The sequence below is a fragment of the Eumetopias jubatus genome, unplaced genomic scaffold (genome assembly GCF_037043125.1).
Source record: "Eumetopias jubatus isolate StellerSeaLion01/CBP00866 unplaced genomic scaffold, mEumJub1_p1.0 scaffold_16, whole genome shotgun sequence".
In the NCBI taxonomy this organism is placed as follows: Eukaryota; Metazoa; Chordata; class Mammalia; order Carnivora; family Otariidae; genus Eumetopias; species Eumetopias jubatus.
Window position 1 is genome coordinate 83,268,022 of NW_028274822.1, and position 279,146 is coordinate 83,547,167.

Here is a 279,146-nt window from a genome sequence, read left to right on the forward strand (position 1 = left end):
ACAGTGGTAAGTCATGTTGGTAGTTGATACAGACTTCGTGTGATGTGCTGAGAAGAGCGCTTTACCTCCATGGTCTTCCTCCCCAGATCCTATAACCCATTCTACTCGTGAGGAAAAAAAAAAATACAAAATCTACAACCAGGACTATTTGAAACCGTCAAGGTTATAGAAAACTAGGGAAGTCTGGGGAACGGTCACAGCCAAGAGGAACCTAAGAAGACATAATGATAAAACATAGTGTGCTTTCCTAGATAGGACTCTGGAGCACAGGAAGAACATTAGGGAAAAACTAAGGGAGTCTGCATAGAGTATGGACAGTGAATACTGGTGAATCAATATTGGATCAATAATTGTGACAAATGTACTGTTGTTAATAACAGGAGAATTTGGAAGCCAGGTATATGGGAAGTCCCTGTATGGTCTATGCAGTTTTAAATTTCCTTTTCTGTAAATCTAAAACTATTCTAAAATAAAAAGAGGGTTCTTTTAAGTCCCTACACCCAAACCTGCAAAAATAGTGGGAAATAACAATACCCCTTACAAGCGAATTCTTTGCAGAAAGCTTCTCCTCAGAGAGGACTCAAATAATGAAGCTGGTTTTATTCTCATTAAAATAGAGCTTGACAAAAATCCTGTGTTTTACTGCAGAGAGAGAAACAAGCCCAACCCTTGGAGAGAGATGTTGAGAAGCTAGTGGAGGACAGAGAAAAAGCTGGAAAAGACATTTGTTGCAACCATTAGATAAAGAAGGGGCAGTGAACGAAAGCTATCCCAGGATCATTGTCCTAATTTTTTCCCTTTTGCCAGTTATTTGCCTGCTTGATTGGGAAAATGCATGCAATGAGGCATGTGTGAGGGAGGAATAATCTTTTGAGAATACTAATGTATCACTCTCTCCCCCTTACTTCCCTCTCAGGGGGAGGAGAGAGAGACAGAGAGACAGAGAGAAAAAGACAGGGAGAGAAAGCAAGCAAACAAGCAAGCAAGCAAACAAAAAAGAGTCCTGATTTGTAACATTTGCTGATTTTCACGGTGTCAATACTCCCACAGTGGACAGTTTCAAGCAACCAAAGCTTTAACCACTGGCTCACAAATGTCCTGCAAAGTTAACAGTTGGTAGGAGTCTAGTCCTGAGCTCCACTGCTGGGAGTGGGGAAGACAGGCATCCTACAAACCGGGGAGTGCTTTTTGCCTCCAGGAATGGAAATAATAGCAAAATAAGAGAAAGAGTTTATGGTAATGTCTACAACTCAGGGGGAAGCCACCTTGAGTTTCCAACCATTCTCTGGAATGGTTGTCATGGGCCCTAGACTATAGGACAAGGCCCACATGGCTGAGAATGAGGAAGGGCTCCCAGGCAAGCTGGGGTGGGGGGCCGACAATGGAAACATTCAGCACCCACCCCGTATGGACTTGGCCCCTGAATGTCCCTGCCGTCTCTGGTGAGAAAGGGAAACCCCTCATTGCCTCCAATGAATTATCTGCTTGAAATAAAAATTAAGCCAAGTTAGGGGAAAATAAGGAAGTCCCCATTTGTTGCACACGGAGTTTGTGGTCTGAGATTTAATCCTGCTGCAAATATCTTGATTTTTCTACGACCTTTGGACAAAATCTCTCACAGGCCCTCTGGACCTAGCCAACTCCACCTCACATGTTGATTGATGGATGATGATAAGTGCAAGGGGGTGGCCCAGTGTGGCCATGGGGTTCTGACCTTGGCTGTGGCCAGTTTTAGCCATAAGGGCCCACCAAGAGAATGTTTGCCGCATTTTCGGATGACGCAAAGCAGGGAGGCATCACTACAGACAGCGCTGTCGAATGACCCAAGAAGGGGTCACAAAGTCTCAATCAAATCAAACGATGGACTGAAGCCAGGTGAACGAACATGAAGAGGGCTGGATGCCAAGTCCTACAGTGGGAGCCACAGAGGTTAAGTGCATCAGGTCCAAAACAAGATAGCCCTGATCTAATTGGGTTAATTTCACCAAGAAAAAAAAAATCTTTTAACTTCTCTGGAGGTCAATTGAGTAGCAGTTGGATAGAGAACAACAGGCTTTTTAGATAAAACACATTTCACCCGAATAGAATTAATTAATTTCTCCTGGTCATATTAATAGAAGTAGAGAAGATAGAATGAGGGAGGTATTATTCTCATTCCATATTACCCTTAGGTGGAGTCTCTCAACCTTGACACTACTGACGTTCAGGGCCAGATAATCCTTTGGCGGTGGGGGCAGAGCGGGGGAATGCTGTCCTGTGCCCCATAGGATGTTGAGTGGATGGAGGCAAGAGTGGGGAATCCAGCAGGGAAAGGGTCAGTACAGACTTGTCCTAAATCTGCTCACGAGCCCCTGGGAAAAGACTCCAGGGGCTGCCAGGCTGCAGAATCCCAAAGAAGTACCAACCCAGACTTGACGGGGAGGAAACATGAGTGAGGAGGGAAGACTCAGGGAAAGGGGACCAGAGAGTTTGGGAAGGTCCTGGATTATAATAACAAGACCAAAGATAATCATAATAGCAGCTACCATTCTTTGAGCCCTTATTCCACACCTGGCACTGAGCTGATTCGCCCCCATTTCTGGGGGCCAGAAACCGAGGTTAAGGGAAGTTAAGTGATTTCTTTGAGGTCACACCTGGGTGTCAGTTTCAACCCAGGTGTGATGGACCCAGGAGCCAGAGACCTTAACCAATCAGCAGACTCCAGGGCTGGCTGTGCCGGCCACAGTGGGCAAACAGATGAGCGCTGCCCGTTCCCCTCGGAGCTGTGAAAACAACCAGAAACCCCACCTCCTGCAGCCAGGGACACGCCGATCTGGCCATCCTCGGGGACACTTCTGGGGAGGGTGTGATGTAATAGAGCCAGCAGGCAGAGGTGAGGGTGGCAACTTGCCCAAGGTCCCCCAGCCAGACTCCCGCCCCTCCTTCTGGGACTGTGGGCTCTGCCCTCACCTTTCTGTGTTGGATAGATCCAGGCCTCAGTTTTCCTATCTGCTACATGGGAGAAGGTGACTTTCAGTTTCCTCCCCTACTTCTGAAGACCTTTTAAAGAGGACTAGATGAGAGAGAAAAGCTCTTGTGCCCCATCACCCAGAACTAGGGACACAAATGCCCTCTTGAGCACCAGAAAATAAAGATGACCATCACCTATTAAGTGCCCACAAGTCACTGGGCACCATCCTTTTAGCTGTACACCAATTAGGTTTAAATCCTCAAATCGAATCTAAGAGGTGGACACTATTATCAGTTAAAGAAACTGAGGCACAGAGAGGTTAAGTAACTTGTCCAAGGTCACACAGCAAGTCGATGACAAAAGTTGGATTAGAACTTGGGCCTGTCAGAAAAGCGATTCACTTGCCATATGAAAACTGACCCACGTTGGGATGCTGGAGTCACCAGCCCAAACTGATCCCCTTGACGTTTGCCCAGTGACGGCTGCCAGGCTTCCCCCAAGATCCTCCGGCAGCTGCCTGGTCAGAACGTCCCCATCACACAGCCACTCGTCCTGCTTCGGCTCCATTCACTCCCCAGGGTGATCTTGGGTGAGCCCTCTGCCTTCTTAGGGTCTTGGGTTCCCTTCCACGTGATGGGTTACAGAGCCACACATGCATCCACACACGTACATATTTTTTTTAAGATTTTGTTTATTTATTTGAGACAGAGAGAGAGCACAATTTGGGGGGCAGAGGCAGAGAGAGAGGGAGAAGCAGACTTCACGCTGAGCAAGGAGCCCAATGTGGGGCTCAATCCCAGGACCCCAGGACCATGACCTGAGCCAAAGGCAGACACTTAACCAACTGAGACACCCGGGCACCCCTTCATATTTTATATATGTTTAAAAATGAAGACATACCCAGAAAGCAAATGTGTATCCACTGCTGACCAGATAACAAAAATGCAGCACACCTATACAATGGAATATTATGCAGCCATAAAAAGGAGCAAAGCACACGCTACAATATGGATGTATCTTGAAAACCTGGTGCCGAGGGAAAGAAGCCAGACACAAAAGAAGCCAGACACAAAAGGTCATGATTCCATTGATATGAAATGTCCAGAACAGAAGAATCCACAGAGACGGAAAGCAGACTGGTGATTACTGGGGGCTGCTGGGTGGGGGAAAGGGGAGCAACTGGGAATAGGTATGGGATTTCTTTGGGCTGATGAAGTGTTCTAAAACTGATACTCCATAAATGGGTGAAGTCTATGGTATGTGAATTATATCTTAATAGAGTTATTATTTTTTAAAAAAGGATACGCTCAGACAAGATATCAACAACATCCCTCTTTTCTGTCCTTATGTGATTGATTTTCTGAATGTGGTGGTTTTCAAGTCACAACAGTGATGCATTCTTGTTGAAACAAATGGAACAATATACAGAGGTCTTAGGAAGGACAGAATCGTCTTGTTCTACCCCTTGTGCTCTCTGCCTTCCCCCAGTCATAGCGCTGCTGCTTGGGAGAGGAGAGGAATCCGACATCAAGAGATAGTCAGCCCCCTGAACCATGAGAGACGATGGACTCTGAAAAACAAACTGAGGGTTCTAGAGGGGAGGGGGTGGGGGGATGAGTTAGCCTGGTGATGGGTATTAAAGAGGGCACGTTCTGCGTGGACCACTGGGTGTTATGCACAAACGATGAATCATGGAACACTACATCAAAAACTAATGATGTAATGTATGGTGATTAACATAACAATAAAAAATTTTTAAAAAAGAGATAGTCAGCCCCCTGGCAAAGTGGATAACCTCACATGGGCATAGCACGCAAAGCCTACATCTGGGTCCTCTGAATGTGACCAAGCTGGGCCAGATGCCCCACCCCCACCCTGCCCCCACCTGCACCCTTTCATCAGCCCTGTGTCTGCAAAGGGCTCAGAATTCCTGAGCCTTTCTGCTCACTCTTAACATGGGACTCAAAGTGCCCGCTCACCTGGTGGTTCGAGAGTTGAGTGAAACCCCACGTAGCAACACTTGGCAGGGGATCAGGCACAAGCAGGGGCTTGGGCCATGTGAGTGCCGACTGTATACACTCAGATGCACCCAGGGAAGCTGTGTCCACATGGGAACTTCACGGTGCCCACGTGGCTTCAGTTCTGCCCCCGACCCCTGTACCTCCAGCGCATGCGCGTGGACTTCCCGCTGAGGAGGGGGCTTGGGAGCGCCTGCGGAAGGTCAGCTTGTCCCACAGAGAGGGACGGCTGTGCGGGCTGTTTGTGCCCTCATTGCCCTCTGTCTCATTGCTATTCTCATCCTGGCCGGCCGGACAAGAGATCTTTGTTGAGGGGACCAGGAAAAGATCCGGCCGGACGTGTTTGGGCACACCACCCCTGCGGACATACAGACCCCTGCAGACAGCCAGGGACAGACAGGAGGCCGGGCACCGGGTGGGAGTGAGTTCAGGTGCATGTGATGATGAAGATGATGATGGCTACTAACACTTACTGAACACTCAGTTCCAGGCCCCTTACATACACATACATTATTATGTCATCTCATTCGAGGAGAGTCGCTCCATTTTCATCCCCATTTTACAGATGAGCAAAGAGAGGTTCCAGGAGGCAAACTGACCTGCCCAGGACCACACAGCTGGTAAATGGCAGAGCCAGGATTTGAACGCTGAGCCGCCTGGGTCATACCCATAAAGTCATCTGCCCCTTCAAGACAAAAGAGTCATAAAGGATGACAGGAGAGGTCATTCACATTGCAGCAGGCAGACTGGGTTCAAATGCCAGCTCATCTCTCTTGCTCTCTGGGTCTCAGCCTCCCTTTCTGTAAAAGAGGATAATAAGAGTACCCACTTCCTCCGGTGGTTTGTTTCCTGGGTGCCTACAATGTGCCAAGCACATGCTAGTGACGGGAAGCGCACTGTCTCACGCCATCCTCTGGCAAGCCCTTGGGAACAGTCCTTGGGAAGCAGGTATTGTTCCCACTAGCCAGTGAAGAAGTTGAGGATGGGGAAGGGGAGGGGTGAATGGGGGAGAGCAGGGAGGAAGCCGCCAGCAGAAGTGCAGCCAGCTTCCCCCTCGCCTCCTGGAAGCCCCCGGGCAGCGGGCCAGGGGGCGGGGCCAGCCCTGGGTCCCCATTGGCTGCCCAGAGGCGCCCTGGGAATAAAGCCCCGGACCAAAGCCCCAGACCCGTAGCCCTCGGGACAATTCAGGAGACGTTCTACTTGTCCATCTACTCTCCATCTCTCCGAGGACTCTACCGTCTATCCACCTATAGTATCTCCAGTCTATCCTTCCCGGTTTGCTCCCTCTGTCCCAGCCGCCCAGCTCCACCACCTTGGCCAGGTAAGTACCCCCTCCTCAGCCCCACCGCAGTCTGGAGTGCCTGCGGCCAGGGGTGGGCAGGACGGGGGCTCCAGGGGAAGAGAGGAGGTAGAGTCAGTTGAGCATAGAAACCCATGCTTTGAAGCCAGACTGGCTGGGTCAGCATCTAGCTCTGGGCCTCAGGTTTCTCATCTCTAAAATGGGAATAATAACAGACCCTTACTTGTAAGGCTGTTGTAAAGGTGAAATGAGATCATGCACTTAAAATGTCCGGTCAGATATAGTAATAGTTCGTTTTTATTGAGCTCTTGCTATGAGCCAAGTGAGGGGAGAGTGAGTTCTGACCAAGAGGGGACATGTAAGGCAGATAGCAGCTTCCAGAGCCCTCCCCCGTCCATGTTTGGCACAACCTCAGGATGTTGTGCTGGAGGGAGTGGTGCCATAGGGGGTCCCTGACCCTCACCTGAAGGTATCCCATGCTGCAACCAGACAGAGGTGGGGGAGGAGGCTTCCCAAATCCACCCGAAAGGGTCTTGTGGGGGATGCCTCCCACACCCAACCAGGAGAGCTCCGAGGCCAGGGCTTGGCAACGTGCACAAGGTCCACTCAGCCAGAACGGGGTGCCATTGTTTCAGGGATAACCTCCAGAAGGCTAATTAACATTAATTCAAACAGATATGGGGACGCTCCTGTAATGGAGTGCCTCTAGTCCTTGGCTTTGGTTCAAGAGATCTAGGGGAGAGCACCCCCTCCCAGACCCTGAATGTTAGTTCATTCAGACAGATATAAGCTATCCCTATCTGGGGGTGCTAAGGCTGGTGGGGTGGTCAGGAACCCCATCCCTCACTTTTCTTCTGACCCAGGCATATCTAGCCCAATCTGGGAGGGGTGGTGGCCGAGGGTTAGGGCTGTCCCAGGTGGTGTCATTGGAAATGGGGTGGGATGTGGGGAGAGAGAGCCAGCTTTGCTTGGCCTTCTAGGATGGGGGAAGATCGGGGGGGGGGGGGAACCAGATAGGCTACTCACCCAACCACCTACTGATCAAATTCTGGCTCAGCCCAAACTGGGGAGAATCCAGGAGAAGAGGAGGAAAAATGGCTGCACGTATGTGGCCAGACTCTGGAACACATCAGCTTCTTGATCACTCAGAGTCGGTCCAGACGGGGAGGCCTGAGCCACACCCATGGTCCTGGAGAGAGCCTAGCTCCCATGCTAGACTGTCTGAATTCAAATCCTGCCTCTCCCTGGCTGTGTGGCCTTGGGCAAGTCACATTAATATTCAGGTCCCTATTGCTGTGTGACAAACTGCCCCGAGGCGTGGTGACCTAACAGCAATCATTGTATTGTTGTCTGTCGGGGCTCTGGGGCTTAATTGGGCTCAGCAGGCAATTCTCACTGGGGTCTCTCAGATGGCTGCAGTGTGATGATAGCTGGTAACGTTTCGAGGTCATCCCCCATGTCTGGCAGGTGACGCTGGCCATCTGCTGTCAGGTAGGGCATCTACATGTGGCCTCTGCATGTGGCCTGGGCTTACTCCCATCGAGGCAGCTGGGGTTTGAGATGGAGCTGCCCAAGAGAGACAGCCCTGTGGAGGCTGTGTCCCCTTCCCTGGAAGGGGGAGCTGGGGGCTGGGGTGAGCCAGCTCACACGGACTGGAGTGAGCCGGCTCACACAGACTGGAGTGAGCCGGCTCACACGGGCTCTGGAGAACAGACTGTGCCATCTCTTCCCAGCTCCACACTCAGTGACATCGTGTTGGTAGCTTGAAAATGGCTTTTGTGAAGGTTATGTACAGCACAGAAGTGCACACACGGCAAATCAGGGCTTGATGTTTCTTTGCAGAGTCCACTGTTAAACATTCACCAGTGCTGCGCTGCTTGGAAGCCACCGAGTGTCCCTTCCCCCTGCAGCCAACAGACCACCCCCTCCTCCAGGGTCCAAGGGCAGGAAGCACAGACCCCACCTCTCACTGAGAAAAGCATCAGTGTCACGTCATAAAAGATGCGTGTGGGATGGCCATTCTGGGAAACACAATCTGAGCCTTGTTCCTCATCAGGAGAATGGACTAATAATGCACCTCCTAGGATTGTTAAAAGGATTAAATGCATTAATGTCTGTAAAGCTTAAAACAGTGCGTGGCACATGGTAATCACTTTAGAAGTGGTCATTACATAATATAATAATTATTATAAAAAGTCTATTCTAACTGGGTATGGGGCTTTCCAAAGGTTAGTATGAAAAATATTCGTGCATTTAAATAGATAATTCCTATACACAATAAAACATTCAAACAGCACAAAAGGGATGATGAGTGCCAGCTATCCCCAGAAGTCCCTCTCCCTCATGAGTTTCTTGTGTGTTTCCTGAGATGTTCTGTGCACACAGAAGCTTATGGATTATGTGTGTGTGTGTGCGTCCCCGTGTTTTTGCACAAATAGACTATACCTGCTGTCCTGCCCCTTCTTTAGCACTGAACCATCTGAAAGCTCACTCTGACTCAGCACCTGCAAATCCATCTCCATCTCACACCCCTTGAAAGGTGCAAGGTCTGAATGCTTTTTCTGATGCTCACAACTTCCCAGCATGTTGTGTGTGTGTGCGGGGGCGGGGGGGGGTCCTTGTCCCCATTTTACAGATGAGGCAGCCGAGGCTGAGGGGGGATTGCTTGCATGATGTCACCTGGTGAGTAGGTGGCTCCGTTGAGATTTGAATTCAGGTCTCCAGGATGCTCCCCATCTGGGTTCGTGGGAAGTGAGGGCAGGGGTCACTCGCAGGCATGCTGAGGGCTATGTGGCCACGGCTGGCACCACGGCCGGCTCTCCTGACCATCTGGGTGTCCTTCCTTCCTCCCAGCAATGACGTCTGGAGAGCCCCTGCACGTCAAGACCCCCATCCGTGACAGTATGTCCCTGTCCAAAGTGGCAGGCACCAGCGTCTACCTCAAGATGGACAGTGCCCAACCGTCAGGCTCCTTCAAGATCCGGGGCATTGGACACCTCTGCAAGATGGTACGGGATGGGCTCCGTATCATCTGAGCAAGGGTGGCAGGTCCTTTATCCTCAACAGGGCAAGGCCAGCGTTGTGTACTGACTCCCACAATGCCTAGCGAAGGGGTGCCCACCCAAGAGGGTCTCCTCATGGACTGATCCCAGAGCCATCATTTGCCTGCTCCCCGCCCTTCCCTGAGCCAGTCTCTTTGGGCAGAGGCGATGTCATCTGAGAGGCTAGGGTGGCACAAAGTCTGTGTGAAGGAAGGAGGGGCCAGGGGTATATCGGAATCACTGGGAAGCACTCCACGTGGGAGGGGAGAACCCAGTGGAAGATTGGGAGGTGGGCCTCACCTCCCCCCTTGTCTCCACAGTGGGCTGAGCAAGGCTGTGAACATTTCGTCTGCTCCTCAGGTAAGTAGCCTGCATGCCCCTTCCTATGCCCTGCTGTGTGTCCCTGGGCTAGGAGCTCCACCTCTCTGGACCCTGGTTTCCCTAGCAACGAGCCAGGACAAACATCTGCAGCAGTCCGGATTTGGAATTCCAGGGGAGGGGAGGTGTTCAGAACCCCAGGGTTGGGGGGAGCGGTCCCGGCCGGGCTCCCAGGCCCTCCTGCACTGACACACTCTCCAACCCCCATCCCTGGCAGCGGGCAACGCGGGCATGGCAGCCGCCTATGCCGCCAGGAAGCTGGGCATCCCTGCCACCATCGTTGTGCCCAGCACCACCCCTGCCCTCACCATTGAGCGGCTCAAGAACGAGGGTGCCATAGTCAAGGTGGTGGGCGAGGTGAGTACCAAGCCGGGGCAGGGACCACGGAGGGCGCCTGGTGGCAGGGCAGGGTCTCCCGGCCCCTCACCCCTCCGACCTCCTCCGTGGTCTTGCAGATGTTGGACGAAGCCTTCGAGCTGGCCAAGGCCCTGGCAAAGAACAACCCAGGCTGGGTCTACATTCCTCCCTTTGACGACCCCCTCATCTGGTATGTGGAGCCCAGAGGCCCCTGGTGCGGGTGGCGTCCACCCGCTACACCCCTGGGTGGGCACCTGCCACAGTGCGTGTCATCACACCCCTGGGCGCAGCAGCTGCACGTGTGTGCACGCCATCAGACACGACAGCAGGTGCACACACACGTGTGCCAGTGCCCGTTCCCCACGGCCAGGAGTGAATGTGTGAGCTCAGATGCACAGGTACCTGCAGCCAGGTCCCCAGAAAGCCGACCGGAGACAAAGATTTCGGGGAAAGCAGTTTACCTGGGTGATGATGCATCAGAGAAGGCAGGAGGGAGCCGGGGCCAGAAGGAAGCTGATAAAGGGCTCTTGTGGTTAGGCGACTGCCATGGAGGTGGGCAGCTGGAGCTTACTTCATGGTGGCGGGGGGGGGGGGGGCTGGGAGCCAGCGTGGAACTCAAACCAGAGTGATCCAGCTGCGGGAGAGCGTGCTGGGGAGCTGATACACCAACTGCCACCATTCTGGGTCCCCACAGACCCTGGCCGCGGGCCGCTCTCCGGGGCTGTCCTCCCTGACACATTTGCAGGCAGCTCCAGTGGCCAGAGGAAGCCCTTGGGTCGACACGCTGGTGCTGGCGGCTAGACATGGGGGTGGAGTCGGGGAGGAGGCGACTAGCCCAAAGCCCATCGGCTGCCGGGGATGAGGATGAGTGGCAGGACCCTTGCATGGGGTCTCCAGGGAGCCCAGCCCTGACCTCCCCCCCCCGCTCCCCCCTCCAGGGAAGGCCACACTTCCATCGTGAAGGAGCTGAAGGAGACGCTGAGCGCAAAGCCAGGGGCCATTGCGCTGTCGGTGGGTGGCGGGGGCCTGCTGTGCGGAGTGGTCCAGGGGCTGCAGGAGGTGGGCTGGGGGGACGTGCCCATCATCGCCATGGAGACCGCTGGAGCCCACAGCTTCCATGCTGCCACCACTGCCGGCAAGCTCGTCTCCCTGCCCCAGGTTACCAGGTGAGCAGCAGGGCTGCCTCCGTCAGGGGACCCCAGCTCGGGGCTGGCTGCGAGGCAGAACCCCCATGTCAGTCCCATTTTACAGATGAGGAAACCGAGGCTCTGGTCACTTGCCCAGAGTCACACAGCCAGTGAGTGGTACTGCTGGGACTGAACCCGAGTCTACGTGACTCAGTATCATGAACATCATGCTGCCTCACATGAAGAGTCCAATGCTAAGCATTTAGTGAGTGCCCTGTGACAGGGGTTTTATACACCTCATTAATTTGCCAACCATTTACTGGGCCCCTAATATGTGCGAGCACTGCTGATCCTGGGGCAGAGTGGTGAATAAACACGGCCCCTGCTCCCAAAGCATTCATATCCCAGCCCCGAACCTTTGACAGATGGTAATCAGGATTAGGTCTGACACATTATACAGGAGCCACAAATAACAATGACTTAAACCAGACTGATCCTTACTTCCTCTCTTACATAAAATGAAAAATAGGTCTATAAGTCAGTCCAGGGCTCCATGAAGCCAGAGTGCAGGTTCCTTGAGTTTGTTCTCCATTCTCCTTATCATGTAGCCCTATGGCCCAAAACAGCTGCTTAAGTGCCAACTATCACACCCACACTCCATCTGGCAGGAGGAGAAAGGGAGGGCAGAAGTGATGCCCCTTCCCTTTAAAGACAGATGCAGTACTTCCACTTAGCTCTCATTGGCCAGAACTTAGTCACATGGCCACAGCTACTGCAAGGGAGGCTGGGAAATGCCTTCCTACCAAGTCTCCCCTTGCGCAGCTAGAACAGATATTGGGTAGACAAGTCCTTACCACAGATAGGGAAGACGGAGTCCAGGATTCTGGATTCCTGAGCCTGGCTCTCAGGAGCCACCATGTTGGGCTCTGATCCTGCACTGTTGGGATTGAGGAAATAATTGCCGTGAGCCACATGCTGGGCTTAGGGCAAAGGTGATTCAGGCCCCAGGTGCTCCTGGGCGAGCTGGGAATAGAACCAGTGAAGACCCCACGGAAGGCAGGGGGAGTGAACGCACTGATTACGAGTGCCGGTCCCGGAATTACAAGGATCCTGCTTGAGGTGCCTGCACCACCACTCCCTAGGCAGGTAACTTCAGGCAAGTGACCCACACGGTCTCTGCCTTGGTTTCCTCTCCCATAAAATCGAACCAACAAACAGCAAAAACAGTTGTGAGAATTAAATAATGCTTGCAAAATCCTTGACACCTAATACTTCCTCAAGAAATAGTCACTATGCCCGTGTCACGGGGGAGGACCGAGTGCTCTCCCTGGAGGACTCCTTGGAGGAGGTGGCCTTAACACTGAGCCCTGAAGGACAGGGCAAGGCCCCGGGCAGGCAGTGTCCTTTCCGGGAATCGCAAGGGGCCTCTCAGGTGTTTGTTGCTCAGTCGGTGTTGAGCACAATAAGCTCTTTACCCCCCGTGAAGCCCCTGTGCCTTATTCGAAGACCTCACTCTGTCGGGGATCCCCTGGGGCCTTTCGGTGCTTTGCACCTGCCCACAGACCCTGCTTCCGTCTTCCCTCTCAAATCCATCTTTCTCTTTCTCCGTTTCCCCCATTCCCATCCTCTTCCATGCCCGCTCTCCCAGTGTGGCCAAGGCCCTGTGCGTGAAGACCGTGGGGGCGCAGGCCCTGAAGCTGTTTCAGGAGCACCCCATCTTCTCTGAAGTCATCTCGGACCAGGAGGCTGTGGCCGCCATTGAGAAGTTTGTGGGTATGTGCCGAGTCCTTTCAAGACCTGACCTGCTGGTTCAGGACTTAACTGGCTGTCCACGCGGCGTCCTGAGAGATCCCATTCACTGCGAATTTTCTTCACAGTCCTATTTCCCATCCCTTCCTAGAACTTCCCACTAATGAAAGGTAATACAATGCAGCGGTGAAAAGAGAAAGGTCAAAGCCACAAGTGAAGTAAGCCTGACAACCATGACAGCAGGGAATAATAACAAAGTATTTAAAATGCGGACTCTGAGCTTCCTAGTAGCCGAGGGGGGAAACGGAAAGTATGGGCCGCAGGGTTGGCTTCAGAAATGGGTCTGTAAGTAGGCTGCACTCCTGGGTTCAGCACAGGGATGACGTGCACGCGCACGCGTACACACACACACACACACACGCACACGCACACACAAGGTCAGCCTAGCACAGGGATGACGTGCACGCGCACGCGTACACACACACACACACACACGCACACGCACGCACACACGGTAAACTCTAACGCTACCACTTAAGCCCCTGTACTAGCACTCGGTTTGGCTCATCAACCATGGCAGTCTTGCTCCGGTGATGATTCAAGCCTTCTCAACACAGAGCTCGGGAAGTTACAATCATTTTATCAGTGCGCGCGCTCATAATGAAACCCAGCCATGGATCAGGACTTGGGAGGTCAAGCTGGGGTAGTGAGGGGACGTTTAGCCTGGGACCTGAGTCTGTGGCCAGGGCCGAGAGCCGAGTGGCTCACAGCCCTCAGGCTTTCCCAATGGCCCAACAGTGCCCCTGCACCCGGGCCCCACCCTCATCCCCCCTCCTCCGCAGATGACGAGAAGATCCTGGTGGAGCCTGCCTGTGGGGCAGCCCTGGCCGCCGTGTACAGCCGTGTGGTTCAGAAGCTGCAAGGAGAGGGCAAGCTCCGGGCCCCGCTGTCCTCCCTCGTGGTCATCGTCTGTGGCGGCAGCAACATCAGTCTGGGCCAGCTGCGGGCCCTCAAGGAACAGCTGGGCATGAAGAACGGGCTGCCCAAGTGAGGGCCCTTCCCCGCCCGTCTGCCTTCCCTTCCGGGGGCACCCCTGGTGGAGCTGGAGTTTTATCCAGCACCTCGCTGTAAATATTATCCTTGTGTCTGCCTGGGAGCCTGCGGCCCAGACCAGCCAGTTCCCTTCTCGGTCCCACGAGCCCACTGTGCCAAGGGGCCACAGCTCCAAGGGGGAGCCGGGCCGGCAGCCAGCAAGGCCGTGAACTGAACCTCTCGGGCCTCTGTGCAGCAGCTCTGTGACTGTCCCTAGCCACCGTGGCTGGTGACGGCCACCTGTGTGTCCCATACCAGGTCCCCAGCGAGGGTGGGCAGGAGGGACAGGGACTGCAGCAGGACGGGCCTCCTCCCTAAAAGACGCACAGGGCCGTGGTCCAGGACTGAGAACCACCTGTCCTCTCCCCGAGGAAGCCCAGCCTGGCCCTGCCCACCCCCAGTCATTTTTCTAATTGCAGCTTTTTCATTGAAAAAGAAAAAAATGTATTTATGAAATGAAGATCCTTTTGAGTTTCTCCTTCTGCCTCCCTCCCTCCCCTCCTCCCACCTGCCTGCTTGTAGCCCTGCACCCTGCCCCCTGGAACCTTGGCACCCCATGGACATGGGGGCCAGGACCCTGCTCCCAGCTGGACTTGCATGCCGGGAGACAGAAAGCAGGAAGGGAGGGAGCTGAGCAAGAGCTGGGGCAAGGGCTGCCTCCACTGGAGGCAGAACCAACCCCCAGCCCAAGAGGCAGAGGAGGCTGGCCTCATTCTGACAGGAAGTCCTTCCTGGTATCAGAAGGACTTGATCTCAGAACCACTGGGAGCAGAGTAGTGAGCCTCCCATCACTGGGGGTGTGTAAACTGACCCTGGACACCCATGTCAGGGACTCAGAAGGAAAAGACTTGAAGTGAATGCCATGCAAACCCTCTCAGACAAGAAACCCTGTTTTCCAAGGAGAGCAAGTGTTGACGCCAGCATATGGAAACAGAAGACGGCCTGCCAGGGCTCCTCGAGGTCTGGGAGGGGACACCACCACACCACCCATAGCAGCCCCAGGCAATTCACTGAATCTCCAAGTTCAGAGTGAAGTTTGAGACCCCTCTAGCCCCTCAAGACATGACGCTGATCCACACGGGCCTACAGAGCCCCTAACCACCCCGACAAACAGCAGGCGGTGTGAGATACAGGGGAGAGTGTAAAACCCACCCCAAACCCACCCTGGACACAGGCTCATCCACTGATTTCCAGCCAGGAGGGACAGACATGTATTTTATAGGGAATGGGACATCAAAGGCAGGCTGGCAAGGACAGCAAACCATCAGCCCTTTGGCTCCAGAATTCTTTCTGGGGGACAGAGTGGTACTCAGTTGAAGAAAACCTGCCCAGAAGATCACTTCCAGCCTCAACTGTCCCACTTGAATCAGCACAAAACCCCCTCAAAAGGCAAGGCAGACCCCTCTGTCCACTGTAAGAGCTGAGGCGTGGAGGGCTGGGGTCGACCAGCTGGCTAAGATCAGATGGTGACAGACTCTGTTTTGTGTTGACCTGTATCCCACAGTGGAACCTGGGAAAGTCTTGTTGGTTAACCAGGCCCTGGGATAGTACCCAGAACAAAGTAGGTGCTCAAGAACATCTGGATGGATGGATGGACAGATGGATGAATGGATGGAGAGATGGATATAGATAAATGAATAGACAGATGGATTGATGGATGGATGACAGATGAATAGATGGGTAGACAGAAAATGGATGGATCGATGGATGGATGGACGGATGGACGGATGGACGGATGGACGGATAGGTGAATGGATGGGTGGTTGGGTGGGTGGAGAGATGGATAAATAGATGGGTGGATGGATGGATGGATGGGTGAATGGATGGGTGGTTGGGGGGGTGGGTGGATGGACGGACAGATGAGTAGATGGATGGATGGGTGGAAGACTGTGCAGATGGACAATGGGTAGGTGGGTTAGCAGATGAATACATGACAGATGAGTCGACAGAAGAATGGACAGGAGAATGCATGGGTGGATGGTGTAGAACCCAAACCAAAGAGGAGAAAGGGCACCAGCCCAGCCTTCCCCACTATCCAAAAAACACAGCACAGGGGCCACAGCCTCTCCTTTAATGGCAGCACAGCCTGCAATTTGGTTCTTACAGAAGGGGAGCTGTGGGCACTGTCCTGAGGCTAGGGGCAGGACCAAGCTGGGGGCAGGGGGCATGAGGCTGCAGCATAGAGGGTGACACTCTTGTCTGCCCCTGAAGACCCCTCCAGCCACAAGTCACCAGAAACTTTGGTTTTTGTTTGTTTTCAAGTTTCTGTCCTCAGGAAAGCTGTCCAGAAGGGGAAACAAGGGGGCTGCTTCCTGAGGGAAGCAGAGTGGCTGGGGCTGGGAGATGGAAAGACCGATGTCAACCAGAGGCAATGCCCAGGTCCTGGGGCCGAAACCCCACAAGTCCCAGAGCCACTGGCAGGAATGACACTGAGAGGCAGGAACTGGAATGGTCCCCTCTGCTCTACCAGCGGCCCGAAACCCCATCCGAGGACCCCTCCCAAGCCCTCCAGAGGGGGCAGCATGTGAGGACAGGACCCCAGCACAGGAGAAAGAGAGAAGCAGACAGAGTAGAGAGAGAATAGAGAGGGAGAGATGCAGAGAGGCAGGGGACAGGGGAGGCATTCCCTCACTTAAGGGGAGCGAACGAGTCAGTTCTGGGCCCCGTCGGGCCCCGCGTCCCACCTAAGAGACGACCCAGATGAGAGTGAACCTGGCAGACCCAGGTCCCTGATCCAGGCACAGCAGAGGACGAAGCCCACAGAGGGGGCGGGCAGGAGGTCAGGGTGGTGGCCGAGGGTGGCCCCACTGGGGGTCAGCAGGGCAGAGAACGAGACTCAGTCCCACCAGACCTCGATGGGTGAGAACTTCCAGAGGTCAGGCTGGCCCATGTGCAGCAGGCCACTGAAGGGCGAGGAGCTCCACTGGAACGGAGGCAGCTGGTCCCACGTAGGGCCACTGACGGCAATGATGTGAAAGGCCCTGGCCAGTGCCATGCTGGTCACCTGGGGGCCAGGGCAGAGGTCACTGAGCACCAGCCCCAGGCTGGGCTTGGAGCTGCCCCAATCCAGAGGGCCCTGATCCCAGCCCTAACTTTGACCCCACCTGCAGCCCCATGCCAACCCTGCCCCCCACCCCGCCATCTGCCCTGACCCCAGCCTTCATCCTACCCCCCCCAACCCCCCCCAGTGATGATGGCATCCAAGCCCCCCGACCCCAGGCCCCGGGCAGGGCAGCACCTTAACATCTATGCCCCCGTGGGAGCGCTGGTGCAGGGCCTGGAAAGGGTAGGAGCCGTTGGCTGGGTTCAGGTCAGAGCGGGCCGAGATGGCGTTCTCTGCGTTGGCCTGGGGGTTGCAGGCTTTGCAAAGCGACAGGGGGTCGTGCAGGAAGTCATTGTACCTGGGCGTGGGAAAGGAGGGGGCATCAGGAGTGCTGGGAAGGGGAGGCTGAGCTCCTGGTGGCGGCAGCCCCGAAACAAGCCACCTGCGTTCCCGTGCCAAGCTCCCCCGCACCCCCCACCCCCAGCGGGGGGCTTCCTTCACCCTTCACCTCGTCATTCCATGCCCACCCTCACATCTGCTCAGGCAGCCCTCCTCCGGGGCCCCTCCGGGCCCCCAACCCCAATCCAGGCTAGATAGCCCACTGTGCCCCTTCATAGCAGTTCTAGGGGCTCATTCCGTCCTCGCCCCGGCACCCACATCAGTGTGAGTGCTTGACGGATTTCGCATCTCCAGCCACAGCCAGGGGGCTCTCCGCTTTGTGCCGTTCCTCCAGTACCGAGCACAGTGCCCAGCACCGGGCAGGGGGCCACTCAGTGGCAGGTCAGCACCCTCACCTGTAACATGTAGTTACGGCTGGCCACCGCCCTATGACCCCCGGGCTCATGGCGAGGTTGACACGGGGGCCAGAGACGTGCACGCAAAGCTCTACAGGACTCAGGGCTCACTCTCCCCCACGCACCTCATGAGCCGGAGCATGGAGTCCAGGTCATGCACCAGCGACTGATTCCGCCGGAAGATTTGGGCCCGGGGGCTCCCATCATAGGAGAACCAGTCCCCGTACTGGGCCACCAGGGCCTGCAGCCCACTGGCATTGAACACACTCTCAAAGTACCTGCGGGGGATGAGAATGGTCACTCACCACCCCTGCCCACGCTGGCTGCGGCCAGGGAGGCAGAGGGGCCGTCACACCAGAACATTATCACTGACAACCACAACAGGACAGCAAGTCCTGTCTTCTGTTTATGCCGGGGGATGGCTTGCCTGGGTGACCAAGCTTAGGCTCTGCGGGCCAAGAGACATGGGTTCAGATGCTGACTTCATCGCTGAACAGCTGGGGAATTCGCCTAGGGAAAGTTAGGCATTCGCTGGACGCCTCAGTTTCCTCATCTGTGAAATGGGAACAGCGGCCGTGGCTACCGTGCGGTGGTTGTAAGGACCAAATCTCTCATTTGGCAGGGCACAGTGAGTGTCCAGAGGTGATGGCTGTGCAGCCCGGTTACAGGAGACGCAGTGGGGGAGCCTCGGCAGGGGTCGGCACCTGAGCCTGGCCACCCCCACCCCCATACACTGTGGGCCGCAGACCTAAGCCCCACCACTGTGCCCCCAAACTGGCAGGGCTTTCCCGGCCAAAGAAAGGCCAGGGTGGCTTCTTTGCTCTGCGGGTTGAAAAGCTCATGCAGGGAAGGACCCCTGACCAGAACAGAGAACTGAGTAGGGGTGAGGCAGGTATGGGGCAGGGATGGGGACATACGGTATGTTGTAGCTGGCCCAGTAGGTCTTCTGGTAGAGTTCTAAGGTCTTATCGGCCACCACCACCATGCCCCTGGGACCAAGAAGAGAAATGCAGCAAGACTGGTGAGAAAAAGGGCACCTGTGGGCACTGCCCTGCTCAAGAACCCCTGATGGCTCCCCAGTGCCCAGAGGTAGATTGGGTCCTGGACCCTTCCACCCCGTTCAGGGGCTGCCTCCCACTCCCACCTTGCCTTCCTCAGATGTTCGCCTTGCCACACACATTCCAGCATGCCTCCAGACTTTTTCCTAGGCAGTTCCCTCTGCCTGGAACCCCCTGCTTTCCTTCCCAGGGTACTCACGGGATCTGCTCCAGGATGGTGAGCACCCTGTTCCTGGGACTGGGCCCGCCAGGGATGAATGCCTTGTAGTCCACGATCATCCACTGGTTGTTGTACCTGCCATGCCCAAGGAAGGACTGAACATACCTTGGGGCCGGGGCCGGGGCCACGGCCCCAGCCTCCCCCATGCCCCAGTGCCCCACACTGCCAGGAATCAAGGGGAAGGGGTGGCATGGGGGGTGTCCTGCCATCTGACTGTCACCCTAACACTGCAGCTTGACCAGGTATCCTCTGTCTGCTCCAGAGAAGTCTATAGCTCCCTAGTGCTTATTGGAATAAAGATCTTAATTCTTTAGCCTGACATTCTAAGACCCTGCACTATCTGGCTCCAGTGTCTCTGGCTCCCAGGGCCCTCACCCACCTGTGCCCACTTGCTCAGATGGCCCTCCCCATCTCCAGAGCCCTCAAATCCCAAGTTCTCTTCCTGGCCTCCCTCTGGGGGCCCTTCCCTGGATGGAAGAGCCTTCAGGAGAGGCAAAGACCCAGTTTCCCTAAGTATAAAACAAGGGAGAAGACTTTAAGACACCTTCCAACTCCAGCAGTAACTGTAAGAGGGCTCTGCAGAGGGTGTGCGGCATGTGGCCCTGGTGCCACATCAGGTCCCCTGGGCTCTGACTGTTGAGGGGTGAGGTTGGCCCATCTCTTGGGTGAGGAGGCCACAGTGCCAGGAGCCCACTCACGTGCCACTGTTGAACCTCTTGAAGGTGTCTGCCCAGGCGTCCCCGTCCAAGGCCAAGCGGTTGGCCACCACATTACGCAACCACTCCAGCACACAGTCCTTGGGATGCACATATTTCCAGAGGGCCGGGTTCCTGTTGCCAATGGTGGTCTCCAGTGTCACCTGTGGGAGGGCCCCTGACTTAGGACCAGGGCATGCTGCCACCAAGTGGCAGTGCTGCATCAATCATGGTCCGTACACTGATTACAGATTTTTTAAAACCTCATGTGCTGCTTTGGGTGCACATTCCTCACTGGTTCCCTGGCTGAGCGCTGAGGGGGATTCACGATCATGCATCTAGCTTTGCCCCGGGGAACAGCCCCTGGGAGAGCCCAAGGTGCTGCTCATATGGACCCGATCCCCCAACCAAGTCCGTCAACTCTTTCCCCAGAGAGACAGCATCCTATTTCTTTCCCTTCCTTGCAGTTTTGCGGGGAAAGTCAGGTGGCTCGAGGCTGTTAGCCTGGTAGACTGCCACAGTCTCATTGACTTCTTCCAGCCCTCCTGGGAAAAACACAGCATGGCTACTAATGCCCCTTTTTACTGAAAGGTAAACTGAGGCCTGAAGAGGCTAAGAGACGTGCCAAAGGTCATGGCTGGTCAGGGGATGGGCCACTGTTCCATCAGCAAACTTCCAGCTCTTAAATCAATGCTTGTTCCTCTACACCAGGATTATTAGCATGCCTCCTCCTTTTACGAAGTCCAGAAACCAGCTAAAAGATAGCAAGAGCCATAAATGTGATGTTTAAAAGAAGAATCTGGAAGGCAAGCCTCTAGAGAGCACCGCCCGGGTGGGAACACCTCCTTCCAGTCCTTCCAGCCTGTACCTTCCTTGTCCCTCAACCAGCTGCTCTTGGCATCCAGAGTCACTGCCAGACTTCAGATCAGTGTGGCCCAGAAAGCCCTGGGAGGCAGTTTGCCCTCTCGGGCCGGGAGTAGTTCTGAACCTGGGGTAGTACTCAGGGAGTCTGCAGACTTGGAGGGGAAAACACCACCTCTTCCTTCCCACTGCCACCAAACTGGAACTCAGCACCTCCTGGCGTTGTGAGCACGGGTGACCCGCCACTGTGACATGAGTGGTACCTGAGACCTGTCACCAACAGAGATCAGATGTGTTCCCACCATATGACAGGGTTGCACCCATCTCAAAACATCATTTATGCTCCCTGTTCCTTCGAAGTTATGGTAGTTAGCACACCCGCTCCCAGAGCTTGTTATTTAGTAAGTTCACAAAGCAGCGCATATATAATATTAAAAGGTTATTTATGTAATATTTCGCTAAACACATTTTAATATCACTGAATTCCTTTATGATCCCATACCATTTTGGTTTATACATTTGAAAACGTTACTCGGAGATGGGGTACACAGCCCCCCAGACTGCCAAAGGGCTCTGTGGCATAACAACAGTTAGAGACCCCAATGGAAGGTGCATTTCCTGCCGGGATCCCTCCCAGGTAACTGGATGAGACCTCCTCAGCTGTCCTTCCCCAGACTGTCCCCTCCTTGCCCCCGCCGGACTGCAGCAAGGGGGTCCCCTCACCTACAACCTGGCCCTCACCCGCCTCTTTCCCCATTTCAGGGGACTAAGCCCCTCACTTCTCTCAGAAGGTAGCAGAGCAGGAAAGAGTCCCTTGTCGCTGCTCCCGCAGGGAAACTAGCATCTTCTGCTTGGAGCGTGTTTTTTAGAGCGATGTTTTCTTCTCTGCATGTTGCAATCTCAGGGCTCAATGTCCCAGCGAGGGGTGCCAGGAACAGATTTCTAAACGAGCCTGGGCCTCAGCCAGGAAATCCAATAAAAACAACACATTGTAAACAACTTATTCAGAAAACCTGGCCGGGTTAGAGGGAGTTTGAGGAAGGCAGGAGGGGAGGCAGGATGAGAAACAGCAAGGTCATGATGGAGGGAGGGACGGCTTATGCTAAAGACAGCCAAACAAAACGGGGGTCACTAAGGTCAAGGTCAAGGATATTGCAAAAGGGCCCCAAGAGCAGCGACTGCCGAGGAGCTGATTGCTGAGGAGCTGGCTCGTGGAATGGAGAGTCCGGGGAGGCCGCAGGATTTGGCAGGCCCCAGCGGGGACTGGGAATCCGATTGTAAGAAGCCACCCGCCCCTCCCCAGTGGTCCAAGTACCACAGCAGAAGAGGCCCCAGCACGGGATGGTGGTGGGGGCTGCGCCCACCCACCTGCCCAGAGCTGCCGGGTGACCCACAGCCCAGGGGAAGAAAGGCCACACTCGGGAGGGACACTCACCAGCCCACTGCCCATGATGTAGAAGTCGTCAGAGGAGAAGAGTGTGCCAGGGTAGGATGAGAAGACCAGCTTGTTGCCAGGAGCCAGGGGAGAGTTTTCTGCGGGGGGAGAGTGAGCCCCGCAGGGGGCGGGGGTGCAGGTCAGATCAGCCCACCTGGGGACCCCAGCACCCCAACCCAAGAGCCAGAGCCTCGAGGTAGGGAGCAGCAAGCCTCAGGGGGAGCCTCCGTCCATTCTGATATTTTAGTAAACCAGGCCACGAGCGGCTGGTGGGAAAGGGGACTGGGGAGTGACTGCTTCCTGGAGTTTCCTTCTGGGGTGATGAAGGTACCTGGGAACTAGATGCAGGTGGTGGATACACAACAGTGTGGATATTCTAAATGCCACTGAATTGTTCGCTTCAAAATGGTTCACTTTACCCTATATGAATTCCACCTCAATAAAATAAATAAACCAAAACATAAATAAACAACCAGAATTTTTTTTTTTTACTACCAGAAATTTTTAAAAATTAGTGCAGTTTTATATTTTCTTCTAGAACAGGCACAACTAACCTAACGGGAAGGAAACTAAGAAGAGCGGTTGCCTGAAGAATAACTCCAAAGGGGCACAGGGGACTGCCTGGGGGGACAGAAATGTTCTCCATCTTTACTGAGTGGTGGTCACACAACGGCGCAGGTGTGTCCAGACCCCTCAATATATACATCCTAAAGGTGTGTTTAAGCTAGCCCTCAGTAAAGAAGGGGTGGGGAGCGCAGCCCAGGATGTCATGTATCACCTATCGGAATGGCAAAAAACTGAAATGAACATAACACCCAGTGCTGGCAAGGCAAGCTGATACGCTCAGACTCGTGGACAAGTGTAAACTGGACCAGCCACTTTTGGAGGCAATTTGGCTGTGTGTATCCAGAGTCTAAAATGTTTAATTATGCCCATCTTTTTAATTTTTTTTTTAAAGTAGGCTCCACACCCAGCGAGGAGCCCAACGCTGGGCTTCAACTCACAACCCCAAGATCAAGACCTGGGCTGAAATCAAGGGTTGGACACATAACCACCTGAGCCACCCGGGCACCGCTAATGACATCCAGCTTTTGTTTTGTTTTTTTTTAAGATTTTATTTACTTATTTATTTATTTGTTTGAGAGAGAGGGAGCGAGCAAGTAGGGGGAGAAGCAGAGGGAGAGGGCAAGCAGACGCTGTGCTCAGCACAGAGCCTGACGAGGGGCTCCATTTCATGACCCTGAGATCACAACGAGCCAAAACCAAGAGTCAGACACTTAACCGACTGAGCCCCCAGGCGCCCCCACTTATGCCCATCTTTTAACCTAGCATTTCCACTTGGGGGCCCACTTGTCTTGCCGCAGCACCGAATGAAACACCAAAGACCTAGACGTGGCCCAAATCCTCAACTGAGAACTAGTTAAAAGTTTCACACCAGCTGTTAAAAGGCGGACTGAACGTGGCAATACCCAAAATTCTCCAAGGCTAGCCGTTGAGCAAAGGGAGCAAGATGCAAACAATCCATATGCTATGGTCTTATTTACGTTTAAAAAAACAAAAAACAAAAAGCAAACTGTTTAGGGCAGCGAAACTGCTGTAGAGTACCGTAAAGGTGGATATCCATCACTGTGCGTTTACCAAAATACGTGCAACCATACTATTCAGAGTGAACTTGAATGTCAACTATGGATTTCCATTGATAGTAACGTACTGACATCGGCAGATCAACTGTAACAAGTGTACCACACCAATCAGCATGTTTATAACAGGAGAAAGGAGCGGGGAGGTATACGGGAACTCTCTGTGTTATCTACTCGATTTATCTGTAAACCTAAAGCTTTTCTAAAAAATAAAGTCTATTAAGTAAAAAAAAAAAAAAAAAAAGTTCATATATAGACAATATAAGTGCATCTCGTGCAAAAAATCTAGATGGATCCAAACGAAAATGGCAGCAGTATCCTCTTAGGAAGGGTCTAGAATTTGGGAGAAGGGTATCACAAGAGTGTATTTCTTCATCTGCATTGCTGATGAAGAATGTACGTGAATGTATTCACGTATTACTAGCATAATAAAAATCAGTTAAAACAAGTGGGAAAATAAGGTACATCTTAGTCTAGAAACAAACAGAACCAAATATTCACAGAAATTATCTCCTGTGGGTTATGGGGTGTTCAAGTGATTTCGATTGTATATGAACATCTTAGTGTATTTTCCAATTTCCTATACCATATGTGTTAACTTACATAGGCTTTTGTTTCTTTGTTTAAATAATCTCTACTCCCAACATGGGGCTCAAACTCACAACCCCGAGATCAAGAGTTGCATGCTCTATGGACTGAGCCAGCCAGGCACCCCCTTACGTAGGTTTTTTTCAAAAGATACTACAATGTTCATGGATCCATAACAATGAAAACGATAGATCTGTGACTACAAACAACAACGTGGATGAACCTCACAGGCACTGTGCTAAGCGAGAGAAGTCACACACAAGCAAGCACACGTGCTGTATGTGTCTATGCACGTGACATGCAAAATCGGGCATACCTCATGCACGCTGTAAGCAGGCAGATGGAGATTATGCTGGGGTGGGGATACATGCCTGAAAGGGCCAGGAGAGCAGCTTCGGGGGGCTGGGAATGTTCTGTTTCTCAGTCTGGGTGCTACACATAGATGTGTGCAATATGCAAACTTCCAGCTGTACACATGTGATGTGCACGCTTCTCTGTACACATGTCAATGCAGAAATTTACTTAAGTTAACGGGCATTAGGTTGTTTCCCAACCATTACTGTAGTTGACATCCTTGTGCACCATCCCTGTGCAGAAGTCAAAATGTTTCTCTAGGGACAGATCTGAGCCAAGAATTGCTGGACCATGGGAGTGACAGATTTTGAATTTTACTGGGTACCGGTGGGGTTCTTCCTCAAAGCAGCAGCGACAACCGGTACTCACTCCCATTAGCAGAGGATGAGGGTACACATTTCCCCACCCCCCTCGCCACCTCCTGGCAACATTTCGATTTTTAAGTTTTGCCAAGAAGGAGGCACTGCAAACATCTGGCAGTGTCCACCCCTCTGGGGTGGACACTGGGGCCAGGGATTGAATGGGGGAGCCACGCTGGGGCACTTGGGCCTTAGTTGCAAAGTTTTCACGTTTGACAGGAAGAGCATATTCATGTATTCATGCATTATTCCTTGTGTAGCTGAGTGTTTGCACTGAGTGTCTGCTGTAATTCTTCCCATGCTTGCATCCCTACCATCTGCAGTGGCACCCTGCGATTCCTCACATCAAATGCTGGGCTGTTTCCCCACCTCTCAAATCAGAGCTGGTCACCGGACTTGCTTTGAACAAAAGAATGTTGTGCCCGTTTCGATCAGCCTTCAAGAGGCCTTCCACACTGCCCTGCCCAGATGTCACAAGAATAAGCCTGAGCTAGCCCAGCGACGCCAACACCCAGCTGAGAGCCACCCCCAGACACGCAGATGAGGCCATCCTCGGTCAGCCAGCTCACCCCGGCTGACCGCAGAAGCATCAGTGACCCAGCCAAGATCAGCCAGGCCTGGCCCGGCATAACAAAACCATCCGGCTGACCCACAGACACACTGAGCAAAAATAAATGGTCGTGTTTTAAGCTTCTGTTGTTTTAAATTTGGAGTGATTTTGTTATACAGCAAAAGGTAACTGATACACCTTGTGAAAAGGAACTAAAAGGAAACAAAAATGTTAACAATAAGATGGACTCCTAGAGCAGCTGGACAGTGTGCACAGGGCCAAGGCCCACAAGCTCCCGGCGTCCCACACCCCCTGCACTGTGTGCCCACACGCATGCTCACACACAGATACACCCACGTCCACCCACCTTGGGGGTCTTCCCGGAACTGGAACCAGTACTTCTTGATGACGCGCAGCATGTTCTGGTAGGAGCTCCAGGTGTTGTGGGCGATCAAGAGGTCCGTCTGGCCAGGCAACAGCTTGATGAGGGCAGAGCAAGAGCCAGAGCCCATAACGTGCTTGGTCTTGGTCTTATTCAGGGCAGGCTCCAAGTCTCCCAGGTCCCCGGTGAGCTGCAACAGGCTGAGAAGGGTGGGGGGGGCCGGAGGGTTACCACGCCTGCCTGCCGGGAGTACGTTTCCATACCCCTTTCACAGAGGAGGAAGCTGAGGCTCTGGAAGGCTAGGTGAGCGGTCCGAGTCTGGGCCAGGAGGTGGCAGAACCCGTATGGGAACCCAGGTCTGTCTGACCATGAGGTGCATGTCCCTCTCCCCTACCCTGTCCGCTCCAGGAGTGGCACTTACAGGAAACCCAAGGGTTTGACGGTAAACCTCCCAGTTGGAAAGGTCATAGTGCCTTCATAGCTGTCCTCGAGGCCTTTCAGCTGCAGGAGGGTCAGCCGCACCTGGGGGGGGGGGCACAGATGGGGTGAGGCCTCTCCCCCTGGCGCTCAGGCCTTCTCCTGCAATGGGAGGGGCCCAGGGTGCATCCTCCAGGATCCTGACAGCCCTGACCACCCCCTTTCCTAGCACCCAGCCCTCCGTGCCAAGCACTCTCTTGCCATCACTTAGTTAACTATGTTTCTGCCCCCTGCCAACCTAAATCACTCCCACTTAAGAGTCCAACTGAAAGCCACCTCCTCCAGAAAGCCTCCCAGCCAGCCCTGACCCACCGTCAACGGCTCCCTATCCTGAGCTCAGCTCCTGGCTGCACTGCTGCCTGAGGACACAGTCTCATTAGCTGACTTCTCGCCATGGTCACTGTCCCTGCTCTCTAACCAGGGAAATCATCACTGTGTCCCCCGTGCATCCTTGGTCGGTGCTGGGTATATACCAGGTACTTCGTTAGCATGGATGGACATGGACGGACAGTCAGGCAGCACTGAGAGATGGATGCGTGGCTGCTAAGTTATGTAGAAGGGAGGGAAGGACAGAGAAGCAATCGTCCAGGTGGATGGCAGGGTGGACAGAAGGACAGATGTCCAGTCGGGTGCACAGACTGGATGGGCAGACAGGACAAGACAGATCCATTCCTTCATCTCTAAATATTCAACCAACCTTGACACATAAAGCACCCACTGTGTGCCAGCCCTTGTGCTAGGCGCCAGGGATACTGTGGTGGACAAAGCAGATGTGGTCCCTGCCTTGGCTTCATGGGGCTTGAGTCTCCCTGAAGACGGACTGAGTCCCGCACTAGAGCGCCACAGGGAAGTGTGGGTACGGGACAGAGGTGAGGGGTGGGGGGGAGAAGAAGGTGTTCTGGGCAGAAGGGGCAGCAGGTCCTAAGCCCTGAGGCAAGAGGTAACACATCTTGTTTGAGAAACCAGGAGGTCAGGGAGGCTGGACCACAGAGCGAGGAGGTCAGCAGGAGACGAAGCTGGGGATGGACAGGGTGCGTCATCCCCAGGGAACGGGGCGGCCCTGGGTGGGGAGAGAGAGCAGCCGCGGTGGAGCTACAGATGGACAGACTGACACAGGGAGGTGCTTCGATGACCGATGGCTGGGAGAAAGTGGGGATTGAAGCAGACAAGGTGGACGATCAGACAGACAGCTGGGCAAGTAAATGGGAAAAAGTGTAGGGGGGGGAGTGGACAGACAGGTGGATGGCAGGCAGGGAGACGGACAGGCAACAAAATGGGGGTATGTCAACAGTTGGGGAGGTGGTTGGTGGGAGAACTGAGAACTGGCCGAAGATGGGCAGGGGCTAGCAGACGGGTGAGAGGAAGAGAGAGGAAGACAGATAAGCCTGTGGGTGGTGCGTGTGCCGACAAACTAGACGCACGGACGGCTGGGTGGGAGGGAGAGAGGAAAGGATGGAGGGAAAGGGAAGACAGCATGGTGGGAGGGAGGACTGGATGGCTGGATGGACAGAAGGATGAATGGATGGGTGGGTGGGTAGGTAGACGAATGGATGGATAGTTGGCAGGGAGGGACGGAGGGAGAGGGAAGAAGGGAGAGAAGACTGGATGGATGGACAGACATACGGAGGGTGGATGGATGGATGGGTGCGTGGATGGCCAGGGAGGGAGGAAGGACTGATGGGTGGATGGATGAAGGAGAGAGGGAGAGGGGGGGGAGGGGGGGAGAGGGAGGGAGGGAGGGGGAAAGGGCTGGCAAAGAGGGCTGGGAGACAGACAGCTGGCCAGCAGAAGCCACAGCGGTGGCAGGTCCCCAGAGCAGACCCAGCCCGCCGTCCCTCCCACAGAGCACGGGGGCCACACCCACCTGATGCCAGTAAGCAGAGCCCTGCTTCAGCTCCATCTCCTCCTGCATCCACTCCAGGTTGGTCTCCAGGAAGCTCTTGAGCTTCTCGCAGTAACCGACTTCGTACTCGAAGGGGCCACAGTAATTCACCACCGTGTTCATCCAGTGCATGTAGATGAGCTGCGGGGTAGGCGAGGTGGGCGAGGGTGGGGGCGGGGTAGCCATGCTGCTCTCCTCGCCGAGGACCCCGCTGGCTCCCCACTCGGGCTCAGACTCCTCACCCCGTTCAGGCCTCCGAGAACCAGGGTGCCCTGGTAAGGCCCCGCTGCACCTTTGCTCCCGCGGGCTCTCATCCCCCCGAGGCCCCTCCCACCCAACCCACTCTTGTCCCACCAGGGCCCAAAGCTTCTGGATGTCTCCCTCCTTTGAGAGCCTTTAGCATTCGAAGTCTGCTCTAGACTGAGCATCCTCTGTTACCGGAGACCCCCAAGCTATGGATGTATTCAGTCGGTGAACAAACTACGACTTTCGCGCCCCTACCGTGTCCTGTCCGAAGCCCCAGGGACACGGCAGAGAACTCACAACTGACACGCACGTGCACAAGTGAATGCCGGGCCGGTTCAACCAGCCGTCGAGAGGCCTTCCACACCTCCCGGCCTGATGTCACATGAACAAGACAGGCCACATTCAACACCACATCGGCCCCGTCGGCCCCGTCACCCAGACTGACAGACCGCCAACCCCCAGATGCATGACGGAGACCGTTCGAAGCCACCCAGCTGCCCCCGCTGACCTGCCAGCTGACCGCGGAAGCATGGGTGGGCTCGGCCAAGATCAGCCAGGCCTGGCCTGGAATCCTGTCTTCCCAGCAGGGGCAGGGGCGTCCCCTATCTTGTGGCACTACGGGGACCTGGTCCATCGCCCGGAACTCACATGGATGGCACTCGGTATGAACGGACCCACGCAAAGCTCAAGGCAACTCTGCAAGGAGAGTGCTATCCTCACCACCCCTGCTTCATAGCGGAGGACACCGAGGCACCGGCAGGTGACTAACTTACCCAAGGTCCTCCAGGTACGGAATCAAAGAGTCAGGATTTGAACCCTGGAAAGGTGTGGATTTGTCATTTCCCAAAGGCTGCCGGGTTAACGTCCAGCCACACCCCTCGCCACACTGGAAATATTCCCAAGACACACAGGCCAGTGGGGGGATTGTGGCAGCACCTGGTACCCCAAGACTGATCGCTTAAGGACCGCCCCCCCGCTCCACAGCCATCTCCCTGAAACACATTCGATTTCTCCTCTGTACCCCAAGGCCTCAAAAAGATGCCACTTCCTCCATACACCTTTCTACCAGTTCCAGAAGCATTTCCCAAGTGCCTGTCCTATATCAGGCTCTGGCCTGAGTGCAGGGGCAGTGGGGGGGCGGGGGCGCGGCAGAGCAAAACACTCAGAAACAGAGACTCTGGTCAAACAGCTGGGTTTGAATGCTGGCCCCCCTGATGAATGGCTGTGTGACCCTGGGTGAGTAATTTCACCTCTCTGAGCCCCAGTAAGGCAGTCACGCTTCCCTCGGTGGGGTGGGGAGGCTGGTGTGCGGGCTGAGGGAGAGAACACGGGCCAAGCTCCTGGCACATGTGTCCAGGATTCCACACAGGACAGCCCCTGGGGCCTCGCCTCAGTGTTCCTGACAGGCTAGCGGGACCCTTGAAAGACGGAATCCTGCCTCATTCACTGCACCCCAAGCAGCACCGGCCTGGCCCAGCGTCTGAGCAGCTCCCCAGACATCCAGATCCCAAGCGGACGTCCAAAACGGCTGCTGGGTGTCAGAACGAGGAGTATGAGTTTTATAAGGGGGTGTCCCCTGTGTGCAGTCATCTGTCACATGCTCTTCCCCCTCAGCAGCCAGCATCCAGGATGCATCGTGTTGCTGATTCCTTCCCAAAGGTCTATCATATGGCGTTCGGCGGCCCCAGGGCACGCGTGGACTCGACGCTACCATTGCCAAATGACTTTCCCAAGTGGGTGTCACACTTCCTCCCACACTGCAGGAGACTGGCTGTCACCACGAAGTCTCACCCACTTCTGAGATGGGCCGCCTTCTGAAATTGATGCTAGCACTTTTCTAAAGCCCCAGATCAAGTAGAGCAAAACAGTAGGTTGTCTGAGGATTCTGCACGTGTGGTAAAACTAGTTTAACAAAAGTAAGAGGGTGGAAGTAATTCAAGTGTCCATCCACGGATGCGTGGATAAATAAAATGTGGTCCATCCATCCAGTGGTCTGTCCATCCAAGACAGTATTATTTGGCTACAAAAAGGAGTGAAGGACTGACACAGTCTAGAACGGGGACGAATCTTGAAAACACGATGCTGAGGAAAAGAAGCCAGACACAGAAGACCACCCACTCACATGAAATGGCAAGAATCAGCAAACCCATGGAGACAGAAGGTAGGTTAATGGTTGCCAGGGGCCGGGGTGAGGGAGAAAAGGGAGCTTTGGGTATGGGGTTGCTTTCTGGGGTGATGAGAATGTTCTGGAATGGGGTAGTGGTGATCGTTGCACAACCCTATGAATATACTAAAAACCACTGAATTGTACATTTCAAAATAGTGAGTTTTATGGCATGTGAATGATATCTCAATATGAATGAATGAATGAATGAAAGAAAGAAAGAAAGAAAGAAAGTCACATTTAGCGTGATGGTGCCTCTGGGGGCAGGGGTTGGGAAGGGGGCCTCAGAGCGATCAGTAACACTGTACATTTTAGTCTGGATGTTTGTTTTATTGCTGTGCTCTGTGACTCAGAAAATGTTATACATCCTTCAGACGCATCAAACACTACCTAGCCTGAGTTTTTTAAAGACTGCACGTGAGCTCTGGCTGCCCAATTACGTGGAGGGCTGGGGGCGGGAGCAGGGAGCCCAATCTGCACGCACCTCACCTCAGAACCCTTCCGAGCTTCCTGGGGTGCACGCTGGGTGGGGTGGGAGGTGGGAGCCCCAGGTCCCCCCATCTGGCCCTTACCTCCTCAGACACAGCGGCCTCCGCCACGCCCGCGGCGTAGGCCTGCAGGCTGTCGTTGTAGCGGCCGTTCGTCTGCAGCTCCAGAAAGGCCCACCTAGTTGGGGAGGAGGGCGGGCCCGGTCAGCGTGGGGGCACAGGCATTTTTAATTTTAATCAGCCTTGACAAACGCCCCCCCCCCCCCGCAAAGCTGTACTAATCCAGCCCTCACCAGCCAGCGTCAAACGAGGGCTTCCTCTGTGCTAGATGACGTTCTAGTCACTTCTTGTCTACTAACTCATTCAATCCTTGTGACAACCCCACGCTCCTACCAGGCAGGCACTGTTACTCCCCGTAGTGCAGAAGAGGAGGGAAATTAAGGCACAAAGTTCCGTAACTGCCATGGAAGCCTGCACTACTACCCCTCCACCCTCTCTGTGCCCTCTGCCGTGCGGCTTTGCGGTCTCTCCTACCCATGGCCAAGTCCCTCCCCGCCCCACTGATCTGGGCTCGGTCATATGACTTGCTTTGGCCAATGGATAGAAGTGACCATGTGCCAGGTATAAGATCAGCCTTTGCAAGGCCGCCTTTGTTTCCGCTTGCCCTCCTCTGCCTCTGCCAGGAGAACATGCCCCAGCCAGCCCGCTGCTCTCAGGAACGTGACAGAAACATGGAGCAGACCAGCTCTGCAGACCCACAGGATGAAGCAGAGCTGCCCTGGCTGCCCCTTGGATCCATCGAAAATAACCCTGGGTTATTTTTGAAGCCAGTGGGTTTGGCAGCTAATTCGTTACACAGCACTGCTGCCTAACACTAGCTGATACACCTGCCGAAGGTTACAGAGCTGGTAAAGGGCCGAGCTGGGATTCAAGTCCAAGCAGACTGGCTCCCATTCCTTCTGGGAAGCAGCACTTCCCAAACTCTGACATGCATCCGTGTCACTCAAAGACCTGGTTCGGAAGTAGATTCTGATCAGGAGTCTGGGGGAGGGGCCCGAGACCCTGTATTTCTAAGTAGCGGCCAGGTGAGGCCAGCGCCACCAGCCTGCAACCACGCTTGGCTGTAGACCACCTCGCCAAAATGTACCCACTCCTGTCTGTCCACTCCTTGCCTGAAAGGATTCCTAGCAATCTTTCTCATCTTTGCCAAGGCAGTGGTTGAAAAACGCAATCATGTTGTTTTGATGATAATCCTTTAATTAGTTCAATTATCCTTATTTTATTTTTTTAAACATTCTTTTTTTTTTTTAAAGATTTTATTTATTTATTTGAGAGAGAGAGAACGAGAGATAGAGAGCATGAGAGGGAAGAGGGTCAGAGGGAGAAGCAGACTCCCTGCTGAGCAGGGACCCTGATGTGGGACTCGATCCCGGGACTCCAGGATCATGACCTGAGCCGAAGGCAGTCGCTTAACCAACTGAGCCACCCAGGCACCCCCAATTATCCTTATTTTAACTTTTTAATTTAATTAACTAATGTATTTATTTATTTTTAAAGTAGGTTCCACACCCAGCGCAGGGCTTGAACTCATGACCCTGAGATTACTGAGCTGAGATCAAGAGTCGGACGCTTACCAGACTGAGCCACCCAGGCGCCCCTACACTTGTTTTTAAATTTTTATTGGTCACCTATAGTTCTTTGGTTCAAGGGCTTTCCTCACTTATCTCCCTTGTGTTTATCTTTTCTTATTGATTTGTGAAGTTCTCTATGTACACATTAGCCCTTTGCTTGTCACTAATATTGAAAATATGTTTGTATTTTAATTGATTTAATTGATTTTTTGCTTTTGCCATATAGAGGTTTTTGGGTTTTTAGGGGCAGCCAAATCTATCCATCTTTTCCTTTATGGTTCTGGATTTCATTCTTGCTCCTAGGACACAAAACTATTCACCCAGGTGGCTTCTGTAACTCGGGGACAAACATTTGTTAAGGCAATTTCCACAAAGAAAATGAGGGGCACAGGAAGACGCTCATGAGACCAGGAAGAGGCTCTGAAACAAGGCAGAGCCAGGCTCCACCAGGATGGTCTCATGGGGAGGTGGCCAACACGCCATCCAAGAGCTCCAGGGCAAGAAGAGCTGTGGCCTAGAGAGAACTCTGTGGGGAGGAAGAGACGATCAAAACACGCTCACCTGATACTTTCATCAAGCAAGCCTTTTGAGAGCCTACCGGGTGCCAGACATCGAGGGTGCACAAAAGTGAAGGACATTCAGGCTTGGCCTTCCCAAGGCTAATGTGGGGGTGACGGGTGGCTGTGGGGGGGGGCACACAGCCACCCGTCACCCTTTTATCTCATAAAAGATCTGCTATTTTAGAACCAAGTAAGCAGGTAATGACATAACAGGGCAACTGCTATGATGAGAAAGGGCTGCCATGTGCTGACAAGATGTCAGACACAACATAAAAAAAGATCAGAGAAGGATAAATGGTAGACTCAGGATAACCCTGTGTGTGCAAGCATTTTACTTATGCACGCACGCACGCATACCCACGCTTACACATATGCATGCACACTTAGGCCTATTTCTGCATAGAAAGTTGTGGAAGAAAGAGCTAACAGTGGTTATATATGTGGGGACTTACCTCACACATCCTAACTTTTCTAAACTGCTGGGATTTTTTTTTTACCACAAAAAGTTAATTGTCTAACAATCACCACCCTCCCCCATCTCCTTGTGCACTGCCTTGTTCCAAAGGGCAACTGGGGTGATTCCATTTAGATGGGTTTTATTCACTTTGCCTGAGTCCTCAGAAAAACCCAGAGAGATGGGTTTCCACCTATCTTTCCAGAACACTTTGGGCGGGGGATGTTCCCATTTAAGGGGTTTTGTTCCAAGCCACCAGACTTCAGTGCCGGAGCCCCTGAGGCTGATCTCTGAGGATCCCTCTGTTGCCTCGGGCCCTAAGCCTAATCAGATGATTCCTCACCCCTTCATCCCCCTTCCCCCCATCCTAAAGGGTTCTCACCCCCCTTGCCACAGAGATGAGGCAGGCGAAGATACGAGCCTAGATCTCTCTGATAGTAAACTCTGCTCCATACTACACTTCCCGGCCCTTCCAGCCTCGACTTCCCCATCTGTAAAATGGGGGAGGCTTGAACTTGGGCAAAGGACCTCTAGATTCCCTCACCTGTGCCAAATGACAACTTTGCAAAACTCTACCCCCATCCCTGGTCAAAAGAAAACCACTGACAAGCGTTTCTAAAGTTAAATGTACCCATTAGATTGCTCTCTATTAAAGAACACGTCCTTCCTGCTTACTTGGTTCTAAAATAGCAGATCTTTTATGAGATAAAATTGACGGAGGTCAATAAATGTTGTTCTGTTGTGTTTAATGCACTCACTTGACAAAAATAAAAAGTTGGCAGTACTGATCTGTTTCTCCAATCTTCTTTTTCTTTTTCTTTTTTTAATCTGGAGAGTCTATGGGCCACACTGTGATTTTATGTCACGGGTGCCTAATGCCTGATGGCTCCAGGGTCTAAAGAGGAGGCCACGTTTGAGAAAAACCAGACCACTGCTGTGTGACGAGCAGCGGGGTCACAAACCTACCCCAGTCACCATGCCCTGCCTCTGGGTACAGTGCACCATGGACACTTCTCCTACCTTATCTGTGCCTACCATTCCTTCCTCACTCTTGATGGAATATGTTCACCTGTTCTGACTTCCAAGAACAGCTGGATGGTATTTACCCATTTTACTGGGCTGGGTTTCTGCTCATTAGTTGGTGGATTTGAGTGGGTTCCCTGCTTCTTAATAGGGTAATTCCCTCTTATTGGTACTCACTTCCTTTCCCAACTCCGCAGTGACTCGTGATTTCTGTTGGGCAGCTGGCTGGGGAGTCAGGGATGGAGGAAAAGGTAGGGCTGGAGGGGTGCAGCCTCCCCAACACCAAGGCTGGAATCAAACTGGCGCAGGCTCGGCCTCCTGGGGCTCCTCTGATGCCCAAGCACCAAATCCTAAATGTTTCAGGCTTCATGGGGAGTATCAGTCCCAGGTCAGATATAGCACAACTGAAAGAGCACAGACTACGGGGGGGGGAAGAGGGCATGGAATTTATCCTGACAATCCCAAGATCCCCTGTGGCGAGTTCTGGGGGACAGAAGGAGGAGAGATCCCAACTCAGGTAAACGGAAGAGTCAAACCCCTGGCCTCCATCCTTTGAAAAATGAGACAGGCACCCACAGTTCAGAGGTTCTGCTGATCAGGGGCCAGGAAACCTCAGATGTCTTTCTTTCATCTTATCCCTGAGTTCTAAGAGGTCGATCTTAAGGGCCTCAGTTTCCCTGTTTCCAATATGGGGGCTTTTTAAAAATGTTTTATTTATTTATTTGGGAGAGAGAGAGAGCACGAGCAGAGGGGAAGGACAGAGGGAGAAGCAGGCTTCCCGCTGAGCAAGAAGCGTGATGAGGGACTCGATCCCAGGACCCTGGGATCATGACCTGAGCCGAAGGCAGACACTTAACCCACTGAGCCACCCAGGCACCCCAAAATAGGGGCTTCTGATACAGTTCTCCCTATAGCCCAGCCCCCAGTGCTAAATAGGCCAACTGGACAGAAACGATGCTGGAAAGGGGACATGAGAGCAAGAAGTGTGGACGAGACCTGGGCTCTTGCCTCAGGCCTGTTTCCCTCACTGTAAAATGGGGGGGCAGAGGACACCTGCTCTTTTCTCTTTCACTCATTTCTTCCTTCAGTAAACAAACAGAGGTGCTTTCTGTGATCCCATGAATTTCCATTCAAGCCTCACCTTTAGTGGAGGAAACGGGTTCAGAGAGGCGAAGCGATTTGCCCAAGGTCACACAGCGAAGGAGCTGGGCCACAAAGAGCTTTCCATCCAGCACAATCAAGGAAGCCCTCTCTCCATTTCTGTTTTCCATAATTCAGAGCAACACAGCCCAGTGGGGGCCTCCTGCGAACAAGGCCCCCTTCCCATGCTAGGCCTCACCTCTGTGCCTCCTTCCTAGCTAGCATGGAGGCAGAGATTTGTCATGCCCTCTTGGCTTTGCTAAGCAGGGCCAAAAACATGTGTGAGTCGGCAGAGAATGGGTCATCAGATTCCAGAGCCACAGAGCTCTAGTTCCCTCCATGGACAATAACTAGCCCACCCTGTGGCCTCCTCTCCCTGAGAGCCTTCCCAGATTAGCCCCACCCAGCTCCTGTGTCTGCAGCAAATCCCCTCCTCACAATCTTCCCTCTGTCTGTCTATCTGATACCCTCCCAAGTACCACAAAGCATCAAAATGGGGGTGTTCTCAGTGTCCTCTATCTCCCCAACACCTGTAGGAATTAATGCATGCCAGCAAAATGGATGGTAGCAGTGGGAGGGTGGAACGGGGAGGGGGCCTTAGGGTTCACTAAAAGATCCCCAGCATAGCCTTAATCCAGGGCCTGAGCCCTGCTGACAAGGCTTTAAGGCAGATTTTCCCCACTCCCACTGACTCAGGTTACCCTTCTGGTGCTGTCTCCCCCTCTAAATGGAGACCCACCTTGCTCAGCTCTATGTCCCCAAGGCCAAGTACATCAGGTGAGTGAATGAATGAATGAATGCATGGGCAGAAGCCCTGGTACAGGGCCTGAGAAGGGTACCACCCAACCTCCCAGCCAGAGCATATCCTCAAAATCTGAGCCACAGATAAGGAAATGGGAGCCCAGACAGGCAGGGGAGTCAGAACAGCAGCTGATGATGACTACCAAGGATGGAGCACTTGGCTCCTTACCAACTATCTGGCCAAGCAACTTTCCCCTGGACCAGGAAGGAGGAGAGAAAGGAGCAGAGCCCAAGCAAAAATACTATCTGGGTCTACATGAATTTAGGGATCCTGGGTTTTCCCATTGGCCTAGAATCCAGGCTCAGTCGGGCTGCCCTGGTTCAGGAACAGAGGCAGGAGCATGGCACCCATGGGGTAAGCCACGCTCAAGGAAGTGAGAGTTTCTCTCTTGAAGAGCTATCACCAGCCTTCTGGCCCAAGGGCGGTGGGGCTGGGGGGACGCGGTGCTCCGCAGACCTAATCCAGATGGAGGCACTGGGGCCTGGGCGGGTGGTAGGGATCTGGTCTCTAAGTGTAACAGAGGTACTGTCACCCTTTACTGAAGGCGAGGGACTGGTCCCCATGAGCTGAGGGATGCTGCACTAGCCCCCACCCAACCAGTGACCTGCTGCAGCCTAAGAGGCGGGGAAACTGACCCCCAGGGAGCCAGGGGCGCTGAGGCCCGGAACCCGTGCGAGCCCCTCCCCCGGCCGGTCCCGCGCGGGGTCGGGCCAACCCTTACCCGGTCTCGCGGATGGCGTTAGTGAGGTTGGCCCAGGCCACGGCATCCGGGTGGCGGCCATCCACCAGGCGGAGCTGGCCGGTCTCGGCGTCCAGGAGCACGGAGCGGCTGCGGGACTCGGGAGGGACCGGCCCGTTGGGCCCCCACTGGCGTCCCGAGATCGGGATCGCGCCCGTCAGGCCGCTCAGGAACAGCCCGACCAGCAGGGCCAGCACCAGGGCCAGCGCCAGCGCCCGCGTCAGCGCCCGGGCCAGGCGGCCGCCCGGGGAACCGTACATCGGGGCCACCATGACCGCGCGGAGCGGAGCGCCGCAGCCCCGCTCACGTGACTTTACTCGGCTGCGGAGGGCGGGGCCGGCGCGAACCGGGGAGAAGGCGACGCGCGGCGGTGGGCGGGGCTTGAGCGAGCCCTTCCGGGGTGGGCGGGGCCCATCTTAAAGGCGCCCCCCGCCTCCGTCCACCTACACAAACTCCGCTTAACACACTTTACCCACAGCTGTTTATTTTTTTTAAATTGTCAGACCTTGAGAAAGTTTGCAACCGTGGTAAATACCCATGTGCCTGCCATCAATTGCCAATATTTTGCTATATTTACTTAATTGCTCCAGGATCCACTCCTCACACCATACACAAATAGAAACTCCTGAATGCTGAGCATCTAAATGTAAAAAATAAAACTGCAATTATAGAAGAACGTATGGGTGAATTCCTCCATTACTTGTGTGTGGAAAAAGGCCTTCTAACTATGACTTAAAATTCAGATGTAGTAAAAGATTAATACCGTTAACTATATAAAATCTTCTGTAACTTTTGCATGTGGAGAACACCATAAGCAAAGTCAAAAGATAACTAACAAACCAGGAGAAAATATTTACAATGTATATCATAGGGGCGGCTGGGTGGCTCAGTCGTTTAGCGTCTGCCTTCGGCTCAGGTCATGATCCCAGGGTCCTGGGATCAAGACCCGCATCGGGCTCCCTGCTCAGCGGGAAGCCTGCTTCTCCCTCTCCCACGCCCCCTGCTTGTGGTCCCTCTCTCGTGTTCTCTCTCTCTGTCAAATAAATAAAATAAAATCTTTAAAAAACAACAACAACATATATCATAGTTAAAAGGCTAATATCATTAGTATATGAAGAACTCTTTAAATTTGAGGGGGGTAAATGTGAAAACCGGATAGAAAAATGGACAAAAAATATGAACAGATAATTCATGAAAAAAAGATCTAAAAATGATCCTTAAACTTATGGAAAATGCTCACTTCGTTGGCCGTAAGAGAAATGCAAATTATAGCTACACTGAGAATAAAATTTCATAGAAATATATACCAGAAGTTTTGAGTGCATGTGAGAACTGTGAGATTGGAATAAGGTCTGTAATTTAGTTAAAAGTGAGGTGTTAATGTCAATTTCCTGATTTTGGTTATGGAGGATGTTATCTTTGGGAGAAGCTGGATAAAGACTGCACAGAAACTGTACTACTTTTCAAAAAAATTTAAAAAAAAATGACTTCTCACCCACCAGATTAGAAAAAATTAAGAAGCTTGACAACATGCTCTCTTGATGACCCTCGAGAAATGGACATACATAAATGGCTGGTAGGTGTGCTAAATGGAGGGGAAGTAGGTAGTGTCTCGAAAAACTTCACATGCATTTACCTTCTGACCCAGCAATTCCACCTAAATATTTATACATAAGGTTGTTCACCGCAGCACTGTTTGTAATTTTAAAATATTGGAAACACCCTGATGCCTATACGTAGGAGATTCATTGAGTAACTGGATCACCCCCACAATGGAGTACTACACAGCTGTAAAAAAAAAAAAAAGGAAAAAAAGGAAAAAAGGAAAAGAAAAGGGAAGTTTTCTATAAACTGGATCGGAGTGATTACTAAGACATAGTGTTCGTTGACAAAAGCAAAGTGTGAAAAAGTATATATAGTATGCTATCTTTTGTGTAAGAAAGAAGGGGAGATAAAACGTACTTGAATCTTCTAATTTTTGCAAAGGAAACACAGGTGAGGTAAACCCAAAACTAATGAAATTAGATCCCCAAGGAGGTAGATAAGAAGGGCATGGGAGGGTTAGGAGAGAGGATGACATGTCTATGACGATATCTTTTTGTAGTTTCCTTTTTTTTTTTTTTGTAATTCCAGTATCATTAACATAGTGTTCTTTTTTTGTATAGTTTTGACTTTTGGAAATGTGTTGGTATTTTGCGTAGTTAAAAAAGTTTTCAAATCAACAGTATGGGAAAAATCCATAAAAAGGAATGCAAGCAGAGACAAACCTGACTCATTTCAAATAAATCACAGAACCACACTGCACGAATCTTAAACTCTACGTCGTAAGTTTGTTTTTGCAAAGTGGTATTCTGAAACTATTCTCTGTGTAGTGTGGGATTGAGCAAATGAATAAATGTAATGCTGATTTGGGATCCAGGTTTATCACTAAGAGAAATACAGGTATTAGAAAGCTAGAAGCCTCGGAAGGTTGTTGTGGCAGTGGGCTGAACTGGAAATATCAGCGTGGACTCGTGGTTTTTCAGATTTAGGCAGAGAAATCTACATACACATTCCCTTGCTCCGTCCAATTAAGAAGCCCCAGGCGCAATGGCACCCCAGTGATAAGGAGCACACCTCGTGCCCAGATCCACCAAGGGAGTCAGGACTCCAGGGAGAAAAAGCTAAATTCCAGGTTGGGCCAGGGAAAGCACACGATGAGCCTGGAACATCTTGTGCCCAAAACCATAGAGCTACTCAAAGAAGGATGGAGCTATGTCCAAAGGGCAGGAGCCCGCTTGCAGAGGCTCCGCACTGGTTAAAACCGGGACAATTTGAGCATAATAATAGTGACTGAATTAAATAAAACCCATGAGGCCGAACTAAGAACACTGGCATCTTGACCTTGGACTTCCCAGCCTTCCGAACCGTGAGTAATAAATGTGTGTTGGATAAGCCTCCTAGTACTTTGATATGGCAGCCTGAGTTGACTAATATACTGAGTCACATGGTGATTCTATATTTAGCATTTTGAGGAACCGCCAAACCGTTTTCCAGAGCAGCGGCACAATTTTACCTTCTCACTGCTGCACGAGGGTTCCACTTTCTCCACATTCTCTCCAACACTTGTGATTATCTTTTTAAGCCATAGCCATCCTTGGGCTGGGTGGGGGGTAGTATCTCAGAGTGTTGATTCGCATTTTCCTAATGAAGAATGATATGCTTCTAAGCCCTTTGTATGTCTATTCGGAGAACTGTCAGTCAGATCCCTTCCCTAGTTTTTAATGCATTATTTGCCTTTTTATTACTGAGTTGTAGGAGTTTTGTGTGGATGCTAAATACAAGTCCCTTATCCGATAAAAGATTTGCAAAACTTTTCTCCGAAGGGGAAATTGGGGCAGAGTGAGACATGATCTGATTTAATATTTTGACGGGGTCCCTTTGTTTTGATTGGACAGGAAGGCAGTTTGAAAGGGCAGGTTGAAGGTAGGCAGTGGACATTGAGCGTTGGGAACCATGGGGAGCCACGGATGGTGTCTGAGCTGGGGAGTGAAGGCCATGAGGAAGGCAGAGGTTTGGGAGAGATTAGCCAGGAGTTAGTAAGTGGTCACAGTCCTGATGTGGGAAGCAGGCTGAGACTTCCTGGCCTTGGAAAAACAGAAAGGAGGCCAGTGAAGGAGAAGGTGGCACAAGATCACAGGATTGTCCTTGATTTGCCCCAAAATAACTTTCTAAAACTTCCAGGGTGCCCTTTCCCTACTCTGCCTATCCTTGGTGAGTTGGACCTGAGGGGGCACGCCAGCTATCTTCCCATCCCTGGAAAGGAAGGAATCACTCCGTTGGCACTCCTATCTGTCATCATTACCATGTGTTAATCATAACCTGTGAACACTTTCTGTTACCGAATCCTCACAGCTACCCGAGAAGTCCCCACTATTCCTATTCCTATTTTACAGATGGAGAAACTGAGACTCCGGCAGGTAAAATGACTTGCCCAGGTCACGCCACTAGGAAATGTCAGAACAGAGATTTAAATTCAGCTCCGGGGCACAGTGGATGCTGCCCACCGTGCCCACCACCAGAGGGCCCCCTCCACGGATTCCCCACCTTTTCCGTTGGATACCGTTTCCTGCCTCCCTCCAAACGGTGGTGCAGGGGCCCTGGCTAGAGACAGATAGGACCCTGTGTCCCCACTCTAACCCTCATTCCTGGGGGGGTGGGGGGTCCTTGGCCAAAGTGACGTCACCATTCTGTGCCTCGGTTTGGCCATCTCTAAAAAAGAGCCAAGAAGTGGTCCTACCTCGTAGGGTTAAATAAGAGCTGGAAGTTAGTGGCACTCGTCACTGTTACTCCTCAGCGCTGGTGCCTTCTAAGTATACTGTACTTGTCTAAAGCTGCTCCACTGAGAATTCTGTGGGGCGCTTCCCCCTGGCATTTGGTCCAGGTGCCCACTGTGGACTGACCAACTGGAAGCAAGGGCAATAGCCCTTGCAATGGCCACACAGTGTGCGGTCCTGGTTAGGAGCATGGAGCTGGGGATTCAGACAGACTGGGGTTCAAATCCCAGCTCTGTCATCTGCTGGCTGTTTGATCTTGAGAAAGTGACCTCACCTCTCTGAGCCCAAGTAAAAAGGGGATAAGAGTCATTTACACCAACCGTATAGACTTGTCCAGAGGTTTGTGTGTCCACGGAAGCCTGGAAGTAATGGGACCCTGTCCCATCCTGCCTCCTAAGGCCACCCCCTTGTGCTCCCCAGACCTTATGTCTCAGGATCCCGGCCTGTCCCCCACACCCTGGCCCCTATCCAGGTCCTACCCTCATCACAACCAGTTTTGAGGTCCCCACCATCCAAGGCAGTCATCCATGCCAAGAAAACAGGGTTCTCCAGGCAGGGAGGACACCAGTCAGGCTCAGTGATGACCCTGTCAGTGTTAGGCAGGCCCCCTGCCGTGACAGCGTTGTCCCAGTACATGGCCTTTGATCCTCCCCGTGGATCATGTGACCCTCTATGGCCACTGCCAGTCACCTTGGGTGTGCTGCATGTGACCACGGAGCAATTCCATGTTCCTGCAGACTGGACCCCAAAGGTGGAGACCCAGCATCCCAGAGGAGAGGCAACCTCCCCCAGGGACAAACTCAAGTAAGTAGGGTACCTGAGTCTGGCTGATCCAAGATGTACTTCTTATCCAGGCCATATCGGGGGTCCCAAAATGAGCAGTGATCTCATGCACAGAGTCTTACCAAAACGGATTGAGCAGGGCCATTTTGTACTGGCAACCCTGGCAAGAGCCCCATAGAAAAATATGCAAAAGACGTGAGCCAGTAGTTCATGAAAAGAAAATGCAAGTAGCGAGTAGCCTCTGAAAATTTGCCGGCCTTGCGCACAGGGAAAAAATACTAATTAAAGCAGTGATGAGAAGGTAATTTTTTTTTCCCAATGGGTTGGCAAGAGTTAACAAAATTGTCAAAAATCCGTGCTCGTGAGCATGCAGGGAATGGATATTCCCTGATCTGACATTGCTGATGGGGGTGTGGACTGCTTCTTAGGGAAGTATCTGCTGGAGTCTCTTGACATTTAAAATACGCATGCCCGTTGTTCTGCCTTCTGCTTTTGGGATTCTCTCCGACAGAAATAAAAGCAGCTGCATCAGAGGAAATGTCTACAAGGATTTTTATGAAGCATTGTTGATAGGGGGCAAAAACCCAGAAGCCTAGCAAGTGCCCCCCAATGCAGGAGTGTTGGCAAAGTTACAGTGCCTTTCTTTGTCCAACAGAATATTAAGCAACTATTATAAAAAATGACTTGAGACTTAAATGTCCAGGCATAAGGGACACCCATAAAATGTTGATTTTTTTTAAATGCAAGTTACAAAATAACATCAATATTGCGAGTCTGTTTTTATTTTTTTAGATTATTTATTTATTTAGTTGACAGAGAGGGACACAGCAAGAGAGGGAACACAAGCAGAGGGAGTGGGAGAAGCAGGCTTCCCGCTGAGCAGGGAGCCCGATGCGGGGCTCGATCCCAGGACCCTGGGATCATGACCTGAGCCGAAGGCAGACGCTTAACGCCTGAACCACCCAGGTGCCCCACGAGTCGGTTTTTTATAAAAATTTAATGAAATCAAAGTTGGGATACCTGTATGCATATATTTGCATACACCTGCTCTTAACTGGTTGTCTGGGGCAGGGCAGGGGCAGCATAGAGAGGTGGTGGGTCCTTAGAAAGGGGTAGGAGGGCAGAATGAATTTCATCATTTATTGAATTGGATTTCAGACTTCAACAGCCATTCTTTCTGCCCTTCCAATAACAAAAGAAGCAAACGAATGATATCATGTGTAAAAACGCACACCGTGACCCCTTTCCCACCCTGCTCCTTGCTCTGGCCCGAGCAATCCCACTTCCTGGTTCATGACCATGAAGGTCATGGTTATATGTCAACTTGGCTGGGCTATAGTCCCTGGTTGTTCCATCAAGCATTGAGCTAGTGGTTGCCATGAAGGAATTTTGTAGATGTGATTAAAGTCCATAATGAGTTGATTTCAAGCAAATGAGACTATCCTGGTCCATCTAGGTAGTCCTGAACCAATCTGTTGAAAGGCTTTAAGAGCAGAGCTGACACTTCCCCAAAGAAGAAATTCTACTTGTGATGGCTCATGCCCAAGACTTTTCCCCCAGCCTGCCCTCTGGGTTTTGGATTCGCCCAACCAGGCCCCACAGTCTTGTAAATCCTCTCCTTGCAATACATCTCTGAATCTCGATCTCCTTCTGGTTATTCTTCTGGTTGAATGCTGGCTGACACCACACCCTAGGAAAATTTGTTTGCACACGTACCAGGAGACGTGTAAAAAGATGTCATTGGTAGCAGCAACCCCGAGAACAGCCCACATATAGCCGTCAACAGAAAAATGTCCCATAAACCCTGGCCCAGTCATGCAATGACGATGACATGGAGCTGAAAATGCATGAATTGAAGGTGCATGGCACAACAGGGATGAAGGCCATGAACAGGATGGTATAGGAAAGAAGTTGCCGAGGAATATAAAAAAATACTGTTCAATTTCCATAGAGTTCAAAGACAGGCAGAACAAAAGAAGTCATTGCTTAGGAATACTTATATAGTGATAAATGTATATATGTACATGTAATGTATATATAACATGCACTATAACATAACATATTTATGTATACATAATATGTAACAATATATAACAATACCCTATGTTGTTATGTGTGTCAAATAAAATACTTTAGAAATAAGACATATACATTCTCTGTATATTTCATATATATATATGAAACAAAAGAAAGTTTTATACATACGATGGAAGAATGATTTACACAATCATCAAGTTGATGGTGATTTCAGAGACTCCTAAGGTACTGATAAAGTTCTGTTTTTTAACCTGAATGGAGGGTATTTATGTGTTTATTTTATTATTTTAACTGTAAATAAATAACTATTTTTGCCCTATTTTGCATATGAAATATAGTCCACAATAACACACCTTAAAAGGGCGCCTGGGGGGCTCAGTCGGTTAAGCACCTGACTCTTGATTTCGGGGTCATGAGATCGAGCCCCGTGTCCAGCTCTGCACTGAGCATGGAGTCTGCTTCAGATTCTCTCTCTCTCTCTCTCTCTCTCCCTCTGCCCCTCCCCCACTCAACGTCTCTCTAAAAAATGAAAATAAATTTTAAACATTTTTAAAAAGAAAGCAAGCAAGCAAATAAATTATAAGCCTCCATTGGAAGAGGAAGCCAAGTATATATGGAATATCTTGGTGGAGGTGAACCAGATGTTCCCCAGGAACAGAAAGGCCTTCTAGAACATGATGCTAGGGAAGCACCAGGCAGATAAAGCACGGAGCCAGGGTGCACTGTTCTCTGGCCTCAGCCCTTCTTCTCTCAGTTCAGAGTTCTCAGTTCTGCACACCGCCTGTCACCTAAATTGCTTCCATGAGGCAGTGCTAGAGCTCAGGTGAGGACGTTCTAGAAAAGCAGATTTTCTCTCTCTGATGGAGGAGGAGGCATAGGAAGAAGAGAAAGAAAAACAGACTGTGAAATGACCTCATGGCAACATTTCCCAGGAGATCCCAGAGATGTCTACCCGATCCACTGTTGCCAGACCATTAGGGGGCTTCTAACTGTCGCACAACTTTAGAGATCGCTGTCCTGAACACTTGTGCGGACAGCATGGCTCACATCTTCTCTTCTTCACTCAGAAACGCTCCAGAGCAAAGGCACCTGTGTTTTTGCGGCTCTTAAGATGGACAGCTATCAATTGCCAACTCACTTTCTAGAAGGATTATTCCAATGGAGACTCCCCCTGGCAATGCCAACGAAGGTGCTTCTCTGGTAATTGAGCTGCTGTAACAGGTAGTGAGCGCCGCGTCCCTGCGGGGGTTTAAGTAGGTGCGATGTGACTATTTGCTCACTCCCAGGGCTGCTAGGATCCAGAGGGAACTTGGACTGGTTGCAGGTAAGACTTGGGCATCCTGAAGGAACTTTCCAAGTCTCTGGGCCTTTTTGGTTAAGACTGAAATTTCTGGTTCCCCGGTTCCTCTTTGACATACCCCTTCAAGCCTTACCACTTCTGCTTACGTTCCCGAGGTACTTGCATTATTCCTGGGACTGCCGCCATACCCTGGGCAAGCTGAACAGGCGTGCTGGGTGTGGGGCAGAGCTGGCCTTCCCTTTGAGTGATGCAGGACGCTTGGTCCAGGGTGGTAAAGGGGACTCACTTGAAATCACACAGATTTAGGTGCCAATCCCATTTCTGCCGCTTCCCAGTGGGGGCTCTGGAGCCGGGTCACTTTATCTCCTGAACCTCAGTTTCCCTGCTCTGCGAAATGGGGATCACGGTACCCCTCACCCCATGGGGCTGTTAGATGGGACAAACATGTGAACACTCCCTACAAATGTAAGTCTTCAATAAACAGTCCTTATTGATTTTTATTCGTTTGGGGTTTGTTCATAAGATGCTGAGGACAAGACCAGCCCACGTGTGATGCTGTACACAACTGTCCACCCAATGGGATTTGAGGGTCCTTTCTCCTCCTACCTCCAAAATGTAACTCCCCTCTGCTGCTATGCCTGCCACCTAAATACACACCATTAGTTACCTCTGTGGAGTAAGGCAGGGCAGCAGATCGTACTTTCCAGATATAGTCACATCAAGAGCTCGCATATCACACACTCTTCCTATGACATGACTTTGATGTATCTCCCCCTGAGAGGTGGGGTCTGTTTCCTCTCCTTGAATCTGGGTGGACCTATGCCTATGGTGTGACACAGCGTCACTTCCACAACTAAGTCATAAAAGGCAATGCGGCCACTGCCCGGTCCCCTGGAACCTTCACACACATAGTCAGAGCTGCCTCCGTCCCTGGCTATGCCATCTGGGGAGTCCGGCTGCCTGAGGCCGCCGTGCTCTGCGGAAGCCCAGAGACCAGCTCATGCAGAGAAACCCCATGCAGAGGCCCCAAGACCCCATGTAGAAAGAGGAATGTCCAGGCAGCCCCCGGCCACCCCAGCCCAGTCACCGCTGAACGGCAAGCGCATAAGAGACCCGCTCCAGGACCACCCAGCTGAGCCCTTCCTGAATTCTTGACGGGCAGAAACCCCAATATATAATAAAATGTGCTTGTTTTGCGGATGACAGCTATAGATACCTGATGCAAGCACGAAATCCTTCATTCACAACCAACATTTCCATCTACTGTATGTCAGACCGTGTGTCAGGTCGTTCTACCCTCGGCAATAATAATGATGGTGATAATAATACCAGCAGCTTCCGTGTATCCAGCTTTTGCAAGAACCGGGCAGTGGGCTATGGGGTTTACATGTATGTACATCCTGACTACAGTCCTGTGAGTGCATCCTGACTACAGTCCTATGAGTGCCCTGCAGGTGCTCTTCTTAGCCCCATTCCCCAGATGAGGACACTGAGGCTCAGAAAGATTGAATGACTTTTCCAAGGTCAAGTTAGCCAGTAAGTGGCAGAGTTAGGATCTGAACCTGGATTGGGTGACTTCTGAGGTCCTCCTATGATGAGTCTGTGATGTCAAAATGGCCTTTCCCAGACTGGGAAATTGGCCCTAACCCAGAACAATGTCCACCAGAGCGAGAGCAAACCTGGGGGGCTGTGTTTCAGGCCCCATTTGTCTCCCCTCTCTGTCCCCCATGCTTCTTTTCCTCCCTTGGCTCTTTCCTGGGATCTCCCAACACACGTTCTCCCTCCCCCCCCCACCCCAGCTGCCCTGGGACGCAAGGAGATAGTGATCTGCTCGACCAGCTAACCTAGGATGGTGACATTGAGTTCTTAATGCTGGCTGGGCCACCAAGTACCAGTCAGGGCCCCTCAGGGATGGACTTTGGCTCCAAACTCAGCAGTTTTGGAGCTACTTCCCAAAACAGCAGGTGGGCTGGGGAGCAGCTGACCCCAGAGCGGGCTCAGTCATTGCCCCACACAGACAGGAGCTGCGGGAGCCCTGTGCTGGCTGCCTGTGCTTGCATGCAGGTGAGCTTGGCCTTCCCCCTGCTCTCATGGGCTCCCAGCTGATGGGGGATCAGGCATGTCAGTCCCTATATTGCAGGATTCATGGAATAATTCTTCTATGGAGGGAGTACTTAGCCTCCAGGCATGGGGCCCAGGGCTTTACACACAGTGTTGGATTTCATCTTGCAAGGACCCCATGTGGTAAGTACTATTATCATCCCCATTTTTCAGTGAAAGAAAGTGAGGCTCAAAGAGTGTGTTTACCAAAGTTTGCACAGAAACCAGACGCCCTGAGATTCCAAATATAACATGCTCTGGACCAGTGTCATCCGACTCAGAGTGGGGAGCCAGAGGAATGCTCTCTTTGAAGGTAAGGAACCCGGGAGGGTGGGGGCGATGGAGGTTGGGGAGAAGGCCGTGGAGGTTGGCGGGGGAGGGTGGAGGACAGGCCTTTGAGCTGGGCCAGGCGCATGAGCAAGGGTTTGTGGGGTGGAAAAGGGAAGTGTGGCATCCTGGGCAGGGACCACAGAAGGAGCACAGCTGTGGGCCATGTGTAAGTAGCAGGGTGTTCGGGGAATGGGAAGCCCTTCCCGGGCCAGGGCGGGAGAGGGTGGCGGCGGGTATACCAGACGAAGTCAGAAAGGGGCGCGAGGGCTGGACGGTGAGGGGCCCCGAACGTCCGCGGGGAGTGGGGCCGCCGGGCGGAGGCGTCGGAGGTGCATTTGCAGGAGCGGGGGCGGGCTGCGGGGCTGCCCCGGAGGGGACGTCTGCCCCAGTTCCCGCCCACCGCCCCTGCCACCACCGCCCCTGGTACTGGTACTGACTGGAAAGACGGCGGGGACCCGAACCTCTCCAGAGGCTGGGAATTGAGGAGGGGTATGAATGCAGCACCGACTCTCCTGTCTTGTCTATTTGCCATATTTTTCTTTTACAAAAAAGCGATCCTGGGCGCCTGGGTGGCTCAGTTGGTTAAGCGACTGCCTTCGGCTCAGGTCATGATCCCGGAGTCCTGGGATCGAGTCCCACATCAGGCTCCCGGCTCAGCGGGGACCCTGCTTCTCCCTCTGGCCCTCTCCCCTCTCATGCTGTTTCTCTCTCTCTCTTTCTCAAATAAATAAATAAATAAATAAAATCTTACTTATAAAAAAATAATAAAAGCGATGCTACGAGGGGGAGTGCTGACCCTAATCAGGAGATCTCGCAAACAGAGGCATTTCAGGCAGGACGGCCGGAATATCTGTGGGTGAGGCGGGACCTGCCCCTCCTGGGACCTTCTCAAGCGCCCCTTATCACCGCTGATTCCCAGAAGCATCTGGAAATAAAACCCCTAGTTTCATCCCCTAACTGCCCCCTCTCCGGCCTCCTGCTGTCTTTACCCGTCAGGTTTTATCTCAGCTTCCGCTTTAGCGGCACAAGCCGACCGACAGGCACCGGACTGAAAAAGAAAGGGGACAGTCCCGGGACCTTGCGGGAGCCTGTGCCTTTAAGGGTGGGGGCGGGCCCAACCTCAGGGGCGTGTCACTGGGCGGGGCCAGCGAGGGCTGGGCCTGACCGGGACCCGCCCGGGCAGAGCCTGCGAAGTGCCCTGGACTCTGCCACCCGCTGGGCCCCCGGATCGGCGGTGGCGGGCTGGGGGGAAGTTCGGGCAGTACGGGCTGGCGGCGGGGGACCGGGAAGGCCGCTAGGCCCGGCGGGGTCGAGATTCGGAGTTGGCGGGTCCGAGGCCCGGCTGGAGGTAAGGGGAGCCTCCTCGTCCGCCCCGGCGCCGCCTGAGGGCGGGCACCCGGACTTCAACTTCTCAACATCCGTCAAGGATTGGGAAACAGCACGTTGACGTTTCCCGTTCCCCGGGGTGTCGTACCTAGAAAGTGCAGCCGCAGATGGGGTTGCAGCCCCAACTTCCTATACCCGCCGCTTCCTATCAGGACTGCGAGTCTTCTGCGCGTAGGGCTCCAGACAGGCGCCCAGAAGGTGCTCAATAAAGGCTCCCTTGTGAATGACTACAAGAAACAGGCAGCCAATAGAGAGGAGGCACACCAGAGATGCAGGCATTTATTGAGCTCTTATTGTATGCCCCAGTGGGCCAGCATTTGTCTCCATTTTGCAGATGCGGAATCAGAAGCTCGGAGAGGTGGAGTGACCTCCCCGAGGCCGCACAGCTCCTAAGTGGCTGTGACTGAATTGGAAAGCTGGAGTGCCTGGTTCCAAATCCGTGCCAAGTTCCAGGAAACAACAGGAGAGGGGAAAGTTAACAGGTGAGAAAAGGGAGCTGGGACAGGCCTTTTCTGCACCCCTTTCCCCTTCTCTCCTCTGGAGCCTCCTCCCCACTCCTGCCCTGTCAGGTCATTGAGAAATATCTATGCAAAGAATTACAAAAAAAAGTAACGTTTTCTGGACTTTGTTTCTGTTGATGGCAAAAACAAAACATGCTCATCTACAACGGGCGCAGAGCCAAAAGAAGGAAATTGGTGTGCCAAAGACTTGGGTTTTTTTCCCAGTTTGATTTCTTTGGAAGGATTGAAGCTGGGTTTGCTCTGGTGTTGAGGTAAAAGGCAGATGCTAGAATCCAGCTCAGCTCTGCTGCTAACATGCTGTGTGATTTTGAGCAATTCACTTCCCTCTGGGCCTTGATTTCCCCATCGGAGAAGCTGTGGTTGGCTTTGTGACCTTGCCTTGTGACTTCGGGCTGGTTAGGGAACTGCTCTGAGCCCAGCTCCCGCCTCTGTAAGACAGGCAGGGACAATGACATCTCCATGGTTGTCCTGAGGACTGGAGGAGAGAGGTGAGGCACAGTGGCTGAGTGAGGACACAGACCTGGCTCTGTGCCCAGGTTTGCTCATCTGTAAAATGGAAATATTAAAAGTACCTCCCCTTGGCCAGTTGCGGGAATTAAATGAGGTCATCTGTGGTAAGTGCTTAGCTCACTGGAAGACATAGAACAGCATTGCTTAGTTGTCTCAAATTGGTGGCCCAAAGGCCACGTCCACTCCCAGAAGTATGTTTTTGTTGTTCTGAGGGCTTGCCAAGTCCCCCCCACTGCCCCCTTCTGTATTGATTTTCCCCAGCTGGGCCCCCCCCCCCCCCCGCCCCCAGCTGAAATCTCCTCTGGAGTCCTGGGATGCCTCCTTCCAGCCCTGATAATTCCAGTCTCGGGCTAGGGGCTGGGTGTGGGTGGGAGAGGCCTGCATCTCCATGGAGACACTATCGGGGGTACCTAGGAAGAAGGGCATAACTAACCTGCATGCTGAATGAGCGGGGACCCTGGGGCCCACCAAAGAGCCTCCATCCAGAATGAGTTTCTACATTTGTTTTCCTTTGGTGGGGTTAGCAGGGAGGGCAGTTCCTCAACTGAAAAAGTTTTCAGTCCCTTCCTGCTGGGGCCTAGGCTCTTTGGTGACACTGTCCCTCCTTCTCACCTCACTCTCTGCAGGCCACTGGAGTGACCAGCTGTTTGGAAGTGAAACAGTGCCGAAGGGGGAGCAGAGAGTGAGGGCCAGGCTCCGCGGGGTCAGCTGTATCTGCACCCAGTGCTGAGTTGGTTCCGTGTGGAGCTGCTGATGGTGGAGACGGTGTCCGGGGCCAGGGGCCCATTTACAGGGGCCCACACTGGCCCCCAGTTTTCAGCCTTAGGTGTGAACCAGACCCCCATGGAAGACGGGAGCATCCAGGTAGGAAGCTGGCATTCATCTAATCCACAAATATTTACTGAGCATCTACTATGTGCCAGGCACTGAGCTGAACCCTGGGGTATACCAGGGAACAATATAGACAAAAATTCCTGCCCTCGGGGCGCTAACAGTCTTCTGGGAGGACAGATCATGGAGCAAACATGTAAATTTCAGGTGGTAAGATGTTAAGTGTTTTGCAAATAACCTCTTCAGGTGATGGGGAGGGTGTATTTCCAAATACTTCAGAGTGGGCTTCTGTGAGGAAGTGACCTCTGAGCCAAGCCCTGAATGGAAAAAGTAAGTCACTTATAAAGGCATCTGGAAAAATCTGGGAAAAGAACATTCCAGGCAGAGAACAGCAAGCACAAAGGCCCTGAGGCAACAACAAGCTTAGTATGTTCCTGGAGCAGTGAGGGGGCCAGAATGGCTGGACCAGGGTGAGTGAGGGGGAGAATATTAAGAGATGAGGATGGAGAGGTAGTGGTGGCCAGATTACAAAAGGCCTTATAGGCTGAGGCTAGGAGATGATATTTGTTTACAGTAGTTGGGAGCCCATGGAGAGTTTCAGGCAGAGGGATGTCCAAGTCTGATTTATGTCTTCAAAGGAGCTCTCTGGCTTCCCTGGGGAGAATGGATTGAGAAGAGTGAGGGCGGCAGCAGGGAGATCCGTGGGGGGCTTTTATAGCTATCCAGGTGAGTGGTGGTGGTTGTGGAGGATAGGAAAGGAATGGAGGGGTTTGAGATAAATGTTGGGGGCACAATGAGCGGGATGTACTGATGGATTAGAAGGAAGGGCATAGTGGTGGAAGAAAGGGGATTTCCGGGGGAATAGTGGTGCTGTTGATTTGGATGTTTGGAGGGAGGAGAAATGGGGACACTTTGGTGAGAGGCAAGAAGTCTTCTTCCCGTAGGCCATTAAGACAGGCTGCGGGAACTTGAAGCATGCCATCCTGATGTCTGTAAGCAGAGGAGAGGTGACAGTGCATCCCAAGTTAAAGACTGAAGGCAGGGGACTGCTCACAGTGACCCTCTGGAGTCCCACCTGCAGGAGGCTGGAGTTCTCGCCCTTCCCCATTCCCAGGAGAATGGAATAACAAACTCCTCCCTCTTGAACTGAAGGGCTGAGAGTGTTTAGTGCCCACGCCAACTTTGTGGGGCTGCAGAGTACCTTCATGCCCATCTTCTGAGGCTGAATGGGTAATTACACCCATTTTACAGAAGGGAAAGTGGTTTATGGTTACTGTGGTTATAAAATTCACTGCTGCCCGTCCAAGGAGGGGCATGCTCCCTGGGGGTAGGAAAATCTCGGTAATCTGTGGCTTGTGCCAGATAATCTCTGAGTTACTGAGCACTCAGGCCAGCCCTGTGTCAAGCTCAACAGATTCTCCCCTAAACCTCCCGAGATGGGTATAAACGTCTCGGCGCTATAGATAGGGGTGCTAAGGTTTAGGGAGGAGAAGCTGGCCAGAGCCAGGAGAGGGCCAAGTGACTCAGGAAAGAGGATGAGAAAGGAATGGGGAGGAGGTGAAAAGTCATCCACCCCAGACTCAGAGCAGGGCCACTATAACTATGCCACCCCAGGGCAGAGAGCTGGGGGCAGGTGCTGGTGGGCTTTGGGGGAGGGCATGACCCCCTTGGGATGGGGGCTGATTCGGGGGCTGGAGGCAGATTTGGGGGACCTGATTTGCTGGCTCACTCTGCTGCCAGGGAATGGAGACAAGCTGGGGTGGGAGCGTCTCCCTGCATCCTCCCTGGCTGACCCTGAGGACGGTGAGGAGGGAGGGAGGGCAGGCAGAACAAGGGACTACCCTTGCCCAGTTGGGCTGTTTCCCCAGGAGCTTCAGCTGGTAACTTTCAGGCAGAGCAGAGTCCGAAACCACCTAGCAAGGGTGGGCTGTGTGCCCTTGGGGAAGTCACTTTGCCTCTCTATGCCTCAGTTTTCTAATCTGTTAAGTGGAAAGAATCGTACCAACCTCCTGGGTCTGTCATGAAGACTGAGTGAGGATGGTGTCCGGCACAGTGTGTGGCAAAACAGTTATGAGGACCTACTGTGTGCCAGGCACCGTGCAAGACTTTGGTGGGAGAGGTAGACACGGAACAAGTCTGTGATCCTACAAATAACTGGGGATTTCAAAACACGTAAGTGCTTGGAAGGAGAGGACCTGGAGTGATGAGAGTTTATAACTGGGGGATCCGCCTTAGGCTGGAGGCTGTTAGGGAACCCTTCCTGAAGGAAGCATCTGGGGAACTATGAATGTGGTGGATTCACAGGGACAAAGAAGGAGTGGGGTATTGGGTGGAAGGGATGGCAGGTGCCTTAAGTACAGCGGGCTCCATGTTGCATCTGCAGAGAGCCAGTGAGCAGGGTCGGGACAATGGCCAGGGGGCTCAGAATCCAGAAATCTCACCTGCCGCCTGGTGTTGGTGGGAGTTCAGAGAGGGCTGAAGGATCGTGGAGCCGCAATCTGACAAAGTTGTTTCTTTGAAATTAGGGTGAAATATACATAACCTAAAATTCAACAACATAACCTAGAATTCTCCCACTGTGAACCATTTCTCAGTGTGCCGTTCGGTGCCTTAGCATGTTCGTGCTGTCATAGCTGTCACCACCATCCACCTCCAGAACTTTCCCACCTGGCAAAACTGAGACCCCGTCCCCAATAAAGAAGAACTCCCCATCTCCTCCTCCCTGAGCCGCTGCTTTCTGCTTTCTGTCTCCTCTGTGGATTTGACTAGTCCAGGTACCTCCTGTAAGTAGGGTTAGTGGGTGTTTGTCTTTTGGTGACTCGCTGACTGCCGAGCATGATGCTCTCCGTTATGGCACCCCAGAAGGTTCTCCCATGGTGTAGTGTGTGTCAGAACTCCCTTCCCTCCGAAGGCTGAATGTTGGTCTGCGGTATGGATCTGCCACCTCTGGTTCATCCATGCATCCGTCAGGGACACTTGAGTTGCTTCTAGCCCTTCTGACTGTCGTGAATAGTGCCGCCGTGAACATGGGTGTGCACGTCTTCTCTCTGCGACCTGGCTTTCCGTTCTTTTTGGTATAAACCCAGAAGCGGATTTACCGGATCATAGGGTGATTCTATGTTTTTCCACTTTTATTGAGATAGAGTTGATGTCCAGCGCTGCGCTAAGTGTAAGGTGTACGGCATAACGTCTTAACGTACATCCATTGTGAAATGATGACAATAAGCCTAGTTAACATCTCTCCTCTTGGATAGATTTTTAAAAAGAAAGGAAAAATGTTTTTTTCCCTCGTGATGTTCTAACGGCTTTCATACTTGCCAGACAGCAGCGCTCCCTGGTCACCATGCAGTGCGTTACATCCCTGTCCTGGTGACTAACTCTCTTTTTGATTTTTCCGGAACTACCACGCTGTTTTGCAAGGCTCTGCACCATTTCACATTCCCACCAACAGTGCACGAGGGCTCCGAATCCTCCCCATCCCAGCCCCATACTTGCTAGTTTCTGGCTTTGTTTGCTTTGTATAGTTGCTATCCTAATGGGTGGGAGTGGGTATTTACAAAGCTTTTAACAGAAAGTTTGAGAAGGAGGAGGGACATTCCAAGCGGAGGACAATGACTGAGCAAATGCATGACATGACAAAGGACAAATATCCATTACATAGAGAGCTTCTACAAGTCAATAAGAAGAAGCAAACATTGCAACTGAAAAAAACTGGCAGTTCAAAGAAGGAATACAAATGGCCTTGAGAAGGGCACTGAGAAGTAATCAGGGACTTGGAATTGAACAGCAAGAAGATTCCTACCACATCAGCCTGGAAAAGACTTGGTGGCAGGTGCAGGTGGGGAATCCCATTTGCCGGTGCTGGTGCCCATGTGTATAAGTAAAGCTTGGAGGAGCATATTTTGGCAAAACCCATAGAATGTCTAAGATATTTGTCCCTCTGTAAGGGGCGCTGTCAGGGCGCTGACCATATCCTTTGCACACTACCACTTTGGTGGGCTTCTGTTGACTTCTTCTAGTGGCCGGCATCTTTTTCCCCATAAGCACAGTGGGCAGGAAGCACTTGCCTACAACCCCCCCACCCCCACCCCCGGCATCCTCACCTGATGGCCGATTGGAGTTGGTGTGTAAATACCGCAGCTCCCTTGCTCCTGGGATTACTAGCCCAAGGTGGGCAGTCCCAGCCCAGCCGCGCTGGTTTCTTTTCCTTCCTTCTCCTGCTTCCCCATTGTGGTGGTTACATTCTATACACTTCCCAAATACGTACTTATTCACTCATAAATCCGTGTCTCCGCGTTGCTTCTGGAGGGACCCAGACTAGGACGCACTCTGACTCAGCACTTTTACTTCTAGAATTCTCTCTTTCAAAATATTCTCATATGTACTCAGAGAGTCATGTGCAAGGATGTTTATTGCTGGCTATACTGAAAAATCAGACACAGCCATTTGCCTGCCAGTGGGGAAATATTACCACCACCTGCCACCCCCCCCCCATATCATTCAGAGCATGAAATACTACACTCATGTTACAGACTCTACAGGGAGTCCACAGGGAGTGTGATGGCTAAAGACAAGGTTCTAGAACCTCAATTCCAACCCTGTCTACCACTGAGTGGACCCCAGGACACTGCTTTAGTCTCCTTATCTGTATATGGGGCATGATAATAGGGTCTTCCTTGCAAGACTGTGGGACAGATTAATTGAGATACGTTTTAAGCTCCTAGCCCTGTGCCCGGCATATGGAAATTACTCAGCGTGCTTTCACTTTGATCACCTTCATCATTCTGTGTACCAGTATATTAATAGGTGGCATATACGTGAAGTGGTAAAAGCAAATTATAGAAACAAGAGATTTAAGATGGATCTGTTTCCGTAAAACGAAAGTAGCTGTAGAAGAGGATGGACATACAAGGTCATTATGCCCGTAAGGGGACTCTGGAAACTGATCGTGGGGGGCACTTCGGAGAAAGGTGGGATTGTGGAAGGTAGGGAAGAGAAGCAAATTCATGAATTACTCGTGTAAACAAGTCTATTCAAGAAGAGTAAAGCTTGGGGGCGCCTGGGTGGCTCAGATGGTTGAGCGTCTGCCTTCGGCTCAGGTCATGATCCCAGGGTCCTGGGATCGAGTCCCGCATCGGGCTCCCTGCTCCTTGGGAGCCTGCTTCTCCCTCTGCTTCTCCCTCTCTCTCTCTCCCCTCCTCTGTCTCTCATGAATAAATAAATAAAATCTTTAAAAAAAAAAAAAAAGAAGAGTAAAGCTTGGGGTTGGCACTTGGAGGGTGTGAGGGGCTTAGGGGTTGGGCTGAGGGAGGGCATCTTCAGCCACTTAGATGGTCCTGGTCCAGCTGCCCTCAGGGTGTCGACCCCTGACGCCCCCCTCCCTCCCTTCCTGCAGTGTCGTGAGGTGTGTGGCCTGAACGTCTCTGACCGCTGTGACTTCATCCGGACCACCCCTGACTGCCACAGCCAAGGGGGTTACCTGAACTACCTCGAGGGCATCTTCTGCCACTTCCCCCCTAACCTCCTCCCTCTGGCCATCACCCTCTATGTGAGGCCCTGCCCCAGGGTGGGGGGCAGGGGGGCGTTGGTGAGCGGGGCTGGTGGCCCAGGCTGGACTTGACGCTCCCTTCCCTCCCCCCCCGCCCCGCACCCCTCTCCCAGGCTTTCTGGCTACTCTACCTGTTTCTGATTCTGGGAGTCACAGCGGCGAAGTTGTGAGTGTGGCCTTGGGCTCCCATCCAGCTTATAGATGGGAATGGAGTCCCTGGGAGGTTGACATTGGGGTGACCCCGTGTTTGGAGAGAGGATGGCGTGAAGGACACCCTGTTTGCTTTTCCTCCCTAGTTTCTGCCCTAACTTGTCAGCCATTTCCACCGTGCTCAAGCTCTCCCACAACGTGGCAGTATCCTTTTGTCCAGGGCCTGCACCCCGGAGGGTGGGAGGGGGGTTAGAGGGGAGGCTGGGAGACCACGTGGCGGCTCACGGCCCTGGGACAGGTCTGGACAGGCTAGGGCCCCTGCTCTGTGTCCCCTTGACGTGCTCCCCCCCCATGGTGTCACCTTCCTGGCCTTCGGGAATGGCGCACCCGATATCTTCAGCGCCCTGGTGGCTTTCTCGGATCCGCGCACAGCCGGCCTGGCCTTCGGGGCACTGTTTGGTAAGAGCAGCCCGGGGCAGCCGGGGGGGGGGGGGGCGGCGGGGGGCGGTGCAGGGCGGGCTGAGCTCTGCGTCTTCTCCTCCAGGTGCAGGTGTGCTGGTTACCACCGCGGTGGCCGGTGGCATCGCCATCTTGCGCCCCTTCACGGCTGCCTCCAGGCCCTTTCTCAGAGACATTGTTTTCTACATGGTGGCCGTGTACCTGGCCTTCACCGCACTCTACCTTGGCAGGGTCACACTGGCATGGGCCCTGGGTGAGCAGCCGCGGGGCTGGGCGGGTGGGAGGCACCAGGGGACACAAGTAGGTGGCCCCACTTTTGAGGAAGGAAACCCTCCTCAAGCTGGCTTGAGCCAAAAAAGGGAACCTGTGGTTCAGATAACCAAAGGGGGCAAGGGGGGGGAGCCTGGGGGGATGTTCTGGATTTCTGGATTTTCTCAGTGTCCCATTTTAACAAGCAGTATAGCCAGGTTGCTGAGTGTGGCCCCCAGCGTCCCTGCGGCACACACACCCCACTCGTGGTTCAAGGGACGTGGACGGAGGCACAGTTCACAGAGGGTTCTGGAAACCCACAAGGGACACTGAGATGCAGAGACATCCAGGGATCAGCAACCGCAGGAGCCCCTGAGAGGCAAGGGGATGGGGCTGGACCCCAGCGAGGACTGGAGGCCTGGACCAGGTGCCACCAAGCACAGGCAACAGTCCCAGAGGGTCACAGGTCCTGCCAGAAACAGGGCACCACACCAGGGAGGGGGTCTGGAAAAGCACCACAGACTCTGTCTTGCTGCCTTCTGATTTGTCTTCAGGCCCCTTTTCACCAAACCCAGTGCCGCCAGAGCTCGGGGGCTGCAGTCTGCGGGGCTCAGCTTCCCAGGGCGCAGAGCAGGACACCAGCCCTTCGCACTTGAATCGGGTCCTGGAGGCCACTGTCTGTGCCAGGCGTTACCTCTTTGATTGCCCGATTGTGGAGGGCAGGAAGGGAAGATGGGCCAAGGGAAAGCAGGGTGGTGCGGTGGGGGCTCTAGGAAATGGCCATTTCCCTACTGCTACTGGGCTAGGCTAACGCAGACCACCACCAGCAGGCACCAGCAGGAGAACGAGCAGCACTTTCTGGGGCTATGGCCAGGATGCCACTTGGTGATGGCCTGTGCCCTTGTCTGCAGCTTACCTAGGTTTGTATGTGTTCTATGTGGTCACCGTGGTTCTCTGCACCTGGATCTACCGATGGCAGCGGAAGAGATCCCTGGTCTACTCTATGCCAGGCACTCCAGGTAAGGGTCTGAATTGAGCTCCCAAGCGAGGCCAGCGGGGCCTCGCACCCTCTGCACCCTTCACGACTGCCTTACATCTCTGGAGGCCAACGTCACCGTCCATCTCTTCTTCGTACTTTTCCCACTTGTTCTGTGCCAAGGTCCCACGTGCACACTTCGGCTGTGCCGGTGAGAGGCCTCATCAGCTGCTTGTCCGGTTTCACGGGCTCTTCCTCCTCTGTGCTCTCTCCAGGGCAACATCTGTCTCAGGGCTGTCACTGCTTACCTCCAGTAATGCTCCCCACTGCCCTCGGCTTCGAACCCAGATGCTTCCCTATACACCAATATGTGCACACACAAACACACATACATACACAAATCCACGTGTGCACACAACACCTGCACAACACACAGTCGTACAAATATACACATACACAAATACATACACAACACACGTACGTACATATACACATACCCATCCCCATGAACAACACACAGGTGCCGGTGACTCGCCCTACAGGAAGTCTGCCATGATTTCTCCTCTCCTCCCTCTCTGTCAACTGAGCCTTCAGAGTTCAGCACACATCACCCTTGTGCTGTCTTCTAGACCCATCATAGCCACATCAGGCTGGAGGAAAAGGGGGGCTGAGGCCTGGAGGGGAGCCGAAGGGCACATGTAGCAGGACGAGGGCTAGCAATGAGGAAGACCATTTTCCTTTTAGGCCCCCCTTTACTGGGCTCAGGCTGTAGCATTCCTGAGGACTTCCAAAAAAAGGGTCAGACTGAAAAAGAAAAATATGATGGGTTCCAAATTCTGAAAAGTACAAAATCGAAGTCAGCAAATGTTTGAGTTACGTCTTCAAACGCCCTTATTAAATTTGACTTTATAGCTACGTCATTATATTTGAAGATTTTTTTTGAGTTAGACTTTCTCACTCGGTAAGAATGCTGAGAAATCCAAGGTCCAGATGGCCTAGACACCTGTACCCTGGAAATGGCCCTGTCCCGGAGGTGTCCTACTCTGGAACAGTGCCGGGGGAGCGGGGGGTGGTCTGGGCTCCCTAGCTGGCTCGTGTGAAACACCCCTCTCTCCTACAGAAATGCTCTCAGATTCTGAAGAGGAGCCCGTGTCTTCCAACAGCTATGACTACAGTGAGTCCGGACTCTGCCCAGCGGGGGTGGGGTACCAGGGCAGGGCTGGGGGTGACAGAGGTGGGGAGATGGGGCCATCAAGGCCCCAGGAAGGAGGCTCCGAAACAGCCCCACCTCTCACTGCATGACGGCTGAGCCAGGCCCTGGGCTTGTCCTTCTTCCTGAGGGTTGGGAGGACCAGGGGGAGTGGAGAGGGTCTTCTGAGGGCTGAGCCAGCCACAGATACCTGCCCCTTCCTGCCTCGTACACCCAGGCGAAGAGTACCGCCCGCTGCTCTTCTACCAGGAGACCACAGTTCAGATCCTGGCCCGGGCCCTCAACCCCCTGGATTACAGGAAGTGGAGGAGCAAGTCAGTGTGTTGGAGGGCCCTCAAGGTGGTCAAGGTAGGAGGGGGGACCCTGGAGCCAGGCTCCCAGCTCCGTGACAACACAGGACAGTGTCCAGTCAACCTTCTCCAGCTCAATGAGAGAGGAGGGGCTGGGGTCTTGCTGAGACCCTCTCAGAATAGATTACGTGGGACTTGATGGGGAAACCGAGTCATAGAGTCTGGCTGATGGCCTGACCTGCCCCCCCCACGGAGGAAGGATTGCATCTGGGACAGAGAGAGATGGGAGGGAGCCCCTCCTGACTTGGTGAGGGGGGCTCTGGGGCTCAGATGAGGGAGTGGTCAAGGGGAGCTCGAATGAGGACAAGATCCGGTTGTTCTGACCATTTGTTGTTTCCCTGGGCTAAAGTCTCCTGAGGATTAGATCTGGGGGCCACTGGGTACTTGGGGGGTATGCTCTTGTCTTGGCACAAGAGGCCAAGACAAACTTTGCACGTTGTTTTAAGCCTCTACTCCTATCACATTCACCAAGCACCCATTGGCCGAAGCTTGTCCTGTGGCCACGTTCAACATCAGTGGGGCAGGAAAGTGTATTCTGCAGCCTCTAATCACTTGACAAAGGACATGGGCATTTAATTCTGTTCCAGGAAGGGATTGAAGAATTATGAACGGTATCAGGCCTATCATAGTTTATTAAATTGGGACAGTTTCGTAAAAACTACTCCGTGAAGGGCTGAGTACGGTGCCAAACGGGCATGTGCTTCATTTCATTGCACTTGGCTTTACCAAGCCTCGCAGACGCTGAGTCTCTTACAAACTGCAGGTCTGTGGCAACCCCTGCGCTTAGCAGGTCTTTTCCAAAAGCATTTGCCGATTTCGTGTCCCTGTGTCCCATGCTGGAATTTCTTGCAACATTTCAAACTTTGCACCACTACTCCATGGATCGTGGTGATCTGGGAGCAGTGATTACAGCTTGTTGGGAGCTCAGGGGCTGGTTAGCATTTTTTAGCAATGAAGTATTTTTTTTAAAGATTTTATTTATTTACTTGGCAGAGAGAAAGCAGGATAGCACAAGCAGTGGGAGAGGGAAGAACAGGCCCCCCGTCGAGCAGGTAGTCTGATGCGGGGCTCGATCCCAGGACCCTGGGATCATGACCTGAGCCAAAGGCAGTCATTTAACCAACTGAGCCACCCAGGCGCCCATGAAGTATTTTTTAATTAAGGTAGTACATTTTTTGAGATACCATGCTCCAGCACTCTTAACAGACAGTGTAGTGTAAACATAACTTTTCTATCCACTGGGAAACCAAAAAATTCTTTTGACTCGCTTTATTGCGACATGCACTTTACTGAGGTGGTTTGGAACCAAATCTGTGATGTCTCTGCGGTTTGCATGTCGTGAGCACTCCGTACATGTGATTATTAATTTAGTTATTGACTGAAAGCGCAAGGTGTGGAGTCCGTTGGAGCTGGCCCTGGATCCCAGGTCACACACCCTTCTGTGCGTCTTTGGAGAATTTGGAGAACTTCCTTAACCTCTCTGAACCTCAGTCTCTTTTTCCCGAAGGTGAGAAAAAGAATAGTTCCTACGCATGGGGCCGTGGTTAGGATTAGTGGATGAGGTGCCACGGTCAGCTGAGTCACGGCCCCCCAAAGATGTCCAGGTCCCGATCCCCGGAAATGTGACTCTTGTTACCTTCCTGGCAAAAGGGATTGCAGGTGTGATGAAGGGTCTGGAGAGGTAGAGAGTCTCCTGGGTTATCCAGGTGGGCCTGATGTCATCACGAGGGTCCTTATAGGGAATGTGAGGGGGTCTGGGGTTGGGGGGTGGGCAGAGTCTGAGGAGATGTGATCACAGAAGCACAGCAGGGAGTGACCGGGGGCCACAAGCCGAGGGATGCACGTGGCCCTGCCGATACCTCAGCTTTGGGACCCCGTGCCCCAGAGCCATAAAGGGGAAGGACCTGTGTTACCCAAAGGCGCTTGGTTTGGGCTGGTGCGCCAGTAGCTGCAGGAGACCGCTGTGGACACTGGGCCTGCCGGGCCTCGGCCACGATGGCCGCGTTCTGGCGTAACCTTGCCCAGGGTGCGGCCAGCCCAGACGCAGGCCTCCCTGGTGACACCCTCCTGCCTTGGCACCCTTGGCAGCTGCCCGTGGAGTTCCTGATGCTGCTCACCGTCCCCGTCGTGGACCCCGACAAGGAGGACGGGAACTGGAAACGGCCTCTCAACTGCCTGCACCTGGTCATCAGCCCGCTGGTCTTGATCCTGACCCTGCAGTCAGGGGCCTGTGAGTGTCCCCTCCCCCAGGCCAGCCCACCTCCCTTCCCTGTCCCCCCCTCCCCCCGACATTCCAGAGTTTTCTTCTCAATCGCACCACGGGGGCCCTGGCATCGGAATCCCAGGCATCCAGCACACAGTAAAGGGACACCAGCGTCCCACACTCAGCTGGTGCAGTACTGCCGGCCGCAGATGGTGGCTGCAAACTGGTGGCCCTCGGACCAGGTCCAGCCCTTTGCTCATTTGCCTGCATTAAAACATTTGGAGATTTCACATGAGAATCCAGGTCCAGCGCTCCGGAAGGCAGAACTGGCTGGCGCTGAGAAGGGCGTTTCCCCGGTGGGGGGTGCCCGTGGCACGCAGCAGGACAGTCCCCTCCCCTCCCTTGCCTCTTGGGGGACCCGGCTGGGGAATTGGAGTTTTCTCTGTCCGCTCCAGGCTGTCCTTGCCCTTTCTGACCTGCTCTGGCTCCAGAAATGCCCAGGCATTTCTTCCTGTTGTCCGCCTTTAGTATCTCTTGCTGCCCATGCCTCTCTGTCCCCTGGGCATCACCTGGAGGCGGAGGAGGTAGGGCGCTGGGGGCAAATGCATGGCTGGGCGAGGCATTTTTTTGCTCTAACAGGGTCAGCAAATTCCCTGTGGGTCCCCTCCCGGATTTATGGGGCCGGGGGGGGGCGACACTGTGCAAGAGCCTACCAGGGCTCGGTGTGACCCCAGAGCTGAGAAGGGCGGCCTTTAGGGGTACCAGCTGTCTGGTTCGTCAGTCTTCTGTTCCCTGTTGAGCCTCCCGGGCCAGGGCACTGCCAGGGACTCGCTTTCATCTCTGGGGCTTCTTAAAAGAGTGGACCCCAAGCATCAGTCATTCACGAGCCAGCTTCTTGATTTTTCTCCCATTGTATACTATGCAATTTGACCTTTCTCTTGAATCAGCTGTTTTTATTTTTTTTTAAAGATTTTATTTATTTATTTGAGAGAGAGAGAGAGAATGAGAGATAGAAAGCACGAGAGGGAAGAGGGTCAGAGGGAGAAGCAGACTCCCTGCTGAGCAGGGAGCCCGATGTGGGACTCGATCCCGGGACCCCAGGATCATGACCTGAGCCGAAGGCAGTCGCTTAACCAACTGAGCCACCCAGGCGCCTGAATCAGCTGTTTTTAAATTTAAAGTTATTGAAAAGGAAACAATATCACCTGCACCGATAGGAAACTGGCTTCACTGCCAGTAAGTTCAAGGTAACTGCAAAGAGAAAGACAATAAACATAAAGCCTCTGAGCCTAGAGGCTCTGTTCCATAGGGCGTGTAGCAGGGGTTAGAGACGTTACCAAACTATTCACACCATGGAGACTCTCTCCGGAGGAGAAATCGCTCACCTGAGATGTGACTCTGGCATGGTAGTGTCTTGTCCACATACCAGCACTATCCGGTGATAGCAGGTCCACACTGGGGAAATACTGGTTCAGGCGAAAGCATTTATGACCCCCTTCCGGGCTGAGCCCTGGACTTGGCTCCCTGTGGGAGGGGGTGTCTTGTCTGCCAGTAGAGCCTCCCAGCCTCCTCCCTCTCAGACAACCCCAGAGCCATCTTACTAAAGTGCTGCCTTTCCTATGTTGTGGTCACTCCTCCACTCAAAGACCTCCATGGCTCCCCAGTACCTGTTGGTCCAAGTCCATACCACCCTGGCCATCCGTAAGGCAGCCGCGTTCCCTGGTCTCTTCTGCTCTTGCTGGCATCCACCTGCTTGGTTCCTTCCCACCCAGCTCTCCCCTCTCCCCCTGTGGCCCTTGTACCCCCTGTCCGCTTATGCCTCATCATACATCCTCAGCACTCAAAGAAGCCCTTCCCGACCACCCCACACCCCAGCCACCTCCTAAAATTCCCCCAGAACAGACCTGGCAAACACAGAGAAAGGGTCCCCCCTCGTTCAGGTGTCAGGTTCCAAAGGTGGAGCTACCGGTGAGAACCAAGTTCAGTCAAAATTACCTCCTGAGATTCACGCACAGTGTATTGTGCACACGATTTTGTGTATCAGCTCCCTTGTGTAATTCTTAAATGCCAACTGACATTGGAGAGCCAATGAGCTAGACTGAAGAAGAACAAGAGGAAAGTCTTGATGCAGGTGTCTGGGCAGCCAAACCATCCGTTGCCTTTGAGACCAGTACTGACTCCCTGGTGGTGGAAAGGGTTGTGTGTGGAAAATTCTAGAGTGTGCCGTCTGCCTGTAGGGTTTCCCTCTTTTCATGTTTTGATGTGAAGCCCCTGGAACTTTCATAACTTTTTTTTTAAAGATTTATTTATTTAGGGGCGCCTGGGTGGCTCAGTCAGGTAAGCATCTGCCTTCGGCTCGGGTCATGGTCCTAGGGTCCTGGGATCGAGCCCCGCATCAGGCTCCCTGCTCAGCAGGGAGCCTACTTCTCCCTCTCCCTTGCCTGCCGCTCACCCTGCTTGTGTTCTCTCTCTATGTCAAATAAATAAATAAAATCTAAAAAAAAAGAGATTTATTTATTTATTATTTTATTTTATTATTTTTTTATTTTTTAAAGATTTTATTTATTTATTTGACAGGGAGAGACACAGTGAGAAAGGAAACACAAGCAGAGGGAGTGTGAGAGGGAGAAGCAGGCTTCCCGTGGAGCAGGGAGCCCGACGCGGGGCTCGATCCCAGGACCCTGGGATCATGACCTGAGCCGAAGGCAGACGCTTAACAACTGAGCTGCCCAGGCGTCCCTATTTATTATTTTAGAGAGAGAGAGTGGGGGTGGGGGGAGTGAGGGGTAGACGGAGAGGGAGCCAGAGAATCTCAGACTCCCCGCTGAGCAGGGAGCCCCACGCAGGACTTGATCCCATGACCGTGAGATCATGACCTGAGCTGAAATCAAGAGTTGGATGCTTAACCAACGGAGCCACCCAGGCGCCCCCTGGAACTTTCATAACTTCGAATGGGTTGGTTTGTGGAGTGGACTTATCAAGAGGGCAGGTGCTAGGCTCCAGGACCAGTGGGTAAGGGTTGGGTTCGACTGTACAGCTCATTTAGTGGAGTGATGCCCATCCATTGGCAATGCCTGGCTGGAGGGTGCTGCCTTGAAGCTCAGTTGGAAGAAGCATCAGCATGATGGTTGATTAGTGATGTCTGCCATGGGCATGGGCGAGGACAGCCGTTCCCATCCTGGTCTCCTAGCAGAAGGCTGGGGAGAGCCTGTCTGTCACATTGTCTGCCTTCTTTCCAATGTGGCTAGCTTGAGGGTGAGGGCTCTGTCTTTAATTTCTCTGTGCCCCTGAAGTGTCTGGGACGGTGCTGGGGACATTGTATGTCCAAACAATCGAGTGTAAGTGAGTTTTATCCCTGGGTCCCTCCCCCAGGCCCTCCCACTCATTCTGGGGAAGGGCTGTGCCCTCCAGGAGCAGGGGTCGAGCTGAAGCTGTGGAGAGTCCCACGCCCCTTTCTTGCCCCTCCACAGATGGCGTCTATGACATAGGTGGCCTCGTTCCCGTCTGGGTCATCGTGGTGATTGCAGGGACAGCCGTGGCTGCAGTGACCTTTTTTGCCACATCCAACAGCGAGCCCCCCAGGCTTCACTGGGTAAGAATCCCCAGCACTCCCAGGTGGGGCAAGGGGACACTGGAATCTCCCAGGAGGGTGTCCTGCTCGTGCCCCTGGGGCAGATAGGCCAGGAATCACTTTCTGTAATGACAGGTCTTTAAAGCCACTTTGGATGATAGTTGTGTTCCTTTTTGAGGTTTTTCTGCTTTTGTTTTTTGGGGCTTTTGTTCGTTTGTTTGTTTTGGTAACAGCTTTATTTTATTGAGATGTAATTCCCATACCATACAATTCGCCCATTTAAAGCGTGGGATTCGGTGGTTTTTATTATACTCACGGAGTTGTACCCCTATCAGCATTTCAAGGCCTACACCCAGGAGCAGTCTTCTTCCTTCCCTCCCTTCTCCGCACCCCCCCCCCAGCCCCCGGCCCCCACCAGTCTGCGTCCTGTGCCTGTGGAGTTGCCTAAGTTTTGGACTTCTCACGGAAATGGGATCCTACGATATGTGGTCTTTTGCAAGTTTGCATCATGTTTTCAAGGTCGTTCCATGCATCAGCCGGGGATTAGGGATGGCTGAACATCCATGGTATGGATACAGCACGTTTTGTTTATCTGTTCATCACCGGCGGGCACGGGTTGTCCCTACTTTGGGGATGTTAACAAGGAACGCAGCTATGATGTTTGTGTGAACACGTGGGTCTGGAAATAGGCTTTCATTTCTTTTGGGTGCATTCCTGGGTGAAGCTGCAGGGGCAGACGTTATGTTTCACTTTTTGAGCAATTACCAGACTCTCTCCTGCTCACTCTCGGGGAAGCACCTGCGTGTCTCCCAGCCACGTTCCAGGGATGGAATTGTCTGATGTATGTGGGTTTGTTTGTTTTTTTTTTCCCATTCTCTCCACCCTGCAGCACGCTGAGGAATTTTTAGGCAGTTTGTTCAGAATGTACTTTTCAAAGTGCACTTAAAAGTTTATTTTTTTTTTTTACTATTTATAAAAAAATACAGCTTTTATTTTGAGAAACACTTGAGTGTGTCAATCCAAAGCAGGTCGAATTTTCAACCAATTGATGACTTAGAGAAATAGTGTTCAGCCAGTGTTTCTACTGGGTTTTGAAGTACCTCACATACTCCTACGTGGATGTCCTTCGAAGACACAGCACCGAGCGAGAGAGATCAGTTGTGAAGGACCACGTGTGGTGTGAGGCTCTGTAACGATGTGTCTCGAACAGGCAAATCCATACAGACAAGAAGCAGAGTAGTGGAGGCCCGGGGCTGGAGGAAGGCTGCATGGGATGGGGAGTCACTGCTAATGGGCATGGAGTTTCTTTTTTCTGGAATCATGGGACAGCATTTGGTCCTGAGCCTGGAAGCTGAAGGAAGCTTCTTGAACTCTTTCCTGACAAAAGAGTAATACTAGGGAGAACTTGCTATGTGCCAAGCACTAACTGCTCTGCATCTATTAACTCATTTATGCTCATGACAGTCTCCGGGGTGGGTATTGTGATCATCCCATTTTGCAGATGAGGAACTGAGACCATGGCCCCGTTGGGGACCGTATCCCTGTTGGGGACTGGCCTTGGTCCCATCAACACCCATTCCCTCCCCAGCTCTTTGCTTTCCTGGGCTTCCTGACCAGTGCCCTGTGGATCAACGCAGCGGCCACGGAGGTGGTGAACATCTTGCGGTCCCTGGGAGTGGTCTTCCGGCTGAGCAACACTGTCCTGGGGCTCACGCTGCTGGCCTGGGGGAATAGCATTGGAGGTGACTCGGGGTCGGCTGGGGTTCCGGGATGAGTGCAGCCACGTCACTGCCAGAGTGCACGTGAGCAGGGGCATCTAGGGCACCTGCCCTCAGCATGTGCTCAGGCCCACTCTTGTTTTGGAATGACCATCACTGGGCATCCGGATAAGGTGGCCTGGATCGTACCTGGGCCAGGAGACTAGAGAAGCCCCAGCCTCTTCCCCACTCTCTGCTCCCCAGAGTTCAGGCAGGACATGGAGCCCATTGCAGCCAACCATGCTGAATGTGTACATGGTTGTGTGACATATGCAGGCATTCACACATGCATACGTATACCCTTCTGTAACTATAGCTGCCAAGTAGGGTTGGCTAAGTTGTGCACTGCACAAAAACATCCAGACAAGGAGTCAGGGGGGCTGCAATCTAGCTCTCCTTCCACTCACCTTTTGGGCACCTTTTCCGAATTTGCATAAAGGTGCTGTGCGTGCTAGCAGTAATGGTATGTCACATCCCCAGAGTTGCCCATGGGTGGGAAAGAATGGGGTAGAAAGAATCAAGGAGGGAATTGTGTCATGGGATGTGTCATGGGCGTGGGATGCCCAGCTAGCTAGTGCAAGGCCCAGATGGGCATTCCTTGGTGTTTGTTGACTGAATGACTGTGGTTAGCAATAAGGAGTGAATGACCAAAGAGGACCAGGGGGAGCCACTCACCATTCAAGGCGGTCTCTTGTTTCCATGCAGATGCCTTCTCAGATTTCACACTGGCCCGCCAGGGCTACCCACGGATGGCGTTCTCGGCCTGTTTCGGCGGCATCATCTTGAGTATCCTTTGTGGGACTGCCTTCCCCGTGGCACGGGCTCCGAGGGCCATGGGTGTGCTCCATGCCCCACTCCTGGGACTGGCCCTTTCTGGAACACCTGGGGCAGGAGACACAGCTGCTGGGACCTCAGCTTCCTCATCTGCAAAATGGGGATGTTGAGAGGACCAACCTCAGGTGGGTCGTTGTGAGGACTGAATGAGGTGACAGAAATGCGTGGCACGTGGCAAGCACTCAGTGGATGGCAGATATTACTGTTAGGGCGGTGGCGGTAGACGCCCCCATGCTGAGCTTTCCTGTGCCCTATGGAAGATTTTCTTCCTCTTGCTTACAGATGTCATGGTCCAAAGATGTTAGGGGTTGGCGAGCTTTTTCTGAAAGGGCCAGAGAGTAAATATTTTAGCCTTTGTGGGCCTTACCAACCTCTTTGGCAACTACCTGACTCTGCTGTCATAGTGTGAGACCAGCCATAGGCACTACAGAAATGAATGGGCGTGGCTCTGTTCCAATAAAACTTTATTTATAAAAGCGGACAGTGGGCCAGATGGGGCTGCAGGTTGTAACTTGTAACAAGCAAGCAGCCTGGGGCTGGGAGAAGAAAGGGCTTCGAAAGTAGCTGGTCCTGGCTCCCAGTTCCAGCGCCACCACGTGCCTGCTATGGGACCTCGGGGCTTTGCACACATCTTACTGTCTGCACCTCGGCCATCTCTGCGCATTCAGAATGGGTTGAGATGGGGCACAGCACCCAGGGCAGCGCCTGGCACAGGCTGTGTGCCCAACCAACGGGGAGATGCTGTTGGTTGTGAAATAAAGTCGTATTATTTGCAAGCACTTGGAGGGCAGCTGTCCCCAGGCTCCACCACAAAAGGGCCCGCGGGCCGAGCCCAGTGCCGGAGGTGGCTGCACAGCACAGCCAGGATGGGCGGGGCCCGGGAGGCGTGCCTGCTGTGTGTCACTCCCCAGCTGGACAGGGCTTTCTGGGGCCCTTTGCACCCACTGAGACCTGCTCCCGGCTTTTGGGCTGTGGCCTCCCCTGATCCCTCAGGCTGGGGTGGGAAGGAAAGAGCCTTGCCTGGAGCAGGGTCCCCTGAACAACACCTAGAGATGGCTTTGACCTGTGCTCCGTCACCAGCCCCCCAGGGGATGGTGGGTGGTCACCTCGCCCAGCCACAGGGAAGTCAAGTGCTTAGCCGTGTACCAAGCACTTCTCTCCCCTCATTCCTTGCCTACAGATCGGGTGCAGAATGCACACTAGACACTCACCTTCCTAAAAGGGCTAACACTGGGTAGGGTCCCCTCAGAGAGGATGTTTTGGGGGTGGGGGTGCAGAGACCATAGGAAAGGTGACGGGCATGCAGTTGGGGTGGGGAGCGGCATTGTTCCAGCAAACTTCCTGAGCTGGGCCACAGATCTGCTGGTGGGAGTGGGGCTGGGCTGCCTGCTTCAGATCTCCAGGAGCCACGTGGCGGAGGTGAAGGTGAGCGGCCAGACACTTCTGTACGCGGCCCCTTCTCAGGCGGTCCCCCCGGTGGGAGAGCGCTCACATCTCAGCGGCGCATGCTTGCTGGGGAGGGGCGTTGTCTGAATTTGTGACAAGCCTGATTTGTAGAACATTTTAAAAATATCTTGAGTAGAGGGTTGAAAAAACGTGTTCCTAACAAGTTCATAGAGTAACTAGGATGTCACTTCAGGGAAGGGGCAGGAAGGCCCTGGCTTTAGGTAATGGTCCCCCATCACTTAAGCCTCTTGCTGTGTGACTGTGGGTGAGTTAGGACATCTCTGAGCCTCAGTCTCCTTGCCTGTGAAGTGGGGTTGATGGTCACCCCCCAAGCTTCCTGGGTAGACCAGGATGGGGGACTAAGCCCCTGCAGGCGGGAGCCTGGCAGATTTGGAGAAGGTTCTGAGACACCTCAAGTGGAGGTTCTCACGTTTCCAGGATGCCTAAGAATTTCCTGGGGGTGCGTGAGACCTCCGTTCCCAGGCATTGCAGGGGTGGGACCTGGAAACCTGCATTTTAAAATAAGCTCCCTGGGGACTGATGAAGGTAGGTCGCTTGAGAAAGCCTGTTCTAACAGAGGTTGAAAACCCCAACACTTGCCGGGGCCGGGAAGGTAACCGAAACGTGTAGGTGACTCAGGTGGGCCTCACGTGGCCAAATACTCCAAATTTTCTAGAGAAGAAATCAGGATTCCTAGGGGAACTTTTGCTAGTCTCAAATACTGCACTGCGGTGCGCATCGGGCATCTCTATTTTGAAGGACCTGAATTCAGAGACCAAACAAGAGAAGGATTATGATGGGGATGGGGAAGGGGGGGCATGGCCTCGGGGGATGGTTTGCAGGCTCCCTCCCCCACTTGGAAGAGCACTTGGGGTCCTGTGAGGCCGAAAGATGGCGGTATTAATGGGAACAGTCACCCACTCTCTCTCAGCTCTCGATGGTGACAGTGGTGACGATGGTGGGACTTGTGGCTGGCTTATAATTAGCTGGCATGGGGCCAGCCTTTGGCAGTGGCCACGCCCACAAGCAAATAGCTACTTACTGCTTGGAAAGTTTGCTTTGCTTTTCTTTAAATAGACGATCCTTTTTTTTTTTTTTGAGGGGGGAGGGGCAAAAGGAGAGGGAGAGAGAGGATCTTAAGCAGGGGCTCGATCTCACAACCCTGAGATCTTGACCTGACCTGAAGTCCAGAGTCAAGAGTCGGGTGCTTCACCGACTGAGCCACCCAGGCACCCAGGAAAGTTTGCTTTTCTAAAAGGTAAACACCATTTGCAAATTTTGTTCATGGGTTTCATAGGTTGCTTTCATTATCAGTTCCCAGGCAGTTGCAGATAATGAGGCTTTAGGGTTGGCTCTTTTTCTAACTTTCTCTTGCTCTTTGTGGAGCATGCGTGCATGCATGCATGCATGTGTGTCTGCATTCCGCTGCCTTTGTACTGAGTTTACGAAATGCTCCCGCTGTAAATTAAGACACAGGGCATCAGGGAAGGTCATCAGGGAAGGATGGCCGTGGGTTGTGTGGGGTGGAAAACACAGGTTGCTCTCAAACGCTACGTACTGCACAATTCCATTTCTGGTTTCAGAATTGCTGTGCAGGTCTGGTGTGTGTGTGTGTGTGTGTGTGTGTGTGTGTGTGTGTGTGTGTGTGTGTGTGCGCGTGCAGATACGTCACTGTGTGGGGAAGAAGGATAAGGTATCCTTGAGAGCTTGGACGTCGATGTGGGCTCTGTCCCTCCCTCATTAGTTTGCTCGTCTGTGCACTGGGGGTAATGGCGCTCCCCTCGCAGGCGGATGGGAAGATGAGACGCTAGATGGTGTGGGTAACACACCCAGCACACTGCCCAGTGTGCGGTTAGACAAACGTTAAGTCTGGAAGGAAGGGAGGTGGGGAGAGGACAATTTCACTTCTTTTTACTCTTCTGTATGGCTGGCTTGAGAAGTTTTCAGCATCTGCATGTAACGTGTGTATGTAACCTCCTGTATTAGTGTCCTAGGGCTGCCACGACAAATGACCCCAAGTTAGGGTGCTCAAAGGAGGAAACTTCACGGTGGGGTGTGGCCAAGGGGGCCAGAAGTCCTGCCCTGGCCCCTAGCGAGGGGCGGGTGACTGGTGGCTGCAGTGACCGGGCCTCTCCCCCCTCCCCCCCCCACTGCCCCCACAGCTGGAGCCAGATGGACTGTTGGTGTGGGTCTTGGCGGGCGCCCTGGGCCTCAGCCTCGTCTGCTCCCTGGTCTCGGTCCCACTGCAGTGCTTCCAGCTGAACAAAGTCTACGGCTTCTGCCTGCTCCTCTTCTATGTGAACTTCCTCGTGGTGGCCCTGCTGACGGAATTTGGGGTGATTCACTTGAAAAGTGCGTGAATGACGCCACGTGTCCGGGGCCGCCTGGTGGCCAGGAGGTGTCACTGCAGGCGGCGAGATGGACGTCTGGCCTGGGTGGCTGTGAAGGGGGTGGCTGGGGGCGGCAGGGACCGCTGCCTCTGCTGGAGGTTCCTGGCTGCCACCTGTGCAGGGAGAACAGCTAGGCCTTGTTTCTGGGAAATCGGAGACCCGGCTGTGCTGTGCACAGAGCTGCAGACAGAAGGTAGACTTCCCTGGATTATCCGTGGAGCCTCTCAGAGGCTGAGTGCCTTCCGGCCGGTGTCGAAAGACCAACAGAGTGTTCTAGGGCCTGTAGTCATGCCCTGCTGCCTTCCTGCATCTTCTCCTGAGTGCTCACTCAGACTGCTGTCAACCCCAGGCTTAGGGTGTCAGGGCGACTCAGATGGCGGGCAGAACATGGTGGGCGTCCGGCCATCCCGGGCTGCGTCCTAGAGCTGTCCCGTCCGACAGAAATGAAACGTGAGACACATGCCGAATTTTGAAATTTCTAGTCGCCACGTTAATAAAAGCCAAAAGAAACAGGCCCTATATTATATGTATTATTCAGTGGCTCCAAAAGAGCAGCGTATGGCACTGGCCCCATTATGGCCACCATATTGGACGGCACAGCTCCGGCCTCTACCTCTCGAACTGTCTGCTGGCTGTTGGCTGACTCCCCTGTGCCCTGAACCTCGGGTTTCCCCAGCTGTGAAACAGGCATCAGTTGGACTGTGCCCCGTCCTCCCTCAGGGGGAACCCAGGGCCGGGTTTCCAACGCCCGGAAGCTCTAGGGAGGACGGAGAGAGTGCTCCCCAGTGCCTTCCTGCTGTCAGCTACGGACCTGCCTTTTCAAGGAGCAACCGTTCAGTTTGCCCAACTGCCTTCTGTCAGCAGCTGCAGAAAAGCAATTCAACTTATTTTTTCCCCCAGTGAAAAAAATGATTAAATATTTCACGTGTACTGAAAGCAGCACACCCATCTTCTACCATTTCTTCCTTACCTGGGCCAGGTGAGGAGGGGCTGGGTCCAAGGCCAAAGGCTTGGGCCTGAGGTGGGGTCAGGAACAACCACGGATGGGGCCTCGCCCCTTTCCCCCCAACCCCCCGCGGTGCCAGAAGCCATAGGATGTCACTTGGTGGAAGTCACGAGGCGGCAGCCACGTTTACAAAGCAGAGGCTTTTTTATTAATATGCCGGAAATCTGGAGACACAGTGGGTTTTCCAGGTAACAAATCACCAATGTACAAAACCTTACAGCGTTGCTCCCTCTATCCATACAAAATGATTGTCACGTGGTGTGGAGTAAGGCTGGGTTGGGGGAGGGAAGCGAGGAGGAGGGACCAGGTGGCGCCCCCCCCACCCCCAAAGCGGGGCGGGGGTACAATGCCATCACGGCCGAGGGCAGGTTGGTAAGGTTGGCCTTGGTTTCATTCGGCTAGGACATGGGTGGTGAGAGGGCGTCTGAGCTGGGCGATGTCCCAGGTCCCTCAGATCTCACAGGCCTGGGTGACCCCGAGGGGCCAGCCTGTCCTTAGCCTCAATGACAAGGGTGCCCTCTCCTGACCGGGGTCTGGCCCGCGGCAGGATTGCCGCTGCATCCTCCCATCTAGCCCGAACCAGGGCCTTTCTCAGAGGACAGCGCCGGAGGGAGGACGAGACCTGACCTGTCCTGGTACCACCCCCCCCACCAGGGGCCTCAGCTGCCCTGGCACCCCTCCCTGGTTCACCAGGCGAAGGGACTAGAATGAGGCTCAAACACTCAGGGCAGAGGACCTATCCTCCTTCGAAAGCTGTCCCTTGACTCCTGATTCCAGAATACCCATTTCAACACACAAATGCTAAAAGGCACCCAATTGTGCAAACAAATAAAAATTCCTTCTCTGGAGAGGGCAAGGGGTTCTGGCCTGGGGCTCGGTGCAGCAGGGCTGCGGCTGTCCAGAGACAAAGTGGACAAGGCCAGGCTCCTGATGCCCCGTGGGGATCTCCCTGGTTCACTGTTTCCCCAAAGGGCTGTGCTTTAAAAACAGAAACAAACGTCCACCACTTCTCCCCTGGTGAGGGGCACAGCTGTGCAGTGCTGGCTCTGGAATCAGCCCCTCCAGGGCCACCCTCGAGAAGCCTTGGCCTTGGGGATGGCCGGGGAGAGGCGGTGGGGGAGCCAGCATGGCTCCCCTGGGATCAGGCCATACCCTGCTAGGAGGGCGTGACAGGGGGGAAACTTCTGCTCACCCGCCTTCCTAAGTCCCGGGAGGCAGTGGAGGCATCTGGAAAGCTGGGGTCAGACCAGGATGCCCAGCGGGGGCTGCTTCCCCTGCCCCCTGCCGACCCCTTTCATCCCACTGCCTCCTGCACCGTGCTCGGTTTGCAGCCCAGCAGAGCTGAACCAGAGCTCCCTCTGTTCTGGCCCTGCTTCTGCTGCCAATGCCAACAGCGCTCACTGGGGCTGCCGACCCCAATGCCTGCTCTGGATTCAAGCACCGGTCCTACCCCAACCCTGCTGATCTCAGGAGAACCCCCACAAGATATAGGGGGGACTCGGTTAACTGAGGGCTCACCTGAACATAGCTGTGCCAGTGAAGAACCCTGGGGCAGCCGGGTCCCCATTCTGGCCTCAGTGGAGTCCACGGAGGGGACTGCTCAAGGTGGGTTCGGGGGGCGGGGGGAGCTGTCCCAGTGGATAGGCAGGGGCTCAGCCGCAGGCCTGCCGTGGACCTCCCACGGTGAGCGTTTGCTCCATGCACCCCTTCCCAGCAGCAGAACCTAATGCACAATGTGAAGGATCTGCCATTGTCTTTAGCAGAATCCTGTAACCAAGATGTCTCTGCCGGAACAAGATAATCACAAGGAAAAGGGTTCTAGTGGCGAAAGCCCATCTCAGGAATGGGTCGGGTAGCCATTAGCCCGGCCCTCTTGCTTGCTTTCCTCCACCTGAGATTCTAAAGGAGGCCATTTTAGAAGGATCTGCAGCAACAAGGGTTAAACCAAAGGAAGTGTGGGAGAGAAGGCTTACAGAGCCAGGATGTGGAATTTGCATAATCACGTGCTATCTATCTCGTGCTGCCCAGCACTGGCTGAGATCCAACCGCATGGGTATGATCACACCCCTTGAGTATTCTATCCGTTAGGTCCTAGGGACTGGTCCCCCAAGGAAATGTTCTATTATATTATCATATCTATAGAAATACTAACCCACATCCTAAGTGGTTTTGTCCCTAAAGCAGGCCAGACACCCCGTGACACGGGCCGCGGGGAAAGTTAGTGGGGAAGCGGTCAGCTGGGACGGGGGTGTGAGAGCAGCATTGGGAAGACGGTGTGGATCTGGCCTAGGGAGGGCTGGCCCACTTTGAAGGTGAGCCCTGCAGAGATTGGCAGGATCTATCCAAGTGGTCTTCTTCTGAAGAGGCCTTCTGGAACTTTCCACGTTAGGCAGAGCTCACGGCAGCCTGACCCCCCCCAAACCAGAGTGACCTCTGGGGTTAAGAAAAACAGGGCAGGGTGGTTACACACCAAACCCCATCTTGTCTTTTTCTCTTCCTATATATAAATATGTGCATATATATGAATGCGTGTATGTGCACACACACACGCGCGCATTTTTTTCAATACGTTGTAGTAAAATAATACTATTGTGTTATTGCATAGAAGAGATGGCTGTCGTGCTGGGGCTAGGTGACGGTCTGGGAGCGCTGGCGGCCACCTGGGAGCTGCTGGGTGGCGGGGACCTGGCCGCTGCCGATGAGCTGTCCCTGCCGCTCCTCCTGCTCGCAGGCGTGCTCCTCGTACCACTCCTAGAGCAGAGCGCAGACGGGGCGCTGAGCGGGCGGCACCCCTCCCAGCCAGCCCCGTGCCTGCCCCAGCCGGAAGAGCCCCTGCCCCACCCTGGGGCACACAGCGGGCAGCGGGAGCCAGCCTCACTCAGGACACCCCCAGGCCTGCTGGGAATTCTGCGTGTGGCCCAAACAGAAAAAAATTACCGTGAAATCTTTCCCTTGTTAGAGGTTTGCAAGCCTCCTTATAAATATTCTCCTTGGCAGGGCGCCTGGGTGGCTCAGTTGGTTAAGCGACTGCCTTCGGCTCAGGTCATGATCCTGGAGTCCCGGGATCGAGTCCCACCATCGGGCTCCCTGCTCAGCGGGGAGTCTGCTTCTCCCTCTGACCCTCCTCCCTCTCATGCTCTCTCTCTCTCTCTCATTCTCTCTCTCAAATAAATAAATAAAATCTTTAAAAAAAAAATATTCTCCTTGGCACATATCACCTCTTTGAGCGAGGCCCAGGTAGTCATAATCATCCTCTGTTTGCTTGTGAACATAATCTTTTGTCCTTCACAAAGGGATTCCCCGGTGTTACCCTTTCGAGCTTGGCAGGAACCGTGTCACGATACACCCAAGAAAGCCGAGGCTTAGAAGTTGTATGAAGCTGGATGAAGTTGAGAGCCTCTCCTAACTCTCACATTGCTTTTGCTGCCCTCCAATAAGGCTGTGAGAGCATTTTGCAAAAAAAAACGTAACCCACCAAAGACCCACACTGTTTTGTCACCTGACATTTTCAGAGACAGGTGATTGAGGAATTAGAAAAGCTACCTTAGGTGTTTAAAGAATCTGAGCCACAGGACGTGGGAGCTTAAACAAGACTGAGACGGCCTTCTTTCTGTGCCCCCTCACTGTACAGAGGGGGACACTGAGGCCGGGAGTGGACAGACGGGCAGAGGACAAAGGAGAGCAGCAGAGTGCATGCCCACGTTGGAGCCATCTTCTCTGCTTTGTGAGCCAGAGACTGTCCCCCTTTCACAGGTGTGAACAGACTGAGGGACGTGCCCAAGGTCGCAGAGCCAGCAATCAAACCCAGGTCTCATGACGCTGAAGTTCATGTGAGTTTCACATCTCTGTGGCCCCAGTTTCACGAACCACCATGTGTCCGTACCCCTTGTGTTCTCACAGAGAATGTGAGTCAGCTTGGCGTGCTACAGACTCCCTGCCTTCTGGGCGAGGACACTGGTCATCACTGTCCCAGTGAAAACAGAGGGTTTCTGGCTGTTAGGATGCCAGAAACAGCTGAGTCACGATGGGTGGCGTGGGAGACTCTCCCCTGAGCCCTGGGACCCGGAGGCTGAACGGAAGACCCAAAACAGAGCTCATGTGCTGGTGGCCTGCACTCTGTGGGTTCTGTCTGGAATGCAGGGTGTCAGCCCACATGGTGCTTTGCAAGATCGTTTACCTAGCTCCCAATGTGGAAAGACGGAGATTTTACTAAAAAAAAAAAAAAAAAAAAAAAAAAAAAATGGACTTCTCCCTTCTCTTAAATTAGAACAACCACAATAAAACCTCAAACAGCCAAAACACCCAAGGGATCCAAGGCCCTAGGAGAACCTGATGGCCCCGAGAAGGGGCTGCCCTCTCTGACGAGCCCGGCCCTCACTAGCTCTCCGGGGCCTGCACCCCCCTCTTGCCCATGACATCTCCTGTTGAACACACCGCACTAGTGGCTCTGGCTCAGAGTAAGAAATCGGGATAGGTTCTGGAGAATGCTCAAGGGGCAAGGCCGTATGGGAGAGCTGCTTGTGCTGGGGAAGGACCTGCCCAGCGCTGCGTCCCAGACGCCACGGGCAGCGGTCTAACGGATGGCCCTGATCCCTGCACTGAGCCTCCCCGACTCCACACTCAGGGCAGGAACAGGACGGTAGCCCCCGCTCAGCAGCAGGGAGGCCCACCCCCAGGCAGGAGCTGGGGGTGAGGGTCTAGGCAGCAGGGGCAGGGGCACGCCTACCTGAATCTCTTCTTGGTACATCTTTAGGCTCAGGTCACTTTTGGTCCTTGATCTCCGTCCCAGAAACACCACGGTGTTTTGCTAAAAAAGCACGGAGGCTTAGGATCGGTCCGAGCGGGGGCCCTGGTGCCCTGCCTCAGCCGGCTTGAGGGGATGACAGTGGGGGAGGCCCTCCACTAAGCCAAAACCTGTCCCCTCCACTGGAGGCGACCCTGAGGCTCCTCACCTCATGTCTCTCCATCTGGGAGAGGACCTTGAGCAGCCAGGCGATGTCCGAGGTGGCTCCTCGCACCTCCTGGTAGAGCTCCAGGACAGCAACCAGCTCATCTTTGGAGATTTCCTTCTCGAGGGTGATGCCACCATCAACTGTAAGAGGGGAGGCCAGGGCTGGGAAGGAGCCTGGGGCTCAGAGCCCCCCAATCTGGCTTGGTCTGGTTCAGCCCTCCTCCCTGTGGCCCCAGCAGGCATCCTAAGATTCCCTCTCCAAACAAACCCGCATCAGCACGACACGCCCCCCCACCTCCTGCCATCTGGCACGCACGTCCCTTCCCCTCCCCTTGCTGTGGGTGCCAGGGGCGCTGGTTGGGCCAGCAGCTTATAGGGGACAGAGGGTTTCAGCAGGGAGTCTCAGCCAAAATGGTCAGATGGCCTGATAAGACAGAGATTTGGAAACAACAAACAGGTATGTGGTGGCTCTGATGGAGAATCTGGAAGGATCAGTACGCACAAAGCTCTGTACCTTGGAACAGGCAAGGCCATTATCCCAGCTGCGGTCATCCAGTTGCAGAAGGATGAACTACTGGTACGACATTTACACCCTTTAGAACCACACTGCGACCATGTGATTTAGAGATGCGGAGGTCACAGCGAAAAGGACAGCCAGCTATGGATGACAAGTGTCTGGAGGCGTGGGAGGGCGGGGCGGAGGGCTGCTGTGTTCGCAATAGGCCTTTCTCTGCTCTGCGATTCTTCTAATCTCGGGCATGGACTATTTTTATTTTGAACATGAGATCGAGAGCATTCTTCCGTCATTAAGTTATTTGAAAAGCAATGCACACGAGAGAGCTAACAGATACACCAGACAGACATGCTGAACGGCCAGAAGCCTGGACAACCAGATAGCGGGACCGGACAACCAGACAGTGGGACCGGACAGCCAGACAGTGGGACCGGACAGCCAGACAGCTGACAGCTGGGCAGCCGACAGCCGGGAAGCCGACAGCCAGCCAGACAAGCAGCGGGAAGGCTCTGGCCATGGCTGCTTTTGCACAGACCTTCCGAGTCCTGGTTCTTGCGGCTGTAGTTCATTCGGAAGACGAAGGCCTCGAGGATGAAGGCGACAATGATGGTCATCACCACCTGGCCGGGCGCAGAGAGTGGGAGGGCGGGCATGTGAGCCACTGCGGGGCCTGCACCCAGCAGAACCCGGTCAGATGCTGACGCCCGGTCCCAGCTCCTCCTCCCCGGGCGGCCGCCCATCAGGCAGGGGCAGCTGGAGACTCTGAGTGATGAAGGGCAGAGAGTGTGGCTGGCAACCTACCATGGTCACGATGTAAAAAGTCATGAAGTAGAGGCGGCTCCAGTGTGAGGTCTGAGAGGTGACACCTTCCTGGGGACACAGGGGGCAGCCAGTGAGTGGGTACCCAGGCAGGGCCAGGTCACTGTGCACTTGGGCCACTCCACGGTCCCCTGCTGGGGGGTTACTTTACAGACCCTGCCCAATCTGCCCCAGGGGTGTGGCAGACACAGGAGGGGGCCCTCACTCCCAGGGTCTAAAAACTCCTCTGTGCTGCCATGAGCCCTCGATGCTCCCCAGGGTGGCAGGGTTCAGGACTGACATGGGCAGTCTTTGTCCCAAGCAGGGGTGGAAGACTTGGAAGAATTTAAGGAATGGAAAACCAAACCCAACAACCCTTGCCACACTGTTTCTTGACAGCAGTGGAAAAAGGACAGAGACCCACAGGCTAACTGGCATCTCCGGGCCGCTAGGGGATGTGGTGGGGGGAGGCAGGGACAGAAGCAAGTCTAGCAAACACAGAGGGGTGGCTCCTGGAGCCCAGCCCGCACTGCAGGCTCTCTGCAGAACCCCAACCCTGTGTGACCCAGGCCCCCAACCCCGACAGGGAACAGAAGAGCGAGGCATCCCATCGGGGGCCAGGCAAGGCCAGAGCTGGTCTCAGAGGATGGTGGGAAGATGCCCCCAGGAGTTGACCAATGTCCTTACCATAATGATGTACCAGTTGTTGACAACTGTGAGCTCGAACAAGGTTACTGCCAAAGGGAAGGGGGAATGAGAAGTGTTTCAGTCACAGTCACTTTTTCCGAGTCTGTTTCAAGTGGCCTCTCTCTGCCTATCTTGGGTACCACGCACCTAGATGGTGGTGTCCCCGTCTGCCAACTTGGACTGTGTGTTCCAAGCCCCCCCCCCCCCCCGGCTCCCGGGCCGGAGCACACACCTCGTAGGGAGTGCTGCCACCTTGGCCTGTCCCCCAGAGAGCGTGCCTCTGCCTCGGCAGCCTGTGACCAACCAGGGCTGGGGGCGGGCCATCGGTGTAGAGCTGGGATGCCACGATGGGCTCCCCTTCCTCTTGAGCTGTGTCCTGCCCCGGCCCTGGCACCGGCCTCTCCGTGGAACCCACGCGCGGGCCCGAGCTGGGGGCTGGGGTGAGTGCAGGGCACTGTGGCGAGCTAGTGTGGCTGTCTCAGCCTGCAACTGTGGGGCTGTGACTAGGTGGGGGGGGTTCCCTAGCCTCACGCTGTCCCCCTCCCAGCAGAGCATGAAGCACCTCTGCTCCCAGGAATGAAACCTGGCGGGGAGTGGGTGCTGGGCTCTGGCCTGCACCCTGCGGCAGGGCAAACCACGGGCCCCACCGAGGCTCCAGAAGACTCAGGAAAGTGTCGCCAACAGCTCAGACTGGGGAGGCCCCTGACAGCTCTGCTAGGCCGCGTCTGGGGCCCACGGCGGCCAAGGCAGTGTCCCCGGGACTGTCCCGCCTGTGGCCTCTGCACTCACCGAAGCTGTTCAGGATGTTGTCAAAGTTATTGAGATAGTAGTAGCCTTCGTCCACAACGGTCGTATTGCCCACGGCGTGACTGAGCCAGCGGTAGGCGTCAGCCACGGTGCTGGTACTGGCCAGGGAGACAGAGGGGCAGGGGCAGGTCACAAGAAAATCGGTCACCTCGACAGAGGACAAAAGGCTTAAGCGGACAAGGCTCTGACCAGGGAGCCGCCGTCCTGGCCCAGCCCCCAGCTCTCTGGCCCACCTTCCTGGCTCAAGGGAGGCCCTCGGCTCCTCTCACTGGCTGGGCATTGCTGGGGACTCCTAGGCTTGCCCCCTGCTCATCTGCATCCATCTGGCATTTCTCTGCTACCAGCAAAGCCGTCTCCCTCCCAGCTACCGGAGGGAGATGCTAGCAAGGGAGAGAAAGACGGTGTCTCCCCTGGTTCTCCCCATCTGCGACCCCATGCGGGGGAGAGTTCCTTGCCGGGCTCACCCCAGCACCAGGTGGGAGTGCTCCGAAAGGCTGCCCCTGTTCTGAGAGCTTATTTGCGGCTTTCCTTCCAGTCCTTTCTGGCTGCTCTGTTAACATTCATGCTGACGTTTCTACCTGTCTGGTCCTCGGGCCCCCAGGGAACTTGTTCAGAGGGCAGAGTCCCGGGCCTCGTGTGGCTCTGGCCCATCGTGGAGTTTGTGGCCCATGCTGTCGGCCTCTGGTTCTGAGCTCAGCCCGACACTCAAAATGGCTGCCAGCGTTTTTGGAAGGAGTTTGTGCTTGAGGCCTCACAGGCTAAATTTTGAAGAGAACACTGTGACTAGAGAATTAACACCAGAGCACACTGCTTTCGTTGTGGCGGCTTGGAGGAAGGGAGAAGTCACGGGAGCTTGTGCTCCCCATGCTCTACCCCTGCCCCCAAAGGCCTTCCTGTGGGTGTCCATCGGCCTAATGCTGCCAGGCGGCCTGAGCGGATGTGTCTGCCGAGTCCCCACCATGCCCAGAGAAGTGGGAGGAAGCCATAGGACTCGGGCCTCAGGCTACTCCTGGTTCAGGGGAGGTCTTCAGACCTCAGCCCGAAGGGTGAGGGAACGGAGGCCTGCTTGGGGACGGGGAAACCTGCTCAGGTGTCCTTGCCTCACAGACAGCCCTCTGATTCCAGGTCCCTCGCTTAGCTATCATACTCAACTAAGCCCCCGAAAGCAAAGCAAAGTGATTCCCGGGGCTTCGAAGGGTGCTGGGGCTCGGAGAGGTGTGTCCCTGCGGCGCCCGAGACTGCGGGGGACCCGCTAGGCAGGGCTGGGGGCAGCGCGCCAGTCCTGGCTTGGGTCCTCCGGAAACATGGCGGGGGCGGGCAGGGCCAGGCCCCACTGCGTACTCACTTGCAGCAGTTGGGGTAGAGGATCCCACAGAAGAATTCCATGCCCACGATGGCGAAGGAGTAGTAAAAGATGAGCAGGGTGAGGCCCAGGCTGGGGAGGAGGGTCAGAAGGGACAGGGTGACTGGGCGTCAGGCAGGAGAGACCAGCGCCTCCGGCAGCCCCAGCATCCTCAGACCCACTGCACTGACTGATGGACAGGCATGCCCCTAGCCAGGTTTACCAACTGGAAAGTGCCTGCAGGGAAGGGGCCTCCTGATTCAGGTCTGGGCTCAAAAACGGCTCGAGTCAGGACTCTATTAACAGATGCCCCTTTACCAGAGATTCACCCCTTACCTGTGAAGGTAGACTCACAGGTGACCCCTTACCTGTGAATGTAGACACAGGTGGTAAGTGAGTTGACAGCTCCCTGCCCTCCCTACTAAATATTTCAGACAGGTCAGTGGAGAAAAGTGGTACCAGGGAGACCTGTGGTGGTCAACATCTCAGTCTCCTTGGAGACCCGCCAGACCCTCGATGTCAGTCCTTTCCGGGCCGCCTCCTCTCCCCCGACTACCACCCAGCTGCCCCCCTGGGGGCACAAGCCTCACGGCGCCTGGCCCTGGGGGCCCAGAGGCAGGACCGTACCTGGCCATCCGGGGCAGCAGCTCAAACATGGTATCCAGCACGTTGCGGTAGCGCTTTTTCAACTTAAACAACCTGAGGGAAGAGACCGGGGGGCGCTCAGACGTTGGCATGGCCACAGCCCTGTTCCCCGGCATGGGCGGGAGGGGAAGGCCCGGGGCCTCTTGCCCACCATGAGCCCTGCTGCCCTCCCCGCTGCCGGCCTGGGGGCATCTCACTGGTCTCCTCCTTGGGGGAGGCAGGCGTTTACCAAGACAGCCAGGAGGCCCTGAGAGGGGCAAGGCCTTGCTCAGCACAGCGAGGCAAAGCCCAGAAAGAAGGGAACAGAAGCCACGCCTGCAGACGAGCCAGGCGCATGGCGGCTCAGCGGCTCGGCAGCCAACAAAGGGCCGCCTTGTATGGGGAGGAAGCGGACATTCCCCCAACCCCGGCCCCCACCACTGGGGCATGGCTCTGGGTTCTTCCAGAGAGACGCAGCCCCCGACAGCCATCCCCACCTCCACCTCTCTTCCCAGGAGGGACACGTATGGGATCGGGGCGGGACACACACAGGGAGACCCAGGCTTCTGAAGACACTGAGAGCTCCCGACCCCCAGGTGATAAGGGGTGGTCCGTGGGCAGTGCCTTACTGACTCCCCACAGTCGTCTCTGCGGAAAAGGTGAGAGCCAGGGAGGGTTTTTCTTGACAAGACGCTGTGTCAGAAAAGCCTGGGGGCCCCTCAGAAACTCCCCTTGCACCCTCGGAGGCTGTGGCCTTCTGGTTTATGACTCTGAGCACATGCGTCTCTGGGGCTGCAGACCGAGGTCACCCGCGCTGTGGACCAGGTTTCCCCTCCACGGTCAGAGGCAACCGTCCCCGGGATGTGAGAAGGTGGGCAGGCCGCATGCCCCCCACAGGTGGAGACGGGCTGGGCGCCTCTGCAGTGGGGTACTCTCTGACACCAGGCTCATTAATCTTCCGGTGCCCTCCTGCCACTTCCCAGACCAGTCCCAAGGCTCTCCCCGCCCTGCCCCCGCCCCTGTCACCTCAGCAGCTGGAGGGGACGCAGGACCACTATGAAATAAAAGGGCTCCATGTTGAAGGCCAGAGCCAGGAGTCCCAGGAAGGCGAACACCGTGACCGAGAAGTCGAACCTGGGAGGGAGAGGGAGAAGCCGCGGTCCATTCGGCCTGCCTGGGCCCGCCTCTGTCCCGCAGCTCCCTGCTCCCCAGCCCTGTTCTCAGTGCTCCCTTCCAAGGAGCCCACATGCGGACCCCAGCAAGAGCCTGCAGCCACACAACTCAGGAAGCAGCTTCCTGCCGCCTTGGGGTTTCTGAGGCCAGCTTGGCTGGACCCCCAGGCACAGCACACAGAGCAGGGATCAGAAATGCCCAGAAATTCCTGCACTGGTCTAATAGCAGACGTCGGGTTACATGGGTAACCTCTGACCCCAATGAGGTTACTGAGGGAAGGGGCAGGATGGGCAGGTCGGATCCCCCCAAGGCCAGCCAGCCAGCCCTGCTGGAGGCGGGGGGCCTTCTCTCCTCTGCAGACACCCATGGAGACTCTGAACACAGCATGGTGCACGTCCCCCTACTGCTCTTCCTCGACTCTTCTCTATCTGCCAAGACCAAGACCTCATGAGTATAGCCTGATTTCGTGGGTGAGTTCACTTAAGTGGGCGGTAAGTGGCCTTGGAGGTCTCTGTGGAATGGGGACAAGAGCCACTCGGGTCTCTTCACACCCCTGGCTAGCGGCTGACCAAGGTGGGTGGGAGAAGCTTCCTTCTCTGTTGGAATCATGGTTTTTATGGAGGAGAAAAGAGCGTAGTTGCTGGCGATGGGTGCAGGGGCCAAAGGACTAGTCAAAGCCAGCCAGCCTGAGGACCCTTAAGAGGCCATGTCTAGGAGGAAGGGGCGAGGGGGGCCTGATGCTGGCGAGTCCCAGAGCCACATGCAGAACTGCTCCAGCAGACAAAGGCCTTGCCCCTGTCCTTGGCCCCTCCTCCTGCCACAGCAGGCCACGGTGCGTGCTGTGGGAGGGTAGGGAGAGGACCCGCGGCTCTCGCAGTCTCGGACATGGTTAAGAAACGTGCACTCCACTCACAGATTCCACCCAGAGGACAGGTATTCCACGGGGCCAAGGCCAGCAACCTTCAGGAACAGCTCCACCCCGTAGACTGGAAACAGGAGGAGGCAGTTAGTAGAGGCCCCGCCCCCAGCCCCGCCCACACCTGGCCTGGCTCCGGTTCTGCCGAGGCTCTTCTGAGGTCTCCAGCCTCCCCTCCCCAGGCCAGTGTTTAAGACAAGCAGTTCAGCAAAGCCACGTTCAGAAACCTACTAGTCAGGAAGACGACGTAACTCCAGGGCACGTGCTTGGAGAAGAAGTTCCCGCCTGTGAGACAAGAGGCGGGAGGTCAGGCGGTGGGGCCTGATGTGCCCGCAGAACCAGCCGGACCCCAGCCAGGGCTCACCTTTCAGCATGAAGGTCTCCACAAGGATCCAGACCCCGTTGACTGCCACCACCAAGTCTGCAAACAGGCCCGTAATAGAGAAAACACAGATGGGTGTGCAAATAGAGAGCTCACAGCGGCAGCCCCCCTGGCTACCTTCTTGGCAGCCCCCGGGAGATGCTCCACACACCCATGTGATGGATAGCTTCCTTCCGCTTAGTGCTTTTACATGAGCTACATCAGCCAGTGGTTTCACTTAGAAAATGGCCACAGGTTTCTAAAAGCATGCTCTATGTCACCGTAGGAATACCGGCTGTTTTTCAGTAAAACCCACAGGCCATTCCAAGTCGGTGTAAAAGATGCTTGAGTATTAAAATGGTTGCTCTTCCCCAGAGACAGGTGATTTTAAGATGACTGCATGAGCTAGTTAGCAAAATGACATATTCATTTGGCCTTTTACATACGCATCCCAGTTCTAGCAAGCCACCCCCGTGACATACTAGCAAAACACAAAACAATGTGTCCTGCGAGCCATTTGCTGGAGAACTGATAGAGCAAAAATCTAGAAGTGCCCTAAATGATCAACAGGGGACTGGTTGGATCAACCGTGACACGTTCATGAAATGGTGAAGTATCAACTCTAAAAAGAAATGAGGAATATCTCTCTATATTGATGGGGAGTGGTCTCTGGGATATATTGTTAACTGAAAAAAATAAGGTGGGAAAAAGTGTATATAAAGTATGCTACCATTAAATTAAGACATGGGGATAGGCATATATGTGTATCTACTTATAGTTTTTAAAAAATGGAAGAAGAAACCAAAATAGAAGTTACCCATTGGAGGAGGTTTGACAGGATGTAAATGAGATATCCTTAAATATACTTTGTTTTGTAGATCTGACTTGGAACCACGTAGACAATTTACATAAGTATAAAACAAAGTTAGATGTATAAAAAGCAATCCCTGAAAATCAAAAATAAAATGAAATAAAGAAACCTAAATGTGTGTCCAGTTGGTGACACCCCCACATGGAGAAAGGACCACTACAGGTGACCCTGACACGTGTCATGTGAATGTATGTCCCCAGAGGGATGTTCTAGTCACTGTGTTGCTGGGACTGTGTTGGGATCACTGTCTGGAGACAGTTTTGAGTCTAATGTGGGGTACAGCAAATGAGTAACTGTGTGAGTGGTGTTGGGAACCAGGATTTTAAGACGGCAGGGGGGGCGGAATCTGGATATGAAAGAATGAGAATGTTCGGTAAAAACACAATAGTCCTGAATTTGAATTAGAAAAGTCAGGATAAACTCCCGATATGATTTATCTTTAAAAACAAAATCCTACCTCTGTCCATGGAAAGGCCTAGAAGTAATAACCAACTCCAAGCTGTGAGCACCTTTAGCATTTCAAACTGTGGTGTCTAAACACCGTTTCCCACTAAATGGAACCCGAGCCCTTTAGAAAGACTGAATCCCACCAGGCCATTAGTACTGTCCAAGAGGACTTCCTATGACAACGGAAATTCCCTCCTCTGGGCTGTCCAACTGGTAGTCATTACAACTGGTAGTCATTAGCTTTTTGTGGTGACTGAGCACTTGAGATGTGGCTACTGTGGCTTTTTTCATTTTAGTTGCTTAAATTTAAATAGCCACACATGGCAAATTGCTACCACACTGGACAACACAACTCTAGATGTAACTACCAGATGACGGGAAATAAACAACAGAGGAACATGTGAAAACAAGACTGAAGGCCAAACAGTCCCATTTCTTCAACTCACTGTCACAAGACGGAGAAAAGGGGCGGAAGAGAAACCTACAGACTGAAACCAGCTTAAGTGACGGAGCAACCAACCGCATCCTGTGGTTCTGAAATCTGCTTCCAAAATCTCCAGGTCTAGGGAGGGGATGATGAGCCACAGTGAGGGTACAGATGGACAGAATGACTGGCCATGGGGTGACAGCCATTGAAACTGGGTGATGGGTACGTGGATGCTCATTATCCTCTCCCCACTTTTACACATGCTTGGAATTCTCTATAATAAAAAGTCAACCACATGGCTGCAGGGCTGATCTCTTGCCTCTCCACCTTCTGGAATGGTAAAAGACCCAGGCAGGATGGGGCCTGGAGCTATGGTCTTTCTCACTTACACATGAAATACTGGAAGGCCTTGGACTTCACAAGGATATTAATTCCTATTTGAAGAGAAGAAATGTTAACATCGAAATCTTCATTTGCAAGGACACTTTCCCCGACCACACACTTCGCACACGTGAGCAATCAGGGTGTTTATGCCCAGGGGTGAGGAAGGAGGGCGTGCTCTCAGAGTGACCCCACGCTTGTGCTCAGGCAAGACCACATAGCCAACAGCTGTTCTGAGGAGAGCCCGGCAGCTCGGAGCCAGGATGCAGCACAGCGAAGCTTTGCTGGCCACGGCTAACCTTAACTTGCCATTGGCCTCGATCCGGGACTATATTCATCCACTTGAGTAACTATCCCTCCATGGAATGGAAAACCCTCTAAAGAATATGGACTAACAGCGGTACCCAAAACCCAAGCTGCAGGAGAAATCACAAAATAGGATACACCGTCCTGACTCTTGCTCCTAACGGCCCACACCCAAGGCTTCAGGCTTCTTGGACGAGAAATCCCCTGCGAGCTAACCATGCCCCTCCACGGAACTTCAAAACTGGCATTTAATTATGGGGCAACACTTGGATTTCAGAATTTTGAATATTATGCTGGGCAAGCATGATGTCAGGGATCATCTATGCTCGCTATATATCCTGCCACAGGAGGATGGTCGGAATATGCGATTAGGCACAAAGGCAGATTTTTTTTTATTTTTTATTGTTATGTTAATCACCATACATTACATCATTAGTTTTTGATGTAGTGTTCCATGATTCATTGTTTGTGCCTAACACCCAGTGCTCCACGCAGAACGTGCCCTCTTTAATACCCATCACCAGGCTAACCCATCCCCCCACCCCCCTCCCCTCTAGAAACCTCAGTTTGTTTTTCAGAGTCCATCGTCTCTCATGGTTCGTCTCCCCCTCCGACTTACTCCCCTTCATTCTTCCCCTCCTGCTATCTTCTTCTTTTTTTTTTTCTTAACATATATTGCATTATTTGTTTCAGAAGTACAGATCTGTGATTCAACAGTCTTGCACAATTCACAGTGCTCACCATAGCACATACCCTCCCCAATGTCTATCACCCAGCCACCCCATCCCTCCCACCCCCCACCACTCCAGCAACCCTCAGTTTGTTTCCTGAGGTTAAAGATTCCTCATATCAGCGAGGTCATATGATACATGTCTTTCTCTGATTGACTTATTTCACTCAGCATAACACCCTCCAGTTCCATCCATGTCGTTGCAAATGGCAAGATCTCATTCCTTTTTATGGCTGCATAATATTCCATTGTGTATATATACCACATCCACAAAGGCAGATTTGAGAAGAGAATCGATAATGTAATCCTACTACCTTTTAGAAAACGCACTTACTTGCCTGCTGGGGTGACCACACTGTCTGTCTCTTGTATACACACAGACATGCAGATGCACACGTACACACTCACCCTGTGAGCATGCTCTTCAAATGCTTGTCTGGGGTCTCTGGAAACCTCCATCTGTCCCCAGCTGCCCAGATGTCTTATTCAGGTCAACCTTACCTTTGAAGATGAGGAATGCCGTTCTGGGAAGCTCATCAAACCAGTGTTCTCTATTTCTCTTGGCCTGGCCAGGAAACAGGGCCATGGAGAGGAGGGTGTGAGGACCAGTGACCAGAACCTCGCCCTAGGGGCCAGGCTGCCGCTTTCCTGCCCTGCTCCCCTGGCTAACTTGGGGAGTAACGAAAACACTCAGGGATGGAAATAAGGACAACGATGCTGCTGTCCACTGAGCCTGTAAATGGAGCCATACACATGCCTTCTTTTTATGTAATCCTGAACATAACTGTAGGTAGGGATCATCGTTCTCCCATTTCCCAGGTGAGACAAGCCTTGGGAAGGTTTGGTAACTTGCCTGATGTCCATGACTAATGGGGTGCTCTTAACCAGGAAGCTACAGTGCAATGGTCAGGGCACAAGGGGGGGCCACCTGTAATCCTGCAGTGCAGGGTGCCAAGCCGAGAGCTGAGCTGTTTCAGCAGGGAAGGAGCTGGGGCTCTGGTGCGCTCAGCCTCATCCCCCCACCCCCCTAGCAGCTGGCCCCACTCCCTCTCTGGCTCTCTGGTCTTTGGTCCTGCACCAGCACTCACCTTCCACTTCAAGGCAGCAACTTCGTAGATATCATAAAAGTCCTTCAGGCTGTTGTAAGCAACATGAAAAGGTTAAAAAAATCAGAACCTGTTCTCACTGAGCTTCAGGTCTCCCTTGTCCAACTGTGGTCCCCTTCAATGGGGGAGGGGACATCTGAGAGTTTCAGCACCTCAGGGCCCCAGGGACCCTTACCTGGGGGCATTTCATCTCTTCCCTCCAGGTGCCATGCATACTGAATCTGCTTCGTCTACACTGATCACAGACAGCTTTAATCCCCCTGGATGACTATAACTTTTAGATGGACAGGGACAGAGCCTCCTCTAGCAGAGGACTTAATGGAACAGCTGAGTTCAGCCCAGACAGAGCTCAGTTACTCGTGTGTCTATAGCTGGCCCGCTTCCTTCTCCAGAAAGAAGGGTTCTGGTCATCAGCAGTCTGGAAGACCAAGACTGCCCATGTAGATCTCAGGGCCGGTTCTGGAGGCTCTGCCGGTGTGTGTGTGTGTGTGTGTGTGTGTGTGTGTGTGTGTGTGTGTGTGTGTGTGTGTGTGTGTGTGTGTGTGTGTGTGTGTGTGTGTGTGTGTGTGTGTGTGTGTGTGTGTGTGTGTGTGTGTGTGTGTGTGTGTGTGTCGGGTGTCTGTGTCGGGTGTGTGTGTCTGTTTATCTGTGTGTGTGTGTGTCGGGTGTGTGTGTGTGTGTGTGTCGGGGGTGTGTGTGTGTGTGTGTGTGTGTGTGTGTGTGTGTGTGTGTCTGTTTATCTGGCTCTGTGGCTCTGCTCACATGGGATTACCCCACCTCATTAAGGGCTGAGAATTCATTTCATTTCATGAGCCAAAGCATTCCTTTTTTGTAAAGCCAGCTTGAATTGGGTTTGGGCTGGACTTCTGTTACTTGTGAAAAGAAACCTGATGAATAATACCATCTACATGTATAAGAATCTCTGTGGGGAAAACTAGTGTCTAACAAGCTTCTTTGCCCAGCTACCTGCTGGGGCCTTTGCCCGCTCCAGCTCCCTCTCACGACTGCCTCTGGCCACCCTGCCCTACCTGGCGTCCACTCTTACCTGAGCAGAGGTGTGTTGCTCTGATTCAGGGCCTTAAAAGTCAGATAACGCTCCCTGGCACTCATCCGGGGCCTGTAGAAGCGCATCAGGCCTTCAAACTGCCTATAGGAAATGCCGGTGGGTCTCTGCGGGGAAAGGGCAGACAGCCGCGTGAACACAGGGAAATGCAGAGCCCAGAATGCCCCTTCCCTGGGGGGCAGCCCCTTGGGACAACAAGGGATCCCAGGTCACCTGGCTCGTTCTTGTTCTCCCAGGGGCAGAACTCCTGGTTTCTAAAGCTGCTGGCCCTGCCGCGCTTAGGGGGCTGCTCAGGACAAGTGAGGGGCAGCAGGGACCACTCCCCTGCCTGGCCCGGCCCCCACCCCTCCCTACCCGTTGGCTGATGAGCAGGCGGTAGGCATGCTGGATGGCAGTTCGCTTATGCAGCAGCAGAGACTTGAACTTGCGTTTCTCAATGTCATTGAAGGTGTCAAACACCACGGCCAGAAGCTGTGAGAGAAGAAAAAGGACCTGGCTCCCCTGCGGGGTGGGGCCTCAAGGCATTGGTCAATTCCAGCCACCCCAGAAGGGGGGCTTCAGAAGACCCTCCCACCTGCCCCTCATATAAGAAGTCTGTCTCCAAACATCAGCAGAGGAAGGCCATCCCCTGCCACTTGCAAATTCTCTCTTCGGATACATGACGTCATTATTCTACTTCCCCCAAGTGCTCCACTTGGCCTAAGCTTGCGACTGGCTGGGCAGTGTTCTAAGGGGAAGCGGAGAAAGGAACACACTGGGTTCTATACCCAGTTCAGCCCAGTATCATGGCCGGGGAGCCTGTGTCCACCCCAACCTCCGAGCAGGAAGGAACATCGTTGCACAGGATGCTTCTTCCCACGTCCCCTTGTTCCCTGTGTGTCACAGCTCCACGCATGGCCCCAGAAATCAGGGCGGTGGGGTAGCCTGCCCTGCAGGGCACAACATTCCTGGGCTGCCTAATTCCAGAGCTGGTGTATTAACAACAATACCGTCTGTATCATCAAAGGGCAACAGGAGGGCCGGAGCAGAATTGAGAGAAGCCTTTTTTGGAAACGCTTTCTTTTTCTCTCAAAAAATATTTTGAGGGACACTCTCTTGTCTTTTCCATCCCTTCAAATTGGTCCTCCATTTTCCCCCTCTAGATCAAGGGAGGGTCAGCAAACTTTTTCTATAGAGGGACAGATAGCAAATATTTTAGGCTCTGAAGTCCAGATGGTGTCTGTTGAAACTACTCAACCCTGCAGCTGTAGCATGAAATCAGCCACAGATTATGCATAAACAAATGGACGTGGCTGTGTGCCAATAAAACTTTATTTATAGAAATAGGCGGTGGGCTGGCTTTGGCCCACAGGCTGCAGTTTGCTGACCCATGCCTTAGATTTTCACAGCTCTAAATACATTACAAATTGAAGCAAATCAGTTACACAGAATATATTTTTATGATTCTAAACTGACAACAGCATATAAGAACTATAACACGTGTAAAGATAGCCAACATTTTGGTTTTGAAGAATAAAAAAGGAAAATATTTTCCTTTTCAAGACTTCCAGTTTTTAGGACATTTCACAAGTCTACCCCAGGGCAAGTGCTTTCCATTTCTACCCTGGGTCTGACTGTGGTGAGCAGTGTAAGAACACTTTCCAGAAGTATAAAAATAAACACAAGATTTGGGGCGCCTGGCTGGCTCAGCTGGTAGAGTGTGTGACTCTTGATCTCGGGGCTGGTTGTAAGTTCCAGCCCCATAGTGGGTGTAGAGATTACTGAAAAATGAAACCTTTTTAAAAAAAAATAAACAATAAACACAAGGGACAACTGGGTGGCTCAGTCCATTAGGCATCTGCCTTCGGCTCAGGTCATGAGCCCAAGGTCCTGGGATCAAGCCCCACGTCGGGCTCCCTGCTCTGTGAGAAGCCTGCTTCTCCCTCTGCCTGGCACTCCCCCTGGTTGTCCTCTCTCTCTCTGACAAATAAATAAAATCTTTAATAAATAAATAAATAAATAAATAAATAATAAACGCAAGACTTGATGAAGCCTCTCTGATAGTTCTGGCATGGATGTGTGGTCTCGACACGGGGAATCTGCTGATGGCAGGAACCTTCCTGGTGGCCAGTTGGGCCTTGGCAAACACCTCCAAAGTTCCCAGTGTGCACGGGGACTTCACGTCCTCCTTAGCAGAGTGCGCCCTGTATTGGCTTTTCTAATGGTTCCTGATTGGTGCAGTGGAAACACACATGGGTGCAGTAGGACGGAGTGGTCAAGAGCAGGGCTCTGCAATCCGACCAGCTCACCCAGCCACCCCGAGCTGTGCAGCTGTGGGCAAGTCACTCTGTTGGTCTGGCCCTCAGTTTCCTCATTGGTAAGTTGAGAATCGTTAACAGTAGCTCCAGGGTTTTTGTGATAAATCATTTAATCCTCATATACAAAGCACTTGGCCCGGTGCCTGGCCACGGCTTCATTAATGCCAGCTTTTAGAGTTATTTTATTTATTTATTTATTTTGAGAGCCAGAGAGCATGCGTGCATGAGCCGGGGGGAAGGGGGCAGTGTTGGGGAGAGGAGAGAGCATCTCCAGACCCTGAGATCATGACTTGGGCTGAAATCAAAAGAGTTGGTCGCTCAACCGAGCCACCCAGGCGCCCCAAACAGCTTTTATAGTTATTCTGACACGTTTGCTGGAGAAGGAAAGGCCCTAGGGCAGCCTGACCTAATAGGCTGCCTGTAATGCTAATGGCTCGGCAGTACTACCCTGGGGAGGCTGCTACCACTGTAACCAGTGGAACTCAAGTCCTGATAACGCGTCTGCCACCAGGCCACACTTGACCACGGCCTGGGACTCCTTCCCCAAAGGAGGCCGAGAGTGATCCCTACTTCATTCCCTCAGTGCCCGGCACTGTGCTGGTGGGATGGAAGTTCGGGGTGGGGGGGGGCACAGCGCATGCTCACTCACCAGGTTCATGATGAAGTACAGCTCAATGGAGAGGTAGACAATGAAGAAGACACAGGACCAGGGGTTCCGAGAGTAGGAGGGCATCATCACATCTGGGAAACTGGATTTGCAGAGCATTACCGCAGGTCCCCACGTCTGCTTTCTCCCTCTCTCCATCTTCCCAGAGGACATCTCTCTTTTCTGCCTTCCCAGCCCCACCCCACTGTCCCCTCCTCTCGGTCCATGGGCTTCCATCGGGCCACCCCCATCCCCGGGGACCTGTCTCTGCTCAGGTGTGGAACATTCTTGGCTGAAAAGAGAAGACCCTGGGGCACCGGCAGAGTGCCCAAGCCCAAGCAGAGCCCACACTCACTTGGCTGTGGTCAGAAGGACAAACAGACTGACGATGCTGTTCTCCAGCGTGCTGAAGTACTATAGGGAAAGAAGGCAGAAGAATGCATTGGCATCAGGAACAGGCCGCCATAGGCCACCTGGAGGGCCCCACCCCGCCCTGCCCCTCCCCTCCCCTCACCACCCCAACTCCCCCTCCTCCCAAGGAATCCTGAGGACAGAGGAACGAGCAAATGTGGAGTCCAGCCGCCTCCACCTTCCTGAACTCTGTGCTTCTGGCAGAAGCAGACAACTGACTGGGACTATTTTCCTAGAGAATCACATGTCTGCACCATCGGCTTGCCTCCCCTCCACTGCTCCTTCACCCAATCTGTTCCAGATCTGATCCTGGAAAGATGCGTCTCAAGGGCAGGAAAGGGGATTCCCTTGGTGCTTAAGGAAGGGATCGGTTCAAGTATGGGTGACAGGAACTTTCCAGTGCCATAAATTATGCTGAGAGACCTTCCTAATGTGGCCAGGGGGTCACGCTGGCCACCCTGTCTGAGGGGAAAGGCCCCATATTAAAAAAGAAACAGGGACGCCTGGATGGCTCAGTCGGTTAAGCATATGACTCTTGTTTCAGCTCGGGTCATGATCTCAGGGTCGTGGGATCGAGCCTCACGTTGGTGTGGAGTCTGCTTAAGATTCTCTCCCTCTGCCCCCCTCCCATGCATGCCCATGCTCACTCTCTCTAAAAAACAAACAAACAACAACAAACAAAAAATTTTAAAAAACACAAAGAACAACAACAAAAAAGAAAGACAAATACAAAGATTACTTACAGGGTCTGAAGGATTAGGGGAGAACAAGTAGAAACCTAGAAGGTGGCAAAAAACATAAAAGGTTAGAGCAGAGGTCCCAAACCCAGACATCAAAGTGTTGCACAAATAAATGTAGACAAGCGCAGGGGGCAGAGGGAGAGCATCAGGGAGTGGTGGGGACTGCGGCATTCTGGAGAACACTGCGCTCTGTCTAAAGGAGCAGGTGTGCCTGGACACAGCAGAAATGCTGCCATTTGGGAATGTGGCCCAAGAACCATTAAGTCTACTGTTTGAAAAGGCTGGATGTATAGCATGGTGACTAGTTAACAACACTCTATCATATATTTGGAAGTTGCTCAGAGAGTAGATCTTGAAAGTTCTCATCACAGGAAAAAAAAATTTAATTGTGTGTGGTGACGGATGTTAATGAGACTCACTGTGGTGATCACTTCATGGTATACACAAATATCAAGTCATTATGTTGTGCACCTAAAACTAATATGATGTTGTATGTCAATCCCATCTCAATGTTTTTAATTAAAAAAGAAGATTAAAAAACTTTTCAAGGCTGGAAATCTATATTTTCAGGCAACAAATCTAATTTTTAAATGTTGGCTCAACATTTTCAGACCAAATGAAACTCATCCAAGGGCTGGATTTGGAATCCAGACTGCTGGTTTGCAATTTTGGTTTTGGGAACATGACAGCCAAGTAACAATTCCAAAGGGATCCCCTTGGTCTCCTACAGCCCAGGGTCCTGGGGTGAGAACACCATCAGTATCCTCCTTCCTGGAACAGGCTATTCCCCTGAGACCTCAAAGTCCTGAGTGGGAAAAGGGAGAAGCTCTGCCCTCAGGGGAGGCAGCCCCCTTGGAGCACAAAGGAAATTCAATAGAGACTGGGGGTTGTAGGGTGAAGGGTAGGAGGCGACTTGGGAGACAATGGCTTAGGACACAGCAGTCAGAAGGGCCCGAGGTGCTGGCCTTAGAGGCAGAGCTCTCTGGTTCCACTGTCTTCACCATCCCAGGACCAGAGAAGGGACCTCAGGCTTCCCAGCCAGGTCCCAGGGTCTCCACTGTCTAAGCCCTGCGTCTAGATATGGCTGTCACATAAATACTTGGCCCTATCTGAAGAGGCAAGGCTTCCTCAGGGTTAGAAAGGCCACGATCTTGCTTTTAAACCTGGGGAGGCTGAAGTGGGCACATGCCCTAAAGGAACTCTCATACACAGGAGATGCGCGAACATTCCCAGCAGTGTGACGTGTAATAGTGAAAACAGAAGAAACTTCGCAGGAGGGCGCACGCAGGCACAATATATAACCATTTATGTAAAATGTTTCAATATGGAAAGCAATCGCACTTATTTGTGGTTTAAGGAAATAGGAAGTATAACTATAAAGATATGCAATGGTGCATGGTAAGCCTAGGTCAGGCGGGACCTCTGAGGGGAAAGGGAAATGACCTTGCGAAAGGATACAGGGATGGCTTCCATTTTATTCCTAATACTGCATCTCCTAAATTGAAGGCCATGGGTGTTTAACCACTTGTAAAACCCTTCTGGACTTCTAAAACTGTCAAAGTCAATTTTCTTCAACTGTGATTTTGCTTTTTAGAGGCTGCCCAGGCCCTGGGGTGCAGGGGACTCACCGAGGATGGCAAAAATGACCATGAAGAACAGTAGCAGCAGGAGGATGTCCATGAAAGGCGGCAGAGACTGGAAGATCTGCCGCAGGTTGCTGGGGAGAGAGCAGGGCAGGAAGGGGTGAAGCGGGGAGAGCTGTCTGGGACTCCACGGGTGAGATGGGCCCTGGGGCTCCTGACTCACACAACACTAAGTACCACTGCACCCTAGTCTGTGACATCACGCTTAGCGTTTTCCCGGAGGACTTGCACTCAGGGGATGACGGGGAAGACCAGGGGCAGGTGTGGCACATGCAGCCCCTCCCCCTGCTCGTGGGGCCCCAGCAGACAAGGGCCCTGTGAGTATTGGAGGGAAGGGCCGAAGGCCAAGTGCACGACCTTGGGCACAAAGCTTCCCTGAGTGGGATGTGGGATGCATGAAGACATTTCGGGGCCACCTACTCCTGGGACACTTGCTTCCAGCTCTGAGGATGGGCCTGAAGAATGAACTGCTAGCCTGCTCTCATCAACAGTGCCCCAGCCAAGAGATTCTCCAGATGGATTCTTCAGAACTAAGCTTAACTCCAGGCTGGTGGGCAGGCTGAGTCCAGCCCCCCAGGCTCAGTGGGGGTGTCAGCCTGCCGAGTCGCTCGGACTCTGTGGAGTTGCCTGCTTCAGGCTGCCGCCGCAGCTGTGTTTAAGCAACTAATATGCTCAGAGAAAGAAGCCAGCCCCAGAAGGCTGCAGGTAAAATGGCAGAGAGCCCCGCACCCGGGGCCGGGAAACCAAATCGGAGCAGATTCCCGCCTTGTGCTCCGTGTGGGGTGAGCAGTGGAGGGAAACGAGCGTGCTTATATTCTCCCAGCGTGCAGGACTGATCTTATCACTATTTGACTCACTGGGTCCTGCTCCACAGGCCCAGAGGGTCCAGGCCAGGCCACGATAGCGACCGTCTCGTCCCCCAGGCCTTACCGCCGGACGCCCCCGCAGTACCGACAGTCCACCAGGAAAATGCAGCGCAGCGCCCGGGTCACACGCACGTGGGATGTCTGCCGTACCAACACCACAATGGCCTCGATGAACTGCACCACCAGCACGGAGGTCTGCGGATGGACAGGCACAGAGCACCATCAGCCCCTCGAGCCCAACCCCCCTCCCAAATACCCAGAACAGAGGGCCGGCCAGATCCTGCCCACTCTGGCCTCAAAAGGCCCTTCCCCTCTCTCCAGCTCTCTCTCAGGCCTCCCCAACATCAAGCAGCCCCTGGAGACAAGCCCTGTGGCTGCTGACACAGACATGTGGCCCCAGGAGAAGGAAGCCACAGGCAGAGCTCCCAGCAGTTCGATGGGCAGTATTCCAAGCAAAACTGCCACTCTGCCCAGCCATGTCTGCCCACCCTCTGCCTTCAGCTCTCCCCACACCGCTGGGGCCTGCAGGGCATCCTGATCTGCCATTCCTCAGGCGCATTCTCCGGGACAGGTGTGTGTGCTTTTTACACAGCAAAGTGCACTCTGCCACGTTCCTGCTCACTGCACAGAGCGCTGTAGTTACTGGCTGCTGATCAGCCTGGGCTTGAAGGCCAGACAGACCTGGGTTTGAATCCGCAGCCTCTGGGATTTACATCCCATTCTCGTCTGGATGGCAGGGTGTAAACTAGGAAGAGTAACACGTCTCCCGCAAAGGCTGTCGTGCCAGGGCTTGGCACACACTAGATGCCAATTCACAATGGCTCCTGTTAGCATCACCATGATCTTCAGAGCCAGGCTCCATAAGATGAGGACGGGCCCCAGGGTCACACTTCTGAGTGCAGGGCTCAGCCCATGGGGGATGTGGAATTGAACTGAAGACACAAGCTTGAACGTGACATGGAAGATAATGCCATACGGAGATGGACCCATCACCTTGACCATGGTCCGTTTGTGCCGGATAAAGGTATGAAGGCCCAGCCATCGCAACTTCATGCAGAGTTCAAACACAACCACCATTAGGGCGAACAGCTCCAGGGTCGCATGGACCTGCAATCAAAGGGTGTGGGGGAGATATCGCATCACCAGCTGCACTGTCTCCCTGACTGGCAGTCATACCCAGCTACCTTTTCCCCCTGAGGCTGGAGATGAGGGGTGGCACTGCTAATCAGGTGCACTGCTCACCGGGAGCCAAGGTGTGCCCCATGCTCCTAAGTGAGGCAATCAGATGGCACCCCTCCCTGGAATTTACTAGTGAGCCAAATCATGGGGGGTGGGAGGGGGTGCATTCATTCCAACAGGGACCCCAGACAAGACTGGTGATCCATTGCTGCTCCTGAGTCCTCTGTGACCACCCCCCCAGGGCCTCTCCGCTCATAGCATCTGCCCTTCCAGAATGTTCCCTGTCAGGCATGCCATGGGGATGGACACTCACGTAAATGCCGAGCCGGAGCGCGGGGACGGCAGGGGCCTCACACAGGGAGAGCAGCAGCAAGAGCAGGGCTGTGGACAGCTCCATCAGGTAGAAGAGGTGGTTGTGTGCGAAGAGGTAGGCCGCCAGCGCTTTGGCGTTCTTGGGGTGGGTGAAGAACTTGTCATTATTTTCGCCTTCCTGAGGAAACAAGAGCAGGGTGGGCGAACGGGCCTCAGGATGAGACCCCTCAAGGGGCCATGGGAGGCGAGGGGTGGGGGAGAAGGAGGCCCCTGGAGGATGAGCGAAGATTCAGGCCAGAGAAGGAAGATGATGGGAGATCAAAACTATTATCTCTGGGGCTCCTGGGTGGCTCAGTCAGTTAAGCGTCTGCCTTCGGCTCAGGTCATGATCCCAGGGTTCCGGGATCGAGTCCTGCATTGGGCTCCCTGCTCCGCGGGGAGCCTGCTTCTCTCTCTCCCTCTGCCTGCCACTCCCCCTGCTTGTACTCTCTCTCTCTCTCAAATAAATAAATAAAATCTTCAAAAAGAAAGTATTATCTTCACCAAACTGCACCCCTGTCAAGTCTGCTGATGGGGCTCCTTCCTAAAAACCACCTGGAAGAATCAAAGAATAAATAGTCCCAAGAGAACGAACAGAGGCGACACACGTGAGCCCCTCAGCGGCCAAACTGCCCTTCTCAGAAGTGTCCGTGGAAAGTAAGGAGCTGGGGGTCTGGGGTGAGCAAACCCGGCTGAGTCCTGGCTTTCCCGCTCCTCCCAGGAGAACACTCAGAAAGTTCCTTCCCCTTCTTCAACTACCAAGGGCTAACACATGTACTTACTCATAAGGCTCCCTCAAGACACTTAGGACAGTGTCTGGCGTACAGCAGACTCCCTGCAGATATTACCTGTTATTATGATTATAAATGATACTAACATTGAGAGGAAAAGGAGCCTGAGAATACCTTTACTATATATATATGTATGTTCCACTTCTTACTTTCTTGACAATTTCACTTCATTTCCTAAGCCCTGCACAATGACAGGCCTTGCCCTGACTCCTGTGCTCCAACAGTAATGGGACAGGGACTGACCCCAGCTGAGTGCCCACCAGACCAGGCACCGTGCTCAGCCCCTTACCTGAGCCCTAGACCCTCCTTTACTCCTGACCATGGCCCTCTCTGGTAGGTGCTTTTATTATCCCATTTGACAGATGAGAAAATCGAGGTACAGAAGCTTCAGTAGCACTGAGCTTACGGAGCCGGGCAGTCTGGGTTCCGCGCCCTGGCTCTGTGATTAGTCTCCTGCTGCTGCTGTGGAGACTAAATGATAGAGCCCTGGGAGCGGTCCACTTGTGACTACGAGCAGATGATATTCTAGGGCCACTCTCCCTGTTAGGGTCAGCCTTCTGGTGGTGGTAGCTGTGGTGGGGGGGATCTTTACTGCCTCCCTGGAATTGGTGGGCACAGGGATGAGGGTCACCCCGCCTCATCCGCTCCATCACATCTACACTCCATCCAGCAGGGAACGCGGGGTGGAAACTCACTAGGTAATGCTCTGCATGCACTGCCTTGCTTTAGCGCTTTGGAACTGGGAGCAATGCTGCCCCCCACCTCCTCCCCCACTCCAACCTGGCCTGGAGACATCTGCTCATCATCCCTGGGGGTGCTGCTGGCAACTAGCGTGCAAATCCCAGGGGTGCCACACAACATCCTAAAATGCACAGGAGAGGCCCCCACCACAAAGAGTTATCCAGCCCCAAGTGTCAGCAGTACTGAGCTGAGAGCACCTGGCTCGTTCACTTCCAGCACAGACACTCAGCATAGACTCTTCCCACTGGCTTCATTTCCTGGAGGGGAAAGTGGTGGAGCCAGAATGGACACCCAGGTCTCCTGACCCAGAGCCCTCTGGAAGCATTCCAGCTGTCCTGGAATGAGGTCAGACCTTCAACTCTTCCAGCTATTCGGCTCTTCTGGGATGAAGGCCACCCTCCCCATGCTCACAACCCTTATTCCAGGGAAGTGAGACTAACCCACACCACAGCGATTCTGGCCAAAGCCGTAGGCTGCAGGAAGGAGGGCTCTGGGTCCAGAGGGGCCCACTGTGCTATCTTTGGAAAGCACTCTGGCCTGGCAAGGGACGTTGTCAACTCTCACCCAGCACGATGCCTGGTACACACAGTAGGTGTTTAATGGATGTTTGGTAGGATGAACCACTCCTGCCAGAGATCACTTCCCCAGGCCCCAGCTTGCCCGGGGACTGTCCAGTAGCTGCGGGGTGGGGAGCTCTGACCTCGGCTGTGGTTTGCAGGGTAGCTTTCAGCGAGTCACTTCCCTGAAGCCAGACACATCACTACGCTCCTTACCAAAAAATAAAGACAAACCACAGACTCGACAGGGGCAGGCCAGACAAAGGGAACAAACATCCCGGCAGTCAAACGGCAGGCACGTTTGGCAAGCCTCGCTAGAGGTCCTGTGATCTGTGCAGGGCTGTGGTTTGTACCAGCACCACTGTGGCTGGGGGGGACATGCAGGGGGGCCTGGGAAGCTTCGGGTTTGGATTACTAGAAAATGCAATTCTTGGGTAATGTCTTCCAGTAAATAGCCAGGAATGAAGATCTGGCTAGTGGAAACCACTGACAGGAGGGCTCGGGTTTTACCTCTAGGATGAGGAATTGCCAGGCAAGACAGAAGATAAGGTCTCTAGTGCCAAGGATAGAGTGAAATATTACTCATGGCACTGGATTCTGATCCAAACCCCAAGGAGAACACTGGCCTTGTTTCCTCGCTGCTGATCACGAACTACATTAGGAGAAATAAGAAGACAGGCCAGTGTCTATGACTTCTGGCTTCACTCTCTGCTCTCTGGGGCAAAAATTCCACCCAGGGAACCAGTACTGCCTCAGAGGCACGAGGACGGCGGAACAGAGCAGAGCACACGATGCCCAAGGATGAGCGAGTCAACAGGTAAAACTGGGGAAGAGGGGAAACCACAGGCACCAGGTACCCTTCAAGTGGCAAGGGGCCGATTACCCAAGCACACCAACCACCTGGTTCAGGGGCCATGCTGCAGCTCAGCCACAGAGCAGGAAAAAGAAGACTATCTGACACCAGAAATAGCCCCGCTACTATTCCTAGGCATCCAGGTTCTGCTTTTATTTTTATTATTTTTAAAAAACGCATCGTTGGTAAGATAATTCGAATAACACAGAGGATTATAAGGCAGTAAAAATTCTGTCAGCCAAAGAAAATCACCTTTAATATTTAGATGAATAACTCTGCAGATGTAAGTGGGGATCTGTGTGCACGTGCGTGCGCACACAGATATATGTTGCTATATACGTGTATGAACTGAACCGTGTGTGGGTGTGTGTATAAATGTATACAAAAATTATCACACTACACCTGCAGTTCTGTAGCCTCTTTTTCCACAACCACATGGCCCATTTTCGAATGGATACAAGTGGTCAGTTATAGAAATGAAGCAACAACATACAGATGAAAGCGTGTCGTTGGAGGCGAGCTGGACATGGTTTAAATCCACGCTCTGTGACTTACTAGCTGGGTGGCCTTGGACTCCTTTAGCTCCCTGAGTGTCAGTTGCTAGTCTGTAAATAGGAGACAATGAAGCCACCTTGGGGGGTTTGTTAGAATGGGGCCCACTTAAAAAATAGGTATTTTTATTACTAATGTTCTCAGCTGCTTAAGAAGAGATTACGAGATTTCTGAAGTCCCCCAGGCCATCCTAACTCTGTGTTTTGACCCATCCCGTGCTCTTCTCCAGCATCTAGTGAACCTTGGAGAAGGTGACAGTGCACAGGGATCCCTGGGGGATCAACAGGCATGCCTGAACTCGCCGAAATGTCCCTGAAACATTTCTATTGCCTTAACCTGGATCAGAATGCACCTGCTGAGGGGTACAACTCCTGTGACGCTGCATAAAACATAAGAAGCATAAAGACAACTGAACGACTACTGAATAAATACCCAAACACAATGAAATCTTTCAAAAGAAGTAACAAAACACATACTTGCAATGTGAGAGTTGCTTCAAAGAGAAAAGATTAGGGAAAATTATGATTCGAATGAGTTTCAGAAAGATTCCTTTTCCTCACCTAGACTCTTACTCTGTGCACACAAGAAACAGAAATCTTAACAGTGACAAGAAGGGCAAGATTAAAATGGTGGTGCCACAGACAGGGAGACAGGCAGTTAAGAGGCAATATCCCTTTTGGAGAACACTCGGTAACTGTACATCAAGGGCCCTAAAAATGTTGATTCCTCCCATCTGGTAATTCCACTTCCTAGAGGCTTGCCTAATAAAACAATCCTGGACATTAAAGAGAGAAAGAGAAATAGCTCTTTGCATGGATGGTCCTCGGATTATAATTTATAATAGAGAAATGCATGATATATAATAAGGGAAGCATAAAAAGGGAAAATATTCAGCCTTATCAGGATAGTTTAAGTAAATTAGGATACATTTACCAGATATAATTATAAAGTCATTAAAATTTGTTTATAGGAGTTATAATAACCTAAAAAAAAGCTCCTGTTACACACTATGGGAAAGAAAAGACTATACAACCGTAGATACCATGTGACTTTAAAATTACTTTACAAAACACATAAAACCTATGTATTATTCTTCAGTAATTTTTTTTGTTTTTTTGTTTTGTTTTGTTTTGTTTTTTTCTTTTCTTCACTGATGTTGACAGTGACTTAGGTGAATGTTTTTTTCCATAGCCCCTTTGTGCTTAAACTTACTGCAATGAGCATGTATTACTTCTTATATTTTAGAAAGTATTTTTTTTTGAAAGGGAAAAACAACCCCAAAAAACAACCAAGTACCAAGCAAGGAACAGCAAACATGAAAGCAAGAGCAAATTAACAGGAAAGGAATAAAGGTGTCTAAGTTCCACTGGCTGACAAACCCCTGCTACAGTGTAATGTATTTAGAGAAACTCCCCCTCAAGAACTGGATGCCAGTGTGCCCCTGAGAAGGGGGACCAGGGCAGGGAAGGCCAAGTGGATAGACTCAGGGAGACTCGGGGGCAGGTAGGGCCACATCCTGGGGGGGGGGGGCTCACAAGAAAGCCCACGCACATCACCCTCCCCAACTGGGCACGATCGCGTTGGCTCTCCCCATCTTACAGATGAGAAGCTCACACACGGAGCAGAGGCAGGAACCAGAGTCAGAACTGAATTTCTGGGGATGTAACAGAGCCCTGGCTATGCAACTTGGCCAACAGGCACCGGAAACAGAGATCCCGATCGGAGATACTCACCTGGAGGTAGATTGCTGCCTCTTGATAATTGATCTCCCAGTTGTGACCGGTGGGACTCTCACCCCCTGAGCCTAGACTGGGGGTCCGGGAGTCGTGGATGGCATAGCTGCCTCCATCTGCATAGGAAGAAGACAGAGATTCACTTACAACCTCAGCTCAAGAGGATAAAGACACCATTCACCAGAAGAAAAGGCTCGTATGCTCATACATATATCCCATTATCTACAAGTCAATGCTTGATCCCGTGGAATAATAGCAAGGATTAGCATGGCTAATTAAAACTGCTTTTCATTCTCTCGTTAAATGAAAAAAGTAAGTGCAAAAGAACACATATAATATGCTGTCTTTTGTGTAAAAAAAAAAGGAGGAAACAAGAAAACATACAGATATCTATCTTTACAAAAAGAAACAAAAAGGATAAATTTACTTACAAGGGGTGTGGGGAGCAGCATGAAGTGTCACTCAAAGGGGGTGATCTTTTTGAACACTTTTTTAAAAAGATTTATTTATTTATTTTAGAGAGAGAGCGAGTGAGCAAGCAGGAGGGGCCGAGGGAGAGGGAGAGGGAGAGAGAGAGAATCTCAAGCAGACTGCACTGAGCATGGAGCCTGCTGACACAGGATCAGATCATGACCTGAGCCGAAATCAAAAGTCAGACACTTAACCGACTGAGCCACCCAGGTGCCCCTTTTTTGTACACTTTTGACTTTTGAAAGCATGTTAATATTCTACTTGGTTAAAACATAAAAATAATTGGATTTGTTCCCTGGTGCAGGGTCACCTGTATTTTTTTTCCCCTGCTGACGCCCATGCCTCTTTACTTCCACAACACAGAACCCATCTGCCTTTGGAGAACATCCTCTCCCTACTCTCTACCCATTCTTTGTCTCTGGCTGACTCCACCCCTGGCTCCACGGCCAGTACAATAAAAGCACCTCACTTCCCTGGACAGGGACCGGTCCAGGCAGGGGTGCTGTCCCAAGCCCAGCCAGTCAGGGCTGAAGTTGGACTTTCCCTGGACCACTGGGGAAGGAGGGGCTCTTTCCCTGTTGCTGTGGGTCGCTGCCTCCACCCCACCACGTGAGGGAAGCCTGCCTGAGAAGGAAGCCAATGGGGAACAAAAGAATCACAGAGATAACAGTAGTTTCACCCTGGGATTGAGATATGCCCAATAGCCACCTCCTAGCATTTCCAAAATCTGAGCCTATAAAGGTCCTTTTATACTTAAGCCTGTCTGAACTGGGTTTGTCACAACCCTCAAGTGTGTCTACTGATACATGGTAAGCAAAGGCACCGAGAAATGACTTTCAACTTGTTAATTTATTGGGAAGTTTTATCATCATCTAAGATGAGAATCTGGTTGCCCACAATTCACACTTAAACTGATCCACCTCCAAAAAAAATAAAGAATGAAATATGTTTGGATAAGGAGATATGAAAAGATGGCAGGAAGCAGATGTGTAAAGCTCACCAAATAGACAGGAAAGGGGAGGAAACTGGCAGGGGTCCTATGGCTGCAGGGTCATACCTGGTCCTTCTAAGCTTGAACTGCCAGCCAAGGGCAGTCGGGTCCTGCAAAGCTCTTCTCCACTTCTAAAAACAACTTTATGTAGATATATTTGACACACAGTAAAATGCAGAATCCAACATATTCTGATACATGCACACTTGTGAAACCATCACTATAATCAAGATCACACATCCATCACCCCTTCATGCCCACCCTTGCCCACCCATGCCCAGACAACCACTGATCTGCACTCTGTCACCATTAGATGGATCTGCATCTCAGAATTTTACATAGATAGAATCACGGAGTATGTATGCTTTTTTGGTTTGGCTTCTCTCCCTCAGCCTAACTACTTTGAAATTCATCCATGTTGTATGGTGTACTGGTAGCTCATTCTGGTGTTTTGGCTGAGGAGTATTCTATGGTATGGATGTACCTCAGTTCATCCAATCACCTGTTGGTAGACACTGAGATTGCTTCCAGTTTGGGGCTGTTTCAAATGAAGCTGCTATGAACATGCATGCACAGGGCTTTGCATGGACACATGCTTTCAATTCTTTTGCGTAAATACCTAGGGGTGAAATAGCTAGATCGTATGTTTAACTTTTTAAGAAACTGCCAGACTGTTTTCCAAATGACTTGCAGTGCAGGGGAGTGCCCATTCCTCCACAACATCACCCATACCTCACATGCTCAGTCTTCTTAATCTTGACCATTCTAATACTTTTAATATGCATTAGGACTAATAATCTTGAGCATCTTTCCATATGCCTATTTGCCATTTGCTTGTTTTAGTTGAAGCATCTTCAAATCTTTTGTTTCTTTTTTGGGTTATTTTCTTATTTTTGAATTTTGAGATTGTGTATATATTATATATATATAATATACATATACACACATACATATACATGTATCCTCTAAATATACACAAGTCTTTATCTATTATTAATATATTTACTCCAGCTTTTATTTTTTTTAATTTAATTTTATTATGTTATGTTAGTCACCATATAATACATCATTAGTTTTTGATGTAGTGTTCCATGATTCATTGTTTTCATATAACACCCACTGCTCCATGCAGTACGTGCCCTCCTTAATACCCATCACCAGGCTAACCCCTGCCCCCACCCCCTCCCCTCTAAAACACTCAGTTTGTTTCTCAGAGTCCACAGTCTCTCTGATTATTTCTCCTGATTAGTGATTAGTGTGGCTTTTTCTATTCCTTTACTTTTAATCTCTTAGTGTCTTTATATTTAAACTGTGTTTCTTGGAGGCAGCATATGGTTTGATCTTGCTTCCTCCCGGAGTCTGAAAAATCTCTGCCTTTTAACTGGATTATTTAGATTACTCATATTTAATGTAATTATTGATAGAGTTAGATTTAAATATATTATCTTGCTATTTTTTTATAGTTGTCCCATCTGTTCTTCATTCCCTTTTTCTGTCTTCTTTTGGATCACTGAATATTTATTATGATTCCATTTTATCTCCTTTGTTGGCTTAGCTACAATGCTTTCTTCTGTTATTTAGAGGTTGCTTTAGGGTTTACGGTACACATTTTTAATTTACCACAGTCTATTTTCAAGTGATACCGTGTCACCTCATGCATAGGATAAGAAACTTTTCCTTATAACAGTACACTTCCCTCTCTCCCCTCCCAACCTTCAGGGCTTCTGGAAACACAGGGATTTCCAGTTCACAGACCTACTATGGATTGAGCTTCATCTCCATTGCTAGGATGTGTAACTAGGAGAATCTTTCTGGAAGGGACTGCACCAATGGAAGCACATAAGAAAAGTAAGGAGTTAACACCACTTGTGAGCTCTGTGCTTTGTGCTCCATGTTGATGTAATCCTTACAATCCCAAACAGTATGTACTATCATAAATACTACTGTATGAGGAGGTTAAGCAATTCACCCAAGGTCACACAGCTCTAAGGGGCCAAGCCGGGATTTGACCCCAGGAAGCCTGGCTCCAGAACAGATGCATTTAACCATTATGCTCTATGACCACCCCTTAAGAGAGAAGAGTCTGGGAAGAAGGACAGCTGACAATAGTTTTAAACCAGTGGTAACAAACATTTATTGAGGCTTACCGCATGAGAAAACTTACGCTGTGGCAGAATGTATTCTCCAAATCCAGCCACAGCATGATCTTTCATCCTACGTGCTCTTCTAGAACCTTGCCACTTCCTCACAAACGGGTGGAGTCTGTGTCTCCCTCTTGAAACCAGGTGAGACTCTGTGCCTATCTTGTCCAATGCAGGATGGAGGATATAATGCTAATGACTTCTGAGGCTAGGTCATAAGTATGTCCCCACCTTTTTCTACTGGGACCCTTGCTCCTTGAACCTAGCCACCATGTTGTGTGGTGGAGAGGCCCGTAGAGAAGAAGCAAGGCCCCCTGTCCACAGCCCAGCTGAGCCCACAGCCCACAGCCTGCAACTTGCCAGTCAGGTGAATGACCCATCTCAAAACCAAATCCTCTAGCCCCGGACAAGTGTCCAAACTGACACCACATGACGCAGAGATAAGCCCCTCCATCAGACCCTGCCCAAACTGCAGGCTCTTGCACAAAGTATCTCAAGGCAATATCTGCTATCTTCAGGCACTATGTTTTAGGATGCTGTGCTGTATAATGATAGATAACACATATCTAAGTGCTTTATACCCACTGACCCACATAATGCTCCCGACAACCCTGCAGAAAGGCCAGGTACCTTCCTGAGGCCAAGCAGTGAGCGGGAAGCAGGGCTGGGATACTGAACTGGGTGATTAGTTCCTCATCAGCAGGCTACGTGCCCCTTCCATTTCTTCTTGAGAAATGGAAGCCTTGAAAGGGTGTCAGGGTAGTGCCAAAAATTTGAAATATACAGCAGCAGTTCCATCCCTCAACGAAGTTACAAACAGGAGGTGGCACATCTGGCTGCAGCTCGCCCTTGTCGTTCTCTACCCGAGGTTTTCCCGACTCCGCTCCCAGTGTCCATTTCTGGAAGAACTAAGCCCTAGGCGCGGACAGGAGAAGGTCAAACTGCCTTCCTGAATGTGCTGGTGTGGACCAGGGAAGCAGGAGCCGAAATGTGCCTCCCCAGTAGGCGAAGCCGCCGGTAGGCAGCTGGACGGTGCTGTGACGTCGCGTGCCTGCGCCTGCCGTCCACGACCTTCACACACTGCGGCAGTCCTAGGTAAAAGAAATCACGGGGCCAGTGTGGGGTGGGCGGCGATGAGCCGGCACAGATGGCAGCGGACATTAGTGCCACTTTCCCAGCCGGTACTAGACGCTGGCATCTGTGTGAGCCCCTGCCTCAGAGACCCTCTGTGCGAACCTTCCCAGCCCTTCCTTCCTCTCGGGGCTCTCGGCAGATGGATCCAGCTTCTTCCTCCCATGCAGGAGCTCCCTCAGCCCTCCCAGTTTCTCCCCTCTGGCCTTCATCACTTCCACCGCACATCACTGTGCCCAGGGGAGCTATGACATCCCCCCATGCAGGCTGCTCCTTGCCACCTGCTCACGCTCACACCAGTGGGTTTTTATCTGGGAGCAGGTGCCCCGTGGCATCTTCCGCTCAAAGCCCCAAACAACAGCTCCTTCCCATTTCTGAAATCCACAGGGACCACTGGGGCAGGGAGAAGGACCAGGCTTCCAGGCTTTGATGGAAAGCTTTGACATTGCCTTGCTCTCCACCATCATGACCAGTGAGTCACCAGCTCTGGCAGGATCTCCTCTCTCAAACCCATCTCCACTCCCCACCATCGCTGGCCTCCTGCCTTTCACCTATAAGACAGCAATAGCCCCCAGACTGGCTCTCGCTGCCCCGGGCCTTTCCTGGCCACCTGACCCCAGGCATCTTGTTGGAGGATGACGTTGGCAAAGCATCAATAGAGTTGTGCTCTGCTGCTTAAAATCTCGAATGCCTTGCCCTCAGGAAAAACTCAGACTTCTTCACCCTTGCAAGGAGCTGATATGCATCCGGGCAAGCAAGGGTCTTTAGAATCACAATCCTTCCCAAGCTCTAACAGACGGGTAGCTCGTCAGCCTGGCGCTTACAGGCCGGGCTCCAGAGGGCAGCTGGTTACTATGGAGCGCTGAGGACGCAGGGGCCCCCCACGTGACAGTGAGCACCACAGAGATAAAACGTGTGCTCCAAGACCACAGATCACACAGGGCTGGCTGGCTGATGTGTGAGAGCAGATGTGTTGCAGGGCAGCAAAGGGCGGAACGAGGACCCCAGAGGGGATGTAACAGGGAGGGCCTTTCCACCAAGCAGAGCTGACCAACAATGCCCTGGGCAGTGGGGGCTTTAGTGTCATGTCTGCTTTGCTAAAGTAAGTTAGTAAATGCTAGAAAGCAGCTCGGGAGAAGAGATATGTAACCTACAATGGTAGACATATTAGATTGGCAACAGACCTATCCACAGAGACCTGGCAGGCCAGAAAGGACTGGCAAGATATCTTCAGAGCACTAAACGAGAAAAATATGCAGCCAAGAATACTATATCCAGCTAGGCTGTCACTGAAAATAGAAGGAGAGATAAAAAGCTTCCAGGACAAACAAAAACTAAAGGAATTTGCAAACACGAAACCAGCCCTCCAAGAAATATTGAAAGGGGTCCTCTAAGCAAAGAGACAGCCTAAAAGCAGCATAGATCAGAAAGGAACACAGACAATATACAGTAAAAGTCACCTTTCAGGCAATACAATGGCACTAAATTCATACCTTTCAATAGTTACCCTGAATGTAAATGGGCTAAATGCCCCAATCAAAAGACACAGGCTATCAGATTGGATTAAAAAACAAGACCCATCAATACGCTGTCTGCAAGAGACTCATTTTAGACCCAAAGACATCCCCAGATTGAAAGTGAGGGGGTGGAAAACTATTTACCATGCTAATGGACACCAAAAGAAAGCTGGGGTGGCAATCCTTATATCAGACAAACTAGATTTTAAAACAAAGACTGTAATAAGAGATGAGGAAGGACACTATATCCTACTTAAAGGGTCTATCCAACAAGAAGATCTAACAATTGTAAATATCTATGCCCCTAACATAGGGACAGTTGGGAGCAGCCAATTATATAAGGCAATTAATAACAAAAGCGAAGAAACACATTGACAACAATACAATAATAGTGGGGGACTTTAACACCCCCCTGACTGAAATGGACAGATCATCTAAGCAAAAGATCAACAAGGAAATAAAGACTTTAAATGACACACTGGACCAAATGGACTTCACAGACATATTCAGAACATTCCATCCCAAAGCAACAGAATACACATTCTTCTCTAGTGCCCATGGAACATTCTCCAGAATTGATCACATCCTAGGTCACAAATCAGGTCTCAACCGGTACCAAAAGATTGGGATCATTCCCTGCATATTTTCAGACCACAATGCTTTGAAACTAGAACTCAATCACAGGAGGAAAGTCGGAAAGAACTCAAATACATGGAGGCTAAAGAGCATCCTACTAAAGAATGAATGGGTCAACCAGGAAATTAAAGAAGAATTTAAAAAATTAATGGAAACCAATGAAAATGAAAACACAACTGTTCAAAATCTTTGGGATACAGCAAAGGCAGTCCTGAGAGGAAAGTATATAGCAATACAAGCCTTTCTCAAGAAACAAGAAAGGTCTCAAATACACAACCTAACCCTACACCTAAAGGAGCTGGAGAAAGAACAGCAAAGAAAGCCTAAACCCAGCAGGAGAAGAGAAATAAGAAAGATCAGAGCAGAAATCAATGAACTAGAAACCAAAAGAAGAGTAAAACAGATCAACGAAACTAGGAGCTGATTCTTTGAAAGAATTAACAAGATTGATAAACCCCTGGCCAGACTTATCAAAAAGAAAAGAGAAATGACCCAAATCAACAAAATCATGAATGAAAGAGGAGAGATCACAACCAACACCAAAGAAATACAAACAATTATAAGAACATATTATGAGCAACTCTATGCCAGCAAATTAGATAACCTGGAAGAAATGGGTGCATTCCTAGAGATGTATCAACTACCAAAATTGAACCAGGAAGAAATAGAAAACCTGAACAGACCTATAGCCACTAAGGAAATTGAAGCAGTCATCAAAAATCTCCCAAGAAACAAAAGCCCGGGGCCAGATGGCTTCCCAGGGGAATTCTATCAGACATTTAAAGAAGAATTAATACCTATTCTCCTGAATAGGTTCCAAAAAATAGAAATGGAAGGAAAACTTCCAAACTCATTTTATGAGGCCAGCATTACCTTGATCCCAAAACCAGACAAAGACCCCATCAAAAAGGAGAATTACAGACCAATATCCTTGATGAACATGGATGCAAAAATTCTCACCAAAATACTAGCCAATAGGATCCAACAGTACATTAAAAGGATTATTCACCATGACCAAGTGGGATTTATCCCTGGGCTGCAAGGCTGGTTCAACATCCACAAATCAATCAACGTGATACAATACATTAACAAAAGAAAGAACAAGAATCATAGGATCTTCTCAATAGATGCAGAAAAAGCATTTGACAAAGTACAGCATCCTTTCTTGATCAAAACTCTTCAGAGTATAGGGATAGAGGGTACATACCTCAATATCATAAAAGCCATCTATGAAAAACCTACAGCGAGTATCATTCTCAATGGGGAAAAGCTGAGAGCTTTTCCCCTAAGGTCAGGAACGCGGCAGGGATGTCCACTCTCACCACTGCTATTCAACATAGTATTAGAAGTCCTAGCCACAGCAACCAGACAACAAAAAGAAATCAAAGGCATCCAAATCGGCAAAGAGGAAGTCAAACTCTCACTCTTTGCAGATGATATGATACTGTATGTGGAAAACCCAAAAGACTCCACCCCAAAACTGCTAGAACTCATACAGGAATTCAGTCAAGTAGCAGGCTATAAAATCGATGCACAGAAATCAGTGGCATTCCTATACACCAACAACAAGACAGAAGAGAGACAAATCAAGGAGTCGATCCCATTTACAATTGCACCCAAAACCATAAGATACCTAGGAATAAATTTAACCAAAGAGGCAAAGGATCTGTACTCAGAAAACTATAAAATACTCAGGAAAGAAATTGAAGAAGACACAAAGAAATGGAAAAACGTTCCATGCTCATGGATTGGAAGAACCAACATTGTGAAGATGTCAATGCTACCTAGAGCAATCTACACAGTCAATGCAATCCCCATCAAAATACCATCCACTTTTTTCAAAGAAATGGAACAAATAATCCTAAAATTTGTATGGAACCAGAAGAGACCCCGAATAGCCAGAGGAATATTGAAAAAGAAAAGCAAAGCTGGCAGCATCACAATTCCAAATTTCCAGCTCTATTACAAAGCTGTCATCATCAAGACAGTATGGTACTGGCACAAAAACAGACACATAGATCAATGGAACAGAACCGAGAGCCCAGAAATGGACCCTCAACTCTATGGTCAACTCATCTTTGACAAAGCAGGAAAGAATGTCCAATGGAAAAAAGACAGTCTCTTCAACAAATGGTGTTGGGAAAATTGGACAGCCACATGCAGAAGAATGAAACTGGACCATTTCCTTACACCACACACAAAAATAGACTCCAAATGGTTGAAAGACCTAAACGTGAGATAGGAGTCCATCAAAATCCTACAGGAGAACACAGGTAGCCACCTCTTCGACCTCAGCCGCAGCAACTTCTTCCTAGAAACATCGCCAAAGGCAAGGGAAGCAAGGGCAAAAATGAACTATTGGGATTTCATCAAGATAAAAAGCTTTTGCACAGCAAAAGAAACAGTCCAGAAAACCAAAAGACAACTGACAGAATGGGAGAAAATATTTGCAAATGACATATCAGATAAAGGGCTAGTATCCAAAATCTATAAAGAACTTATCAGACTCAACACCCAAAGAACAAATAATCCAATCAAGAAATGGGCAGAAGACATGAACAGACATTTTTCCAAAGAAGACATCCAAATGGCCAACAGACACACGAAAAAGTGCTCAACATCGCTCGGCATCATGGAAATCCAAATCAAAACCTCAATGAGATACCACCTCACACCAGTCAGAATGGCTAAAATTAACAAGTCAGGAAACGACAGATGTTGGCGGGGATGTGGAGAAAGGGAAACCCTCCTATGCTGTTGGTGGGAATGCAAGCTGGTGCAACCCCTCTGGGAAACAGTATGGAGGTTCCTCAAACAGTTGAAAATAGAGCTACCATACGATCCGGCAATTGCACTACTGGGTATTTACCCCAAAGATACAAACGTAGGGATCCGAAGGCGTACGTGCACCCCAATGTTTATAGCAGCAATGTCCACAATAGCCAAACTGTGGAAATAGCCAAGATGTCCATCGACAGATGAATGGATAAAGAAGATGTGGTATATATACACAATGGAATATTATGCAGCCATAAAAAGGAATGAGATCTTGCCATTTGCAACGACGTGGATGGAACTGGAGGGTGTTATGTTGAGTGAAATAAGTCAATCAGAGAAAGACATGTACCATATGACCTCACTGATATGAGGAATTCTTAATCTCAGGAAACAAACTGAGTGTTGCTGGAGTGGTGGGGGGTGGGAGGGATGGGGTGGCTGGGTGATAGACATTGGGTAGGGTATGTGCTATGGTGAGCGCTGTGAATTGTGCAAGACTGTTGAATCACAGATCTGTACTTCTGCAACAAATAATGCAACATATGTTAAGAAAAAAGAAAAAGAAGAAGATAGCAGGAGGGGAAGAATGAAGGGGAGTAAGTCAGAGGGGGAGACGAACCATGAGAGACGATGGACTCTGAAAAACAAACTGAGGGTTCTAGAGGGGAGGAGGGTGGGGGGATGGGTTAGCCTGGTGATGGGTATTAAAGAGGGCACATTCTGCATGGAGCACTGGGTGTTATGCACAAACAATCATGGAACACTACATCAAAAACTAATGATGTAATATATGGTGATTAACATAACAATAAAAAAATTAAAAAAACATAAGGTAAGTTAGTAAATGCTAGGCCCTATTACAGCAGGGCACATAGTTGTTATTTCATTCTAAATACTCTAAGTTGGAAATAATTCTTCATAAAATTATTTTAAACCAACAATTGCCTTGTTCAAGCACTCATTTGTTTGGTGGGCATCCCCGGGGGCAGAGGGTGGTGCCCAGGTGCCCTGGGTGGGGACTGGAGGTACCTGGAAAGCCCCGGCCCTGCAGGGGCACCTGTCTGCTGAGGCAGCAAGTGCCCCATCAGCACGGGGCCTCAAGAAGAGGTTCCACAGCCATCCATGGGGATGTTTCAACAGAAAGGAGGTTCACCCAGCAAGTAGGGAGTTGGACCAGCTGCCCTTGCAATTCCCAGCATCTATGTATTTACAGGTACATAGAAACTCCGAGGGGACAGGCAGGTAGGAGCAGATGGCCTTAAAGACAACTCAAAATTCATGACCTTCCCGTGGGGCAGGGCCCAGCCGCCTAGACCTTGCTAGTTATCAACAACCTTCCACAAACACCGCCTGGCTGCAGGGATAGGGTAAGGGCATCTCTTAGCACACTCTTCCCTCTCCCTCCCCTGATTAACCGCAGCCCCACAGATCTACAGAGCCCAGAGCTCAGCAACTCAGCTTCTGACCAAATAAGGGACCTTCGCACTTACACTCCATATCCCCTGTGCCAGGCACTCTCCTCCACACTCCATATACACATGAACTTCATCCTCCCAACTGACCATGATTGTCCCCATTTTACAGATGAGGCAATGGCAGCACAGAGCGATGTGTGAACTTGCCCCAAGTGTCACACATTTAGCAAGTGAACCAGGTCTGTGTTCGGAAGCACCATGCTAAATCGCAGAGGAGGGTTACCCCGTGTGCTTGGCAGGTGGGGAGCTGGGGCGTGAACAGTGTATGGGAGTCAGGAGGCTCAGCCCCTCATATGCCCTTCATTCATTACACTGAATGATGCCTAGAATCTGGCTGCACCCGGCCGGTAAGATCCCACAGCTTACCCACTCAAGCCCCCTGCCGTGGCCCGAGCCACCTCTCCCCCCGGGAAGCACAACTCCTTCTGCCAACTGGGCTCCTGGCTCCCCGCCCTGCCTGTGTCTAGTCCCTAGGCCAGTCAGAAAAGTCCTTTGTTGTGTGTGTGTGTGTTTTAAGTAAACTTTGTAGTTCAGTATAACAATAATCCTTTAAAAACCTAAGCCAGATGATACCACTCCTCTGCCCCAAATAGACTGCAGCCTCCAATTCCCAAGAAAACTCTAAAGTCCTTCCCTGGATTAAAACAGCCTATGAGACTGAGATGTCTCGCCCCACCCACCCTCTTGCTCCAGACACCTGGCCTCCTTATTGTCCTGGGACAGGCCTGGAAGGTTCTGCCTAAGGACCTCTGCACTTCCTGTTCCCTCTGCCCTCCCCGGATTTCTCATATCCTTGGAAGTCACTGGCACGCCCTGTCCTCCTCATGCTGCTGTGTACTTCCCCCTGAGGTTGCATCACCACATGGAAGGACATTTACTCGTTGGCCTATTTAGTGCCTGTTTCCCTGCCTGAAATGTCAGCTCTGTGAGACCAGGGACTTTGGTCTTGTGGAGTCCCCAGGGCCCAGAACAGTGTTGGGCATGATGGACGGACAAATGCTCCACAAACACCTGCACTGAAGTGAAATGAAGCTCTTCCCCGAGGATTCCAGAAGCAAACTCCTGGGCCAGTGACCGGAGGGCAGGGCCTAGGAAGTATGCACAGAGCCTGGCGGGTAACCCCCTCGGGACTGCAGAGGGAGTGCCAGAGGGTGTTAAGGAGCAGTGACTTGATCTCTGTGTTTCCTTAAGATCATTCTTTTAGGGCACCTGGGTGGCTCAGATGGTTAAGCGTCTGCCTTCGGCTTGGGTCATGATCCCGGGGTCCTAGGATCGAGTCCCGCATCAGGCTCCCTGCTCCTTGGGAGCCTGCTTCTCCCTCTGCCTCTCTCTCTCTCTCTGTCTCTCATGAAAAAATAAATAAAAAATTTAAAAAAAAAGATCATTCTTTTGAGGATTTGCTGGAGAGGCACTATTTCGTATAAGAGCAATTCAGGGCAGAACCTTAAAAAGAGAAAGAAAATGTGACTGGCAGAGCCAAGAGGAAAGAATGGAGGAGTCTCCCCTCCAGGGTGGACTTTGTTCTAACCATTCAACCTGACGCTTGCTCAGAACACAGAACTTGGCTTGCTTACTAGGTCCCCAAAGGCAAAGCCCTATAGCTTGTTTGTGGCTCTTATATGTGGGGAGGGCTGAAAGGCCCTGGGGGGTGGGCAGGAGCAGTGGGCAGGCTGCATGCCTTTTCAGGAAAGCCCTGGGAGATTTCACAGAGCCCCCTTCACACCTGGCTCCAGCGGCTGGGTGGCACATTTAGGGATTATACAAAGGGCGCAAATGGAAGGCAAGGAGCCCCTGGCTTGCCCTGTTCCTTTTATAGGCAGCCCTCACGCAGAGGGGGCAGCCCTGCAGCCAAGTCCAGAAGCACTTTCAGTGCCCCGCAGATGGGGGGGTGGGGTGGGCTGGGGCACCACGTGGGTCCTAATTCCCTGCCCCCGAACACTGCTTCCCACTTCCTAGGCTGGAAAAGTGGCCACAGAGGTGATGGAAATGCTCCAAATCCCAAGTGCTTTATTGCTGCAGTATAAGGCATGTTCAAAGAAAGGCTCAGTAGCTACCGAAAGGGGCAGGACAATTACAGCCCATAAAGGAGAGGAAGGCAGGGGTGCAGGAGGCAGGTCAGGCGCCAGAGGGTCGAGGGGGCAGCCGAGCCCAAGGACACAGCTAGTGGGGTGCCTGGGGGCACAAGGCCCTGCCTGCTGGGGAACAGATCCCATGGGCTTCCTTAGAAAAGACTCCCTCAAAGCAGGATGTGAGAGGCGGCGGGGAGACTCCTAGTTCCCCTGACTGGTCACTATTAGGCATGAAGGGCCAGGGGATAACGTGTCCCCACATCCTGGTTACAGCCCACGCATCGTACCCACTGGGTCTGCTCTGGATCGTCTGTTTGGGGAGCCTGAGACCCCGGGGGCTGCGAGCACCTACCTGTCCTGCTGCCCTGCCCACCGACTCCTGCCCACCCTGGCCAAATCTGCACTTCCTGGGAGAAATACCAGCCTCCAGGTCTCCAGGTGAATGACAGGTCCTTGCATGGGTGCTCCCTGCATGGGGAGAGTCCTGGACAACAAAGCGGACAGGGGGCTGTCACCACAGCACCCCAGGTCTGGCCCAACCAGGGATTACTAGAGACCTCATGAGGATCAACACATGCAACCTCAGACTTAGGCACTGTCCTCACCCGGAGCAGGGAGAGCTCTTCCAGGTGAGCTGGAAAGGCAAGGTCAAGGCACATCGCAAGGGCCCAGCTGGTGGAGACGGGACGGCCTCACCACAGGGCCGTCGGGGAGCTGGCCCTCCACTACCTCCTCCAGAAAGACAATGGCTGCCGGCCCTGGCCTCTGCATGTCCGCATTCCTGGGAGGTGGCCGGCCTGGGAGCAGGAAGGAAGAAGGGAAAAAGACACAGCAGGTGCAGGAGGGTGGGAGGAGCAGGCTTCCAGGCCTCCCAGCAAGTCAGCTTCTCCACTGGCTCTCGCTGGAAGGAGTTTTAAAAGAGGTTTTAAAAGGGCCGGAGAAAGCTGACCAGGAACACTCTTGGCAACCAGGAAGATCCCATTCTGTGCCTCCGGGTAAAGTTCCCGAAGAGAAACATTTTGCTCTGTGCCTCCGCTGCCCTGAGCAGAGAGCTCTCCTGTGAAAACCAGGCTGCGGCCGCTGCGGCCTCTTCAGCCAACAGACCTTAGCCACTAAAGATTTATGCAACACCTACTCCTTCACTGCCCTCCCTGAATCCTGGCAACTAGCCCAGGGAGGTGGAACATAAAATTACCAGCAGGAGGCGGGGAAGGAGCTGAAAGAAAAAGCTGACCAGGCAGGCATTAGAATACAAAACAAGAGTAACAAAAAAACGACTCCAAGTAGGAGAGAAGTTCCCATTCAGAGGACAGGCCGCCAAACCAGGATGACCTGTTTGCACAGATGGTAACGCTTCCTCCACTGATGTAACAGGGCCCAGACGCTCCCTGCAAAACAGCTGGCTGCTTTGCATGCAGCCTCTGAAATGACCCTGCGGGGAATCCAAGGTTTCCGTTCGCTGGCGCACAGCGTGCAGCCGCATCCTGACGGCGCTGGGTAAATAGAAACAGTTTCCATATGCCTCCATAAAACTGCACCAGGGAGAAGCGGGAAAGAACCGGCAAGAGGGGAGGGCTTCTGTGATTCAACCACCACCCGGCAAGGGCAGGGTATGCGTGGGCGGGGGAAGCCACTGAGACCTCCCTCTGGGGCCCAGGACCAGAGGTTCCTGTGCATAAAAGGCCTACGAGCTCCTGGAGCTCCTGGATGGGGAAGAAGGCCAGACTGTGACTGCTGCTGGGCAGGTTTACGCCGAGATCTCTGCTCCCTGCTCCCGTTCCACCCTTGCTCCTTTTCCTTCTCTTTTATGCTCAGGACCTCGCCCATTCTCAAATACACATACACACACCCTGCACATCCTCTTCAAGGCTCACTCCCTACTGGGCCCCTCCCCGCCCCCGGTTCACCGTCGGAATCCCCAGAGCCTCAGTTTCTCTACCCATTAACTGGGACTGGGGCCAGCTGTGCTCTGGACGGCACAGAAACAAATGTGAATACCCACAAAGCACCCGGAGCCCTCCGGAAACCAGTGCCCACCAGAATGACAACGAGCCATCGCCCAACCGTTCGCCAGTTGTCGCTGAGAGCCCCACTCCATGGGAAAAAAAAACGCCAAGAGCAGAGGAAAATAAACCAGAGTGACACTGATGAGTTTTCCGGGCACCGCTTCTGCTGCTGGCTGGCTCTTCAAAGGCCCCCAGATAAAAATCGGGCAAAAGACACTCTGCCGCAAGAAAGCAGAGTGCACATTTCCTCCTGCTCAGGCCTTCTCTTTCTGATGACTAGTTGCAAGATGGCGTGGGAGGTAGACCCATGTTATCAGTGCATGCTAGGAAAGACTGCAAACACAGACAGAGCCCCAGGCAGATACACTGACCTCCAGAAAGGCGAGGACTGGCGCAGAGCCAACCTAGCTCAATCGCTGGCCTCAAGCCCAAAACCCGTCCTGCCAAAGGCTCAGGCCAGAGGAGGAAAGGAAAAACAAAAGGCTCAACTAGGCCAGTATTATGGGTCAAGCACTGTTCTAGAAGGAGGAGCCTTGGTTTGGAAGTAGCCAGGATAATGCCCTGTGCCACCCTCAACTTCGTTTCCGGCCGGCTGACAGAGACCGATGTGGCCAAATCCAGAAGGATTCTCTGTAGATACTGGAGGTCTGCCACAGAAGGGCCTTGAACTGGCAGAGAAATGGCTAGAAGGTTGAGAGCAGTGGCTGTGAACAGAGGCTCTTGGGAGGGGCTGGGGACACGAGTGCCTCTTCGTAATTTAGGGCAGTACTTACTGCCCCAAGTGCCCACCCCCAACTGGCTACTGAGGGTACTTGTTCCCTGAGGTTGTGAACATGACCTTGACAGCCACTCGGCAGGCTTCATAAATCATGCAGTAATCTGGGGGAGAACAAGGGAGGGTGGAATTTTACAAGGCTGGCCTTCCTGATACAAACAAATATGATTTAATTTAAAAACATTTATGCAGCACCTACTGTGTTCCAGGCATTGTGCCAAGTGCTGGATTTGAAAAAGTCAAACCATGTACCTTGCCCTCATGGGGCTCAACATCAGGAGGCAAGAGAAGGAATGTGATTCTGGTGCATTAAGTCACTTCTTAGTTACAACAGCCCAGAAAAGGGTATGAGAACTGCCCTCCATGGGGGCTCGTGGGAGGGATTCAGGGGTGATGTCTGCACCACTTCTGAAGGATGAAGGATGAAGATGGTTCACAAGGTGGATGGGGGGGAGGGTGAGAGGAACATTCCAGAAACAGGGAAGGTCACGCATAAAGCTCACAGAAGCAAACAGCAGCACATGTTTGGGAAGCTGGAGAGTTCAGAGATCCTGAAGCTGACCCAGGCAGAGACAAGGCAGGAAGAGCGGACCCGCTGAAGGAGACAGAGCCGGAGCCACTGGGTTCCAAAGGGAAGTAACCCAAGCAGGTGTGCCAATTCAAAGCATGTGACTAGATGGCCGGTCTTGGTGAACCTTGCAACCCCATCTACAAACGCTGTGCACAGCAAAACGACAAGTTCACTCTCCTAGGAAAGCATCATGAGCGCACCTGTGTAAGGCAGGGGCCTCACTGGGAGCCACCAAGCTCACCTCCACTGCCTAAACGTCCTCACTGCCCTGCACTGGCCACTGCTGTGCGCCCCAGCACTCCCACCTTTTGCCGGGGCACAGAGGGTACAAGAGGTTGCCGGATGCCCACAGGCAGGATGGGATCTCTCCTTGCTTCCTCCGTGATATGCAAGACTCGGCTTGCAATTCTGCTTCCTGCTTCTGGGTCACTGAGTTTATGGGAACAAAGGGCTTTCACTGGTACTGATCACTCATCACCAAGTATTTACTGAGCACCTACCATGTACAAAGTGCTCTGGATGCCTTGAAAAGACATTTGTAAGGTCTGTGCACCTGTCAAAAGCCCCTCCCTCACTGCTTCTCTCTCTCTCTCTCTCTCTCTCTCTCTCTCACACACACACACACACACACACACAGGCTGCAAGCCCCACTCTGTTTACCCAATGAGGAGTGTAGCACCTGTGCGAACATCTGTCCCAGGTTCACTTGGAAGCATTGGAAATGCTAATTGTGAACCACACGGGGACGGGGAAGGGAGCTATGGAAGAGAGCACCGGGAGAAGAGGCATCTTTCACCGCACGCGGGCACGTCCGGAGCCCCTGCAAGAGCTCAGCAGACAAGTGGCGTTCAGAGGACGAGTCTGGCTGTGAGACTCATTCTCCACGATGCCACCTGATGTGTCAGCTGATGCGTCAGCACAGATCGGAGCCCGCATCGGCCCCTGCCTGGGAGCACCTGTGGGGCTGGCTCGACCCGGCTTTCACACACACTGGCCACACCACAGCATCTGGATCTGCCGTGGCTGCTGGCAGCCCTGCTCGGAAGAGCAGCAACAAGGAGTGAGGTGGCCAGAGGCCCGGGGCCCTTGCGGAAGTGACGGTGGTCAGAAGCCGACATCCTGCAGAGAGCTAGAGGGCGGAGGCATGCCACTTGTCCAGAGACCTGCGCTGTCTGGCCCCTGCCGCCCCCAGCGCAGCCACCGGGGGCGCGAGGACCTGCGCAGTCAGTGGCCAGGCACTGCCCTCGGCCTCCTCTTCCTTTTTCCTTAGTTTCCCTTCCTGTTGAGTGAGGCAGGCCGCCCAAAAGAGGCATCACATGTAAAGAAAAATACAATGGAAACCAAGAAGCCAACCTGACGAGTGGGTGAGAGACAGAGCTGCTTGAATTAAACTACCCTGTGGTGCACCCAGGATGGTGGTCAAGGGAGTGAACGTATCATTCTTCCATTTACCATTCAAGAAAATGCCAAAACCAGCTAACAATTCCTTAAGAGGAAGTCAGGGAATTTAATAAGAAGAAGAGCACACTCAAGCCCTCCATCCTGAGTCCTTAAATTGCCTACTCGGCTCAGGAAGGGGCAACATCACCACTTTGTTGAAAATGAAACCCTGATACTTTATTATTACTTATTGTTTCCACTTACGGAGTTGGTCCTAGGCAACGTTATATGGAATTTCCCACTTAAGCTTTGTGTCAACCCTGAATGGAGGTATTCTTATCCCCATTTTACAGATGAAGAAACCGAGGCTTGGCTCCTCACCCAAGCTTGCACAGCTACCAGCTGGTGACGCCGAAATTTCAACCCCGTACTTCGCTGTAGATGGAGAGTGTCCAAAGAAATGGGAGAATGTTGTAGAGTACCAGCAGAAACATCGCCCACCCAACACACACACATTTCTAACAACCTGAGAACTCTCCCAAGCCACCCCTATCTCCAGACTTGTGAGTCTCTAGGCACGCTGGGCCGGTGTCTGATCTCCACACCCGAAAACAGCACAAAATAACCTGCAACACGACCACACGGGCCAACGGGCCTGGAGGCCGAGTGGGCTCCGGTACTGAACAAATGTGGGCCCTGTCGAGGCGACCAGACCGGCCCCAGGGTGTGCTGTAAAAACTGCGATTGCAGATGACGAGGCCAGCCAGCCAAGTGTGAACAGCCGAACCCGCAAGAAGAGGGCACCCTTGGGAGTCACAGAGAGGAGACATCACACTCGCAGACGACCACCCACAAGTGAGAGCCAACACATCCGGCAGCTTGGAGGGGCTCCAAGCCATTAGCCAGCACTGAGCACCACCGCGCTGCCTGAGCTGATTTTCAGCAAGAGCTAAAGGAATAAAAAAAAATAAAAATAAAAATAAATACTGAATCCAACAAAAAGAGAGATTATAGCAAGAGAAAGAAGGCAGCCTAGAAATGGCAGGGTGGTGGGGTGAGGGGTGGGAAGGTGGGAGCCGAGCACCCCAGCCCGCCACGGCAATTATGGGACACATGTGGGCTCCTGGAGAGGTGCGAAGCACTAGAACCATCCAAAAAGTCAGCTCTTCCCAGGGTCAGCAGGGGTCAGGCCCTGCCCTATTTCTGACCCATCACATGTGTATGAGTCTCGTCACCCCAGATGGCTCCAGGAGCTGGCTACACTGTGACCCACAGTCACTTGGGGCCTTGGATGTTCTGTGAACCTGGTGAGTCACTCCCAGATATGTTACTTCACATGTATTTATGAAGCACTCAGGCTATGAGTAGAAAAGACACGGTCTCTGCCTTTGCAAAACTTGTACTACCAGAAAGAGGCACATTCGTGCCCCACATCAGCACCCAAAACAACAGCACCCAGCCAGACGTTACACCGAGGGGGGCACTACGTCCTCCTGCCTTGTCCAACCCGGCTGCCTCAAATGGGCATCACAGAGACACCTGAAAGACATCCACAAACAGGTTAAACCCTGATTGAAAGGAATTGGTTTATAAAACCCAACTCAACACTGGATGAACTCAGGGGTATTAATCATACTATGAAGATGCTTTGCCAAACTCAGCCTTCTTGCCCGTATTTTAAATTATCTACTTCACCAAAATTCCATTTTCTTACAACCTTTAGGAATCCATCATGGCGCAAAGCAAACCTCGATTCAGTCTGTAAGACATTAATCAAATCTACCACATGCAGGTGCTGGGGAGGGAACGGGCCTCTGTGCCTGGAGAGCAGAGAAGGAGGCACAGACAGCACAGAGAATGGGAGGGTGTGGATGGGCAGCCACTAGCCTAACTAGTTAGGGAGGCCTGGGGAAGGCTGTGTGGAAGAACAGGACAAAGGTCTTCAGCTGGAGAAAGTTGGAGTGGGGCTGGATCAGAAGTGAGAGACAGCAGCCCACGGGGACACTAGTACTGAAAAGTGGTTTAAATGAGATCATCTGAGCGGTGCCATGTTTTAAGACTTCTGATTATTGGTTCTGAGTTCTGGGGTAGAGTAAGAGAAGGGAAGCCGGTCAGCCCAGAGTGTAACTGAGAAGAAATTTCTCATGGCCTGGAAAGTGCTTGGACCCCTGCCAGGGGCTTGGAGCCAGGCAGGGAAGGTGGGTCAGAGCACTTGGTTTCCAAGGGCTTCATCTGACACTTGATCCGAGAACTTGGTCTAACCTTCACCATGGGAGCGGGTGGAAGTTTACGGTTTCCTTGTCTACACTCTGAGGTTAGTGAAACTTTCAAGGCTGCTCAAGTCTGGGCAGAGAAGCCCTCCTGCTGGGTAAGGCCTGAGAGCAGAGGTGGCAGGGGTGTGGGATTAGGGCTCACAGCCACACACCTGCCTGCCCGAGCACCCACCATCAGGGACAGAACGAATGGGTCCCAGTCTGCTTCACTCTCCATGCCTCAAACTGCACATCTGCAAAATGGGGATGCACACCATTAGTGCACAAGCCCTGCTAGGGTCAACCAGCTAGAAACATTATTGCACACTTTTTTTCCGTCTGCAATCCACTGTCACAGTGCTTGGTGCCTCTAACAAGAGAGTAAGGAGACTGGCTCGGGGGAAGACAGACTTTAAGGCAGCATAAAGGACACTGATTTGCAGCTACTGGATTCACTGTCAGGCCTGGGAGCGGGGGTGGAACCCACAGTGCACTCACGGGAGATGTTTGCGAGTGTCGGTCCATAAGCTGGCTGAAGCCACTGTGCCTTCACCTAGCAGACTCCCCAAACATAATCAAGGCTTTCATGGAAATACAAAGCCCCTAAATCATGCCTTCCAAAATAAAAATAAAAAGACACTATGGCTGCAATATTATGCTCTGTGCTTGCTTTTATAGCTAAAATACATACATATATATATGTATTTTTTAAATTTGCAATCCAAATACCCCAGTTGTATTCGCTTCCTCAGCACATGAAGGGTGCCTACAAGGAGAGAATCCAACCCTCCTTTTCCCCACGGAGGGGAAATGCGACACATGAAGGCTTTATCGTTTAGGACGACAGACAAAGTTAGATCTAGCTTCCCGGCTGAGCCGACTGAGAACTTCCTGATCAACCCTTGATTACAATGGATTGCTCAGGGGGCTGTGTCACTGCACTAGAACAAAGCAGAAACTTATCTGCCGGATACAGTCGGAGGCCATGCTTTTTTAAATCAGGAGAGTAGGCCCCTTCTGATCCTAAGGGCTTGGTGTGGCGGGACTAGGAAAGGCACGGTGGGCCAGGGCACAGCAGAATAAACTCATCCCAACCTCGCTCTTCTTTCCCTGACTCCTTTCCCCTCGTCGGCCGCAGCTCCTGATGTGTCCAAGAGGCATTCATCTATGCTCCAGGCCAGGTACTGTGCAAGTACTCCTCAGTTCTGTATTGTCCAGATGTTTCCTGAGGGCCCAGCATGAGGCAGGCACGGTGCTGAGCTCCGAGGCTGTGCACATAACCCGGCCCTGGGGAAGGCCAGAGCCTGGTGGGGAAAGAGAGGAAAACGCCAAACCTGGTTCCTGCTGCTATAGAACACCCTAGGAGTTTCCTCTCCACCCACCTCCCAATCTCCAGGGAGAAAAGTAATTCCTATTCAGGGCTCCCCCACCTCAGGGTTTCTAAGGAAGAGCATCACGGTGGCTGGGGAAGGCAGCCAGAGTTGGCAAGAGGTCAGAGGGGAGATGCTTTGTCATCATGTCACTTTCTGGCCCAAACAGACGTAGAAGCTCCCATGCCCTACTCGACCAAGTTCAAACTCCTGCTATTGGCATTTTAGGCTCTCCAGAAAATAGGTCTGCCTGCTCTGTCCCTAATCACGGCTCACATCCACCAAGGGCTCCATCTGGTGTAAACCAGGCACTGTACGGATGGTCTGAGGTATACCACCTTGTTTAACCCACAGCAGTAAACGGCAGAGCGGATTCAGACTCAGCTGGTTTGACCCGCAAGTGCGTACTCTTAACCACGGCCCACACCCGATGTGCCCCTGCTGCGCTGGCCTCTGGCTGCATGGGGAAGTGCACACCCTCCGTCCCTCTGCCCGGGCCACTGCCCCTGCCTGTCTCCCCGGCATCCCCGACTCCCACCTGTCCTGAAATGCCACCTGGCCACAGGCCCGTCTGCCACTCTCTTAGCTGAGCCTTCACCGTCACTTGCTCCCTTGACTCCTGCCACAGTGTCATATCTGCCCTGGTGTCGTCTCCACCAGAATTTACTCCACAGGCAACAAACTCCAATGCCTACAGGCCCCAGGCGGGTAACAAACACGGGAAGCTGGGGTGTGTGAGACCACAGGTGCTACGTGCTCATCCTGTGACCAAGCATTAGGCCTGCTTGATGATGCCACTTCTGAAAACACTGTTCAGGCTGAACAAAACAGGTCCACCAGGTCCCTGGGCCGCCACCACATTCCCTGGTGTCCACACCCAGCTCCAGCCACTCCTTGCAGGGCGGCCTGCGTGAATTCTCAGACACTCCCTGGAAACATGACCATGTCACTCTCCGGCTGAGAGCACCCTCTCCAGCTTCTCCATCACCCAGGATGAAGTCCCAGCTCCTTGGCCTGGCCTGAGGGTGGAGGGTCGGGACAGAACCTCCAAAATCCGGAGTCAGTCTCTCCTCCCCACCCTCCACCCCAAGCACCCCCACACCCACCCACTCTGACACCTCTAGGCCCCTGCCCCCTGTGCCCTTCTACCCCCTAGCTCCAGCCTCCGTTCCACAGATGGATGAAATCTGGTCCTTCTCTAGGAAAATCACATGCAAGCAGAGTGAAAAACCTCCCGGCCGGTTCCAATTCCCACTGAATGCCACCCAAAGGTCAAGAACATCTCATGGGCCACAGTTCTGTGGTCAGGGGTATACTGTTTCCTTATTTTGAAGTAGCTGGTTCTGAACAGAAAGTCAAGGCTGAATCGGTGTGCTCTCACTCAGGTCATAAAGCAGCGGGCCACTGACCAGATTTTATTTGGTCGGCTGTGTTTAAGAAATGAGAACTGGTTACCAATATTTAAAAATCAGAAGACTTCCGATTAAAAGTGTAGGTTTTGACTTCTCTTGATACAGTGGAAAACCTGTAACAACCAGCCTGTGATCCTACACAGCAGGGGCAGGTGGAGGGGCAGCCACCGGGAAGTGAAGGCCCAGGCCCGCCAGGCCCCAGGACCTACGCTACAAGGTCAATTCCGCTGAACCAGATCCTCTTGAGTGGTTTGAATAGAGGCAGAACTACACGTTTTTACAGCTAAATAAGTCCCTCCCACAAAGAACAAAATAAGGCAAAAGGGGCCCCCAGTGCCAAAGGCAGCCCAAACGCGCATGACCTAACTCAGTTATCCAATCCAAGGATATCCTCCAGGGGGGCCCCTGAGGTGGGGTCACATGCCCAGCAACCACTGACCTCAGGGGGTCACCCTCCTCAGGACCCCAGCCAGCCTTTGAGCCTTATGCCACACTCCCAAGCTGGTGTTCCTTTGTCCTTCCTTTCTACTCCCCCATCTTGAGTCCTATAAGTTCTCATTTTCAGCCCCACCACTGTGATGGAAAATTGAGCTCAATACCTGTGCAGAGGAAGAGCTGAGGAAGGGCATGCATGGAGGAGAGAGCCGGAGTTTTCTACTGGGGGGAATTGTGGGTGTCCTTTGTGGTCTGGTTTTTCACTTGCCCCAAATGTTTTCTGGTTCCTCCGTGATGATCCAATACAGTTTGTACAATGACACCCCATTGGCTTGGCCATTTTTACGCTATGAAAAGGAGCTCTAGGTATGGAACTCCAATTTAGAATAACATGTCTTGTAGGAAGTAAAAGTTAAAAAAAAAAAAGATAAAGAGGGAAACTGACTTCCTTTTGGAAAAGAAAACTCAGTCTAAAATTCTCCCTCTTAAGGCACGGGAAGCCAGGGCAAAAATGAACTATTGGGATTTCATCAAGATAAAAAGCTTTTGCACAGCAAAAGAAACAGTCCACAAAACCAAAAGACAACTGACAGAATGGGAGAAAATATTTGCAAATGACATATCAGATAAAGGGCTAGTATCCAAAATCTATAAAGAACTTATCAAACTCAACACCCAAAGAACAAATAATCCAATCAAGAAATGGGCAGAAGACATGAACAGACATTTCTCCAAAGAAGACATCCAAATGGCCAACAGGCACATGAAAAAGTGCTCAACATCGCTCGGCATCAGGGAAATCCAAATCAAAACCTCAATGAGATACCACCTCACACCCGTCAGAATGGCTAAAATTAACAAGTCAGGGAACGACAGATGTTGGCGGGGATGTGGAGAAAGGGGAACCCTCCTACACTGTTGGTGGGAATGCAAGCTGGTGCAACCCCTCTGGAAAACAGTATGGAGGTTCCTCAAACAGTTGAAATTAGAGCTACCATTCGATCCAGCAATTGCACTACTGGGTATTTACCCCAAAGATACAAATGTAGGGACCCGAAGGGGTACGTGTACCCCAATGTTTATAGCAGCAATGTCCACCATAGCCAAACTGTGGAAAGAGCCAAGATGCCCATCGACAGATAAATGGATAAAGAAGATGTGGTATATATCACAATGGAATATTATGCAGCCATCAAAAGGAATGAGATCTTGCCATTTGCAACGACGTGGATGGAACTGGAGGGTGTTATGCTGAGTGAAATAAGTCAATCAGAGAAAGACATGTATCACATGACCTCACTGATATGAGGAATTCTTAATCTCAGGAAACAAACTGAGGGTTACTGGAGTGATTGGGGGTGGGAGGGATGGGGTGGCTGGGTGATAGACATTGGGGAGGGTATGTGCTACGGTGAGCGCTGTGAATTGTGCAAGACTGTTGAATCACAGATCTGTACTTCTGAAACAAATAACGCAACATATTTTAAGAAAAAAGAAAAAGAAGAAGATAACAGGAGAGGAAGAAAAGGGGAGTAAGTCAGAGGGGGAGATGAACCATGAGAGATGATGGACTCTGAAAAACAAACTGAGGGTTCTAGAGGGGAGGGGGGTAGGGGGATGGGTTAGCCTGGTGATGGGTATTGAGGAGGGCACGTTCTGCATGGAGCACTGGGTGTTATGAACAAACAAGGAATCATGGAACACTGCACCAAAAACTAATGATGTAATATATGGTGATTAACATAACAATAAAAAAATTTAAAAAAAAAAGTAAAAAAAAAATAAAATAAAATTCTCCCTCTTCCACAGAGTTTAACTCTTGGCATGCGGCAACAGGAGTTAATAAGGGCCTGAGTCTGGGGTCAGTAGACATGAGTTCAATGTCGTGGCTCTTCCTGGCTACGTGACCTTGGGGATGTTTCAACCTCCCAGAGCATCAGTTTCCTCGCCTGTCAGACGGGGATCCTGAAGGCGCCGGCCTCACACGTCTGCTGGGAATACCCAACGAAAGAGCCAGCACGAGCAGAGTGCCTCTGGACACTGCCTGGCACCTGGTGTAGGGGCTTCGTCCCCGAGAGCCATGATCTTTATCATGTATGACCTTACTCAGCTTGGACTGCCAGGGAGAGAAGGGAAAGAGTGAAGAAGTGTCCAAATCAGGGAATTTGCCCCAGCAAAGGGATAAGAATGGAGAGCCGCCCCATGGGCTCCCCGAACACCAAGGTGGGATGGAGGCAGTCCAGGGACCGCCGTCCGTCTTGGGGCTTCCCCTCAAGAGCTGGGGTTTCCCTCCTGGGCCACCATTCGAGGCGGCCTCGGGGAGGGCACCGCCATCAGGAGCCCCCCAAGATGCAATGCTGTGAGCCATCCAAGCCCTCCCGTGTTCCCTCCATGACTTGGAGGCTGAGAAGCTGGGTCCTCTGGCTCACAGAGTACTCCAGAGCAAATGTGAACGGAGAACCCCCCGGAGGCGCTGGGGAGAGAGCAGCGCAGCCGGCGCTCCAGCCTGCACCCAGCTGCCATGACCGCCATTTCGCCGCAGTGGCTTTCTGCGTGCAGAGGGGAGAGATGGCATTTCGTGGCAGGGGGACCCCAGGCAACAGACAGGATCCCTCATGAAGACGTGAAGGGCTGAGGAAGCAAAAGGCTTCAAGTCTGGGTTATGAGGCTGGAACCCAGCAGGCTGGGTGCTTGCTCATTTTAATGTGTGCCTCCACTGGCCTGGTGACACCCAGCATTCTGCCTTGGTGAGGCCCGAAGAAAGCCCAGGAATGATTCCGCGGAGCCAAATGCCCAGGCTCCCTTGGAGGCTGTGAAAACCTAATCGCTGTTTGGTCTCCAGCTGCCGTGCTGCCTCTGCTTCCTGGCTCACCGGTGGCCACCCATGGTGCCGGGAGTGAGGCAGACAGGATTCAGATCCTGGCCTGGGTTCAGGACCCCTGCTCATGTACCATGATGTTCCAAAGAAGCAGCCCGGTCTCCGGCCATGACAACAATGCCTATGACTGGCCGAGCACTTCTCGTGGGGAGCACACACGTGATCTCACTAAATCCCAACAACTCTCCTGGGAGATGCTAGCATGACCCCACTCTAAGGACTAGGAGGCTGAGGCTTACAGAGGCGAAGATCCCTACGTGGCTTTAACTGGAAGCCTGGAGCTTGACTCTGGAGCCCACATGCTGAATCAGTCTACCACCCGGGGTATCCCAAGTGGCAAAAGCTACATGAGTCCCTTGGACAGTGTTCACTCTTTGACAAGGACACTGGGCAAGAACCGTGGGCACGGATTTCTGTGATGGAGAGCTCACTTTGGGGTTGATCATCCTTGGGTGGACAGCCCCCACTGCTCTTTCCCAGATCATCCTGGCTACACCTGCCCCAAGGCCAACAGCTCTGGCCCACCTTGACTGAGCCTGGTGCCAACTGGCTCTGGCTACATGAAGACTCTGGAAAAGGAGCCAGGATGCCACATGTTGGCCCCTTGCAAGGGGGCAGTGGCCCTCTACATTGCTAGATACCACCCCGAGCAAGGTAACTCCTGATGGCAAACTCGGCATCAGGGTGAAGGAGGAAGACGGGGCTCCTCTGCACTGTTACCTTAGGCCTTATCCGTGCATGTCTTGTCACCTGGAAACCAGGGACCACCAGCACCAAAGTAGCCCCATAAGACAAAGTGTCTCGGCCACTCCCCTCAACCCCAATCCTTTTTATACCCAGGAAAAGCACAGTGTGCAGGCCATCTTAGGCAACTGTTGGGTCAAAAGGCAATGAGAAGGCAAAAGGTGAGTGTGACCAGAATTCCCTTGGAAAATCCTTTGTATTGCCCCTAGCGCTCAGCCTGATACACCAATGCACATCGTGAGCTATTTTGAAACCACACTGTCAAACGCCAGCCCCACTGCCCATTTTCAAGGTTATTCCTAATTTCCAGGCTTTAAATACCTCTGCTTCTACCTGCCTCCTTTATCAAGCTGACATCTTCGGCCTATGAGTCGTTCATTAGCATTTTGGCAGCCGCTCTTATAGCCCAGAGATGTCTGAGTCTTGGATAAAATCCATTCTTGCCCACAAAGGGAAAAAAAAATATGATCCCAACCCTCCAGATTCCTGTGAAGGTAACACCCCAGCATAGGCCACCCCTGGCGTAGGGTCAAAGGTCAGAGACAGCACAGCCAGGTTCCTGCATACCTACATCTGAGGAGAGGACAAGGAGGGTTACAGGCTGAACTGTGTCCCCCTCAAATTCCTATGTTGAAGTTCTAACCCCAGGACCCCAGAATGTGGCCGTATTTTAAAGAGGTAATTAAGGTAAAATGAGGTCCTATGGCTGGGCCCTAATCCAACCTGACTGGTGTCCTTGTAAGAATGGATTAGGACACAGACACCCAGACTAAGGGAAGAACATGTGAGGACACAGTCGGAAGGCGGCTGTCTGCAGGGAAAGCAGGGAGGCCTCAGAAAAAAAATGAACCCTGCTGACACCTTGATCTTGGACTTCTAGCCTCCAGAACTGTGAGAAAATGAACTTTGGCTGCTTAAGGCCCCTAGTCTGTGCTATTTGTCATGGCAGCTGGAGCAGACTAAAACAAAGGAGTACATAGGTACAGAGCCAGCAGAAGACCTCAGTGACAACTGCTGGGTTGGGCGGAGTCCCAGGCTTGACCATGGCTCACGCCCTTAGAAAGCTGGCTTGGTTCTCAGTGGCTCATGGCCACGTAGCTGCCAACTCTGCTGAAGGCCTCTGTCTGAATTCTGCCAACTCCTTGATACCGCAAGGGTTTATATCAGCAACAGACTGGGGTGACAGTGGCAGCCTCCAGGACAATCAGCTCTCTGGGATCTGGGAAAGAGCAGTGGGGGCTGTCCACCCAAGGATAATCAACCCCAAAGTGAGCTCTCCATCACAGAAATCTGTGCCCACGGTTCTTGCCCAGTGTCCTTGCCAAAGAGTGAACACTGTCCAAGGGACTCATGTAGCTTTTGCCACTTGGGATACCCCAGGTGGTAGACTGATTCAGCATGCGGGCTCCAGAGTCAAGCTCCAGGCTTCCAGTTCTAGCCACGTAGGGATCTTCGCCTCTGTAAGCCTCAGCCTCCTAGTCTGTAGAGTGGGGTCATGCTAGCATCTCCCAGGAGGGTTGTTGGGATTTAGTGAGATCACATGCGTGCTCCCCACGAGAAGTGCTCGGCCAGTCATAGGCATTGTTGTCATGGCCGGAGACCGGGCTGCTTCTTTGGAACATCATGGTACTGTGAGTAATGAGACTCCGAGCACTGATTAGGAGAAGAGACAGAGGAGATGCTGCCTACCTCTGACCAGGGCACCGAGGGCCACTCCCATGGCCAGCTAAAGGCTCCAGAAACCCAACGAGGTTTATTTCCACCATGACTTGTTGAGTACCTATACACTGTAGGCATTGATCTGGGCGATACCAAGATGAATGGAACTCGGGGTCCAGGAGGTCATCAGATGGTTAAACAAGTCACTACCACACAGTCAGCTACTTGTAACAGTGGAAGCCTCATCTAGATACCAAAGCAGAAAAGGGCAGTGACTAATTAGCCATGTCAGGAATGGGAGGTTCGGTGACGCCTTCAAAGAGATGGGCTCATCAGCAGGATTCCCAAGACAGAACTGGAAGCAAGCAACAACAGCAAACAAGAGCCTGGGAAAGGCGCTCTAGACAGTCTCCAGCAAGGCAGAGAGGTTTAAGAATGCACGGGAGTTTCGCAGAACTAGAAGCAGTGTGACACTGTGGGCTAAGGCTGGAAATGGGACCGTTCGGGCAAGAAGGCGCCAGAGCACGCAAGGCCTTGTACACCAGGCTAAAGAGCTTGGCCTGCATCCCATGGGGGACAGGGAGGTCCTGGGGGGCTGCAAGCTGGGGAAGAGTACTGGGTCCAATTCGTGTTTTAGACAGGCTGCTCAGACAGCAGGGATGGGGGACCTTGGGTAGAAGGTCAATGCCAAAATCCAAGCATGAAATACACAGGCCAAAACTGTCCTCAGACAGGCCGGACTGTTTCGCCAATAAGCCTTGAAGGATTACAACTATTAGTTCTTGGAGGTTTGAGCAAATGACCCTAGTAAGAGGGTGAGAGGGGAAACTGAGGTACCAACACACTGTGCAGAAAGCCCAGTTTGCCTGGACCTTGACAGTTTTATATTTCGTTGTTCTTAAACAGCCAAAGAAGCCACCAACTTCACCAAGATAAAAATAGCCTTACTAGAGGCCCATCCAAGGTTGGTTTTATTGTCTACTTGGCCTATTTCCCACTCAAGCTTCATCAGTGGTTCAAAACCTGATCTTGACACAGAACTAGGTTGCTCTTCCCACTTTGAATCGCAGGACAGCCAGACACCCTGGCCACCAGCTCTGATACTGTGGAAGGACTTAAAAGAGGCACCCAGACAATGATCAGGATTCCAATTTAGAATCTTGAGCCTGACTACTTCCAGAATAATCCACACCCTTAGTATGTTAACCGCCCACCCTTGCAGTCCATTCCCTTGTTGGCAGTGGACCTGACCACCCTCCACACTAGGGAGTATCCTACTTTGAATCTGAGACTAGGGGGGATGCCTGGGTGCCATCCAACTCATAGTTGAGCACCCAACTCATAACATGAAACATAAAAAAAAAAAAAAATGAAGCTGAGGCTAGGTCACATTCATTTACATCACTTTCTTCAAAGCACCTTACATAGTGGTGTGGGGGTGGATATTAGAGGGACATTATTGCTTACTAGCTGTGTGACCTTGGACATGTTACTTAACCTCTCTGAGGCTGTTTCTTCCTCTGTAATACAGAAAATAATTTTATCTTGAGGTTATATGATGAGATTAATATATGTAAATGCTAAGGGCTAGTATCTGCATTTACTAAGGGCTAGTGATGGAACAAGGAGGAGAAGCAGGAGAGCAAAAAAGGGAGGAGGGGGAGGGGAGTCAAACAGTCCTGGGTTCAAATCTATGCTCAACCACTTGCTTGGCTGTGTGACCTTGGGCATATTATTTTACCTCTCTGACTCGTGGTTTCCTCCTCTGTCAAACAGGGATAATACTGCCCACCCTGCAAAAGGATCTTAGTTAAGATAACAGATAAGAAAGAGCCTAATACTTAGCTTGCCAGCTCTAGGGCATTTAATAAGTGAGCCTGAAATCAGAGCCACTGATTTCTTCACCCTGAATGGCGCTTAGGGAAGAATCTGATTTCTATTCGGACCTCCCTGGACCACCCAGCTTTACCACTCTAAGTGGGGTGAACATGCTGAAGCAAGGAGAGGCCAGTTTATAGGGAGCCAGGCCTCCCACGGCACTCCCATCCACAGGAACACTGCTGTCCTTCATCACTTCCAAGGGGAGGCTGCGGAGCTCCCTGCGACTCAACTGCGCTCTCTCTGGACAAAGGAGACGGGAGAGCCAGGCTCGTCTTTCCCTGGACCCAAGTGTCTTCATTTGTGAACAGAAGGACAGCAGTACCCCTCTGTCCTGGCTCAGGAGCATGGCCAGCAGATGGAACATCCGTTTGGTGAGGAGATCCTAAAGCATTAGTCCCTGACATCTTAGGACCCTCCACAAAATTAAAGTTATTTTAAGGTTTCCTGGACCCAAGGCCTGGGCTTATGAGGGAAATGGCTCCAGGACAAGAACCAGAAAGCTTTTTAAGGTCTCTTATTCTGCCAGAAACACAATTAAAATGTAAAAAATTTAAAGCTCGCCTCTCTTGGGCTCACTTTGTGCTAGGCGCTGGTTTAAGAGGAAGACAAAGCAAAACCCCAAACCCTCAAATCAATGGATCACGGCAAATGCTTGCCCCCGTCCCACCCCGTCCTGGGCAATGCAGGGACTGAGCTCTACCGTGGAGAAGCAGTCATCTCTGCTTCCCCGCCAAGAGTTTCAGGTTGGACAGAGGCTGGTGTTGAAATCGGTTTCTTTTTTTAACACGGAATGGGGCAGGGAAGCTAGCCAAAGAGCAGATTTGCCTGAGGTCCCCAACAAGCATCCACAAACAAAGCAGGGTACCTCAAGTGCAAGGGAGGTAAGGCCCTGAGAGAGGCGAGAGCCCCGGGAGGGCAGGCTACTCACTCCCTGGAAGCATCCCTAAAAGCTGGGGATGCAAGATGAGGACTCCATGGTCTCCCACTAGTTTGTGTCAGAACTTAGGGGTCAGATGTAGGGTCAGGCATTAGCATACACGCATCTACTACCAGACCACCAAGCCCACAGCTCACCCCCTGAAACAGAAAAGCTGTGCCCCGTCCCCAGCGCACGCCACAGTCTTACTTCTGCTAGGCAGCTCCTCTTGGCCCAGGCCGTTGGAGGGAGCTAGTGGGGCACTGCCACACTCGTCCAAGGTCAGGATGAGGGGAACGTCATCATCTAAACTCACGGCCATGCTCTCCTCTCCTGCAGCCCTCAGGATGCGATGTTCAGAGCTTTAAATAGTCTCTGCTTTGAGCTCCCTTTCAAAGCCACTGGCCCAGAGGTGCTTCTCAGAAACTCCTCCATCAGAGGCATCTTCTAGGGTTTGGGGGATAAAAAGAGAAAAACAATTATCAAAATGCAACCACTACTGAAGAAAATGTTCTGGAATTAGAGAGTGGCAATGGTTGCATAACCATGCAAATGTACCAAAAACTACTGAATTGTACCTTTTAAAACGGTGGATTCTTTATGGTATGTGAATTATATCTCAATAGAGTATTACAGTAATAGCATTAAAATATTGGGGGGGGACGACTCTGTAAGAACAAATACTGAAAATTTAAGCATAATTATGTCTGGAGATTGAGATTATGGCTAATATGTTCTACCTCCATCCCTCTTTACCCTTGTTTATGTGTTCTATGAAGATTTTAAAGATTTAAAAAAAATACAACCATTAAAATAATAGTAGTTCATACTCAATGAGCACTTACTATGTACCAGGGGCTCTTCCAACAATTTTTAAGTAAACCTGTTAAAACTTCATTAAGAGTAGTAGGATTATTAGCCCCCGTTACAGAGTGGGAGACTCTAGGCTCAGAGAGATTAAGGAACTTGCCCAAGAACCCACAGCAAGAAAGCCAAACTTTGGGAACTACACAGTCTAGCTCCAGACCTGTTATCCTATCCACTACACTACAATTTCTCCAAGACCCCGCCTTGGTATTTACGTAGCACCTAGCTTCAGTGACGTGTAGAGGTAGTGTGCCAGCTCACCTACACGTGCCCATATCATTCTCATATAGGCATTATTCTCCTAGATTTTGGTGTTTTAGGAGGAAGGAGAAGAGTATTTTTTAAAATGACGTCCAGAGTCACACAGCAAAAGCACTCATCCTGGACTCCCAATTTTAAAACACTCAGAACTAGCCCCATTACAGTTCCTATTTATACACATTCCCATTTCCGCTGAGCAGGACCAAATGCAAAGTAAAGACTCAGCAGATCTGACAGCAGACCTTTGAACTTGAAAACAGCAGCAGGTTCCTTCCTCAAGCTGAGGCCTTCTGGGCTCAATCAAGTCGGTCTCCAAACTCACCCACTAAATGGCAACCTGGCAATTTGCATCTTTCACACATCACCAGAGCAAGTTCCTATGCGTCAATATCTTCTTAAAACTACGCAGCACAAGTGAGCATCATTCTGTTTGCTAGGCCTGTAGCTGTCTGCTCTCAACTTCCTGTAAGACTTTTTTTTAAGTTTCCCCCAGGTCTGGGGATTAATTTTACTTTGCAATCTCAATAATGGAGAGACAAGAGAGGAAATCCCAAATGAGATACTACCATTCGGCCTGTCTTAAGAATTATATGTTTTACTTATTCTCTTTTTGGTTTAACTTTTCCCACCAGGTGTTTTCAAATATACTCAAAAATAGAGAGAATATGTAAAGGAACTCCCTTGTATCCATCACTCAGCTTTGACAATTAACGTCTTGTCATCCTCTCCCGTGTCTATTTTACAGGCAAGAGAATCAATCAATATTCTCGTCTCATCAAGAAGAGGTTTCTAAATTTTTATTGCTGTTATCATAATGGCTAGAGGTTTTTATTTTAACTGTTTAATTCGTGACCATTTGCTTGCAATGCATGCAGTATCTTAGCTCTGTGGATCTCGAGCCCGGTGACTTTGCCCCCCAGGGGATACCAGCAACCTACGGAGATATTTTTGATTATCATAACTAGGGAGTGGGGGTGCTCATAGGCAGAGGGCAGGGACGCCCCTAAACATCCATCCTACAATGCACAGGCGCGACCTACCACAATATAGAAATATGTGGCTCAAATGTCAAATAGCACTGCTGTTGAGAAATCCTATTTAGCTCATATCCCCACTTCACAGATGAGGAAAACTGGGGCTTAGAGGGGTTAACTTATAAGCAGGCAAGTAGGACAGCCCAGATTTCACGCGGGCAGTCTGAATTCAGGGGCCCTCCCCACTTAACCATTACCCTCTCCCTCCTGGCAGAACCAGGCCCCCCCGTTTGAATTCAAGCCCATCATTCTGCAGAGTGGAAAAAGTGAGGCCCAGAGGGGAGAAGGGACTTGCCCAAGGTCACACAGCGCAGGACTCCCGAGTCCTAGCTCCTCCCGCGGGCTCCGCTTCTGCCTCCACAGAGGACCCAGAAGGGAAGGGTCATCCGTGGGGACAGGTCCCAGGAAAGCGGGCCAGCAGCCATCTGTGACCCGGGCACGAGTCTCCGTGGGTGGGGCGCCTCAGGGCGCCAGGGAGCTGAGCAGATGGCGGGGCGGGGTGGGGGACAAGGAATGCGGGCTCCAGGTCCACGTGCTCCCCGGCCCTGGTCCGGGCCCCTGCGTGGGGGTAGCCCCAGGAAGCCGGGAGTCGGGAGAGCGGGCGCCAAGCCCCGGCCCGGGCTGGGGGTTGAAAAGCGCGGCGATGACTTCCCCGCAGCCCGTCTGGGCCCGCCTCCCACAGCCCCGTGCACAGCTGCAACCCCTCACTCCGCGCCCTCTGACCCCTGACCCCTGCCCTCTCCGTCAGGCCATCGCTCGCACCCCTCGGATTCTTACACGCGCCGCCCCAGCAACCCGGACCGCGCGCCGGGGTCCGCACCGCGCAGCCCAGCCCGCGGGCGCCGCCGCCACCAAAGCCCCGAGCCTGGAGCTGTTGCAGCCACAGCAGGCGCCGCCACTTCAGCCGCGGCCACCACAGCAGCTGCGCCAGCTCTCCGGTCCACCGCCTACCGTCCCTTCAACCCCGCCGGCCCCGCCCCATTTCCCCTTTGCCGCGACCTATTGGCTACCTAGGCTGCATGATGGGCTCTGATTGGCCAAGCCTCACGTCCTTCCCCAGTTCTCTCCCGCTGCTGTTGCGGGACTCCCTGCCCACCTCCTTGGGAAGGGGCGGAACAAATAAGCTCTGCCCCTTTCTCCTCCCACCCTGCCCGCCTTGCTTGTTCAGCCCAACCCAGAGAGAGTCCCGGGTCTTTCAATTGGTGGAGGGTTAGAGGGTCGGTGCTTCTGATTGGTCAAGCCTCAGGAGGTGGGGCGAACTGAGAGGAACAAGAAATTGAATGGTGAAAAGGAAAGTCAGTCAGGTGCCGAGTCCCTCCTTCAGTGATTGGCGGGTAACCTAGCAACGCAGGCACCGCGGAGGGAACTGTGCTGAGGAACCTGGAGCCCTCGAAGCAGGTGAGTTGACCAGGTGGGGAATGGCTGGGAATGAGAGGTAGATGTGGAATGGGGTCCAGCCCGCTATCCTTCGGCTGCCCGAAGATTCAGCAGCCCTCACCGCGATCCTGTCCGTGCTCCAGACAGTGCTCTCCAGCCCCTGCCTCATTCCAGACCTCCCTCTCCACTTCCTGCCAGGACTCCTGGGTATCTTCTGTGTCCCTGCCTCTAACTCTGCCCCTCTGCATACCACTTCGCATCCCCGCTTCTTCATCCTTAAAGCGTGGATGAAACTAGTCAAGTGGAGTCACATCCTGGTTAGCTAATTTCAAGTCAAACATAGGTGATGGGGATGAAAGGGTAGTTTATAAATTCCCTACCATTCCACCCAACGGCCACGCATGCATTCCAAGGTGAGCATGCAACGCAAGGCATCTTAACTTGAGTGCGTGTTCAGATTAGGTCATTTTGATTATACCAATTTTTGCCTTTTGTGCTAACAACTTTAGAACTTAACTCCCATTCTTGGCCTTGAAATGTGATTTCGTTTTACATTCAGAAGCTTTGTTGTAAGGATTAAATGGGGTGAGGCAACGAAAAGCTTGGCATGGAGCTGAACTCAGTAAATACTGGCAATTCTTTTTCTTCCTAAAGCACATTTGTCCTTGACTTTTCCTGCTTAAAATGGATCGGGGGTGGGGGGGAGTCATCTCGTTCCATACCTTAAATATTCATATATTCAACAAGTATTCAGCGAGTGCCTACTACCAGGTGCTGGGGTAAAGTGATCAAAAACACCCAAAAAAACCCTCATTTTTCCACTCATGGAGCTTGTCTAATGTGGGAGGTAGTCATTAATCTGGTAATATACAGATAAATGTATAATTATGCCTGCGGAGATTCATTTCCAGAATGATGCAGCATGGAGGTCAACAAATCCTTTCCCCAAAAAGCAACTCGAACCCATCAATGGATGAATGGATAAACAAAATGTGGTATACACACAACGGAATTAGATTCAACCTTTAAAAGGAATGAAATTCTGATAAAGGCTACTAGAATGGACCATGAAGACATAATGCTAGGTAAATATAAGCCAGTCACAAAAGGACAAATATGTATGATTCTACTTATATAAGATACCTAGAATAGCCAAATTCATAGAGACAGGAAGTAGAATAGTGGAACGAAATGACGTTACACATTACAACATGGATGAACCTCAAAAATATTAGGCTAAGTCAAGGTTTCTCAACCTTGGCACATTTTGGGTTGGCTAATTCTCTGTTGTAGGGGCCTGTGCTGTGCAGAGCAGGATGTTTAGTGTTATCCCCAGCCTCTAGCCCCCTCCCAGTTGTGACAACCAAATATATCTCCAAATTATTGTCAAATGTTTCCTGGAGGCCAGAGTCACCCCTGCTTAAAAATTACTGTGCTAAGCCCAAAGTCAGATGCAAAAGATTACATACTATCTGATTCTGTTTATGTGATTTTATTTATATGTTATATCCAGAAAAGTTAAAGGTGGGAATGGAAATTGCTTGCCAATTAGCTCATGGGAATTTTGGGGAGTGACAGAAATTTTGTGGTGATGTGGCATAACTTAGCATTTACCAAAAAGTCATTGAGTTGTACACTTACAATGGGCAAATTTTATGGTATGTAAATTATGCCTCAATAGAGCTGTAAAAAAAAAAAAAAAAATTTACACCCGTGATCAGTACCGTACAGAAAGGTGCAGAGGGTTTCCAGAGGTTATAGTGCACTTTTTTTTCCAGTCTGGGGAGAGACTGCCATTGAGCTGAGACTCGAAGGTTGAGAATTAGCTAACCTAGGGGTTGAGAACTGGTTTGGCAAAAGGAATGTGGCGTATGACGATCCTGGTGCTTTGAACACTTTAGAGACCAGTGTGGGTGCAGTACTGAGAGTGAGGGCAAGATGTCAGGTAGGCTGAAGCCAATGAGAAGGAATGTCATCAAAAGAGTGAAGGGGCTTCATCCTTCTCACTTTGCATGTCCCCTGCCCACACCATGGCTTTAGTCACCATCTGTGTGGTGACAGCTCTCACATTTCTGGGTCTTTCTGGGTCTTTCATGAAATCTATTCCAGGTACACAACCACTCCTGCACATCTCATAGATGTCCCACTCCGGTGGCTGCAGTCTATACATATATAGTGCCTTGGTGTGAATTAGGAAGAGGTGCTCCTTCCAGGCACACAGAGCCCCATAGTTTTCAAGGCTTGGCAAATAGATAGCAAGTTCTACCAATAATAAACACCCCAACCCTCAACCCCTGCTTCTCTTCCAGTGTTCACCCTTTGGGTAAACACCAAAACAATCCATCCAAACACCTGAGCCAGTACACTAGATATCATCCCTCACTTCCTTCTCCCCTATCCCCCATGTCCAGTCCCTCACCTCATCACATTGATTCTGCCTTCTTGATGTTTCTGGAGCCCACCCGCTGCTTTGTCTCTCCTTGAGGCCACGCTCATCTGTTCCCTGGACACTATGACAGCCTTCCAAACCTGATCCTCTTGTCATGTTGCGCCTGCCAACCCTTTTATCACAATTTCCCAGGTTGTAGGTCTGATCTTGCCAGTCACTCCCTGTTTAAAACTCCCACCACCTCCCACCCAAGCCTTCTCCTCTTGAGCAAGGAGGGAAGCTGTTGTGGCAGGATTTTTTTTTTTTTTTTTAGATTTGTTTATTTATTTGAGAGAGAGCGAGTATGAGCAGGAGGAGCAGAAGGAGAGGGAGAGAGAATCTCAAGCAGACTCCATGCTGATCACCGAGCCCGACTCGGGGCTTGATCTCCCAACCCTGAGATCACGACCTCAAGAGTGACACCAAAACCAAGAGTCAGATGCTTAACCGACTGAGCCACCCAGGCGCCCCGTGGCTGGATTTCCCAACCAATTAAATCAGGATGACTTTCTTATTCCCTGGGCCCCCCATAAGGTGGTCAAGAGGAAGTGAGAATAGAATCAGGGCCGGATAGCCAGGCCAGGCCAGGACAAATGACAAAGTAGTGACAATGGCAGGAAAGGCAAGCATGAGAAGGGGTGAAGTCTGAGGTCACCATTCATGCCTCCTCTCAATATACACAAGTAGTTAGTAGAAGGCAAGAATCCACTCCATCATTCCCTTTCCCAGACTCCACCCTCCTCCCAGAAAGCCCCAAACAGCCTTAGATTGGAAGCAGTGATAACAGAGGCGATAGAGTCGCAGCATCAACCTCCCTGCCTCCAGGCTGGACAGGCTACCCAGGGCATCTCAGACAGAACTCTGCCCCAGCTCTGAGCAAGGCATCCCTCAGGAACATTCTAGGCATACGTGGTCAGACATAAATGCCATGGCTTTAGCTTGGGTTTTCACTCTGTTTATGGTGAAAAATTCAGTGAAAGGGGCAAGTCTTCTCTGTCAAGTGCTAAATTCTCCCCCACACTTTTTCCCTAGGAGACAAGCGCTCAGGGCAATGAGGCACCACCTGATTTATACCTTAACATTTAATAATTATCACTCCCCTTTGAAGAGGGCTTCTAACTCTCAAAAGGGCTTTCCCATTTAGTAAATCAGTCCTCCTCCACCCTTTTGATGTGGCTAGGACAAGTGTATCCCCGAGATGCCAGAGAGATAAGGGGCTTGCTCAGAGTTATTCTAAGAGCCCCAGCAGGGGAGAGTCATGCCCCTGGGTCTCCCAACACCCAGCTTATGAACCTGATCTTGACTCTGTAACTGATGGTAGCTTCAGATGGCACAGAACTCAGCTTGTCAGACAGAGCTGAGCTAGCCAGGCACAAGCCTTCCTTTGAACCTGGTTAGAGCACTGGACTTAGGGTGGGGAAGCCAGGAGTTTTATAGAGGAGCAAGGCCACTGTGGTCTAGACCAGTGACTCTCCACCAGGGGCATCCCCCGACCCACCACCCCCATGCCACAGGGACATTTGGCAATGTCTGGGGACATTTTGTCTCCAACTGATCAGAACTGGTGGTGGGAGAAATGTGCTATTGGCACTGAAGGGGTAGACGTCAGGGATGCTACTAAACATCCTGGAGCACACAGGAGGGCCCCCACACGACAAAGAATCATCTGACCGAACGTGTCAATAGTGTGGAGCTTGAGAAGCCCTGTCCTCACTGATATTTTCTTTTTCTCCTTTTTTTTTTAAGTTTTATTTATTTAAGTAATCTCTACACCCAATGTGGGACTCTCAAACTCAAAACCCTGAGATCAAGAGTTGCATACTCCTCCTACTGAGCTGGCTAGGCACCCCGGACTGATATTTTCATACAAGGTAAATGGTACACGCACACACGCACACACACCTACACACACACACACACCTACCTTTCCCTTCAGGCCCTAGTTAGCAAACATGAACTGAAAGCAAACATGATTGCAAATCAAGATCATTTGAAACACAGAGCATTGGGGGTAAGTATCTCTTTGACTTTAGCTTTCAAATAATAGCAGCAAGTTATACTCTATCACCGATCAGAATGCCTTTAACATGGGGGCTTTCAAACACATTTTTTTTTAACCACAAACCAGACAAAGAAATACATTTTCCTTCTCGACCCAGCACACGCATGTTTAATTACACATGAATACTTACTACATGCAATGCGCTCTAATATTTTCTGTTCTATTTCATTTGTTTTGAATGCCAGTCCCAATAGGCGAATTGATTTCACCATTCACTAAGGGGTCATAGTCCTTGGTTTAAAAAAAGACACTTCTTCAACATAATCATAACAGTCAGGAAAAGCCTGTTTTGCATTTGATAAGATGATGATTTAAATATTTTTCTTAAGTGGGGAAGTTTATTTTAGAAGACTCTAAGTGCACCACCAGGAAATTCTTCCTTCTGTCTCAAACAACCACAGAGATACTACCCACAGTTGGATTTAACCAGAAATAAACACTCCTGAAGCTACACTGTAAGCAAAAAAGGAATTAAAAATCATGGTGACTTAATTTGTAAGGAGGAGGCCAGAAGCGGAGACGCTTAAGGGGCTCCAGCCCTCCTCCATCACCAGCAGAAAAACGAAAATAATGTACGAACCAGTCAAATTAAAAACAAATAGTAAAAAAAGAGTCAAAGTGGTTCCATTTTGGCTCTTTATAAACCCTTCTGCACAAAAAAAAGTATATATTGAGGGAAAATACATCTCTTATTTTAAGAAGTGTTCAAATGTTAATCTTCAATTATATTATTTTTTTAAAGATTTTTATTTATTTATTGAGAGAGAGAGAATGATAGAGAGAGAACATGAGAGGGAAGAGGGTCAGAGGGAGAAGCAGACTCCCTGCCAAGCAGGGAGCCCGATGCGGGACTCGATCCTGGGACTCCAGGATCATGACCTGAGCCGAAGGCAGCCGCTTAACCAACTGAGCCACCCAGGCGCCCCCTCAATTATATTATTTTTGAAGTCATAAAGGCTAAACACTATTGAGCCAGGATTTTATTTCATACTCATGACAGTTTTCTTGAGCATGAGTTCCATTACTGTCTCCATTTTACAGATGAGGAAGCCAAAGCTTACAGAGGTTGATTGACTGGCCTAACGCCACACAGTGAGGATTGAACTCCAAATTTCCCTGCCACGAGAACCCACAAACTTAATCACGGTGTGGTAGGCTCATGTTTTTCTTTTCTACTTCAGAGATGAAGAGATGAAGGCCCAGAAGGTCAAGTGAATTTGCCCGGGGCTATAGCTGTGGCCAGCGTCCGGTAGAGGGTATTCGTTAGAACCAGAAGTTTAGAAATCTGTCCCCAGGAGCACATTCCCTCCCAGGCTCTGTCACTATTCAGTGTCCTCTGTCTCCAAAGCATGGGGTCACGTTGGAGCCCACAGCCATGGAGTCATCATTGCAGATGAGATCCCATCTGTTAATACTTCCAGCATTCACCGCTACAGCTCCCGCCTGGGAATCTTTCGCAAACCAAATGTAACCCACAAAACATAGGTTCTCAAAAAGGACAAGAGAGGATTGGGTAATAGTTCAAAAGTGGCAATAGGAAAAAAAAAAACTATAAAAAAGAAAAACAAGTTAGATTTAAATCTTTTTGTTTAAAAATTCCAAGCCCTGAGTACAGAGATGGGAAACAGGCCAAATCTTGGCCCATAGTTTTCATTATTAAAACATGACACTATGTTCTGGTTGAAATAACATTATCCTATTAGGCCAACATCTCCGTGTGAGGAAATGGGCCTATTGTTAAAGCTGGATTTGCTATCTTTTCATTTATTCAACAGTGATTTGTTGAGTGCCTACTATGCCATTGTGGTTTGGGATAACAGTCTCTGTCATGGATTTTCTACCCTTTTCCAGCCCCTCTCTCCACTCTAGACGGAGAAAGCTCAGATAAAGCATACAGAGTTCTTCTGAAGAAAACTATTTTCATGGTTCGCAGAGTAGTGGGATCTTCTGAGGCTAAAAGGAAAATTCCTCCTGATTCAAAGGCAAAGCCTCTGCCTATTAACCCAGCAAGTAGGTGGTGAAATCAGAACTAAGTGACCAGGAATCCCTTAGCCATCAAAGACATCTTTGAGTCCTGAGCACGACCTCAGGGAGTGAAGCAGGGAATGTTAGGTTAGGTTAGGTTAGTGTTAGTGTTAGGTCCTGAGGGCCTGGAGTGGGTGGGGATTGTATATCTCAGAAACGTGACAGAGCTGTCAAAAGTATATGAAACAGCTATGCAAATGGTGGTATCCACAACATGGTTTTATTCAATCTGCAATCATGCTGGAATTGCAACTTTTCCACTAGGGTAGAAAATAAAAACAAAGACCATGAGCTCCATCTCTTGTGAAAACATCTCTTTGCCATCTCTACCTCTAACCATATTTCCCACCCTAAACCATTCTTCCTTAGCTCTCTCACAGCTACCCTGCAAGCAGCCCTTTTTTGTCTAGTCATGGGAAGTACCAAGACTGGGGCTAGGAAGGCAAAAAAAAAATCTCCATCGAAGCTAAGAATCACTGAGGAAATACTTAGTTGTCTAGGAATCCATGTACTATGAACTTGTCTAGGAATATATGTACTACGAAGGCTGGTATCAGAGAGGATGTGTTTTGTTCACTTTTTTATTTCAACAATACCTGGTTTAGGAAGAAAGATACACACATGGCACTCATGCTGTTTACATTGATTCCGGTGATGAGAAGCCTTTGCTGAAGACCCCTTTCAGGTCTCTTTGAATTCTAATTACGTCAATGAGAAAGTCTCAGTTTGGTGTTAATAAGTCTTTTGTGTATTAGCCTTATATCCTGCAACTTTGCTGTAATTGTGTAATTCCAGAAGTGTGTATATTGATTCTTTGGGATTTTCTACATAAATAATCATGTCATCTGTGAATAAAGATCGTTTTATCTCTTCCTTCCTAATCTGTATTACATTTTACTTCCTTTTCTTGTCTTGTTGCATGAGCTAGGACTTCCAATATGATGTTAAACAGGAAGGGTAAGAGAGTACATTCTTGTCTTGTTCCTGATCTTAGGGAATAAACTTCTAGTTTCTCACAATTAAGTATGATGCTAGCTGTAGGGTTTTTGTAGATGTTCTTTATCAAGTTGAGGTAATTCCACTATATTCCTCATTTGCGGAGAGGTTTGTTGTTGTTTTTGTTGGTTTTTTTTTTTAAGTCATGAACGGTGTTGGAGTTTGTCAAATGCTTCTTTGCATCTGTTGATATGATATGATTTTTCTTTTTGTTGATGTGATGGATTACACTAATTGATTTTTGAATATTGAACCAGGCTTGCAGACATGGAAGAAATCCCACTTGGTCATGAGATATAATTCTTTTTATACCTTGTTGGATTCAATTTGTGAGTATTATGTTGAGGATTTTTGTGTCTATGTTTGTGAGAAATATTGGTCTGTAGCTTTCCTTTCTTATAGTGTATTTGCCTGTTTTGGTATTAGAGTAATGCTAGCCTCATAGAATCTGTTAAGAAATATTCCTTATGCTTCTATTTTCTGGAAGAAATGTTAGAGAATTGGTATAATTTCTTCCTCAAATGTCTGGTAGAATTCACCAGTGAAATCTTCTAGACCTGGAGTTTTCTGTTTGGGGAAGTTATTAATTATTGATCAATTTCTTCAATATATAAAGATTATCTATTTCTTCTTGTGAGAGTTTTGGTAGATTGTATCTTCAAAGAATTGGTCCATTTCATCTAGGTTATCAAATTTATGGCCATAGAGTAGTTCATTATATTCCTTTATTATCATTTTAACATCCATGGGATCCGTAGTGATGGCCCCTCTTTCCTTCTTGACATTAGTCATTTATCTCTTCTCCCTTTTTGTTAGTATGTCTACAACATCTCTCTACCACTTGCTAATCTTGCTTTTCAACAATAGAGATCTGGGCTCACACTCATCATCCCTGGGCAATAGCATCCAGCTAGAGTAAAATACCAGGCTGTAGACATTATTACCTTTTATATAAGGAAAATGATATAAATTTTTCCAGTTACAGTGGAGATACTTTTTAATGAAAAGTACTTAAGAATGAAAGTATACTTCAGGAAAAAAAAGTTGAGTTGATAACAGTACAGCTTGGTCTATAGACTTGACAGAAATCCCAAAGGTGGCACGCTAATGAGAGATATGGACAACCCTGAATTAGAACTAATCCTCATGAAGGCTTCTTTCCTGACCCAGAACCCATGTTCTGCCTCATACATGGCAGCCTCATGCTGCCCAACGATCCCTGTGTCGTGATCAGTTATGAGGTGTGTCTCAGTAATTAGTTTATAATAGTCTCCAAAGTATGTAAATGATTGACTCAAAAACATAAAAGTCAATGAGAGATGATTCAAGGCTTACCCTAAAATAAAACAGCCACTCACTCACTTGCATTCTGATAAGCTCTCTTGAGCTAGGTGAGAGGGATGGGGTGACGGCTCTGTTGTTGCAAACTGTGTCTAATCCTGGGTATACCCACGGGAATGTGACACCAGCAGGAACACTACTGGTGGAGGTATACATATATATAAAATGACAAATATGAAAATTCATATTTGTAGTCGCTAAGTAGATTGAATGCTATAGGAACTGAATCTTGAACACGTCTGTCCTCTGGGTCTCTGCTTGACAGGATTCATTGAAACTGGACCAGCAAAGAATCACTGTGCCTGGTCCACTATAAAAGTCGATCCAAAAATGATGAGACTAGACAGAACAGCAGTTACAGGGGCTGCCTGGGCTGAGACCCCACCTTGGCCACTTAGGAGCTGTAAACTCATGAAAGCATCTAAACTCCCCCTGCCTGCCACCCATTCTTTGTCCATAAAAAGAGCTAATAAAAGCACCTACCTCATAAGGTTGTTGTAAGGAATGAAGGAGTTAATTCCCACAAAGCATTTAGAGCAGCATTTGGCATGGAGTTGGTTCTCAAGAGTTAGCTAATATTAAAATGGCATTCTTTAGGATAAGATTCCCCCCGAAAATAAAACGAAATAAAATGAGATCCCTCCCCCCCCCCCCACACACACTCCAGTTTTGTTTAACCCCCTCTGACTATTCCAGTACCATTGTTGGATTTGTGGGGTATTTGCAAGGGTTGGATTTTCTTCCTCTTTTTCTCCCAGGGGAAAAAAATATAATTTCGCTCAAACCTTTTTTTTTTCCAAAATGTTCTGAGAGTGAAAGTAATAAAATATCCAACAAGCCCATTTGAATGAAGACGAGGTATAATTTGCATGATAAAGATATATTTCCATTTATAAAGTTCATCAGCAGAATTAATGACAAATAAAGGGAAGATCCAATTAAAGTTCCCCATCCATTAACAATCTTGCTTCACTCTCAGGGCAGGGATTTTTAAAAGGAGAGGCTTAAGTTGGAAATGATTTAAATATTAAGGTTGGTGGCATTAAAAAGGACATGAAACGATCATATTAGGATTCAAGGAAAAGAGATTCTCCAGTGATTTTTGTCATCAGAGTCAGATGCATTTCCCTCGATCCTCGTTCCACCGGCTTTTTCGTGTTCACCCAAATGAGCTGTCAAAAACTGATGGGCGTCATCATAATCAAAGAAAACAAGTTTGCCCTTTAAAGCAAAAGAGGTAATTTGGCTGAAAGCAAATTGAAAACATTTCATATAATGTTGCATTCCCAGCCGCAATCTCTGAAGAATTCAGGCGTTTTGATTTATGCCTGAGAGCTTTGGGGGACAATGGGGAGAAATGCGTTCGTGAAACGCTTGGTTCAAGTTCATCCTGTGGTCACGGGGCAAAGGTCCTTCGTCCTCCCTGAGAGGAGCTGAGGAAGCTCCCGGCTGTCCCAAAAAACATTATCTTCAGGAAAAGCCTTGAGGGAATTCATGAGATTGACTTGGGAGCAGAAAGGGGGTGGGAAACAAAGAGATGCAAGATAATGGCCCTCCTCAACTTAGCTGTCAGCTCCCAGAGGCTTCTGACTTTGGGACCCATTTTGCCTGGCCAAGGAACCAAGAAGCATCCTTAGCATCTGATCTGACTGCCTTTCTTCCTGGCTTGTAGTCACTTGAGATGTTCCTCTGATTCCCACTCTTCTCTCCTTTTGCTCTGGTTTGGAGAACTGAATATCTCTTGTGGCTTCAGATATCAGTAACTTTTCCCTTGCATTTATATCTTCATCCCCAAGGCCTCCTGGAGCCCCCTGGATCTGGATCGTTCATTGTTAGATGCCTAGAGTATTCTCAGGGTTCTTTGATTGCAAGCCACAGACACTGTGGCTAAAGCAAAATGGTGAAGGACAAGCTGAAGAATGGGCCACAGAAAGAACAGCAGCCAAGGACATTTCGGGGGGTCCTGGTGCAGGATCTTTAGGAACCCCCCCACTTGGCGTGACCCAGCTCCCACCATCTCCCATCCACGTGTGACTCTTCAGGCTTCCCCTCCTTCTCTGATTGGCAGTCCCATCAGGACTGCACACGGTGGGAGAGAGGATGAGCTCCCCAATGGAAAACTGGGGCTCTATCACCTGACAGAGAGGACATGGGTCCTGGGGAGGCAGAGACACCCTTGTCCACTGTCTACACCTGTGACAGGAGCGAGAACTAAATGAGTTTAAAACCGAGGTCTTTGTCCTCCCTTCCAAACCTCTGCCCCCAATTTTCCTAGTTTCTCAAAGGCCCCATCTTTCTCTCCCAGGCCCCCAAATGTAAAACGTCTCACTCATTAAGTCCTGATGACTCCTTCAGAACATTTCTGGGATCCACAGACAGAATGTGACAATGAGGGGCGCCTGGGCAGCTCAGTCGGTTAAGGTCTGCCTTCGGCTCAGGTCATGATCCCAGGGTCCTGGGATCAAGTCCCACGTCGGGCTCCCTGCTTAGCGGAGAAGCCTGCTTCTCCCTCTCCCACTCCCCCTGCTTGTGTTCCCTCTCTCGCTGGCTCTCTCTCTGTCAAATAAATAAATAAAATCTTAAAAAAAAAAAAAAAGAATGTGACAATGAGAACGGCACAGGTAGCCTGTCCGTGCCAGCCCCACACCTCTCCCCAGGATGAGGTTGAGGTGTTCTTTTTCAGAGCCAGGTCTGTAGCAGTGATCAAAATAGATAAAGCCCCTACCTTCATTGGAGCTCACTTTTTAAAGGAGGGGAAAAGGCAGACAGTACACAAAACAGGCCCATTTAGAAACATCAGATGGTGATACTTAACTGGGAGAAAAATAAACAGGATAAGGGATAAGGGCAGGGAGGAGGAGAGGGTTTATATTTTAGGAAGAAAACCAGGAAAGCACTCACTATCACCCTGAGATTTGCGCAGAGAAGGAAGTGAGTGAGGGAAAAAGCTTTGCAGTTATTTAGAGGAATGTTCCAGACCTGGGGCTGGGGGGCAGGGGGGCTGGGGGTAGTGGTGTGCATACAGCAAGCACAAAGGCATATTCAAGGAACAGCAAAAAGGTCAGTATGAGGACAGAAGAGCAAGTGGTCACAGCGGCCAGATGATGGAGGGCCTTCCTGGTCACTATAAGGACTTTGGCTTTTATCCTGAGTGAGATGGGGAGCTGTTGGAGTGGTGGTGTGCTGGTAAACATTCAACAACCAGGACTGGAGGGGAGGGGTGCTGATTTGTAGTATTTGCCAATTTCCATGGTATAATACTTGCACCATGGCTGATTTCAAGCTACCTAAGGCTTCACAACCAGCTCACAAATACCCTGAAATTGTAACAATCAGCTCTGGGGAGCTGGATTTGGAGCAGAGGAGTGAAAGGATCTGACATTTTAAAAGTCTTCCTCTGGCTGCTTTGATGAGACAAGACTGTGGGGCAGGTGGGCAGAAGCAGGGCGAGCAGTGAAGAGGTTATCACGGTCGTCTGGGTAAGAGATGATGGACCCTCAGAAGGTCCAGTGGCTCAATGACGTCAGGGACAGCATTCCTGCAATTTTCTTAACCTTTTCTTCTCATTGACAAAGTGGCTGCCACTTCTCCAGCACTAAAACCCAAGGTCAGGGAATGGAGGTAAAGCCAATAATGTCTGTCTTTTGTATTGGGAAGGAATAAGTTCTCCCAGAACTTATTCTGGGAGCCCCTAGAAAACTTCTCGATTTTGTTGGCTCTACCAGTGTCTGTAGCCACTCCTAACTCTAAAGGAGGTTGAGAAGTTGAGCATTGAGTGTTTCTGGCCACCACAGTATAAGGAAGAGGAAAGGAGATTGGGGTGAGGATGGTGCCTGCAAAAAAGGGGTGTGGCCTTATAAGAACCTACTACAAGAATTTGACCAAGTCTGGAAGCCGGGGAATGAGGAAGGGACACCTGAACTGAGCTCTGAGTACAAAGAATTAACTTAGCAAGGATGAGGGGGAAGAGGGCACGTGGGTGGCTCAGTCATTAAGCGTCTGTCTTCGGCTCAGGTCATGGTCCCAGGGTCCTGGGATCGAGTCCCATGTTGGGCTCCCTGCTCCGCACGAAGCCTGCTTCTCCCTCTCCCACTCCCCCTGCTTGTGTTCCTGCTCTCGCTGTGTCTCTCTCTGTCAAATAAATAAATAAAATCTTTAAAAAAAAAAAAAAGATGAGGGGGAAGAGTGCCTCAAGAAGAAAAAACAACATGCACAAAGGCCCTGAGGTGGAAGGTTTATAATATCCCAACTTACCTACCTGCCACCAACCCTTTCCCTATAAATCATCCATTATGACTGTTCTTTCTCAAAAATCTGATTTTATCCTGTTACTTGTTTCCTAAAATCAAAATGGATCCCAATTTCCTACAAGATAAACTCCAAAGTCCCCAGTCTGCTGTTGAAGGCTGGTCATGACCTCAACCTATTCTGTGAATACAGCTTCATGCCCTTCTTCCTACAGATGTTGAACCTTCATGTTTGCATGGTTCACATTTCAAACTAGGTTATAAACTCTGGGAGAACAGGAACCATACCTTGCATCTCTTTTCTATCCCCAGGGGCTCAATAAATGCCCGAATAGATGACTGCGGGGATGATCCTTGTTGCAGGGATCAGGAGCAGATGTAAGCAGACCAGTTAAGAAGCTCTTTATTCATCCAAGGGAGAGATTATAAGGCCCTCACTCAGTGGCAGAGAGGCTGCCAAGAACAGAAGGACTGGGAGCTCTCAAGGAGAGAACACTGGGAGAACAGGGGCTGGGAAGTGGGGGGTAGGGAGAGCCGGGGGGGCACTCGGGTTTCCGGCTCGAGCAATTAGGGTGGTAGCATTGCCAGTCATCAGGACGAGGGATAAAGAAGGAGCAGGGTGAGGGATGGGGACATGGTGGGGGTCCCTCTTAGACATGGTACATTGGGAGGCCCAGCCAGTACTGAGCAGGTACATCTGGATCTCCAGCCAAGCCCAGACACTCAGACGAGGAAATCACCAGAGTCCTGGACTTGAGATCTCAGTTTCCCTGGGCTAATCATGCTAGTTATTATTTACTGAGTACTCACAATGTCCAGGCCCTGTGCTAGAAACTTCCCATGGAATCGTAGGATCCCTGTTTTATGGCCGAGGAAGCCCAGGCTTAGGGGGATTAGACAGCCAGCCCCAGGTCCCCCAGCAAGGGTCTGAACCCAGGCAGGGCTACTGAAAGCTAGTACTCAGCTGTCGTGCCATGTGGACTACGTCACAGAATGATCTCTGATTTGCTGCCATACATTTTTCTGAGCGTCTTTAATTTTAAATAAGCCTTTTATTTTGTAATAATTGTAGATTTACAGAAAAGTTGCAAAGATAGTTCAGGATTCCCAATTGCCCTTCATTCAGCTCCCACAATGTTAACATCTTAAATAGCCGTGACGTGTCCATCACAAGCAAGAAATTAGCATTGGTACAATGCTGCTAACCATGCCATCAGCTTGGTTTGGATCTTATGTTGTCCTACTAGTGGCCATCTTCCATTCCAGAATCCAATCCAGGATACAACATCGCGTTTAGTGAAACAGGTTTTAAAAATTGTGTTTCCAAGTCCTTGTTCATCCCCACCCTGATGTTCGCCATCCACACCTAAAAACCAGTGTGGAGGTGCTATGCTGGCCCTTGTCCCATTTGCTCCCAGCTGCATCGTTTGCTCGGCCTCGGGCTGCTGACACCTGCAGGCTGCAGTGGCCCCCGCTCCTTGGGAGCTGTAGCTCCTGCTCGACAGGAAATGGCTGTGGTTCCAACTTCCCCCAGGGTGACCTTTGTCCCCAAGCTCCCCACCACCTCTTTCTGTGGTGGCCTCCTGCATTGACATTGGCTGCATGGCTTTTCCCCTTCCCTGGTTAGCCTCTCAACTCTTTCCATCACCCATGTAACTCGGTTTCTGTATTTAGATGCTTTAAAAAAAAAAAAGTCCACTAGCATTGACTTTTATTCATTCCTGTGAAGTCACCTGAAATGATATCTGTTGCATTTAAATGCTCATTACTGTAAATGGCTGAACACATCCATTTCAGTGGGTACTTAACATCGTCCATAGTTAAGTCACTTCAACAGAATGGTGTTCCCTGCCTGACCCCTCTCCACTTGGTCCTCCCACCCTTGCAGCCCGATGCCGTCACAAAGCTAGAAACTGCTTTCGGTGAGAGGTTCTGCGTACTTGCTGCGGGGCACCTGGGATGAACTCAGCGTCGACTGTGTGTGGCTGCCGTGGCCACACCAGCCATATCCTCGCAGCACGGCTCGACTAACCACTCAATCCTTCTTCCGCAGGGTTGCCAGAGACAATAACAGCCGGAGACTGGTGCCGCCGAGGGCGTACAGAGGCAAGGAGACGGCTCAGAAAATGGCTCTAGATGTCCTCGGGGTGGCCCCTCTCTACCAGGGCCCCGACATCAACAGAATGAGGCTGACAGCAGAGCCATCCAAGAAGCCAGCCTCCCTGCTAAAACCCTTGGTCCCCTCTAAGTCCAAACTCACCACCATTGAGACCAAGAGGGTCATGTCCGTACTGGATGAGACCATCCACAAGGTGGAGCTGGTGACCCTCCTGTCCGATGTGAGTGCCAATTACGAGACTCTGGAGGGGATGCTAGGGGAGGACATCATGAAGGCCGTGAGAGAGCACGAGAAGATCTGCCACAGCCTCCTGGACAGTGTCGCTTACTTGCAGGAGAAAGAAAGGCGAATGCAGGAGGAAGAAGAGTTTGAGGAAGAAGGGTGGCTCAGAGACCGCTTCCTCTCCAAAGAACTGCAGAAATCCCACCTCCTGCCCCTTATGCAACAGATCAAAGAATCCACCAAGGACATCCTGAGACTCTTGCTCAATAACCCACAGGTGGTGAGGCTCTTGCAGATGCACACCCTGAGCAGGAGCGCTGAAGCCCAGAATTTCATTGATTGCCTGATAGAACTGCGGGCTTTCCTGTTCGAGAAGCTACTCACTAGTCCCGTGGAAGCTAGAGACAAGACTCAGTTCATACAGGATATCAACAGACGGAACAGGAGGAACCAAGAAATCATTGAGACTCTTGAAAACGAATTGGCGGCGAGCATGAAGAGCAGGGACACAGAGGTACGGCTTTATGGCATTGGTAAGGTTGTGGAAGGAGCCGCACGGAGGAGCCAGACCTTTTGGCAGTTGGGCTTTTTTCCTCAGTGATTGAAATGCCTGCTGTCATTCATTCACTCAACAAATGTTGTGAGCACTTGCCAGGTACCAGGTCTTATGCTTGAGTCCACATGGCCGCCGCCTCATGCGAGGTAGGTCTTAAAGAGCTGATTTCATTACAGTTTTGAGAAGTACGATGAAGGATAAGCATAGAGTGCTAGAAGACAGTGCCTCAAGAGAACCGAGCTTAGACCCAAAGGGCCAGAGAGGTCAAAGCCAACACAGGAAGAATGAAGGGGAGTGAGGAAGGCAAGAGAGGGCAGCAGGAGCCTGCCAGGCCAGCAGCGGGCAAACTTTTTCTACGGAGGGCTGGATAGTAAATACTTTAGGCCTTGCCAGCAGATCACGTCGTGCCTTTTAGGCCTGATCAAAGAATGTCACCTCTGTTTTGAGGATGAGGGGCAGATGGGACAGGTGGAAGCTCTAGAAGAATTTTTAAGAAGGGAAATGATAACATGATCCCAACCTAATAACCATTTGGGCCATAAGACTATGTATTATGCTTTACGTACATTTTCTCACTAAGGCCTTACAAAGTCCCTGTGACGTGGTGTCTAAGTATGGGTCTGGCTGCCGAGACAGAGACCCAAAATAATAGTGGCTTAGTCAAGATGGAAATGTATTTCTCTCTAGTAGAAAAGCTGGAGCAGGCACAGAAACCCTGCCTCGTGAAATTGTCGGGGGTCCAGGCTTCTTCTGTCTGACCTTTCTGCTGTGTCCCCCACAGGACTTCTAACTGTGGACCCAGAAGCCCCCCATCATGTCACCACTGGTCCAGCCAGCAGGTAGAAGAAAGAGGAGGAAGGCCCTGATCTTTGCTGGTGGAAGTAGCCCACCGCACAGGTCTTAGCCATACCCAGTGGCTAGGGATGCTGGGAAAGGTGTTCTTTCCCTGGGGCCACGTTCCCAGGGAAGCATTCTGCTCCCCAACCTTTCCAGGGGCGGGGGGGATGGATCCTGAGGGGCAGCCAGCCAGAGCTGCCTTGGACACTTCCACCTTCATCCCCCCCATGATGCACAGAGCTCGAGGCCCTCCGAAGCTACGTGCCGCCCTCCCTCCCCCACGCACTGGCTCAGGCCATCCCCCCTTCCTTATGTTCTCACTGACTTTGTCCTTTCAGACATTCATCAGAGTATGTTGATAAATGTTTATATAATTATTTGTTGATTTGATGTGGGTCTGGCATCCTCATAAGAGGACAATGAACTTGTCTCTTTTGGCCCCCTGTCATGTCCCCAGTGAGCCTGGCACAAAACAGGGGAATAGAAACGATTTTCTTGCTTTTTCTTTTCCTTTTTTTTTTAAGGCTTTATTTATTTGAGAGAGAGAGAGAGAGAGAGACTGAGAGTAGAGCAGACTCCTTGCTGAGCAGGGAGCCCGATGTGGAACTCGATCCCAGGACTCCGGGATCATGACCTGAGCCGAAGGCAGATGCTCAACTGACTGAGCCACCCAGGCGCCCCTGAAAACTATTTTCTGAGTGGAGAGGTGACAGGCTCTTGGGTGCTCAGTCAGGGGAGACCACTCGCAGGTTAGAAGGGTGCCAGTGAGGGACCGGGAGAGGGGCCCCGAATGGCTTTGTTGGTCCCATTCAGGTGGTGGAAACAGCTCTGGCATCCAAGTTGGACAGACCAGGGGTCAAATTCCATTTTTCCAGGTGGGCAGATGTTATCATGTGCCTTGGATCTCAGTGTAAAACGAGGGGGTGACACCAATTAGGCTGCTGTGGGGTCAAGAAAAGCCCTGACTGCTGAAAATACCGCCTGCTCTAGAACCCAACACCTAGAGCCTGAAGCCTTGCCCACAGGATAGGCTTGCCCCAGAGGCACCTCCCGCCCCGCGCTGCCTGCATGCAGGAAGGGAACTCAGACCCCCGCGGCCCAGCCCGAGGCGCCCAGCATGAGCCAGCCTCAGCACTAATGTGCTCAGAGGGAGACTCTAGGGCTTGGGACCATCCTTTGGAGCTTATTTACAAAACGGCCCCATCCTCCACCCCCGTTCCTGTTTTAGAATCAACTGAGGGCAGGGGACAAGTCAGGCCCTCGAGTGTCAGTGGGTGGCAATGCCCACAGTTTGCGTATCTCCTACTTTCATAAATGGCACCAGATGCCTCTGCCTGCTGAGCACTTCTGTTCTGTGCCCCGGGCAGGACCGCCACTACTGTCCCAGACCTGCCCGGCAGCCTCTCCCCTATGCCCATCACTCCAGCCAGGAAGTAGAGGGGGGCGGCCAAGAACATGGGCTCTGAATCAGACAGACGTGGCCTCGAGTCCCTGCTCAGCTGTACAGCCCCAGATGGATGACTCCACCCCCTTGAGCCTCAGTTTCCTTGTCTGTAAGCAGGCTGTCTCTGTCCCCCCGGGGTGTGACGGGTAGGAATCTGCGAGGTAATAAGGCAGGTTGCCTGTTCAGCCCTTCGGGAGCGGGCAGGAATGCCGGTTCTCCTGGGATTATCAGGCATCCAGGAGGGAGTAACGGAGCCTCTCATCTTCCCGGCCCAGGTGGAGAAAGAGAACTTTGTGATCCAAGAACTGAAAAACCACCTGCACCAGGTGCTCAAGCTCTCAGAGAACAGCCTTCTTCGCACCAAGCAGGAGGCCGAGAAGCAGCAGAAGGCCGACTTCCGGGCCTCACAGGCCAGGGTCTCCAAGATCCAGCAGGAGTTACTGACGCTGAGGTCCCAATACCACAACCTGGTTGTGGAAAACCGGGAGGCAGAGCAGGCGCTGAGGAAGGTGCCCGGGACGGCAGGGAGTGGGGGGGGGGGGAGGACAAGGGAGGCCCCGGGGCAGGGGAGGGGCGTAGAGACTGGCCCATCCTGCAGCATACTGGCTGTGTGACCTTGGGCAAGTTCCTTAACTACTCTGAGCCGACCGCCCCTCGCCCCTCGAAGCTCCTCGCCGCCCCTCCCACCACCACCCCCCCACCCCCCCACCCCCCCCCCGCCAGGGGTGATAATACCCACCTTGTCGCACAAAGGACGTGCAGGTGCTCATACACCTCTGGCGAATTTCATAATGCCCTCCAGCCGCAGTTTTGCCATCTTTAAGATGAAAGTGATCAGATTGGGCTAACGGGTTGTTAGGAGAATTGAGACTCAATAGGAAGTGTTCAGTAAATGTCATCTCTTCTTTTGTCTCTCCACCATCTCCGCAGAGCCCCACCGTGCACACACCCAGCTTGCTTCCAGATCTCTTTCCTCACAAAGGGCACCTTCTCTAACCCTTGTTCCCAGTTCTCTTTCAATGTCACGGCTCTTGAGCATTTGGTGGAAGCCGTGGGCCTCTCCTCCTTAAGAAGGCACAGATGCACCTACACACAACTGGTGGATAATTCTTGGGGACACAGGCCCCCTGAAGCCAGCCTGTCCATGGTGTCCAAGGGAAGAGCTCTTGCTCTATAGGATTAGGGAGCTGGTTTCTTTCTTTCTTTTTTATTGAGGTGAAATTCATATAATATAAAATTAATCACTGTAAAGGGAACAATTCGGTGGCATTTGGTACCTTCACAGTGACAACCCCCACCTCTGGATAGTTCCTGAACATTTCCGTCCCCCCAGATAAAACCCTGGACCCATTAGCAGCCACTCCCCATTCCCCCTTCTCCTGCCCCTGGCAACTGCCAATCTGCTTTCCATCTCTATGGATTTGCCTGTTCTGGACTCTTCGTGTAAATGGAATCACACAATATGTGGTCTTTTGTGTCTGGTTTCTTTCACTTAGCATCATGTTTTCAAGGTTCATCCACGTGAGCATTTATCAATTCTTCATTCCTTTCTATGGCTGAGTAACATTCCATGGTATGTATGGGAGCTGATCTTTTACAAACAAATTAGATTATGTCCCTTTCCTACATCTCAATCCAACCAGTGGCTTCCCCTCTCCGTTACACTAGGATCTAAACTCCTTCCCCTGCTGACACTTCCTTCCATGACACAGCTTCTCACTCTGACCTCCATGGGATTCCGCTCCTCCTCAGCCACTCCATTCCGGCCACACTGGCTCAATGTCTATTCTTAAACACCACAAGCCTGTTCCTACCTCAGGGCCTTTGCACTTGCTACTCCCTCTGCCTAGAATGTTCTGGAGTCAGACCTCTGGCTTCCAATTCCAGGCTCTACCACTTGTTAGCTCTGTGATCTTGGACAAATGAGTTAGCACATTTGATCCTCAGTTTCCTCATCTGTGAAATGGAGGAGAACCTACCTTGTTGGGCAGACTTGGTGGGCAAGGCATTAACCCTGGTGTAGAGCAAGCTTGGTGCAGTTTACTATTCATATTAATCCATCAAACACTGACTCATTGAATTTTTTTAGAAGAAATATAAAGTGGAGACGGAAATCGAGAACTGGATCCAGAAGTATGATATGGAGATGGGTGAGAAGCAGGTATTTGTGCTGCAATCAGTTTCTCGAGTGCATTGCCCATGATCCTCTAGGAATGGTCCATAGTCTGTGCCAAGCTCTGGGCCTCCCCAGACAGGCTTCCCTGCCCCTTTCCTTAGGCCTCAGGTTTGTCTGGCCTGGGGCAGCAAAGAGAGAGATGGAAAAGGAAGGAGCCAGAAGCTGGAAGCTACTAAGTGCTTGTCACTAGGCCCAACGATCTTGGCTCCATCTAGTGTCCACATCCCATACTCTCAGTCCCTTCCGTGCTCAGCTCCTGCCAGCCGCACAGCCGGGGCTCCTTCCCTGCAGACTCAGGATGACCTTGCCTCCCCTACTTCACTCAGTCACCCAGAAAGTTTCCACTGTGGGCCTGAGATGTGCCACGTGCTGGGATAGCGCAGTGAAGATGGTCCCCATTATCACCTGGAGGCTCTACTCTAGTGTCACCTGTCAGCTGGGTGACCTGAAGCAAGGGGCTTGACCTTTCAGAGCTTGCTTCTGCCTGTGATCAACAGAGGCAGTAAGGACCGTGCTGGGACCGTGCTGGGACCGTGCTGGGGATGCGGTGAGGCACCATTGTCACAAATGCTTGCCCCCAGCACGGGATCTGGCCTGGAGGAAGTGCTGAGGCAATGGTGGCCTGGAAAACAGGGTGCCCTCAAGCCCATCCCCCCCCCCAGCTTTGTGATAACACTGGGGCCCATGGTCCCGGCTTCAGGGCCGGGAAGGTTTGGCAAGCACTGGGGATGACATCAGCCTCTGAGTGGTCCCAAGTCAGGGGAAGGGCAAGTGGGGGTCTTGCTCTCTCTGATCATGAATGCTCCGGGGAGGAGGGACTTCAGAGGCTGTGCTCTTGTTTCTCTGGTCCCAGTGAGGGTGGTGGGTTCCTCGTCAGCAGAGACCGAGTCTACTCAGCTCTTTGCTTCTGGCAGATGCTTGGTAAGTGAGTGGAAGGGAGAGAGGGAGACAGGTGTAAACTGCAGCAGGAGGCAAGAGTTGGACATAGGGAAGAAGTGGGACTCAGTCACCTGAGAAAGTTCCACTCTGTATCTTTGTGAGACACACAGCTTTAGTGACAGGCGTTCCATTTTTTTTTTTTAAAGATTTTATTTATTTATTTGACACAGTGAGAGAGAGAGAGAGAGAGAGAGAGATCACAAGCAGGGGGAGCAGCAGGCAGAGGGAGAGGGAGAAGCAGGCTCCCCGCAGAGCAAGGAGCCCTATGCGGGGCTCGATCCCAGGACTCCGGAATCGTGACCTGAGCCGAAGGCAGCCGCTTAACCAACGGAGCCACCCAGGCGCCCCTCCATTTTTTTTTTTTAAGATTTATTTATTTATTTGAGAAAGAGAGAGAGCGTGAGTGAGGGGAGGGGCAGAGGGAGAGGGAGAGAATCCCAAGCAGACTCCCCGCTGAGCACAGACCCTGAGGCAGGCCTCGATCTCACGACCTTGAGATCATGACCTGAGCTGAAATCAAGAGTTGAATGCTTAACTGACTAAGCCACCCAGGCGCCCCAGAGCTTGCATTTTTATGTCCCCACTATGTGCCTGGCACCACATCCAGCACATTGTGTCCACCCCATCATTTAATCCTGTAGAAAGCTCCCACCCACTTCCTGGGTTTGGAATTGTCCCCATGTCTCAGAGGACAAATGAAGCCCCCTCAGGGCACAGCCAAGCTGGGATGCGAAACCCAGTCTGCCCAGCCCACCGGCCTGGGTTCTTTCCTTCTTCCTGAGATGATTTTAGTCAGGTCCCACCGCAAGTGGGGATGGACCACATTACCTCTCCTGTTCTCATCCGGGCCTCGGATGCAGAAAAGGTAGTGCAGACGGTGCTGTTGGGGTGGAAGCCCCTTTGGGATGGGGTGAGGGCGCATGTGGGGGAGGGTGGCAGGTGGCGCCCTATGCTTGGTGATCCCCACCCCCTGACCCTCATCCCAGGAAGAGTACGAGGAGCTTGACATCATCCATAAGGAGGAGAAGGTCCAGCTGGAGGAGCTGAAGCAGAAGCACAATGTACTAGTGGAGGAGTTCTCCCAGATCCAGGCTGAGCGGGAGGTCAATGCCAAGAAGAGAATAGAGGCCGAGCAAGAGATGCTGCGCATGGTGCGGGCTGCCACACTCATCCAGGCTTTGTGGAAGGGCTACCTGGTCCGCTCCATGCTCAAGTCCAGGAAGAAGAAGCGGAGCAAGAGCAAAGGGAGGGTCAAGGAGAAGGGCAAAGGCAAGGGCAAGGGCAAGGCCAAGGCCAAGGCCAAGGCCAAGAAATGAGTCCCCCCCCTGGGGGCCCTGCTCCTGGCCTGTGCCACCACACCGCTCACTTCCCAGAGAGCAGGCTGGGAGGCCACAAGGAGGGGGAGCCTTGCCATTCCTGGCTTGAACGGTTTGTCAAAGTTAAAAGCCATTTTAAAGCACATCCTATAAATAAACGTCACTTTGCCAGCGCTGTTGGCTGTTTGTGTCACCATACATGTCGATGCCCTTCCCATGGGGAGAGCATGCAGGCCAGGTGTCAGCACAGAGCTGTTTCTTCCTTTAGCCTCAGTGGGAAGCCAGACCGCGGGCTGCAGCCTTCTTGGCCCCAGACTCCGGGCCATGGCTGCAGTGGACATACGTATCAGCCACCGGGGCGGCGGGCTGTGCTCACAGCTGCCTGCAGGAGGTTGGGGGGCGGTGGGGGGCGCGCGGGGCGGGCAGGCAGAGAACTCCAGGAGAATCAGGTTTTCGGGTCGGGGCTGTCCTAGAGAAATCCAGCTTTCTGCTTTTTCTGGAAACATCTCATCCAGACACCCTGGGGTCCGCCCATCTTCGAGAGCCGAGCAGCAGCCCCTTTTAGATGGCAGACACTGCAGCTTGCCCCAGTCCCCACCACTCCCAGCTGCCTTCCAAACACACGGCCTGTGCCAGTTGCCCCAGTACCATCACACTTGGGCCGTCGCCCTCTTTAGTGTACTCGGGAGGAGAGGCATTTCTGGTTCATCTATTATAACATAGGGCGAGGAGATAAAGGCAGAGGAGAGCTGGGTGTCTCCGGTGAAACCAAGGAGGAAACTAATTCTTTGTGAAAATTCTAGTTTAAACATTCTACATACGTACAAAGTGTTTGTGCCAGGGTGCGGCTGGCTTGCTTTGCTCATGGCCCACCTGACCCCTGTAAGCGTCTGCATGGGTGTCCCTGGTCCTGGCCACTGCTGGTCCCTCCCAGACTGCTCCCCCCACATGTTCGCTCTCCCTCTCCTGGAAGTGGAGGTACAGAACCAATGATGTGGCTTCCAACTGGGCTCTCTAGAATCCCAGTGCTTCCTGGAGGTGCACTGGAGGTAAGTGGGGACACGAAGAGGCCAAAGCCTAGCCCCCACCCAAATCCAGCAGGATCCTGGGATTCTGAGTGTAACCCCATCCGAGCAGAATAAGTGACCTGACCCAGGGCAGTGCAGACGACAAGCAGCAGAGCCAGACAGCAGGGCGCTCCCGGACTGCTTACGCCTCTCTGTTCTGAGTGCTCTCCAGATGCCATGTGTAACTTTCTGGCCTTCTTGGACTTCACTTGGCAGAGTCCTCCTCGTCACTCTGTTTTTTGGGAAAATGTGGGAAATGTAGGAGGCCCATGTCCTCAAACTTCAGTTGTCGACTCGCCACAGTTATGATTTCTGCCACTTCCTCATTGTATTTATCTTTGTTATTTAATTCTACTCAGGCCTTTACTGGCCTTGCCCTGAGGAAAATAAAATTAGTCAGTCATGGCTTTGATGAGCTACTATTTTTAATATGTGAAAATAAATACATGATTATTAAAAATAAAAACATGTCCACCCACGCGTCACCCAGATCCTCTGTTCCCCATGGTCCGTTCGCTGTGCCTGGGAAAACTCCAGACTCAGCTGGAAACTCATCCTGAGCAGGAAGCTTGGCTTGAAGGAAGAAGGGACCCTCCAGGTTGGCGATCGTGCCATTTATTCACACTTGGCAACAAGACGATGTTGTGGGAGTGATGGGGGAGTGGTGGGCCCCTCCCAGGGGCACCCCTGGGGCGGCACTCACTCGGCCTGTGGCTATAGCAAAACTGGAACAGGCATCTCAAGGGGCAGGCATCAAATCATGGAGTACAAGGTAGGAAGAAACTGGTGGATGTCAGCATAAAGGGGAGCACTGTCCACTCTTGCTATGTCTGCTCCCCTGAGCGCTTCTCCAACGCCTCATGGTTACCTGGGAGACTCTGAAACTGGGCCCCTCACCGTGACCCCATGGGCAAACCTGATGAGAGGACCAAGAAACTCATTTCCAAGGGGGCTTTGGTTTCTGGGTGGCCCCACCTCGTTGGGGGGTGGCTGGCACTGAAATACGAACTGAGCGAGCCCTGGGCGTCACTTGAGGGTTCTGGAAGGTCACCCCCGACAGGGAAGGCCTGGGATCCCGAGGCCCATTGGTGTGGGGGGCACTGGCAGGTGGGCAACCAGTGCTGGGGACATTCGGGTGTGTAAGGGAATGGGAACGTTCCCGCCTCCGAGGGCGTAGAGAGTCTAACCCATCTGTGTACAGCTTCTGGGAGTCTGCCACCGCCTCGGGCTCTGTCTTCGAGGGACCAGCTGGGTGAATGGCTCGCAGCGGGGTCTCCCTGGGGCGGGGCGAGTGGCTGCCCCTAGGGGTGGCTGGGGGTGTCCAGAAGAGGGCATGGAGTTTGGCAGCATCCCCCTTTGCCATCCACGAGCCCTCCCAGCTGGTGCCCTCAGGTCGGGAGCCAAATAGCGACTCATCACAGTAAGAAGGAGTGTGGCTGATCAGTCTGGAAAAGGGAAGAGAAATGCAGTGAGCTGGGGGAATGAACAAACCCTAAAAACCTCAAGCCCCCACCTGCTGCCAGGCACCTCCAGTAGCAGAGAGGGTTGCCCGTAGATCCCAAAGTCCCTGTCTCCCAGCCTGGCACCCACAGCGAGGCCACAGCCCTCTGGTGTCCCACCACCCCCATCTCTGTTGTTTTTTCCCCTGCCACGCAGCCAGTCCCCCGCATCCTGACCGCCCCCTTTTCCAGGCCTGGCCAATTTGCATATTCCATCTTCCTGGCCACACTGATTGGCTTGGGAAAGGCCATATGACCCATCCTGTCCAATGAGCGCCTGCCTTAGGACCCTTGTTGAAACTACCAGGAAAGATGTCTGTCTGCCAACTGGCCTTGAGAAGCCAGCAGGATAGAAGGGCAGCTGGTGGCTGGCTCAGATGCGACGTGTCGGGGCAAGCTGTGCTAAGAGGGAGACAGGATCCAACCACAGTTTGAGCCCCTGATAAACAAGCCCTAAACATCCTTTTTCCGCTGAAGCCAGTTTGGGTAAGTCTTCCATGTCACTTGCATGTAAGAGTCCCAATAAGTATAACCTTAATCTTTACAGGTCTTTACATTTTTTTTTTTACCCCCAATTCTCCTTCTCCCTAGTGGCCTTGTCAGACGAACCCTCTGCAGTCCTGTGGCCCGTCCCACTGTATTTGAAATGATACAGCGCGGTGCCTGGACTCGAGAGGGCGCTCAGTTTGAACCTGGGTTATAACGCTGACCTGGCCTCATCACCAGAGAAGCTTTTTAAATTTTTGAATATTTACTGAGGGCTCTTCATGTGCAGGCCCAGAACTCAGCACGTCATATGCATCATCTCATTATCTCTCACAAACATCCACAGGAGGGAGATACGATAATCCCGCTTTACAAACAAGACAAGGAGGCATAGGGAGAGGAAGGCCCCCTATATATAAGGAGGGTATAGAGACAAGATTCAAATCCAGCCTGACTCAAGGGCCCAAGCTCCAGGAGCAGCATATCAGATATAAGTGACTTCTAGGCTTCTCACCTTTAATTAGATTCACTCAGCAATTATTTTTTTCTATTAATCTCACAAATATTCATGGCACACCTATGAGGTGTCAGCTCCATGGCTTTTCGTCAGGACTGAAAGTGCTTCTGTGTTCAAACTGCAAGTCTTTGAAAAGTCAACTTTTTGCCGCTTCAAACCACATTTGCTTGCCGCCTATGTCTGTCCGGCGCCAAATGTTTTACTCAACAGCATCTCTCTCTCTCTTATGTACATTCTCACTTGACAACTTCTACTTGTCAGCATCCTGCACAAAAGTCCACCCTCCAGGAGAGCACGGAGTTGACCTCCCTCGTCATGGACACCATACCTCTGTTAATGCAGCCCACACTTACTTAACATTAGCATTTTCAGCTACCCTGTAGGTGTCAACGCTGCTAACGCCAACCTGATCCTACCTTACAGCCCCCACATCAGATGCATGGTGCTCAAGCTGGCATAATAATAACAGAGCCTTGCTTTTCTCTCATTGAATTTTATCTCCTTAAATAGGCACCATTCCCATTTTCACTTCTCTCTACCAACCTATGCCCCTCCTAGCTCAGAATGAACCCTAAATATGATTGGCTAATTGTTACGGATTGAACTATGTCCTCCCAAAATTCACACTGAATTTTAAAGAGATAACTAGGCTTCAATGAGGTCATAAAGGTGGGTTCTGAAGCAACAGGACTGGTGTCCTTTTAAGGGGGGAGACACCAGGAATGCACATGCTCAGAGAAAAGGCCATGCGAGAACAGGGCGAGGAGGTGGCTGTCTGTAAGCCAAGGACAGGCTTCAGCCTGCTAGCTCCTAGAACTTGGACTTTTAGCCTCCAGAACTGTGAGAAAACTAATTTCTGTTGTTTAAGCTCCCCAGTCTATGGTATTTTATTATGGCAGCTGTAAATAACTAATATTCCAGTCTTCTGTGTTTTTGTCCAAACCACCGATAACAATAAACAAGATAGAGCCCTGTGGCCCACCACTAGACACCTCCCTCCATGCCGGTATCAACCTGAAATAATCCAAATAATCTAATTTATTAATTTACAATAATAACTATTAGCATCAACTCCTGTTTTTCTAGCTTGTTCGTGAAAAGGCAGCACAACCATTTCTGAAACGACTTGCTAAAACTGGAACCCACCACATCTATGTCATTTCACGGATCAAACACATTAACATTCTTATGCAAATTGCTCTGTGATCTTGGGCAAATCACCTGACTCCCCTGGGCCTCACTTGCTTGGTCTGTGGCGTTTGGAAATGGTGTTCAACCATTGTCACTATCACTGAGCGCTTCCTGTCAGGGTATCGTGCCAAGCCCTGTACACACCTCATTTCATTTCCTCTCAATAGTCCCACTAGGTTCCATTTTCCACAACAGGAAACTGTAGCTCAGAGAGGTCAAGGTACTTGCCCAAAGTCACACAGCATGTCAACAGCAGGGTTCTAAGAGGAACCCAGGTGGCTTCATGAGTACAGAAGTGTATCTCCCCATCCTGTTACCTGTATTTGTTCTTCTTCCTTGGTGTGAGGGTTGGGGTGCTGCCCCTGGAGGAGGTGGTCTTGCAGCTCCCGTTGGCCCCTGAGGCCCGTGATGTCCCTGTGCCCACTCCACTGGTTCTGTTGGCCTTTTCCACCCAGGGTGGGTCAAAGTCTGGTGGTGTGGGCCGGGTAGCTGCAGGGCTGCCAAACAAAGACTCATCCACGTAGGATGCCCTGGCCTTGACCCGGTGGCCGCCCCGGCAATGGTGCTGAAGATGGAGAGTCTGCATCCCACTGACGGCCAGCTCCACAGGGGTCTTCACGCTGCCCATGGTTCTGTGTGATAGCACACATGCTTTGCCTGCCAGGTCCTGTCTCCAGGGCTCCCTGTAAAAGGGGGTCAGGGTGGCACCCCTGTCATTGTTGGTGCCAGCACAGGAAGATGGGCTCTTAAGTTCCCAACCCAAGGACAAAAGGGGAGCTGCCAAACCCAGGGGACACTTCAGAAATTTGTTCATCTGTCTTTTGGCTGTCACAACAACAGGGAGAGGAGCGCTACTGGCAAATATTTAATGAATAAATGTGCACTCCTAGCATACAGTGCTCAATGTTGAATGGGGGATGAAAAAGAGATGGGGCCTGTGCCTGTTTTGGCACCATCGAGAAAACTTAGCATAGTGGGATGCGGGAGACAGGGCAGGTCCTTATATCCTGTATATGTTTATGGGGTGAATAACCAGCATTATCGCATGCCTACCTTGTGCAAAAAGCTTCACAAGCATTGTTTCACGTAATCCTCTTAACAGTCCTTCGAAGTAGCTTCGGTTATGTCCATTCCACAGATGACAAAACTGAGGCTTCAGAAGCCGAAGTCACACCTGTAAGTCGCACCTAATAAAGCTAAAACAGTGGAAGAAAAACCTCAACCTGACAAAGGAGTGCAGAGCTTATACACTTAACCATTCTACTACTGGAGGGTCACACCCATCCCTCCAACTGCCCCATATTCCCTGTTCCCCAAGTCAACGCCCCGACTGATGTTCGAGGTCCCTGCAATCTTGAGTTATTTTCTTACCTGAGCATCTCAGCTCCAGCATGTCTGCTGCAACCTCAGCGCCCCCTCCTCACCAGGTCTGAACTCCTCTGAAGATGCCACCGAGATCCCAGCTTATCTGCAGCCCGGACCCCGGGAAGCCCGGGAGCCCAGGCACCTCGGGCCGTCCCCAGCCCCCACCCCCCGCCTCAGCCGCAGCCCCGGGAACCGAGGGGATGGACTCAGGCGGCACCCAGGCCCTAGAGACGTGTGCTCGGCGCGCGCAGCCCACGGCAACCAGCGAGGGGCGGGACGGCGCGGCCGGAACCATTGGCACGGGGGAGTGCACCCCGTTCCGGACGCCCCTGGAGTTTCCCCGAAGCCTCGAAGATGACACTCTCACGCCAGTCAGAGGTGTGCCCGCGCGTGCGCGCCAATCCTCCTGGGGCTAAAGAAGGGGAGGCGGCGCAGGCGGGGCCGCATAGACGCGGTGCTCCCCCCGCCCAGCCGTGCCGTTGGTACGTCCCCGCAGGCCCCGCCCCCTCCCCGGTTCCCTGCACCGGGGCCCGCATGGCGGCCGGCACGCGCCCGGGGGCCGGACCTCGGTCCCGCGCTGCCATGGCCCAGTGGAGGAAAAAGAAGGGGCTGCGGAAGCGCCGAGGCGCAGCCTCCCAGGCCCGCAGCAGCGACTCGGAGGACGGCGAGTTTGAGATCCAGGCGGAAGATGACGCCCGGGCCCAGAAGGTAGGAGTGCGGGGCCGGGGCACACTTAGGAGCCCGGGCCCCGGCTCCGCGCATCGCCCCGCGGCCTCGGTTTCCCCAGCTGGGGAGTGGGCACGGCTGAGGGTGGGGAGAGGTCGGCTGGCTGGGGGTCGGGGACAGGACCGCCAGCCTGAGCACGTGTCTCTGTGCCCGTCACGCCCCGGCTGCCGACGCTAGAGCCTCTGCATTCAGGGGCCGGGGCCCTCGGGCCTTCCTGGCCGGCTTTTGGTCGTCGCCCCTCATTGGCTACCTCCTGCCCAAGGGGCGGGTCCTAGCTCCCTTTGGTCCAATGAAAAGTGCGGGTGCCGAAGCACTGACTTCCAAGAGTTTGGGGGATTCTTGCCGGGTTGAATTAAGCGGAGGCCGGGCCCCTTGGCTTGAGAGTGACGCCCCCAAGACCCTGGATAACTAATAGTAAATTAAACTCGCGTTTGCTGACCGCTTAGTATGTGCCAGGCTCCACGCTAAGAACTTTACAAGCCTTACCATGTAATCCTCATACCAGCTCTGTGAGCTAAGTGCTGCCATCTCCATTTTCCAGAGGACCCTGAGGTCTAGAGGGGTTAAGGAACTTGACCAAGACTTCACAGCTTGTGAGCGGAAGAGCCAGGATTCAAATCTCTGGTTCCAGGGCCCGTGCTGTTTCCACTACTGAGTGCCAACTATATGTAAAAGGTGGAGGGTCGGGTGTGAGCACCAAGGGGGCAAAAGAGCTAAAAGCCCATTATTTCCCACAGCCCTGTGCCCAGCCGGTGCCTGGCACAGAGTGGGTCTGGGTAGGTAGATGAAAGAGTGAGTGTTTAGATGAAGAGAGGGATCTACGTTTCTCCAGGTCAGGGACCAGACTGGATCTGATTATGTTTCCCCACCCCAAGGGAGCCAGTGCTTGGCGTACAGTAGGTGCTCTGTAAACGTGGAGAAATTGCTAAAGCACAGGAGGGCAAGGTAGTAGGTGCCAAAGAAGAGCCCACGGATATGGTTCCGATGACGAGCTTTGCCCTGGTGCGGTCCTGTGTTCAAATGTGGCCCAACCCTGTACTGGCTGTGGGACTTTGGAGACGTTGCTTAACCTCTCTGTGCCACATCTGTAGAAGGCAGAAGTTTACACATGTGTACAAGACAGAGGATTATATGTGCCTCAGAGACTCATGAAAGGATTAAATTACAGTGTTCACGCATTCTACTCCTTCAGTAAATATTGCTGGGGCACCAGTGGGTTCCAGGTGCTTTGTTTTCACATGTCTAGAACAGAGGTTGGCAAACTTTTCCTGTTAAGAACCAGGTGGTAAATATTTTAGGCTTTGTGGGGCCATATAAAGTCATTGTCTTCTTTGATGTTTTTACAATCTTTTAAATGTATAAAATCCATTCTTAGCTCACAGACTGCACTAGACACACTGCAGCTCTCACCCAGACAGTTGTAGGGGGCCACAGAGGATCACAGACGAAAGAACATAGATTCTGAAGCCACGGTTCAAATCCCTGCTGGTTGTGTGAGTGTGGACAGGTTACTTCATCACTCTGTGCCTCAGTTTCCTTCTCTATAAAATGGACAAACTAATAGTCCCTACTTCATAGAGTAGCCGTGAGGATTAAAAGCGGGGTAATTTTATATAAATGCTCAGAGCATCACCTGGCTTAGAGCGAGGGCCACAGAAGTTTTAACCATAATTATGAATTAGTGCTCTGTAAGTGTTATTTCTGAGAGGAAGGGGGACAGCTCTGTGGTCTGCGAAGTCTCCCCAGAGGAGGTATCTGGGTTGGATATAGCCATGCTGGGACAAGTAGGTCCTGGCTAGGCAGGAAGGAGGCTGCACTAGAGAGAGCAGAGCTGGGAGGGGTGATGGATCAGAAGGGGGCTCGGGAGAGGGGGACAGGGCAGCTTGGAGAAGTCTAGTACCACACACACAGTACATGCTTTGATTGGCCCTCTAGAGTTTTTAATTTTGAGGGTTTTGGATGATAGACCAGGATGACAGTGATGATAGTACCACCATTTATGTGCTGGGTGCTGATCTAGGCTTTACACTTACCCATTTAGTCTTCACACGCGCTGTGAGACAAACGCTCTTGTCTGTCATCCCTGTTTCCCAGATGGGGAAACAGACTCGGGAAGATGAAGTCTCTCGCCTGAGGTCTCACAACTGGCAAGCGATTGAAACGTAGGCAGTCTATCTGCACGGCCCACTCTCTGACCCTCTGCCCTGCCCGGGCCCAGTCATGGGGAGCCCTTTAGCAGAGAAGTCACGTGATCTGGTGGGGGCATCATCGGCTTGAATGGAAGGGTGCCCACAACAAGATAGTCCCTCTCCCTTCCCGCAGTGGTCTGATTGTGCCTGGCGTGACGCTGCCTCTCTGTTCCTCCCTCCCAGCTGGGACCTGGCAGACCCCTGCCCACCTTCCCCACCTCGGAGTGCACCTCAGACGTGGAGCCAGACACGCGGGAGATGGTACGCGCCCAGAACAAGAAAAAGAAGAAGTCCGGAGGCTTCCAGTCCATGGGTGGGTGAGCCAGGCATCCGAGAACTTTGGGGGAGTCACAGCAGGGGCTCATCATGCCCTCTGTGCTCTGGTACTGATGTCTGCTTGAGGCCCAGCTCTGTGGTAGGCATCGGGTAGACTGAGGACTGACCCAGTGAGAGAGCAGATAAAGCAGACTCAGGGCAGCGCTGGCGACAGAACAGGTGAGGACGTTCAGGGATTTACTGCAGGACAAAACACATTTCAGAGGAGAGGGAGGAAAGGTGAAGTAGTGGGTGGTATCGGGACACCTGGCTAGCGGGAAGGAACGCTGAATGAACTCTCTTTCTTGCTCTTTACAAATTAGTAGCATCTGGCACAAAGATTAAATATCAAGATGAATATTTTTATAATTTTAAAAAGCCCTTTCTAAGTATGATCTGAACATTGTCTAATTTAACTTTTTTTCAGTTAGATGTATATTTACAGGAAAACAGTGTAAACTAAGTTAAAGTAAATGCTGTATCAGGGACGTACTTGCAACTTTGGGGGCAGTTAGAGGATGAACATCTGTAGTATACAAAGAGCTTTTACAAATCAGTAAGAAAAAGATACCCTGATGGAAAACTGGGTGAAGAAAATGAAAAGTCGACTCACAAAAGGAGTTTGGATGGCGAATTAATATATTAAAACTGCTAAACTTTTATCAATAATTAGAGAAAAAGCAAATAAAAACATCTACACGTGGCTACTTTTCACCTTTCCAGATCATAAAGATGAAGGGTTGACCAAAAAGCAGCTACAACCGAGGTGCATCCTGCCCCCAGGCCTCCCATTTCCATAACGCCAAGTCACGTTCAGTATCCAAAGGCCACCTCCTTCCCCACACAGGGCCACGTGCCTCGTCAGCACCCATACGCACGCCCATCTCAGGCCCTGGCCACTTCCCACCCTTTTCTTTTAGCTATAAAAAATTTCAAACATTTAGGGCGCCTGGGTGGCTCAGTTGGTTAAGCGACTGCCTTCGGCTCAGGTCATGATCCTGGAGTCCCGGGATCGGGTCCCGCATCGGGCTCCCTGCTCGGCGAGGAGTCTGCTTCTCCCTCTGACCCTCCCCTCTTATGCTCTCTCTCTATCTCATTCTCTCTCTCAAATAAATAAATAAAATCTTAAAAAAAAAAAAATTTTCAAACATTTAAAAAAAATAGAAAACAGTAAGTCTCCCTGTACCCATTGCCATTGTCAACTGTCCCGTTTCCTCCACAAACCGCCCTCCACCCCAGCTTGTCCCCAGCATCCTGGAGGATTCTGATGCAAATCACAGACATCCCTTCTCGGTATCCCTGAATACTTCCCACATGACCTTACCACGCCTGCAACAGGCACAGATCCTCAGCAGGGCTGAGACCCCGCCACTTTGAGACCCCAAGTTGTCTCACGAGTGTGTTCAAGTCAGAATCCACATGAGGTGTATCCCCCCCAGGGGGTAGGTTTGTCTCCTAAGTTTTGTTCTGTCGCCGTTCTTTTCTTCTTGCTTTTGACGTTGATGACACGGTCATCCGTCCTGGTTGGCTTTCCGCGGTGTGCCGCGGGGGCTGCCCTCCCCCTGACCATCCATGTGTCTCTCTCCCAGGCTTGAGCTACCCGGTGTTCAAGGGCATCATGAAGAAGGGCTACAAGGTGCCAACACCCATCCAGAGGAAGGTATGAGACGGGGAAAGGTTAATGGGGTTTGGGAGGAAGGGATGACCGACTTGGCCCTCCTGTCCAGCCTTGCGATCCCCACCCCCTGTCTGGGCTGTCACAGCTGTCTCCCCTGACTCTGGCTGAAGCCCCCCACAGCTGGTCCTTTTCCCAGGTGGAGAAAGTTGGCCTCTTTGCCATTTGAGCTTCCCCAAGGCTGCCCACTGCTGAGCCCCTGCCCAGGCAGCTCGCAGGCACCCCATTATCACCCCTACGTCGTGAGCGTTGTCCTCAGACAGTTAGCCAAGAGGTGGACAGTGATTCTCTGGGGTCCCGAGGAGGAGGATCAGACAGGGAGTTAGAGTCTGGCTTTACCTAAAGAGGGGTGTGTTCCAGCTGTGGAAAGGGTTGGGAATAGTGAGCTGCTCATCCCTGGAAGGGTACAAATAAGGCTTGGCAGGAATGGGCGCAGGACTGGGCAACAGACCCCTAACCACTTACCGAGACCCCGAGTTTGCCCACTCCCTGGGGGCTCGGTGCTCTGGATCGTGTGGTGCAGGGGGCAGGAGCGGACCCTGCCCCTCCCCCACCCACTTCCCTCCAGACCATCCCGGTGATCCTGGATGGCAAGGACGTGGTGGCCATGGCCCGGACCGGCAGCGGCAAGACGGCCTGCTTCCTCATCCCTATGTTCGAGCGGCTCAAGACCCGTAGCGCCCAGAGTGGGGCTCGTGCCCTTGTCCTCTCGCCCACCCGCGAGCTGGCCCTGCAGACCATGAAGTTCACCAAGGAGGTGTGCTGGGGCCGGGGCCGCTGGGCTGAGCTGGGGCCGGTCAGGGAGGCCTGTGCGGGCTAAGTCATCTCTCTCTCTCTCTCTCTCCCCCACCCCCCTCTCCCCCCCGCACAGCTCGGCAAGTTCACAGGCCTCAGGACCGCCCTGATCCTGGGTGGGGACAAGTAAGAGCCCCCTTGCCCCATGCCACGGGGGATCGACTGAGCCTGGGCAGCTTAGGAACAGCGGTGCTGCTCTGCACACCCCAAAGAGAAGGGGAAACATGCAGTAATGCAGTAAAATGCCACAGGACTTTCCCACACGACTGCCGATGGGTTCGGGTGCTCCTAGGGGAGCTGGTGGTGCACAGGGTCAGCGCTCAGGCAGCACGGTTATACCTGTTTCAATACATACCCCTAACAGTGAGCTGTCGCACAGAAATCAAGGAGTAAAGTTTGTGATAGCTCAGATGTGAAAAATGTAGGGTTTCCTGCTGTACTGGTCCCGTCTTTGGGGTGGCAGGCACCATACCTATTCCCCAGATGAGCAGACGGAGCACGTGATGGGCCCAGAGCTGCGCGTCGAGTTGGTGGTCGAGCTAAGACTGGAACCCAGTCTCCTGCCCTGTCCCACAGGCTTCTCCCTCCCAGGGCAGCCCCTTCCTTCTTGTTCTCTTGGAATGTCACTGTGACCGGTCACTTTGGATTCTGAGAAGAATGTTTGGCTTTTAAGTGTTCCGTTGCCTGCATTGTAATTTGTTGTCTCTGGAGCCCATGACTGTCTGCAATGCCTCCCGGGGCTAGGCCAGACTCAAAATCCTGGCTCCCGTGGGCGTCCCAAGGGGGTTTCAGAGGAGGACCGGAGTCAGGGCCGTGTGCCCGGGCGTTTAAGAACAAGGACAGAGAGATCCAGGCCGCCTGGGATCTTGGGGGGCTGGTGGTCCTGGGGTTAGTTGGTAGGTGGCACTAGAAGCAGGGGCGGGGTGGGGGCAGTTCCGGGGCTGAGCCCGTCTCTGGGGAAGTCTTCGTGGTATCAGTCCTTCTATGTCTGAACTCGTGTCTTGTCAGGGCAGCGCCTTTGCCCAGAAGCCCGGCAATCGCCTTTCCCTACTTCGGAGCCTGGGGGCGGGGTGTGGGCCTCACCTGGCCACCTGGTTCTGGAGAGGGAGAGGGACTAAAGTGGCCTGTGTGTCGAGCTGACACCTCCTCTTCCCCCTAGGATGGAAGACCAGTTTGCTGCCCTGCATGAAAATCCCGACATGTGAGTTTGGGCTGAGGACGGCGGCCTGGGGTCTCTTCCCCGACGGCCAGCTCCTGGGGAGTGTGAGGAGGGCTCTGCCGGGGCCCCCGGGTGACCTGGCCTGCACACCCCTTACAGAATCATTGCTACCCCTGGGCGCTTGGTGCACGTGGCTGTGGAGATGAACCTGAAGTTGCAGAGTGTGGAGTACGTGGTGTTCGATGAGGCAGACAGGTAAGACCACACGCACTCCCCTGTGCACCTGCACCAAGGTTGGCCCCGAGACCCGGAAGAAGGACTTGGCCAGGAGAGACCTGCGTGGCCGCGCTCGAAGCAGTGTTTCCCCCAGCGTGGGCCACAGACCTGAGGCAGCACCGGGGCTCACAGCTGCCTGCACCAACAGTTTTTATTTTGTGTTTGTATATTGTATTTCTTCCTTTTAGGGCTATGGGAGGAAACAGTAAAACAACAAACACATGATTTCAAAGACATACAAAGTAGCACAAAGCTGGGAGCACCAGACTGGAGCCCGACAAGGGTGGGATCACAACCCAGCTCTGTGAACTTGGGCAAATCTGAGGGCTTATGGCCCTTGGTGGGCTCATCCACAGACAGGGGACTCACTAGCCCCTACTGGCAGGTGCTGGGAGAGTCAGTGCTTAGAAAGCCCTCAAACCGTGCCTGGCACAGAGGGAGGGCTTCAGCATGACACGGAGCCGCGTAACTGAGAACAGACTCAAGGTTTTTAGGTCATCACTGCTGGGCATGTGGTGGTCACACAGAGAAAAAGTGAGCTAAAAAGTGAGGTAAAGAACCATGTGGGACACATACCAGTCCACGTGGCAGAGAGTGTGCGGGGGGCGAGGGCCACGGGTTTGGAACTCGCTGGAGAAGCCCCTCTCCTGACCCCCGCCCTCTGTCCCCCAGGCTCTTTGAGATGGGCTTTGCCGAGCAGCTGCAGGAAATCATCGGCCGCCTCCCTGGGGGTCACCAGACCGTTCTGTTCTCTGCCACGCTGCCCAAACTGCTGGTGGAGTTCGCCCGCGCGGGTGAGTGAGCCGGGGTGCGACTAGGGGCCTGGGGGGCTCGTCCTTCCGTGACTACCCACCTCCGCCCCCCTCCCCCCAACACCTTCCCTGTGCCAACCGCAGGCCTCACGGAGCCCGTGCTCATCCGGCTCGATGTAGACGCCAAGCTCAACGAGCAGCTCAAGGTGAGGCTACCCCCGTGCCCATTCCCGAGCCTGCAGCCACGGCCCTGTGAGCCCACCGTGGCCCCTCTCCCCACAGACCTCCTTCTTCCTTGTGCGCGAGGACACCAAGGCTGCCGTGCTGCTTCACCTGCTGCGCACCGTGGTGCGGCCCCAGGACCAAACGGTGGTGTTTGTGGCTACGAAGCACCACGCCGAGTACATCAGCGAGGTAGGGGGCGCCCTGAGGGAGACAGCTTGGGGAAGTCGCCGCTGGGCCAGCCTCCTGGGGACCACCACCTCCTCTGCGGCAAGCTTGGAGCTGCGGCTCCGGGTGCGGCCACCAGAGGGCAGTACCAGAGCTGGACACAGGCCTGGCCAGGGCTGGTCCTCTTTTATTCTTTAACTTTTTATCATAAGGAATTCCAGGGGCACCTGGGTGGCTCAGTCAGCTAAGCGTCTGCCTTCGGCTCAGGTCATGATCCCAGGGTCCTGGGATTGAGCCCCGGGGCAGGCTCCCTGCTCAGCATGCTTCTCCCTCTCCCTCTGCCCCTCCCCCTGCTCATGCTCTCTCTCTCTGGCTCTCTCTCGAGTGCGCGCGCTCTCTCAGATAGTTAATAAAATCTTAAAAAAAAAAAAATTCTAAATACACACTAACGTCAGCAGACAGCATCACGAACTCCCAAGTACTCAGTTATCAACTCACGCCTAGTCTCGATTCCTCTGATATTCCCCTATGTCCAGGTTATTTAGAAGTACCTCCCCCGCCCCCAATCCTGCCATTTTCTGTAGATTTTCAGTGTCCCGTGTATCTCATGTTTTAAAATGGAGGCGTGCCCTGCAAGCTGGAAGCTGGGTAAAGTGTCCTAAGCTTCCGGGAGCAGCGTGGTGGAGTTTTTCCATACGCATATGCCTGGGACCCTCAGCATGGGGCAGTCCGGGTGTCCCAGAGGCTGCCAGGGCCCTTTGCCAGTCGTTCCGCCTGCCCCAGAGCAGCCACACCTGGGGTCTGTTATCTGAGGATGCAGTTCACTGGGTTTCCTGTGGTTGTTGTGCATTTAACGGTGCTTCCTTGTGCAGCTGCTGGGATCACTGATGAATAAAACCAAAATAGTAATTTTTAAAGAGCAGTTAACACTGTCACGGAACTTCTAATGTCCGAGGCCCGGGGTGCCTGGGTGGCTCAGATGGTTAAGCGTCTGCCTTCGGCTCAGGTCATGATCCCAGGGTCCTGGGATCGAGTCCCGCATCGGGCTCCCTGCTCCACAGGGAGCCTGCTTCTCCCTCTGCCTCTCTCTCTCTCTCTCTCTCTGTCTCTGACTCTCATGAATAAATAAATAAAACATTTAAAAAAAAATTCTAATGTCCGAGGCCCTGTGCTCAGCTCTGTATACATATTAACTCATTCAGTCCTCGTCACAAAGCCACAAAGAAGGAGCTATTAGTCTCCTCCGCTCTACAGACGAGGAAAGCAAAGGCACCGAGAGGTTAGGTAACTTGCTCAAGGTCACGCGGCCCGTTAGTGGCAGAGGCAGGATAAGGTTGGTGTCCCTACGGGAGACCTCTGCATTGATACTCCTCCAGCCCCGCAGAGAGGTGGGAGGTGATAGAGACCTCATTCGTACCGACGAAGCTACCACACCACAGCTACCCCTCAGAGCTAGGATTCAGACCGGAAGCGCCCCCCACTCTAGAACCGTCGGTCTTCCCACCACATCCTGGCACCCCTGCCGTCTGTGTCCTGGCTTTCTCTCCCGTCCCCTGCCAGCCCTCTTACCCCTTTCCCTCCCTCTTGTCTTCACTCTGAGCAGCTGCTGACGACGCAGGGGGTGAGCTGCGCCCACATCTACAGTGCCCTGGACCAGACAGCCCGCAAGATCAACCTCGCCAAGTTCACCCACGGCAAGTGCTCCGCCCTCATCGTGACCGACCTGGCAGCCCGCGGCCTAGACATCCCGCTCCTCGACAGCGTCATCAACTACAGCTTCCCTGCCAAGGGCAAGCTCTTCCTGCACCGCGTGGGTGAGGAGCCCGGGGCTGGAGCTGGCCCAGGGTGGGAGCTGAGGGTGCAGGGTCCGGTGCTCCAGGCGGAGACATCGAGGCCTGGGGAAGGGCCCCATAAGGTCGAGTCTCTGGGGGATGTGGCCCAGGCATGACTCGCATGGCTCTGAGCAGCTCTGGAGCTCTCCTGGGTTCTCTCTCCCTTTCCTGTCCTGGGGCCCGAGGACATGTCCCCTGACCCCCCTTCCTCCTCACAGACCTCTCCCTGAAACTCTGTCTTTTTAGTTCCTTTCCTTTAAACCTTTGCAAGATTGAACTAACACATGGACCCCTCTGCCTCCTGTTCGTCCAGGGCAGACAGGAAGGAGCGCCTGACTTAGTCGAGTCAGCACGTGGGGCCTACCTTCCTCTCTGCCCTCCCAGGCCAAGGACTCTGTCATTTTTCGGGGATAAAAGTAAGGCACGCACATAGTAGGGAAACTGGAAAATGAAGCAAAGCACATAGGCAGTAAGCCACGTGCCTGTCATTGGTGAAATGACAGCAACTGGTGTGTCGTCCCCCCGCCCCCCGCCCCCAGTGCGCCTCTTGGGCCTGGGTGAGAGCATTTTACTGGCTGTTTCCATCTTTACAACCATTCTATGTAGTGGGTGCCAGCATCATCAGCCCATTTTGTAGATGAAGAAACTGAGGCCAAGGAGGTTCATAACTGGCTGGGGGTCATACAGGTAGCAAAGTGGGACAGCTGGGGTTGGAACCCCCTCTTCACCACTATCCCTCCTTGCCTCCCTGGTGGCACGGCTATCATTTTAGTGTGGCTCTTGTCACTGCTGCCTTTTTAAAAATCATGGTAAAAAGCATACGTAACGCACAATTACCATTTTAATTGTTTTTAGGTATAAGTTCAGAGACAGTAAGTACATTCATAGGGTTGTGTAGCCATTACCACTGTCCACCTCCAGAACCTTCTCATCTTTCCAAACTGAAACTCTGTCCTTGTTAACCCTAATTCCCTGGCCTCCCTCCCCCAGCCCTAGGCAACCACCATTCTATTCTCTTTGCTTTTTTTTTTTTAAGTCATAACTATGTGCTTCATTTGTAAATACAAATAAGCTAAATGCGCGTCCATGAGAATAGAATCTGGCGGGCAGGTTCCATATGATTGAACATTGTTGAATAAGTAAATTCTGGCAGCCCATGCTGGGCCCCGGGAGAATTGCTTCCACCTTCAGTCGGGGCATGTGGGAGGCCTCCATCCGGGTCCCGGGCTGCGGGTCTGGGGGCCTTGGCTCCCTGTTGGTTGCCCTTGCCATGTCCATATAGCTCTGGGAAGAGCTGGCTTGTGGGTTTCTCGAGGGGTCCACAGACCCCCCCCCGGCAAAGGGAGTTTCTCATGTGCTCTGTGACCCACAGTGTGAGTCAGACCACCCCAAACGAATCTTGCAAATGTGGTGACACTTTGTTGTTGCAAATGCAGAAACAAGCCAAAGGTAACGTTACACTTGGATTCCCTTAACACAGAATTAGAACCACGCTGGACATTCTCTCTTGTCACCTTTTTCTTGTGTCAGCCTATGTTGTGTGTGTTTTCCGTTCACCATTAAACATCACTGTGTGACGGGTTGGCAAATCTGTTTGTAAAGGGCCAGATAGTAAATGCTTTAGGCTTTGAGGGCATATAATCTCCCTGGTCTCTGCCACTGTAGCTCGAAAGTAGCCTTAGAAAATTTGTAAATGAAAGAGCATGGCTGTGTGCCTATAAAACTTTATTGACACGAACAGGTAGGGGGCCAGCTTTGGTCACTGGCCACAGTTTGCTGGCCCCTTTCCTCATCTGTGTAATTCCCACCATGTGGTCATCAGCTAAGTCATTTAGCCAGGCCTCTGTCAAGTCTCGAAGTGGTTTCCAGCTTGGGCTTGTTTCGGGCACACTGCCGTAGGCACCCTTGAACGTGAATCTTTGGAGCCTTCGTTATTTCCTTGGGGAAAATCCCCCAAAATGGGGATGCCGAAGACTTTGGGTGTCGATAAGGAGCGCAGGTAGCCTTATCTTTATTTCTGCTAACTTCACAGAGCACGGTGTGGGCTCACACGCTTGTGCAGGGAACCCTGGTGACCGTTGGTGCCCCTTCTCTTACAGTCAGGGACAGCAGCTCAGCGAGGTGTGGCCTTGGCCTGGCCCACACCCTTAGAGTCAGGCCAGCGGGACTCACGCTGGGCTGTAGGGTCCTTTGTCTTGTCCTCAGCTTGAAGTTTTTTCTCCACAGGCCGTGTGGCCCGGGCTGGCCGAAGCGGCACAGCCTACTCCTTAGTGGCCCCAGACGAGGTCCCCTATCTGCTGGACCTGCACCTGTTCCTCGGCCGCGCCCTCACCCCTGCCCGCCCCCATGAGGGGGCCTCAGGTGAGTGGAGGCCGGCGCACTGGAGCAGGAATCTCTGTGTGTCCACTGCGGAGCTCATGGTGCAGGTCGGGGAGAAGCTGTCCTGGCTTTGGGAGGAGGCAGGGCCGGATTTGACCCCGGGGTAAGAGCCCCATTATTTTAAACTCAGAATTTCACATACAAATCCAGATTCCTCATGTCTGTTGGAAAACAGCTGGGTCTGACTGCTAAGTCTGCTTTTTCCTGAGGTTGCCGTACAGGCGGTGTGGGCCATGTGCCCGGGATAGATGGGCCCCCGGGGTTCACGGCAGCCCCTGCCTCCCCTGCGCCTCTCGTCTGGCCCCTGCGGGCATCTGTTTGAGACCCTGCCCTTGACTAAGTTTCCGGGGCAGCCCAGGCAAGCAGAGGTTCATTCAGGCTGAGCTCACAGAACTTCCCCTTATTCTCTGTGGGGTGGGATTGCATGGGGTGGGCAGCGGCGATCATGGTAGCCTCCTCCCGTGGTCCTGCTGTGTGTCCAGCCCTTGGTGCACATTGTCTCCCGTGTCCATCTGAGAACACAGGGAGGGTTGCTTCACAGGTGAGGCCAAGCCACTCATCCCACATTGCTTATTACTCAGCAGGGAGGTGAGGTGGGAGCGCAGATTCAGGAGGCCAGGTGTAAATGGAGCCTGCACTCGGGGCAACCCTGCCCACATTCACTGAGCACCCCACTGTGTGCTGCATCTGTGCATCAGAGGGTCGGGAGCACCTGCAGCTCAGCCGCCAGGCCCATTATCCAAATGCAGATTCTGGAGCCCTCGGCAGACCTCCCAGGTTGAGACCAAGCAGTGGGGGTGGGAGCGGCAGAGAGAGGGAAGGAGCCCCCACAGCAGTGTTCCAGCAGAAGCCAGCCATGGAGTAGTTATCTGTTAGGGGAAGGCCATCCTGCATTTGCCCCAGCACTAGCCAGGGTGGGCAGCATGGCCCAGGACCGGCTTGCTGCAGAGGAGGTGGGCAGCCAGGCTCTTGACCCAGTATACGGGAGCTGTATCCTGACACCGCCCTGCAAGCGAACTGCTGGGCAACACTGGACCTCTGCTGAGCCTCAGTCTCCTCTTCTGGAATGTGGGGTTGTTGTGGGGACTCAGTGGTCTCGTGGGAGAGTCAGCAGAAAGCACGGAGCGAGCGAGTGGCTTAGGCTCCGCAGGTCATAGGCCCCATGGCAGCCCCTCAACCCCGCCATTCTGGTGCAAAGTTAGCTAAAGACAGTAGGAACGGGGATAGGAAACGATCTTCAGGAAAACAGGCAGTGGCTCTTGGGTTGTAATTGTGGGTGCCCGGTCGAGCTCGGTCAAGTGGCTGGCCGGAGCAGCTGCTCCATAACTGGGGATTATCTCATGATTTGGGGGCCTGGGAGGGGAGGGCCGGCCGCGGGCCGCCAACGGACTCCATGTGTGTTGGCAGGCGCGGTCAGCGCGGACGGCGTGCTGGGCCGGGTGCCACAGAGCGTGGTGGACGACGAGGAGGGTGGCCTGCAGAGCACCCTGGCGGCGTCGCTGGAGCTGCGGGGCCTGGGCCGGGTGGCCGACAACGCTCAGCAGCAGTACGTGCGCTCCCGGCCTGCGCCCTCGCCCGAGTCCATCAAGAGGGCTAAGGAGCTGGACCTCGCAGGGCTGGGCCTGCACCCCCTCTTCAGTGAGTCCCTGCGGGGGGTGGGGGTTGGGACAGTGGGCTGCAGGTAGGCCCCCGCGGAGCCTCCCCGGCCTCAAGCCTCCTCCCCACCCCCACCAGGCTCGCACTTCGAGGAGAAGGAGCTGCAGCGGCTGAAGCTGGTAGACAGCATCAAGAACTACCGCTCACGGGCGGTGAGTAAGGGGGTGGGAGAGCCCGCGGGTGCCCGGGGGTCACGGTGGCTGCCACGGAGCCGGGACTCTGGCTGAGCTCCTGACCCCAAGCAGGACCCCAGCGGGGCTTTTCTTCTGAGCTTGCGGCTCTGCCTCACCAGCATCTCGAGAGATGCCCCTTGTTCTAGAACCGTCCCTGCTGGCCTGCAGCAGATGCCCCATGTGGTAGCCATTTCCTGCTGCTTCTAGAGGGGTAGACTGAGGCTCACAGAGGGGAGTGACGTGTGCCGGGCCTGTCAGCGGCCTGGAGCTGGCTTTCCATCACCTTTCATCCCCTCTTGACTCCCACTGGGCACCCCATCTGGGGCCTGTGCCAGGCATGCACAGAAGCACAAAAAGACCTCCCCGGGAGTGGGCGAGGCTGCCAGGCAGCCAGTATCAGGGGAGAGGAGCTGGAGAGGGTCATGGTAGAGAACACTGGTTTCAGAGCCAGGTAAACCAGGGTCAAAATGCCACTCTCACTTGTCTCAGCTGTGTGACCTCAGGTTGGCTGCTTGCCCTCTCTGGGCCTCCTTTCTAACGGTGAAATGCAGGTAACCAGAGTACCCGCCTCATAGAGTTGAAAGGACTTGGGGAGGAATGCCATAGGGAACCCACCAGGCTGGTGAGGGCAACGCTGGGAAGGAGGAGGCCAGTGGGTGAAGGACTCGTGTGTTCCTTCCACAGACCATCTTTGAGATCAATGCCTCCAGCCGGGACCTGAGCAGCCAGGTGATGCGCGCCAAGCGGCAAAAGGACCGCAAGGCCATCGCCAGCTTCCGGCAGGGGCGGCAGGGGCGGCAGGAAGACACAGCTGGCCCCGCCCCAGGCTGCTCGGCACCCCAGGAAGAGAAGCCCGAGGAGGAGGAGGCAGCGGGAGAGAGTGTGGAGGTACGGGCCCCGCTCTGGCCACCCTAGAGGCTGGGCCTGGGGGTAGAGTCGGGCGGGGGGGGGGCTACCCTCAGGGCTTTGAGCGGTCACTGGGGGGGGATGCCGGGACTCCGTGTCCACCTCCCGTCAGGCTTATGGTATGGCTCCAGTGTCCCTTGCCCAGAACCCCAGTGCCAGATGTTCAGGATCCAGAATCTTTAGGGTGGGCACACTGTGTATGATATGACACAACGTTGAGTCTGGGGTGTCACCGCCCTCAGATGCGTCAGGGGGTCCCCCCACAAGGTGTGCCGTGCTAGTCCCCACACCGAGGGGACAGGCCCAACCTAGGCAGCCTCATGTCGGCTCAGCTTCTGCTGCCAAGTGAATTTCAGGGAAGCTCGTTTCCAGAACCTTGTGGGCTAGGGCGCTGCGGCCAAGTGACTATGGCACAGGTCCAGGGCCCATGGGGCAGATTCAGGGCGGCGCTGGAGGGTCCCCAGTGGCGGCTGTGTCGTTGTCCTCCTCACCATGACAGTCTCAGCCTGAGGTCGAGGGCAGGTGGACAGGGGCCGAGCAGGGACTCTTGGCAGCAGCGAAGGCATGACACAGGCAGCCTCAGACATGGGGCCTTCGTCCCGGAAGGCAGGCTGGGGGACGCGGGCACCCTGTTTGCCTGGTGGGCAGGGCCACGCATCTACCAGGATATTCCTCTCGTATTTGATTTGCACCGAGGGCTCAGTAGCCAAAAAGTACAGGTGAAAACTCCTGGACTAGTCCGTACTGTATAGAGCAAGGCCAGGCCCAGAAAGGGGCAGGGCCTTGCCTTGGTCACACAGCCTGAGGCACCAGGCTGGGGCTGGCAAGTGGGTCTCACCCCGGTTGGCCCCCAGCCCCCTCCTCCTGCACCCAGCCTGCTCCGCTGGGGCCGAGGTTGTCCTGCAGTGCACATGAGGAAACAGGGTGCAGATGGAAGCACCAGACTTCTAAAGTCCCGGAAGCCACTGGCCCTTAACTCTACCTGGACTGGCAAGTGGAGAGGCCAGTGGCTTCCCTGGGGGCTGTGGGTGTGACGCCGGGCCTCTGTCTGCCAGGATGTCTTCACGGAGGTCATGGGCCGGAAGCGGCCGCAGCCAGGACCCAACCGGGGAGCCAAGAGGCGGAGGGAGGAGGCCTGGCATCGGGACCAGGAATTCTACATCCCCTACCGGCCCAAGGACTTCGACAGTGAGCGGGGGTGAGTGGCTGGCTGGTCCTGGGGTGGGGCAGGTGGGGCCTGACGGGCCCTCCACTGACCCTGTGGCGTGCCCCCACCCTTCGTCTGCAGCCTGAGCGTCGGTGGGGATGGGGGGGCATTCGAGCAGCAGGTGGCTGGCGCTGTCCTGGACCTGATGGGGGACGAAGCCCGGAACCTGACGAGGGGCCGGCAGCAGCTCAAGTGGTGAGTGAGCAAACGAGCAAGTGAGCATGCACCCCTGCCTGCCCTGTGGTTCCACGCAGCAGACAGGTGGCCCCTGTCTGTCCTGACTCCCGTTTGTTCCCCTAGAGCAGGAAATATCACCAGCCCCATCTGGTTGTGTGCAGCATGGATTGTGAGCCCTCCTGTGTTGTCCCATGTGGTCGCACACAGCAAGGACAGTGACCCCCCCACCACATCCTGTCCCTTGATTTGATCGTACACAACAGGGATCTTGATCCGTCTGTCCTTCCTGCTAGCTTGCCTTTCTCGACAGAGCTCATGACCCATCTCTCCCGTTTGGACTCTGGTTCCAGAGAAATGGTGTGACTCACCCAGGGTCACAGAGCCAGGAGGTGGCAGAGTAGGATTGGGCACCCCCGCTAGGCCCCCAACCCTGATCCAGACCCCCCAATTCCCAGTGACCCCCACACCACCTTTTGAGACCTGGGCTGCCAGGAAGAGGGGAGGCGGGCAGGGAACGGGCCTTTATTGAGCACTTGCTGTATGCCAGACATGGGCGGGCTGCTTCCCTTGAGGGGGTGGGGAGGAAACAGGCGCCCCAGGCCACCTCCTGCCACATCAGCTCTCCCAACTCTGCCTCCCGCAGGGACCGGAAGAAGAAGCGGTTTGTGGGACAGTCGGGACCGGAGGACAAGAAAAAGATCAAGACCGAGAGTGGCCGCTACATCAGCAGCTCCTACAAAAGGGACCTGTATCCTGAGGGGCGGGGCCCGGGGGCGGGGCCGAGTACCCCCTAGAGGCGGGCGTGGGGTTGGGGCGGGGCCCAGCGGCCTCTGGCCCTGCATACTCTGGATGTGGGGGCGTGGCCGAGCACCTTCTGTTGCCCCACCCCCTGGAGGTGGCACCTGTATCCGCTGGAGGGGGTGCGGGACCTGCTCCCCGCCCAGTGGTGTCTAGGGCATCATGGTCCCGCACACAGCCTCCTTAACGCGCGGCTTCCCAGCTACCAGAAGTGGAAACAGAAACAGAAAATCGATGATCGTGACTCAGAAGACGAAGGAACATCCCACCAGCGAGGCCCAGAGCGAAGAGGTGGGAAGCGGGGCAGAGGCCAAGGTAATGGTCCTCAAAGCAGTTTGGCACGTGGTCCATTTGATCATCCAGGGACTTGGTTCTCTCTGGTGGGGCTGAGCCCTTCCGCGGTGCCAGGCTGCTGTGGGATTTGAACGGGCTCTGTCCATTCCCCTCAGCGTCTCTCCTCTCTGGCTAGGTCTCTTCCGTTTCTCCCTCTCTGTCTGTCTCTGTCTCTGGTTTTTTTGGAAGCTTCCTCTCTGTCACTCCCTCTCTCTGCCTTTCTCCTCATTCTGTCTTTGTCTCCTTTTCTTCCCATCTCTCAGACTTTCTGTTTCCATCTGTCCCCCTCATCATTTCATTCTTTGTCTCCTTTCTTCCCGTGTCTTGGTCTTTCTGTCTCCTTTCTGTATTCATCTGTCTCCCTCATCATTCTCTTCCTTTCTCTACACACGCATCTCCCAGTCCTTGTTCTCTCCTTCCCAGTCTCTCTTTCCCGTCTTGGTGTCTCTGTCTCTGTCTCCATCTCTCTGTGCCTCTGTGGACGTGCCCTGCCTGGGCCTCGCACCCCTCACGGCTCAGCTCCCGGTTTTACCCACTGCTCTGGGCCTGCTGGGCCAGGGGGTGAGGATGGCCTGTGGGCTTCAGGAAGGAGCAGCCATTCTCCGTCTGTGCTTTGTCCTCCTTGGAGGTGATGGGTCCCTGTCAGGCGCCCTGGCCCCCGTGGAGACAGCTGGGGCTGCCTTAATGATCATCTGTGTGGGAGCTCTGAAAAGGTCACTCTTGCGGGAGGGGAGGAGCCAGGCAGGGAGAGGGGACGTGGTAGAGGAGGGGGCACCCAGGACTTAGTGGGGAGCCAGGGAGGCAGGGGTAAGTGCCCTCCCAGAGATCTGGGAGAGCAGGCTGGGCCAGGGCCACTGACGTCTGCTGCCGCCGCTTTGCTCTGTCACCTTGGGCACATCCCTTCCCCTCTCTGGCGTTCTCTGACCTCTCTCCTGCCCGAGGAAGCTAAGCTAACAGCCTAGGGCGTGCAGTCCGTGGAGGCAGGGATTGGAGTCTTTCTCAGTCAGTGCTGGGTCCCCAGTGCCCGGCGTAGAGCACATGCTCAATAAATCTCCATTGGATGGTCTGTAACCATGATAGTGCCCTTAGGAGGCCCTTACTCTGGGCTGGCTCTTGTTTTGAGCATGGTAACACGCCTCCCCACCTCCTCCTCACTGGGACCCGTGAGGTAGGTGCTGTTATCTCTGATTCAGAGTGGGGAACAGAGGCGCAGAGAAGTTAAGTGACTTGCTCAAGGTCCGAGAGGTCATGGCTGGGATTTGAACTTCGGCAGTGTGGGCTTGAGGGTCCATGCTGTTGACCACGACAGCAAACTACAGAAGCTTTATTGAGTACCTACAATGAGCCAGACCCTGGGGCCACAGCAGTGAACCCAGAATGGGAGCAGGGTGGTGGTGGGGGGAGGGCAGTCTGGAGGCTCCTGGGAAGAGGAGGCCCTAGGAGTGGACTGGAAGGCTGAGCTCCCTGCATCCCTGTCCTGGCAGGTGCGTCCCAGCCCCGCACCCCAGGCGCCCCTGCAGGCCGCGTGCGCTCAGAGCTCAAGACCAAGCAGCAGATTCTGAAGCAACGGCGCCGAGCGCAGAAGCTGCGCTTCCTGCAGCGAGGGGGCCTGAAGCAGCTCTCCGCCCGCAACCGGCGCCGAGCCCAGGAGCTGCAGCGGGGCGCCTTCGGCCGGGGTGCCCACGCCAAGAAGGGCAAGATGAGGAAGAGGATGTAAGGCACGTGACCCAGCCCCCTGGCTCCTCACGTGGTGCAGGGGTGGACGTCAGCAGACGTCCCCAAGTGCCACCGCGTGCCTGGCCCTGTGCCGGCCACTGGCGGAGCTCCCTGCAAAAGAGGGGTGCTGCCTGGCCACACAGGGCAGTGGCCGCCTCTGCCCGAGGTGGAGCCTTTCACACAGGGTCTTCAAGGGCGCGTGGGGGCCGGGGGGTTGCCAGCAAGGTCAGGACGGCCAAAACCCAAGGTGGCCACTCAGCTGCTGCTGCTTCCATGTGTTCTGGGCAGTTCCTGAGTTCAGAGGTGGTGGCCACTCGGGGCCGAGCCCTTAGTGCCTAAGGCCCAGTGATGTATTTTTAATGTAATAAACCTTTATTGAGCACTTCGAGTGGACGGGTTGTGCCGTCTACCCAAGGAGCTGGGAGGGGCAGACCCAGGTATTAAAGCCCCAGCTGGTGTGCCCGCTGAGTCCAGAGAGTGGGGGCTGGGGAGGGAGGAGGGAAGTGGGGTGTGGGGCAGAGGGCTCAGCGGCTCCTCCTGAGCCTTAGCGGCAGTGAAGGGGTTCACATGGCCCCACCACACTCCCACCACACCCGCGGAGGTGAGAACCTGGTCTTGGCCTTTGCCCTGCAAGCCCTGTCCTCCCCAGCCCCAGTTTGGGGTCCTGGGAAGGTCAAGGGCAGCCTCCAGCAGTTGGATTCTCAGGCCACGGATCACCTGTGCCACTCCACAATAGAGGAGGCCTTGTGAGCAGGCACCCCATGTGCGGGTGCTTGCTTTGTGGCCCTCTTGTTGGTCCTATTTTACTTTACTTACCAAGCACTCATCTAGAATTTACCAGAATTTGCATCAGGCTTCATTCCAAACCCCTGACACACATCGGCTTGTTCAATGCCATGAGTGCACTGAGAGGGAGGACCTGGTCTGATGCCATGTGGTGGATGAGGGATTGGTGCCCCCCCCCTTTTGGCCCACATTTATTTAGTACTTGCTGTATGCCCCTCCTGTACTCCCCACAGCAGTCTGAGCAGGCAGAGCCCTCCGTCTCTCAGGTGAGGACCACTCAGCACACACCCCGCAGGACATATGCACCTCCTTTCCCGGGGGGCCCCCTACCCCCTGCCCACCTGGGTCAGGGCTGGGAGGCAGGTGTGGGCTCGGCCTGACGAAGATTGGCCAGCATGGCGGAGAGGTCCAGGATGAACAGCTTCACCTGTGGGTCCCCAACACAGCCAGTCACATCCCAGCCCCTGAGTGTCCAGTTCCACTGTCCCCACAACCCAGGATGCTGTAGAGCAGGGGTTGGGGGTGAACACCCGTATTAAAAGCAATGATGGTGGTTCCCAGGGGCCAGCCAACCTGCCCTAGACTGTTCTGGGTCCTTCGGGGCTCAGTCCAAGCTTCCCAAATGGTCTGTGAGCAGACACCCTCAGTTTCCTAGCTGGTATCACCTGCATTATAATTGAGTATTTTCACTTCAATTAATTCATCCCCCCTTTTTTTTAATTGGATCAATTGTATTCATTGGTGTTTGACCTGCTCTCATCTCCATGGGTTAACACTCCCATATTTCCTTTTAATTAACTTATTTGTTGATAGGAACTTAATGCCCACAGGTCCACTGCCAAGAGCCAGAACTGGAGGCCAACTTACCCTTGGGCTCTCCCTTCACATTTGTCACTGAAATAAACATTTGAGAGGGAAACTATATTTCTAACAAAAATAGAATTAAGTTACCCCTTGTCATAAGTGGAGGGGCAGTGGAAAAATCCTACAACAAACATGAAACCCGGTTTCACTCTTGCATTCTGGCCCACTGTTGCCTACAGGGGGTGTGAGGCCCCGGGCCCAGGCCCAGGGAGCACTGCAGGGGTTAAAGGCACACTCGCCCCACACTAAGTCTTTCTGCTTGGTAGGATCAGGGTCGGTTGAAAAGGGACAGGCTTTTGCCCACTCCATCATACTGAGCCTCTGTCTCTCCTGGAGTTGTCTTGTGTAGTTCAAGGTGCTGGGCCACACTTGGGAGAATAGTGGTGTCCACAAATCTGTCCTACTCAGCATGTGGCACAAAGGTAGGCTCCCGGGGTCCGAGTTCTTAGTGTTTGGTTGGGATCCAGAGTGTTGGGCACAGGACAGGAGTGCCAGGGGCAAGTGTGCCTTTTTTTGTGTTTCTTCCACTAAAGGGGACCGTGCTTTGGGTCCCCATTAGAAGCAACAGAGGTGTCCGAAGTCAGAAACCCCCTCCCTCCGTTGTAAACCATGTCACCCCTTCTACAACCTTGCAAACCTGAATGACTTAGTCCACAGTGACATTTGTGATGCGCTTGTGCAGGAAGAAAGACAAGGACCCAGCCCCACCCTCTCCCTCCCTAGGGAAGCTGAGGCCTGTCCGTGCAGGGAGCAAGAGGGTCAGGGATTAATTAAAGGTGGGTCTCCACCTGGTTTCTTGTCGATGTTGTCAGTTTGTGCTGTTTGACCCTGGGACAAAGGACAGACTCTTGTCATGAATGTGCGGTGTCGCCAGTGCACACCCCAGGCCCTAGGCACAGGTGAGGGCGCTGAGACCCAGAGAGGAGAGCATGGCTTCCTTGTGGCCACGGAGCAGATGCCCCTCAGAGCCAAGACCCAACCCAGGCCTCCTAGTCAGGGTTCCCAGGTGGCCATCGAGCCCAGATCTGGGGTGCTGGCATCATGCTCTCGGCTCACGGAGGGTCACGCTTAACCCAGAGTAGGTGAGATTTCCTGAAGCTTTGGGGGTTGGAGGGGACATGGCGAGGGAGCGCACCTGCTCCAGCTGCCCTTCGGTGTCCTCGACGGCCAGGGCAGGGGGCTGCCTCTTGTGCTGACGCACTAGCTGGAACAGGTTGAGCGCCGCCATTCTGGTGCGGCCCAGGAGAAGGGTCTTCTCAGCCGCGGTGTTCTGGATCTGAATCCACTTGGATTCCTGAAGAACACCCCGCCCCCTTCCAGATCACGCTTGGAGCCTGCTGAGGAGGGCTGGGGCCTGCCCACTTCCCCTCCAGTCGGGGGCGCATGGGCGCCTCCGGGAGAGGAACTGGGGGTCAGGTTCTGCTAGGACTGGCCCCCTGTGCCCTAAAGCGCTTTCTGACGCTTGCACCTGCCCGTTAGCGCCGCTGCCCCTCTGGGCTAAGCATCGCTCCTTCTGTTCTTTCTCGGGCGACGGGAGGCTGGGGGCACCTCCTCCCGGCGGGCCGTACCCAGCGCAGCGTGCGCTCCCTTGCAGCCTCCAGGCGCTCCAGCAGCTGAGCTCGCCGCTGGCCCTGCGCCAGCAGCTCGTCCTGCCCGGCGTCCCGCAGCCGCTGCAGCCGCGCGCGCGCCTCCTCCAGCTCGGCTCGCCGCCGGCGCTCCGCGAGCCGCAGCGCCGCCTGCATATCGGCCAGGCCGTCGAAGCGCGCCACCAGCTCGGGGACCTCCTGGAACTGGGGTAGGGTCAAGATGGGGTCCTCTCGCCACCTGGCCCTCGGGCGCCTCCTTGGAGGGCTACTCCCTCCCCTCCCCACTCCGGCATAAAGCCTAGCCCAGCCTCACTCCCTGTGATTGTTCCGTTCAGCTGGTATTTATTGAGTGCCTGGATACACCCCCTCCCCCTTCGCCTGTGTGCCCCTGAGGGGAAGTTACCCTTGTGAGCCTCCGTTTCCCCATTTATAAAATGGGGTAGGCAAGAGCAGGACTCACTTCACCGGGCGTTTGGAGAAGTCAAGAACAAAGCTTGTCCCTGGCATACAGTCAGCGCTCAGTAAGTGGTGATTGCTGGCATACAGTCAGCGCTCCAGTAGTGCACACCCGAAGCCGTCCCAGAGGCTACCCGACGCTGCACGGTGGCGCCTGAGCCCCCAAACCTCCTGCAGGGCGCTCACCTCGGGCAGCTGCTCCAGCACTTGGCCCAGCAGGCGCGCGCAGGGCTCCAGGCGCTCCAGCCGGCGCTGCAGCCGCGCGCGCTCCCGCCGCAGCTCCTCCAGCTGGGCCCGAAGCCGGAGCGCCTCGGCCTCCCGGCGGCTCGCCTGCAGCCGCTCCTCGGCCGCCCTCCGCAGCGCGCGGCCGCGCCGAGCCTCGGTGTCCTGGGGAGGCGGATGGAAAGGAGGCGACTGCCCTCACGACTTGGGAGCCGCCGGGGCTCCCCGCTTCCACCCGCCCCAACACTGGCACGCCGCGCGGGACGTAGCAAACAGATGGCCCGTGGGCAGATTCAGCCAGTGTCTGATTTTCGTCCGTCACTTCTCCCCCATGCTTTTTAAAAACTCAAATGCATCAGGCAGTGCGTGCGTATTTCCTACTACTCCCTCTTGTATTAGTAAAGCCCACTTTTAAAATTCACATGCAAGTCTGGCCTTGTGACCCAGTGACCTGCCTCCCCTCCCCCAGCCGTCTGCACCTACCTGCAAGAACTTGTCAAAGCGCGCAAAAGACCCCTTTAGCTCCCGCTCCTTCTGTTCCAACTGTTCCCAGCGCTGTTTCCGGGCTGCCATCATGGTCTGGCACACCTGGGGAGAGGTGAGGAGTGGGTGTCTGTGTGTGTTTGGGGGTTCAAGTGATCCAGCACCTTCGGGTTCATACTTCGGTCGTCAGTTGTCCCTGATCTTGTCACTACACCCCTGCTCAAATCCACCCATGGCTCTTCCCATGTGTGATGAAGCCTCAGTGCCCTCTTGTAGCCCCTGCATGCCGCTGTCCCTGTCCTTCCTTCTGGTCTCATCTCACCCCCTTCCTTTAACACTGTCTTCCAGACACTGGTCCTCCTGTGTTGTGTCCTTGCCTTACAATCTTTTTTTTTTTTTAAGATTTTATTTATTTATTTGACAGAGAGAGAGAGAGACAGCGAGAGAGGGAACACAAGCAGGGGGAGTGGGAGAGGGAGAAGCAGGCTTCCCACGGAGCAGGGAGCCCGATGCAGGGCTCGATCCGAGATCATGACCTGAGCTGAAGGCAGCCGCTTAATGACTGAGCCACCCAGGCGCCCCTGCCTTACAGTCTTCGTATGCGCCGTTCCCTCTGCCCCCTTCTCGCTCCTCACCCCACCCCACCCCCTTTGCTGGATAAGCTGACTTGCCCTTCCCCCATCCCCAGACATGACTTCCTTCAGGAAGCCCTCCTTGACCACCTCTTTGTGGAGATAGGGGCTTCCTCGGGGTTCCCACAGCCTTCTCAGTGCTTCCCCACCTGATAGCAGTCTACACCTGGACACTTGTCTGTCTCCTTCTTTAGACTGTGAGCCCCATGGAGGGGGACTATGGTGAGACGTCCAGATCCCAGTGCAATGCCGTGCACATAGTAGGTGCTCAGTGCACATTTATTTGCACCAACTGATCTCATTTGATCATCGATGAGGAAACCAAAGCTCAGAGTGGTGAAATGACCCTGTAGCTAATAGGTCAGCTCCATTACTTCCCAACCCCTGCTCACCATCATTTTTTTTTTTTTTGCCCGGGATCCCCAAAAGTCTCAGGGACTACAGTGGAAGCTCACCTCCTTCTGGGCCTGCAGGGCCCGGTCTGCATCCACCAGCTCCCGCCTCTTCTCCAGGAGACGCAGCACCGGTGGGAGGGGGTCCACGTTTTGCTCTGGGATCTTCCTGGAGGGGCTCCAAGGGGGAGGTAGGGATGAAGGAGGCAAAAGTCAGGGCCCCCAAACTCCCCACCAGTGCTTGAAATGCCCCCATTAGCCATATACTAGCTGTTGAATTGTTCATTCATTCAACAAATTGTACTGAGCAACTACCCTGTGCCAGGCACCTTTCTAGGCACTGGGGGGTGGGGTGCAGGTGTGAGCAAGGCAGACAAAAATCCCCACCTTCCAGAAGCCGGTGTTCTGCTGGGGGTGGGGGACACAGAAAATAAAGCTAACAAATAATAAATAATGCTAGGACATGGTAGGTGCTCAGATGAAAAATGAAGCAGGCAAAAGGAAATCTTTCAATGGGGAGGTGAAAAAGTTTCTCCGAGGAGACCCTGGGGTCATCTAGGCAGAGACTCGAAGGGCAAGAGGGAGTGAGCGCGTGGATACCTGCAGGGAACAGCGAATGCCAAGGCCCCAAGAGAAGAACTTTGGATTGTAGAAGGCTCTTGAGGCTGCTGGCGGGGGTGGGGTGGGGTGGGGTGGGGGGACGAGGACCACAGGAAAGGCAGGGCAGCTGCAGGAGATGGTGAAGAACCAGGTTCTGGGATAACCCAGAGACAATGTGGGTCTGGTCAGGTGGTTGTAGGGGAGAGGTGAGGAGGGCGGTCACGCTGCAGTTTAAGAGCAGAGTTGATGCAGTGATGGGGTGGGGGGGGAGGTGGTGAGAAAGGAGAGAAAGGTGAACTCCAGGTGAACTGGAAGGAGGGTGCTGGTGGAAAGCTGAATGGGGAACAGGGGAGATCAGGTCCTTGCTGTGGCTGAGCTTTGGCTGGAAGGCTGTTAGACCTCCCCTAGACCTCCCTGCGGGGGCTCCAGGAGGAGGCTGGGATCTGGAGTCTTGCTGGGGTGTGTGTGTTTGTGGGGGGGGGTCGATTGCACACAGCCCTACATGGTGGCTGTAGAGAGAGCAGAAGGGTTGCTTGAACCATTCTGTTCAGCAGGGCATTCCCAGCACTGGTCCAGACTCTGACACTGAGCTTGGGACTCTCAGTCACTGCGGAACACAAAGTAGGCACCCGACAAGCTTCCTCCACTCCTTGAAAATGCAGCGTTTGCAGGGAGAGGGCAGCAAGAGTTCACAGAATTCCTCCCCACCTCAGTCCAAACGATTAAATCTCAGCTGGACGTCAGCCAGGAGTGGGGATCAGGAACAGATGAGAGGCCTGGGCTGTTAACCCAACTCTGCCCTAACTAGCCCAGAGACCATTTTCCTCTGAACCTCAGTTTCTTCCTCTGTGAAGTGGGGACGGCAATACGCCACCAGGAACTGCCCAAGGAAGCCAGGCGCCACAGGCAAGGGGAAGGCATGGGTCAACCCACTCGCTTCTGCCCCCCTTTCTCCCCTCCCCGCCATTCTGAAGCACTCACTCGGGCATTTTCTCTTGCAAGGCCAGTCGGAAATATTCCTCCCAGGGCACGGCCATTCTCCCTGCAATTGCCCCAGGGCTTTCTTTCCACAGTGTCGGAGACTTGCACTAGCTCAGGAGGCCCTGGGGTTTTGGGTGGAGGACAGCGTAGCAGCGTGCTCTGTGCTGTAAGAAGGCAGCCAGCCACCTAGCAGGCCTTGGTTGCCAGGGAAACCAACCACACAACATTCCGTTGCCTGCCTAAGGCCCGGGGCATCCATCCTGGGAGGGAGAAGAAGGGGGTAGCTGGGAGGGGAGCAGGCTTTGCCGATTCCAGAGATGGCTTTTGCTCCCAATCTAAACTGGGGTGCAGCGAGGAAGAGGTGGGTCCCTCGGCCAAAAATTTACCTTCTTGGTGCCCCGTGTCTGGTCAAGCCTCTTCCTGGCTGGGTGGGATGAGACGCCTCTCTCGTGGCTGTATACTCAGTTGTCCGTTCAAAAGAATAATTATTGGGCACCCACTGTTTGCAGGGTCATTCACTCCCTGGCAAGGTGCTGAGGACCTACTATGTTGCAGCTCTTTGAGGGTCAATCCCTTTGCTACCTTGGCCAAGTCTCATGGAGCCCCCAGCCTGGTTAGGGCAGTCAGCACCACCCAGTGGAGACCAGCTTGGAAGGGTCCCATGATCTAGATTTGGAGGATGGGGGGGGAGCTGACGTACTTTGGGCAATTACTGTTGCTCAGACACTGTGCTAAGCGCTGTCTGTATAACATCAGTTTAATTCTTAAAACAGCCCTCCAGGGGATGGTATTAGAGAAAAGTGCCCAGAGTAATACCCCTGGGTCCTCCACCCAGAAATAACACACGCTAACATCTCATCATCTTTGCTTTCTATCATTTTAGTTTCCTGTTTTAAATATTTTTTTCATGTAAAGAAAGGCATTTTCTTATCGTAAAATAACACTATTAGAAAAACAAAACTATACTTATAATGCCTACATTGCTAAAAACAACTCCTAAGCATTTTGTTAGAGCGTATTTTTAGAAAGGAGCTAAGATAATATATATTTTCTCTTTGAGCATGTTACATTAAATCACACATATATCCTTCTACATAAATTGATGTGAAGAGTTATAAGATACACGGCCTAATTTTTTCTTGATTTAAAAATATTGAGGTATAATTTACATAATGTAAACTTCATTTTTTTTCTCACATACGGTTCTGTGAGTTTTGGTAAATGTGTAAAGTCCTGTAACCACCACCACAGCCAAGATACAGAATGTTTCCATCACCCCCAGAAGTCCCCATGCTCCTTCATAATCAACCCTGTCCCCACCCCAGCCCCTGGCAACCACTGACCTGTTTGTTCTCTGTCCCAATAAGTGTGCCTTTTCTAGAATATCGGAAATGGAACTCTATACTTAGTGGCCGCTTGAGTCTGGCTTCTGTAACCCAGAAATGTTCATCAGAGATTCATTCATGTCGACATGTGTAGCCATATTTCATTCTTTTTCATTGCTGAGTAGTATTTGATTATATATCATGGTTTGTTGATTCAGCCTCCAGCTGGGTCATCTCCAGTTCTGGGCAGTTACAAATATAGCCTGTGTTCATGTACAGTTTTTTGTGTGAACATAAGCTTTCATTCTGCTCTGTATAAATACGTAGGAGCAGGAATGCTGAGTCATATGGTAAGTCTATGTCTAACTGTATAAAAAACTGCAAACTTTTTCCAAGTGGCTGTACCATTTTTATATTCACACCAGCAATGCATGAGCGGTCTCATTACTCCGTATCCTTTTTTTTTTTTAAGATTTTTTAAAAATTTTATTTATTTGACAGAGAGAGACACAGCGAGTGAGAGAACACAAGCAGGGGGAGTGAGACACGAAGAAGCAGGCTTCCCGCGGAGCAGGGAGCCCGATGCGGGGCTCGATCCCAGGACCCTGGGATCATGACCCGAGCAGAAGGCAGACGCTTAACGACTGAGCCACCCAGGCGCCCCATTACTCCGTATCCTTGCCAGCAGTTGATATTGGTGGGTTTTTAAAAAGTCATTCTAATAGATGTGTAGCTCCTGGAAGATTTTTTTTTTTTTTTTTTTTTTTTTTTTTTTTAGAGACCATTGTAGATTCTCATGCTGTTGAAGAAGTAACACAGAGAGATCCCAATTCCCTCCACCCCGTTTCCCCCAGTGGTTCCATCTTGCACACTACAGTACAATATCACCACCAAGAAATTGGCATCGATATAATCCACCAACCTTATTCAGATCTCATGGTTTTACATGCCCTCCTGTGTGTGTGTGTGTGTATTTAGTTCTATGCAAAGTTATCACACGTGGACTCCTGTGAGGGCCACAATCAAGCTACATACAGAACGTTTCTCATAGGGATCCTCCATGCTATCCTTTGCTAGGACCATCTCCCTCCCTCCTGCCTCCCTAACCCCTGGCAACTATGTATCTGTTCTCCATCTTACAGTTTTATTTCCTCAAGGATGTTATATAAGTGGAATTGCACAGTATGTAACCTTTGAGACTGGCTTTTTCACTCAGCTTAATTCTCTTGAGATCCATCCTACTAGCTACACGCATCAGTGTTTATTCTTTTTGATCGCCGAGTAGCATGCCATGAGATGGATGTGCCGCGGTCGGTGAAGCATTCAGGTAGAAGGACATTTGGGTTATTTGCAGTTTGGGGCTCTCATGAATAACCACTGTGAAGATTTGTGTCCTGGTTTTTGTGTGAGTGTAAGTTTTCATCCCTCCAGGATAGATGCCCATGAGTACAATTGTTAAGGAAGCTGCTCGAGTCTTTTCCAGAGTGGCTGTGCCACTTTAAATTCCCACTGACAGTGTAAGAGTGATCCAGCTTTTCTGCATCCTCACGGTCATCACCATTTTTTTAAAGATTTTATTTATTTTATTTATTGGACAGAGAGAGACAGCGGGAGAGGGAACACAAGCAAGGGGAGTGGGAGAGGGAGAAGCAGGCTTCCCGCGGAGCAGGGAGCCCGACGTGGGACTTGATCCCAGGACCCTGGGATCATGACCTGAGCCAAAGGCAGACGCTTAACCGACTGAGCCACCCAGGGGCCCCGGTCATCACCATTTTTGATTTAGCCATTCTGATAGGTGTGCAGTGATGTCTCATTGTGGGTTTACTTGGCATTTCTCTACTGGCTGTGATGATGATGAACATCTTTTTGTGTGCTTCTTTGCCATCTGTATATCCTCTTCAGCAAAATATCTGTTCATATCTGTTGCCTATGTTCTAACGAATTGCTCTTAGCTGTTGAGTTTTGAGAACTTCTTTACATATTCTAGATATGGGTCTTGATGTTCCAGACAATCCTCTGTTGGATATTTTTTTCCCAGGCTGTAGCTGATCTTTTCATTCTCATCACATGGTCTTTTGCAAAACAAGGTTTTCAATTTTGATGATCCAATTTGCCACTTTTTCCTTCACGAATCGTGTCAAGTCTAAGGTGGGATTTGAACTTGTGCCACCTGGGTGTGGAGTCCACCCTCTTAACCACAATACTCCAGATACAGTTGAGCCCTTCTTGGATCTTTCCCTCCTCAGGCTCATTCCCTTCCTTCCCTCCTCAGAGGATGTCATCATCTTGAAGCTAGTATGCATCCTTCCCTTTTGAATTTCTATTTTGTTAGAGGTGTTTTTTGGGGGGCAAATGTTTACTGAGCACCTACTCTGTACCAGGCAGTGTGTGAGGATACAGCAGTGGATAAGGCAGAACCTGCCCTCATGGGGCATACAGGCTGATGGTGAAGCAAGGGGGAAAAGTCTAGGGTGCAAGTTGCAGGGAGGGAAGCCTCTTTGAGGCAGTAACATGTGAACCCAGACCTGAAGGATGAGGCGGGATGAAAAGAAGAAAGGAAAAATATTCCAAGTAGCGGGAACAGCACGTGCAAAGGCCCTGAGGCAGGAGGATGTGCCCCCCCCCCACAAAGAGAACAAAGGTCTGTAGGTTGCTGTGCAGAATTCAAGGATGATGGGATAGGTCATCATGACTGGAGAGGGAGGGCCAAGGAGGGGTGAGACCTGTGACCAGTAACAGATGAGGGAACTGGGGCCCAGGGAAGTTAAGTGACCCTCCAAGGACACGAGGCTGAGAAGCGATGGATGGGCCTTGGTTTTGTTTTTAGAGATAACCTGTCCCTGCCTTGGAACTGCTCATGGCTTTGAGGAGAGGAGAAGGTCCCTGCACAAACAACCTGTCTTCAGAAGGCTGAAGCTATGGGTCTACACCCCAATCCTCAGCATTTCTGTTTTATTTTATTTTTTTTTAAAGATTTTATTTATTTATTCATGAAAGACAGAGAGAGAGAGAGAGAGAGAGAGAGAGAGGCAGAGGGAGAAGCAGGCTCCCAAGGAGCAGGGAGCCCGACGCGGGACTCGATCCCAGGACCCCGGGACCATGACCTGAGCCGAAGGCAGACGCTCAACCATCTGAGCCACCCAGGCGCCCAGTGGCATTTCTGTTTTAAATGAGGCGTTGCTTTCAGGTCCTCTTGGGGCTCCCCTGTCATGCTGCTGAGGCAGAGGTCCCAAACCCCCACCTCGGTCTGTCCCCACATCCTGGGAGATAGGGTGAGTGGGGCTGCTGAGTGACAGCAGGACACAACTTCTCAGCCGGCCTTGCCCTTGGCCACAGCTCTGGAAATATCCACTCTCCTTACCCCCAAGTCTCATGCTCGAGTGGTTTCCCCCTTCCTACTTCTCCATTCTAAGGCGGGGGTGGGGGGGTGCACCTTGGGGAGTAGGCCTGAGGAAGGAGGAAGCAGCCCGTCAGACCCACAGGCGGATACCTTGTTTCAGGCTGTGGGACTTACTGCTTCCTGGGCAGCCAGCCCACGGGAGGGGTTTGTGGAAATCCTGCCCACTCCTCCCACCTCAGCCTCCGGTCCTACGTGGCTCCTGGCCCAGAAGCGTGCCCAGCGATCACAAATGGGGCTTTGTGTTCCCGAGACAAAGAACACACTCCTCACCCCCAACCTGGGCCAGAGCTTGTCTGCCTTGCCCCAACCTTGACCTTGGAAGGGATGGTGCCACTTCCCAGGAGGGGAAACTAAGGTCTAGAGACAGGTCTGTGGAGCCAGAAGAGGGGTCTGCCCCTGCTTTGGGGGTAGAGGTGGAGCAGAGAGGCGGTAAGTTGGCAGTGATGAAGCCGCCATCCTAGGCACTGAGGGGAGGTGGGGAGGAAGTAAGAAATAACACGACTCTTATCACCACGAGAGAGGCCAGATTCCAGCCCTGGAGGGGAACACAATTCTGTTTAACCCAGCGAGTGCATTCTGAGTCTTTCTTATGTGCCAAGCGGTGTGGGAGGCGCGGCATGAATCAGACATTGTCCCTGACATTTAAGAGATAAGACGAGCGTGTAAAATACCACACAACAAGAGAACAGGAGACCAAGGTCACAGAATGGTGCCAACAGGCAGGGGTGGTGGGGGGTGGGGGGTGAGGGTGGGGGTGGGGAGTGGTCGTCGCTGCCTTCCCGGAGGCTGTGGGCCATCGACAAAGCCGGGGCAGTGGTGCCTTCAGAAACAGGAGGCGGCACGGAGTATTTTCTGAGGATAAAGAGCAGCACAATTGTGTCTAGGAAAGCTTTCTGCTGCTTGGGACTCTTGACGTCTGCTCTGTCATCTGCGTATCACTTCCTACTTCCTACTGAGAGTGTATTCTTCAGCGGCAAGCGACTTTTGTCAGTTCCCCACGTGACTGAGAGCCCCAGGAGAGCAGGGCTGGGCGGTCTTGTACCCCGCTGCATCCCCACTGCCTGGGACACAAGTAGGCACTCGACACAGATCTACCGAATAAAAGGAATATTCATACGAAGCATATACATATAACATTTTGTGGCATCAGGTTGCTGCTGTGGAGATGGTCGTGTTTGCCCCATTACTTAGGTTTTCTTTTTTTCAGCATTTTTTCCCGTCATTCCAAGTCTTTGAGCATATCCTTTCTAACAGCTATGTCGTAGTCCATGACATTGACACGACATCGTCTGTACTTTGTTCGCCCTACCCCTCCTCATCTTTATCCAATTGTATGGGTGGGAGATCAACAAGGAAACAGGAAAAGGAGGGGGAGGGCTTTCCTGATGGAAGGCAGGACAGGGTAAGGGCACTGTGGGTGTGGGGTGAGGGGATATGAGCAAAATCTTAAGAGTGTTGGGTTCAGGAGTGGCGTCTAGAAGGCTACGTGGCTGGGGAATCTGGTGCCCGGTGGTGTGTTGGTAAACTGACCCTCCCACCCCCCACCCCCTGCCTTGTAGCATTTGCCGGTTTCCATGGGGGTAAATTCTCCTGCCATGGACGGTGTCACATTCCCACTGTGGCATTGCTGAACACCGAGGTAGAAAGCCATGGGCACTGCCATCCTTGACCTCGGGATCTCTCGATCAGATTTCTCAGCTGAGATGCAAAGCCCCAGATTCTTCCTGCACAGCAGCCTGGAGCTGTGGTGGCTACTGAGGTGTGGTTGCTCCATCAGTCCCTGGAATTCGGGGTGGGGCCTGGTGTTCCACTTCGGGGAGCTCGGTGTCAGGCACAGTCGTGGGTTCAGGATGTCGTACTATGGCCCTGACTCTTACTGAGCCCTTGCTGTATGCCAGGGTGTGTTGAATATCTGACTTTTTCTTCATCCCATCCTCACACCCAGGAGATGAGGTGGGTGCTGTTATTATCCCCAATTTATAGACAAGGAAACCGAGGCACCCAGCTCATAAGTGTAGGTGCCACGATTCAGTCCCAAGTTGGCTTGGCTGGATGCTAGAACCTCTGCTCTTAACCCCTGAGCTCAGCATCTCCTGCCACTGAAGGTGTTCTGCAGCTCTTGTGAGCATCCCAGGGGTGCTAGTAGAGAGCTGGCAAGAAGATGACCATGGGTTTGTCTTTAAGGGCTTCGAGTAAGGGGAAAGAGAGGAGGCTAACCATTTCTTGAGCACCTACTATGTGTCAGGAATGATGCCAGGTGCCTTACATTGCCTCTGGATCAACTCTCACAACCACCCTTGAGAAAAGTGAGACCCTTCCCACATGACAGCCCAGGCTTAGGTGTTCATGAGCCCACCTTCCCCTCCCCGAGCTGGGTAGCCCCCAGCAGGTCACGCTCCTCTCCGCCTACTTCACCCTTTGGTCCCCTGACGGGAGATGCCCTGGGAGACCTCAAACCCTCTGCCAGTTTCAAGTCAAAGCTTCTCAGAACAACAGGAAGTGGCCAAGCCATTCAGAAAGTTTGAGGACTGTGGCCACAGCCCCAGACGCATTTCAGGGTCCAAATCCAGTTATTGGACAAATGCCAGAGCCAGCTCCCTGGAGGCCTGGCTGGCACATTCCATAGCCTTCACAAGCGTCCTGGGGGCCTGGGGAGGGGCACCTAGGAATGCGACTTCCTGCTCAGCTCCGGAAGACTGGCCAAGTTGGCTGGTGGCGGTTTGGCTGGCATCCCAGGTGGCCCCAGGACCCGGCCCCTCAGGTTCCATCAGGGGTCTCTGGGGGCCAGAGAGCCTATCTGAGATCTCTGCAGGATCTCAGAAGAAAAAGGGTTAGCCAGAAGCTCTCACCTAAGTGGGGGTGGGAAAGGGACAGGGCGCCTATCTTGAAGTAGCATGCACTTAGCAAGTACCGTTTTCCCCTGGTAAGGAATGGGGGGCTGACTAGTAAGGCACCTGGAGGGGGTTGGTGTTTAACACTCCCCTGGGGCTACCGCGGTTCTGGATTTGACCCTGGATCACCTCTCGTACCCTGCTGAAGGATGCTGCAATACTTCTAAGCCTTGGGGCCAGCCCTGCTAGACCCATATCCCAGATGGGGTAACTGAGGCCCAGTCTTTGGAAGTTGGAGGACTCAGCAGCTAGCGGACAGCTGGGGAGAGAACTCCAGGGATCAGAATCCCTTACCAGCTTGGCCGGAGTGCTTGCTGGGAAGTCAAGGAGGGAGCTTGGGAGGCCGATCACTAGCTACCCCTGTGGCTGTTCCAGGCTCTCCTGGTCCTGCCGGTCTGGGCGTCAGCTGTGGTAATCATTCGGCTGGGGCCTTCCTTCCCATTGGTGCCCAGCCCTGGGCTGACCGAAGTGAGTCAGGCTTGGTGCCAGTTCTTCCAAGAACTCTTAGGCGGGTAAACAACAAACTCACAGGGAGAAATAGTGTAAGGATCTGCCCTGGGACAGGCTCTTCCTGTAGCATTGTTTCGAATGTGTTTGTCAAACTCCAAGTTTTGACACTTGAAAAATGTAGAACCCTGGAGATGAGGAACCGAGAAAAAGAGAAGAAAACCTCTGTCTGGGGTGGAAGGGCATCTTGGAAGACTTCCTAGGAGAGGTGATGTTTGAGTTATGCCTCGAAGGACAATAATAACAATAACAATAACAATAATAATAATATCAAACACTTTCTATAAACTTCTTAGGTGCCTGTGACTGTTCTGGGACCTGTATCTTCTTCTTTCATATCTGCTTTATCTCATCGAATTCTCTCAAAACCCTGTGAGCAAAATACTATGTTATTCCTATTGAACAGATGAGGAAAGCAAGCCAAGGCACAGAGAGGTTAAGTGACTTGCTCAAGACCACACAGCTAGCAAGAGGTAGAGTCAGGATTCAAATCCAGGAAGGCAAGCCAGTCACTGCCTGAGGCCTTCCCTGAGCTATCTAACCCCTCTGAACCCGTTTCTTTATCCATAAAATGGGGGCGATAGTGCAAGAGTACTTAGTGCGTAGAATTATGGTGAGGACAAAGACGATACAATCCCCGGAAACCGCTTAGAGCAGTGCCTGGCACACAGTAAGTGTTCAAACAGTTGTAGATGACTTCTGTCACCGCCGTCGTGGTTATCTTCAGGCCTCCCCACCCCCTCCGGCCGCGGCCGCCTCCCCCGCAGTGCCAGCCCGTGACGTGGGAGCTGCCGCTCGCATAGTCTGGGTTTAATTGGAAACTAAACGAGGAGGAAGGGGATGTCCGGGGCCCCTCCCTTGACTCTGAACCGACCCCCTCCCCACCCCCGCCCGGGAATGTGCGACTCCTTCTTCAGCGACGCCTCCCGCAGACCGCGGGTACTCCTCCCGCACAGGGCACCGAGCTGGGACCGAGGAGGCGGCGCCGGGATGGGAGGCAGGGGAGGGCCGGGGAGGTGCGACTGTGCTGGAGGGAGGGCAGGCAGGGGACATGCTGGGTCTTCTGAGCCCCATGCCAGCTCACCACGAGCCAGCGGCCGCGCCCGCCACGGCCGTGGGCCGCTCCCCACCTGGCGGTCCCAGCGCGCGCCGGTCTCCGCGGCCCGGGCGCTCGGGCGCGCTTGGCTGGGGTGCCGGCAGAGGGCGCGCGAGGGGGCCCGGGGACGGGCGGGGGACACGCGGAGGCGGGATTGGGGGGAGGGCCCTGGGCTGCCCCTCCCGCACCCTGCCCGCCCACCCGGAGCTCCAGACTAGGAGGCAAGAGCGGCGGGTGCCTCCTGCTCGCTCTGCCTCCTCCGCGCACGCTCCTACCTGTAGAACCCGAGGGGCTCCCCCTCGCCGGCCACCTATTCTTTCTCCTCCGGAAACCTCCCGCCTAGCAACCCGCGTCTCGCATAGGCGGCGCTGGGACCCCGGGACGGGGCGCCAGGCTCGCAGCTGGTGACATGTAGACGCGCCCTCCGCGGTCCAGCCTCGGCACCTGGGCACCCTTCTGCCCGTAAAGTTTGGGGCTGGGCGCCATGGCCAAGAGCAGCTCCCTGAACGTCCGCGTGGTGGAGGGCCGGGCGCTGCCCGCCAAGGACGTGTGAGTACCCCGGGGCGAGTCGTGGGTGAGGGGCGCACCGGACATGGGATGGGGCCGGGGTCGCCCGTTCCGTGTGCCGGAGAGGGTCGGTGAGGTGGGCAGGGGGTTCTTGTCTAAGACACAGTATTTTTGCAGATCCGCCTTCACGGGGCTAAAACCCCATGCCCATGGCTGTCCTAGTGGAAAGGGGCGCCCAGACTTAGCAGATGCGCCACCCTGCCCCCCCGGAAGGGGGGTGTCTTTGTTCCTAGGATGTACTAAAGGGAATTGGAGGGTCGGATGTTGTTGGAGCTGGGGAGGGCATGGGGGGGGTCCTCTTCCTTAGTTCAGGCAGGGTGGGTGCCTATCAAAAGAACCCTGGGAAGAAGGCCCAGAGCGCTGGTTGGCCTCAGCATTCCTCTGTGTGCATCTGGTGTTTAGGTTCAAAGACAGGCATCAGATGGCCCACCAGCCAGGCCTGGGGGAAAATGGGGTCCTCTGGACCCAGAGCCCTGAGCTCCCCATCGAGGAGCTCCCTGTGTGGCCTTCCCTGGATGCTGAGTCTCTTCAAGAGCCCCCCACACACACACGGTAGCACCCTCTCCAGCCAGATGTGATGGGGCTGGAGGACCCTTGGGCTCCTGTTGGTACCAGTCCTTGGCTCTGCTTCCTCCAGGGCTGAGTCAGCAGTTGCCGAATCAGCAGAATGGCAGGAGGGGTCCCCCTCCTGCTTGGCCTGGAGCCCAGAAGGGGCTGTGAGGTGTCAGCACCTGGGACAGGTGTGGGATCCTTGGCAGGCCATCAGCTGTGTGACCTTGAACGTGGTCCTCTTGGATCTCGATTTCCCACCTGGACAATGGGAGCTCTGGACAGGAGCCACCCAGCCCAGAGCAGCTGTGGGGGGTGGAGAACCTGTTAGGATTTACCCCATGGCCAGGGTGAGCAGAAATCTGGATTCTGAGCCTTTACCCAAGTTGAGATGAGGGCTTAGATATGCCCTGACTCCCCCAGCTGTGGGTCTCCAGTGAGGAGTCTCCTGCCTTTGATTTTATGAACCTCACCGCTCCCCAACCCTGGGCTGCCGAGAGCAGTTTTAGCTTCCCCTCCATCGTCATCAGCTACCCCAAATAAACATGTACCTGGGATAGAAGCAGAGCACTTGCTGTGTGAATGCAACATCCGGACAAGCCCCTGCTTCCCTCTTCTGGGACACCCTCTCAGAGCCTCTGAGAATGACGTTCTGGAACTGTTCGGGCAGTGAGGCCAGGAATTGGGGCCTGGAAACTGCCGGGGGGCTGAGGGGGAGCCCCTCCAGAAATCAGGTTTCCATCTCCTGGTCCTGCGTGAGGGCCATGAGGGAGTGGTGGGTGCTGCCCTTGGCCCTGGACACAGCTCACGGGATGGACATGGCTTGTAGGGTGGACATGGCTTGAGGGGCTCCTTCTGCCTCTCCTGCAGAGAGTTAACTCATACCTGGTTCCTACACCTCTTGGCCACCCTTTCTCCCCCAAGTTCTTGGGCCAAGGTGAGCCCCAGAGCAAGGATGGGAAGGAGTCACTAAGCCCTAGTTGAGCCAGCCTACCTCAGTTTCCCTAGCTGTTGGCTCCCTTCTTCAGAGGGGCTGTCCTCAGAGGCTGCTGGGATCTTCGCACCCATGGAGACTCTTAGATGGGGGCGTGTTCTCTCTCTGGTCTCCTAAGGGAAAGGGCCCAGACTCGTCCTGAAGCCTTGTCAGGTTTGGGGGGGGGGGTCTGACCTGACTCTGGAGGAGGCCTCCACTGACAATTTTTGAATATTACTCTTATTAATAATAGCAGCTCTAAGTCGTTCCAGGGCTTACTCTGGGCCAGGTCCTATCCTTAACACTTCCTATGGTCCTATGAGCATTTCCATTTATAAATAGGGGAAACAGGGCCAGAGAGGCAAAGTCACTTGCCCAAGGTTACACAGCTGGGATTTGAGCCCTGACTGCTCCCATGAATAAACCACACTGGGCAGGCAGTGGCTGAGGGGACTTCTTTCCCACACTTGAGTTGGGGCAGGGCCCATGGGAGAGGTCAAGGGTCTGGAGAGACTGAGGGTCTTCAGGGGTCACCCCTCCTGCTACCGCTGCCTCCTACCTGATGGGAGCCTGATAAGGCCCTTGTGCGTCAGAGCTGTGGAGCCGATGAGCGAGCTTGGCTCCCAAGAGGGGCCCCAGGGTCAGGCCTGGTGGACGGAGGGGGGCGTGTCTCCCAGCTCTTTGCTAGTGGGATCCCAACCAATCTTTCTCCACGTCTGCCATCGGGGAAACTGAGGAACGGGACCGTACCTAAAAGAGGCTCAGAGATAAGAGAACCCAGCCAGAGAAATGAGATACAGGGGTTCCCCAGCCACAGGCATCCTGGGGCATAGAGCCAGATTAGGAAACTGAGGCTCCCAGGGTTACTCAGCCCGGTGGGTCTGAGATAGATTCAAGAAGGGGTAAGTGAGGCCTGGGGCACTACTCAGAAGGGGGTTCAGTGGTAGAACCCAGAAAAGAATTCAGGGACACAAGCCACCACCCAAGCTGAGGTGTTCAGGGATAGAGGCCAGATGGGGAAATGGAGACCCTGGAGCACCCACACAGAGGGAGCTGAGGGCACGAGTCCAGAGGAGAAACTGAGGCACAAGGAAGGACTCATCCAGCAGACAAGGCTCAGATTGCAGCTGGCTGCTGGTGCCAACACCCCCTTCCCTGAAATCCTGTGGCATCCGTGGATTGGTGACTGATCGGAGGTGACAGAGAGGGTGGGGGCTGGAACATCAAAAGAGGGGGCCACTTGGGGAGAGCATTGTGAGCTGTGGTGGAGGTGACACTGGTTAAGGGCATGTGTGCTGAGGCCCATAGACCTGGGTTTGAATCCCAAGTCAGGAGGGGGGTTGTGAGAAAGAAGATGCAGGTCTTCCTCCAAGGAGCTCACAGTTCAGAAGTTTGAGGGAGCCGGGGAGACAGACACTAAACAGAGAGAGAAACAGGGAGCAAGATGCTTTCAGGTGCCCAGAGGGATCAGAATTCGATTTTACAAAGGACAGAGGTGGTCAGGGATGGCCTCTCTGAAGAGGTGACTTTGGGGCTGAGGTTTGAATAACAGGACTGAGGCAGCCATGACAAGATCAGGGACAGAGTGTCTTAGGCAATCGCAACAGCGAGGGCAAAGGCCCTGAGGCTGGACTGGGCTTGGTGGAAGACCAAGGAGGCCTGTGCGATGGGACAGAGGCGAGATGAGGACCCTGGTGGACAGCTCGGGATGGTGCTGGTAACTCTTATTATGAAGGGGGGATGGAGCTGGCTTTGGTTGGCTCATGGCTCATGCCTCCTCAAGGGGCTGCTGTTGGTTGTTGTTTTGAGATCTGGGTTCCCTGGTCTGTACCAGCAGAGGTGCAGCCCCACTGGGCTGAGCATCGGGAGTCCCCCCACCCCCCGCCAGGGAAAGTCCCATGGAAATGAAAAGCTGGTCGGCAATGCTTTCCCCAGAGGGTAGTGTTAAGACTCCCGGAGCAGAGCTCTGGGGCTGGCCCGTGATGCCTCCTACCATGCATTTTCTCCTCCCCCCAACCCCCGGGAGACGTGTGTAAACATTATAGAGAGGAAAACCTAGCACCCACAGAGAGGACGGGGCTCCTGGGTTCCACAGCTAGCAGGCAGTAACACCGGGATGCCTCTCCAGCTTACACTGTTGACCACGGCTCCGGGCTTCCTGGGACCAGCACTGGGAACTTTCTGGCCTCATGCCTCAATGTTCTGTTTCTATGGGTGGAGAGCCTGTGCATGGGGGTTGGGCAAGCAGTGGGTGGGCTGTGCACCCATGATATCTGCTGGTCCCCCGAGGTTCTGCCTCTTAGCCCAACTTGCTGTGTGACCCCGGGACAGTCCCCTCCCCTCTCTGGGCCGCAGTTGCCCTTATCTGTACAAAGTGAGGGTGGATTGGGACCTCCACTCATGGCTGCCCTCTCAACCTCCCTCCTGAACATCCTCCTCCTGCAGGTCTGGGAGCAGTGACCCCTACTGCATCGTGAAGGTGGATGACGAGGTGGTGGCCAGGTGAGGAGTGGAGAGGCCAGGCCTGGGGAAAGAGGAACGGTGGGGGGGGCTGGAAGAGGAGCTCCTTCTAGACCTGGGGAGTCCAGACACAAGATTTCACGTTGAAAAGAGGAGCCAGGCGGCGGTAATGCTTATGCCAAGGGTGGACGTGTGGGGCTGACAGTGACTGCTTTGTGCTTTGGCCCCTCTGGGGACAGACAGCTGGGGCTGTCAGCTCCTCTCCCATCCTGCCCCACCGACTGGTGGATACCTTCCCCCTGGACCAGATGATGTCATGGGTGCACATGTGCTGGTGTCCTGGGGCTGACTCAGCGGCTGCCAACCTCCCATAGTGGCCTCCCCGGAAGCGGGCATCTCACGCTTGGCTGGACTGGCTGGTTCCGGGCCTGCTGGGTGCTGCGGGCACCGGGGCGTGCGTGCGCGTGTGTGTGCGTGTGCACACGTGCGTGTGCGTGTGCGCGCGCACGCGCACATGCATGCCCAGCTGGGCCTGCCTGTGAGTGTGTGTGGGGGTGTTGGAGGGCTGATGTGAATGCCTGTGACCACATGTGCGTGTCTCTGGGGGTGTGCGGCTCACAGGCTCACATTGTGTACCGGTGGTGTGTGTGGGGGTGTGTGTGTGTGTGCACACCCCTGGGCTGCCCTGCATACACAGGTGAGCACCAGTGTCTGCTTGTTTGGGTACACAGATGCCATCGTGAACACGTGAGGACGTGAGGGTGTTTGATGAGTGAGTGAGTTTTGGGCGGGCGTGGAGGGATGCGGGGCTGGGCCGTGGTTGGCTCCCGCCCCGCCCCCGCAGGCCTGAGCGGTGTGGGTGGGCAGGTGGGCGGGTGGCTGAGGCCCGGGTTCCTATGGAGACAGCAGGATTCAGGATGCCTCTGGTGCTGGTTCCGGTCCAGATGGGCTGGGAGTGGGGGCTGGGGAACCCCATGGGGGAGTGTCAGCCTGCAGCACCCCAGCTGACCCCCTCCATTGTTCTCTATGCTCGTGCTGCCCCCTCTCCACATGCTATGATACCACCCCCAAACCCACAGAGAGATTTTCTGTGTGATTCCAGGCTGCTGTCTGCCCAACTCTGGGCTCTGAAGAGGGACTTCCAGCTGGGAAAAGGCCAGGACAGGGGGAAGAGGGTGTTTGGGAAGAAGGGTCCATCTGACGGTGGTGCCCTGCGCTGGGGTAGAGGGCAGAGGGTGCATCTCTGTGTGCCTGTGTAGTATATGTTCACTCTCTTCGTTGGGGAAGAGTGTGGGGAAAGGGAAGAAAGGAGTGGCAGGTGCATGATCCAATTCTGCAGCCATAGATTTAGGTGTGTCTTCATTGGGCAAAGTAGGTTCTTCGTTCCCTGCTGGGTAAAGGGAAGTGCATCTGCAGGGATGTCGGGGTGAGGATGCTCTCTGTGTGTGTCTGTTTCTAGGCTTGCTTTGGTCCCTAACCCTTTTGTGGTTCCCTCTTGTTTCCTGAGTGCTCTGGCTCCTGCTGACTGCATGGTGTCTTGGCCCCTCACACTTCCCCATTTCCCAGCCAGCACCTTCCTGTTCCTCAGACTCAACAAGCTCACTCCTGCCTCAGGGCCTTTGCACATGCTGTGCCAGCCATCTTGTCCTCATCTTCTCGTCCCCCTTTGTCTGGTTAGCTCCTGCAGGAAGCCTTTTCTGACTCCTCCTGTCCACACCCCCAGACCCAGCCAGGTGCCACTGAGCTCACCCTAATCACGACTTCTCTCACCGTGTCATGTGTCATAAGAGCTCAGGAGAGAGCACCTGCCCACTGAAGGGGGCTCTGTGGGGGCAGGGACCTGGGCACCTCTTCCTCTGATTCTCCATAGCCCACAAGACTTGGCACACAGTCAGGGTGTTTATGGAGTGAATGAGTGAATGAATGGAATTTGCATGTTTTCAGTTACTATGTGGGGGATTCTGTGTTTGTGTATCTGCCATCTATCACTATATGTGTGTGAGTGTGTGTCTGTGGGTCTCTGTGGGTCTCTATGTGCTGGGCAACTTATTTTTGGTCTGTGTGTCTATGTGAATGTGTCTGTTTTCTCTGTGTGTATCTGTATGTGTCCATATGTAGAAACACACAGATGTGCATTTCTAGAAATTTCTGAGGATTCATATGTGTATCTGTGTATATGGGAATGCGTCTCTGGCTTTCTTGGTGTATCTGTGAGTGTCTCTCTTTTCATGTGCATCCTTATGGGAATGTGTGTGTGTGTATGTGTGTGTGTATGGAGGTCTCGGGGTATGTGAGTGTTGGGGTTTTTATGTGTGTATTTGTGGGGGTTTTTTGTTTGTTTTTTTAAGTATGCTCCACACACAGCATGGGGTCCAATGTGGGGCTTGAACTCATGACCCTGAGATCAAGACCTGAATTGAGATCAAGAGTCGGACCCTTAACTGACTGAGCCACCCAGGCACCACTCCCTGTGTGTATTTGTGTGTATCTATGCACATCACGATATATTTGTGCAGTTTGTGTGCATGTGTGTGTCTGCCACCTGTGTGGCCCAAGGGTCCCCAGCCCCCTGTGCCCTTTTTACAGGACGGCAACTGTCTGGCGGAGCCTGAGCCCCTTCTGGGGGGAGGAGTACACCATACACCTGCCCCTGGATTTCCACCATCTGGCCTTCTATGTGCTGGACGAGGATACAGTGGGGTGTGTGTACTGGGGACCCATGCTTGGGCACCTGGGGGAAGGCGGGATGCCCCGAAGCAAAGTATCCATCCAGCCGGCCCTTGATGCCTGCTCCCTCGACTTAATGACTCGGACCCTCACTGCCCACCTTTCCACAGGCACGACGACATCATTGGCAAGATCTCGCTGAGCAGGGAAGCAATTGCAGCCGACCCCCGAGGTGGGCGAGGGGCAGCGACCTTCAGCTGGGCAGAGGGAATAGGGGTGGCCATGCCCAGGTTGGGCATTTGCAAGCATGTAGCAAGTGGCAGGGAAAGCACAGAGTCTTCAGTAGAAAATTATTTCAGTTGTTGATTTCTCTCTCTCTCTCTCTTTTTTTTTTTTTTTTTGGAAGAGAGAGAGTGAGAGAGAATGCATATGCCCATGTGGGGTGAGGGAAGGGCAGAGGGAGAGGGAGAGGGAGAATTTTAAGCAGGTTCCTTGCTGGGCATGGAGCCTGACACCGGGCTCAATCTCATGACCTGAGCTGAAACCAAGAGTCAGATGCTTAACTGACTGAGCCACCCAGGCGCCCCATCAGTTGTTGATTTAAAAAAATTTTTTTAAATTTAGTTTTTCCATTGAGTAGTTAATTACTTTACATAGTTCAATATTCAAAAGATATAATTAGTGGGGGAAACTGTCTCTCTTAACCTAACTATTCCATTTTCGTTTTCAAGGTTGTGTTTCTTGTCTGTCCTTCTAGAGATATTTTATTTTATTTTAGTTTTTAAGATTGTATTTATTTATTTGAGAGAGAGCAGAAGCAGGGGGAGCGGCAGAGGGAGGGGGAGAAGCAGGCTCCCTGCTCAGCAGGGAGCCTGACATGGGGCTGGATCCCAGGACCCTGGGATCATGACCTGAGCCAAAGGCAGCCACTTAACCGACTGAGCCACCCAGGTGCCCCTAGACATATTTTAAATAGGTTTATTTATTCCAAGTGCTTTACATGAACCAATTTATTTAATTATCATAATAACCCTGGGAGGCAGGTACTCTTATTCTGCCCGCTCCGTAGGTGAACACCCTGAGGAACAGGGGATTGGTTCTATGGCTTGCCCTAGATCACAAAGTTATTAAGTGGGATGGCCAGGATTTGAATTGAACCAAGATTGTCTACCTCCATCCAGTCTGCGCTCTTAACACAGCACTGTATGTGTTTTGTTCTCTGCTCATAGGAATGGCACCTGTTATACTCATTGTTCTCTACCTTGCCTTTCATATCACCACATGCCTTGGAGATCTTTCCATATTGGTGCCCCAAGAGCTTCCACTTTCTTTGACCTTGGACTTCATGGCACTCCACTGTGTGGATATATCATCATTTATTTGGCTGGTTCCCTACTGATGGGCACTTGGGTGGTTTACCATCTCTCCCGAGTTCAAACAATACAGCCATGAATAGCCTTGTACAAATGTGATTTCACACATGTGCAAGCTATATTAATCAGTCTGATAAATTCCTAGAAGCATATTTGTCATAGAGTATCCATATTAGCACATTAGAGAGTTATTGCTAAGTTACCCTCTATGGAGGAGGTAACAATTTGCCCACCCTACAAGTTTGCCAGCAATTACCAAACTCTTTGATCTTGTATCTGAGAGGTAAAAAATTGCCTCTTTAGGTAGGTTATTTTGTATTTCTCTATGAATGAGATTGAAGGCCTCTTTACATATTTAAGAGTCACTTTGTTTTCTTTTTTGTTTGTTGTTTATTTACATTGTATGTGCATGGCCCCCCCACTGGGTGGTTTGGCTTTTCTTATTGATTTATAGGAGCTCTTTACATATTAGGTAAATTTAACTCTGTCATATTAGCTGCAAATAGTTTTTCTCCCTTTGTCACTTATGTTTTTGCTTATCATTTTTTCTATGTATAAAATTTATTTCTTTTTCTCTAGTTAACTTCATCTTTTTATTTTTATGGCTCTTGATTTTCTGTGATACCTAAAAAGGCCTTCCCAACTCTAAGATAAAATTTTTTTACATGATTTCTTCCTGCAACAATTTGTTTTCCTTTTTTACATTCAAGTCTTTGCGCTACTTGGAATTTTTCCAGATTCAAGGTATGGAGAGGGATTGAACTTTATTACTTTTTGTCTAGATGAGTACTAATTGTCTCAATGTCAATAACTGAATAATGTGTTTTTTCATCAGTGGGGATTAGTTGAAAACCTACATGCTAATCATCATAATCATTGCTCCTATTTAATGAGGGCTTACTATGTGCCAGGCATGATGCTCAGCACTTTATATTTAGTCTTCACAACACCAAGTGAAGTGTGCACTAGAATGATCTTGAATTTATGGCTGGTGGGAAATGAGGTTTGGAGAGGTGAAGGCAATTGCCCCTCCTTGAAGTTGCAGAGTTGGGAGTTGAGTCCAGGCTGCATCTGCTTCCAAAGTCTGGGTTTTCATCCTGTCCACCAAGCTGTACCCATTGTGCCCCAAACATCCACCCAAGGGGGTGGAATTAGATGAATGAAGTATGAGGCCAAATTTTAAGGAGCTTATGGGCCAGATAGAAACACAAAACACGTTCACACACAAGCAAGGAGCAAGAAAAAAAGGGAAACTGTCCATGTGTCTGAATGTTTTTTTAAGCAGGACAGGAAGGTGGGGGTGGAGGCATGTGGAATATCACTGGCACGACAGTGGTTGAGGATAAGAGGGCAGTGAGGGCTAGTGTAGTCAAGGAAGGTTTCCTGGATGAAGGGGAATGAGTTGGTTCTTCAAGGTACCTCAGCAAACACACTAAGGCGTGTCTCTGTAGATTCTCTTCTAGTGTCAGTCATAGGCCAGGCCAGATGGAGCACTGGGTGGGTCACTATTGGAGAAGCCCGTAGGTGCCAGCCTAGAGTCTGCACTTTCTCCTGGAGGCACTGGGGAGCCACTGATGGTCCTTGAGCAAGACAGCGAAGAGAGTGGAGCCATTATTATCAGAAGATGGAGTGACAGGAGAGACTAGATACATTTTCAGAAGATCTCTGTGCTGCTTTGTGGATACTGGATGACAGCGGGACAGGGGTGCATGTGGGAGATCAATTAGGAGTCTGTTGCCGTGGTCAAGTGAGAGGAAGCTGATGGCATCCTGGAATTGGGGGTAGCAGTGAAGACAGAGAGAAGTGAGGTGGGACTATACTTCATCACACACACAAGGAAGTGGGCCACCATGAGCAAGAGTCAGCAGACACAATAACCACCAGATTTGAACCCATGAAGATTTTAGAATTTATTACTTACGATATACAGAATTTTAAAAGGAATAAAATATTTAAATAAATAGAAATGTAATCACCAGAAAGGGCCAGCAATAATCATAATAAAGTAAAACGATACATTAAAAAATAGATTTGAGGGGCTCCTGGGTACAAACTTCCAGTTAGGGGGCGCCTGGGTGGCTCAGTTGTTAAGCGTCTGCCTTCAGCTCAGGTCATGATCCCTGGGTCCTGGGATCGAGCCCCGTATCAGGCTCCCTGCTCCGCAGGAGGCCTGCTTCTCCCTCTCCCACTCCTGTTGCTTGTGTTCTCTCGCTGTGTCTCTCTCTGTCAAATAAATAAATAATATCTTAAAAAAAATAGATCTGAAAAAGAACCAAATTGAACTTTTAGAGATTGAAAAGTAGTCACTGAAATTGAAAACTGAGTGGCTGAGTTCAACAGCACATCATTTGGAGCTGAAGAGAGAATTAGTGAGCTGGAAGAGAGATCTGAAGAAATTATTTAGACTTTAGCCCAGAGAAATAAGAAGGAAAATATGAAAGAGAAGTTCAGAGACATAGAAAATTACTGAGAAGGTCTAATATCCATTTAATTGGAGTCCTAGGAGGAAAGAATAGAAAAAATAAGGGAGAATGTGTGGGGCTCTCAGCGGGTCAGGGCAGCCCAGTGCCCGTCACCATGTCCCGGAACCTGCGCACTGTGCTCATCTTCGGAAGCTTCATCTCCCCAATTGGCGCCGCCTTCTACCCTATCTACTTCTGGCCCCTAATGCGGCTAGAGGAGTACCAGAAGGAGCAAGTCATAAATCGAGCTGGTATTATTCAAGATGATGTGCAGCCACCAGGGTTAAAAGTGTGGTGATCTCAGGACCCTTTACCACTCTTAAAATTTTTTGAGGACCCCGAAGTGGGTAATACCTGTAGGTACTATATTAGAAATTAAGACAAAATTTTAAAATGTTTATTAATTTACTTAAGAATATCAATAACAAACCCATATAGAGTAATATGACATATTTTTGTGTGAAAAATTTGTTTTCCAAGATAAAAAATCAAATTTCAAAAAAAAAAGAAAGAAAAAATAAGGGAGAGGAAGTGATACAAAAATTGATGACCTGGAATTTTCCAGAACTCAAGGAAGGACATGATTCCATAAGTAGAAATAGCATGACCCGCAGTAAGCAGGATTAAAAAAAAAAAAAAATCCTTACCCACCTATGTGGTGAAACTGTAGAACATCAAACTCATAGTCCTTAAAATTAAAGGGAAAAGATACACCATTGACACAAGATCCGTTATCAGGCTGAAATGACTTCCCAACAGCTACAATGGAAGCTAGAAATCAGTGGATGATATCTTCCAAGTGTTGAGAGAAATGAAGGGGGTGGGCAGAGAGAGGTTGAAATTGACTTGACTGATTCCCATGGGGAGAACTGTCCCCTGCCGGGTGGGAGGCTCAGAGGAAGGAATGCCCAACATTTTTGTGAGGGGAGAGTATGTTGAGACTAAATGATGGGAGGGTTTTGTATATTAGAGCGAAGAGTGAGATAGTGCAGGGTGAAGGGCACCGGACTATACTGCTCACATTCAAATCCCAGCTCTACCACTTACTAGCTGTGGGAACATGGGCAAAGCTCTTCCTTCACTGTGCCTCATTTTCCTCCTCTGGAAGTGTGGATAATTACAGTACCTACATCAGAAGGCTAACATGAGAAGTCCATGACTTAATACATATTTAATGTTAATTGAATTTTTAAGTTAACACAATGCCACTGTCTGGTAGGTACTTAATAAATGTTAGCACCTGTACCTTCCAGGAATTGATAGCTGGATCAACCTGAGCCGTGTGGACCCAGATGCAGAGGTTCAGGGTGAGATCTGCTTGGATGTACAGATGCTGGAGGATGCACGGGGCCGTTGTCTTCGTTGTCATGTGCTCCAGGCCAGGTATGGTCATGATGGGGGATGGCGTGGGGTTGGTCTGAGAATGAGCAAGAGTTGGCTGGATTCTCCCAGCTGTTTTGGCTTTTGAGGCCACGTCATTCCTGGGGCACTTCTGGGCCCACAGCCAGGATCCCTTGTAGGCAAACAGTCCAAGTTCACCAGGTTTGCAAGTTCCTGGGGTCAGAGCACAAGCAAAATCCTTGCTGGGTCCCCAGTGACCAGCAACCAAAGGTCAGACACTCAGAATGGCCAAAGTGTGGAGGTGTATTAATCAAATTGTAAGTGATAGATACCCAATTCACACTAGCTTAAGCAGATGGGTTTATATGAATGCTATGCAGCTTCAGCATGGCTGGATCCAGGTGCTCAAACAGTGACATCAGGAATCTGTAGACATCAACTTCTCGGTTATCTTTTGTGTTAGCTTCATTCTCAGGCAGTCTCTCTCCAGGTGTGGGCAAAGATGACCCCAGCAGTCCCAAGATGGCATCCTACCAACTTGGCAGGTCCAATTGAAAAAGAAATTTCCTTCATCATTTCCAACTAATGGCCTAGGACTGATTCTTATTGGCCCAATCTGGGGCACATACCTATCTCTGAACCAATTACATGGACTCTGATGGGTCAGGCCTGAGTCCCACACCCACTCCTGGAGTGAAGAGAGGAATCAGCCTACTTAAGTTATGTGAGCTGGGAGTGTGAGAAAGGGGCAGGTCCTGTCCCAGAGAAACAGGAGAAGGAAGTTGGATGCAGGATCAGCAAAACCCCCCAGGTTACCCTCTAGGAGCACTAGCTCGTGGGATATCCATCTTCCCTCCTGCCTATTTATTGCTGTGTAATTCCCTCCTCTCTTCCTCAGCTCCCCCATCATTCTGCTTCCTTAAGGACTCCCATCCCTTTCCCCCTCTCATCTCTCATCTTGTCTTTCTGCCTTGTTTTCACACCTTACTCCCCCAACCCTCACTTTTAGACCAGTCCTCACTCAGGTTGGGGAGGTTCGCTATTTCTGGCTTGCTGTGTGACCTTAAAGCCTTTTCTTGCCCTCTCTGTGCCTCTCCCACCGTCTCCAGATCTCTGTCTCCAGCTGGGACTCTCTGGAGTCTGGATGGAGTTGCAGGGTGGCAGAGGACAGGCAAAAGGACCGCCCATGGGACAGGAGGCTCCTCATCTGCTTTGTGCCAGTGGCCTCCTCCCCAGCCACAGGGCTGTGCAGGATCCTTGCAAGCAGGAGAGGGACTGATTGCTGTCGCTTAGCAACTGGGCTGGCTCCTAGGAAACCAAAGAAGGCTTTGGATGCCAAGCAGGGGTGGGAGAGGAGAAGCAAGAGGAAGCAAGCAGCCCCTGGTGGGGGGCTGTCACTGGGTTTGGGGGACCTCAGGAAGGAGGGGTTGGGGAAACTGACTGAGGTGAGGCTTTTGGGTTGTCGTGGCAACAAGAGGCAGGGGGTCCTTGCTTCAAGCCTTTTCTTGGGTCCTAGGCAGGGTGTGGATATGAGCATTTGTTGAATGAATGAATGAATGAATGAGCACTCCCATCTGGCCAGCTGCTATGCTAAGCCTGTTACACACATCATCTCGTTCAAGCCTCGGCCCTGTGAGGTTTGATCTGTTATTATTTCTATTTTCCAGATGAGAACACTGAGGCTCGGGGTGGTGAAGGGACTTTTCCTAGTGTCACCCAGCCAATGAGTGGTGGAGCCAGGCTTTGAACCCTGGCGTCTGGTCTCCTACCCAGGGGCTCCGGGGAAACTGAGGCTCCCTTCCCACTCCCCACTGCATCTTCACCTCCTGGGCTTTGTGATTTAGGATTTGAGCTTCTGGTGCCTCAGTTTCCTTATCTGGAAGATAGGGGCATACTAGGGCCTCCTGATAGGGTAGCACTGGTCAACAGGAAGATACTGGGCTTGGATGGGCAGGGTGAGGGGTGCTCCTTGCTGCGTCCCTACAGTGGAGGCCGGAGGCATTTGAATGGTCTATCCTGAACCCCTTTTCCAAGGTCCAGCCTGGGTCTTGGTCGTCACGGGTCCTGCATCCCTCACGCCTTCATCTTCCGCAGGGACCTGGCCCCCCGGGATATCACCGGCACATCTGACCCATTCGCACGAGTGTTCTGGGGCAGCCAGAGCTTGGAGACATCAGTGAGTCGGGGCATGGATCGGGGGAGGGGCAGGCATGGAGGCAGGGCCTCCTCAGCTCTCCCTCACTCCCCCCTCCCCAGACCATCAAGAAGACCCGCTTCCCACACTGGGATGAGGTGCTGGAGCTGCGGGAGATGCCGGGTGCCCCAGCCCCACTGCGAGTGGAGCTCTGGGACTGGGACATGGTGGGCAAGAATGACTTCTTGGGCATGGTAAGCACCCCCTCCCCTGACACCCTCCATGGCTCCCCACTGCCTCCGAGAGGGAAGGAGAGGGGAGATGGGCTTGCATCCTGGGATCTGGAAGGATAGATGTGAAAGCTGTCTTAGCTGGCTCCTTGGCCAGGCCTGGGCGATGGAGTCCCATTGCCTCATTTTACAGGTGAGGAGACAGAGGCTCTCCAAGGGGCAGGAACCTGCCCAAGGTCCCAGGGTGGGCCCAGATTCTCATTCTGGGGTGAGAGTACTCAGGATGACCATGTGCTAAGTGCTTCTCCAGCATAATCTCACTTACGTACTCTTCATGGCCACCCTGTGAGGCTGGGACTGTTGTCTGCATTTTATAGTTGGGGAAACCAAGGTTCATTCAGAGAAGTTGAGTGGCTTTCTCAAGGCCATATGACTAACAAAGGGCAGAGCCAGAATCTGAGTTCAGGTTTCTCTGACTCCAGAATCTCAGCCCTTAACCCCTATTCCTGGAAGGCACCGGGCTCAAGGTCTTTCTCTTGGAACCTCAGTTTGCACATCTGTAAAATGGGTGTGACTGCCCCTGCCTCTCAGTGGGAATGGATGCATAGTCAGGGCTGACAGTTTTTTTTCAAAGGATGCAAGATTAGAGCAAGTTATAGGGAGGCTTGGTTCTGTACAGCCGGCAGGGCAGGCAGGTGGGGTTGTAAATGGGGTAGCCGCTTTGGAAAAGAGTCTGGCCCTTCCTCAAACGGTTAAAGACCATCATCACATGCCCTGGCAACTCCACTCCTGGGTATGCACCAGAGAGAAATGAAAACACATATCCACATAAAAACTTGTACATGAAGGTTCACAGCAGCGTTGTTCGTGACAGCCAAGAGTGAAAACAACCCAAATGTCCCTCCAGAGCTGAATGAATAAATACAGCATGGTGTATCCTTACAATGGAATATTACTCAGCCATAAAAGAGAATGAAGTCGTGGCACCTGCTACAACGTGGATGAATCTTGGAAACTTGCCAAGGGAAAGAAGCCAGTCCCCACAGATTATATGGTTTCATTTATCTGAGATGTCTGGAGTAGGTGAACGTGTCAAGACAGAAAGTAGACCAGTGGTGGCCAGGAGCTGGGGGTGGGGGTGGGAGATGGGGAGTGACAGCTAATGAGCACAGGCGTTTGGGGCGCTGATAGAAAATTCTCTGAAGTTAGTGGTGATGGTTGCACAACTCTGTGAGTAGACCAGAAGCCGTTGAATTACACACTTTAAATACGTGACTTGTACGGGATGCAAATTACATCTTTATAGTTATTTTAAAAGAGAGGGGCTGGGGCTCAGGGGCCTTCTGGACTCTCTTTAAGCTTCCAGACAGGTGAGATTTGTGTCCCCAAAAAGAGCTGAAAATGCCTTCAATCCAGATATGTGGTCTCTAGCAGCTGTGTGACCTCGGACAAGTCGCTCCATCTCCCCAAGCCTCAGTTTCCCCAACTGTAAATGAAGTGTCCTCTGGAGGCCCTCAGTGTCCTGGCAGGAGCTAGTACTTTGGGACTGGGAGAGGGAGTGTGGCTGCTCTTGTCAATGGGGTTTGGTAGGGGAGGGGAGGTGGCCCCTGGCAGGCTACGCCTCCCCTCCTTGGGTGGGCAGTCAGAGCTTTTCTTGACCTGGGTGGGCCCTTGGGCCGGGCAAGTTCGGGTTCAGCTGAGGGTCTGCGTGTCCCCCTGCAGGTGGAGTTCCCCCCACACGTCCTGCAGCAGAACGCACCCAGTGGCTGGTTCCGTCTCCTGCCCTTTCCCAGAGCCGAGGAGGATTCTGGGTAAATGTGGGTGCGGAGGGAGGCGGCCAGGCTGAACTCAGGTCGAGTGCCATCTTCAGCTTGCGGGCAGGTCCTGGTGGGTGCCCATGTTAACCCACAAGCTGTCACCATGTCACTTTGTTCACTCATTGAGCAAATGTCTGTCTTACAATGTACATTTACTTATGTCCAAATGAGTTCACCTTGGACCCATCCACCTGTTTGCACCTGAACATATCAGCTCACACTAGTCAATGTGTGTTCAGAACCCTGGGTCTTTCCACACCTGCGCACACCTGTTCACGTTATCCGTTCTTGTAGACACCTTATACTGGCCACACTGTTAACATTGACTTTACCTGGCCATTCCCGTGTATCCCTCTCAACATCTGTTCACATATACCCACACCTGTCCACACTTCTCCACACTTGTCTGCATCGGACTACACCATCCACACCTGCCCCCATTGTCTGTTCACAGTGAACATAATTTTGTTTTTCACACTGGCCACGTCATTCCACACCAGCAGTATCTGTTGACTGTCTGCACTCGTCTGTTCCTGTGCATCCCTGTCAGTATCTGTTCACACCTGCCCACACTGCCCACGCCTGTTCACACCTGCCCACACCTGTCCCCGTCTGCCTTGTTTTGCTAACATCCATGCTCCTTATCTGTGTTCGCACCTGCCTCTCTTGGCCGTCCGCACCTGCGGGTACATACTTACTGCTCCCTCACCTGCGATCTGACCCCGGTCAGGGGGACCCTGGGCGCGCTGCGGCTGAAGGTGCGCCTCCTCGAGGACCGCATCCTGCCCTCCCGGTATTACCAGCCGCTCACGGAGCTGCTCATGGAGTCTGTGCTGGGGCCGGCAGAGGTGGGTGCATCCATTCTACTGGGGATCTGGATGATGGCTCCCCGTGCTTCAGGGATCCCTCCCGGGGTTCTTGCTTTGGGGTCCCAGGACCCTGGGCCACCTCCCCTGTTGGCTGTCCTTGCCCAGGAGGATGCTGCTAGTCCCCTGGCTGTGCTGGAGGAGCTGACCTTGGGGGACTGCCGCCAGGACCTTGCCACCAAGTTGGTGAAGCTCTTTCTTGGCCAGGGCCAGGCTGGGCCCCTCCTGGACTATCTCACCCGGCGTGAGGTGACCCGGACCAGTGAGTTGCCTGCATGAGCCCCAGACATCACACCCCAGGGATAAGTCCACACAGGGTCTCTGAGGGAGAAACGGGGGGCTTCAGGCAGAGGTCAGGGGCTCCTACGTGTGTGGGGGGGCGGGGGGGTCCCTACACTGTGCACCAGCAGCCAACTGGGGATGCAGTCTTGGATTCAGGTGCTGGCGTTGCTACTCTTGAGCTGTCTGACCTTAGGCCGCTCATTGAACCACTCTGGGCCCCTGGCCTGTGAATGGAGTTGATGTTGCAGTTCTACCTGATTCCTGGGGCTGGAAGAATCATGACTCCCACCTTGGGTGGGTGGGGTGAGGCGGATCTGGCCTCCAAATCCCAGCAAACACTTCCCTTTGTCCTCCCAGCTGACCCCAACACCCTCTTCCGTTCTAACTCCCTGGCATCCAAGGCAATGGAACAGTTTATGAAGGTGAGCACGCAAAGGTCTGGTGGGGTCCAGCTGCAGCTTCCTCAGGGGGACTCCTTTTCTGTGCTTACTGGGAGCCCAGAGCTTGGCTGGCCTCGGTTGGCTCAGGGTCGCTGAGCCGGGCTGCTGGTAGCTGATGCCTGGCCTCTCCCTGAGACGCACCTGGGTAGTGCCCCTCACTCCTGCTCTCGGGCATGCCTCAGCCTCGCTCTGAGCCTCTCCGCACATGGTCCCCCAGCCCCTGGCTCGTGGGAACGCCCCCGCCTCCCCCTCAGCCCTGTCCCATGTGGTGCCCCCTGCCCTCAGCTCGTGGGCATGCCTTACCTGCACGAGGTCCTGAAGCCAGTGATTAACCGCGTCTTCGAGGAAAAGAAGTACATGGAACTGGACCCGTGCAAGATGGACCTGGGCCGCACCAGGTGAGCAATGCCTCAGGGGCGAACCCGACCCCCCTGGCAGACCCCTTGTCTGCCCAGAGCCTTGCCAGGCTGGGTCTGTGCCAACGGCCATCCCTCCCTCCGGCATGATTGCTCAGGAGCTCCGCATTGCCGCAGAAAGCCTCACTGGGAGCACCGCCATCCTCGGGCTGGGTAGTGTAGTGGTGACGGGCAGGACTCTGAAACTGAGCTCCTGGGTTCGAATCCCAACTCTGAGGCGGGCAAGACAGACCCTACACCTGTAGTGGGAACAAGAAAGAAGGGACAAGATCCTTGTAGGTAGAAAAGTGTTATTCCATCATCCACTCAACAAAACAATCGTCGAGAACCTATTCTTCAGACACTGGATGAACACTGGTCCCGAGCAGGGAGTAAGTGGACACAAATCTGTCTTCCAGGGGGAGGGAGATAGCCAACTAAAGAAGGTTATTGAAGGCGCTCAGGGGAATGGAGAGAGAGAGAGCAGGGAAGGGTTGTGGGAGCAGAGCAGGGGTTTGCAGGATTTCATAGGGTGGTCAGAGGGACAGCCTCACAGAGAAGGGGACCTTTCAGCAGAGACTTGAAGGAGATGAGGGAGGGAGGCATGCACAGATCCAGTGGAAGAGTATCCCAGGCCAGGGGAAAGAGCAAGTGCAAAGGCCCTGAGGTGGGAGAGTGTGTCCAGCATGTCCCTGCTGAAAACGCACCAGACCAGGGTCCGTGATGATGTGTGGTGGGAAAGGGATGGCCTCTTTAAGGAGGGGACATTTAAGCTAACTGTGGGTGCAAGAGTGTCTCAGGCGGAGGGAAGAACATGCACGAGACTCCGCGACAGGAGTGAACTCCGCGTGTTTAAGCAGCAGTAAGAAGCTTGGCGGGAATGGGAGGAGGGGAGGTTATGGAGGGGGGATGGGAAGGTGGGTGCTTTCAGCTCAGTGGGGGCTGGGGGAGGGTTTTGAGCAGACAGAGGCTGGGCTCGGAGGCACAGCCACTCTGTTTCCCCAGGAGAATCTCCTTCAAGGGCGCACCCTCGGAGGAGCACGTGCGGGACGCCAGCCTGGGGCTGCTGACCGGCTACCTGGGGCCCATCGTGGAGGCCATTGTGGGCTCTGTGGGGCGCTGCCCGCTTGCCATGCGCCTCGCCTTCAAGCAGCTGCACCAGTGCGTGGAGGAGCACTTCCCCCAGGCGGAGCACGAGGTGGGCCACGCGTTCCCATGGAGCTGATGGGGAGACTGAGCCTGGGGAGGGGCAGTGGCTTGTCCAGGGTCACACGGAGAGGCGGAGCAGGGTGGGGACAGAGCTGGGCTGCTCACACTAAAGTACTGTGCGTCCTGTCAGAAGTGGGGATGGTATTCCTGGCAGGGTCTGGGATCCAGGGGTGGTGGTAATAGTAGTTAGAGCAGCTAACTCGATATATAGCCCTTGCCAGGGTTCAGACCGACTTGTACATATGCCTTGCCTTACCTGGTCTTTGTATCCGCCCTATGGGGTGGGTACCAGTATTCTTCCATTTCCCAGAGGAAGAGGCAGAGGCCCAGAGAGATTGAGTCACATGGTCCTGGGGTAGGCAGCTGTCTAGGCAGGCTGGCTTCTGGATCGGTGCTCAAAACCACCAAATATAGAGTCTGGCACAAAGTGAGTGCTTCTTAAATGCAGCTCTTAGAGAAAGAGAGCGAGAGAACACAAGAACGAGCGAGCACACTGGTACACAGTAGGTGCTCTGTCGCAGGCACCCGAAATAGCCTAAAAACAAATCCCTGCATGTGCCAGTGCTTTGTCACTATTGACATAAAAGTTGAGACCCCTGGTGCTGCCTCAGGCAGGTGAGGTGAATGAAGGCAGCAGTCTGGAGTGGGGCAGTAGGGAGTGGTAGGGACTGTGGCAACGGGAGCTCCCACGGCTTGTCTTAAGGGGGCAGCTCCAGACAATCAGTCATTGCCATGTAGGAATGGGGACCCAGTACTGCCAGATCGTGAGAGTTTATTTTCTAAAGCCAACATTCTGGATTTTATGTGAGGTCTTCTATTTTTTTAAATGTTGGCACTGATTCACCTAACAACAACAACAACACAACAACACTTTGAGCCAGTTGTTACACGTTTGCAGCTGGACTGGCCCGTGGGTTACCCATTGGAGCCCCCCTGGTTTAATGGTCAGCATCCCTTCTGGGTGGCCGTTTTTTTTTTCATTATTATTTTATTTAAAGATTTTTATTTATTTATTTGAAAGAGACAGAGACAGCAAGAGAGGGAACACAAGCAGGGGGAGTGGGAGAGGGAGAAGCAGACTTCCCGAGGAGCAGGGAGCCTGATGCGGGGCTTGGATCATGACCCGAGCCGAAGGTAGACGCTTAACGACTGAGCCACCCAGGCGCCCCTGTTTTTTTTTTTTTTTTAAAGCAATTTTTTTTAAAGATTTTATTCATTTGAGAGAGGAAGAGAGAAAGCACGAGAGAGAGGAGGATCAGAGCCAGAAGCAGACTCCCCACTAAGCAGGGAGCCTGATGCGGAACTTGATCCAGGGACTCTAGGATCATGACCTGAGCTGAAGGCAGGCACTTAACCGACTGAGCCACCCAGGCGCCCCCAGGTGGCCGTTTTTGTCCTACCTTAAAAATGACATCACATCAGGCTCTTGGGTAGTGCTGATGTAATAGAAACACGGACTGGGGGGTCACTTTGCAGAAAAATCTAAGACCTGCTAAATGTTGGAGATGTAACAGCTCAGTCCCTAGAGCTTGAGTTAAGAGCCCTTGATTATGCCACACCTCTCCCCACGTTCTGTTTACCAGTGGGGAAACTGAGGCCCCGAGAGGTAAAGAGCCTTGGCCAAGGGTTGTGGACTCAAAGCGAGGCCTCTGGTCTCCCAGTGTGGGTCTCTCCCTTCTCCCCTCGGCCCCCTGCTGAGGAGTGAGCTCTGGGCCTCCAAACTGGGACGTCGCTTGATTTACGCCCCATTTTGCCAGGCTCTCGCCTGGGCTGCAGGTGCTAAGTGGGACACAGCTGTGGCTGGGAGGTGGGAAGGGAAGCAGGGAGGCCAGCTCCCTAGACAGCCTGGCCTTTGGGGGGGACCCAGTGTGACACCCAAGTGCCCTGCAGTTCTCAGCTCCCATGGTGGGCAGAGGCCATGGTCAGGAAGCAGGGACTTTCTCAGGCCCGTGAGGGTGGATGGGGTCATGGAAACCCAGGGGAACTCCTTTCTCTGCTGCTCTGACACCTGTTCCTCTGCTTAAGAAAGGAAGTTGAAGAGATGATGTCAAAGACTAAAATTACCCTGGAAGATGGCAGGTGTGGGGGGTGGGGGGGAGGGGCGGTGGCCTTGGGGGCAGCTCAGGTTCCAGATGAGGGCAGATGGGGGCAGAGACCCTCCTCCTGGGCAGTATTGGGTACCCTCTGTCGGCAGGGCTCACTGTCAGCGCACACATGCCGTAGGAAGTTGGCATTGACCCAGGGAGGGTATTGTCTCAAGTGTGAATACAACCCCTAAATAAATACTAGAGCACATTCTCGGGCTAAATATAGCTGGGCAAGTGTGAAAGGTGGGCGGGGAGTGATTCGGGGAGAGCCAGATGCACCCAGGATAAAGGCACACCCTCTCTCTGAGTTGCCTCTGCTGGTGCTGGGGGAACCAGCCTTACCTGTAGGTGGGCCAGGGCTGGGACTCACACAGGGGGCACCGCACTTTACAGTTTGTAGGAGGCAGAGTCTTGGGCTGCGGGGTGCACATAGGACAGCCTCAGGAGCCAGCCGGCCTGGGTTCACTCCTGAGCCTGTGTCCTCATCCAGAAAACAGGGACAATAGTACCTACTCCATGGGACGGTTAGTGGTTCGGATTAGTTCCTGATGCTCAGCAAGCATTGCACGGTAATGAGGGTCAAATGCAAGAGGGTGTGATGAAGAGCTGAGAGCTCTAATCCTGCTTGGGTTCAAATCTTGGCTCTGCCGTTTACAGCTGTGTGGCCTTGGGCAGGTGACCTCTCTTTGGGCTTCAGTGGCCTTCTCTATAAAATGCAGATAGAATCCCTCCTCCCAGGGTGAGTATTAACTAAACAAATGTATGGAGAGGTATCTGGCATGGTGCTATCAATATAATAAATCATAGATCGGGAGATTGAATTCTGCCTTCTCTACCCATCAGCTGTGTGACCTTGGGCAAGTCACTTGGCATCTCTGAATTTCTGCTTCCTCATCTGTAAAAGGAGAATAATGATGCTGTTTCCTTTATAGGCCTGTGCCCTTAGCACGGTGATTGGCACAAACAGATTCTGAGGATGTTTGGCTAAAGCTGATCCTGCAGGATTGGTATTGCTACTCTATTTTCCAGGTGGAGAAACTGAGGTCCAGAGAGAAAAAACGATCTTGGCAGACCAGTGTGGTCTCCTAGCCCATCTCCTGTCCCACTTCCCCTTGCACCACCAATCTATAGTCCTTGCCGCCTCAGTTTCCCCATTTGGGAAGTGGGTCCTTGGAGGCTCTTCCCACCTGCTGCTTCTCTTGGCAGGATGTGAAGTACCTGGCCATAAGTGGCTTTCTCTTCCTGCGATTCTTTGCGCCTGCCATCCTCACCCCAAAGCTGTTTGACCTCCGGGACCAGCATGCAGATCCCCAGACCAGCCGCTCACTGCTACTTCTTGCCAAGGTGCCGAAAGTGGAGTTCCACATCCTGAGTGTTTTTAGCCTGGAAAAGCATAGGAACAGAGCTGGAAGGCCAAACTGACAGAAGACCCAAACGACACCCAGAGAAATCTGTCTGAAACACCCATTAGCCTTCCATCCCAACTGTGAAGGCATTCGTTCATATGTTCTCTAATTTCGTCTCTTGAAACGAAAACCCTACCCTTCCAGGAGGAAAGTGGGAAGCGGGCTAGTAGTCATTTACACCTTAGTATGAATTAGACCATCCTTTGCAAAGTGGCCATATGTTGAGGTTCTGATGGGCTTCAAAGTATGCATGATAGGATCAGGCAGTCCTGGGTAGGGGAATCAGGCTCTGGAGGGAACAGAATAAGGGCACTGGGGTTGCATATCTCTCCATAGGGAGGGGTAGATATTGCTCAAAGCAGGTGCTGCTATGAGTCTTCCCCTTTCATTGAGCACTGATTTGAGAGTTAGGACTCAGGGGCTCTGTTCTGGGCCCACAGACAGCCCTTCCCCTGCAGTGACCTTGGCCCTGGCATCCCTTGCTTCTTTGCTCCAGGCTGTGCAGAGCATCGGAAACCTGGGCCAGCAGCTGGGCCAGGGCAAGGAGCTATGGATGGCCCCCCTCCACCCCTTCCTGCTGCAGAGTATCTCACGTGTGAGACACTTCCTGGACCAGCTGGTGGATGTGGATGAGGAGGAGGGTGAGTCTCTGTGTTCCTGCCACATCTGGCTTGTCACTCTGTGGACCCTCGGGACCTGCCCTTCCCGCCCCGCCCCCACCCCAGCATTGAGACTATGGACCTGTGTGGGTCAGCTAGTCAGTCCACTAACATTTCCTGGCCCCTCCTGTGCTAGGTCCCAGATATGAACAGAGCTCAGGCCCTGTCCTCCAGGCTATTCCAGCCAATGGGGAGATGTGTATGGGTGCTGTCGCATGGTGTGCACACAATAAAAAAAAAAATCTATCAAGTGCTTGCTAGACACTGTTCCAGGTGCTGGGGAAACAGCAGTGCACAAGACAGAAGAAATTTCTGCTCTCATGGAAGTTTTATTCTAGCAGGGACCACAGGCTATAAAAAGATGAGTTAGCAAATAATATAGTATGTTTGGGGGTGATCGTGTAGGGAGAAAAAATAATGGAGGGAAGAGAATGTTGGGGTAGGGGTGGCAGGTCGAATTTTTAGGTAGGGTGGCCAGAAATGGCCTCACTAGGGTGCTACTAGAGCAAAGACCTGAAGGAGGACAGAGAGCAAGCCATGAAGATCCCGGGAAAGAGTATTCCAGGCTGGGAATAGCATGTGCAAAGGCCCTGAGGTGGGGAACGGGCAGCCACAGGGAGGAGCCAATGTAGAAGAGTGAATGAGGGGTCACAAAGGAGAGGTGGGGGCAGATTGTGTGGGGGCTTCATAGGCAGCTGGCCTTTAATGGGGAGTGAAATGGAGCCTGGGACTGTTTTAAGCAGAAGAGTTGGGGCTAAGTCTGTATCACAATGTAGGGCTCAGGGCATGAGAGAGTTGGGTCCAGGTCACATAGGAGGAATCTGTTGGAATGGGGAGCCCTGGTTGTGGCATGGCGGGGTCCCTATGGCGTTGGGGAGGGACCCCGCCCCCAGGGGGGGCTAGATCCCAGATCCTCCCTGGACTGACTTCCTGAGGCATGCTCCCCCTTCCCTCCCCTCCCCTCCCCCCCCCACCCCGCTGGCTGCCTGCACCATTATCTACAGAACTTCGGGAGAGGGATCCTGGACACCTGCTTTGTGCTCCCCACCCCACTTCAATGATCCACTCCCTAATGCAGGGAGTGGAGTCTGCAGCCGTCCTGTTGTTCACCCTCCTGCCTCTAGGGGGGCAGAGAGTCATGCTCATCCACAGAGGCCCTGGGCACACCAGCAGGGCAGGTTGAGCCTGGATATGAGGGGTTCACTGTCCCCCTGTTCCCATTTCCCAGAGGCTGGGGGCCCAGCCAGGGCCCTGGTGGCCCCCTCGGTGATTGTTCGTGAAGGTTACCTGCTGAAGCGCAAGGAGGAGCCCGCCAGCCTGGCCACACGCTTTGCCTTCAAGAAGCGTTACTTCTGGCTCAGCGGGGAGACTCTCTCCTACTCCAAGAGTCCTGAGTGGCAGGTGGGCCTCCCGCCCACAGCGGGGGTGGGGTGGGGTGGGGTGTTCCAGCAGTGGCCTCGCTCATTGAGCTGCCTCTCTGTAAACGGGGGAAAACTGAGGCCCAGGAGGGGCCAAGGACTCAGCAAGTCCAAAGTCTCAGGCCAGGCTCTGCTCACACTTTTGGGCCAATGTGGGCACAGGACAGACACAGGCATCCACCCCCCCCACACACACACCATCAGACGTCCTTCAGAATGTGCACTTGTGGTGGTCCGGACCCCCCCCACCCCAGGTGTGGACACACACAATGCTTAGCCGCCCTCCAATGCTCCCACCCAGGCCAATGCCTATGAGCTATCCTACTCACGTAAAATTAGATCTGTTCGCTCAGATGTCCCTGCCTGGCGGTATAGGTACACATACCAGGCATTTATTCACTCGGTCATTCATCAAACATTTATTGAGTGCTTACTGTATACCATGCAGTGTTCTACGCACTGGACATACAGCAGTAAACAAGACATAAAATCCCTGTTCTTACGGGGTTGCCACTGAAATCCAGCGACAACTCAGGTACCTGCTGATGTGTACGCATTTCTCTGTCTGCACATCCGTGAATAATAGCTAACACTGGACAGGGTGTACTTGTTCATTATTCCCACTTCGTCAGCAGAGCATAGATTCTAGAGTTCCAGTCCCTGGCTCCACTAGCTGAGTAACTTCAGGAGGGTCATGGATCCTCCTGGGCCTCAGTTTCCTCCTCGGCACATAGACCCGGCCTCAGAAATTGGTGTAAAGTGATAAATGCAGAGTGCTAGAAAGCACATCCCATCTGCCATCTCAGGGGTTGCTGTGCTGATTGATGACAGTGATGGACACTGGTGCCCAGGGGAGTCCACGCTTCCTTAGAGGGTGATGGGGCAGGTCTGGGGGACTCAGTGCTCGAGACAGGGGTCATGCACCCAGATTACAGACACACCCCCAGGGAACATCCCCTGAGACAGGCCTCCAAAGGAAAGCTGTCCCTGGGCCCCGACACCCCGGGCCCCAGCCCACCCTGCAGCGACAGGCCTGTCTCCCAGATGCGCTCCTCCGTCCCGGTGTCGCACATCCGCGCCGTGGAGCGCGTGGACGAGGGCGCCTTCCAGCTGCCGCACGTGATGCAGGTGGTAACGCAGGACGCCGCCGGCGCGCTGCACACCACTTACCTCCAGTGTAAGGTGAGGCATGGCAAGGATGGGGCGGAGAGCGTCCCTTCGGTTCCCACCCCTGACCGTCCCCCCGCACCCCCGGGCTCCCTGCAGAATGTGAATGAGCTCAACCAGTGGCTGTCGGCCCTGCGCAAGGCCAGCGCCCCCAACCCAGACAAACTGGCTGCCTGCCACCCCGGTGCTTTCCGCAGTTCGCGCTGGACCTGCTGCCTCCAGGCTGAGCGCTCAGGTGAGGCGGCAGGGTGGGCCCAGGTTCCGCCCTCCCTACCTGTCGATCAGCAGATGTCCCACCTCCGTCTGAGCTGCTGTGCAACCTCGGGCAAGTTACTTAACCTCCGTATGCCTCAGTCTCCTGAAGCGGAAAATAGGGTTGATGACAGTACCTGCCTCCTAGGGCTGTTGGGAGGATTGAGTGAGTTGATATACACAACGCCCTTAGAACACTGCCGAGCACATAGTGCTCATTACATGTGAGGTATTATTTTTTAAGTACCTACTGTGTGCCAAGCATCTAGTGGTACACAGACATCAGGCTTGCTCTGGAGGAAGACAAATGACTAACCAGACAATTGTAATACAGTCTTCTAAGTACTAAGATGAGGCCTTTTTAAAAAAAGATTTTATTTATTTAGTTGACAGAGAGACACAGCGAGAGAGGGAACACAAGCAGGGGGAGTGGGAGAGGGAGAAGCAGGCCTCCCGCGGAGCAGGGAGCCCGATGCGGGGCTCGATCCCAGGACCCTGGGATCATGACCGGAGCCGAAGGCAGACACTCAACGACTGAGCCACCCAGGCGCCCCTAAGATAAGGCTTTTGAAACTCCAGAGCATGCCTCTGACCCAGCCCCAGAGTAGGAGATCAAGGAGGGCTTCCTGGAGGAGGTACTGTTTAGATGTGACCTGAGGAGAGGAGGCGTTAAGCAAGGAAGTTAGAGACAGGGATGGGGTAAGGAAGTGTTGTAGGCAGAGCAAAGAGCACAGGCAAAGGCCCGGAGGTGGCACAGGGAGGGCTGAAGGATTGAAAAGGGTCTTCGTGGCTGGAGCCTGGACTGTGGGAGGAGACTAGAGGGAAGTGAGGTTACGGCTCTGCTGGGCGGGAGTGGAGGCAGTGGGGCTTGATGGAAGTAGTAGGTTGGAAGAGGGATCTTAGAGGCAGAAGGCTCGGGGCTTGGGGACCATCTGTCGTGGGGACTTTTAGAGGGGGCAGTGGGAAGCGGTTCTGATGGCGCTGTGTCCCCCTCAGCTGCTGGTTGCAGCCGCACACACTCGGCTGTCACCCTGGGGGACTGGAGCGACCCACTGGATCCCGACGCTGAGATCCAGATGGTGTATCGGCGGCTGCTCCTGGGGCGGGACCAGCTCAGGTGGGTGCCCTTGCCCAGCCCACTTCCCCCGTGATGACCAGCCAGGCCACCTGCCCAGCATGGCCTCCCACATTCATTTATTCATTCTTTCCATCCGCTTCAGCTGAGCTTCCCGGTGCGCAGTGTGCAGGCTCAAGCAGGGGACTGGGAGTCGTCTTCAGGCAGGCCCCAGTGCAGAAGTGGGTCTTGGGTCTTTTAATATCCGGGTCCCTTGAGACATGGGCACAGACCTTGGATGCGTTCCTTTTCCTTCCTTGTGGGCTTCACCCCTATTCAGTGACTGATTTGTTCCAACTCCTTCTAGAGTGGGTTCTGAAGCTGGCCTGCCTGGCTTCGAATTCTGGGCTAGCCACTTACTGGCTGTGTGATCTCGGGCACATTGCTTACCCTCTCTGTACCTCCGCTTCCTCATCGGGAAAATAGGGATAATAATGGTACCTTCCTCATGGGGTTGTCCTGAGTGGTCAAATGAGCTAATACAGGTGAGGCATTTTGTAGATGCCTGGTCACAGCTTTCAATACACGGTAACAGTTATGCTGTGCAACCTTAGGCAAGTTACTTTACCTCTCTGTGTCTGGACTGTATAATGGAATCAACAGTAAGTACCTACCTTGGATACATTTTTTGGTGATACTTAAATGAGTTGATACATGTGAAGGGTTTATAATAGTGTCTGGCATTCTTAAGTATTTGATGTGATGGTGGTGGTGGTGATGGTGACTAGTGGGAGACAGTCGCGTCTCCTGCAACCAGCAGAGAATCTCTGGGGTGGAGACCAAGATTGGGAATCAGGGACCAACCTTGTCTTTCTCCCTTTCAACTTCCAGGATGAAATTCCAGGAGGATCCCAACACAGATTCAAGCCCAGAGGCAGATGCAGAGAAGAGCTCCGGGGCCACGGAAGGTAAGGGGCTAAGGAGGTCCCCTTTCTTCGCCGTCTCTGTCCCCTGCCATAACTTGCCGAGCCCACTCTATGTCCTTCCCCACAACTCTCCCCTTCGCAGTTCACCAGCAGGTGTGGTGAGTAGGGTGACGGAGTGTGTGGGCTCTCAGGGCCAGCCTGGAGCCTGAGAAAGCCATGGGGTCTGGGTTATGGCAGCCCTCCCTGGCCTGGCTGAGCCCCCACGGCTCCTTGTCTCCCTCACAGGGGCCTGTCCCGATGCCCTGGCCCGGCCGAGAGAGGCAGCCGCCCGCCTGCTGGAGGTGCTCGCGGACCTGGACAGAGCCCATGAAGAGTTCCAGCAGCGGGAGCAGCAGAAGGCAGCCCTGGGCCCCCTTGGGCACTAAGGAGATGCCAGAGCCAGCCTGGAAGGAGGTGGAAGGAGCCAGCGGGCCCTTCTCAGTGCACCCTGGCCCCTTGAGGCTGTCCTGTACCTCGTTGATGCTGTAGGGTGGAGGCTTCTGGAGATCTCCTAGTCTCTGTGCCCTAAGTCCAGAACCCCGGGCATGGAAGCCCTCTGGCAGGGGGCTGGCCTTTGTACTGAATGAATCTCAGTCTCTGGGCTGAGGCAGATGGGAGTGGACGGGATAAGCACCCCGACTCATTCCGCTCAGCGGAAGGTCTCTGCTAAACCAGACTGGCCTCTGCCCACACTGACCAAGCCAGCCTGGTCCCGAGCTGCTAGATACAGCTGTACGTGAATCCCCGATACCCACGTGGCCTTGTTGCCCCAGACAGGCACTAAAGAGGCTCAGCCCTTCCTGTTTTCATGTTTGCCAATCCGTGTAACCTTACTGATCCTCCCGAACCCTGCCTTGCCGAGAGTCCTAACCACAAGCGTCTAGAATCAGGCTCCCTCGGGAATAACAGAGGCTTGGACCCCAGTGTGCCAGACTTAGATCCTTGGATCCTGGGAGACCTTGGGCTAGGTTCTGATCCCCTCTTTGAGCCTCAGTTCATGCTGTATAAAATGAGGGAGTGTCTAGATGTGTGGTTGTCAAACTGGGTTCCACGGGGCTGGCTTGGGAGCCAGGGAGGGGGTTTCTTAGACTGTGGTCCAAAACTCACCCCTAGGTTGTCTGCTAGAAATGCAGATTGTTGGACCCCACTGATTTACTAAATCAGAATCTGCGGGAGTATGGGCACAGGGATCAGGATGTTTAACAAGATCCCCCGGTGATATGGTCGAACACAGGATTTGATGATCAAGGGGCTGGGCAGTTATGTATAGTAAGGTTTGAAGTGAGATTTCGTTTGAGAAATAATCATAGAGGGTAAAATATTTGGGAACACCCAACTGACAGAACTGGAAGGGCCTCCAAGGACTCATTTCTGGTTTCGTGTGACTGGAGTGTGGGACAAAAACCAAAGCATATCTGGAGATAAGGGGGACCCGGAAAGATGCAGTGCTATCCCAAGTGTGGCCAGCAGGGGTCGCCTGGAGCCGCAGCATCCGCCACAGCCACCCAGCATCCTGGGATGCTGCCGAGCTGATAGGAAGCTTGTTGCAGATCCTGGGATCTGTCCCTAGACAGAACCGGGCCCTCCTGCCTTAGGGCAGGGTCTGGGGCTCGAGGAACCAGTCACGGTGTATCCTAGCTCCTCCATGTTTTCCCGTAGGCTCTCAGCTCCCAGCCCAAGTCCCTCATTCCCAGTACTGTACCAGGGAGCAGCTGTGTGCATTGTCTCATGCCGTGCTTGAGAACAGCACCTTCAGCCCTGCCCTTTTGGGGAGTAGGGTTGGAGGGTCTGCCTCTGTCACCTTCACACTCCCTGCATACCCCAAGACAAGAGAATTATGGGGACCCTCAAACTCCAGCTGCCCAAGGCTGAGAGGGGCAATGGTCCTGGGGTCATCATTTTGTTGTAAGCTCCCCGACGGGGTGGGCCAGAGGCCCCCAGGAACAGAGCCACCCACCCCCCACCCCTCTTGGCAGGAAAAGACTGAGTGAGGAGGAGAAAGACCATTTATTTCTCCACCCACAGTGGGACTGGTAGGTTTTCAAAAGAGCAATCTCTTGCGTCCCTTTAAATCTTGGCTGACTTCCACTGTGGCAGCCAATCAACAGAGGCGGAGCTGGTGAGTTGCCTGGGCAACAGGCCCCTGGTTGGCCAAGACCATCAGCCACCCCACTGCCCACTCCCAAGGAAAGGGAGATGGACTCTTTGCTGTCCGGTCTGCTTTTTAGACCTGCTGGCCTAAGCTAGGCCTTCTCGTCTTGCTCCTGAAGCCAGAAGCTCCAGCCTTTGGATCTCGACGTTTGGGAGTGATTTGGTGGAGAGGATGGGGTGGGGAGGAAAGGAGAACAGTGCCTTTATCTGGGACAGACATAAGGCCTGGGGATGGGAGGGGAGAAGAAGGACGTCAGAGTCCCAGAAGGATGAAGAGACACAAGCACAAAATAAGATCCCTCTGGTCCCCCTCTCTCTGGCCTGCCCCTTTGCTAACCTGCTGACTAATCTGGGGCTTCTACCCCATGGGCCCACAACTGCCCATCAGTGGGTGGCAGAGATGGGTGACAGAGATGGGGGGAGGCTGCTTCCCAAGGGCCCTTTTCCCCTCGGAGCCCCAGCAGGGCCCCAGGTGCTTGACCTGAATCCCGTCTGCAGACAAGCTGTACGGAGATGATGGAGACACAGATGGGAATCCATATGGGGTATCACAGGGGTCTTCTGTCTCTTCCCCCCCAGTCTGGGGTTAAGTAGAGGCACGTGGGTGTGCGTGCATGTGTTCAACAGGACACGTGTGTTTGCATGAGGGGGTGGGGCTCTGTCTTTTTGGTAGGGAGGTTGCTGTGGTTCCTGGTACTCTCTCTGCCACCCTCTCGGGGAGCTACAAGTCAGAGCCGGCTGGCCTGCCATCCTCCCAGCATATTCCAACTACCTCCAGCCACATCTCCAGAAAGCTTCTGGCTCCTTCTGCAGGCTCCTCCCTAGCCCTGAACGTGGGCCACCAGGACACACCTGGCAGAGGGAGGCAAGTGCCGGACCAGGGGGCCAAGCAGGAGGGAAGGTGGGCAGCCTCGGGCCTCAGGCCTTGGCTGCAGCCTCGGACACGCCCTGGGCTGTGAGCTCGGCCAGCACATTGTCTAGGTAGCTAGCGTCCGGGTAGCCGTGGCCTGTGAGGTTGGACCCAAACTCGGTCTTGTGGTGGATCTCGTTCCATACCACGGTGTCCGACTCGCCCGTGGTGTTGGATGTGCCGATGGTGAAGATGAGTCTCCGCTCCCAGGCGGTGATGAGCAGCCTCAGCACCTGGCGGGTAGGCACCAGGACAGGCGCGGGGGTGAGGGGAGGGCCCGGGCAGCCCCGCCCTATAGCTGGAGCCCCCTCCTTCCCCAGCCCAGCCTCCCTCCCTCCCTGGCCACACTGTGGCTCCGTTAATGCCTTCTAAGCCTGCAACATTACCAGTGGCCGCCCAGCGTGGCCACTTCCCTGGATGGACTCCCAGTAAGAGCTCTTTCCAGGTTATCTGCCTGTTTCATCTGGGTCTCAAATTGAAGGCCCTCAGCTGTGTCTGGTTTACTAAATGGCCATTTTGTGACCTCTTTGGCAATGTTCAAAAACCCGGAGATTTTACATGAAAATCAGGAGATCTGGCTTCTCTTGAAAAACAAGAAGTGAAGCCGACAATCCAGAGTGTGGTGGTGAAGAGCCTGGACTGCTTGGGTTGAAATCTAGGCTCTCCCACTTACTAGCTGTGTGACCTTGGGAAAGTCACTTGCCCTGTCTGAGGCTTCTGTAACATGGGGTCAAGACCTTGACCTCACCAAGCTGGAAATGAGATGGGGGGTGTGAAGCAACTGGCAGGGCTGGACTCGCACTAGGAGGTAGTGGTCGATGCTGGTGCAGGGAGGAAACAGGGATTGAGGGTGAGGGGGAACCTGGCCAGCTCCCACACCCCTGCACCCTCAGGGCACCCACCTTCCGGCCCTTCTCATTGTTGGGCAGATAGCAGTGGCGCGGGAAGCCTCTTGCGGTGAACTTCTTGCCTGGGTTGGGGTGCTCGGGGCCCTGTGGGGAGGGGAGCAGGTGCTTGAACCATGGACAGGTGTGGGGGGGCCTCTGCAGGGTTCAGAGTTGAGGCCAGAGGGGCGGGAAGGGAGGGCTCACCTGGATGCCTGTGGGGATGTCGTAGACAATGCGGATAGTCTGGGTGTCAGCGAAGCCTGGCAGCGAGTGGGGGATGAGGTGGAACTCCATCTTCCCGGGCGGCTGAGTGCCCGTCTTCTCTCCATAGATGGCCTTGCAGGTGGGGCACTGCAGGCTGCCATCCTGGGGCGGGGGGAGGCTGGCGGTGAGGTCCGCAGGTATCCCGGCCCCGCCCCTCCGCCTGCGCCACCCACTGGCTCCACCCACTGGCCCGCGCGGCCCACCTTGTTGCCATTGGAGTACATGGCCACGAGGCACAGCAGGTGGTACATGTGGCCGCAGCGGCCCAGGCGGCCCACAAGCTCGGGCCGCACGCCCCTGTGCCGAAGCACGCCCTCGTAACCGGATGCTGTGACCAGGCGCTCCATGCAGATGGTGCAGTCCTGCGGGCAGGGGCACAGAAGGGAGACTGAGGACTGGCCAGGGCAGGACACCCTCAGGTCAGAGCTGTCCCTGGGAGGATCCCAAGGGTGGCAGATTGCCCCAGGCTCCGGTACCCATTTGGCAAAGGGAGAGGACACTCCCATATACTGAATGCAGATACATGGCAGAGGAAGACAGGGCTCCCTGGCACCCCCATCCAGAGGGATTAAAGGCTTAACTATCGAAAGCAAAACTTAAACATGGGGTGTAAAATACGGGTGAAAATAAGATACGAAAAGTGTCACTCATCAGGAGATTGATAAACGTGATTCTATTAAACCTGTTTATCAGAAGACATTGCGTAAAAAAGGTGTTGGGGCGCCTGGGTGGCTCAGTCGGTTAAGCGTCTGCCTTCCGCTGGGGTCATGATCCCAGGGTTCTGGGATCGAGCCCCACATTGGGCTCCTGGCTCAGTGGGAAGTCTGCTTCTTCCTCTCCCTCTGCCTGTGCCCCTGCTCATGATCTCTCTCTCTATCTCTGTGTCTCAAATGAATAAATAAAATCTTTAAAAAGAGAGAGAGAAAAGGCGAACCCCCAAACTGGGAGGAGAGATTGTGACACACAGAACCACGGGAGAGGGTGTAGAGGATGGGAGGTCAAGGGCTGGGGAAGCGAGGGCGCCGCCCTCTGCCCAGTCCAGGACCCTCCCGCGGGGGCTCACCTCATCGGGCGGGTTCTTCACCTTCTGCATGTACCTTCGAACCACATCCTCGGGGTTCTTGCCTGCAAGGACACAGCGGGGTGGGCTCGAGGGTGCCTAGAATCTCCCCCTGAGGGCTTGGCTCAGGATGGGGTCAGGGGTCAGAGAGGGGTTGGCAGGAGTCACCTTTCAGCTGTTGCTGCAATCAGAGTTGGTGGCAGAGGGGGTCAGGGGAAAGGGAGCTGAGATCAGGAGATGGAGGTGGAGTTCTAAGTCCTAAGAACAAATTGGAGGGTGGGGTCAGAGGGGTTGGGGTAAAGAGTTAGGTTAGTGGGGTCAGGGTCGGCGCGGAAGGCGTACTCTTCTTGAGGTGCTTCTTCTTGGTCTTGCGGCACACCCCGGGCACGCCGGGCACAGGCTTGACGTCGCTCTTGCTCACGGGCGGCGGGTGCAGGATGGGCTTGGGGGCCCGCGTCAGGCACACGGGCAGGCCCGCCGCACACAGCAAGATCCCGGTCATCCCTGGGGAGAGGGCGGGGCCGTCAGGGGGCGTGGCGCCCACCTGGTCCCCGCCCACCTGGTCCCCTTTGGGCGGGCGCCAGGGGCCTCCCCCAGGCCCCGCCCACCTGCTTGGCCCAGGAATCCTGGGGCCTTCAGGTCAGGATGGGCCGGGGGCCCCCTGGGCCCCACCGCGGGTGGAAGCCGAGTGGAATGCCTTCTGCGGGTCTCGCCCTCCCCAGTATCAGGGTCCAACGGTAGGGGCGTTTCCTCTGGGCCCCGCCCACCAGCCCCGCCAGGGGGCGGAGTCACAGGGCAGACAGGTGGGGCCGCCTCCTCGTGGGCCCCGCCCTTCTGTCCCTCCAGAGCTGGATCTCACCTGCCAGGGCCGGATGGACCGGCCCGGTACCATTCAAGTTCTTCACTGGGAGCGCGGGGACCCTGAGGGGAGAAAAGAGGCCGCAGCTGGACTCTAGCCCCACACACCGGAAGATCAGGGGATCCTGCTTTGCATTCTGGCTCTTGGGCATACTCTGACCTCTTTATGCCTGTCCTCGTCATTTAGAATGATCACCAGGGATATAGGCACCCTTCTTTTATGGGGCGGGGTGTGATTGGGATCTCTGCCCCAGTTATAAAGTAATGGATCCCTAGACTTACTCCTTTCTTACCCACTCCTCAGCTGGCCTCCCTTGCGAGAGCTTGGGGTCCAACAGTTCCCTTCTACTGGCCGCTGTGCCTGAAACCCAACTGTGAGTGATGATGTAGCCATTCCAACATTTCTCCCCATAAAAGGTTCTGGGAAAGAGGCATTCCGGGATCAAATAAGTTATGAAACACTTCACTGTCTCCTTGAAAATTCACAACATATATGAGCACATTGAAGGCTCTGATAAGTCCTGCATAAAGAAATGTGATTAGGAATGATAAATCCAGGTTTTCCAAAGACATTTTACGATGAACGTTTTTCGCCTCTCGAAGATCTACTGATGTCAGTTCCTATAATCGAGGCATTGCCCCTCTTCAAACGAAGAGGCCTTAGGAAACCATAGCCTGCTTCCCCTCTTTGCCCTTCCCCACCAAAGAGCTCTGGCTTTTGAAATCAGCCAGAGCTGCTCTCATATCTCAGCTCAAGCACTAACTGGCTGGGTGTCACACAGCACAGTACCTCTCATAAGCCTGTCTCCCATCTGTAAAATGGCACCGTCCTTATGTTTGCTGTGAAGAGTCCATGAAATTCTGCACGTCAAGGGTCCAGCAGAATTCCTGGCACCTAATAAAGACTTGAAAGGCACTACCCATCACCAACACCCCACTGATGCGTAAGCCTGGCTGAGCAGTTTCACCTCTCTGCACCTCGGCCCACTGAGTCACAGTGTATCTTCCCTTCCCCTTGGAGAGGAAACCATGAAAGTATTGCAGTGACAAGCTTAGGCAAGTTACGGAACCTCTGTAACCCTCTGTTTCCTCATCTGAAAAATGGGGATAATCATACCTCACCCCCAGGGCTGCTGGGAGGATGGAAGGAGAAGGGTTGCGGCAATCTGCATACTGTGGCCGTCTGAGGCTTCACTACTTCAGCGCTGGGTTACGTAGGTGAACTACAGGCTGGCTGCTGAAGCGCTGGATGGATAAGTCTCGATGAAGACATGTGTTCTCAAAGCCAGGGGAGCCAGAGGGGCTTGGGAGGTGTGCCAGGAGGGTGTGCAGGAAGGGATGGGGGCAGGGACAGCTGGGGAAGTTGCTGCTACCACCCCCTTTGCCTGCCTGCTAAGTTCTGAGCCTGGCCAGTGCTGCCCGGTCATCAGCCCCTGGCAGGCACAGTCGATCCCGGGCAGCCGGCTGGGAATCATCTTTAAGCAAATGGTATGCTTGGCAGGCTTGGGCGCAGCTGCAGTGGATCCAGAAACACACACACACACACACACACACACACACACACACACACTCACACTCCTGGGGAATAGGCGCTCTATTTCCAAGCACACATATACAAGTGTTACACACACCACACATACAGGTACACACACCTCACATACAGGTACACAGATACACACACACACATAACATGGAGAACACTGCACAAACAGGTACCTCCCCCCCCACACACACATCCCAGGAAGCTCCTTCCCCAGACACAGACACAGAATACATGTGCGCGGAGAACACAAAGCCACACACATTTGCGTGCAGACACACAAACACACCAACACACTAGGGAACATTGCCATGCACACATATATCCAAAGACACACACAGACGCATCTCAGGGAACACACCCCTCACAAACATACACGGATTCAGAGACACACACACACACACACACTTCTGCATGGTAAACACCACACACGGAGGCACATCCATGCACACACCGTGAGGGCATGTCATCAGACAAGAGGAGCCAGCTCATGCAGCCACCCACTGCACATGGGGACACGTGCAGACACACAGACACATAGACACACGGCTGGGGAGGCCCACACTTTGCACAGAGTCCTATGCACCCATCACCGCACACAGCCTCTCCACTCTGCCTGCTCAGCAACACAGACTTAATCTGGGTCCCCTGCAGCACTTCTCCCAGAGCCTTCTGAGGGTGTGGAGAGTGTCTGGAGCAGAGTCGGGGTCATCGAACACTGTGGTGACCTGAACCACTGAACACAGCCCTAGAGGGGGGTGCTATTGGCGGGCAGGTGCCATGGGACCCCCAGCACCTGGTCAGTTGAGGTGTGTGTGTGCAGAAAGGTGCTGTGCCTCAATTTCCCCATCTGTAATGGGGATAAAGCCTTGTGAGGGTTCAGTGAGTTAAAACATGCAAAGCTCATAGTTTGGTGCAGGGGTGTGAGTGGAGAAGGATTTTCTCCTTCTAGCAGCCTGCTGGGACCCAAGAGACGGGGCTGAGTTTCCACTTGACCCTCTTGGGGCCTGTCATAATCCTCCAGGACCTTCCTGCGGGGTATCACCTAATCTCACCCCTTCCCCTACTCTTACAGGAAAGCAAAGGGGCATGTACCTCAAGCTTCTCCTCTTCCCTGCCCCGTCCTTCAAAAGAGTTCTAGTGTAGGCACACCACGAAGGATCTCAATATATCTCGGTCTCCCCTACCTCCTTTCTTCCTGTCTCATAAAAAAAAAAAAAAAATCCTCCCTTTTCTCCAGGGCTATCCGTAAAATGGATGGCAAAAACAATATTTAGTATGCAAACCACTACTCCTTGTCTCCTACCTGTGGCAGACATCACTAATCCATCACAGCACTCTCAAGCTGAGCAGAATCTTCAGCACAGCCTCTGCTAATCAGTGAGGACAGTTCGCTACCCCAGGTCTATCTAATGACCAGCATCTGGTCCAGCTCATGACCTTGGTCTTGCTGAGTCTTTGGCCTGGGATTTAGGCAGGGGGGCACCTCAGAAAGGGAAGGTTTCTAAATCTTGGCTGCCCTACAATTTCTGGCAACACTTAAAAACCACAGAGCCCAATTTACAAAAATTTGTCTTGCTCCTGGGAAGGTTGTAGATAGGGTGTGACAGTGGGGCTGTTTTTTATTTACTCATCATGAGCTAGGGAACAGTGTGAAGGCAGCCCCCAGCCTCTCTGAATCTGCAGGCCCCCTGAGAGAACCCAGGGTAGCAGGGTTCCCACGATGCCCGAGCGTGGGAGCCACCCGGGGCCCCCTTTTGATGTGGGATGCGCTGTTTCCTCCGAGTCAGCGAACACATCCTCCTGCCCTGGACAAGAGTTTGCTGCCCGCAGACCTCCCGGAAGGGGGGCAGGCCTGCACTCTCTGCTCCACCCTCTTGGGGCTCAGCCTGACAAAGGGTAGTAGGAAGCCATCAGGCCCCCTTGAGATCTGTTCTGACCAGAAGCCAGGCCCAGCCACCCCAAGGTGGAGATGGGTCCCACTGCCATGCTGGTTTTCTTGCTGTCTTTCCCACCTCTGCATCAGGTCCTATCTTCCTCTGCCCTCAACCCCGCACACATCCTACCTTGCTCAGAGTAAAAGCCAACCTCCTTACCCTATGTGAGATAGCCAATACCTACCCCTTGAACTCTGTTTCCCCTGTGGTCACCCCTCACCCATTCCACCCCAGCCTCCCTGCTCTTCGTGCTGTTCCTCGAACACACCAGCCACATTCCCACCCCGGGGCCTTTGCACTTGCTGATCTCTCTCTCCCAGAATGCTCTTCCCCAGATATCCTCATGCCTTGAACACTCACTTAACACAGATTTCTGCTCAAGTGTCACCTTATCAGAGACCTTCCTTACCATTTTACTCCGGAGAAATCTCTGTCTTTGCATTACCTTATCGACTGATTGATTGTCCCAGCACTAACCATGACCTGATTATAAAGTCTTTGATCTGACCAGGCCCTCCCTGCCTCTGTGACCTCATCTCCTACCCCCTCCATCTCTCTTCTCTGGACACATCTGCTGTGGCTTTAACCCACTGAGCATAGTCCCCTGTCAAGGCCTTTGCACCTGCTGTGCCCTCTGCCCCCAGGCTTTCCCCCCAGATGCTGAATGGCTCTCCTAGTGCTCTGCTGCAATGCCACTTCCTCAGAGACATCTTCCTTGACCACCTGACTTCAACCCTAGTACACAGCACATAGCAGGTGTTTGATAAACACTTGTTGCATGAAGGAAGGGAGGCTGAAATTGGTGGGAACATTCTAAGCAGGTGACTCACGAGCACATGCTCAGGTGCATTCTCCCCATGTGTTCTCTGCACATATTTGAAGTGAGCCTTGAAGCAGGTGTCCCAGGGAAACACCGTCTGCAGCCTCTAGTCCCCTGGAGCTTCTCTGCCAGTACTCACGCTGAGGGGGCATCCTGCCCAACAGCCCAAGCAACCATCCCCTGAGAAATTCCCAGAAATGCTCTGCATCCCACTTGGGGCAGAGGTTTCATGGTGAGGTTTAGGGGAACCCGGGCATTGCACAGAAATTGTCTTAGCGAATGTGCCACACAGAGACAGACAGTGGGATGTTCTCCCTGGTCAAAAATTCTCACTATGGGCCCGATGCTGTTGTCCTGCTTCACTCCCTTATCTAATCGTACCCCAAAGTCTGTGACATCTGTCTACAGAGAGCAAAAAACTGAGGCCCAGAGAGCTGAAGTAATTTGCCAGTGGTAGAGCCAGCATTCCAGCCCAGGCTGTCAGACTTCAGAGTCTGTGCTCTTAGCCATATGACATGAACCAAGTTCCCTCACCATGGCTTAGCAGCCCAGGCAGGAGGCTCTGTCTGAGAGAAAAACCTCCGGGATTAGTCTGGGAAAGAGGGGTGGAGTGTTTGGGTTTCCTCCTTGCCAAGGAAGAGCAGAGATGCTTCATATCTACGCCGGGTGGAAGGCAATGCTCAAAGGCAGTATGAGATAATGTGAGATTTTCCTAGCTGCTGTTCCTCACACTGTTCCCTGCCCTTTTCCTGCCTGGGCACCTTTGCCACACTGTTCCTCCTGCTTGTCCCTACTGTCTATTTCCAATTCACATCTGTTCTTTGAAGACAGGTTCAAAGGCCACTGTCTTCATGAGGCCTTTTCTGATCTACCTCAAGTGGATTCATAGCCACCCCCTTTTAATTCCCAAGGGACGTTTCTCCCTCCCTCTCCCTCTCTCTCTCTTTCTTTTTTAGGATACAGACATTTTATGTTGCTTTCTGGTTTTGTGGTTCCACTTCTATCTCTTGAGCCAGATTGTGAGCTTCTAGAAATGTGTCTGAATCAGCCTTGGGGCCCTAGGATTGCGGATGAAACTCCATGCAAATGGGTTCTCAGGAAGTACTGAATGGAAGAGTTGAACCAAAGAAGAAATTGGCCTGCTAGCTCTGTGGTCCCTCCAGAGGATCCATGGTGCCCTTAGAAACAGCAGTTCTAATACCAACGTCCTCCCCGAGACAAGGCTGAAGCAGGGATGGCAAATACATGGCGTGTGTAGTACTCTTACCAATCCTGCACCCATGGCAGGCATCAACAATCGATCTCAGCACTCCCTCTCCATTTCATGAGATGAAATCTGTTTGTCATCTGTTTTATGGATGATGGGACTGAGGCCAAGAGAAGGGAAGTGACTTCACTAAGGTCACCCAGCTGGTTAGTGGTGCACCTGGCACCGGTTCCTGGAGTTTCTGAGTCAGAGGCCAGGGCTGACCCCGCCAGGCAGATCTGTGGGGCCATCTGGAGTTGAGCAAGCTTTCTGAGCCCACCGGATGCTAGAGGTGGGCTGAAGTTTTTGACCTGGACCCTGGAGCTGGCTCAGGCCCAGGTAGGCTGCATGAGTAGCTATACGAGTAGACCCATGTGCCTGCTCTGGCTAACCCTCTCTCTGTCCCAGGCATAAAGGGGAGTTCAGGACCCCAGGGAAGAAGGAAGCCATGTGGACACTCCCTTTAGGCCAACTGCATTTCCATCCCTCTGCCCACATCTGGCCTCCCTGTCTGCCTCCCTGCCACCATGCCCTGGATAGACGCCAGGCATGTCCCATTCTCTGGTGATGGTTTCCAGGTCCCCTGATTGGCCTCAGGGGCCATCAGGACACCTGGCACTTACCCCGTGGTCCCTTGGGGGACCTTTGGAGGCTCCAGCTTCAGTCAGTTGGGTTCCAAGTGGGTGAGGAACGGGCAGAAGTGAGAGAGCCATGTCATGGGAGAAGGGCATTGAACAGCCCCTGGGGATCCCCCACATTCCTTGGGCCTGCTCCCCTCACCTGCCCCCATTCAGTGCCCCCTCCACCTGTATCTGCGGCCAGCCAAGTCCCCACTCCCATCCCTCTCTGCAGGGCCCGGGGCTGAGGACATCACAGTGAGTTCCAGGGTGCTCCCTGGGCCCAGCAAAACCACAGGCCATCAATGGTGGCTGTCTGGAGGCCTTTGCTCATTTCCCCATTCTGCCTGGACAAGCCTCTGAGCTTCTGTGGGCCTCAGTTTCCCCTCTGTCCGATGGGACCTCTCATCCCTGCCCCTGTCCACTCCTAGGGAATAAAGGGTGCAAAAGTCCCCTAGAGAGACTTTTTGGGGGCTGGTGGCCACTTAGGGCCAGATTTATCGAGAGACCTGGGGGCTCAGCATCATTCTCCTTCAACCCCCTGGGCTCCCAGCCCCCCAGAGCAGGGCTCTGTCAGGGGAACCCGGGCAGGGGAGGAGAGGGGAGGGGAGGGCTGGGCTGGCGGTTCCCACGGCCTGGGGCAGCCACATGCAGACAGGAGTGTGTGGTTTGGCCTCCCAGGGAGCAGGGCAGGAAGTGCTTCAGGTCTGGGGCGTGGGGGTGTTTGGTTTGACCTTGTGGTGAGGCGCTTGGAGGGAGGGGAGACTGCATACCAGTGAGGCCAGGAAAAGGGGGAGGGTGGGCAGGCCACAGGCCCGATGGGGGGGCACGGTGAGGGTGAGACTTTTCATGGTGTACTTTTCAGTACTTTGTTGGTTTTGAAGCATTGAAATGTAATACCTATTAACTGAAGAACAAAATATGAATTCTTTAAAATAAAAACGTAAAATCACTGGTGGAAGTAAAAAACAGGAGGAAAACACCCAAATACACCAACAATATCAAAGCCCACCTGCAGATGGGCTCCTGCCTCCTGCATCAGCCCCACCTGAGGCATATTCTCAATATCCAGAGGGAACCTGTTACAACAAGGTCACACCCGTCTCTCTGCAGCTGACAACACCGCGGGCTTCCATTTCACTCAGAATCAAAGCCCAAGTCCCCTCCACAGTCTCAGGGCCCTGGAGGACTGGCCCCATTTCATCTCTGACCCACCCCCACCCCCTGCAGCCTCTCCAGCCACACCGACCTCCTCAAACATACCAGGCCTGCTCCTGCCTCAGGGCCTTTGCAAAAGCTGCTCCCTCTGTCTGGAATGCTCTTCCCACTGTTCTCTGCGTGGCTTGCTTTTTAACCTTCTTTAGTCTTTGCTCAAATGTTACATTCTCAGGGAGGCCTCTTGTGACCTCCTTATTTAAAATCACATCCCTCTCATCAGTCCTTATGTGTTGTCCACTCTTTATGTTCCTTCGGCAGCAGTTACTCTCTGGACCACATCCTAGAATTTATTTATTTCGTTTACTGTTTGTCTCTCACTAGACTGTGGTTCGGGAGGGGAGGGATTATCTGCTTTGTTCCTTGTTGCATCCCCAGGGCCCCAAACAATGCCTGGCACACAGTAGTTGCTCAATATATATGAGCTAATTCATTTAAAAACAGGTGAACATAAGGCTATAAAGAAGGTCAAAAGAAGCAGCAAACTGGGACAGATAACAAGATGACAGATAAAGGGTTAAGACCCTTAACGCACAAGGAACGTGTGCAAATCAATAAGGAAGAAATAAACAGCCCAAGAGAAGGATAAGCAAAAGGAATAGACAAGTAATTGGCAAAAGAAGGAACCACTGGAGGCCCGCAAACAGAAGAGGTTCTCAGGCTCACAAAGAACCAGAGGGGGCATCGCTAGGGCACCGTTCAGGTTGGCGTGGTGTGCGAGCCTGCTGGGGATGAACGGAAGAAGCACCCCTTCCGGCTGCTGGCGGGCCACGTCGACGGTGCGTGCAGGCTCAAAAACACGGGCACTTTGACATCTGGCCTCATGGTTGACGGCGGCCCCGCATCACAGGTGCACCAACTGGGGACCAGAGGGGGCAATGAGTTCCACTGGGGTCACGCAGTAAGGCGGGCGGCTGAAGCGGGGCCCAGCCACTGCCCCTGGGGCTCCCTGACACCCTGTGCGATCAGGCCCGGGTCTCTGGGACCCTGGCAGGAAACCTGGGGTGGACAGGCAGGGCGGTAGGGCACCCTAGTACCCTGGCCGACTGGGGATTTCGAATCACACGCCCAAGTGGGGGACCTTGAGCAAGTGTCAGCCTTTCGGAGCCTTGTTTCCTCATGTGAAGAGTGGGGAAAATCGGACTCGCCGCGTGGGGTTTCTGTGGGCATTCAGACAGGCAACGAACGTGTGTAGAGGCCGTGAAATGGGGCCTGGGACAAAGCAAGCGCTCGGTAAATGGAAACAGGCCTGCAGCTGTCCTCTCTCCCCTCCACCACGTGGGGTGGAAACTCTGAGTCTGCCCCGCAGCTGCGTTCCAAAGTGCTGGAAGCTGCCCTCCCGGGAGACAGGGCGGATCTTCCCCCAGCCCTGCGTGTCCCCCAGGCCCGGACTGCCAGCTGGCTCCCCACCCCAACACAGGGGCAGTGGAAAAGTACCCAGGCCAGGGGCCCGCTCTGGCCCCACAGGCTGTGTGACCTTGGGCAAGTCGGGGCCCCTCTCCCATCCTAGTCTGCATCCGGGGCTGAGATGCAGCTGGGAGGTGATCATATGGGGCGGGCAATATTAAAGTTTTGCCCGCCATGGGCCCTGCTGAGCCGGCACGCATGAGTGGTAGTGGTTTTAGCTCCGTTTGGCAGAGGGGGAAACTGAGGCTCAGGAGGTGAAGCCATGCGCCCAAGGTCACCCAGCCGGGAAAGGACTGGACTCGGGGTCTGTGTCAGTCCTGTGGGACAGAAGGAAGTGCAGAGAAGGGAGCAGGAAGGAAAAGGAAATGTGGCCAAGGGGAACCACAGACAGACAGATGGACAGAGAGACACAGAGACCCATACATAGAGATACTGTTATCAGCTGAGCTGTGTCCCCCTAGAACTCGGATGTTGACGTCCTTACCCCCAGTCCTTTGGACACTTTGGAGAACGGGTCCTCGCAGAGGGGATTAGAATGAGGTCTGAGGACATTAGGGCAGGCCCTAACCTAGGACTGGTGTCCTCACAAAAAGGAAACTGGACACATAAACATAGAGTCAGAGAGATCATGTGGAAGGCCATGAGGGCTCGGGGGTGTGGCGGACCAGGGCGAGGCCTGGGGGGCTGGCTGCCTGGCTCCTCAGAAACCCCCATCTGCCTCCCCTCATAGGCTGTGCCCTGGCAACAGAGGCTTCAGCAGGGAGGAACCCGGGTCGGCTCCCCCCACCCACCTTCCTCACACTCCCCTCATTCCAAAGCAGACCCCACAGGTCCTGTGCCCACACCCCACTCTGAGCCACACAGAGTATTTTTAGCTGGGGTTCCTTGGAGGGGAGGGGAGGGGGCCTTGACACAGGCTTGTCTGGCTGGGCAGGGTCTGCTTGGCTGGGGAGGGGTGAGAAAGCCCTTGACAGTTTCCACCCCGCGCCTTTCCAGGCCAATGTCTGTTCTCAGAGAGGGTAACAAATGGCTCCCAGGGGGAGGAGTACACACTGGGTAGGGGCACATGGCTGGGAGAACCGAGTTCCAGCAGGTCACAGGAGGACATGGTCAATGATCAGCCCAGCACTCCCATGGAGAAATTCTTCTTCTCCCCATAGCCCTCTTGAGCTCAAGCACACTCTATAGCTCCCCACTGTTGGTAGCAAAAAGCCCAGGCTCCCCTAAGGCTCCACACAATCTGGCTCTATACCCCCATTTGGGAAAAATCTCAGCCCCTTCTGTTCCAGCAGGAAACCTCCACCCTTGTACAGTCCCCAAAACCTGCTGGACACATTCCTACCCCCACCCCTTTGCACCTGCAGTGCCAATACCTGAGATGTCCTTCCCTGAATGTACCATGTTCTCCAAGCCCCGCTGAATTGCATATGCTGTTCCTCCAACCTGGAATAGCCTTTTTCCAGACCTGGCTACCTCCTCAGAGGGGTCTTCCCTGACACCCCCTCACTCCCTCCCGATCATACCATCCTGTTCACATACCTGCAAGCACTTCCCTCTCTCTCCAGCGATTGTGTTCATTTACTCATTTACTTGCTGTATGTCTGTCTCCCCGTCACTCTGGGCCCCATGTGTCTTGTTCAGTTCTGTGAACACACACCCACGGTACATACTTGGAGAATTAATATTGAGCAATAAAAGCTGAGTAATTCCCAGCCTGCTCTGAAACACTGGATTGCACAAAGTTCATCAGTGACTAAGAAATCCACTTCACCTGGAAATCCACTGAACACATGGTAAAAGGGATGCAAAACGTTCCTGGACCAATTCTTATGATCACTATGTAGGATATACGCCTGCATATTCTATTCTGTTCTATTCTATTCTATCGCATTCCACTCCATTTCATTCTATTCCATTCCAAGAAAAATCTGGTTACACCCTTTTGATTTCATAACCCATTAGTGGGTTACAACAATACAGCCCCAGAGACAAGGTTCTCAGATTTTTGCTGCCGAGGTCCCTGAACTTCCCTGGTCCTGCCCCCTCCACACCCACTTCAGCTGGCTGACTACCCTTGCTGTCATTCGGGGGCCTGCCAGCCCTCCTTTCTCATAACAGAGCCAGGCTGCTACCTACAAGGAACACTCCAGTCCCATGACCCCAAGTGGGTGAGTCCCTCCTGCAACACCTCCCCAAGAGGACTTTTGACCTCCATGGGGCTCCTCTCTGTTGGCACCGGGCCACACGGGGTGTACCTCTGCTTGTCCCCATGGCCCTCCCTCTTCTCCCGCAGGAACGACCCGAGGGGAAGGCACAGGGAAGGGTGAGGAGGCAGGAGGCGGCTCCTGCAAGCCACCCGAAGAATCAGGAGTAATTTGCTGCTCCGAGCCCCCTCAGAGGCTCTCTTGCCCCCACGCCAACCCTCTCCCTGGGTGCCAAGAGTCCTACCTGCCACTGTGGCACTATCATTCAGGTCCACAGTGTCCCCACACAACAGAGATCCGGCTCCCATTTGCCAGGTGATGAGACTGCGGCTCAGTGAAGGGGAAGGATGCACGCCCCAGACCACATAACTCAGACGCGGCTGAGAGGGCGTCTGAACCCAAGCAGTCACTTTCAAAGGGACAGAAGGCAGACGAGGCAGCCAGCTTTAGGATCCCGTCCCTTCTCCAGCCTGGAGGTGGAGACCTCAAAGGTTCTATCCAGATCTGACCTTTGCTGGTCTTCCCTGGATCATGCCACAGTGAGAGAAGCAGACCTGGCTCTTGGTGCTCACCCCTCCTCTTGGGCACCATGGCCCACACCCCACCTGGTCATTTCCCTTCTGGTCTGTCTCAAGGTCAAGGTCTTTGCTCCTCCTTCTCATTCCCACTCCGTGAGGCTGAGACTGATGGAGTCAGGGCTCTAGGGCAGGTGCTGACAGACTGTTGCTGGGTCCCTATCCTGGGGCCTGGGATGCCCTCACCTGGGGGGCGTGTTTCCCTCAGTGAAATCCTGCTGGGAAAGCCAATTCATAGGAGATTCCTGAAAGGGCTGCTCTGGCTAAACAAGAGCAGAGAGGCTGGCTCCTGTGGGCCTGACTTCTCTTCGTCCACCACCCCTTGCTGCCACTACCCCAGGTCACCCGGGAGTCTCCAGAGCTGCCCCTCTGACCCCGGAAAACCACAGTATCAGCCCAAAGTAACGGGGATACTTCAGGTGCGGCCTATCTGGGAAATATTCCGAACAAGTGGCCAGTGCTTGCTGGAGCCTCCACACGAGATGGACATGAGACTGGGGGGAGGGGCAGGAACCCTCTAAAAATTCCAAGACAACACAGTCTCTGGAATCCTCCCGGCTCGGAATGCCGAGCCCTGCTCTCCAGCCGGGTGACTGTCAGAAGGTAACATACCTCTCCCAGCCTCGGCCTCCCCACCGGCAACCTGGCATGATAGAACCGTCTGGAGTAGTAAGTGAGGTGCGGCAGATAGTTGAGCAAGGGATACACACGGAGCTCACACCATGACTGCTGCTATGGCCCCCCGGCTTGTGAATCGTGGGATCCTGGGGGTCGTTAGGAACCCTCCCTGTGCTTGGGCGTCCTCATGCGTCAGTTGGGGGTGATGCTGGTACCTACCTCGTACATAGTGTCCCCGTGCATGGAGGGAAACCAGCGAGAGCGCGTTAAGGTGCTTAATTAACGCTTGGCACAAAGTGAACACCTACTAGATGCTAGGTATTGCTTGTGACTGTTAGGATCACTGAGATTCTGCGCTCCTAGCCCCGGAGGGCAGCCACCCTGCGCCCGGGGGCCCGTCTTACCCCGGCGGGATGGAGGCGCGTGCGCTCACGCTGGTGGCGCGCTGGGGCCCAGGCCGGTTGAGGTTGTTCTGCCCCGGGGTGGGCGCGCCGCCGGGGGCGCTTGGGCTCCGGGGGGGCGCCGCCGGCTCGGCGGGGCCGGCGGCGGGCGCGGCCCAGAGCGCGGCGCCCGCGAATGTAGCGCTGGGGCGCACCGCGAGCGCGCCCGGCGGCCCTCCCGGGGGCGGCGGCGGCGGCTGCGGGGGCGCGGGCGGCGCCTTGCGGCGCTGCGAGGCCAGGATGGCGTTGGAGGCGGCGCGAGTGCTGTTGACCAGCAGGCACTGCTGGCACGAACAAGGCTGGCCCGAGCTGGCGCCCACGGGCCACGACTGCGACTTGGGGATGGAGCCGACCGTGAGCGGGTAGGCGAGGTCCAGGCGGCGGCGCAGGCGGCGGCGGCGGCGCGTCTGGCGGTTCATCTGCGACATGCTGTTGAAGTAGATGAGGTAGCAGAAGCCGAGCGACGAGAGGTCGAGCCACGGGTGCTGCTTCTCGTAGGCATTCTGGATGGTGATGCAGATGTCCATGTCGTAGGCCGTCCACGCGCCGCCGTCGTTCTCCCACTCCCACACGATGCCCTTGCCCGGCGCCGACGACGGGTCGTAGAAGTTGCGCCGCACGGGCCGCATGGTGCCTGCGCTCACAAGGGGAGGGCGGTCAGAGCGGGGGGTGGGGTGGCGGGCACCCCTCCACCCTCCGGGGTCAGCACCCACACCGGAGCGGTGGCCGCACAGGCCCCGGGGGAGTGGGGAGTGGGGCGGGGGCGAGGGGGTGCGGGGGCTGTTCGGACCCAGGTGCGGGGAGCAGGGACAGCCGGGCCATGGCCATGCGAGCAGTGGGGAGCAGGCTGGCCTTCTTGCCTCGTTCCAAACTTCCTTCATTCATCCATCCTCTCATCGGTGCTTTAATTCAAGCACAAATTCATCTCTTCACTCAACCACTCTTCCATTGGCTCATTTGTTCATTCATTCATTCGCGCCTTAGTTCTTGCATTCATATCTTCCTGGGTTCGTTCATTCAATAATTCTTTCATTAGATCCTTCACCCATGCCTGCAGTCATCCCTTATGCTTCTCACTGCATGTCTTCTCACTCCCTAATTTAATTCATGCATTCAGCCATTCCCTCATTTACTGCCACCCTATTTAAAAATGTGCCACCCCTCCACATACTTCCTTTTCTCTCTCTCCATCCCTGCTTGGTTTTCTCCATCTGGCATAAGTTATATTTTACCTATTTATCTTGTTTTCTGTCTCCTCTCACTAGAATGTCACCAAGGCAGGGACTTCATTTTCCTCCCTGCTGTGTCCCCAGCGCCTGCACACAGTAGGCGCTCTCAACAGATCATTGCTGAGTGTATGAATGCATTCCCTAGTTCAGACCCTGAGCCTTTTGGGGTGTGGCTACTCTTGTGTTCCTTCATGACTTTTGCTCATTCCTGCAGACCACCAATTCCTTTGTTTTTTATTCATCTGTTTGTTGTGTTCCTTCCTTTAACAGACATCTGCTGACGGCTCTCTGGAGGGCTCCATGCCCAGTGCTCATTGAAAATGCACAGAACCACATGATAACCCCAGCCAGGTGGGTATTCATGCCCCCATTTGAAAAACGAGGGCATTGAAGTTTTGCTCTCAACCACTGCTTCATGTTCCCAAAGCTCTAGGGGCTCCCTGGCACAGTGCATGAAAATAGAGATAAGGCGAGGTCCAGGCTGCAGGACTTCTCAGAGGCTTTAGCCTACTCTGTGCCTTGGGACCACTGTGGAGGGATAGTTTTGCTGGGCTCACTTGGCACACCTGCAGGAAGGCTGCACACTTGACTGCTTCTCAGCTGTGGGCAAGTCCCTTCAGCCTGCCTGGGTCTTGGTGGCCCCAGCTCGAAAATGAAGGTGATGCCGAGCTCATGACGCGCCCTCCCCCCCTGCACAGAGCTGCCGGGAGGATTCAGTGAGAAGAGCCACAGAGCCCAGGGACTGGGCTAGGCACCAGGGGCTGGGAGGCAGACAGACTTCATTTCAAGTCTCCACTGCCCAATGTGCCAGCTCTGTGACTGTGGTCTCGTGCCTCAACATCCCTGAGCTCCAGCTTTCTCATCTCTAAAATGGGCGTAAGCAACCCCACACCTCCCTGTGAGGTTGTGAAAAGGACCACTCTGGTGATTCCAAAATCCATCCTTTCCTGACCCACCCTCTCCGTCTGAGAGCCGTGGATCCAGCTGCCTCCTCAGCACGCTCCTGAGGAGGTCCAACGGGCATCTCAAACTCACCCCTGCTAAAGCAGAACTCTGATGCTTCCCCACCCTGAACCTGCTCCTCCTGAAGTGGTTCTCATTGCAAATGCTGGATAGAGCTCTATCCCTCCAGCTGCTTGCACCCCAATACCACCCACCCCAAAATTTGGACTCATCCCTGACTTACCTCATACCTTACATCCAGTCTATTAGTAGACCCAGTCCCCTCTACCTTCAGATACATCCCAGGCCTGACCACTTCTCACTGCAGTGATTCTACCTGGTCTAACCCACTGTCTCTCTCCTGCCTGGACTGTTGCAGTAGACTCATGACTGGCCTCTGCTTCTGCCCTTGCATTCTGTAGTCTGTTCCTCACCTGGCAGCCAGAGGAATCTTTTTCAATGCAAATCAGATTACACCCTTCTTCTGCTCAAAATCCTCCCATGGCCTCCCCTCTTACTGCGAATAAAAGCCAAAGTCCTCGCTATGACCTCCAAAGCCCCCATCGTCTACCAAACTTCTCCCGTGAGTCTACAAAGTCCGGTCTTCCTCTCTGACTTATTACCTCCCACCTCCCTCTCACTCACTCCACTCCAGCTACCCTGGCCTCCTTGCCATTCCTCCAACACCCCAAGCACTGTCCAGGCTCAGGGCTTTACATTTGCTGTTCCCTCCACCTGGAATATTACTTGGGGGGCCCCGGATGTTCTCCTAGTTTCCTTCCTCCTTCCTTTTGGGTCTCTGCTCCAATGTCACCTGTTTAGAAAGACTTTCCCAGACCACCTTCTAACACAGGTGTTCTGGTTGCCATCTTCTTGCCGGGTGTTCTTTTTCTTTTGGCACTCAGCACTACCTGATACGATACATCCATCTGCATACTTTCTTTATTCTCTGTCTCTTCCCACCTGGCTGTCAGCCCAAGAGGTCAGGGACCTTGACTGCTTTGCTCACTGCTATACCCCAGTGCCAAGCACAGAGCCTGGCAGACAGCAGACCCTCACAACGTGGAGTACATTTCGGCTGTTCACTGGCATAACCCCAAGGTGCCTGGCCCAGGGATCTGCAGCCAGATGGGTGGGGACCCACCACGGACCTTCCTGAAGACCACCGCCTCCCCCTGCCTTGCTCAGGCTTCTCTCTCTCCCGAGCATAGACTCTCCCTGACCTTCACTTGGGTCCCTACGCAGGGCTAGAACAGCTTGTCTTCTGCTCTCTCTCCTCCGTCAGAATCCCAAGGGTTATGGACTACCCCTGCCTCTGTCAAATGCCCAGACCCCGAGAGCTGGGAAAATCAAGGCAGACAGCTGCAGCTGTGGACGTGAGAGAGACCTGTGAGGATGGAGTCCCTGGACTCCTGTATTGTTCAAGCCGATCACGTGAACAACCCCCCCCCACCGGCCGTCTCCTGGGCTGCCTCATTCTGATGCCTGATTTATCATTTTAATTGAGTGTGTGCATATCGATTTTTTCCTTGACAATGCTGTTCCTCCAGGGCAGGCCTGAGAGGGGGTTAGAGGAAACATTTCTGGATCCTGTTCCTGCTCTGCTCCTGAGTGCTGGTCTTCTCCTCCCAGAGTCTGTTTGCCCGTCTGCAAAATGAGGGCTCATGAGAGATGATCTTCAGGTCTGATGTGCCTGAAGTCCCGCCCTGAGCCTCCTAGTGAGGGTTAAGGCGCTGTGTTACCTGGAAGGTATAACCCCCAGATGGTAAGGGAAAGGATGGGAACTTGCTTTCGTTAACCTCTGGGTGTCAGGTCTTGAGTTGGGCAGGGTGGGGTCGGAGATGGGAGGTGCAGAATGAAGTGGTTGAGAGAAACAATTCAGAAGTCTCATGGGCCATGTGCAAATCCTGGCTCCACACATAGCCTCAGTGTCTTCATCTGTAAAATGGGGGTATGAATACATACCCCCAAAGAATTACTGTAGGACACAACAAGATAATGCTGGTCATAGGTGCTCAGCAGAGTGCTTGGCCACAGTAGGTGCTCAATGAATGTTAACTAAGACAGCTGTTATTACTACATACATTACCCTCACTCCCCATGTCCCAGCTCTCGTTCACTTGGTGAACTCCTATTCATCCAACAAAACCCTCCCTGTGTCCCCCTCTTCCTGGACTTGCTTTTCTGTTTCTGCTGCTATGGCTGGCACATGCAGCTTTATATTGCCCAAGTGTCCTTGCATTGTCATTAAATCATTCATTGTTGTTCTTAATCTCCTTTGCTGGTGGATGACTTTCAGGAGGACAAGAACCAGGTCGGACCCACGCCTGTGTTCCCAGCACCAGGCACAGATCTTTGTGCAAAGGAGGTGTCTGCAATGGAAACAGGCAGCCTACTTGGCACAGGTCAGGGCTCGGAGGCAGTGGAAAGGGGAAGCGGGGACAGGGCTGGAAAGGCCGGTGTTGGCCAGCCCCACGACGAAGGACTCCAGGAGCCCCTCCCAGCAGGTCAGGGCCAGCCAGCCCAGGCGTCCCTCTCGCCAGGGCTCTATTTACCAGGTATCGATTTTCCTGCCTGTTTACTGGTAGTTATTAAAGGCTGCGTCCCTGGAGTCCTTTTCAAATGGGATTGGAACCTGGAGAGCTGGAGTAATTAGGGCAGCTGCCATCCTCCCTGCTGGGCCCTGCACCCTGTCGTGCATGACTGCCGCCCGCCCATCCATCCACCTTGGGCTCGGGCTGGCCGGGGACCAGGCCGAGGGGGGCCGGCTGGGTCCCGGGTGACCTGCCTGGGCTGTGATCTTCAGATTTCCAAGGGAGCAGGAACACTTCTCCCCAGTGGCTTTGGCCTAGATTTTTGGCCAGAACAATGGGTCTAAGATGGGGCCGGAGGTTCTTCAGCCCGGGAAACTGGGGGCCTGGAAGCACAGCTGGTCTTTCTCACCCACCCACTCCGCTGGGTGTCCCTGAGCAGACCACTTCCCTCTTGGGCCCCCAGGGCGCCCAGCTGCAGTGACCACAGCGACAGTGGCGGGGGTGGGGGGGCGGCGGGGAGGCGTGCTCCCATGGCCATTAGGGACCTGTGTCAAGCACGGACCATTTCTGGGCCTGTTTTTCTGTGTCTGCTTTTGTTGTCTGTCCCCCAAACTCCCCTTCGTTTCTTAAGAATGTTTGGTTGAAAAATTCCAATCTTGTTCCAGCTGCACTGAGGGAAAAGGGGCTTTGGCCAAATGTCAGCTGGAGGATTTCAGGAGCTGGGCCCGGGAGACCGGGCGTGGGGGTGGCCGCGGCCACTGCAGCCAGTGAGTGGTTCACGCCTGGGGCAGAGACAAGCAGAGAGATCAAAACACAGTGGGGAGGGAGAGATGTGGCGGGGGGAGGGAGGTGCAGAGACACAGAGAGACACACATGCACAGAGAGACTGCCAAAGGGAGGCCTCGATCAAAATGGGAAGTGCTGTGGCAAGGGGGTACCAGGAGAGCTGGGGGCAGAGCGCGAGACCAGGTAGGAGAGACCTAAAGCAACAAAAGCCCAGACCTAGAGACTGAGAGCACCCTGGAGAGTAAGGGAGCACAAGAGAGTGAGGCCAAGAGACAGGGAAGAGCTGGGAGGAGAGCCGAGGGGGCAGACAGTAGCTACAGCAGTAACAGCGGAGCAAGCATTTATTGAGCACCTACTGTGTGTCAGATGCTGCGCTCGGCACTTTCCTTCACTAACTCATTTTCTCCTTGCACACGGTTTCTTCCAGGGAGGGACCAGGATTATTTCCGTTTTATAGGTGAGGCAACTGAGGCCCAGAGAAATGAAACCTTGGGAGGGCTGGGGGACTGATGCTCCATTCATGGAATAAAGGAAAGTCCAGGGTGGACTGGTTCCCAGGGGTTCAACCCAGCTAAGCAGTAGCCCGGCCTAGGATACCTCCAGCGATGGGGAACTCACTACCTCAGCTTCGCTCTCTGGGTTTAGCTGTGAGAGGTTTCTGCCCTGAGAATGTGGTGCTGATCTGACCCCCTTCCTGGAGGTGGGCTGTGTGGGTATCTTAGCACCCGGCTTTTGGCATTAAGAAGAAGCTGACTGTAGAGAAGGGAGGGCCCCATGCCCTCCTGCCTTCCCCTCGGCCTCCAAAGGGCTCCTCCCTGAACGGAGTCAGCCCCGAGGCCAGGAGGGGACCCCTCCCTCTGAGGGTGGCTTCCTGCAGGAAAGTGATCTCAGTTTGGGGGAACCCAGACCCCAGTGGGAAAGAGGCCCCCGTGGGAGGTGGTCATGGGACTTCCTGTCAGGTGGAGGGTGTCCTGTTGCAGGCCTGTGACTGGAGGTTGGGCAGTGGGTTGAGCATGAGTTGAGCACCCACTAAATGCTGCGCCCCAACGAGGGACTTTACTGACTCCTCCACCAACCCAGAAGTAATCATAACACCAACAGTTCTGTGGCTCCGGTTTGTGTCAACTCATGTAATCCTCATGATAGCCCGATGAGGTAGGGATATACTTACCCCATTTTAGGGGCGACGAAATGGAGGCACAGCAGTTTAAGAAGATGCCCAAGTGGTCTCGCCAGACCCCATTATCTGGCTGCCTGGCTCCCATGGCTGTTCCCTTTACTGCTCTGCTCCCACGAGCCTGTTTCCCGGAGGAGGAAACTGAGGCACGGAGGTTGGTCAAGGCACACGGCTGAGGCTCCAGCCTGCTATTTGACCTTCCAGAATAGAGGTCCTCTCCCTTAACCCCCCCGATTGTCTGCATGGCCAGCGCCCCCTGACAGCAAACAGCAGCACCTACAACCATCCCGATTTATCAAATGCTTCTGCTGTGTCAACTCCTGCGCTGGGGGGTCACGGGTGCCCCCCCAGTCTCCACATCGGCCCAATGGGGTTTAGCCCCATTTGGAAGTCAGGCTCCCTGAGAAGATGAGGAGGGGTGGCTAGGGCAGGGGCCAGGCTGGGATCTGCAGGCTCTGGCTCCAGGGCGCCCCTCCCCAAGCCCACACCCTGGGATCAATAATCCCGCAGCATTCTGTTTGCCTTCAAACTCTCCCAGGGGACTCATCAGGCAGAGCCGTGGCCCATTAGTGGTTTCTGCACGTTTGGAGCTGGCCCAGGCTCCCCAGGGTCGGCCGGCAGCCAGGCCAGGGCCGTGGAGAGGAGAGGGGAGGGGCAGGGAAGGCCGAGGGGCTGCCTGGCACTGGGAGAGGTTGCTGCCTTCAAATGGGGTCCAAAAGGCCCTTGTCCCGCAGGCTGCCGGCAGCGGGCTGTGCCCACTGTATGGGCTGCGAGTGGGGCTTCTAGCGCACTTGGGTTCGGCCCCCCTGGCACTAGGAGCAACAGCTGCAAGAGGAAACGAGGGGGTGGGGAAGAGAAGGAACAGACAGCCTCCAGCTCCTGGAGCCCTGTGTGGCCCTGGGCAACTGACCCGACTGCTCTGAGCCTCTCCTTCCTCATCTCTGAAGTAGACATCGTAAGAGTAGTAAATGCCCACCAAGGGCCTACTACGCGCCAGGGTCTGTTCTAAGCACTTCAGGAGGCCAACTCTTAGTCCACACAACGCGCTATAGAACAGCACCGTTATTATCTTGCATTATACAAATGCTACAGCACAGAGAGGCGGAGTGACTTGCCCCAAGTCACACAGCTACTATGTTATGAAGCCAGGATTTAACCCAGAGGGGTCTGGACTTCTACCCACTCCCACCACCACCACCGCGGTCCAAGCCACCATTAGGGCTGGCCTCAACTACCGTGGTAGCCTCTGCCCTGTGTGCCAGCTTCCACCCTCTGCACCCTGCAGTGCATGCTCACGTGGCAGCCAGAGCCAGACTCAAGTCTGACCACATCACTCCTCTGCTCAGTACCCATCAGGTCCCTAGCGCCCTTCGGAATCAGTCTAAGCTCTTCAGCTCCTCTCTGAGACCCATCACAAGCTGTCTGTGCAGGCTCATACTCTAATCACACCAAACTTCTAGTTATTTTCTGAACACATCGTGCATGCTTGTGCCTCTGCGGATTTGCACACGCCGCTCCCTCTGACACTCCATTCACCCACCCCACTTTCCTCCCTGCCGAGTCCCCAAGCAATCTTCCTGGCTCAGCCCAAGCTCTATCCTCTTGGAATTTTCTCTGTCATCCTTAGGGAGAATCACACCCTTCTTGGGGCTCCCATAGCACCTTGCACCTGCGGTACCCCCGCTAAAGCACACAGCTCACTAAAATATTGAGGCTGTGTTCCCTCCAGCCTGGGAGCCTCTCAAAAGTTGGGCTGGGTTTCGGCCACGTTAGCATCCCCTGATAGCCAGGAACATAGGGATAGGCACTTAGAAAATGCTAGCTGAATGAAGGAAGGAAGGACCAAATATATGTGAGGGAACCTAACTGAATGCTACAAATGACTAGCTTGGAGATTGCAAGTTAGTGGTGGATGTGAGTTTGTTTTGGTTTGCACGCTATTTACGTTTTTAAAAATGACCAGCATTTAAAAACTGGGGTAGACTCACTCAAGTCTGGATTTCAAAAATCCCAAAATATCCAAAGATGTGGCCACAGGGACTGGCCTCCTTGGCAACCGTTAGCAGAAACTAACGTGGCCACCGCCACCACATTCATGGGTTCGAGTATTTATTGGGCACTTACTGTGTACCAAGCACTAAAGAACAACAGTTGAAAACCTTTGCCTTCCCAGCCACTGCACACACTTCTATTAGCTGCCCAGGCTCCGTAAGCATCTGAGTTTTCAGCCTCTGTCAAGGTGGGGGAACCGGGTCCCAGAAAAAGCAGGGACTTGGCCCAAATCCCCTAGAAATTAGAGGCAGCTCTTGAGCCCAGACCCCTTCTCTTAATTCCACTGTATCAGGTAACAAACACCTTGGCATGAACGAACCCTCATTCTCTAGAAGAGCGGAGCCTCTCTAGAAGGAGGGCCCCATAATGGTGTGATTTCAGGTAAACTGTATGCTTCCTCTGGCGTGTTCTGCTTGCGGTGGGAGGGACAGGGGACAAAGGCCCAGCAGTGGCGGGGCACAGCCTGTCATCGGGAGGAGCAGTGGCTATGCTGCGGCTGCTGGCAGGACTGGCCTGGCCACCAGCGCTGCCTCCTTTGATTGCCTTGTCCTTTGTTCCGCATTTCAGGGCATTCAGCTCCAGGGCCCGGTGCCAGACTCCCTGCCACCCATACCCCATCGTCGGCCTGCTACTACCGCCTGGGCAGGTGGAGGTGGCAGCCTGGAGCAGCTCCAGAGCTACAATGGGAGGAGCCCAGAGAGGGAGAGGAGCTTAGCCAGGGTGGCAGAGCGAGGACACAGCCATCCAGGATCCAGAGAAGACTAAGCCCCCAACCTGGTCACTCATGGGGCCCCGAGGTGAGGAACAGCCCCACATCCTGGGACCTCCTTGGTGCCTGGCCTCCTGTATCACACCAGATAGAAGGGCCTTGAGGGCAGGCGTCTGTCTGTCCTGTTCGCTGCTGCATCCTCAGGGCCTAGGACAGTGCTTGGCACATTGTAGGTGCTCATTACCTTCCTGCTGCCTGCATGAAGGAATGAATACAGACCACAATTCCCTGCGATAGGTACTGTTGCCGGGGCCACATCACAGAGAAGGGAGGGAGGGCAGTTTACCCAAAGTCACAAGCCTGCTCCCCTCCTCCCCCCACCAATACCAGAGAGCTGCTGGGGAGGGACCCTAGAGCCTGGGCCTCACCAGTAAGGCTCCCTGAGGCAGCCAGATCCAGCTTTTGGGCCCCATGTCCTCAGCGGGATTCAGCCTGGGACAGCTGGGGGCTGGTGGGGGTGTCTGTGTCAATCAGGAGGCTGTGGGAGCTACGGGGTGGAGGGGATGACTGTCTTGGGCCCTGGAGGCTGTCCTGGGGGTGGCTACCCTGGGGTGTGATGTAGGAGTTAGTGGAAAGAAGGAGGCCCCAGGAGACATGGATGTTGGGGGAAGGGAGCCAGGGAGGGCCCTGGGCACCCTCCACACCCTGAGAACTCCACACTGGGGAGGGGAACTAGGGACCCCCTCGCCCACGGCCTGAATGGGCACTGTTGCTGTGAGCAGTTTCTGCCCCATCACCTCCCTACCCTGACCCCTCCTCATTACCCTCCAGTCATGTGTGCTATCACCTCCCCATTAGAACTCCCATGCCTCCTCCTTCACTCCTTATCATCTTCTTCCCACCCTCCATCACCACCCCCACGAAACCCCTACTGTCCCCCGTCCCCTCCCCACGACAGCCACCATCACCGTCCCTGACGCCACGGCCTTTATCATGCCCAGACTCCACCTTACTGATAATAGCGCCCATCAGCGCCCGTTCCCTCCCCCGCCACAGTGCTCATCACCTCCCTCACCTCTGGGTCAGACTCCACAGCTCCCTCGGAAGGACGCAGCGCGGAGAAGGAGGGGCGGGGGGCAGGGGAGGAGCGGGAAAGAGCTGGCTGTGAGGGGGCTCTGACCCAGGATACCCCCAAACCCCCCACCCACCCCAACGCGTGTGCAGGGTGCTGGCAGCGCTGTCCAAGGTGCTGGAGCTGCCAGGCCTGGCACAGGGTGGGTGCGGCAGACCCGGATCTGAATGTCCCACCCACCTCTTCTTAGCTCAGGCTCCCCACCCTCTGAGCCTCAGCTTTGCTGTGTGGAAAATGGGGCGATGCCCACTGGCTGGGCGGAGGGAACCCGACGGGCTGTCAGGACGTGCCTGCTTCAGCCCCCACCCAGCCTTCTTCAGCTCTGGCTTGCGAGGGCGCGTGATTAACGAGGCTGGTCCTGCAGCATGGCTCTGGGTCCCCTGGGGCCCCCCTCTCCCCCACCCCCGCTAAAGGCTAGCAGCTGGCAGCCCTGTGGTGCCCAGTGGGACCCAAGAGGCTTCCCTTACCCCCTCCCCTCTTCCCGCACAGCCTCCCTCTTCCACCTGGGCCTGAGGTCTCCTCCAGCACCTTGCTGATGCTGCTTCCTCTACCTGAAAGTGTTCCTCAGACCATGCAGACTCTTGGAGGACCTGTCCTCAAGGAAGTCCTCTCTCTCAGAGCCCCCAGGCTCACACTGCCCACATTACCTGGCTGAAGGCAACCTGCACCTCTCCTGTGGAGTATTTAAATCTTTTCCCTACTTGAGCATGAGTGATAACTATGTGCAAAGTAATATTCTTCCTGCTTTTACCTGTATCATCTCATTTAATCCTCATGACACCCCTCTTGGGTAGGGACTATTGTCATTCCCACTTTACCGAGGAGGGAACAGAGGCTACCAGAGGTTAGGGTGTTTGTCCATGGTCACATAGCCAGCCAAGGACCAAGCTGGAATTTGGCTCTATATCTGAGTCAGAGGGTTCAACTGCTATTCCCATGCTATGTGTCTGCCTTGGCCTTCAGGAGACTCTGAAATCAGTCTGGCAAGGGCCCTGTCCCTCTCTCTGAGTCCTCAGGACCCAGCCCAGCGCCTGTTACTGAGCAGGCACCACTGAGCTGTCAGATAAAAGTGAAGATGAGTTTACATTACCAGAAGAGGCTCCTGGAGCCAGAAAAGCATCTAGAGGCCAAAAGGGTGGGTCTGTACTGGTGGAAATGGAGGTAGTCTGACAGGTGGTAGTGGGAGACAGCCATGAATGGATTCGTTGGACCTGCTGCCACCATGGGATGGACTCCTCCCTGCCCAAACACGCATTGTCCTTCTTGCCTCTGCTGTCAAGCCCAGGGGCAGCCTCACAGATTGGCTGGGAGGGGGCCCCAAGGGGTCCTGTAACTAGGGAGCTCGTCCCGGAGGTCTCTGGTGTTGCACAGGCCATTCCTGCCTTGGACTAGACCCTGACAATAAGCCCTAACAGAGCTCTCAAGGGAGAAGGGGGAGGGGACTCTCTCAGCCCAGCATTGAATGTCACCTTGTTCTCCATCCCTGAGACCTGTCTGAGAGGCCTGGATTCCAGCTTGGGGCTGAATGGCTGTGTGACTTTGGGCAAGTCACTCACTCTCTCTGGGCCTCAGTCTCTCCATCTGTAACAATGGCCTGCCTAGGAGTCTAAATTCTGGCGGTGCTTTCCCTGGTTATGGCCTCTCTCTGGGAGGCCCCCTCTGGTTTCCAACAGCCTAAGCAGGTCCCCAGACTGGACATTCCCATAAGGGCAGTGACCAGGGCTGAGTGGAGCCCAAGCTCCCTGGAGAATGAATGATGTAGGCTCGGGCAACTGAAAACAGCCACCCCCTGTCTCTCCAGCCCCATGGTTTGGGAGTGCTGGTGCAGCCATGCTTTGAGCCTTGGGGACAGCAGCTGTAGATGGTCTCCAGCCTGGCCTCTCCCAGCCTCAGCTGTCCCATCTACAGAACGGGCAGAAGGCTGCCATCAGTGCCCCTAGCTGCAGAGGGAGAAGAGAATGGGAGACACCATCAGTCAGAAAGGGGGCCCGTCTCGTCCCAGCCATGTGAGTCCAGGGAGGAATCTGGGAGTTGCCTGGGAAGTGGCTAAGTCACATCGCTGTCCAGCTGTGGGGACCAGGTGGAAAATCCGGGGTCTGGGTGAGGCCCTCAGAAGCCGCCACCCCAATGGCAGGGTAGGGGACAATTACCTTCAGGGAAGTTGTGGCCTTGCAAGGGAGGCAGAAAGCGGCTCCCACATTACTTCCCCACCGCTAGTGGGAGCCAGCCCCTCCCCCCAAGACCGCCATGACCCTTGGGTCCACCTCTGCCACCAGTTGCTGTACCCACCTGGGCAAACCTATTGACCTGGGTTTCCCATTTGTGAAATCTTGATTTGCCCATGGTAGGGGCAGCTCAAGACCAAGGAAGATGAGGGAAGCTTTGGGGAACCAGCAAGAAGAAAATCATGATATCACAGAGCACATGCCTGTGAAGGGGCACCTGCCTTATCCCTCGCCTATCCCTGGCTCTCCCTTCCAGCCCTGTGCCTAGGACACCACTGTGAGGGATCTAACATCATGTGGCCCAGGGTCACAGCCTTCCCCCGCACGTGGGCTCTGGACCTGAAGAGCTTCAAAGGGAACCTCACCTCCCGTGGGGAGTGATGAAAACAGCCCAGCAGGGAAGAGGTGAGCAGGCAGCAGCTGAACAAACAGAAGCCCCCATGGGACCGGGCCTGGCCTCTCTCCTGTGGTCCGAGCCTGACACCTGGGTTTCCTTCCGCTAGTTGCACAAAAGACACATAGATAGGGTATTTGTGTGTCAGTGGCATCCAAGCGGGTTGGTGTTGCGTGTGTGGACGCACACATGTGTGCACCGTGGTACCCACCATGAGGTGTATAGTTCAGTATATGCTATGCCCGGTGGGCCTTGGCTCTCTTACCCCAGGGGCAGGTTAAGAACATGAGAGAGCAGGGGTTGGTGAACTGTAGCCTGTGGGCTAAATCTACCCATGGCCTGCTTTTGCACAGCTTATGATCTAAGAGTGGTTTTTACATTTTTAAATAGTTGGAAAACAAAGACTATTTCATGACTTGTGAAAATTTTACAAATTCAAACTTTAGTGTCTACAATGGGTTTTATTAGAACACGGCCACATTTGTTCATTTGCTTCCCATCTATGGCTGCTTTTATGCTACAATGGGAGAGATGAGCACTTACAACGGAGACAGTATGGCCCACAAAGGCTAAGATATTTACTCTCTTATTTACTATCTGACCTTATCAGAAAGTCTGTCGGCTCCCAGCATTATGGCACCAGCAAAGCTAGGGCTCACTGCTACTTTCTCCCAAACCAAGTTCAGGTTCAGCTTCAGTGAACTTATCAAGAATTTTATAATTAGAAAATCTAGATTTTTTTTTTTATTTGAGAGAGTGAGCAAGAGAGAGAGAGCGAGAGCACACAAGCAGGGAGAGCAGCAGGTAGAGGGAGAAGCAGGCTCCCAGCTGAGCAGGGAGCCCGATGCGGGACTCGATCCCAGGACCCCGGGATCATGACCTGAGCTGAAGGCACACGCTTAACGACTGAGCCACCCAGGCGTCCCTATAATTAGAAAATCTAGATAGACACTGTGTTCATTTCAGTACATATATGAGAGCTTTGGGTTTTCTAACTTTATATTGTTTTGTGTGTGTGTGTGAGACAGAGAGAGAGAGAGAAAGACAGAGAATAATAGTCTTTTCAAGACTGAGCATTTCCTACCCATTTCTTGTGCATCCGTAGTGTTTAGCACATGCTAGGCACATGGTGGGTGATCAGTCAACGTTTGTAGGATAAAATAACAAGCTTGGTTTTCTCCATTACCCAACAACCCTGCTAGCAAGGCAATACTCTTGCTTATTCCATAAATGTGGAAACTGAGGCATGGAGAGCTAAGGTCACCTGCTTGAGGCTCTCTCCTTGACCATTACCCGTGAGAACAATATGTCCTTTCTTGACATTGTCTTACTTCTGGGAAAAGCAGGGGGCACATGATAACGTGTCTGGTGCGGAGGCATCTAGTCCCTCCCTCCAACAGTTTTCCACAACCAAGGTGCCCCACCCTCCACCCCATAGGTTTCCAGGCCTTCCTCCCTCACTGGGGGGTCTTGGCAGCCTCCCAGGAGCCTGTTGAAGGATAAGTGTGTTTTTTTTTTTTTCCCTTTTCCGGCAAACAGGGGGCAGGTGTGGGTGAACAGCTCTGGGGAGGAAGTGCAGGGAAGTAACTGAAGCTGAACTTCTGGGGGATTCAGCGAGGCTGAACCATAAAAGGGATGCCATTGAGAGTAAGGGGACTGCCAAAGCGGGGAGTGGAGGCAGTTTGGGGAGCTAGGAGCCCAAGTAGGGGTGCTGGGGATAGAAAAGGGACCCAAAAGAGGGATCAAAGACCGAGTGGTTATCTTGGCAGCCTTGGGGTGGGTGGGGGGCTATCCCTGCCTCTAAGGGCCACCTTCCAAGCCAGACCCTGGAAAATTTCCACACCCAGTGAGAGCTCTGAACCTACAGAAAGCCGAACACCAAGCCAAAGAGAAAACCCTCCTCCTCCTGATGTCCAACCTCTGCCCTGCACCAGAGAAGGGTTTGGGGATAAACCAGATGGATGGGGCAGGGGATGCCTAGCATTTCTCACTTCTCTATCAGGGACTCAGCACCTCTCTGGAAGAATGGGCAGGAGGGTTCAATGGTGATGTTCTCTACTGTCTGGAGAAAATTCAAAGCCCTTTTCATGGCTCTCCATGCCCTGCTCCAACATCGTCTTGCACCACCTTCTCGTTCACCGCACTCTACACACAGTGGACTTGAATGTACTCTGCTCCTTCCTACCACAGGGCCTTTGCACTGGCTGTTCTTGCTGCCTGGAACACTGCTCCCTTCACTCATTCTTCAGATTTCCATCACCACCCCGACCCCAGATTTATTTCATGTTCTCAGACCTGCAACTGATTATCTGTGAATTATGTGTTTGCTTGCTCTCTGGGACCTCCAGTGTAGGTCCTCCAGTGAACCTCTACTCAGGACTCTGTCTGTCTTGCTCCATGCATTTTTTTTCTAGTGCTTAGCACAGGGTCTGACACACCGTGAGATCAATAAGTGATTGTATGATAGTATGAATGGATGCCTGGCACCACCAGTGACTGCAGTCAATGCCTGGAGTTATGAAAACAGATGGACTAAAACCATGTATTATGAATTCATCTGTGTTTCCACACTTGGTGACCACTCTGTAGGCACCAAGCAATGTTCTAGAGCATAGCTGTCCACTAGAACTTTCTGTGAAAATGGTAATGTTCTGGATCTATGCTGTCCAATATGGTAGCCATAAGACACATGTGGCTGTTGAGCACTTGAAATGGGGCTAGTGGGACTGAGGGGCTGAATTTTAAAGTTTATTTAATTTTATTCGACATGAATTTAAATAGCCACATGTGGTTGGTAGCGCCCGTATTGAACGGCTCTAGAGAGCAGGGACGCATCCTACTATCTCCAAGGCTGTTACGTGCATTCTGTCAACCAAGGATTCACAAACTTCCATCACTGGTCCTTGGGGTCGAACATGCCAAGGATTCTTTGGCAGCTTCCTTGAGGCAGGCACTCACCATCCCCCACTGCCCACCACGCTTGTCGGAGACCACCAAGCAACAATGACGCAGAGAGATCTCCACAGCAATGGCACGTTTCCAGAACACGAATGCTGAACGTGGACCTCACCATGTTTATCACCATCCTCACCTATCACACAGCCACCAACCTCATTCTCTCCACCATTACTGCCCCATCACAATCTCCCCTCCCAAGCCAACCACCAACGCAACCATCAAAGCCAACACCGGCAATTCCACAGTCAACACTACCATTGCCACCCCACGCCCACCGTCACCACCACCACTATCCCTCCCCCCATCACACAGTCCCGGCACCAACACCTGGAGCCAGTGCAGGAAACCTGTCAAGAGCATTGGCTCTGGAATTCAATTGCCTGGGCTTAAATCCCAGCTCTGAGTTGAAATCACTCAGTTTCTGTGAGACTCAGTTTCTTTATCTGTAAAATGGGACTAATAATAATAATAATAATAATTATATGATAATAAGACTTAGTGCCTGTGACTGTTAGGAAAGAATCAAATGAGGAAGTGCATGGAAAGCCCTCTTCCTGGGTGCTAATGCTTTTCTAGATCCTGAGCTCGGTGAGCACGATTTTATTTAATCCTCACACAGCTATGGGAGACATTGATCCACAGATTTTACAGATGAGGAAGCTGAGGCTAAGAGAGGTGATATGACTCGCCCAAGGCCCTACAACTAATACAAGAAGCCGGACTGGAACCCAAGTCTTCAGCTGGACTAGGCTAGGCTGTCCCTTTTTTGGATCAGCAGACCAGCCTTCCTGCAGTTCTCCCCTCCTGAGGGATGCTGTGGGGATTCCAGAATTCCACCATGAAGGGTGGTGATGGTGGTGTAGTCTCAGCCTCAGCCTGGCCGGACAGGTGGGGGTGCTGGGGGGAGTGGAGCGGGGGCGAGTCTGCTCACCTGTATCCTGGCGAAACTGGTGCATGGACTGCAGGTCGATGACGTAGGGCACCAGCTGGGCATCCACCTGCCCCAGGACCACGGAACCGCGGGCGTCCTCCTTGAGCACATTCTCGATGTGGTGGCACACGGTGGCCGTGTAAGGTCGCCAGCGGCTGTGCTCATTTAGCCACTCCCACACCACCACCCGGGCCACATTCTGCGGTGGGAAGCCCAGCCCGCTCCCGGGCATCATCACACCCTGGCCTGGCCTTGACATGGCCGCTGCTGCAGCCTCAGGGGCCAGGACCCCACTAGGACCGGCCCAGCTCCTCCTGGGCCTGGGGGCAGGCAGGGAACTTCCTCTCTCCCCAGGGAGGGGGGCAGCAAGAGCCAACCGGCCTCCTTTCTAACTCGGGGTCCTTTCTGAGGCCCCGAGGCCTCAGTGAAAGGAGTGTGAGGTGCAGCTCCAGGCTCCAAGGACCCCTTCCCCCAGCGCTGTCTCAGATAAAGGCGCTGCTCTGGAAAGCAAGTGTCTTTTTTGTGATGGGCAAACGCTGCTCTAAATTCCTTGGCTCCCTCGGCTCAGAAAGGGAGTGAGGCAGCCGCCCCTACTCTAGGTCCAGTCTCTTCTCTGCTGGTCTCCAGTCACTTCTTCCCAGCCGGCCACGCAGGGCCTGTCACCCAGGAGGGCCGGGCCAGCCTGCTGCTGGCTCTGCGGCGCCCGGTCGGCCCTCTGCGCTTCCAACTGCGTCCCAGACCCTGCGCCTGGCTCCAGTGGGGCTCCTCGCCTGGTCTCGGGTCCGCCCCTCCGACGGCTCCTGCTGAAGGGGGCGTCCCAGTTCCCCCCGGTTCCTGCTCCACACGGCGTCCTGGTAGGCCTGGGTGGCTGAAGAACGCACCGGGGAGGGTGCGTCGCGTACCCCTGGCCCGCCGGCCCGGCTGCGGCTCCGGAGCTGGGCGGGGGGGACGAGGGGGGCGGGGGCCCGTGGGCACGCCCCACCCCACTCGTGCTCGCGACCTGCCGGGAGACAAGGGGAGAGGGCCCTTTAAGAGGAGAGCGCAGCACCCCCTCCCCCTTCCCGGGAGAGCGATCGGCTGAGAACAATGGGGAACCGATGGGGGGGCCGGCAAGGGGGGCTTAAGGGGGTCGCCGCCCGCGTTCCCTCGGGGCAGGCCTGAAGGGAGGGCTGGGGCCGGGGGCGCGAGTTTCCGAGGCTCCTCGCCTGCGGAGCCCCCTCCTCAGCTCCCCGAGCGCTCCCCTCCCCCGGGGCCCGCGCCCGGGCCGGGATGCAGGGTGCGCGGGGATGCGCGGGGATGCGCGGGGATGTGCGAGGATGCGCGGCGCTGCAGGCGCGGCCCAGGGCCCCTCGGGGGTCGCGTCACCGAGGAGGCGCAGCCGGGAGCTGGATCATCGCTGCCTCCCGTCCTGGGGGTGCCAGCCCCCCTCTTCCCCAGCCCAGACCTCCCCCAGCGCGCGCTGGTCCCCTGCAGGAGCCGGGGGTGGGGTCCCTAAGCACCCCGAGCTCTCACCGCCTTCTCCGCTGTGCTGCCTCCTTCTCCGCTGGCGCTTCAGCACCGCCGCCTCCTGGGCTCCCCCCGGAGTGGGAGGGAGCCGCGGTCCCGCCTCCGCGCCCTTTCCCTCCCAGGCCCGGCGGCCGCCGCACGCCGGGGCGCTGGGCTTTCCGCGCGCGGACAGACTGCCCCGCCGACCGACGGACGCACGCGCCGGCTCTGGACGCCGGGATCCCGCGGGTGGGAGGCGGCCGCGGCGGCGCTCCGGGGAGGGGCGGTGGAGGGGGCGGAGAAGGAGGAAGGGGAGGAGACAGACCGGGCCCCGAAGCGCCGCCGGCGCTGACACGCGAGTCCCCGGGGCGCCCCAAATCCTTGGCTAGGCCCATCTGGGACCCTGGGAGGACTCCTCACCCCATGCAGGAAGCCAGGCTTGGAGTGAGGTGTCTATGGGTCTCCTGCTTGAATCCTCGTCGTCTTCACATTCCAGCTGCCCAGTCCCAGGGCCTGGAACCGAATAGGTGCTCAATAAATGCTTGAATGAATGACTATGATCCAGAGACTGCCCAAAGGAAGATCTTAGAGCACTCCAGGGTAGCTTTCTCTTCTCCTTCCACTATTCTGGGAGAGGGGAGGGAGGAGGCACTAGCAAGGCCCATTTCAGAGCCAAATGGAATCATGAAACATGGGAAGACTGAGGCCCAGAGAGGGTAAGAAACTGCCAGGATCACACAGCAGATGCCCAGACACCAACCCAGAGCTCATTCTCCTCCCAGTCCCGAAATTAGCCAGCTCAGAGCCTACTTCCCCAAAGCACCCACCTGCTCCAGGTGAGCCGGATAGCAACAGCATCTTGCCCCGGAGGGGAGTTTAGGGGCGCTAGGCCAGGAGACAGAGACTTTGGAGGAAGGTAAGGTGAGACCCTCCACCATCTCATTCACAGATGCCTGCAAACAGTAGGTGGCTTAATAAATGCTGGGTGAGGGTTGGCTGGATGGAAAGGGAGGCAGGTGATGGCAGGAGCTCCAGTGTTAAAGGGGACAGCCAGCTCTCCTTCCTCTGACAGGCTGGATGCAGCTGAGCACACACATTAACTGGGAGGGGGATGGACCACCCGAGGCCTGCGGGTGTTTAGATTAGGAAAGATGAAGGATGCGTCCGGGAACTCCAGCCCGGGCGACAGATGGGGGTCAGCGGCCTGTTTGGGAGCCTGCCCAGAGCAGCCCACGCTCCCTCTTCCTCCCCAGGGCAGATGCTGATAAACTAGGTGAGGTCAGGGGAGGACTGGTCAGGGGCGCTTTCCCAGAACCAGACTCCGGTTCCCCAGCCAGCTGGAGTGACCTCCCCTCCCCAGGCCCCTGTTCTGTCCTGCAGCCCAGTGCCTGATGGGCTTTCTCAGATTGAGTCAGTGATTCTACTGGCTCGTGCTGACCACAGACTAAAGAAAGAGGCTCTGTGTGAGGACGGGGCCAGCTCTGGAGTGGTACCGATCCAACTGAACTCTGGGATTCAGTCTAGGGTGACTTTACAGGGTCGATGAGGGCCCCTTCCCCCATGACAGACAAACTTATGTGTGTGCATTTTTCCGAGAAGAAGGGCTCTGGCTTTCAGAGATTGTTCTCAAAAGAGCCTGTGACTCAAAAAGATTCAGAGCTAATGCTTATGAACCTTATGTTACAGAAGGGGATCTGGGGACCCCAGGGTGGGGAAATGACTGATTCAAGGTCACACGGAAATTTAGCAGTTAGAAAGAAGAACCCATGACTCTGGACTGTATAATGCTATTTAAGGTCTGACTGAATGCCACTTCTTCCAGGAAGCTTTCCATGAACTCATTCCCATCTTCCTCTCTGTTCCTCTGCCCATACCTTGATGTGACAGCCTGCATCACAATTGGCCACTTCAGTGCTGTCCCTGCTAGAGTGAAGCATCCATGAGATGAGGGACTGTGTCTTATTCGTCTTGTGTGGTGTGGTTATCATTTCTTGAGTACCTGTTATGTGCCAGGCACTTACATAACACTACTCTTCATAGTTGCCACATAAGGTGGGGAATATTGTCCTCATTTTACAGATGGGGAAAAAGAACCTTCCAAGGCTCAAAGAGGGTAAGTGATTTGCCCACGTTCCCACAGGGAGTAAGTAGCAGAGTTCGGGTTTGAATCCCAAACCCTTTTGCAACTCCCACAGCACCATGCTGCCTCTATGTTTGTTGAGCGACTAATGAATGGCGTCCAGCTGAGGATCTGGTGCAGTGGCCCCTCTCCACTGGGCTGTGGAAAATCTGAAAGTGCAAAAGCCTGGATCCCAGGGAACCATGGGAGAAAGGGATTTCAAGGAGGGGAAAGGAATTTGGCCTTTAAGGAGCCCACCATCCACTGGGGAGATGGCTCAGACACCAGTGGAGAAGCCAACAGAACAAAATCAATCAATCACAAACTCTTTGTAAAAAAGAAAAAAATCTCTGCGTATGCATTACATCCCTAGAAAAAGAATCCCTGGATTTTCTCTTCTGTGTGTTTTCGTCTTGCTTCCTTGTGCTTACGTTACTAGCTGAGATTGTCAGCACAATGAAATCCAACCGATGACCTGGAGGAGACGATGCTGCCCCTTTTCTGGATCTTTGAGTCACACATCACATTTCAGGCTGATCACACTTAGTTAACCTGCATGTGAGGCTCATAGCGATGTCCTCGTTCTGTATCACAAGGACTTCAAATTCTCCTACGTAACCACGCCTCACCATCACAATTAGGAACCAGATGATGACTCTGGAGCATCACGGAAAGGCACTTGTAGTTTGTCTTTTTGCTTAGCATCATTGGTGCTCTTGAGAGCCTCAGCCAGGCCGTCCAGGGGCACCATTCATTCACCCACCCCTCTACCCCTCCGTCATTTATACAGCCATCCATTTAAGTATTCTCCCCTCGTTCCCTCCCTCCCTTTCTTCCTTCTTTCTCTCCTCTATCCACCTATCCTTCCATCCATCGATCCAAAAATATTTGCCCCTGCCTCTGTGCCAGGCCCTGGGCTATGTACTGAGGCACAGCCATAACCAGAACAGAATAAGTCCCTGCTCTCTTGCGTCTCAGAGTCTAGGGCGAGGGTGAGATAGGAATCGAAGTATCATGCCAAGTGTGATCCTAAGAGTTTACAAGAGCCTTGTATCATGAGGCTCTCTAACAGGGGTCCTCCCAGGTCTCAGGAGCCAGGGAGGGCTTCTCAGAGGACATGGCATTTTAGCTACTCCCTGAAGGATTCAGTCTTAATGGGGTTAAGGGGGGTGGGAGGGGGAGTGGAGGGGATGCGAAGGTGCAAAGTCTCAGGGGTGTGGCTGGGTTGCAATGTGTTTTTTAGAGCAACAGGGGTGAGCAGGGGGGTAAGATGAAGTGGCAGGGTCACTGTGTGGGGCCTTGTAAGTCCCGGCATGGTTGGGGGATTTTTATCTGAAGGGCCATGGAGGGTTACAGAAAGCGAAGCTCCATCCTCAGAAACTCTGATGTTTTAGGTGGCCTGGGGGGTCTAGGCCTCAGTAGTTTTGGCCAATGGTCCTTTCCCTGGACTGGGGGGATTGAAGTTGAGAGATGAATCAGTGTATCTGCAGGAAATGAATAATAATAATCCAATGACACCTAATATGAGCCCTCAGGTCTTATGTTGGACCATCCATTCGGTCATTCAATCAGAAACTTTTTATTGAGCAGCTACTATGTGCCAGACACCGTTCTAGGCACTGGGAATAGAATGGTGAACAAAGAGACAAAAATCCCTGCCCTGCTGACACGGGGCTGGGGGTGGAGATAGATAGTAAACGAAAACACAAGGGAAGTACATGGTAGATCATAAAGTGTAAATGTGCCCGGGGAGAAACAAAGCCCTCTTCATGTTGCTGGTGGGGATGCAACCACGCTGGGAAGCAGTCTGGTTTTATCTTTTAAAGCTGAGCACGTGCATACCATGGTCGTGACCCAGTATTCTCCCCCACAGTACACACCCTGGAGAAATTCTTGCCCGTCTGTAACACGAGTCACGTGGCAGAATATTCATAAGGCCTCTCTTCACAGTGGCCAACAATGGAGAAACCTCCACATGCCCAGGTATGGGAGAGCAGATGAGCAAATTCTCACAATGAAGTATGACACAGCCATCAAAATGAAGGGACTACGGCCACACATCACAGTACGGATGGATCTGACACAGAATAGCCCCTGGAAAATGTCCCATCACAGACACGTGGTTTCCTTTTTATAAAGCTAAAAGCAACCCGAATTGCACACATGTAACACAATAATAAATTATAAAAAGGAAACAGGAGAAGAATAAATACAGGTGAGGATTATGGTGGGGCAGATGTGATGCTGGGATGGAGGGAATGTATGGTCAGATGTAGGTTATTATTAAGATTTTAGTTTTTGTTTAGGGTAGTGGTTTCCTGGGTGTTTGTTACCTTGTTAAATGGATCATTAAAAGCTGATGAGGGTGGGTTATGATGTAAGGATTATGATTAATTCATTCGTGTGTGTGTGTGTGTGTGTGTGTGTGTGCACGTGTGAACCATGGTTAAAGGAAAAAAGCAGGCAAGCAGGGAGGGATCTAGAGCATGCTATGGTGGGGGTGGGTGGCAATTTTTAATCTGTTGCTTAAGGAAGGAGACACTGAGGTGACATCTGGGCCAAGACTTGAAGAAGGGAGGTAGTTAACCATGGCAGAGATCCAAGGAAGAAGGTCCTAGGCAGAGGGCATAGCAGGTGCAAAGGCCCTGAGGTGGGAATGTGCTTGCCATGCCCTAGGAATGGCAGTGGAGTCTGTGGGCTGGAAGGAGTGAGTGCAGGTGTATGTCCTGGGGATGACCTGCATGGAGGGGATAAAGGGGGCTGAGGGAGGGAGAAAGAGAGAGAGAGAGAGGGAAAGGGGAAGGACTTTCCAGGGTTCTCCAATGAGCCCAGATCCTGAGTCTGCTCTGCCCAGCTATTTGCTGCTCAATGTTTTCTTCGATTTCATGAGATATTTTTCAGTTTCCCTGAGGTGGCTTAACTGGGTTTCTGTTACTTTTAACCCAGTAAGTCCTACCTGGTTATTAACTCCCTGATTCAACATCCAGAAAAAGCAGGGCTTGAGTGTTTTCAGGAGAGGTTGCTTACCTGGACAGTGGATGCTGTGCTGTAGAAACCCACTAGGAGGCAGGAGGAGACCCCGGCGGGCATCAAATACGAGGCGTGGGATGGTAATTTGCTCATCTACTGAATGTTTTCTAGGCATCAGGGATGTGACTAAGTTTTTCAGTCCTCCCAAGTGTTACTCCAGATTGTACAGAGAAGGAGTCTGGGACCCAGGGAGGGAATGAGCAGCTGAACTGGAAAAAACCCAGGTCTGGGTGACCTTCAGGCTCTTGCCCCTGGGATAAGAGGTCTCTGACCCATTTCCGTTGTGGTGTCCTCGCATCCATGGGTACTCTGGAGCAGGTGACTCCTGGTCACCTTTCCCTCTTCTCCAGCCCTTGGGCAGTCTGGACGCCTGTGGACTGCTAGGCAGGGAGGGGGCAATTCATCCAGGAGTCCCTGTGTCTCCAGCACAGAGGGAAGGGACCCCGAGAAAGACCAGGACCAGAGTCAAGGGTGACGGGTTTGTGGCTGGAGTGCGGTGCAGCTCTGGGGCTGGTCCATTCGGGCAAAGGAGTGGGCAAGAAAGACCTCTAACTTTCTCCAGGACCCTAGTGTTTTTTGCCCCCTCTAGAAACCACCGGCTCCTGCTGCAGGGGAGAGAGGGGGAGGTTGTGAAGGAACGGGGAACGGGTGCACAGCGCCCCCTGGTGGCCCATTTTGGGGCCATCGCTCTAATGCTGGAAGGGTTTCCAGTTGATGAATTTTTATCTATTTTTATTTTCATTGTGGTAAAAATGCATACCATACAAACAATGAATCATGGAACACTACACCAAAACAAATTATGTAATATATGGTGATTAACATAACAATAAAAAATTAAAAAATGCATACCATAAAATTTATAATCTTAATTATTTCTAAGTGTACAGTTCAGTAGTGTTTTAGTATAGTCTCACTGCTGTGCAACCAACCTCCAGAACTTTCTCATCTTGCAAAACTGAAACTCTGTACCCATTCAACAACCCTCACTTCCCCCTACTCCTCCCCTGTCCTCCCACCCACCGCCCCCCGCCAGCTCCTGGCAGCCCTCATTCTACTTCCTGTCTCTATGGCTTTTACTACTCTAGATACTGCATATAAATGGAATTACGCAGTATTTGTCCTTTTGTGACTGGCTTTTTATCACTTAGCATAATGTCCTTAAGGCTCATCCACGTTGTAGCCTGTGTCAGGGCTTCCTTCCTTAAGGCTGGAGAAGGTTCTGATGTATGTGTACACCACATTTGGTTTCTCCGTTCATCCGTCACTTCTACCTTTTGGCCGTTGTGAATAAAGCTACTCTGAAGGTTGGTGTGCAGAAATCTCTTTGAAACCCTGCTTTCAAGTCTTCCCAATATAAACCCAGAAGTGGAATTGCTGGATTGTTTATCTGTGTGATGACTGAATTGTGCCCGCCCTTCGCATCCACGTGTCAAAGCTCTCAACCCCAAGGAGAACATATTTGGAAACATGGCAGACCGCAAAAGGAGGCAGTTAAGGTTAAATGAGGTCTTTGGGGTGGGATCTTAATTTGAAAGGACTGGTGGCCCTATAAAAAGAGGAAGAAACGGAGTTCTTGATCTTTCCTCCTCTGTATTCACGTGGAGGAAAGAACATGCGAGCACACAGCGCAAAGGGGGCCACCTGCAAAGCCAGGGAGAGAGACCCCTCAGCAGAACCTGGCCACGCTGGAACCCTCAGCTCAGACTTCTAGCCTCCAGCATGGCGAGAAAATCAATGTCTGTTGTTTGAGCCACGTAGTCTGTGGTGTTTTGTGATGGTAGCCTGGGCTGACTACTACGATGTGGGGATTCTGTCTTTAATTTTTTGGGGAACTGCCATGCTGTTTCCCACAGCAGCTCCACGACATTCCCAACAACGGTGCACAGAGGTTCCGATTTCTCTGCATCCTCAACAGCAATACTTGCTATTTTGTTTTGTTTTAATGGTAGCCAGCCTAATGGGTGTTGCAGGTCATTTTTCCGCCCCCAGGCCCTTCAGTGGGGGCTTACTGTGTGCCCAGCATCAGGCTAAGCGTGTCCCATGCTTGTCGTGATCTAATCCTCACTGTAGCGTTGTCCACATTTACAGATGAGGACACGGCACAAGTCACTAACTTGGTGTCAGCAGCCGGGAAATGCCAGGCACAGAATCATGACAGTCGGTGATGATGACAGCTGGTGGCTACAGAGCATCATCTCTGTGCCAGGGAGGGCTTCTCTACCTTCACAAACACTCCTATGAGCGGTGTGCTTTTATTATTCCCATTTTCCAGGTAAGGAAACTGAGGCACAGAAAACTCAAGTACCCACCCAAGGTCACATGGCCACTAAACAGGACAGTCCGGATTTCAATCTAGTGTCCTATCCTGCCGTGATAGGAGCACACATAGCTTCAAGCAATTCTCGCCTGTGAAAATCCAACTTCTCCCCAAGTCAGCATGAGGGAGGATCTGCTGCTATAAAAACATCACCATCATAACTCCGCTGGTGTGTATGTGATACTCTACAGTTTGGAAAAGACTTCCATGGCTCTGTGGGATTAACCCTCATAGTTTCAAGGAAGTGCTGTTTTGTTTTTAAAGATTTTATTTATGAGAGAGAGTGTGCACAAGCAGGGGGGAGGGGCAGAGGGAGAGGGAGAAGCAGGTTCCCGGCGGAGCAGGGAGCCCGACGTGGGGCTCGATCCCAGGACCTTGGGATCATGACCTGAGCTGAAGGCAGACACTTAACCGACTGAGCCACCCAGGCGCCCCAGGAGACACTGGTTTTGAGTATGAGAGGGACCGTAACTGACCCGAGCTGGCTTCTGGGCGTCCAGAAGCTGGTACTCTGACTCCAGGTTCCCAAGGAAAGCCCAGGCATTACATGAGATAAACCAAGTTTGAACCTGGCTCCCTCCCTTGTCCTTTTTTTGGTTTAAGTTTTTATTTTGAATTCATTTGAGGTATATGAGAAGTTGGGAAGAATATAATAAATTCTTGTACACCCTTCACCCAGATTCTTCGAATATTAACATTTTTACCATATTTGCCTTCTCCCCCTCCCTCCCCTTCTCCCCTTCAACTGATTGGATGAGGCCCACCCTCATTATGGAGGGTAATCTGCTTAATCAGTCTACTGATTTCAATACTAAATCACATCCAAAAACGCCTTCACAGTAACATCTAAACTGGTGGGTGACCAAACATCTGGGCATCATAGCCTAGCTAAGGGAACACATAAAACTAACCACTCCAGCTAGCAAGGCTCTTTCATCCTTCAGCTTTTCCTTTCTAGACATGTTGATATTTCAGCCTTAGCATGGTCACTTCAAAGTCACAAGATGGCGGCTGAAGCTCCAGAAATCACCACCTCAGACAACCGTGTCCAGAGCAGGAGGGGCAAAAGAAGATAAAAACAGTCTCTTCTTTGCTCGTCTCTCTCTTAACAGGAAGACAATCTTCCCAGAATCCCTTAGCCAATTTCTCTTTATGTTTAATTGGCCAGACCTGGCTCTCATGTCCACCTCTAGACCAATCACCAGCAAGAGGGCACAGGATGCCAGGACTGGCTTAGACCAATCAAGGCTCATCCCCTGGGACTGGGTGGATGGTTTTGGGAGCAAGGAAGAAGGGTGGAGCGGCTGCTGGGTGGGCAACCAGCAGAGTTGGCATGTACTTG

General features: G+C 53.0%; 10 protein-coding genes across 16 annotated transcripts; 5 read left to right on the forward strand and 5 right to left on the reverse strand.

Moving 5' to 3' along the window:
• Positions 1 to 7,743: 7,743 nt before the first annotated feature.
• SDS (serine dehydratase) lies at positions 7,744 to 13,971 on the forward strand. The gene is made up of 8 exons (XM_088019325.1): positions 7,744 to 7,759; positions 9,122 to 9,276; positions 9,630 to 9,669; positions 9,905 to 10,044; positions 10,143 to 10,234; positions 10,983 to 11,210; positions 12,820 to 12,944; positions 13,763 to 13,971. The coding sequence occupies exons 2-8, from the start codon at positions 9,124 to 9,126 to the stop codon at positions 13,969 to 13,971; spliced, it is 987 nt and encodes a 328-aa protein (XP_087875451.1). The 5' UTR covers positions 7,744 to 7,759; positions 9,122 to 9,123.
• A 1,228-nt stretch (positions 13,972 to 15,199) lies between these two features.
• Positions 15,200 to 37,909, reverse strand: PLBD2 (phospholipase B domain containing 2). Its single transcript, XM_028116653.2, has 12 exons — positions 37,580 to 37,909; positions 31,333 to 31,426; positions 28,333 to 28,491; positions 26,413 to 26,513; positions 25,977 to 26,191; positions 22,119 to 22,216; positions 19,826 to 19,986; positions 19,107 to 19,202; positions 18,767 to 18,838; positions 17,975 to 18,127; positions 17,251 to 17,413; positions 15,200 to 17,016 (listed from the first exon to the last, which is right to left on the reverse strand). The coding sequence occupies exons 1-12, from the start codon at positions 37,867 to 37,869 to the stop codon at positions 16,849 to 16,851; spliced, it is 1,770 nt and encodes a 589-aa protein (XP_027972454.1). The 5' UTR covers positions 37,870 to 37,909; the 3' UTR covers positions 15,200 to 16,848.
• A 10,665-nt stretch (positions 37,910 to 48,574) lies between these two features.
• SLC8B1 (solute carrier family 8 member B1) lies at positions 48,575 to 73,793 on the forward strand. Of its 4 annotated transcripts, none has more exons than XM_028116728.2 (17): positions 48,575 to 48,629; positions 50,184 to 50,331; positions 51,507 to 51,744; positions 57,107 to 57,259; positions 57,373 to 57,425; positions 57,556 to 57,613; positions 57,763 to 57,868; positions 57,954 to 58,121; positions 59,029 to 59,136; positions 60,214 to 60,267; positions 60,521 to 60,651; positions 62,742 to 62,883; positions 66,327 to 66,448; positions 68,016 to 68,169; positions 68,890 to 68,970; positions 70,376 to 70,443; positions 72,627 to 73,793. In XM_028116728.2, the coding sequence occupies exons 3-17, from the start codon at positions 51,634 to 51,636 to the stop codon at positions 72,822 to 72,824; spliced, it is 1,707 nt and encodes a 568-aa protein (XP_027972529.2). In that variant the 5' UTR covers positions 48,575 to 48,629; positions 50,184 to 50,331; positions 51,507 to 51,633; the 3' UTR covers positions 72,825 to 73,793. The 4 variants fall into 4 exon arrangements, with proteins under 4 accessions (XP_027972529.2, XP_027972530.2, XP_027972531.1 ...); XM_028116729.2 differs by lacking the exon at positions 48,575 to 48,629 and adding an exon at positions 49,631 to 49,811 and having other exon boundaries at positions 57,764 to 57,868; positions 59,097 to 59,136; XM_028116727.2 differs by lacking the exon at positions 48,575 to 48,629 and adding an exon at positions 49,632 to 49,811.
• A 194-nt stretch (positions 73,794 to 73,987) lies between these two features.
• TPCN1 (two pore segment channel 1) lies at positions 73,988 to 139,315 on the reverse strand. 2 transcript variants are annotated; one of them, XM_028116724.2, is made up of 28 exons: positions 139,152 to 139,315; positions 136,423 to 136,659; positions 104,725 to 104,840; positions 99,460 to 99,636; positions 98,961 to 99,074; positions 98,032 to 98,162; positions 97,087 to 97,175; positions 95,462 to 95,496; positions 94,663 to 94,721; positions 94,311 to 94,410; positions 91,719 to 91,835; positions 91,347 to 91,471; positions 90,284 to 90,332; positions 89,697 to 89,760; positions 88,168 to 88,212; positions 86,037 to 86,093; positions 85,904 to 85,957; positions 85,670 to 85,742; positions 84,610 to 84,717; positions 83,587 to 83,658; positions 82,963 to 83,052; positions 81,600 to 81,715; positions 80,811 to 80,857; positions 80,127 to 80,195; positions 79,861 to 79,945; positions 78,813 to 78,952; positions 78,587 to 78,667; positions 73,988 to 76,611 (listed from the first exon to the last, which is right to left on the reverse strand). In XM_028116724.2, exons 2-28 carry the CDS (start codon positions 136,532 to 136,534, stop codon positions 76,489 to 76,491), a joined length of 2,448 nt encoding a protein of 815 aa, XP_027972525.1. In that variant the 5' UTR covers positions 136,535 to 136,659; positions 139,152 to 139,315; the 3' UTR covers positions 73,988 to 76,488. The 2 variants fall into 2 exon arrangements, with proteins under 2 accessions (XP_027972525.1, XP_027972527.1); XM_028116726.2 differs by having other exon boundaries at positions 76,520 to 78,069.
• Positions 139,316 to 154,976: 15,661 nt separating this feature from the next.
• On the forward strand, positions 154,977 to 162,459 carry DRC10 (dynein regulatory complex subunit 10). Its single transcript, XM_028116685.2, has 4 exons — positions 154,977 to 155,705; positions 158,304 to 158,537; positions 160,118 to 160,189; positions 162,130 to 162,459. The coding sequence occupies exons 1-4, from the start codon at positions 154,977 to 154,979 to the stop codon at positions 162,457 to 162,459; spliced, it is 1,365 nt and encodes a 454-aa protein (XP_027972486.2).
• Positions 162,460 to 163,929: 1,470 nt separating this feature from the next.
• On the reverse strand, positions 163,930 to 168,935 carry RITA1 (RBPJ interacting and tubulin associated 1). 2 transcript variants are annotated; one of them, XM_028116703.2, is made up of 4 exons: positions 168,591 to 168,935; positions 168,273 to 168,393; positions 167,537 to 167,902; positions 163,930 to 164,971 (listed from the first exon to the last, which is right to left on the reverse strand). In XM_028116703.2, the coding sequence occupies exons 3-4, from the start codon at positions 167,845 to 167,847 to the stop codon at positions 164,464 to 164,466; spliced, it is 819 nt and encodes a 272-aa protein (XP_027972504.2). In that variant the 5' UTR covers positions 167,848 to 167,902; positions 168,273 to 168,393; positions 168,591 to 168,935; the 3' UTR covers positions 163,930 to 164,463. The 2 variants fall into 2 exon arrangements, with proteins under 2 accessions (XP_027972504.2, XP_027972502.2); XM_028116701.2 differs by having other exon boundaries at positions 168,273 to 168,415.
• Positions 168,936 to 169,096: 161 nt separating this feature from the next.
• On the forward strand, positions 169,097 to 188,426 carry DDX54 (DEAD-box helicase 54). Its single transcript, XM_028116641.2, has 20 exons — positions 169,097 to 169,292; positions 171,683 to 171,812; positions 173,404 to 173,474; positions 174,058 to 174,246; positions 174,361 to 174,410; positions 175,444 to 175,485; positions 175,603 to 175,698; positions 176,392 to 176,513; positions 176,616 to 176,677; positions 176,754 to 176,885; positions 178,465 to 178,675; positions 180,920 to 181,054; positions 182,480 to 182,710; positions 182,807 to 182,880; positions 183,586 to 183,789; positions 184,863 to 185,005; positions 185,096 to 185,209; positions 185,835 to 185,939; positions 186,192 to 186,304; positions 187,807 to 188,426. Exons 1-20 carry the CDS (start codon positions 169,119 to 169,121, stop codon positions 188,037 to 188,039), a joined length of 2,631 nt encoding a protein of 876 aa, XP_027972442.2. The 5' UTR covers positions 169,097 to 169,118; the 3' UTR covers positions 188,040 to 188,426.
• Positions 188,427 to 189,100: 674 nt separating this feature from the next.
• Positions 189,101 to 195,096, reverse strand: CFAP73 (cilia and flagella associated protein 73). Its single transcript, XM_028116441.2, has 7 exons — positions 195,041 to 195,096; positions 193,523 to 193,628; positions 192,436 to 192,540; positions 191,917 to 192,117; positions 191,257 to 191,478; positions 190,824 to 190,982; positions 189,101 to 189,251 (listed from the first exon to the last, which is right to left on the reverse strand). Exons 1-7 carry the CDS (start codon positions 195,094 to 195,096, stop codon positions 189,171 to 189,173), a joined length of 930 nt encoding a protein of 309 aa, XP_027972242.1. The 3' UTR covers positions 189,101 to 189,170.
• Positions 195,097 to 204,477: 9,381 nt separating this feature from the next.
• On the forward strand, positions 204,478 to 234,058 carry RASAL1 (RAS protein activator like 1). Of its 2 annotated transcripts, XM_028116525.2 has the most exons (21): positions 204,478 to 204,808; positions 208,794 to 208,850; positions 211,395 to 211,508; positions 211,646 to 211,707; positions 216,564 to 216,693; positions 218,746 to 218,827; positions 218,908 to 219,039; positions 220,738 to 220,826; positions 221,563 to 221,680; positions 221,807 to 221,960; positions 222,338 to 222,402; positions 222,706 to 222,818; positions 223,821 to 224,013; positions 227,318 to 227,455; positions 228,014 to 228,158; positions 229,405 to 229,577; positions 230,639 to 230,776; positions 230,861 to 230,996; positions 232,010 to 232,130; positions 232,959 to 233,035; positions 233,279 to 234,058. In XM_028116525.2, exons 1-21 carry the CDS (start codon positions 204,744 to 204,746, stop codon positions 233,416 to 233,418), a joined length of 2,442 nt encoding a protein of 813 aa, XP_027972326.2. In that variant the 5' UTR covers positions 204,478 to 204,743; the 3' UTR covers positions 233,419 to 234,058. The 2 variants fall into 2 exon arrangements, with proteins under 2 accessions (XP_027972326.2, XP_087875739.1); XM_088019613.1 differs by lacking the exons at positions 232,010 to 232,130; positions 233,279 to 234,058.
• Positions 234,059 to 235,020: 962 nt separating this feature from the next.
• On the reverse strand, positions 235,021 to 269,477 carry DTX1 (deltex E3 ubiquitin ligase 1). The gene is made up of 9 exons (XM_028116527.2): positions 268,851 to 269,477; positions 251,746 to 252,415; positions 239,164 to 239,225; positions 238,647 to 238,808; positions 238,308 to 238,369; positions 237,448 to 237,606; positions 237,185 to 237,346; positions 236,996 to 237,085; positions 235,021 to 236,326 (listed from the first exon to the last, which is right to left on the reverse strand). The coding sequence occupies exons 1-9, from the start codon at positions 269,107 to 269,109 to the stop codon at positions 236,102 to 236,104; spliced, it is 1,851 nt and encodes a 616-aa protein (XP_027972328.1). The 5' UTR covers positions 269,110 to 269,477; the 3' UTR covers positions 235,021 to 236,101.
• Positions 269,478 to 279,146: the final 9,669 nt, after the last annotated feature.

Coding starts and splice junctions, on each gene's coding strand:
- SLC8B1 (XM_028116728.2), top strand. CDS start 51,634: ATGGTGGAGACGGTGTCCGGGGCCAGGGGCCCATTTACAGGGGCCCAC. Junction 66,449..68,015: donor AGCCCCCCAGGCTTCACTGG/GTAAGAATCCCC, acceptor TTCCCTCCCCAG/CTCTTTGCTTTCCTGGGCTT. Junction 70,444..72,626: donor GCCACGTGGCGGAGGTGAAG/GTGAGCGGCCAG, acceptor CTGCCCCCACAG/CTGGAGCCAGATGGACTGTT.
- DDX54 (XM_028116641.2), top strand. CDS start 169,119: ATGGCGGCCGGCACGCGCCCGGGGGCCGGACCTCGGTCCCGCGCTGCC. Junction 175,486..175,602: donor CTGCATGAAAATCCCGACAT/GTGAGTTTGGGC, acceptor CACCCCTTACAG/AATCATTGCTACCCCTGGGC. Junction 176,514..176,615: donor GGTGGAGTTCGCCCGCGCGG/GTGAGTGAGCCG, acceptor TGCCAACCGCAG/GCCTCACGGAGCCCGTGCTC.
- TPCN1 (XM_028116724.2), bottom strand. CDS start 136,534: ATGGCCGTGAGTTTAGATGATGACGTTCCCCTCATCCTGACCTTGGAC. Junction 84,718..85,669: donor CTGTCCTCTGGGTGGAATCT/GTGAGTGGAGTG, acceptor TCTCCCTCCCAG/GTTCGACTTCTCGGTCACGG. Junction 78,953..79,860: donor CAAGAACCAGGACTCGGAAG/GTCTGTGCAAAA, acceptor CCCCTCTTACAG/TTGATGGTGGCATCACCCTC.
- RITA1 (XM_028116703.2), bottom strand. CDS start 167,847: ATGGGCAGCGTGAAGACCCCTGTGGAGCTGGCCGTCAGTGGGATGCAG. Junction 164,972..167,536: donor AGGAAGAAGAACAAATACAG/GTAACAGGATGG, acceptor TCCCTTTTCCAG/ACTGATCAGCCACACTCCTT.
- PLBD2 (XM_028116653.2), bottom strand. CDS start 37,869: ATGGTGGCCCCGATGTACGGTTCCCCGGGCGGCCGCCTGGCCCGGGCG. Junction 31,427..37,579: donor AACGCCATCCGCGAGACCGG/GTAAGGGTTGGC, acceptor CTCCCCAACTAG/GTGGGCCTTTCTGGAGCTGC. Junction 26,514..28,332: donor GCTCTGCTTACTGGCATCAG/GTGGGTGTGGCC, acceptor CCCCCCCCCCAG/GTGCGGCTGACCCTCCTGCA.
- DRC10 (XM_028116685.2), top strand. CDS start 154,977: ATGGCTCTAGATGTCCTCGGGGTGGCCCCTCTCTACCAGGGCCCCGAC. Junction 155,706..158,303: donor TGAAGAGCAGGGACACAGAG/GTACGGCTTTAT, acceptor TTCCCGGCCCAG/GTGGAGAAAGAGAACTTTGT. Junction 158,538..160,117: donor CAGAGCAGGCGCTGAGGAAG/GTGCCCGGGACG, acceptor GAATTTTTTTAG/AAGAAATATAAAGTGGAGAC.
- SDS (XM_088019325.1), top strand. CDS start 9,124: ATGACGTCTGGAGAGCCCCTGCACGTCAAGACCCCCATCCGTGACAGT. Junction 9,277..9,629: donor TTGGACACCTCTGCAAGATG/GTACGGGATGGG, acceptor TTGTCTCCACAG/TGGGCTGAGCAAGGCTGTGA. Junction 9,670..9,904: donor ACATTTCGTCTGCTCCTCAG/GTAAGTAGCCTG, acceptor CATCCCTGGCAG/CGGGCAACGCGGGCATGGCA.
- CFAP73 (XM_028116441.2), bottom strand. CDS start 195,096: ATGGCCGTGCCCTGGGAGGAATATTTCCGACTGGCCTTGCAAGAGAAA. Junction 193,629..195,040: donor TTGCAAGAGAAAATGCCCGA/GTGAGTGCTTCA, acceptor GAGCCCCTCCAG/GAAGATCCCAGAGCAAAACG. Junction 190,983..191,256: donor GGGAGCGCACGCTGCGCTGG/GTACGGCCCGCC, acceptor GGTGTTCTTCAG/GAATCCAAGTGGATTCAGAT.
- DTX1 (XM_028116527.2), bottom strand. CDS start 269,109: ATGTCAAGGCCAGGCCAGGGTGTGATGATGCCCGGGAGCGGGCTGGGC. Junction 238,809..239,163: donor GGTCCATCCGGCCCTGGCAG/GTGAGATCCAGC, acceptor CCCTCTCCCCAG/GGATGACCGGGATCTTGCTG. Junction 237,607..238,307: donor TGAAGAACCCGCCCGATGAG/GTGAGCCCCCGC, acceptor CCCTGCCCGCAG/GACTGCACCATCTGCATGGA.
- RASAL1 (XM_028116525.2), top strand. CDS start 204,744: ATGGCCAAGAGCAGCTCCCTGAACGTCCGCGTGGTGGAGGGCCGGGCG. Junction 220,827..221,562: donor AGAGCCGAGGAGGATTCTGG/GTAAATGTGGGT, acceptor GACCCCGGTCAG/GGGGACCCTGGGCGCGCTGC. Junction 232,131..232,958: donor CTGGGGCGGGACCAGCTCAG/GTGGGTGCCCTT, acceptor TTCAACTTCCAG/GATGAAATTCCAGGAGGATC.